The sequence below is a fragment of the Scardinius erythrophthalmus genome, assembly GCF_964197995.2.
Source record: "Scardinius erythrophthalmus genome assembly, chromosome: 18".
Taxonomy (NCBI): domain Eukaryota; kingdom Metazoa; phylum Chordata; class Actinopteri; order Cypriniformes; family Leuciscidae; genus Scardinius; species Scardinius erythrophthalmus.
The window spans coordinates 33,883,822-34,172,179 of NC_138238.1; the positions used below are offsets into that span (position 1 = coordinate 33,883,822).

The 288,358-nt window shown below is 36.8% G+C and overlaps 10 protein-coding genes across 18 annotated transcripts; 4 read left to right on the top strand and 6 right to left on the bottom strand.

Annotated features, from left to right (window-relative positions):
* Positions 1 to 2,226: 2,226 nt before the first annotated feature.
* On the bottom strand, positions 2,227 to 146,867 carry LOC308706881 (cGMP-dependent protein kinase 1-like). Of its 2 annotated transcripts, none has more exons than XM_081392754.1 (7): positions 146,493 to 146,867; positions 121,074 to 121,240; positions 83,066 to 83,179; positions 20,508 to 20,613; positions 15,800 to 15,863; positions 4,800 to 4,877; positions 2,227 to 3,903 (listed from the first exon to the last, which is right to left on the bottom strand). In XM_081392754.1, exons 1-7 carry the CDS (start codon positions 146,753 to 146,755, stop codon positions 3,805 to 3,807), a joined length of 891 nt encoding a protein of 296 aa, XP_081248880.1. In that variant the 5' UTR covers positions 146,756 to 146,867; the 3' UTR covers positions 2,227 to 3,804. The 2 variants fall into 2 exon arrangements, with proteins under 2 accessions (XP_081248880.1, XP_081248879.1); XM_081392753.1 differs by lacking the exon at positions 146,493 to 146,867 and adding an exon at positions 139,751 to 140,471.
* Positions 146,868 to 157,043: 10,176 nt separating this feature from the next.
* Positions 157,044 to 168,990, top strand: a1cf (apobec1 complementation factor). Of its 6 annotated transcripts, none has more exons than XM_081392741.1 (12): positions 157,044 to 157,148; positions 160,412 to 160,555; positions 160,982 to 161,116; positions 161,355 to 161,485; positions 161,557 to 161,795; positions 162,137 to 162,301; positions 162,941 to 163,038; positions 163,121 to 163,400; positions 164,302 to 164,519; positions 164,617 to 164,753; positions 166,854 to 166,990; positions 167,765 to 168,990. In XM_081392741.1, the coding sequence occupies exons 2-11, from the start codon at positions 160,457 to 160,459 to the stop codon at positions 166,987 to 166,989; spliced, it is 1,638 nt and encodes a 545-aa protein (XP_081248867.1). In that variant the 5' UTR covers positions 157,044 to 157,148; positions 160,412 to 160,456; the 3' UTR covers position 166,990; positions 167,765 to 168,990. The 6 variants fall into 6 exon arrangements, with proteins under 6 accessions (XP_081248867.1, XP_081248865.1, XP_081248866.1 ...); XM_081392739.1 differs by having other exon boundaries at positions 166,854 to 166,981; XM_081392740.1 differs by having other exon boundaries at positions 164,326 to 164,519; positions 166,854 to 166,981.
* A 5,742-nt stretch (positions 168,991 to 174,732) lies between these two features.
* On the bottom strand, positions 174,733 to 186,454 carry asah2 (N-acylsphingosine amidohydrolase 2; the record flags this gene model as incomplete). The annotated part of the gene is made up of 20 exons (XM_081391960.1): positions 174,733 to 175,006; positions 175,741 to 175,829; positions 175,919 to 175,975; positions 176,379 to 176,531; positions 176,629 to 176,724; positions 176,872 to 176,970; positions 178,272 to 178,311; positions 178,416 to 178,510; positions 178,727 to 178,842; positions 178,969 to 179,050; positions 179,699 to 179,803; positions 179,891 to 179,977; positions 180,212 to 180,337; positions 180,684 to 180,804; positions 181,480 to 181,557; positions 182,506 to 182,633; positions 182,761 to 182,937; positions 185,348 to 185,491; positions 185,742 to 185,854; positions 186,325 to 186,454. The coding sequence occupies 20 exons, from the start codon at positions 186,452 to 186,454 to the stop codon at positions 174,733 to 174,735; spliced, it is 2,310 nt and encodes a 769-aa protein (XP_081248086.1).
* Positions 186,455 to 191,398: 4,944 nt separating this feature from the next.
* Positions 191,399 to 220,334, bottom strand: sgms1b (sphingomyelin synthase 1b). 3 transcript variants are annotated; one of them, XM_081392748.1, is made up of 6 exons: positions 219,945 to 220,334; positions 197,217 to 198,016; positions 196,339 to 196,456; positions 194,508 to 194,661; positions 192,736 to 192,902; positions 191,399 to 192,648 (listed from the first exon to the last, which is right to left on the bottom strand). In XM_081392748.1, the coding sequence occupies exons 2-6, from the start codon at positions 197,828 to 197,830 to the stop codon at positions 192,475 to 192,477; spliced, it is 1,227 nt and encodes a 408-aa protein (XP_081248874.1). In that variant the 5' UTR covers positions 197,831 to 198,016; positions 219,945 to 220,334; the 3' UTR covers positions 191,399 to 192,474. The 3 variants fall into 3 exon arrangements, with proteins under 3 accessions (XP_081248874.1, XP_081248876.1, XP_081248875.1); XM_081392750.1 differs by lacking the exon at positions 219,945 to 220,334 and adding an exon at positions 206,042 to 206,444; XM_081392749.1 differs by lacking the exon at positions 219,945 to 220,334 and adding an exon at positions 198,811 to 199,085.
* A 1,203-nt stretch (positions 220,335 to 221,537) lies between these two features.
* aarsd1 (alanyl-tRNA synthetase domain containing 1) lies at positions 221,538 to 229,256 on the top strand. Its single transcript, XM_081392747.1, has 13 exons — positions 221,538 to 221,634; positions 221,950 to 222,078; positions 222,209 to 222,368; positions 223,168 to 223,225; positions 223,313 to 223,469; positions 224,743 to 224,859; positions 224,998 to 225,128; positions 225,207 to 225,273; positions 225,357 to 225,448; positions 226,228 to 226,282; positions 226,393 to 226,487; positions 227,800 to 227,967; positions 228,231 to 229,256. The coding sequence occupies exons 1-12, from the start codon at positions 221,596 to 221,598 to the stop codon at positions 227,936 to 227,938; spliced, it is 1,239 nt and encodes a 412-aa protein (XP_081248873.1). The 5' UTR covers positions 221,538 to 221,595; the 3' UTR covers positions 227,939 to 227,967; positions 228,231 to 229,256.
* Positions 229,257 to 230,493: 1,237 nt separating this feature from the next.
* g6pc1a.2 (glucose-6-phosphatase catalytic subunit 1a, tandem duplicate 2) lies at positions 230,494 to 233,750 on the bottom strand. The gene is made up of 5 exons (XM_081392756.1): positions 233,404 to 233,750; positions 233,220 to 233,329; positions 233,010 to 233,118; positions 232,801 to 232,916; positions 230,494 to 231,798 (listed from the first exon to the last, which is right to left on the bottom strand). The coding sequence occupies exons 1-5, from the start codon at positions 233,631 to 233,633 to the stop codon at positions 231,296 to 231,298; spliced, it is 1,068 nt and encodes a 355-aa protein (XP_081248882.1). The 5' UTR covers positions 233,634 to 233,750; the 3' UTR covers positions 230,494 to 231,295.
* A 2,695-nt stretch (positions 233,751 to 236,445) lies between these two features.
* On the top strand, positions 236,446 to 242,086 carry g6pc1a.1 (glucose-6-phosphatase catalytic subunit 1a, tandem duplicate 1). Its single transcript, XM_081392752.1, has 5 exons — positions 236,446 to 236,683; positions 237,113 to 237,222; positions 239,781 to 239,886; positions 239,969 to 240,084; positions 241,120 to 242,086. Exons 1-5 carry the CDS (start codon positions 236,466 to 236,468, stop codon positions 241,629 to 241,631), a joined length of 1,062 nt encoding a protein of 353 aa, XP_081248878.1. The 5' UTR covers positions 236,446 to 236,465; the 3' UTR covers positions 241,632 to 242,086.
* A 4,279-nt stretch (positions 242,087 to 246,365) lies between these two features.
* ptges3l (prostaglandin E synthase 3 like) lies at positions 246,366 to 248,872 on the bottom strand. The gene is made up of 7 exons (XM_081392757.1): positions 248,611 to 248,872; positions 248,297 to 248,410; positions 247,651 to 247,717; positions 247,321 to 247,419; positions 247,013 to 247,102; positions 246,809 to 246,868; positions 246,366 to 246,715 (listed from the first exon to the last, which is right to left on the bottom strand). Exons 1-7 carry the CDS (start codon positions 248,637 to 248,639, stop codon positions 246,707 to 246,709), a joined length of 468 nt encoding a protein of 155 aa, XP_081248883.1. The 5' UTR covers positions 248,640 to 248,872; the 3' UTR covers positions 246,366 to 246,706.
* Positions 248,873 to 253,339: 4,467 nt separating this feature from the next.
* On the top strand, positions 253,340 to 264,431 carry kat7b (K(lysine) acetyltransferase 7b). Its single transcript, XM_081392746.1, has 14 exons — positions 253,340 to 253,565; positions 253,955 to 254,102; positions 255,262 to 255,507; positions 256,898 to 256,980; positions 257,184 to 257,267; positions 257,568 to 257,666; positions 258,304 to 258,414; positions 258,735 to 258,926; positions 259,011 to 259,100; positions 259,278 to 259,418; positions 260,636 to 260,729; positions 262,315 to 262,461; positions 262,549 to 262,655; positions 263,722 to 264,431. Exons 1-14 carry the CDS (start codon positions 253,551 to 253,553, stop codon positions 263,821 to 263,823), a joined length of 1,659 nt encoding a protein of 552 aa, XP_081248872.1. The 5' UTR covers positions 253,340 to 253,550; the 3' UTR covers positions 263,824 to 264,431.
* LOC308706367 (uncharacterized protein) lies at positions 264,426 to 265,664 on the bottom strand (the record flags this gene model as incomplete). Its single annotated transcript, XM_081391961.1, has 5 exons — positions 264,426 to 264,466; positions 264,555 to 264,626; positions 264,741 to 264,791; positions 265,263 to 265,347; positions 265,551 to 265,664. 5 exons carry the CDS (start codon positions 265,662 to 265,664, stop codon positions 264,426 to 264,428), a joined length of 363 nt encoding a protein of 120 aa, XP_081248087.1.
* Positions 265,665 to 288,358: the final 22,694 nt, after the last annotated feature.

A 288,358-nucleotide genomic window follows, 5' to 3' on the forward strand; every position in this document is an offset into this window, starting at 1 on the left:
GAGGGAAAGGTCAGAGCCGTCAATCAAGCTGGGAGAATATAGCAGGACAAAGATGAGGTGACATCTAGGGTTCTCCAAGAAACTGAAACCAAGTTTAACGTGCTGGTTGTGAAGCATGAGAGGTCTTCAGTGTAACATTGTAATAATAGGGTTAGCTCACCCAAGAATTTATGGTAGCCCTTTTTTACTGTACGCTTTCAAGTATGGAAAAGAGTGGTGTGAATATTCTTCGTGTTACAAATCAAAAAGAAAGTCATACAGGTTTGGTGAGTAAATAATGATAGAAATTAAATTTTAGGGTGAACTAAAGCATAATGTGGAAATCAACAGTATAGCTGAGGTTTAGAAAACAATGCAATGACAATTTAATTTTCTGGGAGATTTATACTTTCATATAAGACTTTTCACATGCATTCTTACTGTACTAAAATAACTTTTAATAAAGTCACTTTGTATTGTATAAATGAAAATTAATCACTTCTACAAGTAGCTAGACACAGGCTTTGAACAAGAAAACTAATCACAAACAGATTTTTGGGATTTTGACTTGATTTTTATGACAATTCAGATGAACCCTCATCCCCAATTTCCATTAAACATTGCACAAGACAAAAAAATGTCAAGTATTTATACATCATGGTTGTGTATGTTGTTGTATTTTAAATATATTAAATACAATTTTAGACAATTTTCAATACATTTAAAGTAATGATAATTGGTAAAACTTTACAATAAGGTCTCATTTGTTAAAATTAGTTCATAGTAATTTAATTTAATTAATTAATTAATGTTAGTCTGTTTAGTAAATAAAGTTAATAAATGTTCATGTTTGTGATAGTTGGCAGTGCATTAACTAATGTTAACAGATACAACTTTTGATCTTAATAATTAGTAAATATTTAGATTAACATTAATTGAGATTAATAAATGCTATAGAAATATTGTTCATTGTAAGTTCATGTTAACTAGGTAATGTTAACAAATGTGCTACCAATAATCAAATGAGAATAACCTTTGAGAATAACGGGGAAAAAACTCAAAAGAGAGATTGGGATGAGTTGAATTGCCATAAAAACAATGTCACATTACAAACAAACAAACAAACAAACAAACAAACAAACAAACAAACAAACAAACAAACAAACAAACAAACAAACCTTAATGGTCTTAAAATAGGCCTAATTTTAATCGATGATTGTGTTTCTATTATTCACCCGTACAGTGCTCCTTGGTCTGAATGTTTGTATACTTTCTTTCCAGCGTATCAACAGAATCAGCATCTCCTTAACTGGCAGCAAATTAATTATTTAGCCTCAACAAGGTGTTTTGCTTAAGCGGGACATGAAAGTTTACTTAGCATACAAGCTGTTGCACATCAAAGCAGTGAGCAGCCTTTAATCCACAAGACCAAAGCTATTGTTATGGCTGTTACTTAGTCAAATCCCAGGCAGCTTCCATTTCACACAAACACGACTCATAACGCCGTAAAAAAATATTGTTTAAGATGAAAGACTGACTTGATCCACTTCAATATAGAGTGCTGATTGATTTGCTAAACATACTACCACTTAAAAAAAGAAACTAAACAAACAACAAACAAAACAAAAACGCAAGACTCTGTGCTAATTAAAGCTGAGTGAGAGGTGAGATCAAAGCCATGAAGATCAAGAACACAAGAGTAAAAACCTCATCAGGCAAAAACTAATAAACTCTTCATCAGCTTGGTCGTCCTTGGGCACAGATCAAAGCAAGAGCCACCTAACTAGGTGTCTTTGTGAATAAAAGAAAAGTGACAATTAAACAATAGATCACACAATGTCTAACTATAAACATCAGTGTATAAATAGCTTTCATTTGTAACAAACAACAATCTCAATGAAGTTGGCATCCCATGAAATGAAATAATTACTAAAATATTCACAATTTGTGCTGCAAAAACAAACGTCTGTGCTGGTTTGGTGTTTGAGATATTGAACATAATTTTTTGGGATGTATGACATCACTCTCCACCCCATGTCACTCAAATCGCTCCAAATAGGCACCGTTCATATGTGTTCGGTTTGCAGTTAAACACTATTTTTTCACTATTTTTATTGTCTTTCCTTAGATATAACAGGAATGTTTTTGGGAGTTGTGATGTCACTCTCCACGAAACTGTGGACGATTTTTGCCGGTTTGTGCCGTACAAATGAATATAGTATTTATTCTATAAATTATTTTTTTTTTGCTGTAAATTACTGGCTGCAAATAGAATGAAACCATTGAAATGCAAGAGGCAATTAGAAACCAAAAACTCAAATTTAAAAGTAAACTACAGATGATTTTCTTAGCTCTATCTTCACTTTTGATCTAACAAGGTAGCTCAGGTTTCTTTTCACTTCATTTCACAGGTTGGCATAGTGTACTAAACTAGAGGCAGTGACTTCTTGAATTTTGTCATTCAAAATGTATTAAAGTATGTCCTCCTTGATCAAAGCTTTCATCATGAGATCGTGTGATCCAATGAGTCGTGTGGCCACAAAATATCCTACTACTTTCTCATTCAAGTTAATTCTATCAAATATAAAATTTTCCCAGCATGGACCTTATATTTTGTGTGCAATCTGCAGGCTCTTTATTCCGGTCCATTAACAGCTTGCCCCTTTTTCAGGGTCAATGACAAGTTCAATACTGCAACACAACTGTGCAAAACCAGCCAAGTGCACTAATGCAAGCTTGTCAAATAGAAAAAAGGAGAAAAAAAAATAGAAAATAGAATCCCTTTAATATGTTTACCACTATTCGGTAGGATAATTGCCCAACAACAACAATAAAATAGATGGTTGTTTGTCACAACCACCACAATTAATGCACTAACACTTCCTCTGACCTCCACTAGGGGTCCTCACTGCATATGTTCTGTCTCCATCCATTGCAACAGCTGTTCAAAAGTTTAAAAAACAAAACCATCATGTGAAAATAAATGTGTAAATTACATCTGAAAAGCATCTCTTTGCTTAGCAGGAATAACATTCACTTGAAATAACTTGATAGCCATAATGGAAGCTGAGCGAAGTTGCCTGAGGTTGGCCTCTACTGAATCAGCAGCGGTGGGAATAACGCAGGAAATATGGAAATAGATCAGAGGATGATGTTCATAACCGACCGACCCTGTGAGAAATATGATATGGGGAGGATATGTGCATCTGACTGCTCTGACACAACCGGTCTCATCTTCTCCAAATTAGCTCTACTCACTAAGTGCTTTGAGCTCCCAGTCCCTTAGACGGTACGCTTGCAAATAAAGCCTAAAATATGACAGACATTTTCATACAAGCCCATTTCAAATCAGGTTAAAAACCATGTGAAATGCCAAGTGAGTAAAGCTCACTTTAAAAAAAAATTGAGGAAGACTTCACAAATAAGAGGGATTGCTGAAAAATCCCTCTTATTACAATAAAATTGTTTCAGAGGTGGAGCAAGTTATTGCATTTTGATTAAATATAATGATTTGCTTTTAATTTAGTAAAACCAGGACTCGGAAATGTGCATAAAAGGAAGCAAATAAGGTCAACTTTAATTTTATGTTGACTTTAAATGCTTTCTACTTCCATTCAAAAAGTATTCCAGAAGCAAGCTGAACAAATCAAAACAGATGCTTTGTTTGGATGTGCATTTGATTGTTCTCAGTTAACAGCCCATTAGGCATGTGCCAGCAGCAAACGATCCATCGAGCACATAATTGATGTCAGCGCTTGCTTTCGTAAACATGGACAGTGGCCAGCTGTGATTGATGCGCTGTATAAGTAGTGTGCAAGGAAGTTTTTACCCTTGAAGGGCTTTTTCTCCAAACCAGTCTCCTTTCCCTAATGCCCGAAGATAGACAGGGGTCCCATTGGGTGGATCTTCTCGAGTTACGTTCACCTGCAATTACAGATTATTGATCATTAAAGGAGTAGTTCACTTTAAAATGAAAATTACCCTGTGATTTACTCACCCTCAAGCCATCCTTGCTATCCTTAGCCGGAAGCTAGTTATTTTACTTTATAAAGTTTTAAATATGAATATTTTCAATTTTGAAAGAGCAAACACTGCACATTCTGTACAATAATTCATAGTGACCACATCTGTCAAGCTTCAAAGAGACAATAAAACTCCACGCAGTATCATAAAATAGTCTATATGACTTATATTCCAAGACCTCTTAAGTCAGTAAATACTTCTGTGTAAGGAACAGACTGAACTTTATGAAGCTATTATTCACTGAACATCTTCCCTTTCACTGTAGCTCTCAAATCCAAAATCCAAAATCCACAAGGCAACCTCTCTAAATCTAGTGGTAGTAAAACCAAAAAGTTGTATTCATTATCACACAAATAATTAGGCAGATGATGGATTAATAAAGACTTATTGTTGTGCATTTGTAATGTTTGTAGTCCATGTTAGAAATAATTTCTTAATTGGAGGGGAAGATTTTCAGTAAATGCAGACTTAAATTTCACTCAGTTCTTTACACAAGCTAATTTCTGAAGACTTAGCATACAACGCATATGGACTACTTTTATGATACCGTTTCTATAATTTTTTGGAACTTAGACATGGTCACTATTTGTTGAATGGAAAACAGCTGCATGAAGATCCTTCAAAACTTTTTGAAAATCCTTCAAATCATTCCTTCCTTTTGACTTGCAGGTGAAAAAGCTGCATGAAGGTTTGGAACGATGTGAGGGTGAGTAAATGATGACAGGATTTTCATTTTGGGGTGAGTTCATGCATGCAACCTCTTTGGTATTCTATCTCTGTGACAGAAAATATCTTACCTTTCCTTTGCTAATGATAAAGAATGTGTCCCCTCTGGCACCTTGTCTAATAATGTACTCTCCATCACTGTAGTGAGTCTGAGAAACAAGATAAAGAGAGAGGGGCAAAGAGAGAGAATTACTAAAGTGCAATTTCTCCCTTCTGGTCCAATTTTCACAATGTTACTCCATCACAATCATCCTCAAGCCATCATGAAGACGGTTGCCTCAATCACACAACAGATCGCTTCAGGGTTGCAACACCAGAACGAGAACAGAAGTGCTCTTAGCAGTAATCCATGCTACCGGCAAACCACAGTGGCCCCCATTGCAAAAGTAAGTCTACAGAACTCGAAATAAACCTCAAGGTTTAGACTACTAATACTTAGGGATCTGTACAAATGTACTGACCTTGTCCAGCTCTGTTTACGATTGTGAAAGATACTTCAAACTGTGTGTCTTGATGAGGAGAGGTGTGTTGTTACTTGTCTAAGCACTTGGAGTTCAGATTATAGAGAGCAGTATATCACAGATGGTTGGAGATGCAATCTGTTGACTTGAGCCAGTACACCTAGAACCTAGAATCACCTAGAACACCCTGAACTGCATAGCAATGTGATGAAACCTCTCAGAACACCATAGCAACCGCATAAGCAATGCCCTGGAAACCACCCAGAACATCCATGGCAACTTTTCAAGCACCACTTACATTTTCTTCAACAAATGTAAAATATTGTTTTGTTCCAAAATGTGTTTTATGCAATTCATTACATTACACAAGTACACTTTCTTTTTTACAGCCAGTTTGACATCAGGTCAAGTACTTTAATGGTGGAGCAACAGTGTAAAAATAATCTTAAATTAAAATAAAATCCCTGATTATTACAATTAATGACAACAGTATATATATATATATATTATTAACTAAAAATGAGCAGTACAGATCTTACAGAATGTAATAATCTTTGTTAATGTTAAAACTAATTTATATAATTATATATATATATATTTATATATATATAATATAATTATATTTATATTATATATATATATATATATATATATATATATATACTGTTTATATATATACTGTTTATATATATATATATATAAATTATATAATATAATATATATATATATATATTATGTAATATATATATATATATATATATATATATATATATATATATATATATATATATAATATAAATATAATTATAATTATATTATATATATATAAATATATATATATAATTATATAAATTAGTTTTAACATTAACAAAGATTATTACATTCTGTAAGATCTGTACTGCTCATTTTTAGTTAATGAGACCTTATTGTAAAGTATTACTAGTAATAACAACAATACTCATTTATATTATAATATACAGTGCTATGCATAAGTTTAGACACCCATGCTAAAGTTGACAAAAAAGAGGAATAAAAAAATCATCTTTTGGAAATTGAACTTAATGCCTTAATTAAAAAAAAATAGGAAAAATCCAACCTTTAAGGACACCAATTTTCTTTGTGAATGAATAATGTATCGTAAATAAATAAATGTTCTTCCTTAAAATACAGGGTGCATAAGTTTGGACACCCCTATGTTAAATTCCCATAGAGGCAGGCAGATTTTTATTTTTAAAGGCCAGTTACTTGATGGATCCAGGATACTATGCATCCTGATAAAGTTCCCTTGGCCTTTGGAATTAAAATAGCCCCACATCATCACATAGCCTTCACCATACCTAGAGATTGGCATGGTTTTATTTCAGTTAGCCTAATAGCTGGTTTGATTTGCATTGAGAGATGATCTTATGGAAAGTACTCCATGCCAATCTCTAGGTATGGTGAAGGCTATGTGATGATGTGGGGCTATTTGATTTAGCCAATTTCATTAAAGGCTGTTTACTTTACCACATGCGTGCCTTGGAGTATTTCGCCTGAATAAATAAGAAATACATTTGAAGAAATCTATTGACACCATGAATACTAAAGCTAGTTACTGGCTCAGTAACACAATGAAGCACACTGAGTAGGCTATGTACAACAGGAACAGCCTGACTTGAGATATGATTTAACACATTTAATTGACATAATGGAAGAAATGATAATCAATATTCATTGCACATGACATGGACATATGGAATGTGTTTCCATAACCATGATGCAATAGGATTGTATAGTAGTTTTCTTTGAGTCTGTTGCTCCTGCCAACAGCATTGAAGATGTTTTGTAACTGGACTATTTGTGCTCTATTGTTGGTCAAGGCCAAACATAATCCCTTTGGGTAGTAGGCGTTTCAATCATCCAAGGCCAATGACCTGGGGCCTGGTCACAAGAAAGAGGTTAAGAAAATCCTTAAGATAAATTCTAAAAAGTTTGTAAGAAAATTCACCCTGTAGGCAATCATTGTATCCCTTAAAATATTTAAATGTTTTTTCCTTGAAAAAAATTATTCTTGCCTTAAAATAGCTTGAATGTAAATCTACACCCTTGCCTCATTTAAAGGGGTCATGACATGAGAAACCAAATTTGCCTTGATCTTTTGGTATATAAGAGGTCTTTGTACCATTAAAACTTCCTGCAAGTTTCATAGCTTAAGACGTCCTCCCCATTATAAACGAAGCATTTATTTAATCAAGCTCTGATTACAGCTCGTTGGGGATCCATGGTAAGAAGTGACGTCACGGTACGAAGTGACGTACCAGTCGTTTGCATATGACCACCTCCAGCGCAAGACAACTACGCCTCATTTCGCATCATCGCATCGTCACGCCACAGGTGTTCAGTTGACGTGCAGCGAGTGTCTGTTTACAGAAGATCGCGATGACGCAGATGTGCTGTTCCTGGCTGTGGACGAACAAAATGTTTGAATACGCTGCCGAACGATCCAGATGTCAGGGAAAAATGGATGCAGTTTATTTTTTGCATATGTCCCAGTCACGGCAGTGTTAATTTAAGCGTGTGTTCTCTACATTTCAAGGATGACTGTTTTGAGAACAAACTGCAGTATGATGCTGGCTTTGCCAGAAAACCTTTGCTTAAAGATCAGGTCGTGCCGACTATTCTGGGTCCCAACGCCGCCGCAAACTGTAAGTAATGTATTTCATCTTAAAACTACTTTTAGCCAATGACGTTAGCCAATCATAACAGTGGGCGTTAACACTGAACTCTTAAAGGGAAAACACCCCCAAAACAGACTGTTTGAATCAGAGGATGAGAAACAGGGTGGGAAACGGTCATAAATCACTACAATTTTAACGTTTTTTTTTTGTCCAAAAATCTATAATAATACTATAATTGCACTGAAGGAAACATAATAAAACAAAAACAAAAACCATGTCATGACCCCTTTAATATATACAGTTCTATGAATATGCAAATTAGCCCCACCTCCACTCACAGCAGCTCAGAGATTCACTCATTGATGATCACACGTTGAAGTGATCGGTTACAAGGAAGTTTGTGACGTCAGAAACACATTTTTTGTCTTCGGTTCACTGCAGTTTTAAGGAGAAAATACTCAGCAATGGTGCTGACATGAATTTGCACATGGTTTGTCTTAGAGCATATTAAAAACACCACATAGACATATAAACAGCATTAAAAGCTTGATTTTCACCACAGGGGGACTTGTCAAATATTTTCTTAAGAACATCTTACATGACAGGCTTTAGTATTATTTGATTGAAAGGGGGCAATAGCTGAAGACTCACTGAATGAAAAACACCTCCAAGCCCGTCTTTTTCCGCTGCCTGCAGATTACCGTAGTTATCATAATAAGCACACAGACTATTTTTGTCGCTACCAGCTTGAGTTAATTACTGTTTTAATAATTACATTGCCGTGTCAAGTTAAAATAGCTATTTTAACAGAGCCTGTCTCAAGATGCAGAGGTTATTTCCATTCATTGCACTCCGTCTTTCTTGCGCTCTCTCTAGAGTGAATGCGTCGGGACTCTGTGTTCTCTAGTTCTAGCTAGAGTGAACGCATACTGTATTTCCATACCTCCGTGTACCCTGCTCATCAGCACGTTTCATGCTATGCAGACTTAGACACACGTCAATCACTGAGCACCGAAACAGCAGCCGCCTTTTACAGTTCCTCCTGAACCAAAACGACAAGCTTTTACTGCATTATCACTACTGTAATAGTTAAATTAGAGATGCAAACCCGTGACGTTTTACTCGGAACGGTTCATGACTCGAATTTATGCGTTTCAATGGTAACACTATCAACGTTGAAATGAAACTGCAGCAGTCAGGTGGTACAGGTCAGTGCTCTTTAAGTTGTTATGCTCATTATTACTGTAATGTTATGTGGTTTGAGACATGAGGTAGTTTAATGCCATCTCTCGTGATGCTGTGTGTGTTTGTGTGTTTTGAAGGAGGCGTGGCTTTGGAGATGCACAGAAGTGAGGGTGGGATCTCATGCTTTCAAAGCTAGCTCCCTATCGCTAGCCTATACGAAAATTGCCTATATACCCTACCTTTAATGTTTGAAACAACCCAGTCAATTCATTAAACATCTTACCTTTGGGGATTTAAGACAGGTTTGGAGCTGATTCTAGCCTAAATTACGTACGATGATTTTCAGGAATACTCTTTTCAATAATATGAATACTTCTTAAATTTTGTCTTGTGAACAATCTTAAGAAAAAATATATGAACATTCTTAAGAAAGGTTTTTGGGAATACAAAATATTATATTTTTTCTTAACAAAAAAAATTAGAAGGAAATAGCAGGTGAGAAGAATTTTGTGAATCCAGTCAAGACCCACAATCAAGACGCCACACATTTCTCATATTTTCAGAGATTAAGCCCAGTCCATGAAGTCCTGAAACTTTGAGAAACCCTAAAATATCTGATTTGAGATCAGAAGCTGCTCACATTAGTTCCTCAGTTTCTAGCCACAGAATGAACTGGCTGCTCCTGCAGCTTTGTACAGGTTATCGCTGAGCTCACCTTGAGGAAGTAAGGATTGAATTTGCCTCTCTTTTGTACTGTTAGGATGCATTGTTAAATACCACCTCTCTATGGCATTTGTGGTTTGCTGAAAATAATTCTGACTCATCCAGCAGTTAAGCACAAATGAAAAGCACATTCATAGTAATGTGCATACAATGGACGTTCACAGGGCAAGGCATTCCAAAGGGTTTAAAAGCAGAAATGTGAAATTCTTATTTATTTTTGTAAACTATGAATATAATTATCTCTGTAAAGTTTATTTGCAGAATAATTGTCCTTTAATTGTCCTACTTTTATTGGTGGAGTTTTACTAAAATATGCCAATATCAGGACAGATCCACTTTTGCTTCATTATATACTGTGCACTGAATCTCTGGATGACCTACAAAACATGCAGTATAACAGAGCTGACTGTGTGGAACACATTATCCCAAATGTTCAATGCACTCAAAAACGCACACTGGAAGTAATATCAGCTGCAATTTTTAACATCTTGTTCTTGACATTATCCGATTGGACATGTTAAAACAAAATTGGATAAAACGTGAAATAACCATTTTGATAATAACTAGATGCCACTTAAACGCAAATGTACTATGGTTATTGACAATAATGTTGTAATAATATTCCTGAATCATTTATTGCTGCATAATCCCTACTGATTTACGATTTTAACTGTCTGTGATTGTTCTCCAGAAATCCCCCCTCTTTCCACTCTTTGCCCTACATTCTTTTCTTCCTACCATAAGACTTTATCTGATGGAAAAATTTGACTTTCTGACCCATGTTGCTCCAAGTAGAACAGTGTGTAGGAACGCTTGCCAATTCCAGCACTTCACAAGTATGTCTGGGATAAAGCCCAGGCACAGATAGTTGCCATAGACAAAGGGCAATAGAGTGCAATTGGGACCGCCCACTTTTTAAGCAGCCTTGGTTTCAGAAGTGTGTTTCCCTTTTATTTTCCTAATAAGCAATTAAAAAATAAAGAGCTCTAAACCATGCACCAAAGCAACCAGATTTAAAAAAAAAAAAAAAAAAAAAAAGTGAAGACTAAAAGAACAAGGCATTGTAATTAATGTCTTCTATGAGGAAATTACCACTTATTAGCCAGTGAAACACTGCAAATTGCATAACCAAATCAGAAACAATACTATATAAACAATTGGTATTTATGCCATCCTGTACATTTGATGTTTATAGTAGATATATTGAAATATATGTGTTAAACTGTTCCATCATTAATAATAATGAATAACTACACAGGAACAAATGAGTAACGCAATATTAACACTGTAGTAACTTTACTATTAACTAACAAGAAACTCTGATTAACGAATTAGTTAGTAATAGTGTATAGTCGAATTTGATAGTTCACTATAGCTAATATGTAACTACTTTTTTTTCATACCTCCCAGAGGGTTACTAAGAAGTACTATATACAGGTTTCTAATTAATATGAATAACGCATAATGTGTAATTAATTCTAAAGTGAGGATCATGTTAACCCACTAGTAATTACGAAGTCCTTCAGAAGGAATTACTAATTATTTGGATCAGTATTCTGAAGTGAAAAGCATGATAACTCCCTAGTAATGACTGAAGTCACTGTAAGCTTTTGAGGTTTTTGTAAGGTTTTGGATTTTGTAATAATTGAGTCATTTCTAGTTGGTTAACATGATCTTTTCTTTAACAATAATTATACATTTTGCATTAGTCCCATTAATTATGAACCTGTATATAGTAGTTCTTAGTAGTCCTCTGGGAGGTAAGAACAAAACAGTTGTTACAGATTAGCTAATAGTGAACTACCACATTCAACTGAGCACTATTACTTACTAGTTAATCAGGAGTTTCTAGGATGTGAATAGTGCATTACTCATTTGTTTCTGTGTAGTTATTCATTAATGACGGAACAGTATTATAAAGTGTTAACAATTCATGTTGTTTATGAGTGTAGGGAGTCTTAAAGGTGCTGTATGTAAAATTGACAGCTAGGTTGAAATGCGAAAAGTGTTGAAACAAGTATTTGAACTTATAATGCTTCCTACATGTCTGCAAACATATTATGGTATTTTTATGCTTTAGTACAGTCGAAAAAATTACATAAAGCACTTTTAATCACTGTGAGTGGGTGGTCAAACTGAGCTCTTATTAGATTGGTGGGTTGGTCTCTTCAGGATGATAGACAGTGTAGTTATTCACAGATAATTCAGAAATTTCTTAAAAGTTGTTTTGTGACAGAAAAGCTTTTATAACTTTAGAGTTCATGATTCATGACTTTTACATCGGGAATGTCACTGTGAATGTTTTGTGTCTACTTTTTCAAAATCCCCACAATACTGTCAATCATCTCTGGAACACTGTGCTTTATTTGTTGAAAAGTTCAACAATTGAGACTCTGAACGCCTCTTTTCTTGAATTTTTAGTCTGTGCAGGTATTTCTGAGCCACTACAGATAAAGACATCAGGGTTCGGTAAAAAAAACTATTAGATGCGTAAGGAAAAATCAATGACTAATTGCACTAAGCACTTTACTAAAGTTCACATTATAGCCTTTAAAAACACTGCCTCTCTGAGGGTGATCAAGGTGAGACAGGCATTGTAAGTGATACTAGAATGTCTTTGAAAAACTATTTATCTGAAATATCTTTATCCTCAAAAAATAAAATGCTCTAATCACAAAGACATATTTTCCAAACAACATTTTGATGTTTCAGGGCTTAGATCATTATCTAAATGAGTATGCTGTGAAACGAGAGACTTTTTAATGAAAAATCAATATTATATCGAGACAAAAAGTAACACTGAAAAGTGGAACTCTTATTTTCATTTCACCTTGTGTCTTAGTCCTTGTGTTCCCCTGGAGGACATTATCATCAAGCATCCATTTGGTTTCATTTTTAAAAAAATGAAAAGCTATTTGCTGTAATTTCCTGCTTCAAATGGGTTTCAGAAGAGCCATCAATTATAGAGCCATAGATCTTTAAACTGGAACATCACGCTGAGCAACTCTCTGTGATGACCATCTCCACACTGAACAGCATAATATGTTACCACAAGTTTGTTTCACCATCAGGCTTACAGAGTACGAAAAGATATTCAACGTGCCAAGAACGTTGGCAGTGCAGCACGTCCCACACATACACTTGCTTGGTTCAGAAGGTCTTGGAGTGGAGACAATAACTAATACTGTGGCTGTATTACTGTACTAGCTACACACTTCTTTGCATACATCATTTCAGACATTTGAGTCTAAACAGTTCAATCATGACAACTAGCATGTTATTGAATATGGCAATGTTAATGTATTTGGTCTTGGCGGACTAGATCTGCTACTGCTGCCGTTGCTGTAGAGCAAGTATGGACTTGCTACAGCTGATAGATACTCAGACACGCTGCTGTGAGCATGTAAGATATTCTGCGGATGCTGCATAAATATATGTGCATAAGTCCCGTATAAGATAGGCAGGTGGAGCTGGGGGAGGTGGAGGGTTTCTGAGGAACTCTGATAGTGTGCTGTAGGACTAACTTACAGCAAACAATTAACCAGATTATTTAAATGGTAAGCAAGCAATCTCATTGGCTGAAGGATCAGCAGAGGCCAATCAGCTTGTGCCATGCAGTGATGATGTGATTGCTTGCAGACAGCATGTAGGGTCCTCTAGAGTTTCTTGACTGAACTAGATATTTGTTATTTTAGAAAGTTTAGGTGTTACTCTAAAGTCAATGTACATTAGGTCTGTGTTTTCAGGGGCTGCGAGGGAGTCAGAAGAAAGGTTGAGTGAAAAATAATAATAATAATGCACAATTTACAGAACAGATTTATTTACATTTCTCAAATTAATAGAAAATCAGTATTTTCAGACAAAAAGTTTACACATGTTTTTAGTTGCCATAGTATAAATGTGTCTTTAGGCATTTAAACAGCTGCTTGTATTTGTTTTTTAGGAAGGGTGTCCCTCACAAGGGGATCATAACATTTAGGGGTTCAAGGCACCGACAATATATATGAAGAGTTCAGATGCAAAAGCCTCTAAGTGCCATCTGAAATTTTCTTCCAGAATGATCATTTTTATTAAGCTTGTATATTTAAGTTCAGTAATTTCATTTAAATGACCATTAATAGGTCATTTTCATTGCCATTTAAGTGAAATTACTGAATTTAAATACACAAGCTTGATAAAAATGATCATTCTAGAAGAAAATTTCAGATGGCACTTAGAGGTTTTTGCATCTGAACTCTTCATATATATATATTTTAAATATACTATAAAAAAATACTGTAGTATACAACACAAGTTTTTAAATAAGGCTGCAGTGATACATTAGTCTGCTGTTATGAATTCAGTCGAAAACTATTGAATCATCTGGTCTAAAATGACTCGTTCTGAACTGCCATGAGGATCCATTTAAACCAAATTACAAGAAAATGGTCAGGTTTTTGGAACATAAATGTCCAGGCTTTTTTAACAATGCATCTTTTGTGAACAACTCCTTTCTGTGCTGTCAGAGTGGATTGGTGAGGCACGACGACTGTCATTTATATCTCACAACTCAGACTTCTATCCTTGCAATTCTAAGTGTACCACTCACAATTGTAAGAAAAGTCACCAAAATAGCAATTACCTTTTTTTTTTTTTATTCCGGGAAGCTTTCATATGAAATGCTCTAAGTGGCAGGAAAATTCCTTAATGGCGAATTTATGGGTTGGGACATGATTAAACATTAGTGGTTACATTTACTACGAAAATAAGCATGAGATAGTAATATCCATAGGGTATGTTACATCATGAATCATGGAAGGGTTAGGATTTGGAAGATTCAAGCATGTGGTCAGAGATATCCTCTATCCTGAGCCTACAGTGAGTGACCAGTAAAGAGAACCCGCAGCGACAGAGAGTAAGCAGAGAGAGAGAGAGAGAGAGAGAGAGAGAGAGAGAGAGAGAGAGAGAGAGAGAGAGAGAGAGAGAGAGAGAGAGAGAGAGAGAGAGAGAGATAGTAGGATGAGGAAGACAATGAAATGAGGGACTAAGAGAATGTAGAGAGAACAGAGCGAGAGATCAAAGTAGAGAACAGAGCTCTGTTGTCATCATGTTTAGTCAGGGCAGTAGACAGCATCAGGTGACTAGTAGGAAGAGCTCATCTAAAAAAGCTGAATATATATATATATACAGACATATATATATATATATATATATCATTCAATCATCATATTGAATGATATATATATATATGTGTATGGTGTAATGTTTATTTAGAAAAAAAATCACAAAAAATTTGCTGGCAAATATTTACAACGATATTATTACCATATTTTTTTATTTGACTATATTTTAAAAATGTAATTTATTCCTGTGATGGTAAATCATGTGATTCTTCAGAAATAAATTGTATATGCTGATTTGGTGCTCAAGAAACACTTATTATTATCAAAGTTGTTCTTCCTAATATTTTTGGTGAAAATTCTAAAGTTGGGGTAAGCTTAAAAAAATTAATCAAATAAAATAAATTAATAATTTTATTCAGTAAGGACACATTAAATTCATCAAAAGTGACAGTAAAAACATTTAGAATGTTACTAAATATTTCCATTTCAAATAAATCCTGTTCATTAAACTTTCAACTTTCTCAACATTGATAATAATAAGAACTATTAATAACAATTGAGCTCCAATAATAATTGATAATTAATGAGCAGCAAATCATCATATTGAATGATTTCTGAAGGATCATGTGACACTGAAGACTGAAGAAATGATGCTGAAAATTCAGCTTTGATCACAGGAATAAATCACATTTTAAAATATATTCATAAAACAGTTATTTTAAAGTTTATTTTAACCTTCATGAGAATAAGATACTTCTTTCAGAATCATTAAATAGCGTAATTATTTCATCAATGTAAGTAAAAGGGAGATTTTCACCTTTCCCGGTAAGACCATTCCTTAAGAAAGCCCAATCAAATGTGTTTAATAGACAATTAAGTCTTAAAGTTAAATGGGTCTTATGAAAAAATACACAATGTTTTATACAACAGTTAAGTGGCTTACCTCCTCCAGCACATCCGCTAGCTTGCTGAGTATTTCTTCTGAAAGGCCTTGGAATGTCGGAACGCTGTGAAAAAAGATGAATCGCAAATTTGAGGTTTTATGAGCCAACAAAGCTGTTTCCATCAGGTCCCAAAAGATCAAATCTAACCAGCAGAAAAATAACTCATGTGTTAGTTTTAAAAGAATGGCTAAAGAAGGGGTCCATCAGTATAATGAAATTAATTTATTAAAATCAGAAATTAACTAAGAGATTTGGAAAATTCTATGAAATCTATGAAAGATGGTAAATGAACATAGTAAATGCACACAAGAAACTGACAAGCACAATTTTGCAATCTCAGAAAAAATGCCTTAGGTTGAGGTGTGGGTGGACTTCTCATGAGTTTTCTTAAAAAAAAAAAAAAAAGCTGCCAATCATTTTAAATAGCTGGGAAAAACCAGTCAGCCAGAAAGACCTTTCATAGAAGAGCCCACAGTAGAACAAAAATAAAACATCCAAATTAAAATGTGATGTTTTTCCAGATTTAAATCATCTAGGGATCATTAAAGTCAACATAAATTGACTTTTTTTTGTGCACAAAATTACCTAAGTTGTCATGCCTCTAAATCTTGAAATGTTCATCAAGTGACGTTGATCCAATCAGTTCATGATGAAACTGATAGAGTTAGAACATAAAAAAGGGTAAATATGCAAACAAGATGCATTTGCATTTTTAAATTGCCAGAAAAGCACATAAAATGCAGTTCATTTCTGATGAGTGAATGTGGAATTTAACATCTGAAGCTCCTGAGAGGATACAGCAAAAACGAACATTATTTCTGCAATCACATTCTCACTGAGCACACATAGACACCTAAAGCTTCCTTTAAAAGTCAAATCCATTTCTGTCCCTTGGCATCATCAGCCATTCATCTTCCAGTAAAGCCTCTAGGAAATGTAATTTGCAAAATGACATTGTTTTGTGTCGCCAGACGCTTTGGAGTCCATAATTGAATGATTGTTTTAAAAAAAAAAAATTGAAACCAAACCTGACCTTTTAGTTCAAGGATTCAATAATTCATTACACATACAACTATGACATTATCTTCTTTCTATTTTCAGATTACAGAAAATAGCTAACGGTACACTGAAAAAATGTGAAAACACATATGTGACCCTGGACCACAAAACCAGTCACATGGGTCATTTTTTTGAAATTGAGATTTATACATCATCTGAAAGCTAAATAAATAAGCTTTCCATTGATGTATGGTTTGTTAGGATAGGAGAAAATCTGGAATCTGAGAAAAAATTTTTTTAAACATTTGAGAAAACCACCTTTAAAGTTGTCAATTTACATTTGCATGATCATTTACATGATATTTACTTAATATCCTAATGATTTTTGGCATAAAAGAAAAATCAATCATTTTGACCCATACAATGAATTGTTGGCTATTGCCACAAATATACCAGTGCTACTGGTGACTGGTTTTGTGATCTAGGGTCACATATTTTCCAATCATATTATTTGTGATCTACACAACACAATTGCGATTCTCTTCTAAACTTAATTTCTTTGCTTTTGATTAATCTAATTCTCTAAAATGTGCTATCTACTAGATCAAAGATAGGGGATAGGCAATATTTTTTATAAACACTTCTTGTTATACTGGATGAAACTCTCTTCACATCTTGATAGCAATCAATAATAGAAGTGGTCTAAATATTACAAAATGTAAATATATCTTCTGCATGTGGAAGTCTCAGGACCAAGAAAATGTTTCATTGCATTCGGTTGAGAATTACCATTTTTGCACTGAAAGAGGAATATATTGACAATATCTGGTAATCATCCACTCAGAACACCCTAGCAACCATTCAGAACATCTTACATCTGCATAGCAACACCCTGGCAACCACAATTCCCAAAAAGCATTACCCTAGCACAGTGGTTCCAGCCCGTTCTCAACCCAAGGCGTCATATACTGACGCTTCTGACATTTCGTCTACATCGAACGCACATGGCACCCTTTAGCGTCAATATGAGACGCAGATAGAAATGGGCCAGAAGGCGCCTCCTAGCGGTCTAACCCTAACCCTACCCCAGACCTAAACCTACCCATAACCGAACAAAGCTCTGTGCATCTCATATTGACGCTAAAGGGTGCCATGTGTGTTCGATGTAGACGAAATGTCAAAAGCGTCAGTATATGATGCCCTAGGATGAGAATGCGTTGCAGGTTCTCAACGAAAATCCGAAATTGACAAAATTTCTTCCAAAACTTCCAAAATTTGTTTTTGCCCTGATTCACTTATAACTTTGTTTTGCATTAAAAATACGTTCATAAGTGTTCATATTTTAGAAGTATTCATGTCGCATCATACATAAATGGAGAACAGTTGCTCCGGCTATGTATGGTGTAGAAGTGGCATAGTGGCATGGCAAATTTTGGTGTAGAAATTGACAAAATTTCTTCCAAAACTTCCAAAATTTGTTTTTGCCCTGATTCACTTATAACTTTGTTTTGCATTAAAAATACGTTCATAAGTGTTCATATTTTAGAAGTATTCATGTCGCATCATACATAAATGGAGAACAGTTGCTCCGGCTATGTATGGTGTAGAAGTGGCATAGGTTAGTCATCACAACGAGCGATAAAGGTTGACATTAAATAGATCTCAGTTAGTCAGCTTGAGATCCTTTCCATCTAGTTATATTTACTCAGCCTAGTAGTGAATGTTTTATGAGCAGTAGGATAATCTCGACTGCTAGTAGAATTTTCGACCGCTAGAGGAGCAAAAGTTACATAGTGTACTTTTAAACTAAAAACAAGATTTCTTGATTGAACTCACCCCCTTAACAACTTATTTTACTCTCTTAAGAACAAGGATTCCCAATGTCTTGGAAAACCTGGATATATGGGGAAGTCTAATTTTAAAAGTGAGACTTCTAGACCTGAAAAAATCATGTAAATCAACTAAATCTTATAATGGGTATTTTATAGTGAATTTTCATTTATGCCAAGCTGTAAAATCAGGAACAACTGTAAAAGTCATGGGGACTTTGAACATTGATGTGGACAATGGAGGTCGGACAAGGGTCTAGAACCACTGCCCTAGCACTCACATTTTCACTCAGAAACACTGTAAAAAAATACTTTCTACTTACAATTCATACTAAAATATGAATGCAAAATCCATAAATGCATACGTGAATGCAATTTTTATGGCAGATATTAGACTAATCAATATATTATATCATAAAAATAAGAATGTTCTAATAAAGCAAAGCTATTCATAAACAGCTCATGGCCAAAAATCTATATTTTCAGACAAAGGGAGTGGAAGGAGAAGAATTAGACTCAAACGAGGAAAGTGAATGCACAGAAACCAACAGCACTCTAATCATTATCTGCCCTCTACCTCCGTCTAACCAATACACGTTTCACTTTCCGCAGAACAACAGTTGATAGTAATATTTTGGGAGGTGAAATGCCATTTAACTCTCAAAGGTTTCTAATCAAAACTCATCACCCGGGAGATTAAAGATACACAGCAAAGGACACCGAGTGTAAAGCCTGAGTTACCGGAGATTTTGTAACCATTCACTTGTGTGTTATTCATTCACAATGAAAATCAATGTCTTTTATTGTATACTGCTGAGGAATAGACTTCTTTCATCAGGAGTTAGGAGCAGGGCCGGATTAACCATTAGGGCAACTGTGCTCTTGCCTAGGGGCCCATGACATAGGGGGCCCTGACAGGTAGGAAATACACAGAAATTTAATAAAGTTATCAAACTCTTTACGATCTTCTTCACTGCATAAAGTGCATCTACGCGGGTTCACGCGACTTTCCTCCCTCCCCGCTGAACGCCAGCGATTACTAATTCGTGAAATGCACTCCCGCTGGTTGAGCGCGGTGAAGTTCGTTTCAGTTTCGATATTAGCCGGACATTTGTTCTATAGGGTCGGTAGTCTAACAAAGATATCAATAGCAAGATTAGTTTTAACATTATGTGACCATTGTATATCGGCATGATGAAATATTCGTTCAAAATCATTCGTGCATTAATGCTGCATAATTATACCTGAGAATGCTTTGACGCGTTTCCACAGCGCACGATGCTTAAGGGAACGTCTGCCAATTCCACCAACTGCGTTAAACGTAGTCTATAATTTGTATTATTTAAAATTACTTTTAACATTTAAAAACAGACGTTTTCAAATTCCAAAGCTTGCAGAAGGTTCCTAATGTCAATACTGACTTTACAGATACAGCTTTCCTGGTAGCCTTGAGTAAATTAACATGTCTAAGAAAATGATTAATAAAACGTATAAATATCAGTTGAGCCTATGTTTATTTTCGTCACTGACACAGACGAAAATGAAAAGACTATCAGTCAAAGTTCAGCTTTAGGAGAGGTAGAAATAGGCCAGTATAAGAATACTGAGAGAATAAGAAATATGAAGATGAGGAGAGAGCAGACAAATAATCTAATGACAAGGTTTTAAAGCTAGCCTATTTCTTATAATTTTTTGGCCTTCAAAAGTCCTAAATTGCACATATGTTGGTCAGAGAAATCCAAATTTTCTCGGGGGAGCATGCCCCCGAAACCCCCCTAACTACGGGGGGCCTTGAGTCTTGTTGCCCAGGGCACAGGAAATTGTTAATCCGGCCCTGGTTAGGAGAGGATGAATCGAAATGAAAAGAGAAGCAGCCCACCTCTTCAGGAACTCCATGTACTCTGCATGCTTGATGAGTCCGGTCCTCATCATGATGGTCTGGAAACACTGGCGGTCGATGGCCCATAACTTCACATTTGTGAGGGCTGAGAACAAAATATGATACAAAATAGGTAAATAATACCCACACTCATGCAGTCGTCATTATATAGCCATGTAGCTGCGCAAAGTCATGATAGTGATTAATATATTGTACTACATCATTTAGTCTGTGTGTGCATGTGTCTGCGTGTTTGTGTGCGTTGCTGTCAAATCCATTAATCACGAATAGTTGCATCTAACATAAAAGTTTGTGTTTACATTATATATATGTCTGTGTGTAAATATATAACAATATATACACATATATATATTATATAAACATATTTGTATGTTTAATGCGATTAATCGCGATTAATTGATTTGACAGTACTAATTTATATACATACACATTATGATTAACATAACACATTTAAGATTACATTTACATTTTACATCATTTCTTGAATGAGCTTGAAGTTAAAAATGAGATCAGGTTAAAACTACATTCTTTAAGGAAATATAATTTAAAAAGAGTTTTTTTTATACAATAATATAAAATAATATGCATCAGGATCTAACAATATCACTGTCTTTATTCTTAGCATTAGTACTAGAGATGTTGCATTGCTCACATAAGTCATATTTCACACTGTTGAGCTTCGCTGACAATCATTTCTCAATACAAACAAACCTTATGTTTGTTAAAGGTCCCATGTGAATCATATTTATAATTTAAAAAAAGGTCTTTCTACATCCTTGAATGCTACAAATCAATAGAACATCATTTTTTTGTGTCAAATTAGGGAAATGCTTTAAAATAAAAATGTCAAGACATTAACTTTGGCAGCTCTAATTACTGCACAATTAAAAGTGCCAAAAGTAATCAAATTTAATTAAAATTAGTCATTGAAGAACAAGCAACATAATTTTAAAATAAAATCATTTAAATAATTTTTTTTTTTTTTTAAACATTTAAATTAGCCTTATCTTATACTTCCTAAATTATTCATAGAAGCTGGGTGATTAAAACAATAAAGATCATGTAAACAAAGTAAATAACTTTTCAATCAAAATAAACAGTCCATTTGCAGAGTGATTTGCAGACATGTTCCATCTTACGTTCCCCATCATGTAAACCTCAACAAAAACCAAAACCTCTATCATCATCTTTTAGGGACATTGTCACTAATTCTGTTCCAGCCTAATTGATTTTGCAGCCATGAAATGCAGTCAGAGCTTGAGAGAAAAGGCACATTTGTCTGTGGTGACAGAGGCAAAAAATGGTTGTCACTCAATGACATTACCAATATATAACTTGCCTTCAGGAAAGGGCAATTGCCAAATTTTTTGAAGCAAAGGCCCATCGGGCCCTCAAAATGTGACAGGTCTATGCCAGAAATTGGCATAAACCTTCAAAACAGCTATATCGTTGAGAGCTCACTCATGGGCCCACATTATATGCCTTATACGCAATGTTCCTCTACAGACTGAGTGTTCAGATTTTTAAATGAGAAAGTGTGCAAGTGTGGATTAGAATATGCAGTAATGCAGAAATATTAAGATTAGCATGTTATTATGCCTTTTCAAATGGCCAAAGGCTATATTCTTACCCTAACACTGTAAAGATCTGCAGGTTATCAGAAGAACAATATACTGAAATGCTCTAGAGTGCTTGTAGAGACCGAAATGATGGCACAACTACGGATGCAAACACATCTCATGAAATAGCAGAACAAGTGTTTCCCACATAATAAACCCTCATTTAACAGGAAGGCGTTCACGAGCACACATCATTTGCACCCTCATGCAGCGATCACAAATGATTCTTGCACAGGAAATACTTCACAAAGGACCATTTTCAAAACAAAAATACACACTCCCATGGTCATAGCAACAGTATGGGGCACATTAATACAGTCGCCTATTTCCTCAGTGAGAGTGTTGTGTTTTAATGGTTTATTATATTATACTGTATGTCTTGACCAATTATTACTTCCTGTGTGAGTACACTGTGTGTGCGTTCAAATACACGAAACCAATTACAAGCTTGACATTTTCTGGGTTTTGTAGCAACCTTTAAAATCAGCACATAATTCTCTATAGATGTCAAAGAAACATTAGGCTGGGTGAGTGATCAAATATTTAAGGTATGTTATATATTATTGTGTTGACTCTATAAATATGAAGAATATTGTGATGATTTTGTATAATACAAAATATGATTTTTTTTTTATTTGACCATTAAGCATTTAAAAGACCTCAGTACCCAGAATCATTACAATGAATCAGATTTATCAAACTGTCCATGAATTAGTGAATCAAAACACAGACTCAATGACTCACTTGTACATTTGACATGCTTTAATTATTCAACATTGCTATTTATCGGGGTGTTATATTTGTGCTTGTAAAATAAAATGTTTTATTTAGTTAAAAACACAGCAAATCCATAGATACTGAGATCATCATCAAAAGAATGAAAACACTGAGATATTAAAGTCCCCCTGTGGTGAAAATCAAGCTTTTAATGTTGTTTGTATATGTCTATGTGGTGTTTTTAATATGCTTTAAGACAAATTCATAAGTCAACACCATTGCTGAGTATTTTCTCCTTAAAACTGCAGTGAACCAAAGACAGTCTCAAAAACGCGGTTTGAAATCGCTGGTGTTTCTGACGTCACAAACTACCTTGTAACCAATCATAACAACATGTGATCATCAACGAGTGGATCTCTGAGCTGGTGCGAGTGAGTGGAGGCGGGGCTAATTTGCATATTCATTGAACCGTGTATACTAAATGAGGCAAGAATGTAGAGATACATCCAAGCTATTTTAAGGCATAAAAAAAAAAAAAAAAAAAAAGGAAAAAATGTTTAAATATATCATTTTGGTGATTAAAGATGAGTTTTAAGGAATGCAATTATTGACAACAGGGGGACTTTAATGTTTTTTTTTAGCACTACTGTAAATCCTTAATTGCCATTACCAACTTTTCAAGAGATGGTAAAGAAAATTATTAAGTTTGAGAACCACTGAGAGCAGTGCAAGCAACCACACCTGACGTGAAAAGTGGCCTATACCTGTATATAATTCCAATTAAGATGCTGTTTCTTTGGAAAATTTAAATGTCAGTGAAAGCAAAACTCAGAAGAAGCCAATATAAGAATCAGGATTAGAATAAAACACCTCGCTGAACAATTGCAGAAAGGATAATTTGACTAATTTCGATACAAATAACCAGAATGTTGCCACTTGGCTGCTCTTGGACTGGGACGTCTTGTTTAATCTGAATGTGCTGCATAGCTTTGGATTCCATTTATCCATGAAGCCAAATCAAAATCCACTTCCCAACACCTTATTAAATACTGGCTGAGTGCTTCCTCTGTCTCCGCTTTTCACTGGGGAGCAAAATGCAAAACGTCTTTGTAGTTGTCTGTCTCTCTGAGTGGTTTGATCACGAGCCATGCTGTTGTTCCTGTCATTCGTATCCGGCAAACCCTCCACTGGCCAGGGAAAGTCTATTCCAGTTTAACCTTACCACTCTGATTATGAAAACACAAGCTTCTTTTTGATCCCTAGTCATGACGTTCATTAGCGGGATGTTGATTATGCAGTCATAAACCTAACTGAGATGCTAAGAATGAAGAGTAATGATCAAATGCTCTTTGATGCTCTTTCATGAGAGGGTTTGTCCTACCAGTGTGCTTTTACACAGGTGTGCAATTACTCTATATAAATATATCATTAGCTATACAGATAGACCTCTCAGTTATCTTCAATGTTTAATACAATCAGCTGATGTTATGTTAAAATTAAAGTTCAGAAATCTTCAGTGCCTCATGGTCCAGCTGTGACTTGATAAGGCAACAAGCATTAAAAGCTCTTAATCTCTTTCCTGTAGATTTGTTTTGATACCAGAATGTCAGAAGTCGATACTAATACCACTGGAATGCAATGATTCCCAATACTAATTTCAATACACAGCCAAAACTAATATGCCTAATTTAGCCTACTGAAATAGTTACATGTATTTCTAAGTGACAAGATATTTTGATGGACACTTGGTATCATTATGCTGGGTATTCTTTACTCACTGACCACACAGAGATTTTTGGATCCAATGCAACCTGCCAATGTGAAGTGCACATTGATATTTTATATGAATTTTCAGAGAATATAGCTTAGTTACACAAGAAGTGTCCCTTGGCAACTGGAAGGATTTATGGTGTTTTCTAGCAAGCTTGATTGCTAGTCATCAACACCAGTATGCACAAACAAAATAAATAGTAGAGTCAACATTCACAACAGAAGCCCAATTATGTCTGCAAACTGACACGCTGCCAAATTTGTGGCTTACAGTAAATCTTGAGATTCCCTCTAATAATTATGATATCCTGTCGCTCAAACAGTAGAGCATGCCACTACTACATGTAAGTCGCTTTGGATAAAAGCATCTGCCAAAAGCATACATTTTTACAGTATCTAATGTAAATACTATTGTGGTCGCATTCAAGCGTGCTTATTTGTGTTCAGTCTCGCTCCACATGACTGTTTATTAAAGTTGCAACATGAAACGGAATTTGCAATAGTCTTTTGTAATAGTTTTTAATTTGCAATAGTCTTTCCTATTGTGGCATATTTCCTAGTTAAACGGCTTCTCAAACAAGATAAAAATGTAGGCCGGGGCTTGATTTTGTCCATATGGAATTGATTGGATGGTTGTGGTTTGCTATTGGTAGATCTTTTTCACTTTTAGTTTGAACAAAATCGCTGGTAACTTTTTTCATTTGCAACTAGTAAAAACGTGTAGCACCTGATGTCATAGAGTTCATCTGAGCATAGTGTTTTTTCGAACCATCTCTTTAACAATGAAATGCAGGTCACATTTGGGGTCAATTACTACCATAGACCATCAGCATCTCAACTAAGAGCCAAGCTATTACAGCACTGCCCGTGCCCAAAGAGACTATCGACAGGAGCGCCTCCGCGCAAGCGGCATATGCATTGATTATTTTGTGGGGGAGTTTATCACTCACTCTGTCACTAATGTCAGCAGCAGCGATACGAGATAACCAACCGAATCTTCTTTCTATACAGAAAATGGGCAACAAAGAGGAAGGAGAGACAACAGACTGTCACCTACTATAGTGGGAAAGAAGGAAGGAGGAGAACTGGTGAGAGAGTCAATGGAGGGTTTGATTGCTCTTTTTTGTCTGGGAATAGTTAATCGAAAAGCTAGACTTTTGACTTGAGGTTGCTATTCTGGTCATGAATTGCACAGTTAGACAGGAAGAGACATCTAACTGACATGTGAAGAGACTGACCACAGTGAAATTCCTTGTAAAACTGGTAGAAAACTGTCGTGCCTGATTTAATTCAAGCCAACTGCTCCATTTACAATGTTGCCAGATTGGGCGGATTTCTGCTTAATTGGGCGGTTTTGAATTTGATTTTGCGCAAAATTGGTTTGGTGGAGAAAAACGTTGTGCTGGTTTGGGGTCAGTTTGGAAACGTTCAAACATTTCAATTTTATAGGCTAATTTGTTAACAAATAAAACTCAAGTGTGCAGGTCCTCCATCCAATCAGTCATCATGACGTTACTAAACACACACACCCACTGCAGAGTCGGCTGGCGTTGGTGATGACGTCGCCAACGAGCCCGCACTTTTAGCAAAGTGGTATAAAAAAATATAAATATAAGTTGTAGCTACAGTAAAGAGTAGGAGAGTGACCCAACTCTCAAAAGGTGGATTACACCTGTGGTGGGATATAACTGCTCTTTGTAAATATACTGTAACTGTAACTGCACACTGGCCTGACCAGGACATCTGCAACTTTTAAACCGTCCAGGCTGCACCTCCTTGTCCCCGACAGCTGAAAGCACTTTTGACTACAATGTATACTGCATAGTTCTGTTTGAAGTTAAACACTATTATTATTGATGTTAATTTTTTGAACACGAATGACACATTTTCATCTGTTATCACTAATTTATAACATAAGTTGCTTATTACGATAACTTATATTGGGCATGTGTGTTTCTGAGGGTTAAATGCAAATACTTGAAATACTTAAATAGTTTCTACCTATTTGGGTTGAATGTCTTTTTTGTCATATTTGCTCATTTTCTTTTATTGTATTTGCTATGTTTTAATTCATTTTCCTGTTGTATTGTTCTCCTAGTAGGAAGTTGATTAATTTTTATAATTTTATTTTGTGATCATTATTTAGTTTTAAGGAGGTAAATGGTCCTTATAAACATTGGTTGTAGTGACAATAGAACTCTATCACGTTATTTTGGCAGTGAATGTTTTGGGCGGGGTTTGGGGAGCTTTTGGGAAAGAAATTATCACCCCAATCTGGCAACACTGTCCTGAAGCCTTTACAAAATATTAACTGTGGGGGATTAAAATGTTCAAATATTAGTATATGGCATATTTTCTTAGGCTCACCAAGGTTTTTATTTCATTAAAAATAGTTAAACACTATTGTGAAATATTATTACAATTTAAGTGTTCTATTGTAATACATCTTAAATTGTAATTTAAATGGTAATTTAAATGATGCATAATTTTCAGCATCATTACTCCAGTCTTCTGTGTCACATGATCCTTCAGAAATCATTCTAATATTCTGCTTTCTGTCTTAAATGTTTGATCAAAATAGAAGTTTTAGTGGAGAATTCACCAAGAATGAACTGCACCTACTGCACATGCTGTGTTGTTTTAGTGCCCAATTCACTAAAGGAATTATACGGATGAGGCAATGCTGCAAACACACCTGCTGAATAATTACATCATTGCCTGGTAATTCCTTGATGTGGTGGTGACAACATTTGTAGAAATATGTCTCTACACTAAGGACTATCAAAACAACACCACCATCAAGACAGATTTGAATTTTGCCTGAATGCCCACCATTTTGTTTTCATATAACTTTATAAAAATAAATATTGACATCAAATGCTTAATATTTTTGTGGAAATCGTGATATCCACAAATCCACTCAAATGTTTTGGGAAGTAAGATTTAAAAAAATAATTAAAAAACTTTATTCAGCAAGGATGCATTAAATTTAGTGACAGTGACAGTAAAGGCATTTATGATGTTACAAATTTTGTTTATTTCAAATAAATGTTTTGAATTTTCTAAAGAATCCTGAAAAAGTAACATTATTTTCACAATGAAAGCAACAAAAGCTATTTTTATATTGATAATAAAAACCCTTATTAATAAGTGAGCACCAATAATAATTGAGACTCAGACTTTCATTCTAGCCCCACAGACTCAGCAAATATTAATTATAGCCAATTTTGTTTGCTGTCAGTATGCATTTAGAAATGGAAGTCACCATTCAAATACGTTTTACACAAAATTTTACACAGGTACAATTCGAAGTGCTGAGGTTACACAAGACTTCTACTATTAATTCCCAAAAGCCTCTGCCTCACAAGCATAAGTGCTTGAGACAGGCTTCTCGGTATCAGCGGGCAAATTAAACTCGTCAGACTCATTTTTGGCTAAGCCTGCAGACTATATTCCCTTGACTATTTCAGTTCCCAGTAATGTCTGTAGAGACCAAAATGAGCCTGACCAAGAAATAACTAATCATTTTGCAAATCACATTAGAGATGAAAGCACCTGCCTCCAAGTATGAAACAAGTATAATGTATTTTGCAGATGTTTCATTCTGATAAACATCTTGGCCATAAAGATTTCTGTCAACAGTACATGGAACATATAGATATATCAATGTATCAGACCAAAATTCTACTGCTCAGACATTGCTCTTTCATAACTCAACACATTTCCTCTTGCTGACAAATAAATGAATTTCTCAGTCCAGGTAACACAAAGAACAAATGAACACTGTTCATTTACAAATATTACAGACACTGTAACAATACAAAGCAGGTTGAAAATCTGCAAAGTTATGCTTAAAATAATAAAATAAACATGCCATTTTTAATGTAGTCATTAATCAAAACTTTTGTTGAATTGCTTTTCAAAAACATATGAAACCCAAAGTGTATACATGAATGCATTTTAAAATAGATTTTTCATTTTCATCATTTCAGACATCCTTATTTATCATTGACCCAGCTATAAAATGAATGTGAAGAATGTAATTTAGCCTTGAAAGAATAAGATCTTATTTTCCCCCTACCAAAATACATAGAAAGTACAGCCACATACAGAAGAGTTGGGTTCCTAAACGAAAGCTGTACCCTTGAGCAAAACACTTGAAGCACTGAATGAATGTTTGCCAATATGGCTGGCCTTTTCAATTGAATTCAAGTGAAAGATTCAGACAGCCAAGCTACAAAATGACAAATTCAGAATATACCTATACATATCAGTAGTTTCGTCATTTAAAAACTAAATGTATTTTATTATACACTGAAAATATTGGCAAGATCTATTCTTGGCACATATTAAGAGCTAAATAGTTTTTTAAGGCGACTTATCCTGCTCTCAAATTCACTGACTCGCTCATTGATCCACTGCGTAATGACTTAAATTCAGTCTATTTCTCACAAAAAAATATGTCTTTAAAAGATTTAGAAGATAATGCACGAGTCAAATTGTGCACGTTTATGTATTTTAATGGTGCTTTTACATCCTTTCTAAAGCTTGGCAGCTCCAGTTCTTATTCAATGGCAGAATTAGCATTTTTGTGTGAAATAGTTCAGTCAAGAAAGTCTAACCGAGTGCTGATTGGTTCCTCTAACGGCAAGGCATTGGCCAACCAGGCGTACTTCCTGAGGTCTACCTACTCTATCAGGTTCGATTTGAAGGTAAACAACACTCCTGCCAAAAACACAATGATAAAGTACTGAATGATAAATATGATCGCAAAGACAATAATGCAGCTGGCTCAGAGCCAGAGCAAAGCAGATGTTATCTGCTGTTATTCTAATGCAAGATGAATATTCACTAAAGCTGTTAGCAACCTTTCACTATTTTACAGCGAGTAAGGCAGCCAACCTCACTTCAATCAAACTCATTTGATGTGTGTTAGGAGGAGAGACTAGGGAGGAGAATCAACTCACAAAACAAGCAGCAAGTGACAGTTGCACGGATCAGAGAGGGTGATCGGTCAACTTAAATCAAGTCTAATCTTCTTATTGATTAACTGTCTTAATGTTATTCATGGAAACATACAACAAATCATTACAGCACTCTTCAGCAGTGAGATTGCCTTTCTGTCACTCTGATTAAACGAGGCGTCAATTAAACAGGGGAAATTTGGCAACCTAAAGTACCTTTTGCTTTTAGTCTAGACAAAGCCTGAGTGTTTAATGTCAGTTGGTCGTCAAATTAGATGTCAAACGCTTTTGTAGTAGATGATGATGATGTGGTAAGTCTCTGAGAGGAATGAACAGAGTGTTTTAAATCATTTTTAGACCACGGTAGAGTTCAAAGCTCTTTAAACGTACGGCCCCAAAACTAAGTGAGGGCCTCTCATAGCATTTTGAGCCAATTATATAATTAATACATTTGTCTATTCATTGTATGATCTAATGAACAATTGTAACCACATTTATAATACTCAATAATACAAAGCCTTTAGAAAGTATAAAGCATTAAAACACGTGACAAACAACTGTTTTCACATGTAATAAGGAATCTGCAATTATTATAATGAATTTTAGGCTTGTTACCAAAAATCTTAACCCTCTGGAGTCTGAGGTGTTTTCTGGGCCCTGGAGGTGTTCTGACATGCTCTGACATTTGTGCTTTTTTCAGTTATTTATAAACATGTTAATGGCAAAGGTGTAAATTCACTCTATATAGCACAAACAGGGCTACCAAAATATGTGATCACCATGCATGTATATTTTTTTATTTTTAAGAGAATAATGCTTATGCGTGGTTATTGAAAAAATAAAAAATGAAAGTTGCTGAAAGAAGACCTCAAAACTCATAATAAATATGCATGAATAAGACTTTTGAGAAATGGATGTTCTTCCTTCAAGTTCTGGCTTCAAAATTATGTGAAAATAGTCTTGCTTTATCGTTCAGATAAAACCATACATTGATCTAAATTGATGTAAAACAGGTTTTGCTTGGAAAGCCATTATGCGAGTGGGCGTGAACGAGGAGTGGTTTACACCTTGGAATACAAAATGTCCCACCCATTATGCATAATGACTCTGCATAATTAGCCATTCATTCAGGTGTGACTCTGACTGACTGAGCCACAATGCAAGGACAAAAAATTAGAAGAAGACTTATATTGACCATTTAAGATTTTGCTTACATCTATCTTGTAAATATGTTTTGCTATTTTATTAAAAAGGTTACAATTACAACAATAATTAAAATTTCAACAATATTTCAAGTGTACTCTTTCTTTGTAAAAAAAAAAAAAGATTATAGGCCTACATTTTATGCCTATCTATGTATTCATTAGTTTGAATATAGCCAAAATTGGAACAGCTAACATCTTAGTTGATGACTTTATTTTATATATATATAAAAATTGCTAAACAAAAGCTTATTTGATATATATATTCAGTATATTCTACAGTAAAAACTGTACTCAAATCTAGTCAACAAAATGTTGTCTTTCATATTTCGCCTGACTGTAACGTTGTTTTTATGAAATATTAGGGCATATAAATGTTAATTTGCAGTTTAATACGTATTGCTTATACAAATAGCCTACATTTTATTTCAACATATTTCAGTCGATTTTTACTCATCTCAGTATAGTAATACAGTTTGCTAAAACATCCTCATTCATTCACACACGCGATTTAAATTTAAACTGTCTTTTTGCGAGCTGTGGTAAACAGCGCGCATCTCTGCCGTTCATTCATCAAAAACAGAAACCCGATTCACGTGAGAAGAAAAAAAAAACTTACAGTATTCCTCAGCTCGCTCCTCGATATACCCGCACTTCTGAGGTACTTTTTTCATCAAAAGCTTATGTGGCAGTATATTCTACAGTAAAAACTGTACTCAAATCTAGTCAACAAAATGTTGTCTTTCATATTTCGCCTGAATTTACTCCAAATTTTGACTGGTAGTGTATAATACAAAATCTATGGGGATCAAAATTAGATTTACAGCAAAAGAGAGACAAATTTACACTAACTACTGTACAATAATTTTAGTAAAAAAAAATAGTGGTGCAACCGACCACAAAACTCACGTTTCAAATCATAGACTTTTTTTGAGTCACGGATCGAATCATTTTTTCATATCAGCAAAAAAAGAAAAAAGAAAGAAAAAAGTGTGGGGAATCGTGCAAATGCATCTTTGCTTTCCAATTATTACTTAATGCCAGTGCTCTAAACCGGTTTAAGGAATGAAAACAAAAAATGGAAACTAATAAAAAAATTAGTAACTGACAGGAGTAATTCTGACACGTATACATTCAAAGGCTGTTTCCAACATATCAGCCACATCACAGGCAATTACTAATGGAAATACAATATACTGTTGTTTGTCTATAATGTGATTACAGGGAAATGGGGAGTTTACTGCATGGATGTCTTTTAGAAGAATGTAGCTCAGGCTTCAAATGACAGACACATATGAATATGAAACTGCAAAGAAAGGTGCACACATTGTAGAATAAGCAGATACCTGTTATCAGACTGAGGGAAGGAAATTTAGTCAAACTGATATCTGAATGCTCTCCAAAAGCAATTATTTAGCCAATTTCAGCGAACATCTATCTCTGTTATTCCATCCACTCCCACAGATTTATACACTTACTCAATTAAAAGAATGAATAGTGGGACAGCATGCGCATAACAAATTAAAGCTCCCTTGAGAGCAACCGCAGTGGTGATGGGAAATTGATATTTTGAATTCAAGTACACTGACTGTAATATAAGATGTACTACTTGAACCATAAACCAAATTGAATACTACACTAATTTATTCTTTTCTGCTACTGTATGCTGCAAAATATAGATTACACTAAACAATGAGGGGCCTTTGCGACCAAACCATTAAAACCTCTTAAGAATTCCACAGCGTATTTTCCGTTTTTGGTAATTCCTTTACGATGCGCCATTAAAACCCATCAAAACAATGATGAGGGTTGAGGCACAATAGTGGTTAGCTTCTAAGATAAAACCTCTTAAGAATTAAAAAGACTAAATTAGTAACATCTTTTGTGGGATGCAGATTATGCATGGATTAAGGGTAAAACGGTATGAGAACAAAAACATATTTTACGATTGTATAGAGCACATTAAAGAATGTGTCAACATCTCCTCAAGAAGATTTCACCCAATAACTGAATTAAAATCTTTATTAGGTAAAAAAATGTGACAGGTAATGAAATAATGTACTTTTTTTGCGTCAGTGGCTGACAGATTTTAACAGATTCTTTTTTTTTTTTCTTTTTTTTTTTTTTTTTTTTTTGCTTCTTACTGCTAAATTCAAAGTAAAAACCACCAACGAAAGACATTTCTTTTTCTAAAAAAAAACATTAAAAATATATAGCATCAATTCATGCCCAGACAGATCACTTGGCGGTAGCATCTAATGAGCTGCATTGGCTCAAACTGCATGCCAGAACAACCAGCATATTCATTTTTCCTCTGTATAATATCTGTTGTTTTGATATGGCTTTCTCCATGAAAGGAGATCAAATTTGCATACTGTTCCATTTCAGAAGAGAGAAAGACTTTTGTGATATAGAGGCAGAAAGCCAATAATACATCTGATGTGGCTTAGCGACATTATCATGCCTTGCATATTAAACAGTCTTTTAAAGCATCTCTTTCCTGTATTTCCTCACTCTTCGCTTCTTCAAACATATGAATATTTCAGCAAACACTCTAATTTTCTCTAATCTAATTTCATGTATGGAAATATACATCAGATTAAAAGCATTCCATTATTTATTAAATGCCATTTGAACTATTGTACATCACCAGTGTCATTTGCGATTATGTTCATATTATTTGTCATTCGAACTGCTGTGTCTACAATTTTTGTTTAAGATGTGACACTTTGTGGTAAGCAGCAGCATGAAATAAAATATGTTTACAACTCTCTGCAATTCTATGAATAAATCATAACATGTCAGTTTTGGTCTACCAGGGTGAGAATGAGGGGATTTTCATTGATTTTGACAAACACCACGAGTCTATATATTGCTCCTGACACTCAATGATCTCTCCTGTGCAGAAAAGCAGTTGTTTGGTTTTCAAACTTTTTAGACCAAGTACCTTTGATCAAATAAGAACATCCAACACCACCTACTCACAGTAATGTCCTCCTATTTTCCTGATATATATCTGATAGTGCCGATTTGTTTTTGTTTTTTTTAACAATACTGATGCATGCTAGTCAGAGACAGGTATCTTTAAGGGGAGGGGCATTTTCATTCTAGAGAGCATCTGATTGGACAAAAATCTGTGCAGTACAAGATGAGTCATAAATATTTTTGGTCTGCTTTCCAGGAAGAAAAACACTGTAAACTATTTCTATCTGCTAAAAAAAAAATAAAAAAAAAAAAAAATGGATCCATGGAAGAATCCTGCATCTAAAAATACACACACTGCAATATTAACAACAATGCAGTTTGTAAGGCCAATTCAAACATTATTACTAAATCTACATTTTGGGATATGATCTTAAAAATTCTAGCATCTATTCAAGAGCTGTCAGACCAGTCGCATATTACTGATATAATGTTCAAACTGCTGAATCCCGTCAGTCAAAAATGTCACTTTTAAAATTTGCCTTATGAAATCAAGCATCTAAATGCCACTCTCTATTTGACTTTGAGGGCAAACTGAATAATATCTCACCTTTAGAGGTGAATGCCTCTGCACAAAATAAAATGTGGATGTGTAAAGCTATTCCCTTCATGCTCTGCAGGGAAACATGCTATGAATTATTCACACAAAGCTCTTTTAAATTTGTATATATTTATCAGAATTTATTAATAAAACATGATCTATTGTAATAATGCTAAAACTATCTTCACCGAAACTTCTCAGCTAAATACTTGCATATTACAAAGATTAATAGTGGGTTCATGTATATTGGGTTTACCACAGTAAAAACAGTAATATTGTGAAATATTATTACAATTTTAAATAACTTTTTTTAATTGAATATATTTTAAATAGGGCTGAATATATTTTAAATTAATTACATGATGTGCCAATTAATTAATCTAACTAATCGCAAATCAAATTCAACCCAAAAAGATAGTCATTATTGTGTTAAATGAACAAGACAAAATCCTGAACAAAATATTCCGTTACAGTTTAGTAGTAATGATTTCATGAAGTTCTTCACTGAGAAAATAGAAAACATCAGAACCACAATTGTAAACGTTCAATCCTCAATCGCGCCTTATAATTCAGCCTCAATTATCACCCCGCAAGAACAATTACAGTGCTTTACAATTATAGAACAAAAAAAGTTAAATAAACTTATCACTTCATCTAAAACAACAACATGTTTACTAGATTATATACCAACTAAACTATTGAAAGAAGTGTTACCTGTAGTGGAAGAGCCTCTCCTCAATATTATTAACTCGTCTTTATCTTTAGGTTATGTTCCAAGAACATTTAAACTGGCAGTTATAAAACCTCTCATTAAGAAACCACAATTAGATCCACATTATCTAGCAAATTATAGACCCATTTCAAATCTACCTTTTATGTCTAAAATACTAGAAAAAGTTGTGTCCGCTCAACTAGGCTCTTTCTTGCAAGAAAATGACACCTATGAAAAGTTTCAGTCTGGATTCAGGCCGCACCATAGCACTGAAACTGCGCTCGTTAAAATCACAAATGATTTACTTTTAGCTTCTGACCAAGGCTGTATGTCAATATTAGTTTTACTTGATCTTAGTGCTGCGTTCAATACTATAGATCACACAATACTCTTAGATCGACTACAAAATTATACTGGCGTTCAAGGACAAGCATTAAGCTGGTTCAGATCATACCTATCTGACCGCTACCATTTTGTTTATTTAAATGGAGAAAAATCGATCATAACTCCAGTAAACTATGGAGTGCCGCAGGGATCTGTGTTGGGCCCTCTATTATTCTCAATATATATGATGCCACTTGGAAATATTATAAGGAAACATGTAATTAGTTTCCATTCTTATGCTGATGACACTCAAATCTATATTTCATCACGGCCAGATGAAAACGCTAAATTATCCAAATTGACAGAGTGTGTTAAAGATATAAAAGATTGGATGACGCGCAATTTTCTTTTATTAAATCCAGGCAAGACAGAGGTACTAATCATCGGTTCAAAAAACCACCCACAAAACCTCTCACAATACAACTTTAACATAGTAGGATGTCCTGTTACTTTATCCTCTACAGTAAAAGACCTGGGTGTTATACTAGACTGCAACCTGTCTTTTGAAAATCATATTTCATATGTTACAAGAACAGCCTTTTTCCACCTTAGAAACATTGCTAAGCTACGTAATATGCTATCTGTTTCTAATGCAGAAAAGTTAGTTCATGCATTCATGACCTCGAGACTAGATAACTGTAATGCTTTATTAGCTGGTTGTCCTGCATCCTCAATAAACAAGATACAGTTAGTCCAAAATGCCGCCGTTCTGTCTAGTTCTAACTAGATCAAGAAAATATGATCATATAACACCAATTTTATCATCACTACATTGGTTACCTATAAAGTTCCGTATTAATTACAAGGTATTGCTACTGACTTATAAAGCCCTAAACGGCTTAGCTCCAGTCTATTTAACCGATCTTCTATCGCCCTATAATCCATCGCGCTCCTTAAGATCACTAAATTCGAGGCTTTTGGTCATACCTAGGATATCCAGATCCACCAAAGGAGGGAGAGCATTTTCACATTTAGCTCCAAAACTCTGGAATAGTCTTCCTGATACTGTTCGTTGCTCAGACTCGCTCTCCCAGTTTAAAACTAGATTAAAGACGCATCTCTTCAGCCAGGCATTCATATAATTCTTTTAATCTGACAGGTAAATCTGACCTCTAGTTCATAAACGCCAGAGGAGAACTGGCCCCCGACTGAGCCTGGGTTCTCCCAAGGTTTTTTTTTTTCTCCATTAGGTCACCTGATGGAGTTTTTCGGTTCCTTGCCACTGTTGCCTTTGGCTTGCTCAGTTGGGGATATTTGGGGATATTTAACTTAATTGATCAATCAACGATACTATTGATCAGCATTACCAAACGTGGACGTTCCACTAGAAACAAACATTGATGTATTGTTTTAATTTATTACTGTGAAGCTGCTTTGATACAACCTATGTTGTGAAAAGCGCTATATAAATAAACTTGACTTGACTTGACTTGACTTAAATGAGAAAGCATCAAATAGACATTACAAAAAGTACCTTTAGATAGAAATATTTTACTTGATTCATCATAGAATTTAGTCCACATAAACTTTTATGCTTCAATGGTCATCGTTTTTTTCTCAGAAGCTCAGAATTGGTATTTAGATATATTTACAGACCAAAAGAGTCTTCAGAATATCATCTTTTTTTTATATAAAATCGATATTTCTTTGAAAATGAACATGATGCAAACTCTATCTCAAAAATGCTCATGCAAACAAAGGAGGATATTTCTTTTTTTCCCCCTATTTTTTCGTTGTTTTGGATTAAAAAGTGGGATGCATTTTGAAGAGTGGACCCTTACATTGTAATGTATGCTGTTGTTTCTTGGATTCGTCCGAACTGATATGAACCATACGAGATGAAAGATGAGTATAGCGGTTAATTTTGCTCATTTTTACATGAACAGTCCTTTTGCATTTAATTTAACCCTTTCCTCTCTGGTGTATTGATTGCAAAAACAAGTTTAGAACATGATTCTTGAGTGTTTTAGCTTTCAAATGATGCATAGTTTATGATTGTCAGTTGAATATTTGTTATAAAACAAAGCTTAAAAATGTAATAAAAGTATAGCCACGCCTCCGACGGCCCGCCCACGGGCCAATGCTAGCTAACAGGCTAACTTGTATTGAACCTGGAATATTCCTTTAGCATATGATTAAGATTCGTACCTATTAGGTGTGTAACGAGATCTCGTGCTGCAGAAATCTCCCAATATGAATGCTATCTTATGCTGGGCTGTGTAGTTGTAACCATCTCTCGGCTCTGTATCATGCTTGAATAAAAACTTGGTCTCCATTTGCACTTTGAATATTGAGAGAGAACTTTGATTATGATTGCACTTATTGTTTGCGCTTAATAAGACTAAGAGAAAACTGTGTTATTCATTTTTATTTATACTGTTTTGATTTCTATGTTCAATTTGTGGAAAGGAGTTCAATAAGAAAGTCACACATAGCCTCAATCAGAAGTTCTGGAAGCTCATAATTCATGTACGGTAAGGTCTGAAGAGACTCATGAAATCATACAGGAGAGAAGCCAGTCAGTTGAGTTTGTGGCAAAACCTTTTACAGTGCTTGAGTATTGTTGTCTTTTACTGCATATGATTATTCATACTCAGAAAGTAGAACTGAAATGACATTCATTACAAGATGATTAGTTAAAACATTATTTCACATATTGAGGATTTCCTAAAAATACTGTGTAAAAATCAAGTCTCGTTCTCGTGAACTCAATCTCGTGTCTTGTCTTGTGAGCTAACTGTCTCATCATTACCCTATTGACCACAAGATTATCAATACAGTGTATATTAAATATGGGAAATTGTTCGGCTCTGCTCCTCCATGAGAAAATATTCTGCAGAATTCAAAATAAAACAAGAAAAGCCTTAAAAGTAAAGCAGGCTTGCTGCTCCTTTGTGCGAATATAGAATAGCACACCTGCAAATAAAAACAGCATGACTGCCACCGAAATCTACTCTCATAGCTGTGCAATTGTGGATTAAAGTATTCAGTTACCAGGTAACCTCGCTGAACGGCTGGAGGATACGACCAACACAAGCTTCCTTTGCTCTGAGACGCATCAGTGAGTCGCATTCAAAGTAACTCTCCAGAAAACCCTACGGCTTCCCACATTCCACCACAACAACTGTCGCCACCAAGAAATGATTGGCAGGGCTCTTCTCTAGAGACCTGAGGTTTAATACTCATGCAGGTCACAGAACAGCAGCCCTCAAACCCACCAAAAAAAAAAAAAAGCTTCATTCCATCATGATTCAAACATACAGCTGTATGGTGATGCTTCTCCTGTCGTTTGCCAAACACCTGAGACTGGAGAGAGACTCCATATTAAGAAACAACCACTTGCACTTTACTCTTATAAATCTAGTCCCTCAAGACAACACCGCGTGTCTCCAGGTTCATTCATTATAGCAAAGTACAAACTGCCCTTTATAATGTTCTGTTTCTAAACTGGGATGATAAGCAGTGTTCAAAGCTTTTGTAAAATAGCCAATATGCACACACCTGTGACCGCAAATCAGGTTTCCCGCACCTTTTGACTAATGTATTTGCATGACTCATCCAGTCTTTTATGAATCCTGAATAAAGATTTGAAAAATCATTTTACAAAGACTGCACTCACAGAGAGCAGGGGATGAAATATTTTAAAGAAAAGAAAAATTATGTTCACTACAGAAATTTCTGTGACTGTAAGATTTATAAATTTTCATGACTTTCTGCAGGCCAGAAAATCACAATTTTAAATTTCCAGGAAACTCTTTGAACTTTCTTTGATCATTATGGTGCTTGGCAACAGCTGACAGGCTAATGGATTGCATTAGACACAAATACATTTTTGTCATTATTATTACATAAAATCTATTGGACATTAATGTATTTTATCATATTCCTGTTGCTGGCATTTAATACAAGAAACAAGCCACTCAAGCTTGTTTGTTACAGTGATCTGTTGCATGGCAAAAAAAAAAAATAATAATTCCTGATAAAAACATCATCTTTGTCTGTTTATTATTTATTTTAGTTAAATTATCATAATATATTACAGTTTATTTCTTATTTTAATCATTGCTTATTTTGTAGCTTATTTTTATTATTTTTTCACTTCACTTTCTAAGCTTTACAATTGTTGTACAGAATTTTGGGAACTTGTGTAGTGACATATTTAAAGCCAACTTTTACAATCAAGATCAATACTTATTCGTTAGCCACATTTGTCAACAGTGCAATTATAAAAGCTGCATAATAACAATAACAGAGTTATCAAAATGCTGCTGTGTACAGTATACTATGACATGTCACACATTTCAGGACAGAAACATATTTCTTATCAACTACCCATTTATCAAACACTGGTGTCAAATGCTTGTTGTACAGTGATTTTATTATGATTAGGGGGTTTTAAAGTGAAGAACGTGCCTTAAGCCTGGTAAAATCACTGTAGTGCAAGGTCTTGAGTGGCTTATTGCCTAAAGTTGGTATGAAACGGATGTTGAGATAGTCTTTTCATCCTATTGCAATGTACAGTTGAAATCGAAGTTATTCAACCCCCATTGCAAAACAAAAGTTCAGACTTTCAGCTGTTTGCAATGAACAAATCAAACAAAAAAATAATTGAAATAGCTCAAAACAACAATTGTTTCAAATTGTTTCCCCAAGTTCAACTGAAAATTCAACTTTTAATGACTTCTGCAGTCTCAAAATTATTCAACCCCCTGAATAGAGTCCCTCACAACAGCACAAATCTGCAAAACAGGTGTTGTAATCAAGGGCTTCATTAATTGCACCAGGTGTGCTTGAGCTATAACACATTAAATATCTCAACTGGCTAGGTTTGTTGAGTGTAACATTTGACTGCATGTTAGAAATATAGTTAAAAATAGTTAAATGTAAAAAAAAGTTAAGAGAAACCTGCAGCGTGTGGAAGGCAAGATGGATTCATTGAAGTATCAGGAAATACTGGGAGAAAACGTCATGCCGTCAGTGACGAAGCTGAAGCTTGGGCGTCATTGGATCTTCCAACAGGACAATGATCCCAAGTATACCTCAAATTCCACCAAAGCTTGGTTGCAGAAAAAGTCCTGGAAGATTATACAGTGGCCATCACAGTCACCTGACTAGAACCCCATAGAAAATTTCTGGTGGGATTTGAAGAAGGCAGCTGAAGCGCACAAACCCAGAATATTGCTGAACTGGGGGCCATTGCTCATGAGGAATGGGCTTAGATTCCTCAGAAACGCTGCCAGAAGCTGGTGCCTGGTTATACATCTTGTGTTCAGCAGATGCTTGCCATGAAGAGGTTGAATAATTTTGAGACTGCAGAAGTCATTAAAAGTTGCATTTTAAGTTGAATTTGGGAAACCACTTGAAACATGTTGTGTTAAGTGATTTCAATTACTTTTGTTTGATTTGTTCATTGCAGTCTGTAAATATTGCCAATTAACCTGATTTGCAATTGGGGTTGAATAATTTCGTATATCCAAGTGAAACAGCTTCTCGAACAAGAAAAATGTAGGGCGAGACTTGGTTTTGTCCATCGGGAATAGATTGGATAGTTGTGGTTGGATTTTACTGTGATATCATGTGAGTGACAGGTTACCCCGCCCTCGCGCCTGTAAACATGTCATCAGAGAGGAGAAGAGATGTCTCTGCAAGAGAGAGAGGAAGCTATTTTTATTATTGATTACGAGGGCACATAAAAAAAAAAATGAAAATCATGACAAATCGTGTATAATAAATACTGCAATATCTGATAAAAATAAGAATTATCTTTTTGATTTCATGGTGACTTTTTTTTAATGTTTCATGCAATCAGGGTGCACCATGCTCCAGTAATTGCTAATTGTTAATCTCATTAGAAACTCCCTGAAAAAGTAAAGTGTTTTTGTGGTACCAAACTCGTCTAGCCTGATGCTACAGCTGTTATTAATTCAGCACATTAACAGTCAGTCAGAACCATCCATGTGCTACTTCAACCTGAGAAAGAGCATGAATATGCCAGAGCAGGTGCTATGAACCCCTAAAAACAGATCAAACACTCTGAGATTTAGAAGCAGAGAGGTATCAATTTTCCTGTCAGTAAAGGTAAAAAATTTAACTGCGGCTCTGAGCATGACTAATACACATTTCCACAGATGTGTGTCTCTGTAAAATTTGGAGCACGTTCTGCGGCGTTCAGATAAGTAAAACAAGCTGACTTACCAGCATCTAACCTCTGACCTGGGACAAGGCCTGTTCCTTGCTGCCTGAAGAAATACATAGGTATGAATGACATTTTGATTTACACACTTCACAGAAGTCATTCCCTCCTGGAGACAAGCTCGGGGATACGCAAGCACATACCCCAGCAGTCTCCCAGATCCAGAAATAACTTCCCAGTGGGCAACTGGTTGTAAGGTTGCAGGACTGTGTTGGAGATGGTGGGGAGTAACATTGGGGCACTTCAAGGTTAGCCCTTCTAATCTATTCAGCCCGTTCATGGCAGACTTCCCATATGAAATCAGTTCCTCCTTGCTAAAATATAAATACAGCTATATTTTCATGTACTGTATAGAGACACATTATGTGAAAGTACTGTATACTAGTAGGTCACCAGATTCCAGTGTATTTTATGCATAATATTATAAAGACAATATGAACTTTAAGTTTAGTACAATGATAATAGAATTTTACTTAAGTCAAATTGGCAGCCTTTCCTACTCACTATTATGAAGAAATGTTAAATATCCAACATTTATACACAAATTTTACAGGACTTTTCAGACACATATATGCCAAAAGTTTGGAACATTTAAATATTTTCTAAATGTTTTTTTTTTTTTAAGACTGTTTTAATGTCTTAAAAACAGTAATATTGTGAAATAGTATTACGATTTAAAATGACTGTTTTCTATGTTGTGCTGCTTCATATCTTTGCGGAAACTTTAATAAACTATCATTAAAAAGTTTGGGGATTAAGAGTAAGATGTAAAAAAAAAAAATGTATTCAGCAAGGATGCAATTAGTTAATCAAAAGTGACAGTTTTTAATGTTACAAAATAAAAATAAATGCTGTTCTTTTGACATGAAAATTATTAATCAAAGAATCTTGAAAAAAATGTATCATGTGCCCACAAAAATATAAAGCAGCAAAAACGAACATTTATAATAATAACCATTATTACAAATTTAGCACTAATAATAACTGATAGTAATTGAGCAGAAAATCTGCATATTAGAGTGATTTCTGAAGGTTTACAAAGGTTTTACAGTTTACAAATATCCAAATAGAAAGCAGTTATTTTAGATTGCAATAATAATTCACAATTTTACTGTTTTTATGGTATTTCTGATTTTTGATTAAATAAATGCAGCAGTGGGGAGCTTAAAATATGTCTTTGAAAAACATTTTATAAATTAGTATAATATATTTAAAATACAATTATCCATTTAAAATAGTTTTTTTTTTTTTTTCAGACTCTAAAGTTGACCATTTACAGTGATGATCAGTCAATAAATTAAGCAGCAAGATATCAGTGCAGTGAAGCCTGATATCTGAATCGCTACACAGGAATCTGGTGACCTGTTGTCCTGGCCGGTGGGGGATTTCCAATGAACACTAGAGACTAATTACCATCGAGGGAGATAATGTAGTGATGGTGCAGTCTCATAGGCACATGCACCTGGGAATCCATCTGAATGGAAAAGCAGGACAGATGGCACAGTTCAATTGTGTAAAAAAGGCCAGGGCTGGAGATTTAGGTTTTCACATGTTCCAGCTGAGGCAATTTTAAACGGCTGAATAAACTGATCAGATAACATTCCTGGTCTCACTCTGCACTCACTGGAGAGATGATCTATAATTCTGAGCATCTTCTCCAAAAAGCCATGGCTTATTGAACTACGCACTTCCTTCTAATTTATATATAAATGATGTCGCTTTTATGCATTTGGCAAATACTTTTAAGCAAAGTAACATGCATTAATGTTGTGTAGCTCAGACCCATAATTTTTTAACTTTCAAAGGCTGCAGGTTTGATTCTATAAATTACCCATGGACTGAAGATATCTTCATATCTGTATTAGACTGCTTGTCTCACATATGAACAGTTCATCTTTAATCTGGCTCCAGAGACAAAGTCAATATATGAAGGGCAGCTCAAACGACAGACATGTTTATCAAACTGTGGCTTTAAGAGATCAACTGGACTGATGTTGCCATAATCTATAAAAGCCTTGAAGGGAAATACTAAGAAAAACGACCCTCTTTAAGGCTGGTATTACCGACCATTTTGTGTGATCAATGCTTTAAAGTATGAGACCACAACACAATTTGTAGCGTAACCTGTCAGTGAACCATTGTGCAAAAACAGGGTTTTCAAACGGTGAATTCTAAACGGTTCGCAATTTGATAGACTAAAATAGAACCAAATATACCTAAAAAAATAAGAACTGTATATTTGACATTTTAGCACAGAAACACACTGATGTAGCAAGTGATGTACTGTGTTAGTCATGAAAATGGAGATCATCCGGAAGAAATCCTACGATTTGATATGTGCATGTAAACATGTTTATCTCTGTACAACACCTGATGTTAAAATGCCAGGTGTAAACAGAGAAAAACTAACACTTTCTCTGAGCTTGCGTTTTGGCTTCTCTGACTGATTATTCTTCTTGTTCCTCATTGTGAACAGCTAAAACTTTTGATCCCTATGGTGAAAACTAAACTCTGCATGCAGGAAGTGTCTGTAGCTAATTACGTTTTGAGTCGTTTTGGCATGGATAAGGATGTGTGGTTGCCAAGGAACTAGTGGTTGCATTTGAAAACATCAACGGCTTCGTTTACACTTTGCATTAACATGCGATCACCGTGATCCGATCAAGCAGATCGGATCATAAGCCAATCAGGCTGAAGAGGCTGCAAGTACTAATAATGTGGATAGATGCCGTAATGGAAACGGTACAGAGAAACGTATGGGTCCAAGAACGTTGCCAGCTGTGGTGGGAAAAATGCGCGTTCTTTACAGAAAATGAATGATTCTACAACTTTCAGGTGCGAACTGCGAAGGCAAACATTTCAGTATATTTGTGATGTACTTCGCACTCTCCTCATGGAAAGTACAAGTTCCTCGAAGACATTTTAGGCAAACTCTTTAAAAATCTTCCTGTCATGAGCTGCTAAACAAATGTCTTCTGCAAAAAAATGCAATTCAAAACACCATGCATAACACTGTCATATGTAGAAAATTAATTAGCTTGCAAAGTCATTTTGCTTTCTTGCCAAGACACCCTGCAGTATTTGAAAGAGATATATGTGGATTTTGACTCTCATGGATGCAATAAATATTGTATCTGTCAGACCCAGGATTGTGGTTTATCATTCAGAATTGGAACACATGCTCATGACTCCCAGAGAATTTGGTCAATTTAGCAAGAATCTGAACTCACCCCCTGTTGAGCCACATTATAGTAGATGTAAAAACCACAGTAACTTCACAAGTCCCTTCAGTTCGACAAGAGTCTACAGATAAGGCGTGAGAAGTACTTTGTATTGCATGTGAAAACGAACGGGTAGTCAATGTATCCTGCGTAAAACAGTAATGTGGCAGGATTTCTAGATATGTGTAAGGACCTTGGCTGCGGAGTTCTTAATATATGGAGCTAGTGTTGTTGTGGGTAAACCAAAAAAGAGAGAACTGCAGTAGTCTAGGCAGGAAGTAATGAAAGCATGAACTGGGGTCTCAGCATCATTGATATTTAACCCTCAATTGCACACATTATGATACACCTACAGGTATAGAAAAAAATGTTTGACTTTTCTTTTCTTAGAATGGCTTACCTTGAAGTGCTGTATATAAAAAAAATGGAAAAAATATTGTTTTATAGTACCTTATGATGTGTTGCCATACAGCAACAACATACAATAGTGGACATTTTTTTGGGGAAAAAATGCCATTTAAATTTGATTTTTTTCCATAATACAAATGCCTTGGCAGTCCTTAACATATGACTAATCAACATTATATCACTAGCAGTAATGTTTTTATTACAGTTTAACAGATTGCAGCTGACCTTTCTACACTGAACAAAATTATAAAAGCAACACTTTTGTTTTTGCCCCCATTTTTCATGAGCTGAACTCAAAGATCTAAGACTTTTTCTATGTACACAAAAGGCCTATTTCTCTCAAAGATTGTTCACAAATCTGTCTAAATCTGTGTTAGTGAGCACTTCACCTTTGCCGAGATAATCCATCCACCTCACAGGTGTGGCATATCAAGATGCAGATTAGACAGCAAGATTAATGCACAGGTGTGCCTTAGGCTGGCCACAATAAAAGGCCACTCTAAAATGTGCAGTTTTATCACACAGCACAATGCCACAGATGACGCAAGTTTTGAGGGAGCGTGCAATTGGCATGCTGACTGCAGGAATGTCCACAAGAGCTGTTGCCTGTGAATTGAATGTTCATTTCTCTACCATAAGCTGTCTCCAAAGGCGTTTCAGAGAATTTGGCAGTACGTCCAACCGGCCTCATAACCGCAGACCACGTGTAACCACACCAGCCCAGGACCTCCACATCCAGCATCTTCACCTCCAAGATCATCTGAGACCAGCCATCCAGACAGCTGCTGCAACAATCGGTTTGCATAACCACAGAATTTCTGCAAAAACTGTCAGAAACCGTCTCAGGGAAGCTCATCTGCATGCTTGTCGTCCTCATCGGAGTCTCGACCTGACTGTAGTTCGTCGTTGTAACCGACTTGACTAGGCAAATGCTCACATTCTATGGCGTCTGGCACTTTGGAGAGGTGTTATCTTCACGGATGAATCTCGGTTTTCACTGTACAGGGCAGATGGCAGACAGTGTGTATGGCGTCGTTTGGGTGAGCGGTTTGCTGATGTCAACGTTGTGGATCGAGTGGCCCATGGTGGCAGTGGGGTTATGGTATGGGCAGGCGTCTGTTATGGACAATGAACACAGGTGCATTTTACTGATGGCATTTTGAATGCACAGAGGGCCGAGATCCTGAGGCCCATTGTTGTGCCATTCATCCACGACCATCACCTCATGTTGCAGCATGATAATGCATGGCCCCATGTTGCAAGGATCTCCTGGAAGCAAGAATTCTTGGAAGCTGAAAACATCCCAGTTCTTGCATGGCCAGCATACTCACCGGACATGTCAGCCATTGAGCATGTTTGGGATGCTCTGGATCGGCAAATACGACAGCGTGTTCCAGGTCCTGAAAGCCAAAGCACATCATTGGCTAAAGTAAGGTCTTCTCATTCCAACAAAAAACACGAGAATGTTTTCTTAAAGAAACAGTGGCAAAGAAATGAACACAAAGAGTATGTTGCCATATGGCAACACTATGCGGTAGAGGGTTAAGAATGGACATAAACAAGCAATATTCCGGAGGTGGAAAAAGGTAGATTTGGTAAGTGATGCGATATGAGGGAAGAATCAAAAATTATACCCAGGTTTTTAACAGTGGTGGAAGATCGATCTAGGGAACCAATATCAATATCAATATCAATATCAATACTGTCAACACAGAGACAGGATGAAAACTGAGCAGGACAACCAGAAGTATCTTAAAATTACTGGTCATCCATGCATTTTTTTTCATCAATACAAGCTGAAATGGAGTTGGTGGGGAAAAGAGAAGTGCGTTGGGAACTAATGTAGAGCTGGTTGTCATCTGCATAGCAATGAAAGTTAAAGCCATGATGGCAAGTAATGTGACCTAAGGAAAGCCTGTGCAGTTATAATTGAAATTATTCAACCCCCATTGCAAATCAGGTTTATTGGGAAAATGTACAGACTTTCAGCTGTTTGCAATTAACAAATCAAACAAAAGTAATTGAAACAGCTCAACACAACAAATGTTTTAAATGGTTTCCCCAAATTCAACAAAAAAAAGCAACTTTTAATGACTTCTGCATTCTCGAAAGTTTTCAACCCCCTGCATGTTAGAAATATGGCCAAAAGAATGGTCCAAAAAGTTAAGAGAAGATATCATCACCCTTCACAAAAAGGAACAGGATACTAAAAAGATTTAGAAGGCATTAAATGTTCCTAGAGACACCGTTGGATGTATAGTTCAAAGTTAAAGGAACAGTGGTTACACTACCTGGATGGGGCAGAAAAAGGAAGCTATCAACAGCTGCAACCAGATTTCTGAGAAGGAAGGTTCAAAAAATCCTCGAGAGACTGCAAAAGACCTGCAGCCAGACTCGGTGGCAAGATGCACTGAGGTTTCAGCTAAGTAAGGTCCTGCAAGATTCTACAGTGGCCATCACAGTCACCTTGAACCCCATAGAAAATCTCTGGTGGGATTTGAAGAAGGTGGTTGCAGCATGCAAACCCAGAATATTACTGAACTGGGGGCCATTGCTCATGAGGAATGGGCTTAGATTCCTCAGAAATGCTGCCAGAAGCTGGTGTCTGGTTGTACATTTCGTTTGCAGCAGATGCTTGCCATGAAGGGATTGAATAATTTTGAGACTACAGAAGTCATTAAAAGTTGCATTTCAGTTGAATTTGGGGAAACCACTTGAAACATTTGTTGTGTTGAACTATTTCAATTAAGTCTGTAAATATTGCCAATAAACCTGATTTGAAATGGGGGTTGAATAATTTTGATTACAACCATAGATGATAAAGAGTGAGGGCCCAAGAACAGAACCTTGTGGAACGCTATGTGACACACTGGCAGTAGTGGACTTAGCCTGATGGATAGAAATGTAATGCTAATGGTCAGACAAGTAGAAAATGAACCACGACAGCACAGTTCCAGAAATACCAAAAGCAGAGAGTTGTGAAATGAGAATATTGTGAGAAATGGTGTCAAATGCAAAGGAGATGTCAAAGAGAATTAGAGTGCAAATGGAGACAGAGTCGATGACAATAAAAAGATAATTGACAACCCTGAGGAGTGCTGTCTCAGTGCTGTGGAGAGTGCAACAACCTCATTGGGAGCATTCATATGTTTGTGCGATGAAAAATAGTTGTGAAGTTGAGCAGCAACCACTTTCTGAAGCAGCTTTGAGAGAAATGGAAGATGTGAAATTGGTCTATAATTAGCCATGTCAGAAGGGTCAAGGCCGGGTTTCTTTAAAGGCAGCAGCTATTTGCACAAAGAAAATATGCTATTTTCACTTAGTGTAAAAAGCATCTATCGCTATTAGCACTTAGAAATAGATGCTATTTGCACGAAGTTCAAATAGCGATAGCTGTTATTTACACTAAGTGCAAGTAGCAACAGATTCAATTTACACTAAGTGAAAACAGCAGCGTTTTCTCAGCGATATGCTATTTACACTAAGTTAAAATAGTGACAGATTCGATTTACACTATGTAAAATTAGCATTTTCTTTGCAATAAGTGTAAATAGTAGGTGCTAGCTACTATTTGCACCTCGGTGTTGTTATTTTTTACTTTTTACTTTTTTATTTTTTACTTCCACTTTTTCTTTCTGATCTGATATGTGATGGCAAAAGGGAGTAGAGCGAGTTCAGAAAAAGGCGGATTCAAACCCCTACACTATTGCTACATTTGACAATCTAGTGTAAGATATTTGTAATTTGTAGTGATTACAATTTAGCTCAAAGGAATTATTAATTAATTTATAGGGAATTCAAAAGAGTCACTTATTACAACCGAGCAAATGACTCGTTCGCGGTTCATTTGAACTGGCTGCAATTATCAACTCTGCAACAGATATAAATATCCGAACTATAGTGAAACACTATATAGTTAGCAAGGTAACTTAGATCAGAAGTTTAAGACATTAAATTTGTAAGCACAATAACACAAGTAATATTTCTCTTTAAAATACAAACAAGACTTTATTGATTATTCTAACACATACAACTAATATCTAACACAGACACACACATTCATACGCGTTGCAGAAAGAAAGAGAGTAAGGAAAGGTTAAGTTTTAAGAGTGAGTTTAAGAGTGAGATGATGTAATCCCAAGTTTCTATGCACTTATAAAACACAACCTGAATGAACCATCAATCATTAGTTTAACCCTTTTATCGTTTCCTAGGTTATTAAATCAGTATCAAATACACCAGTTCAGTTTAAGAGTCTGGAGGCAGTACTTGCTTGTCTTTGCTTTTGGGGATTCCCTTTTTGTTGCGTGTAAAGGGTTTTCCCGGTCCGTTCGTTGGCTGGTCTCCGTGCCTGTTGTCTGGGTCACGTTGTCAGTCACGTGGCGTGCTGGCGGAATGAAAGTCTTTGTTTGAAGCTGGCTTTGCAGAAGAAACGTGGCTCGAAATCTTGTCGCAAAACTTAACTTAGAACCGAGACTCACAACGGAAAAGAAAGGAAACTAAGAAAAGAAAGGAAATTGAGAAGAGTAGATGATGGCTTGAATGAAGCTGTTTAACCCATGTTCTTCAGATCTTGATTTGGGTTATTTCGTCTGCGCGTTTTACATGGTTACTGGTCTGTCTTTGATCTTCATCTCCCGCTGCATTTTTGGTTCTGCACTGAAACTCTAAACTTTGTTCTGGTGTTAAGATTTTAAACTCAAATGTCCGCCCAGCCTCCTGGATCAGTTCTAACCAATTAGACACTGTCTTTGTTTAGGAGGTGGCGTTCTCTTCACTTCTTATCATAAATCAAGCTTATCTGTGCTCTCCTTACTCTCTAAGCTCTAGCAAAGAGTACAGAGGCCACAGCTAAGACATTATTACTATTATAAGAATCCGAAACATTTTCCACAGATTTCAATCAAGCCATCCTTTGAATTAAGAACATACGATCATATCGATATGAAACACAACACATTTTCATTCAAAAATCTAACAATTATAACAATTACATGAATTGTATGGCATCTAAGCATATCAGATACACCCATCTATTGTAGGAACAATATAGAATCATGTCGTTGCATGATGCTTGATCTATAAGTCCATTGAAAATTGTTCTTGAATGATTTTATTTATGTTATAGGTAAAATCTCAGCTCTGTGGTTTGAAACGATTTTACACCCTGAGGTCTATCAGAGGTCCTTACGGAGGGGGGAGTCTGGAATGTTGTGGGCTCGAGCAGCTTCTGCTGTTATCTTGATCGGGCTGAATTGTGCTATCTCTGAGCCAATCATTCTTTTCCAAGCTATCTTACATTGACCAGTTCTTCCTTTAGTTGGGCTCATCTTCTTTGAAGCTTGCATGGCCATAAAGTTCTTAGCTGGGGGTTTTCGTTGGTCAACGGAGACTGGCTGGCTGGAGCCTTCTTTTATGGCTCTGGGGTTGGTGATTTGGTGTCTGGAATGTTCAGTTCTGTGAGAAATTATGTTTGAACAATTCACCTGGAAGATTCATTTGTGTTTGTTTCGCACTCAATCCTACACTAGCATCTTCTGTAATTTTGTATGGCCCAACTAGATATCAGTGGGCAGAGTAAGTGTAAATTACCTCTGCCAACAAGGCAGGCTATTTGCACTTAGTGTAAATAGACACTATGTTATTTTAAAACAGGGGTGACAGCCACAGTTTTTAAGTCCCGAGGAACGAAACCAGTACTAAGTAGTTGGGAGATGAGAAGTGAAATGGGCAATGAAATTACAGAAGCAGACTTTTTAAGTAAGGCAGTAGGGGCCAGGTCAATAACAGGAAGATGAGTTTGATGCCTTGATTAGCTTGATTAGAGAGGTCGGAGGAGCAGCAGTGCAAACCAAGTCAAGTATGTGACATTTTGTAGGAACCTGTGACATCAGTAGGAAAATCCCCATGCAAACATCAAACATAACATTACAATAACGCAAATTAATGTCCATGCATCTTCACCGCTGCCGTAGCAGTTTTAAATTATGTAAAACTAGTGTGATTGCATAATGTTCTTCTTAAAATGTTAACACATTTTACCTTATGTGGCATCTGTTTGCTTACTTGTATATCATACACTCACCTAAAGGATTATTAGGAACACCATACTAATAATGTGTTTGACCCCCTTTCGCCTTCAGAACTGCCTTAATTCTATGTGGCATTGATTCAACAAGGTGCTGAAAGCATTCTTTAGAATTGTTGGCCAATATTGATAGGATAGCATCTTGCAGTTGATGGAGATTTGTGGGATGCACATCCAGAGCACGAAGCTCCCGTTCCACCACATCCCAAAGATGCTCTATTGGGTTGAGATCTGGTGACTGTGGGGGCCATTTTAGTACAGTGAACTCGTTGTCATGTTCAAAAAAACAATTTGAAATAATTCAAGCTTTGTGACATGGTGCATTATCCTGCTGGAAGTAGCCATTAGAGGATGGGTACATGGTGGTCATAAAGGGATGGACATGGTCAGAAACAATGCTCAGGTAGGCCGTGGCATTTAAACGATGCCCAATTGGCACTAAGGGGCCTAAAGTGTGCCAAGAAAACATCCGCCACACCATTACACCACCACCACCAGCCTGCACAGTGGTAACAAGGCATGATGGATCCATGTTCTCATTCTGTTTACGCCAAATTCTGACTCTACCATCTGAATGTCTCAACAGAAATCGAGACTCATCAGACTAGGCAACATTTTTCCAGTCTTCAACTGTCCAATTTTGGTGAGCTCGTGCAAATTGAAGCCTCTTTTTCCTATTTGTAGTGGAGATGAGTGGTACCCGGTGGGGTCTTCTGCTGTTGTAGCCCATCCGCCACAAGGTTGTGCGTGTTGTGGCTTCACAAATGCTTTGCTGCATACCTCGGTTGTAACGAGTGGTTATTTCAGTCAAAGTTGCTCTTCTATCAGCTTGAATCAGTCGGCCCATTCTCCTCTGATCTCTAGCATCAACAAGGCATATTCACCCACAGGACTGCCGCATACTGGATGTTTTTCCCTTTTCACACCATTCTTTGTAAACCCTAGAAATGGTTGTGCGTGAAAATCCCAGTAACTGAGAAGATTGTGAAATACTCAGAACGGGCCGTCTGGCACCAACAACCATGCTCAAAATTGCTTAAATCACCTTTCTTTCCCATTCTGACATTCCGTTTGGAGTTCAGGAGATTGTCTTGACCAGGACCACACCCCTAAATGCATTGAAGCAACTGCCATGTGATTGGTTGATTAGATAATTGCATTAATGAGAAATTGAACAGGTGTTCCTAATAATCCTTTAGGTGAGTGTATATTAAGTGTCTAAATAATACTTACTGACTAGTGCTGGCTACTTGACAATTCACAATAATTCATAATGTCGTCAGACTGAGCTGTAACCCTGTAACCTATTCAAGCTCTATCTGTGTCTATTACATTATATATATTTAATACTTAAGTACATTAAAAATCAAGAACTTTTGTACTTTTACTCAGGTAAAATTTAAAAGGAGTACTTAATCCTTTACTCGAGTAATATTTCATTAGGGTATCTGTTTTTTTACTCAAGTACTTGATTTGTGTACTAATGACATGAAGATTCCTATAGTTGTAGTTTGCAGACAGAGTTCTGGTTTTGCAGAGACAAGTTTTAAGTTGTGACCCAACACAATACCATGCCATTTTATCTACCAATTTTCAACAAAATACTACAGTACAGAGTTTGATTAATGTTGCCTTTAATATTCTGAGATATACTGTACAAACTTACATTTTTCCAGTGGTTTTGTTCGCACTCTGTTTCTCTAAATCGTTCTGCTCTGATGTCGTTTGATGGTCTTTTTTTTTTTTTTCAGAACATTGGATATCTCTCTTTCACACTCTTACATGCTCTCCCTCTCAGCGATTCTTCTCTCTTATTCCCTCTTTGAACAATTTCCATACATAACAGTGTTTTTCCCTTTAATGTTTTAAATTTGTCTGGACTCAGAGAGAGATTAACATTTATATATATATATATAAAAAAAAAAAACATTGAGTCAACAGCACCTCTTTCTTTCTGTCTGAACACCAGTGAGACTTCATAGACTTTAAAGTTGCTCATACATATTGTATGCTGCTAATATGATGATGTTTCTGTGTCTAAATTACTTGTTTTATAAAACATGGATCATATACAACTAATGAGATATATACAGACTGAAATGGTGACAGCAATTTGTCTGGTAATGCTTACTTTTCCAAGGGTGGTCCAGTCTACTTACTGGAATATTGTTTAAAAATAAAAAACACATAACCGAATAAATTTATATTTCTATTGACTTACGTGACCCAGAAATTTTTACGGTTTTGTTTCTGTGAGACATCTTTGTCAAAACGGCAGATGGATTGGACAGTATTTATACAGTACAAGCCTGTTTATCATGGCTATGTGTAACCCTGTATAATTTAACAAATTAATTATAAAAAATAATGAATTAAACAGTCTATTAAAACAATAAACTAATCAGAAATTAGTAAAGGGTGTAAGAAAAATTATAAAAACAAAATGAAACGCATTTCAGTGTGATGATTGACATCTTAATGATTGTCCAATTATGTGAGATTTATGTTGAAGTCCCGCCCCACCACATCAGTCGCTGTATGGGGGAAGCCATTTTACTTTCTCTGCCTGACTGAAGAGACGAGCAGCAGCATAACTTTGTGTAAGAGTTAAAAACATCAGAGATTGAGAGAGAGACATTTATGCATTTTATTTTCTTTGGATTTGGTGAGTACACATTTTGAAATGTGTGAACTGTTTGATTTATCATTTTATTTTATTTTTACTTTTAAAAATCAATTCAATTATATACAAGAATTTACTTTAGAATTCAACTAGTGATGTTGTTTTTACGCCTCTATACCCGAACCTACTGGCCTATTGTTGATATTAGCAACGAGTCCAATAATATTATTTGAAACAGGTGCTACATAAAAAGTGGTGAGCAGTCAGGAGGTGTAATTAATAGCTTTATTTATACTTTACATCCAAAAAGAAAAAAAAAAGAGGAAAGAGACATTCAAATCAATTTATTAGTGTGGCAAGTAAATTGACATTGAGAACATGGAAATAGTACAGAAGGAAAGTGTCACAATTTGAAATGCCCTTCTAGTCAGTGGACCAATTAACACTCTTGAGGATGAAGAGGTCCTTGATCTTCATGGTTCCATCGCAAGAATCCTTCCCATTAATGATCCTGAGTCCAAGTATCATGATCACACCATTGTAGAGCAGTGTTGGGAAAGTTCACTTTCTACATGAACTAGTTCAAAGTTCAGTTCACAAATTTTAAAATTAACTAGTTCAGTTCATAGTTCATTTTTGAAAATTTTGAACTTAAGTTCACAGTTCAAAAAATGAACTAGTTCAAAGTTCTTTTTTTCCATGTTGCTGCGAGATATTATTTTTCAAAATGATTGCCACAGACAATTATTTTATCAGTTTTAACACTGAAGCTATGCGTCAGATTTTCCCCATCCTCACCGACCTTGTCATAAAACTCGTTTAAATGATCATAGGATGCTTCCTTGCTGCTTTTTGTCGTTCATGAACAATCCATTCATTGCGTCTGTCACATGACAAATGAACGAAAGACTCGGAAGGTAATATGTTCCCTGTAAACCATTTTTGACTGGATTATAATGATTTCTTAATTCAGAATATGAACAATATTACGTAGGTGGATGTGTTCTGGGAATTTGCCAGTTAATTGTCACATGCCTGTCCTGTCTTGTGCTGCACATGGGTGTTTTGTTGTTTTGTGCCATGTGCTCTCCTGTCTATTGTCTAGCCCCTCCCATCTTGTTATCTGATTATTGGTTAATTTGTCCCACCTGTCTTTCTCGTTACCCTCCTTTGTTTGTTCCCCTATTTAGCCTCCCTGTGTTTGTAGTCCTGTGCTGGTTCGTTGTCCAAGTTACCTGTTCCTGGTGTTTCCTTCCTGCTTGCTACCGGAGTTTTTGTATCTTGTCTGCCAGTGTCTAATAAATTTCCTCTGCATTTGAATCCTCGTCTCATGTTCAACTATTCCGTGACAGTTAAAAGTATAACATTTAAAGCCCCTTAAATGAACGAAATGACTCGAAAAAGATTTGTTCATTTTGATGAACGAGATCGAACAAGAGAATCAGTTGACGCTGGTGTTGCTAGATTGGGTGTTTTTTCCGCTACATATTAAGGCCGGTTTACGGCGTGTTTTAGCCAGGTTTTCGCCTGGAAGGCTCTATAGAAATCTGGCACTCTATTGAACGAAGTTAAACTGAGAGAGCGTGGCGTTCACAGACACCAGAATGAACGAGTTCGCTGTAACGTTCATCAGGCAGTAATACAGTACGTTCAGTTCACGTTCGCCCAAAATATGAACGAGTTCATGAACTATCGTTCAATGAACGCGTTCAGGCACAACACTGTTGTAGAGTACAACTTTGGATCAGCTATTGAATCAATAAGTCCCTTGCTACTCCTTAGCTACACAGATAAAGACCACCCAAGCTTAACTTACCAGAGCCCTGAGCAGTGTCTACTCTTGTGAGGTGCCACAACCTCTTCCTTATCCACCCTGAAAACCATTGCTAAGCAAAGTGGAAAATCCTTCAACGCTCTGCTACGAGAAGAACTCTCTCAGATCTCAAGCTCCTTAATTCCAGATGAGGCGGATGCAGATGAGCCTGCGCTTGATGAGCTCAATTCCATTAAAGAGCAGAATGCATCCAAGAGGAATGTCCAGAGTCCTTGTTCCATTCTCAGTGAGCCAACACTTGATCAAGATGACTTACCAAGGTCTGAAAAACGGTTGTCAGGTACCATGAGTCACGTTCAGCTCAATCCTGCTGAGGTGCAGAAAGTTATTGAGGAGCATATAGTTAAGAGTGAAGTCGCTGCAGCAATTCCATCCACGGCTGTAGTTAGGCTCCGCCCTTTCTCAGGGAGAATTCCCCAGCCCAATAATGAATCTGATTACGACACGTTGTAATGTTGAATTACTCTTTGATGACCCTTATGTGTCTGACTTACAAAGAGTAAGGAGAATTATGGAGAGTCTCTTACCTCCTGCCACTGATATTGTCAAGTCTTTAGGGCCTCGTGCTTCTCCCAGAGCTTACCATAATGTGCTTGAGGCAGCTTATGGTGCAATCGATGATGGTGATGAGTTGTTCTCAAAATTCATGAACACATTTCAGAATGATGGAGAGAAAGCATCTAGCTATCTCCAAAGGCTTCAAGTTGCTCTGAGCAAGACAGTCAGGGGAGGTGGAATTAAATCGTCTGAGGTCAACCACATCTTCTGCGTCAGTTTTGCAGAGGCTGCTGGGATGACATCTTTATTTCTGAGCTTCGTCTCGAAACTCGTAGAGAAGACCCTATTGAGTTACAAGACTTACTGCGTTCCCTTAGAACCAGAGAAGACGAGTGCAAATGGTTGCGCATGAGAAGCCACATCAGTGCTTTTAAGCAGAAAAATATATACATACAAACACACACACACACACACACACACACACACACACACATTGTAATGTCTCTTCTACTCACCAAGGCTGCATTTATTTGATCAAAATACAGTAAAAAAACAGTAATATTGTGAAATATAATTACAATTTAAAATAACTGTTTTCTATTTGAATATATTTTAAAATATAATTTATTCCTGTGATGCAAAGCTGAATTTTCAGCATCATTACTCCAGTCTTCAGTGTCACATGACCTTTCAGAAATCATTTGGTGCCCAAGAAACTTAGTATTATGTTGATAACAGTAATGCTGAAACCTTGGAAACTGTGATTTCTTTATGATTTTTTGATGAATAGAAAGTTCAAAAGAACAGCATTTATTGAATATATTACATATATATATATATATATATATATATATATATATATATATATATATATATATATATATATATATATATATTAGTATATATATTAGTATATTAAATAAATGCTGTTCTTTTGAACAACTTTCTATTTATCAAAAAATATATATATTGTAACTTCAAAAATTTATTTACAGTAGCTTTTGATCAATGTAGTGTCCTTGCTGGAAAAAAGTATTAATTTCTTTTCTTTTCTTTCTTTTTTTTATCTTACTGATGCCAAAATTTGGAATGATAGTGTATATTTTATATTTTCATATTTTATGTATTTTACTCAGTTTTAAGAAAAGCATAAAGACTGATGACAAAAAAGTAAGACCACATTTGTTACATTCAGTTTGGATAATAATATAATACAGTCATAAAAAGAGAAAATATTTACTCTTATCTTTAATCTGGATTTAATTTATAAATAAATATAAAAATGTATAATATATTTGAGAAATATCAAACGAGCAGGAGTGTGATATGGCATTAACATATCAGACTTTACACATTCACATCACACACACACACTGTGACCCTTTAGTGGAGCAATCAAGTTAAAGTTTGTTCAGTCAGACTCCGCTTACTCTTATCAGATGTAGCTGTGTTGTCCATGGCAACTAAAGACATAATCATCACCACACATCATAAAAACCAGTCATCCAAGCAGTTTACCTACCAAAGTGGGTAGAGCCTGAGGAACGAAACTTTTTTTTTTTTTTAAACCAAAGATCTTGACCCTTTTACGGAAGGATATACACTGCCATGAACACAGTTAGGAATAGTAGAGACCTCATAATTCCACAAGATCACTGATATAGAAGTGGCCAAAAGTGGCCTCGAAAACATTTATTCAAATGTTATTAAAATAAATATGTTAAAGATTTTGTAAGTGTATTACATAGCTGTGTTTGGAGTAAATTGTTTTATTTGTGATAACACAATGAGACATGCCAAATTGTGCAGACATAATTTTTGGCCAGGCTGTTATACAAAGAAGCTATGAACACATGCATGAATGAGAGAGAACCAACAAAATATTAATATCTGATTTTGTTGAAGTCAATAAATGCTTTGTTTATAGACCACAATAGCACGCTCAAACAATGCCGTGTCAGTCCAGAGCTTAAAAAAAAAAAAAAAAAAAAATCTTAAGAAATGAGCAGAAATCTGTAAAGACGGCATTTTAAAGTTGTGTAAAGTTAGCCAATCAGATTAGAGCTGGTGAATTGATTCAGCCAGCTATTGCCATTTTTATGTGCAATATGCACCAGATGGCCAGCTAACATGTGCTGGGCTGTCCACAAGCGTACCGGTCAGACATTGAGACCATCAGTTCACCAAAAGCCAACGGTATGGCGAACTTTGATGACATCATCGAATCTTAGTCCCTCGACATGACGACAAGTCACACTGTAAAAAATCCAACTCACAAAAAGTTAGACTAATTATTATATTTAAGTTAACTGGACAATTAAATGCAAAAATGTTGGCTTAACTAGTGAAAAGTCGTTGGTTCAACAATTGTTGAACCAACATAGTATTAGTTGTAAATTCGATTTGTAAATGCGAGTTAACAAGCATTCAAGTTGTGTTGGAAGTTGGAGCATGCGCACTGTAACGACCACGAAGTTGGCGCATGTGCAGTGAAGCGCGCGAACACCGAATAGTGGAAAGACGAAGGAGCCATTTTGACCATCAGCGTGCGAGACCTACGGATTTACTTGCATCCAACGTGTTTCTTCTCAAAGTCATCGTTTTATGTAAGTAATAAGTAGAATATATGCATTATTTTGAAGTTGTTTGTAAAATTAGTATGTATTATTGATCGCAAAGCCCTGTTAACGTATGCATGGTATGATATTTTTTTTCTACGAGCAAGATTAACTGTTAAACAAGTCTCCTAACTTCAGCATTCAGCATGTAAAATGTTTATAATAGAATCTGAGGTAATCGTTTTGAGTTAAGAAGTTCGAAATCGCCACTTATTTTAAACTAACTTTATTTAGTTTGGGATTTTTTGCAATAACGTGACACCAAAGAAATATTTTAAAGTCGACTCTTTATCTTGAATTTATAGGCTAACTAATGTTATTCACACACGCGTTGCCGTGGGCTAATATAAATTTCCCATTTCAGACAACTCAAAGTCAGTGAAAATCTGCACATTTTGTCCTTGTGCCCTTTGCCTGGCTAGGCATTCTCACGTGTTTCTACTCATCGGAATCGACAAGACTGCTAAGTTAACGGCTCATTTAAAGTAAGTATCATTTTATGGAGATTTTATGCACATAAAATCAATGAATTTGCAAATGTATTTTGCTCTCCACAAACATGCATTTCAACTTGAGTCTGTAATTAATTTGATCTAATGCAAAGTAACGTTACCACAAATTGTATTAACAAACATGTCTTTTTTGTAACAGTCTCATCCCAAAACGTCATATACTATAACGTCAATATGAGACGGTTCGGGTTATGGTTAGGTTTAGGTATGGGTTAGGGGTACCGCAATGTCTGTTGTAAGCCATTTGAAGCCAGTTAGTCAATGTTACAACCAAGACCTGTTTTATTTCTATCAACAGTTATGTAATGAATTCAAACGCATTACCAGTGTGGACCTCCTCGATACTTTCAGATCAGCAATACACCAGCACACTCCACAACTCCTCAAGTTGTACAGAGCAAGAAAGGGGGCATTTGGAAACGAAATAGAAGATCTTCTCAACAAGCTTGATCAGCAGGTAACTTGTTAAGGTTACCAATAGATAGATGTTTTTAAAAAACGATTTATAAGAGCCATTTGATATTTTATTTTCAGAAGATATTTTTGAAGAATTATGACAATGTTTCAAGTGTTCACTAGCTGATTAGATTTTGGTTCTGAACTTACTGCATACAATACTGATTTCCTATTAAAGCCATCTATTTTGATTCATGGGCTCATTAGCAGAGGCTCTGTGACTTAAAAAATACATGCAAACTCATAACAAAATTAAATTAATAACAGTGCATTACAATATTTTTGTTGTTGTTTTGTACCCATTTTTTTTTTTTAGACCACAAATATTGTGTCTCATAGAAGGCAAACCGTCCTGGAAGGTCTCCCAGTGTTTCTCAGAGAAGACTCTTCAGCACTTTTTAGAACATGCCAGGTGAGTCATGTGTCATTACTTATACATCATCTTGCCATGGTAATGGGGATTTTTGTGTTAAAGGGATGGTTCTGAGTAATTTCAACCTTAGGGTCCGTTGCACCATGACCTTGAGCCAAACCCCCCCCCCCACCCCCACCCCCCCAGGTGGATGTTTGACTCATGGTCATAGTGCAAAGGACTCTAGGTTGAAATTACTCTGAACAACCTGTTTAAAGGAGAACTCCAATTAATTTTAACATGGAGATATTTTTTATTTTATTTTTTTATAAATTTGGAGTGTACAACGTCAAAAATCAGTGTTGCCTACACGTGTTATCCTCTTTTTAAAATTTGCACCCTGTTGACTTAAATGGGACTAGTTTTAAACCTGCTTTTAGCCTCTTAACATCCTTGATATGACATTTCAAGTGCCCAGCCATTATGAGTGATTCCTTCAAGAGGGAGTACGGTGAATATGACTGACTGCATTAGATGTAAAAGATATGAATAAAAGTGATGTTAATTCAGGCAGCACACATCGTGTTTACATCCTGTTTTCGGTCGACTGTTCGACAGTACCCAACAGTGTACACTGTTCTATGTACTGTAAAATTATCTCAATGTTAAAATTGACTGAAGTTCTCCTTTAACAACAAACCGATTGTTTTGATTATTCATTAGTTATTGATTTAAAGTATATTTTTGCAAATACACCATGATTCAGTCAATGATTTTGTATGCAATTTGTTAATCTCTAATATTTTGAATTTGAATGAAACTGAAAATATACCATCTTGGTTATTATAATTGCTTTTTTGTGATGTAGCTTATTCAGGGCAGTACTAAATTGAAAAATAGCCAATTGTATTTTGTGTATTTATGTACTTTATAAAATTATTAACATCTTGCAGATTCTGCAGGTGGGATTGCAAAATTTAGAGCACATCAATTACTTAATAGTTCATTTTTTGTTGTTGTTGTTGTTGTTGTTGTTGTTGTTGTTGTTGTTGGTGTCAAGTGATACTGATTTATTCTTTTTTTATTATTATTATTATCATCAGGACAAGACTCCAGAGGACAGACAGACCAGAGGGATGAAGGTGGGAATCCTTATTGTAATTGAAGATGATGCCTGCCCCAGCACACTGCCCAGTGTCATCAAATTTTCTGTTGTGTTGGAGGAGGTAATTGTACTGAAAGATTTGATTTTGAGTACCCAGAGAAACTGAAATACTCTTTTGAGGTTATTGAAGGTGTTCAAGGAGATGAGCTCTCATTGTTCTGCTAGTACCTCAAAACTAAGATTTTACTGTGACTTGTTTTTAAACTGTAAACTTGAGGTTGTGAAAAACATTGTGCCACTGTTTCAGCAATTTAAGCCCAAACGTTGAAGGAACACGCCAACTTTTTAGGCCATTAGCTTATTCACAGTATACCCCAGAGTTAAATAAGTCCATACATACCCTTCTCATCTCTGTGTGTGCTGTAACTGTCTGACGATCCCACTGCCAGCCTAGCTTAGCACAAAGACTGGAGGCAAATGGCTCCAGCTAGCATACTGCTCCCAATATGTGACCAAAAAAAAAAAAAACAGACCTTCTTATTTATACTAGCTGTAACTATACAAATCTTAACATGTAAATAGGAAAATGTTGGTGTTATTTTGTCACTTATTTGGGATTGGTATGCTAGTTGGAATCATTTACCTCCAGTCTGTGTGCGAAGCTAGGCTAGTGGTAGGTGTGTCAGACAGAGTTACGGCATGCACAGAGATGAAAAGGGTGTGTATGGACTTATCTAACTCTGGGGAAACAGTAAATAAGCTAAAGTCCCAAAAAGTCAGCGTGCTGCTTTAACTTGCACTTACATTGCTCATTTGTGTTTCATATTAACAATGTTAAATGTTACGCATAGAAATTGTCAATGTGATAACACTTTGAATGTTAAAGAAAAAGTGTTTTTTCTGCATTTTGTTTTATTACTTTAAGAATAAGTATAGCTGTTGAACATTGTTTTTTGCTGTTATGAAATAAAACTTCCAACAAAATTTCAAGAATGTAGTAGTTTTATTTTTTTAAACCTGTAATGTTTAAAAACACATTTTTAGTCCACTTAACATACTTTATTAAGTTAAGTTAACATAACATTAAAAGTTGAAATTTTAGAATTTTCTAAGTTTTTTTAACTACAAAAACTCAATCAGCTGAACAAAAGATCTTAAGTTGGGAGAAATGTGACTTTACTTAGTGAATTGAGTTAAGTGAACTACTTGATTTAAAAGTTGAGTAAACTCAAAAAAGCCATGCAGCAAGTTGCCTCGAAATTTTAAGTTAAGTCAACTTTTTTTTTTTTACAGTGCACATAACCCAGCAAATTACACAGTTATATACCACTGTTATAGGAATTAAGTACTTTAAAGACTTTCAAGTACATCACACAACTTTTTCCAGCACATAAAATTTAAATGTTATTTTAATGCGATGATCAAAAATATGTTTTGTTCATCCTTCAAGAATTGTCCACATTTGTACAACTAAAAGTTTCACAATGTAAGAAAACTAACACTTGGTGAAATGCAAACACTTTTATTTTAACTTGGTGAAATGCAAACACTTTTATTCATAACTTTTATTTCATCCAAAAAAGCATGGAATTACCACTACAACCAGTAGATGGCAGCAGAAGAGCACTTATTGGCTCATTAGCCATTTCCACTCCCTTGTTTTTTTTTTCACACAGTTTGTTTTTGAATTTATTTTTAGAGATTATAAAATCACTAATAACATTAAAAAACCTGTTTTTGTCACTTTTTGTACTGAAGTGTAAAGTAAATATTTATAGGAAAGATCGCAAAGTCTCACGAAAAACAAAAACTTTCCTCCAAATTGCAATTTAAATTACACGAGTAGAGCTCTTCCTTTAAAATCACTGAAGCTGTCAGTCAGTTCAGTGCAAACTCATTGAGTTCGAAAACTTCCGTTTTAATCAATGAATCTGACTAAATTTCAAAATGAATCTTTTTTTTACATTGTGTCTCCGCTTTGTTTGTTACAATGAGAAGATTTGTGCACTTAGTAAACTTGCGCTAAATATAAACCCATTCAGCGTTTTGAGCGATACTGAGCAGATTCTCCCAACTGGTAACTTAAACACCTCTGATTGGTCATTATTTTCAACAGAAATGCCTGTGATTGGCTACAATACTCAACGCTGCAAAATCATGTTGAACTCGTGATACAAATATAACAACCAGATCACTTGATTTTAATTGCACCTGTAAAAAGGATAGTTCACCCAAAAATGAAAAGTAGCCCATGATTTACTCACCCTCCATTTTAAATAGATATTTATTTTAGATATTTTTCTTACACGAACGCATCGCTGCGCTTCAGAAGGCCTTTATTAACCCCCCAGAGCCATGTGGAGCACTTTTATCATGAATGGATGCACTTTGATGGACTTCAAAAAATATAACAGCCGATCACTGCCATTATAAAGCTTGGAAGAGCCAGGACATTTTTTATATAACTCCGATCGTATTTGTCTGAAAGAAGAATGTCATATACACCTAGGATGACTTGATGGTGAGTAAATCATGGGCTAATTTTCATTTTTGGGTGAACTAGCCCTTTAATCCTGCAAAAAAAAAACATTACTTTGCATTGACCTGACTAGACAGCCAAGGTATATCAGCCGTCATTCCCTGCCATACCCAACAGGCACCCATGACTGAGACAATCAATAAAAGCAGTGCTTGAGATTCCATCTCACTCAGTATTGAGCATCTTTGTTAGTTCCTTTCGATCAGGCTTTTGACATGTTTACACAGCACAGCCTAGTTGGGGGACGCACTCTGCCTGCCTCCCCCTGATTTACAAGGAGGGAACTGATATAACACAGGCCTCACAGCATGAACTACAAGCCCTGTGAACAGTTAAGTGCAGGTTGGCAGGATGTTGGAGAGGTATTCTTCACAAACCGTGAGGGAGAAGAAGCAGATCGTGGACAACATCCCCTTTCACCAGCTCGCTTCCTGACCAAAGGCAGCTGACTTGATTAGCTGCATGTGAATGTGGCGTGTTTTAATGAACGCATCAGTGTAATGTCATAAGGATGCGTTCCTCCAGAAATAGCATAAGTTGACATGCAGTATGAATAAAGCTGGCAATTAAACAACTACTGTGATGACTTACCCTATCAATATAATATGTTAACCATTGTAACTACAATAAAACTATGGGAACACTGGGCCTCATTCACCAATATCTTCCTAAGAATTTTCTTAACTTTGTACTTAATAAACTTCCCAAGAAAAGTCTACGTCGGATTCATGACATGTTCTTAAACAACAGAATTGTTCGCACCTGTGTTCTTAGGATTGATGAATCCCACGTCTTTGTAATTGAAAGCGCGTGCCAGTTGTTCCTAATTAGCATAAGAAAACGCCCCGCAAATTCCAATATAAGGACATGACACTTCAGGGCCGTGTGCAAGTTGGAGAATGTCCAAAAGACGCACAGACCAAACGAAAAAAGAACTTCAGTAATTCTGAAATAGAAATTCTACTGCAACAGGTAAATGCCAAACGAGGCATAATATTTGATTTAATCAGCTTAATTGTTGACGTAAATTGCAGTGTTAGTGTTTATTTGCATACTATGATTTTTTCTCAAAAAATGATCAGAAATACATTACAGTAAAATACTATCATTGTAAACGACTTTAGAATTAAATAAAATTCAGTAACCAATTATTTGGAGCAAACAGTCATCACTCAAATGTGCGCAAGCGTGCTCTTGAGTGTCAAAGATTTTGTTCTTAGCCAAGAACAAATCCAAGATAAGAAAACATTAGTCAGAATGTCAGAATCTTCGTATAAAGTGCATAAGTGGGGTTTAAGAACACATTTCTTCGTAAGAACGGTTGGTGAATGAGGCCCATTGTCATTAAAAACTTGGTAACATTTTACAATGAGCTCTCATTTGTTAAAGGTGCCCTAGAATGTGAAATTGAATTTATCTTGGCATAGTTAAATAACAAGAGTTCAGTACATGGACATGACATACAGTGAGTCTCAAACACCATAGTTTTCTCTTTCTTATTTAAATCTCGTTTTTGAAAAACACCCCTGTAAAACAGGCGAATCTCCACATAACACCAACTGTGACGCAACAGTTGGGATCATTAATATGTACGCCTCTAAAAATTTGCATAAGCCAGCCCATGCTCAGTGCCAGGCGAAACTGCACAGCCGAATCATCGGAAGTTCTGCAGGTGAAGAAACAAGCGAGGATCATAGAGAAAATGGCAGATCTATCTATAATCTATCTATAATCGGATACCGCTACAGTTTAATTCGAAGTTGTTAGTTGCTCTGCCCATTTCACCGCGGACTGTTTTTCTAACCTGGAACAATATCAAGCAGCCAGGCTTCTCTCGGCGTCTCAAACGGACGAAGGGGGCAATTTCAACTAACGTTATATTCCCGCAAGCGGTAAGTAGTGATTTTATTAACGATAATTTACACTGTGTTATCTAGATCCAGCGCAATATTGTTTTTTCCTCGAGAGACATCGTGGCTTGCAGACGAGCGAACGAAGCATGGCAGTTGCTCAGTGTTTGGATGTAACTACAAATGAACACAAAAATATTTTTTTAGCTCCTTCATCCGAGCCTCTGGAGAACCAGTGGGTTATGTGAATTTCTGATGTGTAATTGTTCAAGTCCAGACAGATAATCTTTCTCTCAAAGTCGTTCAACACTGTTTATGCATCAGTAAATCGCGTTGCAGTGATAAGCTCTTCATTCACGCGATCGACAGGCTGTCATCTGCTCAATGCTGGAATAGATCTAAATACTTAAAAAACTTATCATGATTCGTTAATCCCGATAGCTGTAATAGTAAAAACGTATAATCGCTGTAATAGTAAATGTTTTCCAGATAGCTCTACATGTAATGCCAGATATTTCATATGCAAGCATGTCAGCCAATCACAGCAGTGGGCGTTTACACTGATGTCTCACAGCAGACACGCCCCTTCAAACAGAGTGTCCAGATCAGGGTATGAAATCAGGCTAGGAAATATGCCTTTTATTTCTAAATTATAACAAATTTTGATCTAATAAACATACTAACATTATAAGGGCACCCCAGGAAACATTATAAAATAATAAAATAATCCATTCTATGGCACCTTTAACATTAGTTAATTAATTCACTAACATGAACTAACAATGCGCAATATTTGTACTGCATTTATTAACGTGAGTAAATAAAAATGCTCATGTTTATGTTAGTTCACAGTGCATTAAAGTGCCTCTAATGTTATTTGAAAGGCTCCTAATTTTGTTTTAAATGTCTCCAAAATGCATTCAAGGTCAAAAAACACTTACATTTTCTCATAATCTTCATTGCAGCATCACCTCTTCTCTCACAGTGTCTGAAACGGTTCGATAAAAGATTCGGTCTTTCTAAAGCCTAATTGGTCAGATAGCCCAGTCTGTTGTGATGGTCTACTGCTAACAGCGTGTGTTAAAAATCAAAAGTCCATTACCGTATCTGAATTTCAGCTCCAGAGGCTTCCTCAGCGCTTGATACACTGTGATACGAACAGCAACGATGGCGTTGGTTTTGGCGTATCAATTCCAGCGAGAGTCCTCATCCTTTGGAAGGGCATGCAAAGTGGATTTGCTTTCACAGCGCAGAAAACAGTGTCTTCTCAACCAAACTCTTCCATTCTCAGCTACAACTAAAGTGTTTAAGGGAGGGACAAAGTAGATGTTTTTCACAGATAGCCAATGAAGGCCATAGGTGGGTATTATGCTAATTTGTTACAAAACCTATGTGGATTCATGCAGGAGGTAAGACTGGAATTACTTTCAGGCAGTTCCGATTCAGCTCTTTCTTTTGGGAGACAATACCTTCATTTTTCGTACAATTTGATCTGTGAAATTTTGCAAACTTTTTACATTCACAAACAGCTATACTATACGTACATATTATTGTTCATTCTTATGTAGACTAATGTAGTTAACTAATGTTAACAAATAAAACCATATTATATAATGTTACCAAAAACTATTTAATTGTCAAATTATTAGAGATTTCCAGAAGTAACAATAACTGGTGATTATGGTATTGTGGCTAAAACTAAGGTTACCATTGTATATTTTTGTAAGGAATAAGTTTTAATTTGGAAACAGTGATCTATGGGACTGCTAAAATCCAACAGGGTGCAACAGTGACCACATACTTTTTTAGCCGCCTCAGTTCTGGGAGTGTTTTTCCCATCCATTTTCATAATGATTTAAAAAAATAAATAAATCTTCAATGAAGAGTTAAGCCATTTATCAAACCAACCAGCTCTAACCACCCTAAATGCAAATTCTGTCATTATTTGCTCAGCAGTGCTTTGTAAAAGAAAAGTTTATGAAGTTTAACTAATGTTAAAGATGAATAAATCCTTTAACTAATGCATTGCTCATTGTTAGTAAATACATTAACTAATGTTAACAAATGAGACCTTACTGTAAAGTGTTACCAAAATATCTAATCAGTTGAGCCAAACTGAATATAAATATAAAAAGGTAAGATCAACTATTTAATCATACGAACAGGCTATTGTTTTTACAGTCAAAAATATAGCACATAAGGATTAGAGATTTTTATATTTTCCTATAAGAATCTACAAACAAAACAACGACTAATAATCAAAATGATCTCAGCATGAGCAGAAAAACAAGTTACTAGGCTAACTTGTCATAATTACAAATGGCAGAAATTATGACATCTCTAATAATTTTGCAAATTAGAACATTGTTTATAATTAAATAATCTTAACATGCTGAAATAATAGTTCTAAAGGTAGACAAAAATAAACTTCTGTAAAGGCGCCAAGTCATTAATCTGTCACAACATGGTTTAGTTGAATGCTTAACTTCACTGTTATTACAGTGGCAGGAGTCGCCACCACACAACACACATTCTTTGTTTGATACAGCCCAGGCATGCTCCACAAAAAAAGCAAAGCTAAGTGGTGTGAAACCAAGAGGTTTCCAATAACCAAGTTATTTTAAATAACACATAGGTTCTGTTCTAAAAAAAAACTCTCTCACTTCTTCCAATCACACAAATCACGTCAGCCGGATGGTTCTGATCAGGGCACGTGACCTAATCAGACTCAAAGTCTTCCTCCCCTAACATCTCAAGAGGAGTGGAGAGAGAGAATAAGAGCAAAAGCGAGAGCAAGACATGGGGTCTAGTTCAGAATTTCCATGTCATTTTCACACTGTGAAGCAGCCACTCTAGACTGTGACCACTCCTTATGTTCATTAGGAAACGTGTGGTTACAATCAAGCACTCTGTCACAGTAATGCACATCATCATCCCAGTGAAGAGCTACTTTACATCTTGCAAGTCGTCTCCACAACGAACGGTGGACAAGAATTAAAGGAGGATCACTGGATCTATCTGATACGGCTTCCTGCTTAGCTACTGTTTGGACGCTCTTTGCTCTATCGCTTTTATATTTTATCTCCTAATTTTAACTTCAGCAAATCAGCACAGTGCTAAATCAACATAGCTTGGCATCAACGTTAAAACTAGAAACTTTTGTGACTGGAAGATTACTACAAAAAAGCGGTTTTCCTATCCAACCAGCCTCCCACTGCCATCAGCTAACATTCTGGAGAAGGGAAAAAAACAGCTGCCTACATTCAAAAGGATAAGAAAGAAAATGCCTCTTCTAGAATCTACTTGCTGCACAAACTGCCACAGACTTTTACAAAGGATTGCAGTTCTTGAAACAAAGTTATTTACGGGACTACCAAACCAGACAGAACACAAAACAGAGCTTCGTCATGGACGCATGCTCTCAGAGTCCCATGAATCTAGTGCTCCTCGACAGGCCATACTGAGTGTAGAGAAACAAACCAATCAACACACTAATCGATGGCACAAACAGAGAGCGAGCCCCAAAGGCACTCAAGACATCAGTTTGTCATGAGCATCACATATTCAACCTCAGATATGGCTATGACAAGGATTGCAAACACTGGTTTCCTACCACCACCTATACACCTTGAGAACAGATTTGAAGTATTAATAAAGGTAGATGAGGAATCCCCAAACAAGATGAATGTGATCAAACATGTGACCGAATCAGCCAGTAGCTAACACTGATGCTAACTGGCGCTCAAGGCCGAGTAGACAGCGGGACTCAGCTCAGAGCGCAGCCGAGCACAGGACTCTGATAGTGGGTGACTCCATAACCAGAAACATTAGCAGCATACAGTGCGGAGACTGCGGACTGATGGGGCAGTGAACCTGAGGTTACCCTGTGAGTCAGTCCTAGAGCTCCTCCTGTCCGATTTTAGGGTAAAATTGGGTCCATCGGAGACGTCCGATAGATTTCTCAAAAGAACACCAGAGACACAGTGTAATCACCATGGGAAAAGCTCAGAGTAAAATTGGGAGTTGTGAATATTATGATACACCAGTGTTTTGCCAGATGAGAAGTTTATCTATGTATCATCTTTTTACTCTTTTAATTAATTTTATAACTGTATCATATATCTCATTAATTTCTTTTATAGCGGTTTTAATTGTCCTTGCTTTTATTTTGTGATTATTTTTATTCCTTTCTGTGAAGCACTTTGAATTGCCATATTGTATGAAATGTGCTATATAAATAAACTTGCCTTGCCTTGCTAATGAAGAATGTAGCAGAAAGTGTTGTTGACATCAGTCAAGAGTTTAAATATTATCAAACTTATATACATTATACATTTATATACGTATATACATTTTATTTTTTATTATAAAATTTATGAATTTATGAATGTCTCCAGTCATTCTGTTCTTGCAATAATGTGAAACAACAAAAAATATTCATTTGTACAGATCTTTCTCTTAAGATAAACAGCACCATGACAAATGCCAAATATCCTTGGTTCACCCTCAAGCTGTGATGCCTCATTGTTTGGTTCAGTAGTCTGTGTCCAAATCAGTTCGTCTTTCAGCATGTAAAAAGACTTGGGTATCTGGAGCCAGTTGAAGACCAAGAAGTGTATGGCTATATTCCAACCCATTCTCACTCCCAATGTGTGAAAACTGAAGCATGGTTAAGCACCATTAGCATTACTTTTTAAGATGCTAAAGTTACCCCTATATCGACTAAGAAATTATGAATCGACTTTAAATTGCTTGCCTTATGCATCGGCTCAAGACTCATTTAATTCTTTGCATGCATAGAATCTATTTTTATATATATACTTTCAATCAAAGCTGATGTAAAGCTTCTTTAGGCAGACATTTTTAAAGGTGTTTTGATTTGAGCGTTATGGCAGATGAAGACGGGGATCACTTTTGGGTCTGTTCCTCACACAAAGGAATAGTTTGGCCCCAGAAGGTTTGGAATATTTGTAATTTTTTAATAAGTCCTGACTGTAGTTGTATCTGCCAATTGTGTTTTATACTGTCAAATGGTTAGGTTTAGGGTAAGGGGTCGTGGGATTACAAATTTAAGAATCTGTTTGAAGTTTTAAAGATCTGTTGATTCTACGTCCTGACATAACATCACATGAAAAACTCAGGTGAACTACAATGTACTGGGCATTCAAGGTGAACACAATGGCATCAGTTTACTGATTAGATCAAATATATTTCCAGTCAGGGGTTTTTGCCAGTCTCTGATCTTAACACACCGAGAGAACTACAGCCTACTGTCAACTAGTATGCATGTTCTGTGCCAGCGTGGGAATGAGACAACTGTCTATTTCTGCAGATATATTCGTGTATATTTGTCATTCAAAAAGGGAAACTGATGCTGCAGGCTGCAGATACACAAACTGTAAACAATATCGTTACCGTTTTGAATATCAATCCTGCTAAATACTTTCTTTATTCCAATCCGTTCATGATGATTTTGAAATTGCTTGCTGTTTTGCTAGTATTCTTGTGCACAGACTCTTAAGCTGAACAGCCAATCAGAGTGGAATTTTAGTGGTCACTTCTAAAGCCGTGTGTTAGGTCAAAACCTTTAAAGACTGCCCACTGAATGCCTATAAAATACAATGTACAGCTCCCTTAGTCGGACTTGATGACTGCAGCTCCCAACACGTTCTCAATAAAGAATCCTGCTGAAAATACACTGTCTCCTGGTCGTCACTTCCTACAGGGTCTGGTTAGGTGCTCAAAAATAGTATAAATTTTAGACAATAGTATAATAAAATGATACCCCAACATATATGTCATGATGATAAAATTATAACCCAATATTTGATTTCATAATGATAAAATTCCCATGCCTTTCTGTGTCTGTGTATTGACCTGAAAGCAATTACATTCCTGATTCAAGGTCCAGGTATAGTTAATTTTCCGCATTCCGCTCAGTCTCACGCCCAGTTGTGTTCGCACAACTTTAAAAGTATACTCAGATGAGCGCAGATGAGCGCAGATGGGTGAGTTCGATGCCTTGGGAATGAGAACAGATTTTGTATTCAGCAGAATATGGCTATTCTTCTATTACAGTACTAAATGTAGTTCTGTTCTCACATAGTTCAGTTATAAACGAGAGTGACAACTGCATTCAACAACCAAACCACCTAGACTGTTGCCACCTTTAATACTCAATGTGGTAACAGATGATATTCACAGCTATCACATATAATGCATTTCTTTGTCAACGGTACAAAAAGTGTGAAAGCCTTTAAAGGCTGGTTTAGAGGAGATGAATCTGCACAGTCACTCCTGAATTGCACAGTGGGGTTGAGGACTATTACATACTTCCACTTTGTATTCCAGATGACAGCCCTCTTACATTACTACATGACACACTGATAGCTGTTCAGACATCCCAACACTGACAAGCACCAAGGTGGGCACTCTGGGAATTCAAGGTCACAAGACGTTAAAAGATTCACAAGTCAGAAGAATGTAGTATTTTGTGCCCACATTCTTATTTGTGCTACTTTCTGATTAATTTTGGAATGTCCTCACCACTTGCCATTTGGCTGGCGGTTTTATTAGGAACTGCATCATAATACAGTTTAAATCCTTTACATTTAAATTACAGTATGTGTAGCTCAGGACACCGCAGCTGAATGAACGACCAGGTGAGTCATACAAAGGTAAACATAGACCAGTACTCTAGGTTGGTAAGGAGCAGCATTGAGAGACATCATGTTGAACAGAACGAACAGACAACTGTCGATTGAGAAGAGAAGAGAGTTCAACGTCAGTTCACTCTGTCATTCAACACAGTTTTTTCCTCCGTCCGGTTAAAATTAAGCAGAGAATCCGCTGAAATCCTTTGGCATTTGGTGGGTGGTTCGCCATCTTGCTTCAGGCGGTGATGAGCTCAGTCCATGTCATCGCCATATCCACGAAGAAACTCCAAAAAGATAACCCAAAATCCCTTGTAAAACAAAAGATTGTTCAAGTTCAAACAAACCCAATGTCTTTCTAGACATTCTGTATACACTGTAAAAAAAAAAGTGTAATTTTACAGGTAATTGTCTGTATTTTTTTACAGAATTTTACCGTTTTGTCATTATACAGCAAATATCTGTAAAATAAAAGGCATTTGCTGTAATTTAAATGTCCATTGTTAAATTTACAGGTAATTGCTTGTATTTTGGTTTTACAGCAATTTTACGTTTTTTAAAAGGAACTTGTCTGTATTTTTACAGAGTTATGTGTAATTTTACAGAAATTATTAAGTAATATTTTACAGATTTTTTCTGTGAAATTAGAAAACAAAGAAAAGAAGGTATAACTGCGTAAATCTGCATCTATTCAATATGTTTTCCTTACAGATTATTAAGCATCTGGAGGTTAAAGTGAGTTTTTTTTTAAGGTTAAATAAAAGTATTTGTACCATGGACTGTGATTTGTACATACAGTACCCTACATAGACTACAGTAGGCCTGAATTATTTTTTATTTCACATTTTATTTTATACTCATTTTGATCATTATTTCATTGTCTTATTCTCCCATAATTTCATGTATATTTTATGAATATTTTTCCAAATCTCCGTTGCTTCACATTTAGGGCTTTGGGTGTGTGTGTGTTTGAGTGCGCGCGCGATGACGCAGATTCAAATTCATTTCCGCTGTTTACTCCCGCCCACAACGGTTAACGTTAGCTGATCAGTCGAGTTTGGGCAAGCGGGAGATTTGAATTCAGTCTACTCTCGTGAAGTGGATTGTGAGATCAACAATGGTTCAAAGCAATCGTATTCGTCAAGAGGCGAGCAGCCGTGAGCAGGAGCTCTGTTTTCAGTCAGTTCGTTTTGATTCTTCGGAAATAACGCCCTTTTCAGTGAGCCTTGTTCGTCACAGCGAGCGGACATCATGCCAACCGATCACCGGCTGAGGTAAGAGTCTCATTATACTAAGTTACATGTGAACGATATTTTATATTCCATTTGTGTTAAGTTTACAGTTTTCAAGCTAACGTTAGCATTCTTAAATGATGTTCAGTTAACAGGCGAGAGCTGGAGGGCAAAACACTGAAAATGTAGCATGCGTCTTTACATTTTCCATCTGTTTTAAGAAAGATCAGTTGAACCCACACCTCAAAAGACCTAAAACGAGCTTTCGTAGACATGTTATACATATCCGTTTACAAGTCCGTTTAATTGTATATAAAATATTCGTTAATACGCGATAGTTGACTAGAATACACAACATGATAAATTGCATATTCTGGCTGCATCTGCTTGCCAACACGTAACGTTAGCTATAGAATGCATACATGTGCATATATTAGGCTTATAAAATAAAAGTTGATAGAATGTTTGTGTTCTGATGAAGAAATGAACTTATCTACATTTTGGATGACCTGGGGTCATCATAGTAGCCTTTTTCATAGGATACTTTTGATCATTGGTTATGAAAATTGCATTGATCCAGATGAACAGAAAGTTACACCCCTAGGTGTCTCAGCTCAAAACATCACTGTTAGCCTTTCCTGCTCAGCTTCCAGATCATAGTCGTTTGAGGTTTTGCATTGTCCCAGTGGAACATATTCTGACATGTGTAAATGTAATACTGAGTTGTTAAAACAATTTTTTTTTTTTTTTTTTTTTTTGTGATTTCAGGTCAAGTGGAAAGCAGAATGATCATGGCAAACAAGGTATGGGAAGAAGTAATTTAAAATATTGTAATGGCTGAGTCATCTGATTCCATATGTTTGCACTAAAAGTGGCAGAACATTTAATTTGTTTTATACTGTATTTTTCCCATGTGAATATTCATTTGATCCTTGTGAGGCCACTGGAGCTGCACAAGGTTTGGTTTTACTACAGTAAGACCACGATTGTGTTAGATTCCACCCATCTAATTTTTTTTTTTTTTTTTTTTTTTGTAGTGTAACTAGGCTCTGTCATTTAGAAACATGACTTTTCCTATTACTTAATGACACATATCTCTACCTTTCATTCCAGCCAGAGGATCTGACGGTTGCTGCTCGCATCTCAGCCTACCTGATGGAAAATTCTTACTGGATGAATGACCTTCACCTTCAGCTCAACCTTGCCAAGACAGAACTGCTTATGGTTTCAGCCAAACAATCCTTGCTGTGTGATCCTGCTGATTTGCCTTATACAACATCAGAAAGATCCGGCCCTTCCTATCGGAGCCACACAACTCCTTGTCTAAGCTCTTGTTCTATCCAGACTGGACTATTGTAATGCTCTCCTGGCAGGCCTTCCAGCATCAGTCAAACCTCTGCAACTGATCCAGATGCTGCAGCAAGACCTAAACTCACTGCTTCAGATCTATGTGTCTCCAGAAGCTTGTGTTCTGCAAGTGAACGGTGCCTTGTGGTGCCATCATCCCAAAGAGACACAAAATCACTTTCACTGACCTTTACCTGGACTGTTCCCTGCTGGTGGGATGACCTGCCCAACTCAACACATTTTCAAGAAACTGCTAAAGATCCATCTTTTCATAAACACTTGACTCAATAATACTAAATCTTTGCTTTAATAAAAAAAAATGTGCACTGTGCTACACTAACTGGGACTTGTCGCTGCACTTGTTGCTTCTATTGTTCTCTTAATTTTAAGTCACTTTGGATAAAATGTAATTGTAAATGTTTGAAATAAGTTATATTTGAGTATAAAGGCATACAGCAACTGTCTTTTAATGTGGATATTTTTACATGTTCTATACTAAGCCTGTATTTCCTATCATTCACGTATCTTGATGTTCAGTGTTTGTTTAATGAGTAATACTGTAAATGTGCAGGTATTCCGTACTTGTATGTTTAGTTAATTTAACAGAAATTGACTGTACATTTGCTATTATTAAGTACTTAATTAGAGATTGGTCAAAGTTGTGAAACTGTATCTGCAAAAAATTAAAACTGTAAATATACAAACTTTGTATTTGAATTTATGTACTTATTACATTTTTATACATAACTTCATAGTTATTTTACACAGAAAAACTATATATTAAAAGATAATTACTGTAGATAGACAGAGCATTATTATAAAATAACTTTATAAAACCCTAAATTTACAGTTTAACCTTAAAGTTAAATGTTCTTTTTATGTAATTTGACATCATTTATCCATTTTTCCACGGTTTAATAAGCCATTATTAACAGTAATGTACTGTAATTTAATTAATTTTGACCGTAAAGTCAATTCTGTATTTTTACGGTTTTTGCCTGTAATTTTGTGAAATGGTTATTTGCTGTAATTTAACAGAACCCGTCTGGAAACTTTGCTGCCAGAGATTTACCGTTTTTTACGGGATTTTTTTTTACAGTGTAGATTTAAATCACAGTTTCTGTTATTTTCTCTTAGAATCTCTCTTCACACTCTGCTGACAACATCCCGTTGCTTATTAATGTTCCCTTTCACCTGATCGGTCAGCAGTGAACTCCACCTGACATTCTCTTGAAGGCAACGTAACATTCAACTACACACATTTCTTACATTCACAACATAAGAAAAATATCAACAAATAAACATATACACTTTAAATATTTATGAAAGGTTTAGGTAATTTTCAGGGAGGCTAGCAATAGCGAACAAGATTTATTAGCATGAGATCCCACCATCCCTTCAGAGCGCCTCTAAAGCCACGCCTCCTTCAAAACACACACACACACAGACGGCATTAAACTAACTCATGTCTCTAAGCAAATAACATTACAATAATAATGAACTTCAAGAGCATTGACCTGTACCACCTGACTGCTGCAGATTCATTTCAGCGTTGATAGTGTTGCCATTGAGTCACGAACCGCGAGTATAACATCACAGGTTTCCACCTCTTCCAATTTACAGTAGTTATGGCATGAACGCAGCAAAAGCTCGTTGTTTTGGTTCAAGAGGAACTGTAAAAGGCGGCTGCTGTTTCGGTGCTCAGTGACTGACGTCTGTCTGACGTATGTCATGAAACGCGCTGATGATGTGATGTCTGCGCAAGCAGGTGCGCAGAGGTTGTTGATAGGCAGGTAGGATATTGTATCATTGCATTCGGACCTAATGCAATGATGAGACAATGTGTAACGGAGGCCAGCTAGTAGTAGTCGCTGTGTGAATGAAACATCACTCCTCTGATCTCAATAGGCGATCTAGCAACAGACGCTAGAGGCTGCAGTCTTTAGCCTCCTTGTTGGAGCGCCTGACTCTCACGCCGGCGACCCGGGTTCAAGGCCCGCACAGATCGGGGCGAGTAGGACCCGGGTGGAGGGGTTACATTGGTGCCGTGACCCGGATGGGAGTGAGGTATAGGGGGGTGAGTGTAACAGAGGCCAGCTAGTAGTCGCTGTGTGAGTAAACCTCACTCCTCTGATCTCAATAGGCAATCTAGCAACAGACGCTAGAGGCTGCAGTCTTTAGCCTCCTTGTAAGAATGCCTGACTCTCAAGCCGGAGACCCAGGTTCAAGGCCCGCACAGCGCAGGGCGAGTAGCACCCGGGTGGAGGGGTTACAAATGCAATGATTGGACAAACATTTTATTGTCCTATGCCTTCCTCGGATGATATGTATACATATACTGTAAATACATTTAGACCACTTTACTGAGTGATGCGAAGAGACTTTCCGAAAATCAGCATATTAGAATGCTTTTTCTCAGCTCATTTGGGGTTTTGGGTCTATTACAGTGGTGCAACAAATAGTGGTGCTACAAACATTTTTCTTTTTTGAAAGGAAAAAAGAACTAGCTTGTTAAAACTTTACAATGGTGATGCCTATTAGTTTGACTTTAAAAGGTTAGTCATGTCATCCTTGTTAGGGGCATTAGAGACGTGTCTGGCAGAGAGCAAACTGTTATTCTAATAGCAGTAAGACATTTATTCATAGCCAGAGATTCAGACAATCCTACAGCTTGTGATCATTATAAGAAATGGGCAGTCCTGAACAATCATCTTTTGAAAAGGCTTTGATTTTTAAATGAGGAAGTAAATCATTGCAAAACACTGTACCATCATCACTGCTGAGTAAATAATGACTATAGGAACTATAAATGGCCATTTCCTCCAAAAGACTTTTCTTTCAAAAAGAATAATCCAAACGTCTCACTTGGATACAGTGATTCTCAAAAGGTTGAGGTAAGAAAGCACACGCCTATTTTAAGATACATTTCCCATTCAGCAACATTCCTTTACATCTAAGAGGACGTAAAATATCTGGCTTTATCTTGCTAAACATCCTTGAACTCTGAACACATACTTCCATAAAAAAAAGCTGGAATTAATGAAGTCAGATTCAGTGCCATAACAACTTTGAGCAAAGGGACACTGCCAAAAACCAAAGGGTGAAACGATCTCCCCTGGGGATTTCACCACTAAAATTCAATGCGCATGGGTTTCTATGGCAACAAGTGACTCTCTGCACTTAATGCAACAATAAACTGGAGAGACAGATAATGTGTTGCTCTCTAAATTTTAGCTGCTAATGCCCTTAATGAGTCCGGATGCCGAAATCAAAGAGCAAGCTTTGTGGCTGGCTGTCTTTGAATAGGACTTTTTTTTCCATACATACAGAGTTAATGAGGCTTCAGATCGCAGGTCTACAGCAAAGTATACACACTGCCTTACTCTGTTTGTGTGTGTATTTCTCTCTTTCCCTTCCCTCAAGATCATACAGATGTGGTACAACTCCTGTGCTACGATATTAGTAGCCTGACCTACGTTAATTTTTCACTCTATCAAGTGGATGGAATTTACATATGTGATTGAGGAATGTTAAATATATATATGGCCATACATACACGCAGTTGCTGCAGATTTGTCGGCTGCACATCCATGATGTAAATCTCCTGTTCCACCACATCCCAAAGGTGCTCTATTGACTTGAGATCTGGTGACAGCCCATTTGAGTATAGTGAACTCAATGTTCAAGAAAACAGTCTGAGAAGATTTGAGCTCAGGTAGGCTGTGGCGTTTTTAACGATAGTTAATTGGTACAAAGGGGCCCAAAGTGTATCTAGAAAATATCACACACCATTACACCATCAGCACCAGCCAGAACCATTGATACAAGGCAGGATGGATCCATGCTTTCATGTTGTTTATACCAAATTCTGACCCTACCATTTGAATGTCACAACAGAAATAGAGACTCATCAGACCAGGCATTTTTCCATTTCCAATTTCGCCTCATTTTGGTGAGCCTGTGTGAATTGTAGCCTCAGTTTCCTGGCACCGTTGGTCTTCTGCTGCTGTAGTCTGTCTGCTTCAAGGTTCGATGTGTTGTGCATTCAGAGATGCTCTTCTGCAGACCTCGGATGTAACGAGTGGTTATTTGAGTTACTGTTGCCTTTCTATCAGCTCAAACCAGTCTGGCCATTCTCCTCTGACCTCTGGTATTAACGAGGCATTTTTTTCCCACAGAACCGCCACTCACTGGATATTTTCTCTTTTTTGGGCCATTCCCTGTGAACCCTAGAGATGGATGTGTGTGAAAATCCGAGTAGATCGGCAGTTTCTGAAATACTCCAACAATCAACCATGTTCAAAGTCACTTAAATCACATTTCTTCCCCATACTGATGCTCAGTTTGAACTTCAGCAGATCGTCTTACCCATGTCTACATGCCTAAATGCATTAAGTTGCTGCCATGTGATTGATTCATGCTGATTGGATATTTGACCTAACAAGCCGTTGAACAGCTGTACCTAATAAAGTGGCCAGTGAGTGTATATACACTCACCTAAAGGATAATTAGGAACACCTGTTCAATTTCTCATTAATGCAATTATCTAATCAACCAATCACATGGCAGTTGCTTCAATGCATTTAGGGGTGTGGTCCTGGTCAAGACAATCTCCTGAACTCCAAACTGAATGTCAGAATGGGAAAGAAAGGTGATTTAAGCAATTTTGAGTGTGGCATGGTTGTTGGTGCCAGACGGGCCGGTCTGAGTATTTCACAATCTTCTCAGTTACTGGGATTTTCACGCACAACCATTTCTAGGGTTTACAAAGAATGGTGTGAAAAGGGAAAAACATCCAGTATGCAGCAGTCCTGTGGGCGAATATGCCTTGTTGATGCTAGAGGTCAGAGGAGAATGGGCCGACTGATTCAAGCTGATAGAAGAGCAACTTTGACTGAAATAACCACTCATTACAACCGAGGTATGCAGCAAAGCATTTGTGAAGCCACAACACACACAACCTTGAGGCAGATGGGCTACAACAGCAGAAGACCCCACCGGGTACCACTCATCTCCACAACAAATAGGAAAAAGAGGCTACAATTTGCACGAGCTCACCAAAATTGGACAGTTGAAGACTGGAAAAATGTTGCCTGGTCTGATGAGTCTCGATTTCTGTTGAGACATTCAGAGGGTAGAGTCAGAATTTGGCGTAAACAGAATGAGAACATGGATGTGCATCCCACAAATCTCCATCAACTGCAAGATGCTATCCTATCAATATGGGCCAACATTTCTAAAGAATGCTTTCAGCACCTTGTTGAATCAATGCCACGTAGAATTAAGGCAGTTCCGAAGGCGAAAGGGGTTCAAACACAGTATTAGTATGGTGTTCCTAATAATCCTTTAGGTGAGTGTAGATATAGATATGGATATAGATATAGATATAGATATAGATATAGATATAGATAGCATCTGCCAAATGCATATATGTAAAAAATATTTGATGCAATACAAAGGATAAAAAAAAATTATTTTGTGCTCTGCAAAATGAAGTCATAGAAGTTTGGAATGTAAAGTAAATGATGAGAGTATTTCTATTTTGGAGTGAACCAACTTTCTTTTTAAACATACTGAATGGATCTCTGTATCTCAGCAGACACAGTGATGAGGTATAGCAAATATCAGATTAATGTCAGACTAATGTTCCCTGTTGTACTGATGTTGTGTGTTTACTGAAACACCACCAGCAGAGTAAATGTAGCAGTATAGTAAATGTAGAAGAATAAAAAACAAAAAACTAATTGGCATTTACAACATCTTCATGACTCACATCCAAATGATAGCTTCATCATATAATCTTTTTTATAATGGAAATGTTATCATCATCTGTGAATAGATTAAGCTCCTTAAGTCACTAACACATCATTACATTCTACTTCTTGTGTGATGCATGTGCTTCTCATATAGCAGTGACTCACAGCACACCTCTCTAAGAAGCTTGCTCCTTGTAGTTTATGACTAGACACTCTGTAGAGATCAGTAAGCTCGGAGATCACCAGGGAATGTCTCAGCACTGCTAAATAATTTTTGCTTGGTCTCACCTTGATATATACATGTGTCATTATTTTTCCCCATCTCCTTCTCCCCTGATCTCTCTCCTTGCTTTTCTCTGCATTTAGGATGTGCTGGTATATATATATATATATATATATATATATATATATATATATATATATATATATACTGTATATGAAGAGTTCAGATGCAAAACCTCTAAATGCCATCTGAAATTTTCTTCTAGAATGATAATTTTTATCAAGCTCGTATATTTAAGTTCAATAATTTCACTTAAATGGCAATTAATAGGTCATTTTCATTGCCATTTAAGTGAAATTACTGAACTTAAATATACGAGCTTCATAAAAATGATCATTCTAGGAGGAAATTTCAGATGGCATTTAGAGGTTTTTGCATCTGAACTCTTCATATATATATATATATATACTGTATATATATATATATATATATATATATATATATATATATATATATATATATATATATATATATATCTTGGCGAAATAGATCTACTTCGCTGCTGCTGTAGAGCAAGTACTTGTAAGATGTAATGCAGTAATGCTGCTTCTGCTCATGTAATATACATGAATTAACCCCCCCATAGCAGATCTATACAGGTGGAGCTAGGGAAGATGTAGGGTTTCTGAAAGCTTACTGCATACTGCTACCAGCAACACCCCGGTATTTGTTTGAAAGTTGAGCCGCAGCTCATTAGACGCTGATGCAACAACAACTAATCAGCTGATCCATGTAGAAGGAAATTCTTTTGAAAACATTCAAGATATTCCAATTCAACATCATGTGGCATCTTGCAAAACTTCAAAAGAAAGGGAAAAATCTCAGCAATACAATCAGTAAAAAAAAAAAAAAAAAAAAAAAAATGAAACAGAACCAGCAGCAAAATATATTTAATCAGATCTTGTAAAGCAACAGCTGCTTCACAGAAAACATTGAAAGAGAGAGAGAGAGAGAGAGAGAGAGAGAGAGAGAGAGAGAGAGAGAGGGGGGGGCAAACAGAATGAGAGATGGGGATAACTTGTTTTTGCATTTGCCTCAGAGGCGAAAAGCTAAAAAATAAGATGCTGAAGATTGTACTTCAACATGACAACATAATGGCTTTGTGGTTGTGTTTCTCATCTTGGTGACTCTCTTCAAATCTGAGGAAATGGCCTAGCATTCGCACTTAAGAGATGCAGATGAGACACTGAGATTCTGACTCACCACTTTCCGTTGCTGGTATATATCTCACTATTCCACGCTACCAGTTTCTACCAGTGTCAATAACAAGGATGCAAACACACGAAAGATCAGTGATTTAGTAACGATTGAAGTACTATCGCACAGCAAGATAAACAATATGCAATTTTCTAATAAAACACATTGTTGCATTTGGTTTAACAGGGGAAGAACCGGAGCCATTATCCATTGTAAATTTTGATAATTAAATTAAGTGAGGCTTGCAAATTATTTTACCAGGCTGACATGCATACAAATCAGCTTGTCATATTGTTTTAGAAATACAAGACCTTGTCAAACTCGAATAGAGCAATAGAGAACAATATTTGAATTGTTTATTATCACAAGACTATCTACTGGTTTTGCTGGCATGCCTTAAAGCTTTGCATTAAAATATTTAAAGGGACAGAAAAAAAGTATGCAAGGAATTTAAGATACTTCATATATGTAGATATAGTGTGTGTGTGTGTGTGTGTGTGTGTGTGTGTGTGTGTGTGTGTGTGTGTGTGTGTGTGTGTGTGTGTGTGTGTGTGTGTGTGTGTGTGTGTGTGTGTGTGTGTGTGTGTGTGGTTTCCATGGATACTCCCTCCTGAGAGTAGCTGTTCTAGCTAAGTTAAGGATGACAACACAGTGTATGTGTTTCCATGGTTTCACTCCAGATTGTGGTTTGTCTTTGCAGGATTATAAAGGGTCTTTCCATGTGCACATTCATGCATGTGCATGCGTGTCTGTATATTTGCAAACGCAATCTCATGTGCTCATATTTAACAGACGTTTTGCACAAAAAGTACAATACAATACATTTCCATGAATTAACTTTTGAACTGTAAATGTGCAGGTGCATTGTTCTCCTCACTCACTCTGTACCGTAGCAGTCCTGGTGCAGTTGTAGAGGATGGCGAGCTCTCCAAACACTTTCCCCGGTCCCATGGTGCAGAGTTTCATCCCCTCCTTGGTCACCTCCACCTTGCCATCTGAAAGCAATCAGAAGGTATATCCTTAAGTCCATTGATGATGCTCTGTTCATGAAAGTAAGCATGACAGTCTGGAAATGCATTCGTGCCAGTCGCCTGGATTGGAGCGAGCCTGGCCTAATACATTCCAATAACAGTCTCATTTCATTAGGCCAGCAGACATGAGCAGAAGTTTCGAGGAGAGTGGGGGAGGTGAAATGACTGGTAAAGGAACGAGCTCTCTGGTGTAATGGGCACTGAGAGAAATAGGCCAGTGAAAAGAGGAAAAAAATAAGGAGTGGAGGATTAGCAAAATATTATGCCTAAACTATTAGATGAGATGCAGTGAAACCACACTGAGAGGGCCTGGGACTGTTATTTCAGGATTAATGCGCAAGACACACGCAACTCCTCTGCGTTAACTCATGGGAAATTCAAAAACATGGCTTGGCTGAAGAGCTCATCTGTCTCCTCATGCAGTTTTCAAATTATACCAAAGCTTCCGAGGGCCCTACTTAGAATAAAGTAGGTCTGAGAAAACACTTCAGGCTAAATGCTAGCAACAATAAGGTTGTGACACTTCTATATTAGGGCTTAGAGAAATACACATACTTTACTCATGTGAAGGAGGATAAAATACTGTAAAATAAGTATAGGTATGATTCAGTTGGTTTCAGGACCTAGTTGAAGTTCTCTGTCTTTTGTATGTGGGACTCTTATGTTTGGGGCAGAAAGATCCTGTAGTTGGCAAAATTGACTTTTATTTTGACAGGAGTGCAACTTAGAGGAGGAAGGCCTTCTTTACTAGAAAAGGCCAAGCCAGGTTTTGGCAAGACGGCATGCATGTTAGGTGATCCTGTTTGAACCAAACAGATTGGTGTTTTTTAGCCTTCTCTTTTGAAGTCGTTTATGGATTAATTACCCATCGAGGTTCAAGAGAAGACTTGGGGTTTTTGGTATTTTGGTTTTGTCACGTTTGGAGAATTATTACCATTTTTTCTGGACATTTTGATGCATTTTTTGGGGTCAAGGACTAAGGATTCACGCATAAGGACAATACTTCTCACGCATGGACTATTTGATCAAGGACTCTCGAATGAGTGTTAATTTTTCTGATTAACCTGCTTATGCCTATCTTTGTCTGATTTCAAGTATTTATACAGTTTTTTTCTCTTATTCATTCATGCCTTGTGAGTGCCCTGAACTTTTGGTTGACTATTGGTTTACTTAAGTTGCAAGCCAAGTTTGTTACAAGGTAGCAAGTAAAAGCAAAGATGTTTATGCCGATATTTACAATCGGATGTTATTCACATAAAAGGCATGTTAGGGGTGATGAAGGTTTTATATAACACAGTGTTGCGGTCAGAAGATTGGCATTAGAGATACACCAGTCAGCTGGCCATAAATCAGAACCGGATGTTTTTTGCTCCAAACATGATTGGTTCTCTATTCCAGACCTGCACACAAACTGCATTGCAATCATTTCCCAAAATGTAATTTGTGCGGAAATATTAAGAAATCTCTAAACAGAGAAAAGAGAACAGAGACACACCAGCAGAGCAAAGGCACCAGTGTTGGGGGGTAACTTGAGTTTTGTAATCAGATTACATTTTCAAGTAACGCATTTCTTTTAAAATTGACAACAAAATATCTGAGTTACTTTTTCAAATAAGGCAAGTTACTTTGTTTTCCCATTTATTGATTGACAGCTCTCTTGTCCCCATGTTGAGACAAATTGAAGTGCAGAGGCGTTGTGTGTTAACATGACGGTTATTGTAGTTCTAGACTAATGTGAGCATGCATTTACTCATCTTACTTGCACAAAAAAAATATACCAATATTCCTCAAAATGAATAAAATCAGTGAAATGCAGGATGAGAATATTATGCAAGCCTCCAATAACTACACGTTAAATAAAACATACATTTGTATGCATTTAATCTCACTTTATTGACCAATGTACTTGCTTCTGACCTTCAATGATTCAGTTAAAATTAAGCAAAAATGACTAAAAAAAATTTATTTATTGGTAAAGTAAGTGTTCAACTTTTTTTTCTCCTGAATCCTATTCTTCCGTTATCCAGAATGGCAGCACAGCTGAAAGGTTTATTTGAGCTGCGACCCTCTACTGTACAAGCGTGAATTTGCATTTCCTTCAAGCCTGAGGCTTATTATTTCACTTTTGGTGTAAAAGGGTCTTTACATTTGCCCAAAAATATAACTTTTTTCTCATAAAAAAAACAAGTTACGCAAAAGTAACATTAAAAATAACTAAGTAACGCAATTAGTTACTTTTTAAGGGAGTGACACAATATTGTAATGCATTACTTTTCAAAGTAACTTTCCCCAACACTGAAAGGCACCAGGCACAGCAAACTCGCAGTTTGCGATGTTCGAAATATAGGAAGAAAAATTGGGGGTGGGGGTTTATATGAATGTACCGTATTGTTCCGAATTCAAGACTGTTATTTTCTTGGAAATACATCTGAAAAAATGGGGTCGTCTTATACAGTGGGGAGAACAAGTATTTGATACACTGCCGATTTTGCAGGTTTTCCTACTTACAAAGCATGTAGAGGTCTGTAATTTTTATCATAGGTACGCTTCAGCTGTGAGAGACGGAATCTAAAACAAAAATACAGAAAATCACATTGTATGATTTTTAAATAATTAATTAGCATTTTATTGCATGACATAAGTATTTGATCACCTACCAATCAGTAAGAATTCCGGCTCTCACAGACCTGTTAGTTTTTCTTTAAGAAGCCCTCCTGTTCTCCACTCATTACCTGTATTAACTGCACCTGTTTGAACTTGTTACCTGTATAAAAGACACCTGTCCACATACTTAATCAAACAGACTCCAACCTCTTCACAATGGCCAAGACCAGAGAGCTGTTTAAGGACATCATGGATAAAATTGTAGACCTGCACAAGGCTAGGATGGTCTACAGGACAATAGGCAAGCAGCTTGGTGAGAAGGCAACAACTGTTGGCGCAATTATTAGAAAATGGAAGAAGTTCAAGATGACGGTCAATCTCCCTCGGTCTGGGGCACCATGCAAGATCTCACCTCGTGGGACATCAATGATCATGAGGAAGGTGAGTGATCAGCCCAGAACTACACGGCAGGACCTGGTCAATGACCTGAAGAGAGCTGGGACCACAGTCTCAAAGAAAACCATTAGTAACACACTACGCCGTCATGGATTAAAATCCTGCAGCGCACGCAAGGTCCCCCTGCTCAAGCCAGCGCATGTCCAGGCCCGTCTGAAGTTTGCCAATGACCATCTGGATGATCCAGAGGAGGAATGGGAGAAGGTCATATGGTCTGATGAGACAAAAATAGAGCTTTTTGGTCTAAACTCCACTCGCCGTGTTTGGAGGAAAAAGAAGGATGAGTACAACCCCAAGAACACCATCCCAACCGTGAAGCATGGAGGTGGAAACATCATTTTTTGGGGATGCTTTTCTGCAAAGGGGACAGGACGACTGCACCATATTGAGGGGAGGATGGATGGGGCCATGTATCGCGAGATCTTGGCCAACAACCTCCTTCCCTCAGTAAGAGCATTGAAGATGGGTCGTGGCTGGGTCTTCCAGCATGACAACAACCCGAAACACACAGCCAGGGCAACTAAGGAGTGGCTCTGTAAGAAGCATCTCAAGGTCCTGGAGTGGCCTAGCCAGTCTCCAGACCTGACCCAAATAGAAAATCTTTGGAGGGAGCTGAAAGTCCGTATTGCCCAGCGACAGCCCCGAAACCTGAAGGATCTGGAGAAGGTCTGTATGGAGGAGTGGGCCAAAATCCCTGCTGCAGCGTGCGCAAACCTGGTCAAGAACTACAGGAAACGTATGATCTCTGTAATTGCAAACAAAGGTTTCTGTACCAAATATTAAGTTCTGTTTTCTGATGTATCAAATACTTATGTCATGCAATAAAATGCAAATTAATTACTTAAAAATCATTCAATGTGATTTTCTGGATTTTTGTTTTAGATTCTGTCACTCACAGTTGAAGAGTACCTATGATAAAAATTACAGACTTCTACATCAGGGATCAGCAACTCCGGTCCTGGAGGGCCACTGTCCTGCAGAGTTTAGCTCCAACCCTAATTAAACACACCTGAACAAGGCAATCAGTGTTTTCAGGATTACTAGATAGATACAGGCAGGTGAGTTTTTATCAGGGCTGAAGCTAAACTCTGCAGGACAGTGGCCCTCCAGGACCGGAGTTGCTGATCCCTGTTCTACATGCTTTGTAAGTGGGAAAACCTGCAAAATCAGCAGTGTATCAAATACTTTTTTTACTTTTGCGTCTAAACTTTTACATGTCAATAATACACCCGCACCAATAGGTAGTGCCAAATACGTGTAAATTGAGTGTTTCCCCCAGGACTGATAAACACAGCGGAGTCAAACTACTCTCATTAAGCATCAAAGAAAGACGCTGTGTCAGAGTGTAATGTTAGAAGATGACGAGCCCAAAAAGACCATCTTAAAAATGCTAAAAGTCAATGAAAAGCTTACCGCTTTTCTACAAGCGGCCGCTTCGAAGAAACTGACAGGCAAGTGTGTCAGTAGGCCACAAAGTCCTCATCCAGCTGAAGGCACTGGAAATGACCAAAGAGCTGAATTTACCCACCAGCGAGGCACATCATTTATCATTTCGGTACCGATGCACTTGCTTGTCAATATCCTCGAAGCGGCCGTTTTGAAGCAGTGTAATGGATTAGCACTTGCCCTCTGACTTCAGGGAGAAACTGCTGCCTTTTCAGCGATATGTGATTGGCCAAAGGAAAAAACATTCATATCCCCTGGATCAGATAGGTAATGCGTATCAAACACCTGTGTTTTTTGACATGCCAGCATTTGTCACTGTACATAAAAAAAGTCATAGTGAAATCTACTAAATGAGAACTTCAGACTTTGTCTTATATTTACTATTTCGAATAATTTTTGGAATAAATGTATGGTGTTTTTGTGAGTCTCTTAGGCAACATTTATTTGATCAAAAATATATTTATTAAAAATAAATATTATGAAAAAATAGTATGAAATATTATTACAATTTAAAAGAACAGTTTTCCATTTGAATATATTTTAAAATGTAATTTATTTATGTCATTGTGAAGCTGAATTTTCAGTAGCATTACTCCAGTCTTCAGTGTCACATGATCCTTCAGAAATCATACTAATATGATGATTTGTTGTTTAATGTTTTGCTGGAAGAAAAAATAAATAAATATGGGAACCGTGATACTCTACAATACACAATTCAAAATCTGGAGCAAGTAAGATAAAAAAAAAACTTTTATTCAGCAAGGATAAATTGATCAAAAGTGACAGGCCTAGTAAAGACATTTATAATGTTACAAAAGATTTCTATTAAAAAAAAGAAAATGCTGTTCCGTTCATCAAAGAATCCCGAAAAATTTGACACTGAAGACTGGAATAATGGCTGCAGAGAACGCAGCTTTGCATCACATGAATAAATCACATTTTAAAATATATTCAAACAGAATACAGTTATTTTAAATTGTAATACTATTTCACAATAATAGTGTTTTTCCTGCATTCTTGATCAAATAAATGCAGCCTTGGTGAGCATAAGAGACTAGTTTAAATTTGAATCAGCTGAAAACAAACAGTAAGGGTCCTCTCCACAGGGGAAAAAAATGCTTATCTTCTTCATCATACCTCTTCATAGGCTAGTCTGCAGCTCTGATGCTATCAGCAAGGCTAATCCAAACAGGCTACAAATACACTGGCCCAGAATCAGTTTGCTGTGGCTCTATTCTCCTGCCACCTGGGGTCTGTCTAATGACGGATCTGAATCACCACTGGCCATCCCGAGCTCTAACAGCACGAAACAAACACATCCACTTTTAGCCCACCACGCACACCAGCCAACTCACTCAATGTGTGCATACAATGCTAAACTTATTTTAAATGTACAATTTAGATTAAAACTGAAGACACAGATCTGGAAGACATAAGTTCTATCAGTCAATTCTCACATCCTAGACTTTGACTTTCAGGTTTGTGTTAGAGGCTGCAGGACTGAGTCAAGCCAAGTTGTGGGCTTTGGTCTGTAAGTCTTAGTAAATATTATAAATAAAGGAATCATGTGGATTTCCTGACATGGTTGTGGCTAGAAATACAGATCATGAAGTAATTTTATACAACTGCAACAACCTACAATGGATAAAATCAGGTCACACACTCACTAAAAAAGTGATTACCAAATACTTCACAATCTGACCCAGATTCAATGGCTCAATGACTGTAACAGCTGATTTAGAAATAGTCAAGTCAAAGCTACTGGTTGGCATTGGCAAGCTAAAATGACATTGTTTACTTTATGGTATGCCACTTAGCTAACTACGCAACCATAACTTTGAGTTTAAAATGCACAAAAAATCCAGGTATGATTCAGGAGTTAAAGATATTTCACATAAATATCACACAAAGGAGATGCGTGTCAATGAACAAGTCGGCCTTGTTCTTCATCCCTATATACACATATACACATCTGGGATAATATGACAAATTCTAAATCAGTTAATTGTCACGGATGGATGATGATGAGACGTAGCCTAGAAATCTAGATGCAAAATTTTTATTTTGCAGCCAGTGTAGTCTAGCAACTCTCCGTTGACTTTCGAGCTGGAAAAACCAAACTCAGGTCAGGCCAATCACATCGTGTATAGAGTAGGCGGGGCGGGCTTAACATAATGACGACAGAGTTGCGACGGTTCCCTGCTACTTGAAAACAAAGAATGGCTGCTGCTGCTGCTGGTGAACCAGCCGTCTTTCGAATCGGCTTTGCCCGCGACTCTGGAGGACTTGGAGTTAAGCTTTTCTTTGAGAAAAGAGCAAAGAACGGCACTTAAGTTATTTTTAAAAAAGGAAGATGTGTTCGGAGTTTTGCCGACTGGATATGGCAAAAGTTTAATATACCAACTAGCCTTCTTCGTTGCTCTGATTGGTTGTAGTGCTATCCTATTGCGTGCAGAGGGATTTTGAGAGACAACCGTTTATCCCGCCCCTCGGATTGAGCCGTGCCAATGGTGAGTTGCCAGACCTAACATCTTGATGTTGGTCTGGCTTGCCAGGCTAGATGAGACGTAGAGGATCTTAAAATGCAGCGTGAACTTTATTAAACAAATGTGTATAGTCCCACATAACGATAATCCAAAACAAGGGAAAGGCAACGTAACAGCGTGTATGAGCACAAACGACACCAGAGAATGAGGAACTGAAACAGAGGGCTTTAAATACACATGAACTAATGAGGGAGAGGTGTGAGAAATCAATCAAACATGACTAACCCTGACAACATAACCATTGGTGCGTCTCAATAAGCTCCCTAATTCAGTAGTCAGGGCACTGATCCATTTTAAAAGCTGTCTCAATTGCAGAATCCTTCCAGGGCACCCTAAAAAGTCCCACAATGCACTGAAAATCAGGGAGCATTGATACTCACTATGCTCCCTTTGAAGCACGAAACTTAACGCGAGACACTACAGGTGAATAGGGTAACATTTTTAACTAGCAGATATCACCATGAAACTTTCCCAGTTGATTACCTACATTATGATGAGAAAAAAAATGAATTACAAGTTTTCTGTAATTTAATGTTTAAATATATTTTATACATATAATTTAAAAAACAACATCTGAGTATTGGATAAAGCCAGGTTCAAAATTCTTTTTTCATTGTGTTCACATATTAGATGGGAAAAAAATTAAAGAGGGATTTATGGATATCTACTTTTGTTATCCTGTAAATTAGAATATACCGTCAATAGCCTTAAAAAAAATTTCGCCATGTTTTTTGGAATAAAATGTTATATAAATCAGGCTAGGAATAATATATTTACAAATCCCTCTGTAAATGTCATCATAATATAACTAGGTACAAGACTGGAAAGTTTGGTGTATATAGGTGCTACAGAAATGGAGATTTCGGACTTGGAGTATGAGAGAAAAGTCATTCTGAGAAAACCGGCTTTAAAGATTTATATCAGCCAATGAGATTGCGCATTTAGAGTTAAATCCCCCCTTTTACTTTCACGATTGGTTGCTGATAAAAAGGAAATGACCATATTTGGACAGCATTGTACAGGAGAGAGAGAGAGCTTTCTAACGGTGTATGTGATGACAGGGTGCAGGCAGCGATCGCGGAGCAGTGGGATGATTTAGAACACCAACTTTTAAAGTTGTTTTGAAACATTGAAAAGATTCAATGAACCTGAAAAGAACCATCAGCTTATCATTTTCAGATAACCTCATTAAATGTATACTTGCATGGCCTTTGCAGTGAAAGATATCGTAAAGTTCCTGAATAAGGATTTTTGATGGTCCCATGAGTCTCAATCGATTTCTTCGGCGTTGACTGAAGAAATGGTGATGAACTTGCGTGGTTGGTTTGACTCTGTTCCCATGGCTGGAGTGTAGATTGTGGCCTGCTGGCTCTGGGCCGGAGAGGACACGCAGAGCAAACAGGAGAAGGGAGGAAGTCGAAAGAGTTAATGGTGGGAGTTGCGATGGACTTCTTCTGTCTTGAATGAAGACGTTGTGCCAAACTCCTGAGGTTGTCCTTGATACTGTTATAGTTGAGAGAGTCCTCTTTCTCCTGAATGAGCACATGGCTGGTTGTGAGTCAAGGCCTGGTGCGGCCCCGCAGGACAGCAACCCGAACTTACAAGAGAAGACCAAGAGAGGGAAGGGCTTGTGTAGAGGCCATTTAAAGCCTGAGAAAGGTTTCAGGGTTGGCTCAACCAATAAGGAAGGGGGGATTTCTAAGCGGGAGATTCCTCTGTTGGGAGGATTTGTGACGCTATCTCAAGTGTGGTTAGACATCTGCCTTGCCGTTTGTGTCCATTTCTACTCAGATAGATATAACAAACACACACTGCATTCTAAGAGAAGGTGATGAACACTAAAGTGTGAGTCATTAAATGAGGATTAATTAGATAGGAGACACGATACAGGTGGGGTTACATTGACCGTTGTTTAATAAAATACATACTGTAGTATCAAAGACATAATAGTGCACAATACAGTAAATCGTTCACACAGTTTCCTGGGGTGCATGTTCATTTATAGATCAGTTCGTCCATAAATTGATGTAAAATCTGTTTTAAGGGCTGTGGGCCTTTTCTATGGCCTCTGCTTTTTCCACGTGACCACATTTTTAACAGCAATAAAACCAACTTAATCTGATAGTAGTCATGGTAAAACAAGACCCTTCTTGGGGGGATGGGACCATAGATCCCATAGTGAGATTTAAAGATTATTTGTTAAATATAACAAATAATTGTGTCTGATTTGTCTCAGTCGTTACACACGTAGAGAAAGTATTTTCTAAAGAAAAGTATTTATCATAATGTACTTTAAATAATATAGGAAGTAATCAAGTCAGAAAGATATCAAGCTCTGCTGTTGTTCATAAATACCAGTCATGGTGTGATGTTGTACAGTGATGACGTTGTTATGGAAATAGAGTCATCAGTGTCTGAATGTGTAGTGAGCCAGCGTCATTTACTGTCCTTACCAGTGCCTGAATTCCTGAACACGATATACAGATTCACGAGCTCGAGAGCCAATTGAGACACACCCCATGACAATCAAGGACAAACAGGAACATACGAACAAAAGGAAACATGAAACAAAGAAAAACAAACTAAAAGTCCTTGAAAATGAAACCAAACAAAGCCACTTGAAGACAAGCCTGCAACCTTAGCATAAATAAGGGTAACACCTGCTAAGACGAGACCTTTTTTTAATGGATGTCAATGGATGTCTTCACTATGCTGAATAAACCGCATTTGCGAGGAAATAGCTTATCATTTGATGAATCGACAGCCCATCGGCTAATCTTTAAAATGTTTGCTCTTAAACATTCATTTTGGATTGATCTATTTTTAGAGTTTAAACCGAAAAAAGAAAATTGTTTTTAAAGAGAAACCACAGATAAGTTGCGCTACAGGTATGATTCAGTTTACGGCACTTCCCATTCATTTCTATAGTATCCGCAAAGAGAGACTGACTGTCGCACAAATCTGAATGAAATTCAATAATTGCTTATTGGGTAATTTGGTTTTTCAAATGCACATGCAGATTTCATCAAAAATATCTTGACAGAATTTTCTGAACATATTTATAACTACTCAAATCTGTGATCAGCAATATGGTTAAAAATAATTTATATATATTTAACATTTAACATATATTTAACATATTTAATAATATATTATTAGAATGAATAATTTGTATAATATTTAATAATTTCATAATTAATATTTCTGGATTTTGTTAACGTAAGAAAACAAACAAAGCAGTAGAATAAAGAGAAATGGGTTTATTTTAAAACCAGTTAACGGTTGCATTATTTCCAATTTAATTGCTTTTATTCTTGCAATTATGTTGTAGTTTTTCAGTGTCGGGGTTGCAAATAAATCAAAATTTAATTTAATTTATTCTAGTTAAGCAGTTGCATGATGCCATAAGAAAATAGATACTAGAGATACTTTACTAATATTATTGTAAACTATAACTATTTTAAAGTTATTGTAATAACACTAAAATATGATTGCCACTGGTTCAATATGGTTCTCATTTAAGGACCTGTTGCTGACAACAACTTAGATGAGCTTAAGAACAGAATAATCCAGGATTGTGTCAAATCATCAACAATTAAATACAGCTAACTCAATTTCCGACATGGAGGAATAGTACCGTTTTATATGACATCAAATTAGATTTTGACACGCAAGTTTGAGTCAAGTCAAAAGTAACAGCAACTCGAATGTCAATGTCAAGTCTCAAGCTTTGAAATTCAAAGTCACACGTTTTGAGTCCACAATGAAACTTTCACCACATAATACATCAAACCAAAGGTCCTGCCGCCACTGTCTCCTCTTAAAGCATAAAGTTTTATTCGATTTCCATCATGTTCTGATGGCTTTATCTTGGCAAGGCAATATGAGGAATGAGACCAAGCACAAAAGGAGGATGTTGTTATCAGGGAGCTGTGACTATCAGCCTATTTTCGGGCAGGTCATGGTGACTTGTGCTCCATTATCACTGAATCAGCAACCAAGGGAAATAACCTACTGTAACGAGGACCTAAAATGTGGTACTGTATGCTTTAGGGCCCGGAGACAACAAGATGCGCATGCAAAAAATAATGCTCTATAAGCTGATGCTATAATATCTGCACTTTTCAACTGCACAAAAGATTTTTTTAGTGTGGAAAAAGGTTCTTTCGATTACTAAAATGTTCTTTACACTAAGAGATTTTGCACATGCATTATTTCAGACTAGTAGAAAGACAACATCCAAAACACACATTTAAAGGGATAGTTCACCCAAAAATCAAACTTCTGTCATCATTTACTCACTCTTGTTCCAAACCTGGGAGACTTTCGTTCATCTTCGGAACACAAATGAAGATATTTTTTATAAAATCTGAGCCAGTTCTGTACTCTCCATTGACAGCTACCAGCTACCACTTTGACGCTTCAAAAGGTTCATAAAGAGATTGTAAAACTAATCCACATGAATTGAGTGTAGTTAAAATTTTCTGAAAAGACACAATCGCTTTACATGATTAACAGTAATTTGCAGTGGCATACCGTGGGGTTTCAGTCAGGACCCTCTATAACGATCTCCACTAGGAGACGTTCTGTCACTACGCATCAAAATTGGCTGATAATACACGTCAGTCAAAGTTATGATTAAATGGAAAATGGCAGCTTCAACGGATAGGCTAACTACTAGTGCTGGTCCACGCCACGGAGCTGCGTTTAGATGACATATGGGAAATCCAGCTCAGCCTCACAAAACCATGTTCTTTCTGGAAATAAAATCGTACTGAAATAGACAGTAATTTAATTTAGACACGTTCAGACACACATTAATTAATTTAATTTAATTATGACAGGGCTGGCCCTGATGGCCCACCACTGGTAATACCCTTATATCTACCTTCCAAATATCCTATCATCTCCGCTGTTGTATAAGTTTCAAATGATATAAAACTAGTATGTTTGCATAGCGGTTAATGTGAGGATGTGACATCTGTAGTACAATACAAATATAATACAAATGATATTTGTATACTGTACATTATATTACACAAATTTAGTTTTCCCTCAATTTTAATATACATTGTATATTATTTCACTTGTTTGCACACTTAGTTTTATTGAATTATCAGTAACTTGAATTGATATTTTAGTATTGTAGTATTGAAGTTTAATGTTTTGATAGTGTATCATACGTTTTGGTAATAAAAATAAAAAGTTCCCTTATTAGCAGATCAATACATATCATGTAAGAAAGCAAGTCATACAGGTCTGGAATGATGATGCTGAGGAAATAAGCAAATAATGACAAAACAAGCATTTTTGAAAAAAAAACAAAAAACAATCCTGTCTCGACAGACTGTTAAAAAAAACTGGTGCATAACAACTACTGAAGGTTGTGTTGCAGCTGAACAATCTAATTTTAGCCCTTTTGTGAGCAAAATGTATCAGTCTGTCAATGAACGGGTGGTCCAGGCTCAGATCTATTGTATGGAAGTAAAATAATCTCAAATGTTTTTGAAACAAAAAGCCAGTTGAATTGCACTACTTGAAAAATAATAGGCATTGCATTAACCATGCTTGCATTTTAATGCATTGTATTTTTAGGGCTTGCATTTTTATGGGCTGAAATTCAACATGGTTGAATATTTAAGCTGTGAATATTTCAATTAAAAACATTTCAAACACATTTTCATTATTAAAAATTCCATAATCCATATTCACCTTTCATATTTCACTTCCAAAATATTCAAACTGTTTAAAAATACAACCTATAATATTCAACAGGCAATTTTCGGTCCATTTTATTTCGCTTCCACAAATTCGCTTCCACAAATTCAGTGGTTCAAATTCGACAGTAAATTCAACGGAACTGCAGGAAAAGCAATAGATTATCGAGCATACTATCCATCTGCTGTTAGTCAATCCCACCAGCAGGTGGTGCAAAAGCGCGTGTTGTTGACGAAGACCAGCAACAGTTAGAGCAAGCCATTCATTTATAAAATGAAAATGATTACCCGTATCAGTATATATATGCGGAAAAGATGATAAAGACACAAAAGCTGTGTTTATGTTTCATTCAATAACTTCATTGTTACATTTTGTAGCCTACATGTTATCAGCTTTCTCTACCTACATGAACAGGATTATAATCGGTTTCCCTCAATACCTCACACTCAAGGATTCCCCTTCCGTCGGGGCAAAACGCTATGGACTAATACAGTGATATGAAAGACCAAACTCGCACCTTTATGGGGATGTAGGCTGTAGGCTACTATGGACTAAGAATATGAACGTAACGCGCAAAGTTTCATGCAGAGCGTTTCGTGATATACTGGCATAAAATCAACACTTGATCATTAACACTTTCTTTTCTCTTCTCTCTCTCTCTCCACACACACACACACACACACACACACACACACACGTGTGTGTGTGTGTGTGTGTGTGTGTGTGTGTGTGGAGAGAGAGAGAGAGAGAGAGAGAGAGAGAGAGAGAGAGAGAGAGAGAAAGAGAGAGAGAGAGAGAGAGAGAGAGAGAGAGATAGAGATAGAGATAGAGATAGAGATAGAGATAGAGATAGAGATAGAGATAGAGATAGAGATAGAGATAGAGATAGAGAGAGAGAGAGAGAGAGAGAGAGAGAAAGTACGTTGCATTAGCTTAAACTGGGAAGAGTCATAGTACTTGCATATTGTTGTCCTCCTATTGTTAGTTTAACTGTAAATCGCTTTGGATAAAAGCGTCTGCTAAATAAATGACTAAATGTAGCCTAAATGTAAAATTAGCTTGACATTTGGACATTTAGGGACCGGATATTAATTTATTTGAATAAATATCAAAAATCCAAAGGGTGCGCATTATGGCTGGAACCACATGAACACTTTACAGTTGGTTTTATGACTGTAAGTCGTTCTATTCAAATGATATTGAAGTTTGAAACGTGTATACCAAAGACGTATACACTTTAGAGACGGTCCCTAAATGTGCGAATGTCCAACGTCAAGCCAACTTTATGCCAGTCTATCACTGGGAAACGCTCAGCATTAAACTTTGTGCGTTATTCTGAGTCCATCTGCTTGCCTGCGAGTTTGGTCTTTTATATCACAATTAGTCCATTAAGCTACGTTAAGCGTTGTATATGTCCAGCTGGGGAATCCTGACGTTTTGAGGGAAACCCTAATAGCTTGCATGCAGCACATCGCCACAATATAAAGTTAAGGCAACTTAACAACCAAGAGAAATATACGTCAACCTCAAAAATGTAACATTGGATCTGCGTATCCGCATCGGGGAATAACATTATAATCTTGTTCACGGTAGAGAAAGATGATTGTAGGCTACACAGGGAAAGTAACCGTGAAGACACTGAATTTAACATACAACCGCCGTCATAATAATCACAAATACACTTACATTGCTGTTAAATGAGTTTAATGAATGAATGGCTTGCTCTAACAGTTGCTGGTCTTCGTCAACAACACGCGCTTTTGCACCACCTGCTGGTGGGATTGACTAACAGCAGATGGATAGTATGCTCGATAATCTATTGCTTTTCCTGCAGTTCCGTTGAATTTACTGTCGAATTTGAACCACTGAATTTGTGGAAGCGAATTTGTGGAAGCGAAATAAAATGGACCGAAAATTGCCTGTTGAATATTATAGGTTGTATTTTTAAACAGTTTGAATATTTTAGAAGTGAAATATGAAAGGTGAATATGGATTATGGAATTTTTAATAATGAAAATGTGTTTGAAATGTTTTTAATTGAAATATTCACAGCTTAAATATTCAACCATGTTGAATTTCAGCCCATAAAAATGCAAGCCCTAAAAATACAATGCATTAAAATGCAAGCATGGTTAATGCAATGCCTATTATTTTTCAAGTAGTGCAATTCAACAGGCTTTTTGTTTCAAAAACATTTGAGATTATTTTACTTCCATACTATTGACCCTTTAATTCTTCACATTCTACACTGATTTGGGGGGAAACAGCATAATAACTATACAGTAAACACAATACTAGGAGTGTGAATCCTTGGGTAGAAAGGGAATCGATTTGTTTCACGATTCATAGGTTTTCAGTTCGATTCAGGAATGATTTTTGCAAATTCAGAACGATTTGATTCACAAAGAGAATCAATTTGTTTCAATTCTGATTCGATTTTGTACTTGAAGGGATACTCCACTTTTTTTGGAAATAGGCTCATTTTACTACTCCCCCAGAATTAAACAGTTGAGTTTTACCGTTTTCGAATCCATTCAGCCGATCTCCGGGTCTGGGGGTCCCACTTTAAGCATAGCTTAGCATAATGAATTGAACCGGACAAGACCCTTAGCATCTCTCTCAAAAAAATGAACAAAAAGTTTCGATATTTTTCCTATTTAAAACTTGACTCTTCTGTAGTTACATCGTGTACTAAGACCGATGGAAAATGAAAAGTTGCGATTTTTTCTAGGCTGATATGGCAAGGAACTATACTCTCATTCCTGCGTAATAATCAAGAAACTTTACTGCCGTACCATGAGTGCAGCAGGCGTAATGATATGACGCAGCGCCTGAAAATAGTCCCCAGCTCAGTAGCCTATTATCAGGCGGCATGCGCTGCGTCATATCATTACGCCTGCTTCACCCATGGTACGGCATTTTTTTGAGAGAGATGCTAATGGTCTTGTCCGGTTCAATTCATTATGCTAAGCTATGCTAAAAGTGGGACCCCCAGACCCGGAGATCGGCTGAATGGATTCCAAAATGATAAAACTCAACTGTTTAACTCTGGGGGAGTTGTAAAATGAGCCTATTTCCAAAAAAAGTGGAGTATCCCTTTAAGTGCGTTCATAGAATTAGGTAAATGTGTCTAGAGAGTAAAGGAAGTGGCGACGGCGTTAAAAGCTTTTGATGAAACCGACCAGAGTTCGAATCCACGTTTTCAAGAACTCATTCCTCTCCCTTTTCCCATCGTTTATTTAAAATAAGAAAATAAATGAAAAGTTGTAGGTTTAAGGGTAGGTAGGGGTGGGTTTTAGGAACAGTGACAATTCTCTGTGCATTTCATCAAATTTGCCTAACAATGTCATGTCAACAAAAAAAAAATGACAACACAACTAGATATAAAGCTTGTTGGCTTGATTCAGAGCGTCAGTGGCTCTGGGAATAAAACTGTTCCTCATTTGTGAAGTACGAGCATAAAATGCCTTATACTGTAACACCTCCCAGACTGGAGTAGTTCAAACTTGTAATGACATGGATGTGTAGAGTCCTTACAGATGCTGATATAATACAATCATATACATATGTTGTTAATATTGCCTACTGTTTTATAATAGGCTATACTACAATACACTGAGGTTCAAATCATATCTACCACTATTTGCACTTGATACAAAGAAAATATTGCTATTTTCACTTAGTGTAAATATCATCTATTGCTATTTGCACTTATGCAGACCATGCATCTCGCCGGGAAAGCGTGATAATTTTAGACATTCCGTGTGACCTGAGGCATCTCTGATGGTTTTGTGTAGGAGTCCCATTGCAACGCTCTCATGTTAAAGTGTCACTGTGTTGGAGAAATTCGAGGAAGAGTGGTGCTGATCGATGGAACGGCCACTCATACTTTCAGTCTGTACTCAAACCTGTTTGTTTCATCTCACCCTGAACACGCTCCCCTCTCAAGAGCATATCACATGAGAGAAGAACAAGAGGGCAGCATCTCTTTTCAGCACACTATTCTTTTTTAATATACACCACATGTAGCCTTGCACATACATCTCATTTCATACAGTAGAACAAAAGAGGTATGAACATCCGAAAGCCATGTCGATAAAAAAAAGGCTTTGCATCTAGGGTAGGACTTGGGTCTTTCAGAATGATAGAGGAATTATCACTAGAAAATACTCTGACAAAGGTTTTGTTAAGGTACTGACCATCATTAAAGGCTGTCAGTTTTTAAAAAAGACATTATATTCTCAGTTCATATTTGATTTGACACTCAGCTGATCTAAAACTGATAAAAGAAAAGGAGATGTGAAAAGTAATGAAGCTGTGAACTCATAAAATTCAAATACAGCCATTTGGATACAGATTATATAAGAATGTTTTAATTGATAGTACCTATAAACTCAATTTATATGTTCAGATTGCAATTTATATTTGTCACAATTATGTTCATTTTTTTTTTTTCTTTTTTTTTGTTCATGGACTTTTTGTCACGATCCCACACACGAGAAACAGGGAGATCCAATAACGGTAAGTATTTATTAAAGGGAAATCCAAAATCAGTAGTCAAGTCCAGGCATGGGTCAAAATCCGAATAGGCAATCCAAAACGAGACACAAACAAGAACAGGCAGGAAACAGAATACCGAAGTGGCTGTGAAAAATACAAGGACTCCGTGACACATACTAAAACAGACAGGGTTATATACACAGGGAAACTAACAATGAAACAGGGAACAGCTGAAACAATGATGACGGAGAGCTGAGTGTAATTAACAGTGATTGGTACAGACAAGGATTGTGGGGAATGTAGTTCAATATGTGGATGACACCGTGGGGAAGAGGACCTCAAGTGGATACCAGAAAAACACAAACCAGACACTGTGACATAACCCCCACTCTACGGAGCGGCTACCAGACGCTCCAAGACAAAAAAGACAAAACAAGAGTCCAGGCGGGAGGTGGAATGGTGGAGGCTCAGGGGGAGGGATGGGGGGCCAGGTCCATGAAGGGGAACAGGAACAGTGAGTGACAGTTTAACCGACAACCAGAGTGAAACAGACAGTCCATCGGGCGGCCAGGGCGGAGCAGACAGTCCATCGGGAGGCCAGGGTGGAGACCTCCCCTCAGGTGGCCACGGCAGAGACGACCCCTCGGGCAGCCAGGGCGGAGACTTTCCCTCGGGCGGCCACGGCGGAGACGACCCTTCGGGCGGCCACGGCGGAGACGACCCTTCGGGCGGCCTCGGCGGAGACGACCCCTCGGGCGGCCTCGGCGGAGACGACCCCTCGGGCGGCCACGGCGGTGAAAACCCCTCGGGCGGCCACGGCGGAGAAGACCCTTCGGGCGGCCACGGCGGAGACGACCCTTCGGGCGGCCACGGCGGAGACGACCCTTCGGGCGGCCACGGCGGAGACGACCCTTCGGGTGGCCACGGCGGAGACGACCCTTCGGGTGGCCACGGCGGAGACGACCCTTCGGGCGGCCACGGCGGAGAAGACCCCTCGGGCGGCCATGGCACAGGAACAGACACCGACTCAGGAACTGGAACAGACTTCACCGGCTCAGGAACAGAAACAGACACCACCGGCTCTGGAGCAGGCACCACCGGCTCAGGAACACACTCCACCGGCTCAGGAACAGAAACAGACACCACCGGCTCTGGAACTGGAGCAGGCACCACCGGTTCAGACACCACCGGCTCAGGAACACACTCCACCGGCTCAGGAACACACTCCACCGGCTCAGGAACACACTCCACCGGCTCAGGAACAGACACCACCGGCTCAGGAACAGACACCACCGGCTCAGGAACAGACACCACCGGCCCAGGAACAGACACCACCGGCTCAGGAACAGACACCACCGGCTCAGGAACTGGCTCCACCGGATCAGGAACTGGCTCCACCGGATCAGGAACTGGCTCCACCGGATCAGGAACTGGCTCCACCGGATCAGACACCACCGGCTCAGGAACACACTCCACCGGCTCAGGAACAGACACCACCGGCTCAGGAACTGGCTCCACCGGCTCAGGAACAGACACCACCGGCTCAGGAACAGACACCACCGGCTCAGGAACAGACTCCACCGGCTCAGCGGTGGCCATCTTGTCCGAACACACAGGTTTGGCAGACGTGACGTGAACAGACTCGGCGATGACCATTTTATCCGCAGACTCTGGATCCGTCTCGGCGGTGGCCATCCTGTCCGAAGACAAAGGCTCGGCAGACGTGACGTGAACAGGCTCGGCGGCAGGAATCTTGTCCAAAGACACAGGTTCGGCAGACATGACGTGAACAGTCTCTGTGGCGGCCATCTTGTCTGAAGACACAGGCTCGGCAGACGTGACGTGAAGATTCCTGGGTGTTTCTAGGATGTTAAATAGCGTTGAAAAATAATCAAACAACGTTTTAGTGGCCATCTCTTCAGGGGACACAGGCTCTGCGGCGGCCATCTTGTCCGAAGACACAGGCTCGGCAGACGTGACATGACCGGTCTCTGGATCGGCAGACGTGACGCGAACAGTCTCTGGATCGGCAGACGTGTTCTTCCTCCCCCTTCTCCGTCCGTGACGGTGAGATGGTGGTTCCGGTCCGTCCCTCACGAGCCCAGGGTCGAATGGGGGCCATGGTGGAGAGTGATGTTGGGCCTCCACTCGACCACCTCCTCCTCTGCGACCTCCCCGGGTCCCACGAAAAATGACAAGGTGGGTTCCCTTAAAATACTCTCTCCTCTCCAGTTCAGTGGCTGGGGAAAAAAAGTTAGAACTCACACCGCTGGATCTCTGCATGACGGAGTCCTTCTGTCACGATCCCACACACGAGAAACAGGGAGATCCAATAACGGTAAGTATTTATTAAAGGGAAATCCAAAATCAGTAGTCAAGTCCAGGCATGGGTCAAAATCCGAATAGGCAATCCAAAACGAGACACAAACAAGAACAGGCAGGAAACAGAATACCGAAGTGGCTGTGAAAAATACAAGGACTCCGTGACACATACTAAAACAGACAGGGTTATATACACAGGGAAACTAACAATGAAACAGGGAACAGCTGAAACAATGATGACGGAGAGCTGAGTGTAATTAACAGTGATTGGTACAGACAAGGATTGTGGGGAATGTAGTTCAATATGTGGATGACACCGTGGGGAAGAGGACCTCAAGTGGATACCAGAAAAACACAAACCAGACACTGTGACACTTTTAGTTTGTAATTCTTTAGTTCCTGGTTTCCTTCTTATTTGTCTTATTTTCCCACCACACCTTTGTTACCATGGTCACTGTTATTAGTTCTTTTTGGTTTCATCTGTGTTTGATTAATTATCTTGTTTATGTACGTTTATTTGTTTCTCTACCCTGTTGGATTCTTACTTGTCTGGATAATTGTTATTAAACTTTGTATTAGACCTTATTTATCATTTTCGGGCCGCCTTCTGCAAAACACTGCCAATTCAAATATTCAGACAAATATTCATCAAAAATTAATCTGACAACAAAATTACTTTCTTACGTACTTAAAATTACAAAAAAATAGTTAACATGGGTTTTGACATCATTTTGCACATTATCATGATATGGATACAATTCATAAATATGAAAATTAAATACTGACTAAACATTGTTATCAAACTATTATAATTATAGTTAGTTATTTTTTAGATCCTCAGCTGACTTACACTACCATTCAAAATTTTAAAGGTCAAAAGTTTAATGTTTTTAAAAGAAGAGTCTTATTGTTCACCCAAGTTGCATTTGTTTGTATCAATATACACTCAAAAGTACTAATAAAACAAATTTAAAAATGTTTTATATTAAACTACAGTATATCGTTTTACATATTTGTATTTTTTCTGTAATGGTAAAGTTTCACATTTGAAACATGACATAACATCCTCCCTGAATCTGTGCTTTCTTTGACTGTATTCTACATACACTTCCTCATCACAGAAGTACCCCAGGGTTCTGTTCTCGGACCACAGGTTTTTGTATCCCCTATCTAGATCACATCTGCTAGATTCCTTAATTAAAACACATGCCTTTCCTATCAATGCTTACCCAATTCCAAATCTAATATCCTCTTCTCTATCTCATATCTCAGCCAGTTTTAAATTAGATTAGAAAGTGGATGTGAACTAAGGGTCAATTTTTGCAAGACTGAGCTCATCCTACATGACGTCCCTAACACAATATCTCGTTTGAATGTCACACATGCATCAATACCCAGTCTGGGTTTTTTTTTTTTTCTTGATGACCGATTGACATTCAATGACCACAGTGCAGTCACTGCCTCTTTAAAGATTTCTCTTCCACTTGAAACCCATCAAAAATGGTTCTTGCAATTGTTGTCATCAAGTAGGCTAAAGTAATGCAATATTATGGCAGAGAAAACATCAGTTTGAACATTGTCTAAAAAGCTTAAACCAAAGCTAGATCTTGCTAACACCTCTTGGCTTGGCTAATGGCTATGACCTGAAGATCTTTCCAATGTATTGGCTCAATTTCTCAGGCAGGGAACACACAAATGAGCCTGTCAGAAAGGGCTCCAGCTGGACTCAGTGGTTTGGTTCTGGTTCAGCGATGACCTGTAGCTGTGGTTGATGCCAGGTGTAGAGCTGACATCCACCAATGGGGTTTATGCACCTCCTGGATGCTCTCCAGCTGATCCCAGCCCTTCAGACAGCCGACAGCCCTAAATCACATGTGTCATCTGCAGACTGGCAAACATGGCAGTGAATTAAACCAGCTCAGCCTCTGGAAAAAAGCTGCCACAGTGTCATGCTGCTTACGGTTAGCGTCATGGTCTCGTGGCTGTCCAATTACATTGGGTTTCAAATCTGGCAGGGCTGAGCAATTAATCAATTAAATAACTGAGATTAAAGCTGCCACAGTTAAATTTCACATTCCATTTTATTTGGTCCCATTACGTCAAAAATGGGTTTCAATAGAGAAGTTGGTGTAACCAATCAATCACAGACATATCCATTGAGCACAATGCATTGGTGCCTCAAAGATGTTTAAATGTGTTTATAGGCCTATCAGTAATAAACAGCAGGTCCATAAAATACAATTATTTTAAAGGTGCATTCAGCAGTTCTTTAGCAAGTGTTAGAATCATTTTTATTCGTGCACTTAAAGTCTCGATATCTCAGTAATGTTAGACGCTGCACTGTAATCTATCAACAAAACACATTATGTAAATTACCCTGAAACTAATGAGTTTTAGAGAACTGTCTACTCAAGAGCCCGACCGATCGATCTGACGATTTTATCGGCCGATATGAGCCTGTCGCAAATATATCGGTATCGGTGTATATGACGCAGATATGCACCCATTTTAATCAGAGATGTTGTCTACACTGGATGTGTCACCCTGCCTCCATTACATATCTTTGTCACACAAGTGTTTGATCACCACATTTGAGTGATCATTGCAAAACATGTGTTTATACATATATACATACATACATACACATATATATATTCTGTTTATGTATACTGTGTTTTCTATATACAGTACCAGTCAAAAGGGGAAAGTGTCCAAACTCTTGACTGGTACTGTGCTATAATATACAGATAAATAATATTGCTACTGTATTATAATATATACACAAAAATAATATTGGCCGATATATATCGATATCCTAATATCGGTATCGACATCGGCCCCCAAAAATACATATCGGTCGGGCTCTAGTCTACACAATAAATTATTGCCTTACATATAGCCGTTGGGCATCACGACTTAATATTTTCTTTGTCATCAAATCTTTCCACCTTGTGTAATGCCATACCAATGTTTAAGCTTTGTTTTTGTCTTTGTCGGTCTTTCTGTCTTCTGGCTTCAGACCTTTTCTGCTTCTTCGGATGTACAGATACTTGCATGATAATAACTGTTCCATTGCCTAATGTTTGATCTTCGCATCACCAAAAAAAAAAGCAATACTTTCAGAACTACTGAACCAAGCGAATATACTGTGCTCTACTACAATGACTGACTCCTACACTCGAGGCCATTACTTACAATGCAAAAGCAGAAAATTGCACTTACAAATAATAATTGTGCCAGGTTTCCTTTCTCTAAGTTGAGTTCAGGCTAACATGTGAAGCACAAACTCAATTAGCAAACAAAGTAAACATAATCACAAAGAGGACAATTTGCTTTAAAGCTTTTTACTGCTCCATGTCAACATAACAAACATGATGAGGATAACAACGTTACAGAAAAGAGGTTTTCACATGGCCTTAAAAGCATATTCATAAATGTTTCAAAATTCAGCATTAAATACAATTATCTCTAGATGCAGGATGCTTTGTAATTGTGTGCGTGTGTGCGTGTTCGCCTACAGGAACTGAGAACGATTTTAGTTATAGGAGTGACTTTTCGGGGGACTATATTAGCTCCTGCTTAAGGTCTAACCCAGCACAATAGGAACTACCAGTGACGTAAATATACGATGATACTGAACACATGCAAAACACAGGCATCCGCCATTTGTAAAAAGCAGTGTAAACACACAGTTGATAACCTATATAGGGGAACTATCTGGTGTGAAAGCTCCTAGATAGTAATGCCAGTCATTTTTGTTTTTGCAGAAAGTTTTCTGTGATAGGGTTAGGGGATAGAATATACAGTCTGTACAGTATAAAAATCATTATGTTCAAGTCCCCATAAAACATGAAAACGTGTGTGTGCTGTGTTGGTGTGTATGTGTGAGACTAATTCCTTTTCAAAATATAGCTGAAATAGTAATCTTTGCAGTCAGATAAACAAAAAAAGTAATGGTAAATTGGCGTACTTAATTTATCGTAAAATACTGCAAAAATAAAGTTATTTGGAATAAAAAACCTTGAAGCTTGGAATACACATATATATGAAGGGTAAACATAGCTAACAAATTACTGCCCAGGAATAACTGAATACAAAATATGGATAGCCTCTTTTTTTAAGTTTTGTCTCATCCCTTTTATTCACATTACTAATGATATCCTGTATCTGAAATTACAGTGAGATGCCCGCTGACTTCCTCCTTAACTGTGGGAGCTAAAGTACAGCCAAAAATGCAAATCCCAATGGGTCCATTTGCAAATTATCTGATCCGCGAAGACAGAGGAGTTGACACTGGCATGATGATGCTTGTTGTGCACAAGTAAACAAAACGTCTGGAAATAATTCAGCAGTCTACCCCTGATTTAGCATAACATTTCAAAGGAAGCCACTTATTTTTCATCCAGATGTTCAAGTGTCAAACACTCTAAATCACATTTTCTTCTCTAGGACGATGAGTGGTCATGTATAACTTTGATAAATACAATGCTGCTAACCAAATATGAAGATAAACACATGGTGGCTACAGTGCAATAGACAAAAGGGTGTTAGAAGACCAGCGGTTCTCACAATGACCAATAGCCAGGGGGTCCGTGTAATAATTTGCAAGTCTACCATATTTTCCGTACTGTAGACTAGGTCTCATTTTTTATTTTTAAAAACTTACAGCCTTAACAAATTTGTTTGTAATTAATTATTTTTAAACAATTACAGGTGACCATTTGCACAAATACAACTAGCATATTGTGTTCATTACACTCACCCACATTAACTTTGTTTTTGTTTTTCACTGTTAGAATTATGAGGGGGGTCCCTGGAAAATGTTCGGGTCCCTGGCCCTAAAAAGTTAGAGAAGTCCTGCTCTAGACTCCCTTAAAACTCATTTGTTTATTTAACTTGTCAACTAACAATGTTCAACAGTGTAGAATTCAGTATTTTTCTGAATTTTCTCTTAAACTATAATGAACATTTCCACCACCATCTCAAATCAGCTTGTATTTGGTGACGGAAAAGGCAGATTTAGAATAATTTATATTGTTTATATTGTATTGCTATGGTTAATTAACTACTGTATATCTGAATTATACTAAATTATATATTTATTTATTTATTACTTTTATGCGTAATTTGACAATTTAATACTGATTAGATATTATATCAAATAAAAAAAATTGTTCATAAGTGATATAATAATTGATCTTATAAATTGTGGGTTATGGTGTAAATTATGTCATTACAGAGGAACATGTATAATTTATAATTTGTTTGTTTGTTTGTTTGTTTGTTTGTTTGTTTGTTTGTTTGTTTGTTTGTTTGTTTGTTTGTTACAATTGATGGTCAGGGCAACATTTACATTTATTCTTTTTGCAGACGCTGGAATCAATTTTTACAAATATACAAAATATATAAAAAGTCAAATATTATGATTATTGTGAGTATAGCTACTTTAAATATATAGGTGAAATATACAGCCATCCCTCGTTTAACAGTACATCCCCTGAGCATCTCCTTTGAAAAACATAAGCCAGTATTATGGTTTAACATTAATATTCATGCAGTAAATTTTATAAATCCTTAGGACACTATGATGCAAATCATTGATTTTATGATGAACATTTGCTCTTTGCCCCCGTCTCATAAAGAAGAAAACTGCTGTGACTCCTGTATTGCAGGAGGTATTGAAATTTAGCTTTTCTGGCTGTTTAAGGATTTTTAAATGAACATTTTCACCAAGAATGAAATGTCCGCATTTACTCTCATGTCATTCTGATCCTGTGTTTTGTTCTTTATCTTTGTTGAAACGCAAAACAACAGAAAGTCTCAGAAATCCAAAATAATAATGTTTATATTTTATAATCATGTAGTAATGCCAATTTTTGATAAGAGAATTTAATACTTTGCAAATGACTGTTTTGACATTTCACTGTTTATTTTTCTTTTCAGTTGGAACTTGCAAACCAAAAGATAAGATTATTCATAAATGAATGAGTCTGAAATCAGAGCAAAATTAGTAAATACAATATGTAATATTACAAATCTGATTGATGAGCTGCATTTGAAGCCATTATAATATATCAGTTCCATTACAACATAACGTAAAAAAAATTCCATTATGCCATGACCTATTCATTTAATAAGAGGATATTCTTATGTTCTGCACTTTGACTGAGAAAATGCAATAAATAAATCAGCAACACAAGGTCACATTATTCATTTATATAGCTTTATACTTTAGATGTTAGCCTTGCTATTTCTAAATATTAAATTAAATTAAAAGCCTACCCTGTGATCATTATGACAATTGTATGAATACTACTACTTTAATTAGCTGCATTTAAAAGGTTAATATAAAATGTGGCAGTAAAATCTTCTTCATCCAGCACTGAAAAATGTCTTCCTTCAAAAAAATAATTCACTGGTGCTTTAACAATACAGTCTCATAGTTGGACAAGGTCAGACATTTTCTGAATAAATTCTTGCATAACAGTTTGTGTCACATAATATATAGTTCATGGGGTAAATGAAGTTTAAGTAGTCTGGTTTCAATGTTTTAAAGAAACCTGAAATAAACTGGCATCATCTCTGTCTCCAAGCATAGTGAAGAACATAATTCACAAAATATGGGAGATCTATGTGAATACTAAAACAAGCAATATTTCTTCGGTTCCAGTCCGCCTGCTCTCACTGACACCTCCAGAGCATTACCCGTAGCAGAGCTTTAGGCTAGATTTGCTCTTCATTTGATTGCAAAACGTTCATGCCTTTGGATTTAACCTTTACATTAGTGGTGCCTGCAGTTGACAAAGTCTCTTTAATTGACACTTGATCCTCAAGGAGGAGGTCTCACACATTGGCCCGAACAATTATGAGTCAATCAGAGCATGAAAAGATGAGGTCGGATCTATTACTGCAATAAAGTCCAGTCTGCAATATTCAACTCCCACACACCAACTTGCACCAAATGCCAAACACCGCCCACTTCGGTCTGAGATATTACAAAATGGTATGACATACTTAAAACACATCTACATCAAACCGCATCTATAGTTCCCATGAGAGTCTTCACCCCAGAAGTCTCTCAAAACTAATTAATCTGTTTTGGAAGTGTATACATTGTTTTGCTGTTCCCCCCCAAGGTTCTGTTTCCTGCACATCAACAACTTGTTACAGTCTGAATGATTAAATTATTCAATATTACAGTATGAAAGCAGCATACACTGATTGAGCCTCGTTCATGAAATTAACAGAATCATTTCTATGAGATCGTTTTTAGGAACTTAAGATGTAGATTGTTTTTCAAGTAAACAATGTACATTTCAAATAATTGAATAACTTCCTGATAAAAGTATTAAATAAAATTAAAGTGGTACATACACATTTATGTAATGCAGGCTCACAACAAAGATTGGGTGGTGAATTTGCACAAGAAAAACTGGTAACACTTTACATTAAGGTTCCATTTGTTAACACTAGTTAACTATAGTTGTTACATTAGTTAACAAACAAAAATAATTCCAAAGCATTTATTAATCTTAGTTGGTTAATTTCCATATTTACTAATACATTATTAAAATCAAATGTTGTATCTGGTACTATTATTTATCGGACCTGAGCTAACGTGAACTAAAAATGAACATTTTTATTTCTATTAACTAATGTTAACAAAAATGTATAAATACTGTAAGAAAGACATTGATCATTGTTCAGTTAATGCATTAACTAATTTCATTATTGTTGTACTTTACACAGTTATTGAACCAAAATAAATCAACACCGATCTGATTCATTTATTAATTATATTCTCAACAGTTTAGTGACTCTTTACTATTGTCTTTTAGAGCTGATTTACAGCAGAATTGAATTGTTTCCATCATTGATGTTACGCTTATGTTAAGAATGCCTGTCTGCCTTTTTGTTTAAATAAACCTTGTTTATATGTGTATCCTGTCTTCAGTCCATCTTCATCTTGTGACAGCTGAATCATTTTCCTGTTTATCTCTGTAAAGCTGCTTTGAAACAATGTGTATTTTGACTTCACTAACTAATGGAGTTACCGCAAAACATTGAATGCGGTTGGACTTATCAGGCAATAGAGTGGCATAAAAGAAAAAGTAGTCTTTCTTCAATGAAGGCTCAAGGGGTCTAAAGAAACAGCAAATCTGAACATTCTGCCATCATTTACTCATCCTTATGTCATTCCAAACCTAAATGTTCCACAGAAAAAAGAAATACAAACAAGTTTGGAACAACATGTGAGTAAATGATGACCCAATTTTCATTTTTTGATGAACTGTCCCTCTTGATATCATCTCGCCTGGAATAAAGAATAATCACAGAGGAACATTCATCTGGGCTGGAAACTACTTCTCTCTCTTAACATGACAGTCAAAGGTCATATTGTCCAAAATGTACAAAATGTGTGGATCACTAAATGATTGACTTAATTTTCCTGATGCATTGTCCCAATTCCTAATAATTCTAGGGCCAGATTTACTAAACAAGGCAAATTGGCGTGAGAGCACAATCCCATAAAAGTGTCGATGGGAAGTGGAAAGTTCAAGTTCAAAATGGGCATTTTGACATAATTTTGTGTGTATTCATGTGCTGTCTGAGAGGTGGGCTTTTTGTGTGCACACAGAAACGATCTATCACAACACATGAGTACCGAATTAAGTTACTTTCACGGTGTCTTGCGCTTGAATGGCTTAAAATCCCTTGGATGTTTTAACTGATAAGACTTAAAAACACATGAAAATTATACACTTTCTTAAAGCAATACTCACCCAATCTTTCAGATAAGTGATTATAGGTTTAGGGGGGGCTGAGACGACAGATAGGGGAGCTAAAGCCCCACTAAAAACGGTCTAGAACTGCCACTGAGCGGAACTGACAGAACAGCAGATTGGTCTAAAATACGGTGTTTGTGGTCATTCAGTTTGAAATGTTGACTACAAACGTGGAGGTACAAACGTTGACTACAACGCACTGGATCCTTCACTGGAAACTGAAAATAACTTGCTCCCACTAAACTTTCACTCTTTGAATTCTTGGAACAATACAAGTCAACACAATTATGACTAAAAGTTTGCTAAGAAGTATTTCCTACTAAAGCAAGGCAGTAATTTACTCTGGTCAGCATATCCATAGCAGACTGGTGGGTGTGGCCATGGACGGCAACATGCCTAATGCATTATGGGTGTTGAAGTTCTTACCTATTTGGCAAAAGGGAAGACAAAAGCCATTTTTGGCTGAAGTACCCTTTTAACTTGTTGGTTTTTGGGTGCTTTTATACGAGTAACAGACTGAAATTTAAGTCAGGTATCATCATTTTTTACTAAAAACCTTCTTTACCATTCCATGGAGAAAAGAACAGGAGTAGTAGTTTAGAAAAACATGAGTGTGAATAATGACAGAATTTCCATTTTGGAGATGAACTACCACGTCATGCAACAATTTACATGAGAATGTATGTGCAAACCAATCAGAGAAAAAAAATGAATGAGCCTCTTTATGTGTTTTCACAGTAACCTGGAATTGGATCTGTCACTTAAACACTGAGATTCCCAGACAGCTAACATGTTTTCTCACCATATTCACACATATTGTGCTCCACAGTTATACCCCATGCTGGGTTTGTGGGGCACAGTATATTAATGCGGATGTAAATAAACTACCCCGGGTGAGCCTTCATGTGGTTGCTATGCAACCATCGGCATGCAGGGACAGTTTGTGGCAGTTTGGCCGAAGACGGGTGAAACTGTTACTTGCTGTTTTCTAGAGCAGAGATCCGCTGCATCTGCGTCTTTCTAAAAGTAAACGTGGCAAGTCATGCTCTCAGTGTTCACATCTCACATGGCTATGTATAGCTCAGTTTCATCATCGCTTCTGTCAAGGGGGCTTTTCCTGTTTGGATCACACTTACTTGCGTGCTGGAAATGTAGTGGGTCTCTTGCCAACTCCTCACCCTACGTAAGCAGGAAATGTTGTCATTATTTTACGTCACGTATGGTCATCCTGAAACATGTTTTATAATCCAGCGCTACTCATCATTGGTATGACTTGGCAGAACATCAGTGAATTCTAATAAAGCTTTAGTGTGACGCATGAAACCACAGATGACGGCCCTGAGAGAAGCCTGATAGCTAAACACTGGTCTTCTTCTAAAACAACATGGAGGTGATTTTATTGACAGTTTACTTAAATTGTAACTGATTCTCCAACTGTTAAACACTTTGACTGTCTGGGAATAGCAGCAACAATCTGTTTTAATGAATTTTTCTGCCTGGATGCAAATCAAACTCCAAATGAAAAGAAGCGCCAAGAAAAAGGCTAGACTTCCTGGTTTTAAGATGCGTTTCGGTCAATCGGATCACAAGTGGACGACACAAAATACAGTTCTAAATAGGGTCTAAAAAGTTTTGAGCTTTTGACCACTTCCAGAGGTAGTATTCGAGTAGTAAACGCATTCGACAAGATTGCTTTCGTAGTGTAGACGCTCATGTGATCGAATGTGTTCGAACAGCCACAAAAGACCGCCTACTCTCTGTCCTACTGGCCTAATGTGTTAAGACAATGGGAAGTGTGCTAGCCAGATGGGATTTTAACTTTATCAGCTGGAGACCCAAGTTGTAAACAGGGCCTGAATGACAACAAACCCATAGTGTTTCTGCCAAACTTGGGGGTTATTATTAGCCTATTATTATTATTAAATTATATAACAAACATATTCTAAATATATGTTCCTGTCTGGATGCATTTCAAACACCATATTAATATGGGTTTTTCAAGAAGCACCAGGAAAAAGGCAAGACCTTAGGGAAAAGCTTTGATAAATCTATGTCACCAAAACCCATAGTGTTTCTGTCAAACTTGGAGGTTCATGGTTATTAATATGATCTGCTTGCAAAAAGGTTACATGTTTAACCCCAGTGGAAGTGACCCACAGGCTGGAGATTTGTTGAGATCATAACCTTTCCTACCACCTCTGAGCACAAATCACTTAACCCCAGCAATCTGCTTGATTGGTTCTTCCGTTTCCATGTGTATTGTCAAAAAGGGTCTGCTTAAAGGATTAACTTTTAAAGCTAAAGCTACCATGCTTAAACGTAGACCACAATACATGCATATCATCAATACACACATTGCACACAAAGAAAATAAATATCAGGAAGATATGATGTTTGATGTAATGATGCAAATTTCCTCACTGACAGGATGTACAACAGAAAGTACACTGTCTACCAGTACTGGACTAACAGAAGGCAGTTTGCTGTCTCCACTTCTCTTCTCTAAACAAATTACCGCACATCGAAGGAATCCTCTGTTAAGATCCTCAAATTTGCAGATAACACGACGCTGATTGGCCTAATATGCGACAACACCGGATCTGCTTATAGGAAGGAAGTGAAACACCAGGTGTCCTAGTGCAGTCAGAATTTATAGCTGAATGATCTGAAGACAGTAGAATTTTGGCTCATCACAACACAACAAGATCCAGTCAAAACACCATATATATATATATATATATATATATATATATATATATATATATATATATATATATATATATATATATATATATATATATATATATATATATATATATATATATATATATATATATATATATAAAATATATATTAAATTAAAATTTAAAATGAACCATTTTCTGATTCTTAAGGTTCTCCAAAGCAGAAGTAGTCATAGTTGGGAAAAGTTATATATGGTGAACTGAAACTACAACAAATATTTTTTTGCATGCCCATTTGCTCCAATAGCAAAAGAAAAAAAATCCACAATAGCATTTCTATGAGTTTCCAACATACATATTGAGAGATTGCATTGCGTTGGTTAGAAAAGAGAAAAATTAATTCAAAGTAGCATGCGTACACCCATAATCACTCAGACAGGTGCCCGATCAAAAAGAGACGAACAAAAAAGAAGCTATTCATGCTACCAGAGACATAGATTAACTTGCAATACTTCACCAACAAGGTCTTGTATGCCTGACAAAGACCTTGGGGTTGAAACATTGCAAGTTAGCAGTGTGCCGTTTTATTATTGTATTTTAGCTCAATTTGCTGTCACTCTCTCAGCCGCTGTGTTAACTAGTTTTGTGTAATTTCATACTAATGTAATATAACACAAAGTAGTGATTTATAAAAATGGCTAGATTTATTATGTTAACAACTGTGGAAATGTGTCATCACAGTCTTGTAGTAAAATTATAATAGTCAGGCAACCCACCAATTAGTCAATATGAACATCCCTATTAAAGAGGAAGCAAGTCCTGAGAAAGTTCAAGAACTTCAACCTGCCACTGGAAGTGATGGCCCAGTTCTACAGTGGCATCACTGAAACTATCCTCAAATCATCCATATCCATCTGATATGGATCTGCCATGGCGCTGGATCCAAGCAGGCTGAAATTCATCAGCTTCAATCTTCCCTCCCTCCTGGACCTTTATGAGTCAACGTCTAGGAAGGGGGCAGTCAGAGAGCCCTCACGCCCTGCTCACCACATCTTTCAGCTGATTCCGTGCAGGAAGCGCCACATAACTTTAAAAACAAATGTCCAGGCACAAAAACAGCTTGTATTGCTTCACCACAGAAACAGAACACTACAACACAAAGAGATAACAGACTTCAAGCACATACTATACTACTACACTTCCTAGAATATATCAAAGATTAGCTGAATACCTCAATACCAATTTAAACCCCAAACGAATGAGTAAAGAACAGATTAGATTAAAAGGCTTTAAAATCAGTTTATATGTATTTTATTTCAACATCATAATTTAAATCAATCATTTTAATCTGTCAGAGGATACTTGGACAATATAGCTAAATTTCTGATTGTGCTTAGATGTATCTGACATGTGAAGCTGAGCACAAGGAATCTCTAATGGTTTTTCATTAACAGCTGTCAGATTAATATGTTCCTAACCTTGAATTCTTTCATTTGCTTCCCAGAAAACCCGGTGACCTGTTGCTTCAAACACGTAATTGCTTAAAATTCTGTGAACCAAAGGCGTCTGTTTGAAATTAATTCAACATATTAATAAAAAATGAAGAGATGGTAGAGATTAAGGCGTGTGTAAATTGAATATCCATTATATTTTCTAGCCATTTAGTAGTAGTTTTGTTGAGCTATTGAAGATTTCTGTATTGGCCAGTTAAGGTGAACTGTGTTTCTCTCTGCCATTCTGACTGTTGTTTCACAAACAAAGAGTCCCGCCCAAACTTACGTCATTGGTTAAGCCACTGTTGCCGGGCTGGCCAGTATGCGATAATGCGAAAAACAAACAGAGCAATGTTTTGAAAGGTGAACTACAAACTATGCCCCTGCAAGTTATGCCTATATTACAAGTAGTAGTGCAAAGAAACAATCGTGGATTTTATTGACTAAAAAAAATCTTTTCAAGTACATTTCATGTTTTATGTATGAAATATTTGTAAGGATAAATTACATTGCTTTCTAATCTTATGAAATATGAAATAACAGCTGCTGGTAAAACAAAATAAATTATACAACCAATCTAATTATAGCTAAAAACCTACCCCCAAGCCTAAAACTTACCTAAACCTACCCCTTAAAAAAAATAAGATTCACTTATAAGTTTCATAATTAAAATACTTTAAAAACTGAGGAAAAACAAGCAGGATGTGTTACTCCATCTGGTGATCTATTTAATACAAGCTGTGTGCCTTATCACTAGGTGGCGATAGTGAAGATTAAAGGTGCTGTATGTACGTTTTTGACTGTACTAAAGCATAAAAATACCATAATATGTTTGCAGATATTTAGGAAACATGCCGAGTTTGCATACTTGTTTCTCTGAAAAACAATGCTACAGCCAGTTATTTTACTTTTAAATGTGCATTTCGTGTTGGAATGTCTGTTTTTGTTTTGGTCTGTGCTATACCGCACTTTGCCAATTTACCCAATAGTATTTCGCCACCATAGGTTGCAAGTTGGTGGAAAATACAGCATATTTCATCCATGGAAGCCAACAAACAAACTCGGTCAGAGATCGCAGATTCTACCCGACCTAAAAAGCCTCCGCACCTATCAAAAAATCTCTATGAACGGGAGCATATTAAAACACGATATCAACTCATCATAAATCAACTCATCAACTTACAGTGTAAGTAAGTCTCCTCGCATTCCACTGACAATTGCGCTCGTTCCTGTTGCATGTCCTCAATCTGGCAACCCGCGTGAGTGTCGAGTCTGAGTAGGAGGGGGCAGGGGAACAACTCTCTCCAATATTTAGAATTTGGACTGCAGTACCCATTTCAACCACTAGCTGTCAATCTCACATACTGCACCTTTAAAGCAAGGAAGTGAGGTAGAAGAAGAGTAGTACTAGTGACAACATAAGCGATTCCAGAGGGAGGGGCTCTAATGACATCCCCTAATTAGATGTTTCATTGTAGGAAGCGTAACTTGTAGTAAGGGTGTGGTTTGTAGGGGCGTGGTTTGTAGTACATTTTACTAACCTTTCAGTTCGGCTAAACAACAGCAGAACGGATATCAGGGCAACAAAACAAGTGTTTTAAAGACACTTTATATTAAGGAATATTATCGATTTGACTGCACACTGACACTATCAGATGAGAGCAAAACTTTAACTGAATTGAGCTGGATGATGACACTATTGTCTTCTATGGTTTATATCAGAATCGGATTTGTTTCATGTGGCGAGCAGGACGAGGCTGAGGGCCGCGAGAGAACGGCGCGAGGCCGGTGGCGTGATTGCTAATGAGCGACACCTGTGAGACGCACCGCTTCCACTCCTCTGTGAGAGATACGAGACTGGTGCGTCTCACAGGTGTCGCTCATTAGCAATCACGCCACCGGCCTGGCACCGTTCTTCAGCATCGACACGGTTATCGAACGGAACTGAATCAACTGACTTCAGCTGAATGACGGCACAATTGCCTTCTGTAAAGCTGCATATAGCTGAATTGAACTGGTTTCTTAATAGATGAACCTTACACAGATATTGAACTGAACTGAATCAACACGGAACTGACTTTAGCTGAAGAATGACAATATTGTCTTTTTAGTTCAGCTTTACAGCAGAATATAATTTGTCACATTTTTGATGAAGTTTGCATCATTGATTTTGTTCTTTGGTAACACTTTATTTAAGGTGACGTATTTGCACATTACTACATGTTCTTACTAGCCTGACGTCGTCATAATCAGATTCTAGTCAGAATATGATTCTGATACTGCTCCATTGGGCTGTGATTATGGGACATGTTTCAACCGAACCAGGAAAGAAAATGCCTCTGCACTCAATTGGATAGAACGACAACCAATCAGAGCAATGGAGTAAGTGACGTATGTTCTTCATTCATCTATCCGATCAGCAAATGCCTTGATCGCGGTTCTCTGTTCCTCTTTTAAAATTAATGCGCTGTCAATATCTTCTATAACAGATGCGATGGTGGAATCTACACATCTCAATTCTCCAGCGGCAGTCATCTTTGTTGTAAACGAATTAAACCCAAGCACTCTTTGGTGACGTGGATGATTACGTTACTGTTGATCATCTGTCCATCATCGTATAAAGCCCGCCCTGACAATTTGATTGGTCAGAACAGCTCTGGGTCGAGCATAGTTGCTCCACAACAGATCAAATCCAGACCAAACATCCCGACCTCAAATATTGTGGGTGGGGTTAATATATAGTAGGCTATGTACTTACTATAGTAATAACTGTAAATTGTGCATAATTATAAGTAACTAACCCTAAACCAAACCCTAACCGTAACTATATAGTAAGTAGGCTACATGTAGTTAATTAATATTACTTAAGTACAATGTAACTACGTCACCTTCAAATAAAGTGTTTTATAGAAGTGTAATATTTCTATAAAATGTACATAAAATAAAGGTCACTTGATAGATGCCAAAAATGCTTGCTAAATACATTAGTGAGGTGGACCACAACCAGTCTTAGGGGTTTAGGAATCAAATGACTGGGCCAATAAAAGGGCAAGGCAATACATTTGAGGAAATTAGCATTTCTGTCGCCAGAGGCGACTAGAAAGACATATTCTACAGGGACAACAATACACCAGGATGAGGTGAGCCGCCTGCAGAGTGTGCATTACTGGGAGCAGAATGAAAGGTTTAGAGGTAAAGAGCATGCCTCCTTAGGCGACTGGCAGGGGTTAGTTTGGAGAGGAAAAAGTGGATCATGGGTGCAGGGCTGTAAAAAAAATCACCACAGTAAGCGGCTCTACTTAACAGAATGGTACATCTGCCTCACTTGAATACCTATTCATAGCCCTTCACAGGATATTTCCACTCTATTTTTGTACATGCCAAAATTCTACAGCGCTTGATGATGAATTTGAAATGTGACTGAAACATTTTGGAAGCAATCTTTATCTTGCAACACATCCAATGACCCTTGAAACTGTTAAAGCAAACTCAGTTTGATTTGTTTTACGTCCATGCTATCTGTGGCCAAACAGACACTATGAAATCAGCTCAAGAGACATCTTCAAGGCTAGAAACCATCTTAATAATGGTTAATATTTTCAAAGTGCAACTTGGAGACCAATTCGGCACCATACAGTCTTTTTTTTTACAAGGTGTACTTCACAATCAACGTCAGACTATTTCCACACAGGCCATAAGTGAACTTTTAAATGCTTCGAGAGACCGCTGTAGCACAGAGGGTGGCCATGCATTCAGAAAACCCCTGTGGCGTCTGAAACCAACCACGTGAACAACTGAACCCATCTGAAAGGACTTTTGTTTGTGGTCAAGAAAACAAAGGAGGTTTTTTCACAAACGGCATAAGAACCTGCGTCAGACCACTCATAAATATAATATAACAGAGGAAAGAAATCTACGTGATGTCTGTGAAAAGCTAAATTGGAAGTGCATTATATCAGGCTACGGTTATTACTCTACAGGTTCAGTTCTAAACCAACGTTCAAACAGCATCAGCCCTATTTCAGAGAGCTAAACATGGTTCTGTTCACATATTGTTTGGCTGTAAACTACAGAAACAACCAAAAAAACTGAACTGACTCTTACATTTTCAGGTCTCGTCTGGTGTGTGAACCCGTTTCCTCTACTGTGGCTACAAAAAATAATAATTTGTGAGCTACTACATGGAGTATTTCCTTTTATAACAGTCATTAATTTAAAAAAAAAAAATATGGAGTGGGCCTTTGAGAGCTATTACAAACTGTATCCTCATAAAATCTAATTTACAAGTGGTAATTAATCCACACAGAGCAAAAACCAAACACTAAACTGTAGCTATAAACTGCTTAATCATGTAGAAATGTTAGGATTAAAACGTATTTTCCTCCAGAACTCCATGTGCTAACACATGTGAAATATTTCTCACATTATTCAACCAAAAAAGAAAGATATGAGGAACAAATTCAGTCTCTTGAATTTTTAATGACGTTTCATCAACAGAAACTGACAGTAACACTTTTTAATAAGGTCTCATTTGTTAACATTTACTACGTTAGTTAACATGAACTAACAATGAAAAATCCTTATACAGCATTTATTAACATTTCAACATTTACGGCCGTGGTCAAAAGTATTGGCAGTGATATACATAAATTAAAAAATAATCTACAAATACTGGAGCAGCAAACTTTCTGAAACAAAATTTATGTCACTGCCAATACTTTTGGCCATGGCAGTACTAATACATATCAAATACGTAATCAATCTGTTAACATTAGTTAACACTGTGAATTTGCATGTACACATTTTTAACAACTGTACCTAAAATGAACTACAACATTAACAAAGATTAATAAATGCTGTAAAAACATATTTCTCATTGTTAGTTCGTGTTAGCTAATTAATTAACTAATATCAACAAAACTTGTTTTAAAGTGTTCCCGGCTGTCTCATCTCATGGGGTGAAATGAGGTAAACTGGGCCACTTTTTGACAGTCATCGCAAAGTCAAAAAGTGGTTCCATTTTACATTCCATTTTAAATGATGCTAAACGTGTATTTTGTTTAATAATTAAAAAAAAGCATGTCTTTTTCAAATTATTTATGGACGGTAAATGTTCAGGATTCAAAATAAAGCAATGCAACACTGTGTATTACCTGGTCAAAAAGTTGTGGAAAAGAACACATGGTAAAATCAGAGTATACTCAGAAAATACTCAGCCCGGTCTGTAAATCATCTGGTACAGTAGTAAAACACAGTAAAGTAAACATATAAGGATACAGCAAAGATACTTGGACATGACCTACCTTCCATGACATAGACCAGGGAGCCCACATCGCCTTCTTTGATGATACAACTTTCTTTATCATACTCCACAGGGTACATGCAGTCCACAATCTCCTGAATCTGAGACAGCTCCAGGTTCTTCATGAAGTCATTTTCAAGAATGGCCTCTTTGATTAGTTCTTTAGACCTGTGGATAACAAGGATGAAATAGCTTACTTTATATAATCAAAAACAGATCAAGTAAAACAATTATTTACATTTTTTTAACTGGAAACAGTCACAAATCTCACACTATCGCACCAGCGTTTAGCTCACTGATTCTTGAGATATGAGACAGTCAAGTCCCACAATCTTACTGCAATGATTAATAAAATAATAACTTATTTATTTCTCTTTTTTTTTAATTATCACTAACTCAGCTAAATATCCAAAGATAACCAAGTCAACTCAATCAAATTGTAGGTTGATTCCACCAAAAACTGTAAAAAAAAAAAAAAAATACACTTCTTTTATAAATTTTGTTCATACTCAGCTAACAACAAGTAAGAATGTTTTGCTACCATTCCCATTAAGTTATGAAAATGTTATTTCTGAATGTTCTCTGAAAGTTGGTTACGAGAACATTCCATTTGATAATTTTGCAAACATTATGGGGAATGCTACTTTTGAATTTTCCCTGGACATTCTGAAATAAGTAGTAACACTAGAACAACCATTAAAATGAACATCCAACTGAAACTTTTCAGAAAAAAAATTCCATGAACAACGTATAAATATTGTTTATGTGCTAACATTATTAAAGACTAGGGCTGTGATTCTCAAAAGCATCGTGAGCAAAGTTTATCGCATAGAGACCATTGGTGGCAATGGTTCTATGATCTACTTACGATGCTTTTGGGAAATTTTTGAAAGAACATTTGTTTAATGTTACTGGAAGAATGTTTGTTCATAACTTTGATAGAACCTTGCAGAATGGTAGTCAAAGTTCTGAGGACTGTTATGGTTTGCAGGGAAGTAGAGAGTTAAGGATCTATTCGTTGCAAGATAATCCAAATGAGAAACCATATTTCCAAACAGGAAGACGAAAAATACTCCAACGGGGAAACATAACAGCTTTACAACTGGATGCAAAGACAACAACCGACAAACAAAAAACGAAACAGTGGTATATACACAAGGTCTAACAAGGCCCTCTGGGGTCTGAGCTGTTTTTGGGGCCCTTGAGATGTTCTGACATGCCCTGACATTTGTGCTTTTTTCAGTTGCTTATAAACATATTAATGGCAAAGGTGTAAATTCACTCTATAAAGCACAAACAGGGCTACCATAATATGTGAGCCACGTGTATGTACATGTTTTCATTTTTGAGAGAATAATGTTTATGCATGGTTATTGAAAAAACTAAAAACTAAAATTTCTGAAATAAGGCCACAAAACACATAGTAAATATGTGTCAATAAGACTTTTGAATAATGGATGTCCTCGCCTAGTGTTTTTTCTTCAAAATCATGTGAAAATAGTCTTGCTTTATCGTTCACATAAAACCATACATTGATTTAAATTGATGTAAAACAGGTTTTGCTTGGAAAGCCAATATGCGAGGAGGCGTGAACGAGGAGTGGTTTACAACTTAGAACACCCACTCTGCATAATGATGAGCTATTCACACAGGTGTGAAACTGGCTGAGCCACAATGCAAGGACAAAGGATATTTAGAAGAAGACTTATATTGACCATTTAAGATTTTGCTTACATCTATCTTGTAAATATGTTTTGCCATTTTATTAAAAAGGTTACAATTACAACAATATTACAATTTCAACAATATTTCAAGTGTACTCTTTCTTTGTAAAAAAAGAAAATGATTATAGGCCTAAATTTTATCTATGTATTCATTACTTTCATACTTCGCTTGACTGTAACGTTGTTTTCATGAAATATTAGGGCATATTGTTAATTTGCAGTTTAATACGTTGCTTATACAAATAGCCTACATTTTATTTCAACATATTTCAGTCGATTTTTACTCATCTCAGTATAGCAATACAGTTTGCTGAAACATCATCATTCATTCACACACGCGATTTAAATTTAAACTGTCTTTGCCAGCTGTGGTAAACAGCGCGCATCTCTGCCGTTCATTCATTCATAAACAGAAACCCACGTGAAGAAATTCACGTGAGAAGGAAAAAAACTTACTAGTATTCCTCAGCTCGCTCCTCGATATACCCGCACTTCTGGGGGACATTTTCCATTATTATTCCTCACAGCTGCAAGACGGTGTAAACAAGTAATGATCTGAATAAACTTGTGTTTTCTCGCGCTGATATGGGGGCGTTCACAGGTTTGCGCGGATTGCCTCAGTCATTTGCGTTTGAATAGCGTGCGCTCTCCGTGGGCGGAGTCACATTACATCTGAATTAGATGTAATTAGCTCGACTGGAATCGCTCTCTTTTAATACAGATTTCACAAGATGAGAATATTTGTTTTTTATATAAATTACTTCATTAAAAAGAAGAGAATTCAAGCTTCATGCCTGTGTGACTGTATGCCTGTTTGACTGAGTATTCGCTGAGTTATTGTTCATTTTCGGACGCGTTTCAGAATGGACTACACTGGCAGAGAGAAGGCAGAACTCGCTTCGTGTTTATTTTTCTTTTTTTGGCAAAAAGCACAGCACTTTGTTTTTATTGTGAGTATACACAAAAATAATACACATTTAACAGAATCGATTGATGTATGAAACTTGTTTTGTAAAATCAAATTCAAAAGAGTATTTCGGGTCTCAATTCAACTCATAAGGAAAAAAGCGAGCAGATCACGCCGGCGTGATCTCCGACCTCTGAGGGTTAACAAGGCACAGGTGTGGTTAATCAGTTATGATAATCAATGAGGGTAACTATGGTAACAATGGTAAACAGGAACAAACCACAGGAAGAGAACACAAAGGAGACAATGGAAACATAAACAACACTTCAAAATAAGAGTCCAAAAAATCAAAGCCAAGAAACACAAAACCAAATAACATGTAACAAGAATGTTCCTTGTTAGCTGGGTACTTATTAAACATTTAAAAAGCATTAAAACTAGGCAATTTCTAAGTCAATGTTCTTCCTGAATATCGTATCTCTGTATTTATAAAATCAAAAATAGATAGTCATTTTTGAAATTGCATGAGCAAAATCAATCTGAAATATTGGGTTCCTCTAAGAGAACTGAGTCACATGCAAATCTATCATTTTTTCTTGAGATCCCAGACACCTCCATTCAACACCACACAGCATGTGAGATTATTCACAGAAAAGTGTAAACTTCTGAAATAATCAGAGAGAATCCCCTATAGCTGGGTTTTGAATGCAATCAATACCTCATCATGTCAATGGATGAATTCCTTCGTAAGGAGTGCATCTTGGCTTTTGTTTGATGAGTCAATTTTATTGACAACACAGTTCATTTGACAATGCTTGTCAGATGGCCTTGCTTGTGCTACTGCATTCCGAGTTCTCTTTCACAAATCTATTTTTTTAATAATGGAATGGGTAAATGTGATTATTTAACTATTGCACAAGCAGGTCTGCTATAGTGGAAATGTTGCCTTGCTTTTCTCCTTTGATTAGAAATGGCAGCGTGGCAGAGATGATGTCAAGAAATGGACCATATGTGCAAGAGTGCACAAGTACTGGAGTCCGAGGAGGACATGGAGCGGACAGATGACTGCTCAGATACACTGCGTTACTACCACTCACGTACTCCTGCTGGGTACTAATGTCCCATGGGCGGATGATAAGACCTCAATATCTGTGGATCTTCCTGGACTAATGACATTAACAATCAGCGCAGTTTCTGATTTGTCATCCATGTGGGCACCAGCGCTACAAACAATGGCATTTTGTATATGAAACTGACCTCCCACCAAACATAAATCACTGATTCTTAAGATATGAGACTAAACATGTCCAGTGATTTTACCCACCACACAACCACATTTCTCCAATGAAATTAATCAAAGATGATCACTAGAATATTAAATTATTTTACTCTGTAAGCAATTTGTAGGGTTGATTCCACTGTCATAGGTTGATAGCAAACAGTCATCACTCAATAGCTGGATGTCTAAGTGGTGTCTGGACAATAATATAGATAATATAGATGTCATAGACAATTGGACATGTTTTTGGTCCAGACCTGACCTGTTGAAAGGTTAGGAAGCAGACAGATAGTCTTCTAGCCGCCTCACATCACAGACGTCCGATAAATTTCAGCACATAGAGATTGTTTAACCTAGAAACCTTAATATTGAGACTGTGTCTGTTCCCCAAACTAGTAAAAACCAAAAAAAAATCCCAAACCCATTTAAGGGTAACAATTTACTTGATGTTCAAAAAAATAAAAAAGATATAATAAACAAATGATTAAACTTGGCTTGCTGAATATTAGATCCCTTTCTACAAAAGCACTTTTTGTAAATGATATGATCACAGATCATAACCTAGATGTGCTGTGTTTGACAGAAACCAGGCTAAAACCAGACAATTATTTTAAGTTAAATGAGTCTATACCCCTCAAGATTACTGTTATTAATCATTGTCATTAGGATATGTCCCAAAAACGTTCAAGCTGGCTGTTATTAAACCTTTCATTAAAAAACAACTTGATCCTAGAGAATTACTTCATTACGGATCGATCTTGAATCTCCCTTATCAGTCAAAAATACCAGAAAAGCTATAAAAAAGACATTTCCAGTCAGGATTTAGATTGTATCATAATAGTGAGAATGCTCTCATTAGAGTTACAAAATGATTTGCTCTTTTCATCCAGTCGTGGTTGTCTTTCTATATTAGTGTTACTGGACCTAAGAGCTGCATTTAATACTATTGACCACAACAGCTCTAGATTTCACTGCGGCCTGATGAAATATACCAATTCACAAAACTAACAGAATACATAGTTAAAAAAATAATGACCAATTTCCTACTACTTGATTCTGAAAAAGGATCAAAAACCCACGCACGTAATAACCTACAATACTTTAATAACCAACACTTAATGGCTTCTCTGCTCTGTCTTCAATGTCAGTTAGGAACCTGGGTGTGTTATTTGATAGCAGTCTTTCATTTGACCATATTAGCATGGTTCATACATTTTAAAATCTTGCAAATCACTTACTCTCTAAATGGTTTAGCTCCTCAGTACTTGATCGAGCTCTTAACGCATTATAGTCCTTCACGTCTATACTGTATATATCTCAAAATAATTCTGGCCAGTTTTTAATACCTAGAATATAAAAATTGACAGCGGGCGGTAGGTCCTTTTCCTATTTAGCGCCCAAACTCTGGAAAAATCTTCCATTGACACACTCATTTTAAATCTAGCTAACAAAAAGACTAAAGTGAAGTCAGTTCAGAGTTGATTCAGTTATGTTGTAAAGATCATCAATTATTAAATTAGTTCAATTCAGATATAAAGCAGCTCTGCAGAAAATGTCATCGTCCAGCTCAGTTCAGGTCTCATCAAATAGTGTCAGTGCAGTCAGATCAATAATATTGTTGAATATTAAGTGTCCCCAACTAAGCAAGCCAGAGGCGACAGTGGCAAGGAGCCCAAACTCTATCAGTTGACAGAATGGACAAAAAAAAAAACGTTAGGTGAAACCAGGCTCAGTCCTCCACTGGCCAAACGAAGCAACATGGCATGGTTTAATTCCAGGCTCCATCACAAGTCAGAAGTCACATTGTGGATTGGTGTTAGTCAAAATATTTTAGCCATTTCCTTCTGCTGTTAGCTAGCATCACCAGAAAAACAAAATATTTAATAATAATAGTTTTTCCTCAACACCAATAATTTAAATAATTTATTAAAGTGAATGGAAAATGTAAAAATATAACAATTTTTTTGCAGATTGTTTTGTTTTTGAGGGTGTTGGCATTGAGTTGGAACATTTTGTGAGAAATGTTAAAAACATAATTCCAAATGATGCCTTGATACATTTTTAAACTTTATTTCGATAGTACACTTTAGACATCCTACTAACTGTTGGGTGACTTTGCAACTACATATCAACTGACTCTCACTAATTTGCAACTACATGTGAACTCTCTCTCTAAGAGCATTACTGTTAGGTTAGGGTTAAGGTTAGTAGAATAAGTTGACGCACTTGCAAAGTTACTTATAGTCAGTAGAATGTCATTTGAGGGACCACCAAAATAAAGTGTTAGCATATATTAAGCAGACAGTCTAATACTCGAATGACTGCTAGCTGACATGTAGTTGCAAAGTTACTTAGTAAGTAGAATGCCTAAAGTGGACTATCGAAATAAAGCAATTTTTTGTCCCAGTACTCAGGAATCAGTGAACTACTGATCTGAAAAACGACCAGACATCGTGTTTGTCTGTTAGCCATACAGTAACAATACTGGTCTGTTACCAGCTGATAAGACGTTTGAGAGATCACTGCTAATAACTGTTCAAATCAAACTCATAACGACAGCAGCGGATATGCACGATCATTTGTATGCATATGAATTCCAAAGGGAACATGAGACTGAAAATAATGGAACACTTACAGGATTATAAACTAATTTCATGTGTTGTTTTCTTATCCCCCTGATCGTGCAATTGTCTAGAGAAATATGGCCTCAATTGTTCCTTCTGTCTGACGCTGAATAGGGGATTAACGACAAATCATTCCACGTTTCATACTTGATGAGGACATAACAGTGAGACAATCTATTATTCACACTCAGACATGGGCAGCCATTGACCAACAATAATGAGAGGTGTAATAAAAAGACGAGGGGACGGAAACAGAAGCCAGATGTGGACTGATCACTTAAAATGGTGCAGGTGCACTCTAAGAAAAGTATGTAAATATAAGGAACAATGTACTGTGTGAATATGTATTGTATTGTGTATATAGTATTGTTAGGCGTTTTACCTGTACTTTGAATTACGCATTGCATTGTGTCTGTAAAATGAACAGATAATGTCCTGGCAGAAAATTATCAGCACTTCATTTGTTTGGATTTTTTTTTTTTTCTTACAATGTGATGCTACCATTAGCTCACATTCCCAAATCAAACATGATATTAAATGACATTAACAAAAGTATTTCAATGATTGCTAAAGCGTATCACGGTTTCCACTAAAATATTTACATAAATAATATATTAACCAGATATATAAATATAAATAATATTTTAAAATATTTAGTCTTTAACATTGGTAATAATAATAAATGTTAAACCAAATTACAATTTTATGATTTCTTAAGGATCATGTGACATTGAAGTAATGATGCTGAAAATTCAGCTTTGCCATTATTTATTCATTAGTTATAGCAAAATGTTATATTTAATATATTAAAAAAAAGTCTTGGTGATAATTCATTTTTCAGAGATGATGCAATACAATTTTGTGTTTTGTTCAGTTCCCTAAAATTGACAGTTAATTACAAATTATTTACAAAATTAATGTAAATCATTAATGCAAAGTTCATCAAATATGAGACAATTTCAAATTCATTATTCAGCTCAATTCAGTTCAGTTCAATAAATGTATAACGTTCACTGCTGTTGACTGCTTTGCTGAAACAAGTTCAGTTCAACTATTTAAGCAGCTTTACTGAAGGCAATAGTGTCATAATTCAGCTGAAGTTAGTTCAGTGCTGATTTACGTTGACGATGTTGTCAAATTTATAAGCCCTATTCGCACTGGATTAGTATTACCTGGTGACCTCTAGTAATATGTAATAATTGCGGAGGTTGTCTTTGATCTTAATCCCGTGCGAATCAGCCATGTCTGTAATTTGTAATGTAAAAATTCCCCTGCAAATGAACTACCCTATTTCGCCGAACACCGAGGTCCTGTGATAATATTAGTCCCGTGCGAATCGGCATCTCTGTGATTTGGCAAGCTCGTATATCATTTTTTCAAGGTTTTTGTTTCCTTTGCGGCTTTTTATCCATCTTTCGCGAAGAATGGAGGCTGCGGTGGAGTGTTTTGATAGTCTTTGGGTGCTGGGTCATATCGCTATACCTACACCATACAACTATACAATTTGCAGCTGAAAGCTGAAAACCGTCAGAAGAGCGAAAACAAAAAGAATGATTAGATGGAGATGGATGACATGTATAGCAGCATGCGGTAAGGAACATTCTTCTGCTTATGATATATCTTACAGCTAGACTAGACCTATAACGACAAGACATTTCCAAGCAATAGCCTATTGAAATCATATCCGGGAGAGGACAGTAAATTCGAGCAAAATCACAGGCTTCACTTATCCCGTGCGAATGCGCCACATGAAATTCAGATGTGGGTGGGTCATTTCTAAATCACACGAGGTCCCCATGTAATACTAATCCAGTGTGATTAGGGCTTTAGAAACAAATTCGATTCAGCTATAATGTCACGCCCCTGGGCTGATCTGTCCGTTCTTCCCGGTCTCTGTTGTGGTTTTGTGTTTGTTTGGAGCATGTGGGTCTGTTTTGACAGTTCACCATGTGCTTCTCTGTCATTTGCTGTGTTTCTCCCCGCCCCCTTGTTATCCCATTCATTACCTCGTTATTGTTTCACTCCCCTCACCTGATCATGTATCAATTAATTCCTTCTGTCTCCTATTTAGTCCCCTTGTGTGTGTTGTCTTGTGCCAGATCGTTGTTTGAGCTATGTGTGATTATTGCTCCAGTTGCCTTGTCTAGTGTTCCTCTGTGTCGTGTTGGACCTTTTGCTAGCCTTTTGTTTCATTTTTTATTTTTATTTTTTCTCTACCTCCTCCTGACCTTCCCAGGAGGTTCAGCTGCATTCAGACCTGGCCTTGCTCTCAGTCTCTGCTTGTGGATCGTCTCTTTCACTGCCCTCCTTCACATACTATCTGAGAGTCGCCATTCTCCTGCCGCTTCAGACCGTCGCTGCGCTACACCGCCTGGTTCTGGTTCTTCAGACGTTATGTCGATCTACTGAGGACGCTACCCTGGGACTCCCTCTAAATTTGTTAAGCCTATATTGAGCTCCTGTCAGGGTCATTCACAGACATTTGTGTTTCACTTTTTGAAGAAGAATAACCCTTTTGTTGCCTGCAGTTTGAGTCTGTGTCCTAACCTAACAGAACGATCTGGCCAGTATGGACTCAGCGGGCACAGATCCCCTCAGATCAGCGGTCACTCAGCAGGGCATCCTCTTGGGCCAGCATGCCTCCCAGCTATCAACCACATCTCAGGAAGTCGGGTACTTAAACTCCCAGTTGTCAGAACTAAGCACCCAACTCCAGGAACTACGCAGGGAGACTTCAGCTAACCGAACTGATGCCACTGCCGGTTTATCTGCTCTCCGTCAAGAGCAGGAACCTCATGCTAATAACCCGCCACCCTATGATGGTAACCCTAACTCCTGTCGAGCGTTTTTGTCACAATGCTCTCTGGTTTTCACCCTTCAGCCTCGTCGGTACGCTGCGGAACAGACCAAGGTTGCGTACGTCCTACGTGATGTACCCCAGTACGACTGGGGTACATCTGTGTGGGAGGCCCGAGCTCCCTTTTGCACTTCCTTTGAGGAGTTCCGTCAGGAGATGGTCAAGCTGTTCGACCGGTCAGTTCAGGGTGAGGAGGCAGCGGCTCAGCTGGTACGGCTACGACAAGGAGGTCGGTCAGTAACAGAGTTTGCAATAGAATTCAAGACGTTAGCAACTTCCTGTGGCTGGGATGATGGACCGTGCAGAGCTATGTTCCGGGCTGGATTGGTTGAGGAGATCCAAGATGAGATTGCCACCCATGAGCTTCCATGTGGCTTTGATAAGCTGGTCTGCCATCCAGGAGTTCGGAGATCACTGGCCGCCATCCGCCAGCGATTTTGGTGGCCATCCATGGCCCAGGATGTCAGGCAGTTTGTGTTGGCCTGCTCGGTTTGTGCCCAGAACAAGACTTCTAATCAGCCGCCTGTTGGTCTGCTTCAACCCCTGCCCATCCCTTCTCGCCCCTGGTCACACATAGCCCTTGACTTTGTCACTGGCCTTCCGCCATCAAGGGGAAACACTGTAGTTTTGACGGTGGTGGACCGCTTCTCTAAGGCAGCCCATTTCATTCCCCTTCCCAAATTGCCCTCAGCTAAGGAGACTGCTCAAGTGGTGGTTGATCACGTCTTCCGGATTCATGGTCTTCCGGCAGATGTGGTCTCCGATAGGGGGCCACAGTTTGTCTCCCGGTTCTGGAAAGAGTTCTGTCGGCAGATCGGGGCCTCTACGAGTCTGTCGTCAGGTTTTCATCCTCAGACCAATGGGCAGTCTGAGCGGGCTAATCAGGATTTGGAACAAGCTCTCCGCTGCCTGACATCCCAGAATCCGAGCTCTTGGAGTCAACAGTTATCCTGGATTGAGTACGCCCACAACTCATTGCCGATGGCTGCCACAGGTATGTCTCCATTCCAATGTTCCATTGGGTTTCAACCTCCTTTGTTTCCCTCACAGGAACCCGATGCCGCTGTTCCATCTGCCTCAGCTTTCGTCCACCGGTGTCGTCGCACCTGGAAGATGTTTGAGAAAGCCTTGGCCCGGGCTTCCAGACGAACTAAGGCGGCGGCCGACCGCCACCGAACTCCTGCTCCCCGCTACGTATGTGGTCAAAAAGTATGGTTGTCTACCAAGGACCTTCCTCTCCGGGTGGCCTCTCGCAAGTTAGCCCCCAGGTTCATTGGGCCATACCAGATCACCAAAGTGTTGAGTCCGGTGGCGGTAAGGCTCAAGCTACCTCCTACACTTGGTCGGGTACACCCAGTCTTCCATGTTTCTCGGGTCAAGCCTGTGTTTCGTTCCCACCTTAACCCAGCTGTTTCTGTCCCAACCCCCCCTACTCCCCCCTGTCTAGTGGAAGGTTCCCCAGTCTTCACTGTCAGACAGTTGCTGGATGTCAGACGTCGAGGTCGGGGCTTCCAGTATCTTGTGGACTGGGAGGGTTATGGTCCGGAGGAGAGGTCTTGGATTCCGGCTCGGGATATTCTGGATCGGTCGTTGATCGAGGACTTTTACCGGAAGCGTGGTAGGCCCCTCCCTGGGGCGCCAGGGGGCGCTCCTGGGGGGGGGGGTAATGTCACGCCCCTGGGCTGATCTGTCCGTTCTTCCCGGTCTCTGTTGTGGTTTTGTGTTTGTTTGGAGCATGTGGGTCTGTTTTGACAGTTCACCATGTGCTTCTCTGTCATTTGCTGTGTTTCTCCCCGCCCCCTTGTTATCCCATTCATTACCTCGTTATTGTTTCACTCCCCTCACCTGATCATGTATCAATTAATTCCTTCTGTCTCCTATTTAGTCCCCTTGTGTGTGTTGTCTTGTGCCAGATCGTTGTTTGAGCTATGTGTGATTATTGCTCCAGTTGCCTTGTCTAGTGTTCCTCTGTGTCGTGTTGGACCTTTTGCTAGCCTTTTGTTTCATTTTTTTATTTTTATTTTTTCTCTACCTCCTCCTGACCTTCCCAGGAGGTTCAGCTGCATTCAGACCTGGCCTTGCTCTCAGTCTCTGCTTGTGGATCGTCTCTTTCACTGCCCTCCTTCACATACTATCTGAGAGTCGCCATTCTCCTGCCGCTTCAGACCGTCGCTGCGCTACACCGCCTGGTTCTGGTTCTTCAGACGTTATGTTGATCTACTGAGGACGCTACCCTGGGACTCCCTCTAAATTTGTTAAGCCTATATTGAGCTCCTGTCAGGGTCATTCACAGACATTTGTGTTTCACTTTTTGAAGAAGAATAAACCTTTTGTTGCCTGCAGTTTGAGTCTGTGTCCTAACCTAACATATAAAGCTGCTCTACCTAAGATAACAGTGTCATTATTCAGCTCAGTTTTTTTTCTCAGTCCAGTCAAATTGACATTACTGAATATATTATGTAATCAACCAGTTCTAGAAAGCAGGACTTGCTTTAATTTGGGAATTGATTGCATTGTAAAAAGCAAACAGGGTCAAATTTGATTTCATGTTTACAAAGTTTCCACTCAAAGTTTCCTCTAGTTTCCTAGTCCAAGCATCCCACGCGATACCATAATCAGACCGTTGGTATCATGACTTATTTTGAATGGCAAATCACTAAACCATCCAATCATGAATCCAATCCAATCATCAAGTATTCCGCTAGCAGATCATGATCAGAGCCCATTTCACATTCACAAGCACACTGACATGAATGAAGGCCGTCGATAACGTACCTTATGTTGTAACAGTCATCTCATGCAAGAGTGCAATTCCTTCACGTTTGCCTAATTTTAGCTCCTCAACTCCCAAAGGCTCATTTACCAGAAACAGTCCATGTGGACTGAAACCTACACGCTGTTCCAGAGGAAATTAACAGTGCTGACTGAAATCAAAACGATGCTTTTGAAAAATAAAAAATCAGAGACTAAAAACAAAAAGCTGGTGGAATATAGGCGAATTAGCAAATCGTTATCCCGTGATCAATGTCAACCCCTGTTTCCTCATGTTCATTAATGCAAACTAAAAAGCCATCACAGCCAACTTTCTCTTTGAGCTGCCGGACAGGTTTTCAAAGTCTTCAGAGACGGGCAACACTACCGCTCCAAAGGGGTTACCATAGCAAAAAGCACAGAAAATACCACCTCGCAATTTTATCAGAGTCTTTGATTTTTGAGGCATCATTATGGTGTCATGGCAGGCCACTCGGTGGAATGCCAGAGTGGTTTTTAGGCCAGATGGAGCATGGCTTTGTTAAGCCACGCTGAATAACTTCAGATAGGCTGGCAGATAGTGTAGATTGGCAGACTTGCAGTATGTGTGCTGCCATCTCCTACCTAACAGTCCTTCCCTCTCAGCATGCTTTTTACAGCTCTTAACCCACTCTCCACTCTTTTGTTTAACAAAGATTCATGTCTGCCCAGACACGGAGAACAACACTGAGTGATTTCCTTAAAAGGAGAAAATATGCTCTTTTGGTGGGAAGCAAGATGGATACATTCGGCAAAACTGAACAGGGGCCCCAGAGTGGGAGAGGACAATGTGAAGACACTCATGGTTGTTCACCGTGCCTGTAATAAACATTAAAACAAATGTCAGGTGTCCCTGCATTTGATTTGAAAGGTCAGCGTTGTGCATCAGTGCAATAAAGGACAAAAGAAGAAAAATTGTAGCCTTTGTATGATTGTGCTTTAAAATATTCCATGGGGAGAGTATCGTTTAATATTGAATATATTCAACAATATTATTGATCTGCCTGCATTGACATCATTATATGACAACTGAACTGAGCAGGACGATGGCATCACTGCAGAGCGGCTATATATTTATATGAACTAAATTAATAACTTTTTTTTACAAGAAAAATTAACCATCACTGAACTTACTTAAGCTGGACTATGACGCTATTTTCTTCTAGACACAAACGTTGTTGCATTATTTTCCTGTTATCTCTGTAAAGCTGCTTTTAAACAATCTGTATTGTAAAAAGCGCTATAATAAAAGTGACTTGACTTGTTGCGACAAAAGTCAAATGTCAATATTGCAACCGACCCCCAGTTTCAAAAACTATGAATTAAAAAAAAAAAAATAATTTGTTTAAAACCAGACCATCTATGCATGATGTTTTGCGCAAGCAATTATGGTCAGATTTTGAAACCTATCATAGGGTTATTCTCTTTCTTTTAAATAGACAATATTATTCCCATTCTAAATAGCTTTTGATTTATCAAAAATGTAGAAATGCCCTAGAATGCAAAATGAGTATCACTGTTTTTTTTGTTGTTTTTTTTTGCATTAAAAAAAAGGTCAATGACAATTAACAGTGACCATGATAAAGTAGATGTGCCAAGTTCTAAGAAATGTAGTCTTGGTAGTCATGTTGGTTTCATATGGTTTTGATAAACAATATAAAGATTGTTATCTAATGGGGCTTTATGTAAGAACTTTCATGCATTAATTACTTTTTTTAAATGAGAACTTCCCTGATTTCCTAAGTTGCCTATGAAAGACTGTTTTGATTCCACTTTGAATGATTTTATGTGAAGGACTGTTCTTTCCGGGGGAAATCAGAAGGATGTGTTGGTTACACACGCTCTCGAGGACCTCTCTTCGGTTCAGTGACACATGAAATGAATGTTCAGGATAATGCCAAAAGAGCTACTGTGTCATGTAAAGAAAAGGTATTCATTTAAACTACAGTCTCATTTAGCCAGATCTATAGTCTCAAATATACTTTATAACAAAACTATCATAACTACAATTTTAATGACCTCATCTGTCAACATGATGCCGGTATATTGCAGAGTTGGTGCAAACAAATCCACATCGCTATGATCAGATGCTTTCTCAACTGCTGTTTTCTCACCGCTCTCATTTTTTTTGTGTTTATTTTCTAAATGTCGCTCTCAGCTGCGTGGACAGCGTTGGGATGTTCGTTAAAAGTAAATCGTATTTCCAATTTTTTACTTTTTTTTTTTACTTCTAAACGAAGAATTAAAAAGAACTTCGTTGTGAGTATATCAGAGCACTGAATCATGTTCAGTCTCTTGTATGTTACGTGTGCAGTGCACAAGTGTGGCCACTGGTGTCGCTACTAAGAAGGTTTAATGAATTCTACATACAGCTCCTTTAATTCAACTATCACGTCAAAACTATCACGCTCCTTTAATTAAACTATCACTACACATTTTACTTGCACCTTGAATAAATGTGAGAGTACACATCTTAATTATTTTAAACATGAAATATTATATAATAAAAATTAAATTATATGTATATGTACAGTACCAGTCAAAAGTTTGGAAACATTACTATTTTTAATGTTTTTGAAAGTCTCTTATGCTCATCAAGCCTGCAGTTAAAAAAAAAAAAAAAAAAAAAAAACGTAATATTATGAAATATTGTTACAATTTAAAATAATGGTTCTCTTTTTTAATTTATTTTAAAATGTAATTTATTTTTGTGATGCAAAGCTGAATTTTCATCAGCAAGTACTCCAGTCTTTGGTGTCTTATGATCCTTCAGAAATCATTCTAATATGATAATTTGATACTCAGTTATTATCAATGATGGAAACAGTTGTGCTGTTTAATATATATTTTTGAATATACGTGAAAAAAAGCGGGAGCGTTTGCTTCAGTAAATCGAGGAAAAGGAGTTTCCCCTTTTCCCGCAACATCTGTATCCACGTAAAAATGCATTGAAACTTTAATTAAACTATAGATATTTCAATTGGGTGATTATAATTTAATGTTTTGTGAGGTCTTTTTCATTTTTGTGATTATTTTGCGGTTAAATTAGGAATTATGCAGGATCGCAAAAAAATGCGACAATTTGTTGATTTTGCGTTGTATTCAGCGATCGCGGAATCGCGAAAAACTGGAGGGACTGATATTAAAATGATTTCTGAAGGATCATAAGACACCAAAGACTGGAGTACTTGCTGATGAAAATTCAGCTTTGCATCACAAAAATAAATTACATTTTAAAATATATTAAAAAAGAGAACCATTATTTTAAATTGTAACAAATTTTTAACTGCAGGCTTGATGAGCATAAGACGAGACTTCTTTCAAAAACATTAAAAATAGTAATGTTTCCAAACTTTTGACTGGTACTGTATATATATATATATATATATATATATATATATATATTACCTTTTAAACTTTATTTTTTTTCTGCAAATTTAAAAGGGTATTGACATGAGAAATCAAATTTGCCATGATCTTTTGACATTTGTACCATTGTACCATTTTAAAATTCTGCAAGTTTCATAGCTTGAAACGTCCTCCTCATTATAAACAAAGCATTTATTTTATTTAATCAAGCTCCAAAAATGGCTTGTTTTGATATTGGGTGACCTATGATGTCACACAATAATACATTTGCATAAGACTGCTTCCAGAGTAAGACATTGACAAAAAGTTATACATCATCGCCCACTGGCGTTCAGTCACTTACCGGCTGACATTTGCCTACAATGGATGCGATCGTCGCACCAAAAGAAAATAGAACCCATTATAATCACTGACGCTGTCTACACTGGATACAGTATACAGATGCGCATTCAGTTTCTGACACACTCAACGCACTTGAGTCTGTCGACAACAGGACAAATGAAAGAGTGAAAGAATGTTTGCTTTGAAGCGTCCAGTTTAAATGGCTTGTTTGTGTCTCTGTAAAGACTTCAGAAGGATCCCAGCGTAATGGAAAGTTCCCAAAGAAACTTGTAGAAAGATGAAGCAGCCAGTTATATTGAATATGACAGCAGCAGCATCACAAACCGTAAGTAACGCTTTATCTGTAATTGATGGTTTGGATAATGTTTTCAAAACGCTTAATTGCAAGTGGGTGTTTATACTGTATCCGATGCAATGACGTTATCCAATCAACTTAAAGTCTTAAAGGTCCCGTTCTATGCCCCTTTTCACAAGATGTAAAATAAGTCTCTGATGTCCCCAGAGTGTGTATGTGAAGTTTGAGCTCAAAATACCCAACAGATCATTTTTTGCAGCATGTTTAAATTGACATTTTTTGGGGCTCAGAAAAACGAGCCGTTTCAGTGTGTCCCCTTTAAATGCAAATGAGGTGCTGCTGGACGGCATAGGGGGCGGAGCTTCATGAGCTCGTGCTCAGTCTGTCAGGAAAAATTCATCTCACGGAATGATGATAATATCAGAAACTCTCAGTAACGGCGTTCATTTCGAGTCGGACAATAATGCCTACAGAGTCAGATTGCTGTATAGAGATGAAACAGGTATGGTTTAGTAGTTTAATTACGGTTATTATAACGTATTTGTCATCTGCTTGTAGGCTATGTATCCATTATTTATTAATAGCCTACAAGTCTGCTGTCTGAATGATGATCAAACATGTACTGATGAGTTTAATAAAGTTTATTGTACATCACACAAAAGATGAAGCGTCAGTTTTACTTCAGAAAATCACCGTAAGAGCTGAGTAAACACAGTAGGCTAAGTTATAAGAAGTGCGCAAGTAGCCAGTAGAGTTGAGGGAGCATTCCTGTGGGCGGAGGTTAGTCAAGAAACGGTTCTGGTGATGTCACCAATGCAGGATGTAGAGGGGTGTAGTCCAATCGAGCCGTTTTTTGTAGTCAACTTCTGTTAAATAAAATATCTCGCTTGGCATTGAACTTTGAGCTTTATAATTTTACAGATATTATTTATGCTCTAACAGCAACATTACACACTAACTAAAGTTTGAAACATGGAATCGCATGCAACGGGACCTTTAAAGGAGGGTCAAATGAGGGTAGAAAATTGTTGCTTTCCCTCCTATATGTTTTTTTGTTTGTTTGTTTTTTTTGTGTTCAAAAAAACTTAAACAATATAAGTGAACCTCAAGGAACATATTAATTTTTTTAAAAAAAATTCATGTCATGGCCCCTTTAAACACCTTCAATTGGTCATTTCTATCATGCTCAATGCTGTGGAAAAACGTTGTAAATAGAAACATTTGATGTTACAGGACTATATTTCTAGGCACAATGTGTCATACCCTCTGCACATCCAGCCTTCATATTAAGAAAGTAATAAATGTGAAATAAAAAATAAATCAGTATGAGCATGAATCATCAAATGGTTTCATGCACAGTAATTGTTTTAGTGAAATTAGTCTTGCATGCTCCACCAGTGTTCATGAATACCAGCACAAAGAATGTGATATCTTCACAAAGATGGTAGACATCTGGCTCTCGACCAAAATCCACTCAGCAACAAAAGTAAATATTCACCAGACATGAATACAAGGAGTATTGAAATGCTCACAATCTGTGAAAAAAGACAAGAGTGTAGGGGGGAGATAAGTTGCAGGAGAAATGATGGCATTGCTGGTGAATAAGGGAGGCTTTTGGATAATACTGCTATAGAGATGCAGCTGAGGAGAATATGAAAAGATTCTCATTGGTGCATAGAATCTACTCTGCCTTCCAGTTGAGTGCATTTCATTGCAGTTCATGTGTTTCACTGAACATGTACGCCTGTGTGACTGAAAGCATGATTTGAGGCATTCCGCTTCAATGGAAGCAATACAATCTATGATCAATTTCACAAATATGCTTACTATTTTGAGTTTTTGATGGAGAATCTTAAATATTTATTCTTTTTCAAAACCCTAAAACTACCTGTTTATATCCAGGTTTTGGTTTCCAGATGGTCTCATACTTTTCCCCACATTTCTGCACATTATACCTTTCTAAACTGAATTATGTACTATAAATGTTGTCTGCACAGCCAATTGAAGCTTATTTGCCAATTTGCACTTTACCATTATTTATTTATGCTATGCTATTACAACTCACATGTCTGGTTAGATGCTTGCAAGAACAATAAAGTTGAAACTAATCTAATAAAATATTTATGCTGCAGAAAATAATGTATTTTGAAATGCACGCGTTTTCTTCAGAAAACACATGATCTGCATTAGAATATGCACTTTTTCCCTTTTCAAAAGTTGATAAACAGAATCAACAGGTTGACCGGCTGTGTGTCTATCTTTATGATACATCACATTAGTAAAGCAATGAAGGTAAGGTCGGATATGGTTATGATTACACTCGCACCACAAAACTCAAGCTGTCCAGGTGACTAAGATCACTTGCATAAAATGAGAACAGCTCAATTGCATATGCAAAATGGCATCAGTAATGCAAATCATCAGCACTTTATTCCGGTTAATTTGATGGACACCTTCAAAACAACATTGATGAGATATAAGTGGCACCTACTGTGGGCTCTTTGGGTAGAAAGGCAGGGTGACATGACTGAGTTCGTGAATATCAAAGGCTGTAGGTTCGGCTGAGATTGCCTGTCTCTTGGTCCTCTGGTGCTCTTGAAGGACACTCTGCTTGTGGACTTGTTGCGTTGCCGGTCTTATAACTGATCGGTATTTGTCTAACTCATTCTGAAGCTTCTGGATGAGTTCATCTTTCTGATCCAGCTCTAACTCCAGTTCATCAATAAGCGCGTCTCTCTGTCTCAATTCTTCAATCTTCTCCTGTAACGCATACTGGAGATCTCGTAAAGTGCCCATTTCTCCCCACAGTTAACGATCCGCAGCCGCTACCAACTTGGCGAACGGTCAGTTTTCGGTCATGAAATTAAAACAAACCGCTTTTGCTCGTATGTTCCGAGACAATGTCGCCAAAAATTCGCCGCGCCAATCCACCGGCGTGCTTTCAGATTACTTATACCGGAGGAATGAGCGGGGAAACACCCACGGCGTCTGCAGACATCACATTCGGGTGACGAAGTTTCACAGGGCATTCATATTTTTTTTTTGTCCAAATACGTCAGTCGCAGCTGTGGAGCGCGTCGAGCGCGAGTGGAACGCCATGAACGCGCAGTGAACGCGCTGTGAGAGCAACATGCTCGCGGCTCCCAGACGAGCCAATGGGGAAAGACTCAAGCGCGCACCTGCAACAACCGCTGAGAGCTCTCGTGTGCGCTACCTCTCACGAGCACACATGAGCACATTTCAACAATAGTTTCTTTACCTTAATCAAAGCGAAACTTTCCCCAGTTGAATTATTTATTTTGTTTAGCTATTTAAACTCCTAAAATGTGCAAATCAGACATCAAATTAAATACACACACACACTGCCACAGAAAATGTGCAACCTTAGCTGTTTTCTCATCGATATCTCAGTGGTTAGTAGGCTAGTTTGCAAACCTTTTTGTGAAAGGCTCATTTAATCAAATATTTCATAAAACGCTTTAAAACACTAAACGTGCTTTTTATATTTTTTAAGATACACTGTAAAAAAGTTTTTCATCCTCGTTGAACATTAATTACATCTACTTTTGAGTTTCAACTTGTCATCTGTTATTAAATTCCTGCAATGTCAAAAGAATAGTCACTGTCAATGAATAAGAGAAGCAAAGTGCAAATTACTGTAAACATCTATACGAAATATTGTATATGACCAAAATGTCACTTTTAGTGGTGAAGTTTGGTGAACTGATTTCACCACAGCATGTTCCAGGATCAACACCTTTGTTGATACTGCTGGAACAACATTCCAATCAACCAATCAGATTTGAGGGAAAAGTTTACAGTTTATGTCAAGTTTAGGCTTACAATCAGAATAGGTGCTTCTGCATTTACTGATTTTAGGGATATCTTATGGGTTGGATGTGCGTGTCTGTTTTCACTTTTAACACTGCTGAAAATATTCTTCTAAGGATCTTTTTAAGTTAATATATTAACATCACTGCTGTATCTCATTGATGTGCATTTGCTGCAGACTCTCACTGTCCAGTGATGATTAAATACAACACTAATGATGCCCATTATTGTTTAACCTACTGCAGCTTTACCTCTATACTTCATCAGCACAGAACATGATGCTCTCTAACGCATGATTCTTCTTCACAGCCCCTATAACATCATCTGGATCCTTCCCATCAATAGGTGACCAGCTGGGGCTTCATTTCACCTCATTAACTGCCCCACCGTCTGGTTGGGGAGGGGGGAAGCTAACAATGTAACTGAGAATTAAATTGCTGCACTTGTCTGCCATCTTGCTGACTATCAGAAAGCCTGTTAGATAGAAACCTGTGGAATCCTGGAACATTATAATTACAAAACAGGGTTATTATCATTAAATAAAACTAAAAACTAAAACCATAAAAATCTAATTTCATTACTTGAAACAAAATAAATGTTAACTGAAATAATATATGTATATGTATATTTGTATTACAGGTAGTTGCAAAGGCAACAATTATCATTTTCGTTTAATTTAAGTTGAAGTAGTAAAATAACTAAAATAAAATAATAATTAATAAAATAAAATAAACTACTAAAATGACAAAAAAAAAATACAAAAAATTGAACTAAGTTAAAAAAGAAAGCAGAAGATGTAAAAATAAAATCTAATTAAAACTATAATAGTATGATTTTAATAAAAAAATCAACCGTGCTCTCTTGTCTTGTATATTGTCTCGTTTTGTGTGCATTTTTTAATTGCATCAAGAATTCATTTTGTAATTCACACTGGTGTTTCCCTCCATGTGTTATATAAAATAACAAAAGATTTTGAATGTTGAGTGTGAATCACAACTGAACTCTTGGTGTAATTAGAACAAAATTTGATCAAATAAATAAATAACAAACAAAGAAACAACACTGCTTCAAAAGAACTAAAGGATATATAAAATGATATACATGGAAACTTTTAGCTTAATAATTATTAGTGTATTAATACACACACAATGTATATATAATTAACGCAAGAAGAACACACAATCTTTAAAAATAGGATCAAAAGCGTCCTCTAGTGGAGAAAGTCTACAACAACCAGACAGAGATGAATAAAGATTTAACACGAATTGCTGCAAATATAGCTACAATAACATCAGGAACTGCTTTATATATAAATATGTATTATAATAATATGAAGGTTAAGCTGTAGAAATCATGTTTGCAAACTGTTATATTTGTCTTTTTCACTGCACTCTGTAGTTTGCACAGTATTTGCACAACATTTCTTGTTTTGTATGTTAATAAAGTTGTTAATAAATGTCCTGAATCTTGAAACCCACAATGTAGCACACACACCTCACTAGGGACATTATTCAGTATCTAGTCCATGCCTTCCTTTTAACTGATTTCCATGAGCACTGTCCTAAATGAATGTGAATCCCATTTATCATGCGTAGCAGAAAAGACCAATTAAGCACTATTGATGATGAGGCTCTGTCGTTCTCGCAAACCATTTACACGAACTGCAGATCAAAGTGTCTGTGCCAATGTGGACGTGAGAGACGTGATGCTAATGTGGAAGGCCTGAGCCCGTATCTGCAGGACAAGCACAGGAAAGATAACGCACTTTCCATTCTCAAGTGCTTTTCAAGCAGCTTGTTGATTATATAAGGAGTTCTACATTAGAACACACAGGATCAGAGAAGAGGGAGGGCAGTATTTGTCAAAGAGATCGCTTTATAATCAGTCGCAAGAACCTGATATGTACAGTGCTGTATATGACACTATATTAAAATAAAAACAAGTTAAATGTTTTCAAATGACAATAATATTGTGGAATAGCACTACCATTTAAAATAACTTAATATATATATAAAATATAATGAATATGCTGATTTGCTGCCTTAAGAAACATTTCTTTTTTTTTTTTTATCAGTGTTGATAACTAATTTTTCTGCTTAATATTTTTTCTGGAAACTCCCCCATTCAAAGGTTTGGGGTAAGTTTATGATTGAAAAGAATATAATAATAAAAATAATACTTTTATTCAGCAAGGACACATTAAACTAAACAAAAGAAAAATGAAAAACATTGATAATGTTAAAAAAGATTTGTTTTGAACTTTTTTTATTCATTAAAGAATCATGAAAATCCATAAATGTTACATGATGAAATATATTAAAATAGAAAACTTCTTTAAAATGTAATAATATTTCACAGTATTGTTTTTTACTGTATTTTTAATCAATAAAAAAATATAAATATATATATATATATATATATATATATATATTTCATTTATTTTTATTTTTGAAATGCCATAAGCTCATGTGATCTTTAAACGCAAACAAGGAAAAATAGTCGATTTAATTGAGATTTAATGTAACTAACATACCTTATATTTTATATACCTTGGTTGCATATATATATTTTACACAAGCTTTATTTAAAACTCATTACACCAGTTTTTTATTCCTTAATTATTATTATTATTGTTTTTTTTTTAAATACTCCAGTGATATCAGTGGCTTAGAAAAAGCTTTTTATCCGTCAACCGTCATGATGGCCGCCATGTTGAAATCACATACTACTCACTCAATAACTCTCTGTCACTTTTAATTGCTGAATAAATTATTTACACAGTCATAAATATACATGTAATTGGAGCATAATGGCATCATGAATTAATAAAATTTTCATGATAGGTGTCAGTAACACTGTAAGCCCACTGTAAAACAATACAGAGGCTGCGTCTGAAATCACATACTCTCTTATTTTGAATGAGTACGTACTTTGCAAACACTTAAAACAACTATATTCTATATATTATGAGTGTGCAGTATGAATGTAATCTGGTCAGAATACATTCACCATGCTGTCAGTATCATGTGACCTACCAGCGTCAGTTGCGTTGCTTCTCTGCCATTCACAAATCCTCTCCCGTGGCCTCATGGGATAGTAAAGTGTCCATGATATGCACACTTCAGTATCTCGTCGGAAGTAGTAGGCCATCCGGGTACTCTTTTATGAGTAGGTGCATTCGGACATAGGTTTCTTATTTTGTCACATACTGTGTTACTATATAGTAGGGTAGTATGCGATTTCGGACACAGCCTGAGTGCAGCTTTCAGTGCCTGTCACAGATTCCTCACTGTTTTAATATCAACCCTTCAAGGGGTGATGACATTTTACTGACATCTAGTGGCTACTAACAGGAAGTTATTTTGCTTTTGAGTCACAAGGGCAGCCAGTAGTTAAAATAAGTGCCAAGACTGCTTAATATCCCAAAGTGTACTTCTGTGTATTATTGTCAAATGCAACATAAAAATGTAGCATAAATCTCAATCATATTCAGAAAGCCACAGCTCCCACTGCCCCCCGCAGAAGTTAATAAAGATATTCATTTACCGAAATGGGGTTTACTCATTCCCACTAAATGTGGCACATTCCACGAGTTTCCAGGAAAAGTTGAAAGTTATAATATGTGAATCCTAAATATAGCAGTGAATATCTATGACATTAAATATTTAACAACCAGCATTAAATATTCAACAAGGTTAGGGTTATACAGAAGGCCTATTAGACATTGAGCAAGAGTGTGAAAGAGTGCTTTTATGCCTAAGAGCATTAGACCAGATGTGAACTTTTATGTGAATGCATTATATTAGGCATTACAGACCAATAGTATATATTTTAATGCCAGCTAATTATGATGCATATAGCTTGATGCCATGCAAAAATCACTTTAATAAACAAAAACATGTAACCTGCATCTCATTTGATCCATTGCATTGTTGGTGAAAGTTAAAACAGAAGCATTTAAACCCTAACCCACAACTCACACCTTTTTTCGGAAAGCATGTGCTCCACTCATTTAATTCCCAGAAAGAACAAGTTGCATTTTAAAAAGTACTGAAACTTGGAAGAAATATATAGCAGGTCATTGACAATACACTTAAGTACTCATGACTCATTACTTGCTTCTAAGCAGATTCTAAGAACTGACTTCTCCAATGAAATACCATAGTGATGCCCATCTGCAGTACAATCAAGTACAAAAAAAAGTGTGATCAATCAAATTTAGCAACCACCACTACTCTGCACCTGTCCACAATACACTGCACTGTAACACGTCTAACAATCCATTCATTATTATACAACAGATCGTGGATTGACTAGTTTGACTCGACTGTTCACATTCAGAGCGTGGAAACTTTTGTTTGTTTGATATTTATAATCAAATCAAAAGCTTAAAGTAATTTTTCTCAGTTCCAGATTTAATATTCTTACCAGGTTTAGGCCAGTATAGTATAGTATAGTATAGTATAGTATAGTATAGTATAGTATAGTATAGTATAGTGTAGTATTGTATTATTGTATAGTCATTAGTATAGTATAGTATAGTATAGTATAGTATAGTATAGTACAGTATAGTATAGTATAGTATTGTATAGTCATTAGTATAGTATAGTATAGTATTGTATAGTCATTAGTATAGTATAGTATAGTATAGTATAGTATAGTATAGTATAGTATAGTACAGTATAGTATTGTATAGTCATTAGTATAGTATAGTATAGTATAGTATAGTATAGTATAGTAGCCTAGTCATTAGTATAGTATAGTATAGTATAGTATTGTATAGTCATTAGTATAGTATAGTATAGTATAGTATTGTATAGTCATTAGTATAGTATAGTATAGTATAGTAGCCTAGTCATTAGTATAGTATAGTATAGTATAGTATAGTATAGTATAGTATAGTATAGTATAGTAAGTAGCCTAGTCATTAGTATAGTATAGTATAGTATAGTATAGTATAGTGTAGTATAGTAGTCTATAGTCATACAAAGTGACAAAATCTTTAGTTTATAGTCTTATATAAATAAAATAGTTTTAATTTTTTTTAAATAAAAAAATTACGCCTATAGTTTTTAGTCACGTGTAAAATTGTATTCAGTATCAGCTGACAGGGAACATTCTCAGAACTTCCTTAACGTTCTGGCAATGTTCTCTCAAAGTTATAGGAACGTTAGCAAACGTTCTTAGAACATATTTTTGTTAGCTGGGATAGTGTAGTGTCATATAGCCACGTGTGAAAATCTAACCTTGATCTAAGTGGAGCAGTATTAGTAGGCTACTATAGTAGACACTCACACCGCGGGGTAACAGAGACTCGACTCGGACGGAGACCATACACAGTGATGACACCGAGGCAAAAAGCACACGTCTAATAGATAGTAGGCTAAATGAAGGGTTCTTACCTGTCCGACTTGGGGTGTTTGCGTAAAGCTTCGCTTGTCAAGTCCTGGAAAGACTTGAATGTCTGCGGTTCCGCGGAGATGCCCTGCGCGCGCCTGGTTCTTCTGGGTCCAATAGCGCTCGGCAGAACTGACTGACATTTGTGCAGCTTTCTCTTCAGTTCATTCACCTCCTGCTCCTTTGCCGACAGCAGCCTCTCCATTTCCTTTATCCTCTCCTCTTTTATGAGCAGCATCTTGGCAAATTCTTCGTCTAATTCACTCATGTTTGAAGTTTGAACAGAAGAAGACTGCCGCGGAATGATGTCTTAACTCTGTCAGCCAAGATTCACTTTACCACAGAGCAGCTGTGCTCCGAGCACACCCTTCCTGCAGACTGGGACGATTGTTTCATTGAGAAACCAATTAGATGTTCCTCTCCCTCCTTCCCCAGAGAGACCTGATCATGATCACTCCGCTCCAGTCAAACGCTTTCTAAACACACGATCTCGAGCCTCAAATAGAATCAATGATCATATACCCTATGATTGGTGACGTGCCTTATTGTGTAAGTCCACGCAGCACTCAGACACAGTAATGTACAGATATAGACAAAGCCTTCTTGGAAAAACAACTATAATCCATGAACATACTTTTTCTGTTATAGGCTATAAATACATAAATAAACAAAAATATATTATTTATCTTTCAGTAACAATCAAAAACCACACAAACTACTACATTTCTTTATTTTAAGTACAATTAGGCCTATTTATTTATTTAATATTATATTTATGATATAATAAATCAACTATTATTTATATTTCAGTAGCAAACAATATAGGCTATACATTCTTTTGTGTGATTGTTTTTTGTTACTGAAATATTAATTTATTTTAAATAAGTAGTATTGAAATGATTCGTTTGTGTGTGTTTTACAACTGATATATAAATCATATTTTATTTTAGGTATTTGTTTGTTTGTTCATATTGAGGGATGGTTAGTTTTAGCATCTGAGTTCATTAAAAAAAAAGTTGCTGCCTTAAACTTCCAAGTTGATTGTACTTAAAGGGATAGTTCACCCAAAAATGAAAATTCAGTAGGCTCACTATTGGCCGACGCTGGTCATGTGTGATACGTGGTGACGTGCAACACAGACGCGCTACGCTTAAACACTACACGAAAAGACTCGACGCCCAGAGAGAAGGAAATGAAAAGTGGAATAAAGTCGTTATTTTTGTTTGTTTTAGCGCACAAAAAGTATTCTCGTCGCTTGATAAACTTTAAGATTAAGCCACTGTGGTCACTTGGACTATATTAACGATCTCTTTAATAATTTCTGGGCCAGCAAGTTTCAGTCCATAGAAGTCTATGGAGGAGTGAGACAGCGCTCAGATTTAATCAAAAATATCTTAATTTGTGTTCCGAAGATGAACGAAGGTCTTACGGGGTTGGAACAACATGAGGATGAGTAATTACTGACAGAATTTTTATTTTTGGGTGAACTATCCCTTTAAAAATTTAAGTCATTTCAACTTAAATTACATTAAACTGACTTTTAAAAAAAATAGTTGAATCTTGTAACTTATAAAAGGGTTGCATGTTTATCGACATTTTGATGAGTTAAAGCTATGTAAAAACAGGTGTTGTCATTGATCATATAATTTTTACAGTGAAGTATTTGTTCAGGCTTCTTCTGGCATATGTGATAAAAGAAGTACAGGGTGAAAATGCTGCTTTAATTTTATCATTATTATTATTATTTCACTTTGTGCATGGCCTATAATACAATCAAACTTTTTGCATTCAACGAAAGCTGTTATTTCCAGCCTCTGAATAGAAACACCTCAAATATCATATTATGCATATGTTGGTCTTCTTGGCTCAGTCATCCAAGAAAAGCTAAAGTTAATCTTTACAAACCCACTGATCTGGAATATGGAAAAGAAGATTTCACTGTTCAACCTTACAGATGGTAAAAACTAATACACAACAACTATGTTACTGGGTTTTCAATTTTGACTTTTTTAATTTGTTGTCAGCAAAGTTTCAGCAAAAACAATATAGTCATTTTTGTTTGTTTGGTTATTTTCCTTCTCCGTCTGACTGATCAGGTCACCTTGACTTCTGTTCTCTCTCTGCTTTGTTTATGTCACACAAGACAAAACCTGCTGTGATTCACAAAATTTGAGCATGGTTGGTTATCTCATCCCAATGAGGCAATGCCATCCGCAGCTCTCCAGGGGAAGGAGTATCAGCTTTCAGACAGACATTCAATGGCTTGACAGTCAATGGTCTTCCTGTAATGCATACGATTTCTCTCATCGAAACTGTAGAGCGTCCCTAAGTGAAGACAGGATGTTGCAAAATCAATGATGTTTATGTCATCATGCGCCTCGACTGCTGGATTTATCTAAATGGAGGAAGGAGGAGACACTGCCTGAGCTGATGTTGCTGAGAGACTGTGATGGAAAGGAGGGGGCTGGGAGTCTTAAGTGCAGATTTACTCAATACGAATGCAGAAGAGCACTTAAAGGGATAGTTCCACCAAAAGAAATGTATTGGCTCACCCTCATGTCCATGCAAGTAGTCCACAACAGAAACAGGGGCTTCATAGAGACAGGGACTAAACAGGGCGTTGCTGACAGACTGGGAAGAGAGGAGCTGCAACAATGTAAAATATTATAAATAATTACAAATTCGAGACTTTGAAAAGGGGAATAATTGGTCCTCTTTAAGCCTCCAATAGCTTTGTTTAAAAAACATTTTCCCTGAAAGTTTGAGTTAGTTTGCAAGAGCGTGATTATGAACACAATGAAGATGTGAAAGCGGACTAATGCGTAGATGCGTTTTCCTGTTCGGTGTGATGGTGTTTAATGTCAATGACAACATCTGTAGTCCCATTTAGCCAGTTATTAGAAAATAACCGCCTTTTTCAAAATAAGGAAAAGGGGGTATTACTGATTTATTTTATCTTGTAGAATAAAACATAAAAATGTCTTGAACTTGTGTTTACCACAGACCTTATTTCAGACATTTAACCGATGGATCTGGAAGTGCTGCAATGCAAACTTGCTTTTGGTTAAAAAAACAAAAATCAGTCATTCCTGCAGCATGGATTTGGACTGTATGAATGGACCTTTATGGGTTTTTCTGTTCTCTTTGGAGCTTAACAGGCATGTATGAAATGTTGAATCCAAGAAAGCTGCATGAAGATTCTTCAAATATTCTCTGCATGGTATTAAAGTGAGTGAATAGTGACAGTTTTTGAACTATTCCTTTGTACCCCAGAGAGAGTTGATGAAAGAAATATTTCTGGAAGTCATCATGATGTGGGCATTGTTTGTTATTTTGCAGCTTTTCAGTGGGACTTCAATGGTATGGGTTTATTTTTAGGTTTGCACCCTCACTCTAATCTCTTGTGGTGGAACATATTTATTCCTTGGCTGCTATAATTGCCAGGGAATGAAACTCGTCTTTTCAACACCTCTCTCATCCACTGATCCGCAGCACTCGGATCTCGCTCCTGCCAGGATGTGATTATCAAGTGCTCTCATACAAATTCCCGGAGACTGGACCCTGCTGACCGAACTCACAGAAGATGATGCCTCTTTCCTGCAAATATTGTTTTGTATTTCAAAGTGCTGTTTCTCTTTATTTTATTTGATTTATTCCTTTTTATTTATATTCATTCATTTAATAAATGTATTTATTATTTCTATGTGTAGCGATCTTAGGAATATGTCACAAGGAATGTGTCACATGATCATTCAGAAATCATTCTAATATGATACTGTACTTTCTAAGGGTGTGTGTGTGTCTTGAGGCTGTGCCAAAATTGTATGCAAAACAATAACTCTGAAATTCAAATGTAATTTTTTGCCTCACAGAGCTAAGAACGAACAAATGGGTGGGCAACAGATGGCCATTTTAATCATAAACCGGCATATGTGTACTCGCAACTCCAAAACGTTCTCAGCCCTCGGGCTGTAGAGATATTCAAATTCAACAGAGGTCCTTGAGTGCCTGTCTCACCCCCACCACCTTGTCTATATCCATGGAGCGAGTGTACGGATGAAAAGGTCAGGGCACTTGAATCAGACTAGTTTCGACAAAACAATAAGAAACTGTCAGGATAGGTAAGCTCCTGTGTGTAGCACCAGAAAAATGGGAAGAACCTCTTTAAGTATGACATACTGATACATCGAATGGTATATCTTATAAGATATTATGAATCAGATCTGGTACAATTTTGGAAGGAGATGTTGGATCAGCTTTGTGATGAAATTATTATCAGACATATGACAAGTAAGCGGGCTGGGGTGACTTAAGCTAGTCTTAAAGGGACACCCTTGTGCTTAACTACAGGGTGGGCCATTACACCGTAATAACATGGGAATGGTTGGTGATATTAAAGTCCTGTTTGTGGCACATTAGTATATGTGAGGGGGCAAACTCCTCAAGATTGGTGGTGACCATGACATATACTAATGTGCCACAAACAGGACTTTAATATCACCAACCATTCCCATGTTATTACGGTGTATCCATATAAATGGCCCACCCTGTATATTAAATGTGCACTTCAAAACTTAAAAGTATATTTTAAAAAGCTGTACTTACAGATAATATAATGTTATTGAAATAAAAGGCCACTTAGGTGTGCCTAAAAGTAGGTCATTTCGAACAGGCTAGCAATAGCAAGCTTTTTGAAAGCATAAGTTTGTACCCTCACTTTAAGCATCTAAAGCCACGTCACCTTCAAAAGCACAGAGCAGAGGCTGCAAGGTACGTCTCAAAGCACATAACGTTACAATAATAATGAACATAAACATCTCAAGATCACTCATAAACTCATCTCAGGATCACTCATTTAATTTTATGAAAAAACTATAAACATTGAAAACTTTGAAATCAAGAATGTCAGAATTATAATGCGTGGTTTGTGCATAACAAATGTCCGTCAAAACCAACATATGTTGAAAGATGTTCACTAACCTGGCGAAGTTTTTTAATCGGATTGGCATTTATTCTTTTTAGCATGCAGTGTGAAGTATTTCACTCAGTTCCCTGATCATTCCAATTCAATTTAAGTGAGTGGAGAACAAATTTATTCTCACGTGCGTTATGTATTATGTACGTTATTGTCTCTGACAGACAACATGTTGAAGCCTCTCTGGCCGCCATTTTCTGGAAATGGATAGGACGAAAAGGACCCCTTCTCGTAAATGCTACCATGGATTGTGCACGTTATTTTTTGACAGACTATATTGTGATATTCAAATTATTTGTGGATTTGAAAACAGATCCAACAGATTATTTCTTAGCCGTCAAGTGTTCAGTGAAGTGGCTGATGCCCATGAGTGTGTTATGTCAATGTTTTTAGTTCTAATTTTCCAACCGGCATAAGTTTTTGACAGATGTGATAATATGAGTGCGGAATGAACTGTTTGATTTTTGAGTAATTATAATATGTGCTGGAGACGTTCAAAATACTTTTTGCGTAGTTCATTATATTTATTTTACGGAATGAAGTTTATTTTGTGGCTAAATAAACTACAAGTTGTTTAGAAACTTGGGCAAAGGGATGGGCAAATGAAGCCTCATGAAGCACTGAGGCTTTCCCCTGATTGTTTAAGAAAAAGATTCTAAGCATCAAGAGTGTCGAAAACAGCGCCATAAGAAATAATGTCATACAGTCCTAATACAAATAGATAATACAAATAAAGATACTTTGAAAATGTCTATATAAAGAAACTGTTTTGGACCCCATTGACTTTCATTGTACAGCCAAAACAGTTTGAAGTTTTTATTCTTTGCATTTGTATTAGAGGTCAATTTGTGATATTTGGATCTTCTGTTGGTCAAACGTCTTTTTGCTGTATGAATTCTCAGGGCAGAGTTCAGTAAGTAGAAACTTTTTCGCATTTGCTTGTGAATGAAGTGAAGTGAACTTCCTAAACTCATGCTATTGATTGTCAGGCTGGTTTTGATGCTCTAACAAACAGAGCAATAGTTCATAGTGACACAGACTCGCTATTTCTTAAAGAAATCTACCAGTCGAATATGTTCGCCCATAGCTCTAATTGGGTCAAGTAGGTTGTTGCTTTAACTGCTTTCCAAGTCAAATTAAAAGATAGTAAATTTCCTATAAGAACAAGAGCAGACAAGGTGGAAACAGCAAACGTTAATATGGGAGAAGGTAAGAAGTAACAAGGGTCATTTAACCTCTAAACAACAAAAAAGTCTATATTTATCATACTACTATCCTACTGTTGGATAAATCTGTGACTCATTTCAGTGTTGACACCTACAGTATATCAATGCACATATTACAAACCAGGCAAGAGCAGCTCAGTTCTCCTTAAGGAAGCCACCTTTTGAAACATCTCTAACCATGCTAAGTTAATAATTCGCATAATGCTCAACTGCAGAATAACACTCTTGAAAATAAAGTTAAAAGGGGTTTCCGCAGCAATGCCATAGAAAAAACATTTTCGTTTCCCCAAAGAACCTTTGAATAAACCATTCTTAAAAGAAAAAATATTTTCTTAGTATATGAAGAAAATAAAAAAATAAAGAATCCTTTTCCACTATAAAGAACCTTTTGTGGATTGGAATGGTTCCAGGTATGTTAAAGGTTCTTCATGGAACCATAGATGCCAATAAAGAGCCTTTATTTTTAAGAGTGTATACATAATGCTTATATAACTGGCTATCAAATAGATTTAAAATCACTTATTATATTGCATTATGGCTTTCTTCTTATCATCTGCTCATCAGCACACAAGCAGTATATTTAACCTAAATTTAAATCAGATAAAGGTGAACTCATGGTATTTCAATGATGATCTGATTTGAGAGAAACGAAGTTCACTCCCAGCTGATCTCCCAACAATCATGTTTGTAATTGAGTCTTCTTATGCTTATGAAGAGGGAGCTAAATGTATTAGTTAGCATTCTAGTGGGAAATGCTTCTATTAGCTATAGTACACTGTGTCTGGGCATAACAGCAGCCGAGCGGCAGAGAGGATTGTAATGAACAGCCGTTATCCTCCGCTGAATTTCACCATGGCTAAATGAATGAATAATGTGTAAGAATATACAGTATACACAAAACAAATGACTGCCTATATCTCCAAAAGTGTTGGTTTTCTAGGGCTAATCAATGTAAATAGTTATTTAACAATTGTAATATAGTTATTTCAGACATAATTATTCATAACCACTTACAGTAGTGTTCAAAGATTAACATTTTCTTGCTCTCATAGTTGTGTTTACAGCACATTATATTGATAACATACATTCTGGTGTTCGCATATCTAGCCAAAACATTTAAATATTTCAATGCTCCCAAAGCTCAAAACGTATCAGAAAAAACTCATATGGACCAATTTTATTGTTCTTTATTATGCCTTTTTTGAGTTTTGCAGCATAAGAAATTGCTCAGACATTCTGCCTATAAACATCTCATTTTGGAGTTTTAGTGAACTATTTTTTTAAATGATGAGGTCCCTATGACATTTTTGCTGACTTTATTCCTGTTACACTACTTTTTATGTTTCCAGTTATAAAACCATCTTTGTATAAAATCCTAATTAGAGTATTATTAGACTGTTAGGTTAGTGGAATAAGTTGACGAACTTGCAAAGTCACTGTTGAGGAACCATCAAAATAAAGTGTTAGCAGATATGAAGCAGACAGTCTACTTATACTCTCATGACTGGTAGTTGACATGTAGTTGCAAAGTTACTTACAGGCCCTGTTTACACTATTAAGATGTGTTTTGGTCGATCGGATCACAAGTGGACGACGCTAAATACAGGTGTATCCGGGGTCTAAAACGTTTTGAGCTTGTCTATTTCGTCCACTTCCAGAGACAGTTGAAAACGCATTAGACTGGATTGCTTTCATAGTGTAGACGCTCATGTGGTCGAATGCGCTCCAACAGCCACAAAAGAGCGCCTACTCGCCTTCCTACTGACTCGTAAACACTATGGGAAGCGCGCTAGCCAGACGGGATTTGACTCTGAAGACCCAAATTTGGTTTGAAAAATGTACCAAGCACAATGTTCTCTCATCCTTCCTGATTTCTAACACGGATTAACAGCGTTCCACGTGGTCTTATATTTATCAGAGCAAAAACGAAAGCCTTTGCTCTTTGTATATGTATTTTTTCTGCCGTCAGCTTTCGCGTTCATTTGTAAATTGCGCAAGCTTATTTCGTCCATTAGATAGAAAGATCTGAAAAAGCCCATACATTTACCCACCCATAAACCCTCCCCTCAAAGAAGTCAGGACAGAAGTGGTTGAAAGACAGATTAAAACACCAGGTGTAAACGGGAATGGGTCTTCCTCGTCAACTTGTGATCCGATTGACCAAAACGCATCTTAATAGCAGGTGTAAACCAGGCCATAGTAAGTAGAATGTCTAAAGTGGACCATCGAAATAAAATGTTGGCAAAAAAACATCTTTTTTAACTGCATAACCAGGGTTCTGAACTAATTATTTTTTCCTCCCAGTGAAGGGTCAAAGGTCATCAAGCAGAGGCGTCCGAGACGGAGAGGAGGAGAACACTGTGTGTGACTGTGACTGGGATTGTGTGCGGCTGCTGAGCTTAAGTAAAGAAAGCCCAATTTACACATGGACCAAACTGAAATCAATACTACTCGGTAAAAGAAGCTTTTTAAGACTCGATAGCTCTCAGGCTTTTTATGTGCTGCATATATCCTCTTTGTTATCTGTGGAACTGTTTTCATTATGTCTATGACAATATGTCTATCCACAGCCACATTTGCATTTAAAGAGGCAACGAGTTGTATGAATCACTGAATGAATCACCCTTCAGACCCCTGATTGTCTGAATCTCACATATACAAAAATAATTCAGACAGTAAGTGCTTTTCTTCACAAGGGGGCGCCATTATTTATGAAACATAAAAGCTAGCAATTTTCGGTCTTCACCATATAGACCAATCAAAAGGATGCCTCCTTAGATAATACATAAATGAACTTCACTGTTGGACGTCAGTTATGGCAGTTAATGTGAAATTCAGGTCAAAAGATGCTATATAGCACATATAGAGTTTGTCCTGAGAGCACAGGGACCATGGGACCACTTGCCCATATCAAAGTCAAACAAACAAGTCGGTAGACAGCAAACAGTGGGCCATGAAAAGAAGACATCAGCAGTAGCATGTTTACTTTATCAATACCTGGTTTTGAGTGGAAAGAAAGAACAATCAGAAAAACATGGTATTTGGTCAGTGTTTTCAGACTTGTGTGAATGAGTTTTCAGACTCTTTGATGCAAAAGACCCTCAAAAATATTGATCACTTGATGGTTATGTTCCTAAAATTTTAATATGTCATGGTTAAAGACCCATTTATTCTGTGTGAGAAAAATCATAATATTATTATAGGATTATGTGCTGTATATGCATGATCGTTTGAAGGTTTGAGGTCAGTAAGATTATTTTATGTTTTTTAAAGTTTCTTATGTTCACCAAGACTTATTTGATTAAACAGGAACAGTTATATTGTGAAATATTATTAAAGTTTAATAACATTTACTATATTTTTATTGTTAAGTTTTATTTATTTCTGTGATAGTAAAGCTGAATTACTTCTCCAGTCTTCACATGCTGATTTGGAGCTCAAAAAACATTTATTTTTATTTTCACTGTTGAAAACAGTTGTTGTGCTTAATATTTGAATAATATTTGTGTAAAACTGTGATGCCTTTTTTCAGGAAAGTTCAAAAGAACAGTATTTATTTTAAATAGAGTTTTAGTTGATCAATTTAATACACTGCTGCTGAATAAAATAAAACTTTTAAACAGCATATAAACTGACTTTGAAAGCCCTAGTATGTATCTGTTTCTTTTCTCTCTCTCTTTCTCTCAAATGTTCTATGGTATCTCTATACCAGAAATGCGTCTTTATAGCTCGAATTGCATTTATCATGCAATTTATACGCAGTTATCATATGCACGTAAAAACTAATTTTCACGTATAAATTGCAAGATAAATACAATGCGTGCTATAGAGACACATTTCGTGAGATCGGGTTGCTCTAGCTCTAAATCTGATGGCGACTAATGGTGCGTTTAATCATTAAATGTTAGGCCTACCTTACGAATAGGACATATCACAACAGTCAGTCGTAAGGTCAACTTTAAAACATCCTGGGCCCTGTGGCAAGGGTGACCCAGAAAAACTTGTCTATATACTGCTGCATTGCTGGGGCTCACCTTTATAATTTAATCTCAAGCCCTTTGAATTCATGCGGATATGTACATTTTTTGTATATTTGTGCATTTGTTCGGCCTGTATGACGTGCAGAAGGCCGAAAACAAGAGATCCATAAAAGAGATCAAAAGCTATTAAAATTTGGGACAAAAAAGAGCAATTTTGCAGCATGATCTCTGGTTCAGGAGGCACCCTGCTGCAGGCGAACCGTGATATCGTGCTTATCCTGGTCAAAGGGCTGGCCTACAGCGAGAGGCAGAGATAGAGCTGGTTAACGTTTAACCACGCCGGCTTGTAAAACAGCTCCAGGACGGTGAACCTTTGGAGTTTGATATGATGTGATTACAGAATCACCCCAGTGACACGTTGCCAAATTCAGCAGAATGAGGGTCTGAGTCTTCCGGGTGGTGATCTCTGAAATTGCTCAGGTAAGTTGCATCTTTAATACTAAATTGTGAGACATAAGGAGTCTTGTCAGGTAGTGGCATTAGAAAACACTGTGCTCGTCCACATGGCTCTGTTAATGCTTTTTATTGCGCAATTAATCATTTTGCATTTAAACTGTCCAGTATGATTGTAAGGACAAAATACTATAATACAAAACGGGTCACCAATGAATTATACACAGTCATTTGACTTTTTATGTAAATATCACCATTTATTTACAGGAAAGATCATTCAATTCTATAAGATTCAACAGCACAAACTCTATTGTGATAGGCTTCATCTGTGTTTAGAATGCAGAAACGAGCCACTCATCACTTTAAACCTGCCTTTAACTGTGACGTTTCAACATATGTACATGCAAATGTGAATTTCAGTATAGTTTTAAGGAGGTGAGCTGTGACATACGCCCAAAGCTAATCACTGTTGTTACTGGAATGCTTCAGCATATGGTACTTCGCCATCATACGGTTTCACTAAACACTGCCATGCTAATTACAACCTCACAGATGGTTTTAAACAGTAGCAACAGTGTGGTTGTGGTGGGAGATACAGTGCATATCGTTCTTGATTTATGGTCTTAAACGCTTAAATACAGAGGCAGGCTGCAAATGTAACATGCAATTGAAGTGCACTTACAAATATTATATTCCCTGCACCTGTGTTGAAGTTTCTGTACAGCACAATGGCCTTCAGAACAAGTGTATTTAGCCTCAGTCAACATGGGCTGAAAAGCAGCCAGAGATCCAGGCATGATAAGCGCACGTCTAGTTATCTTGTTTATGCAAACGGTAACCAGGTTGTCCAGGAGAGAGCAGTGGATGGACCGCAGACTAATGGAGCCCTTTCCCAACTGTCTTAAAATGCTCTCTTTAATGTATTCCTAATACTCATCCATCTCTTTTATCCCTAATGTTTAAGCTTCAAGAAAAGCGTAATTTGTGATATTTGGTCTCATGCACCATATGGACTGAATAAAAGGCAACATTTACCAACTGCAAAAGCGTGCGGTAATAGCATCTCACCCAGAGAGTCATCTATTACGAGTCTTTTCAGTTTGGATAAACTCTCTGTGCTTTGCGCAAGCTATTGAATTTGTAGAGGCAAACACATTAGTGCTGTCATTGCTGGTTAGATGCATTGCATTGTAGTATTAATGAAAAGAAGAAATAGACAAAATTTTAAAGAGCACACAGGGGCTCAATCCTTGCTCACTCATGCTTGCTAGGCAAGATAAGACTTGGAAACGGTTTATTTTAACAACTAAGTGCTTCTTTTTATGTGTAGGCCTAAATGCATTAGAGTACTGGTATATTTTTTATTTGTATACAGTAGTGGCAAAAAAAAAGTGATGTCCAGAGGGCTTTTTTCTTTTTTTTCCTCAGAACTGGACTTTGTTTTCGAGAAAAAAGTCAGAATTGCAAGATATTTAACAAGCAATGTAAATTGCGATAAATTGTTACAAATTGCGAGATATAAACACGCAGTCGCAATTGAGAGAAAAAAGTCAGAACTGCGAGGTATAAACACGCAATTGCGTGAAAAATTCAGGATTGCAAGTTTATATCTCGTAATTCTGACTTTATAACTCGCAATAGTGAGGGAAAAAAAGCCTGAATTGTGGAATTGCGGAAACAAGCTTCCATTTTCCTAGGCCTGACATCACTTTTGGCCACTAATGTACATGTATCTGTCTATACATGAATATAAAACAATACATAACTAACAGCTAGCTGTCAGCTTTCCTGTGTCTTTTGAGCCACTCACAGAGATCATGGTGTCATCATTGCTGTCATGATTAAATCCAGATGCTGAAGAGCTTTGGAAAATGACTAGCAGTCTTGTCACCTTTGACCCCAATTCTGTACTCACCATCTTTTGTTTTCGTCAGCATCTCCCTTTGATCAAGTGAAGCTGAAAAAGACCAAGACAAATAGACACTCTACTGATGTTTTAAAGACTCGTGGCTGTGTGATTCAATCACGCTTGATAGCACTCTCATCTCGAAAGAAAGAATAATCACAAAGGAGATCTTGTTATTAGAGAAAGATAAATGGGGATTTGTGCATACATTTTGCTCAAGTCTCCAGCTTGCCCTATTTTTATCCTCAGAGCTTAGTAATCTTGTGTCTCCATCGGGCGTCCAAACAAATCTCAACAATGTCTTAATTTGTTCTCAGATTTGCTGTCTGCAATCAAAAGTGATATATTTAAATGTGAACTTATCATTAAATTAAATTATCAGAGCTACTATTTCGATTTATACTCTTATAATTTGATTTCTCATAAGGAAGGAAAAACATTTATGATATACTGTAACTGAGAAATTAAAGTATATCTTGAAAAAGAAGATATTCGTTTGTCTTCTAAAAGAGTATACACAGAAGTAGATATTTTGAAAAAGGTCTGTTTTTTGTCCATACAGGGAAAGTCAATGGGCTCCTATGTTGTTTTGGACCCCACTGATTTTCATAGTATGGACAAAATTAGTTATAGACATATTTATGTTACAGAGAAGAAAGAAAGTCATGCTGGTTTGAAATGACATGATGATGAGCGGATGATGACAGAATCTTCATTTAAGATTATCCCTTTAAAGTCTTCTGAGCACTGAGCTATTTATAGTCTGAGCAATCTTCTGATGTAATAATAGAATTATGCTTTTTTTATTTTCTAAATTCTGATTGAGGGAATATATTTTCATCAGAAGAAACAAGGTGTGAAATGAGGGCAGGGCACAGATGTCCTCCTCTTAAAACACATATGTGACTCAATGATTGTCTGCTGTTTTGATTTGCTCTCTTCAGTTAATAATTACACCACGGTCCTTGACCTGGAGGTGAGGAAAATGTTCCTTTCCCCACTTTTCTTGCCAACACTGTCCAGCAGATAAAAAGCCAAACAGTATACCCAAAGCTCTCTTCATATTGTTCAAACAGACTTGGATCAGAAACAATGATTAAATTAAGATGTTGCATGCCTATATTAAGACCAAATACTCGTTTCCCCTCCACCTGGATTAGATATTTTGTTAGAAGGTTTTCACACAATTACATATGAATGAGAAAAAATGGCTATTTAGTAATGGACCAGCGTTGTTCAAAAGGGCATGGTTAGGACATATGAACAACTTACCTTTGAACCTCTCTATGAGCAACATGTCTTGGCTTCTTATCATGTTCAGATTTAAAGCAAGAGCTATCTTGGCCTATCATTTATGTGTGTTTGAACTTTGATTTAATTTCAGTGAGCACCCCTAATTTTGCTGATTTATTGCTGATAATCACTCACAATGGAAACCAATCAAAAATGCGGGGATGGACTGACTGGCACGCAGAAAGAGGCTGCGCTGCGCACTCTGATCCAGCGCACAGGATATCACATACACCAGGTAGGAGTTACCAAAGCCTCGGGTAGCAGGACAGGTGCCATTGAGGAATTATGGTATAGAAACACTAGCTTAAATTGATTCTGACTTGAGAAATCTGAGACAAGAATTCTGTCGCTGGTCCATAGCCTATTCCATTTTTTTGACATTTTCACTACTGGAGATATGCTGACAGTAGATCTGTCTGGTTTCCTTTAGCAGTTTTAGAATGTAGTATAGTGGCACCATCAAGTGGTGGAAATGGAAAAACTCATTTCTTTCCATCTGTAAAAAAAGCAGCACATGTCTATGGATCAGTACAATGCTTTGTTCATCCTTAAGTTCTATAGTATTACCATAATCATTTATGTTTTTGCTTATTCCTTGTGATGATCTCAGTATGCACATTAACTTATGTATTATTAGAGTTATCAGTTGTTTTCTCCACAGGAAAATGGCCAGAGGAGATATGGTGGTCCACCTCCTGGCTGGGAAGGCCCTCCTCCAGAGAGAGGCAGTGAGATTTTTGTGGGAAAGCTTCCTCGAGACCTCTTTGAGGATGAACTGGTACCACTCTGTGAAAAAGTAAGGTGGTCAACAAAAATAATATGAAATACACCATTTAAAATAAATCTAAAAAAGTCAAAAGATTAATAATGACTTGCCCAAAATAGAAGGATATTGGAAGCCTGTTCCCACCTAAGAATATAAAGAAAGAAAAAAAAATGTAATCAAGACTTTATAAATGTATTTACACTGAGGTGGAGATATACATTTTAGTGTGGTGTAGCTGTAAAAATGTTAAGCTTACCTGTCTCTACAGTTCGGCAACATATACGAAGTACGGATGATGATGGACTTCAATGGCAACAATCGAGGCTATGCATTTGTTACTTTCTCCACAAAACAAGAGGCTAAGAATGCCATGAAACAGCTCAACAATTATGAAATTCGGTGAGTCGTTGTTCAAAGTAGACATCTAGTGGATTAAGCATTTTGAACAATTCTCACACATCTTCACACAGGAATGGAAGACTTCTGGGTGTGTGTGCAAGTGTAGACAACTGTCGTCTATTTGTGGGCGGCATTCCAAAGACCAAAAAGAGAGAAGAAATCCTGGCAGAGATGAAGAAGGTGACGGATGGTGTCATGGATGTCATTGTTTATCCAAGTGCTGCTGACAAGGCCAAGAACCGAGGTTTTGCATTCGTGGAATATGAAAGCCATAGAGCTGCTGCCATGGCCAGGAGGAAACTGCTGCCAGGTAAAACTCAATACAACAATTAATTTAAGTTATATACATATACTGTAATAGTTACTTTCTATTATAGTATGATTTTATACTATATCCTGTACTACTTCCTATTATAGTGTGATTTTATACTATATCCTGTACTACGTCATGTCCAAAAAACACTCATTCTTCTTTTCCAAATGTACAGACATTTTTCAAAGCAATTATCTGCTACCAAAGCAAGACAAGATTTTATTGATTTCCCTCTGGCTGAACTCATGTTGAGTCCAAAGATACTTAGTTCATTGCCCAAAGGAGGTGAGTGAGAGATAAATGAATAGCCAATGACATGATCAATGATCTCTTTCTAGGGAGAATTCAACTGTGGGGTCATCCTATCGCAGTCGACTGGGCTGAACCTGAGGTAGAGGTAGACGAGGACACCATGGCCACAGTGAAGATCCTCTATGTTCGTAATCTGATGTTGCCCACTACAGAGGAAACCATTGAGAAAGAGTTTAACAGCATCAAACCTGGTGAGCTGTTTGAAACAATAAAAAGTTACTTTAATACTCTGGCCTCTGGATATGGCTCAGGTCGATCCTTCTATGCAAGTCTTTAGGATTTTTTTCACCTGTTATATCATCTGCCAGGCGAAAACCGGAAGTGCGATCACTTAGAACAGTAATAGCACACAAAATTCACTTTTCCTATAAACCTGCAGTTATGCTCCAAAGTTAAATACTCATAGGAATAGGTCACACAAAAATGAATGTCATCATTTATCTGTCATCGTCCCCATGTCGCTCTAAAGCTGTATGACATTTTTTTATTTATTTTTATTAGGAACACAAAAAAAGATATTATGAAGAATGTCAAAACAACATTCAACAGCATTGTTTCGAACAACATTGGACCCCCACTGACTGTATGGAAGAAAAAAAAAACTCATTTTGTGTTTTATGTTAGAAAAATTGTCACAGGTTTGGAACGACATGTGGAGAAACTTTATGGGTGAACTATCCTTTTAAGGTTAGGTTCAAACAATTTTTGAACAATGATATTTACGATGCTTACCTTGGCAAGGACCAAAAAGAACCTGTTTCTGAGTCTGAAGGAATTCATTTGTTTTATGTGATTTCATTGAAATATTTAGAGTGTTTGCTAATCTACAGGTGCTGTTGAAAGGGTGAAGAAGATCAGAGATTATGCCTTTGTACATTTCTCTCAAAGAGAGGATGCAATCAATGCCATGGATGCGCTGAATGGAAAGGTGAAACTAATTGAAATTTAACCTAGAGGAAAATCTAATCATTACGAAATTTTCTGTATAAAAAACTTGGACTTCCCTGCAGGTCATTGACGGTTCTCCCATTGAGGTCACGCTAGCCAAGCCTGTGGATAAGGACAGCTATGTACGGTACACACGAGGCACGGGGGGTCGTGGTGGTGCTCTACTCCAAGGAGACTACGCTTACACCGTGGGCCAAATGTACGACCCCTCAGCTGCCTACCTAGGAGCACCAATATTCTACGCCCCCCCTGCGTACACAACCATCCCTAATCAATTCCGCTTTCCCACTACCAAAGGGCATATAAGTACCAGGGGGCTGGTGCGCTCACCCTCTGTGAGAGGTGGGTAATCTGATTCATTTGTTGAAATCTGTTCCAGATGTAATTTAAGGTGTGACAATCATCTCCAAATAAATCTCATTCTGAAACTGTAAATCAAACTTGTGAATTATCTGCTAAAAATTCAGTAGTACTTAATGAATATATAAAATTGTTCTGAATATTAATGACCAAAAAGATCCACTTTATGTCTAAAATAAATCAATCAATCAAGAAAGAAAGAAACCAAATGAATACAAGGCCAAACTACAATTATTGAAGTCAACATGAAAAAAATATTCTATATTCATATTGTGAAAATTCTGAGTGAAATGGCATATAAAAAAAAAAAAAAACAGGAACCTTATTGATTGGATGAAATCAACAAGTGTGTGTTACATACAGTACATGTACCTGAATTTAGCCAGGTGGTTGGAGGGAATTATTTTTATTGTATTTTAATAAAAGAATAACTGTGCACAATAAGATCAGGAAGCACATTGAGAACATTTTAATTCCATGTTGACTTTAAAGTGGCCAAATTACTCAGTAATGAAAGATCTTTACATAATGTTTCAGGCAGTTCAAACATATATTTGCATCTTCTTTGCATTTGACTATAAACAATGTATATTCTGTTATACTTTTAAGTTTGCTTGTCCCATCTAGCATTTGAATGTGTTATCCATGCCTGCATATTACAGTCCAGAGACAATAATATATTTTTTTTCTGAATGGATGGGATACAAAAATCAAGTCTGCCAAATCTTTAAAAGTTATGATCAGACAAAAAAAAAAATAATAATAATCAGAGATGCAGCTTCTGTAATGTGCTGGCTTGGAATACATCTATATGATTGTCTTGATTGAAACCCGGGTGATTTCTGGTGATTTGATTCGAATCAATGCCTTCTTGCATTCCTAGAAATTTACATGAATGTACCTGTAGGGGCAGCGGGCGTACGTGGTTTGGGTGGGCGAGGATACCTTGCCTATGCAGGCGTGGGTCGTGGCTGCGCCACATACCAACTCAAGACAGACAAACGCCCTGACGAAAAACTCTATGACCTTCTTCCTGGCATGGAGCTCACGCCCATGAACCCAGTCACTCTGAAGCCCCAAGGCATCAAACACGCCCCACAGGTACACTCATAACCTCACTGAAAAGATCACTTGTGGAATTTAAAGGAGAGAGTTTTCAAGAAACATTTCTCCAAGGACCATTTTGCCTGTTTTGCAGATCTTGGAGGATATTTGCCAAAAGAATAACTGGGGGCAACCTGTTTACCAGCTTCACTCTGCTATTGGACCAGATCAGAGGCAATTGTTCCTTTACAAAGTCACCATCCCTGCTCTGGCTACTCAATATCCAAATATGTACGCCCTAACCTCTGCTTCAACTATACTCGCATTAACTGTGTCTCAACCTAGTGAGCTGCCTACCTAGATAGATTTTTGTGCATTACAGTCACGTGAAGAACATGATGGCTGCTTCAAATTGAAAATTATGCTGCCAAGATACCTCATTACATCAGATACTCACCTTTCATGGATAGTGATGCATTCACATTATGTTGGAATCACCACAAATTTGTTTGTCTGAGCAAATATGTCCCTCCTGACCGCCATATTATTATAGCCAAGGGAATATAATATGGTGATTGGTGAATTAATGTATTGTATTAAGTATTTTCATCAGCAACAATTATGAAATCAGAGTAGAATCTCAGAGATATAAAAAGAATCCAAATTAAATGAAGTGTAGCCATAAATTAGCTAACACTCTTCAGTCAGACACGACATGTAGCAATGCAGAATCTCACATCAGGGGCTTTCGCATCAGGTAGTTCTAGGAACTTTCTAGCCACCAGGGTGGTTCCCGGAGAAATAATGGTTGCATTCGCCAGTAGGAACTCTGAAATGACGTACGTCACGCTTGCTGTCCTGACTTTTATTTTGACGGCGCGGACGACGCTGATGAGAAAGCCAGAGCTTGAGCACATAGTGCTCACATTTTCCGTGTTCATTAGTTTACGATCTGTCTAACAGTCTTGTCTAATACTCTATTAGATAGATCTGTTATACATAGAAAGTAGACAGTAATGAAAAGCTATTAGCATATGCTGTGTGGTTGATGTCCAGTGTTGCTAGCTGAGCAGAAATACATAATCATGTTTGGCTTGGTCCCCTTAAAGTTGCGTTGGATTTTCTCCTCAGCGTAAAGGTTAAGAGGCATATCTATCACTGTTTTCCATGTTCATAGAGTTAGTTTCTGGAGTAAATAGGCTATAATTGTGTTTATGCAGCCTTTTTAAAAATGGCGGGTGCTGGTGTTTCGCGTGCGTTCGGCCAATCAGCGTACACTAACGTCACGGATAGTTCCTATAGTACTGGGGCACGTTCAAGTTCAAAACGGTGCGCAACGTTTTGCTACGGTTTCCGGGTTGAACATCATGTTTCCTGGAAACGGCGTGCACCGGTGTGTAACGGGGTTTGAGATACGTTTTTTTCTTGTTTGGTGGGTGTGTCAGAACTGCAGTCCAATCAGCAGTAACATGTATATAAAGCATGCGGTATTAAAGTGAACTCGCACAATTGGGTTCAAGGAAAGTAATTTACAAATGTGTTTGATGCAGCTCGGTATACGCAACAACTGAGGATATTAGAAGACATGTTTGTCGTAAGTTGTATTGTAAAAATATAGGATATCAACATAATGATGTAGTTTATATTTTTAGCTTCAGCGCAAGTGTATGACATTTGGTATAGAAATAAACAATGGTAATTAAGTGCTTTTCCTAAAAATGAGAAAGAAAATACAGGGTATTAAAACAGTATGAACTACAAATAAAGTCAGTATGTGAGGCTAAATAGATGTGTTTTAGTCTGAATTAGGTAAGATGTGTGCTTCCATTTCAGTTTCAGCAATCCCTTCACTCGATTGGGATGTTCTCTTTTGTTCTGGTCGGCAAGTGCAGTAACTGTAACATCGGGCATATTTTGTAGTATTAAACACATATTTATACCGACTTCATCAGGCTCCGACAATTCTTCACAAATAACACAAAGAATGGCCTTCTCAGCTGCCATAGTTGCAACTCTTGCGTCATCAGAACAGTGTGTTCAACGCATCACCGTTTCTGTTTAAAAAACGTTGTGCAACGTTTTGTCGGGGCTGAACGCAGCCCTGGTTTAGACCCTACTCTGAAGTAGGAGCTAAATTAGTTCCTCCGAAAGGAGTTCCTAGAACAAAAATCGTTCCTAGTTCCTGCGGTGCGAACACGCCAAAATCCGAGTACTTCCGGCAATAGTTTCAGGAACTATGAAAAGGTTCCTCCAGTGCGAAAGCCCTATGCACACAACACTTCCCAACATACAGAATATCTATACAGTATACTTTTTTCAACAGCATATACAATACATTTATACATTTTAGCAATTTATTTTACCACTGTTGCTCTCTGTGTGTCCAACCAGACACCCATTCACCCCCGCCAAGCTCTGTGCATCGATGGATGAGGCGAAGCTGCATGCGGCCGAACACACTCTGCAGATCCTTGGTGTTCAGACAGAGGGCGCTGACGCTTCCGCTGCTGCATTCCCAGGTATGTGAGGTCTGTAGGACTGATACTTATTTTACTGTGGTGTTATAATGGAGTATATTAACTCTAACCACGTAAACTCTTAGAAGAAAGGTTCTATATAGAACCTTAAAAGGTTTCTGTCAGCCACTTCACATTTAGGACCTTTTAGGGGTTCCTGGGATGATTTTGGGATGAAAATCATGGGATGATTTTATGAATTTAGTTTTAATTGATTCATTTTGTTTCCATTCATTTTTAATTTTAATTCAATTTTACGAATTAAACAGCTCATGAACATACTTTATCACTAGAAAAAAAATGTAAATAACTCAAACATGAGTGTATTATGTATTCATTTAAGACATGTCTTCTTGTAGGCTTTAGAATCTTTTTGGCATAAAGTGTTCTTTAAATTGAATTGAGTCAAGAGTTCAATATAGTATCCCATATATATATACATATATATATATATATATTTTAATTACTCTATAATGTACGTCTGTGGTAAAAAGAATTTCAAATGTAACATAAAATTATTAAATTGCAAAAAAAAAAAAATTGAAGGGACATATTTTATTTAAATTTTAATTTTTATGTTGTATAACATTTTACATACTTACTGTAAACTTTTATGTAAAAAATTGTCAAATTTTAAATGGATTAAAAATCCATCCATTTTTAATTATTTATTACTATGGTTTATAAATGAAGTGGTCATTTGATATGCATTCTAGGGTTTAAAAAAAAAAAAGTTTGCTTTTCAAGAGTTATTTTGCCCTGAGTCTTTTCCTTTTGGCTTCACAGGTTATACAATTGCCAGCACCACTGCTACCCAGCTGAAACAGGCTGTTACTCTGGGTCAGGACCTGACTGCCTATGCAACCTACGAGGGTTACCCGGCCTTTGCTGTGGCAGCCCGTGGGGATGGATATGGAGTGTTTTGATACCCCTTACTAACAGTCTCTGTCATTTTATGTTCTATGTATTCTTTTGTGTTTATTTTAGTAGTTTTTGTTCAGAGTTATAACTTTATTTCTTCCCTAGTGTTTTATGAGCATTTTTGCGATTATTGAAGAATACGAGTCAACTTTTGACTTTACTCAGGAAGAGGGCGACCTGAAGGCTGTCCACAACTCAATCCCAAACCTTTCTAGAAAATGTCCATTTTTATGTTTTATGATTTATTGCTGTTTGTCAAGGCATAAATCGCCTTGATTGAAACATTACTTGTGTCATAATTTAGGATCATCCAGAATGGTGACCCAATCAAATTTGAACCGATTGTTACTAGCTTCTAAATGATCTAAATTACAGAAATTTAGGCTGGACCAAGCATCAATGCAATGCAAATTCAATGCTGCCTTTAACACTGAATCATTACTATTGAATATAGGTAATTTTGAAACACTCTGTAAAACCCTATTGCGCTAATGACTTTTATCCAGACATTTACTTTAGTAATCTTTGGTATTAAGTTGTATTTAAAGTTGTAGTTTTTGTGTTGGTTTTCTTTCAGTATTTACATTAACACCCAAGTACAGAGTTTTAACAGATCATGCTTTCATACACCTTAGTATATCTGCATGTTTTAGGATAATTTTAGATATGTTTGACAGTTTGTGGCTGGTTCTTTAGTTTTGCTATATTTTATAAGATATTTACAGGCTTGCAACTAATATTTCCCTCCTCATTCTTTTTATAAGTGGGGAATATGAGAACACTGTTAAAATACACATTTTTGTTAAATATAAACATGCCTTAAAGGTGACAGTATTAAAGTTTGTGTGGCACTTAGAACGTATTTTTATACCTGAATTCCAACTCTGTTTATATGAACTTTGTTTTTCGATCATAGACTGTTTGACATAATTTATTGTTTCGATGATTGGCATCGGAACTGGAGGGAGAATTGGATGAGCATCGTCAGGGAAAAAAATAAACTGAGAGCTTCATAGTGCTACAGAGTAAGATAGTTGTGAAAATATAATTCCAGTAAATCAACTAATCATCAATAAACCAAATTATCTTCTAAAGACACGTCTACTGTTCCAGACTTTGTGTGTGTGCTATTTGTGTGACGCGTTTTGAAGTGTCATGAAACCCTAAAACACATTTTTAATATGTTATCATGTACAGATTGCACATTTATCATTAGGGCATTCAGTAGGCTAGTTTTTTTAAGCTAGCGTTAGCATCGCTGTTCCTACCACATTGGTGATAGACGCTAGCCTGGAAATCCAGACCTAAATCTAAAAGATTAATGATTAAAAGATTAATTAAAGTCCACATGAAATCAAAATTGACCATATTTACTTTGTTTGCCTAAATTGATCGTTTTGTGGTGAACAATCCCAGCAAGCAATTTTGCGTCTAATAGACGTCTAAACATAGCCTAGACGTCTAGGCTAAAATCAGGCTAATTTTGGGCTGTCAGTGAAAATCTAATAGACGTCTAACCATAGCCCAAGAATAGACGCCTAACCATAGCCCAAGAATAGACGCCTAACCATAGCCCAAGAATAGACGCCTAACCATAGCCCAAGAATAGACGTCTAACCATAGCCCAAGAATAGACGTCTAACCATAGCCCAAGAATAGACGTCTAACCATAGCCCAAGAACTAATCATTAATTAGACGGCTATTAAACGACTACATATATACGTCTAATAGACAGTCAATATGGGTCTAGGCTAAAACAAGGCTGAATTTGGGCTGTCAGTGAAAATCTAATAGACGTCTAACCATAGCCCAAGAATAGACATCAATTACACTACATATACATGTAATAGACAACAAAATGAGGCATAAGGATTTTCACTCAAATATAACAGGTTCTCATAAAGGAAAATCCATCCAAACTAATTGAATATAAAGGATTTATTTAGAACAATTATATTAACAACTTAGACAACATTCAAACATAAAAATAAACATAAAATAGTGGAAAATTTGTAAAACGACTTAAGATACTAAAATTTTTAAAAATTAATTGTTAGCTTTATATTCATAACCACCACTCCCTGCTCTCCCTGATGCTTGTTTAAAAAGACCAGAAATTTAATTTTTTATTTCCCATTCAGTCGCCGAAGGAAAGTTGGTCATCACTGCGTCTGTCAAATAAGAAAAAGAAAAATATTATTGCTCAAGAAAAGCATTGTTGACAATCATTTTTAACTAATTACAGTCATTCACTTTTGCTAGGTTGCACACTAGAGCTGGCCAATATAGAGTTAACGGAATATAGATTGAGACTATATAATTTATATCAATATTATTAATAAATTAATATCAATAATTGAAATTTTTTGCCTGCATAATGGTGATGCACTAATTATATATATATATATATATATATATATATATATATATATATTAGGGGTGTAACGATACACGTATTGAACGATTCTGTACGAGGCTTTTGGTTCGATTTCAGTATGGATTTTTAAACAGAACTGTTCATTAGACAATTTTTCCTTCTAACCAAAATTTTTTAATTACAAATGTAGGCACGTCAAAAAGCCTGCTCTTAATGTAAGAGAAATCATAACAAATCGTGACAACAATCATGCTCTTTCAGGTAGTGACCATATAGACCTGCATTATATGACTGACTGACAAGAACGGTTTGACCCTAAAATATCAAAATTAAAACTACTGCGGAAACAAAGACACCTACATATTGGATGCCCTTAAGGTAAGCTAAAACATACCAAAATTTAATTTCAAAGCAAACTATCCCTATAAATCATTCTTTATCACTTACTCATATAACTCTAATAAACATAAAAGGATACTTATAGGGGTAGTTCACTTAAAAAGAAAAAAGAAATCATGTAATCATTTACTCACTTTCACTTGGTTCCAAACCTGGATGGCTTTCTTCTGTTGAACACACACACAAAAAATATATATTATGAATAATGTTGGTAACAAGACATTTAATGGTAGTCAGTGACAAGTGTTCTGTATATTCAATTGCTGTAGTTTGTTGACTGATTGCTGGATAATTTGCGATAGTGTCTTTAAAGTGGATTACATCACTCCAGTTCTGATGTTTTTACACTGGCTATCTGTCTGTCAAAGAATTAATATCAAAATACTACAGTTAGTTATTAAATTAACATTTTAAGGCCAAAGTAAATTTCTAATCTTCTGATGCATTATGAACCATCCAGAGCAGACCTCTCAGGTCATCTGGGACAGTAGCCACTAGCCAGCTACTTTTATATCCCCAAAGTCAAAAGAAAACATGGAGAAGCAGCATTCAGTTTTTATGCACCATATATCTGAAACAAATTCACTGAAAACTGAATGTATGCTGCATATTTGAATTCTTTTAAATCAAGTTTAAAGACTTTACTGTTTGCCACTACCTTTTATTAATTGGAAAGGAACAAATATTTTTTTTATAATTTCTTTTCATGTTGCATATGTTGCTGTTAAGTTTTATGTAAAGTACTTTGAAAATCTGCATTAAATCAAAAACTATTATTACTTACTCTAATCTAATATAAAAACAAAAATATATTAGTATCTTTAATAATAAAATGATAAGTTTCATAGTTTCATGAAACTTCTCATTTTAAAAATAAAATAAGTTTCATAGTTTCATGCTTACCACCTTGAATTTAGATACATTTTAGATTAAGGGCACAGTTGCAATAACACGTGCAGGTAACGTTAACTTGTTGGAGAAAAATAGTAGGCTTACTCTGCATTGGTAATGTTAAAATGTCACGGTCTACACATTATAAAAACTAACTACTTTAAACAATAAACATAACAAAAATAACACGCATACTTACAAGATCGAAGTAGAAATTTGAATGTTTTCAGAGTGTCGCTCGCCCGTTGCTCTCCGACAGCTGCCTCGTGTAAAATAAAATTGAAAATGGAGGAAATGTGTATCGCGAGATCTGGCTAAAGTGATCTAGTCGCGCAATGCCAGTAGTCCCAGTCATGTCTCAGTAGTGTTTCGATTGTGCCATCTAGCGGTTGAGAAATGCAATTGCATTTGATTTAATTTGAAATGATAGACAGCCATATCGTAGATTATGTATGAATGTTATGTTTATGTGTGACAGCAAACATTAAGCTGTGTGAGCGAAAACATTTTTAAGACTAATATTCTTATACTATATCGCTGGTCTGAATCAGGGCTATAGCCAAGCCGTACGTAGACCAGATTACCTTCATTTCGCCAGGTGGGCTAAAGCAGACCGCAGCCCGTCCAATTCAGAGCTAAATCGTGATTACAGATCGACCATGTCTTGAAATGACACATTGAACCTTGTAGATATCATTACCAATGCGAACATGATGCAATATCAACCATTTCATGCACTGCCTGGCAAAAAACTACAATTAATCAGTTTTGACTAAAAGTGGGCTACAATAGCCGGGTCTGAATACGAGCTAAATCGTGGCTACGCATAGCCTACACATATAACATGTAAAATAAAGCAAACCAAACAACTTGTAATCACAGAAGACTTTGCTTACATGATGGAATATCATACATCTCACAAGTTATTTTGGAAAAAAATACATTTATCCAGATTAAATGTTATTTGGGCTAAAAGTGGGTTACGCATAGCCGGGTCTGAATACGAGCTAAATCGTGGCTACGCACAGCCTACACATATAACATGTAAAATAAAGCAAACCAAACAACTTGTAATCACAGTAGACTTTGCTTACATGATGGAATATCATACATCTCACAAGTTATTTTGGAAAAAAATACATTTATCCAGATTAAATGTTATTTGGGCTAAAAGTGGGTTACACATAGCCGGACTATATCGGGTCTATATTTAACCCAGACGTTGAAAAGACGGCTATTGCTTGCTGGGATTCATCCATGCAAGTCAATCCACACAAAAAAAATTTTTGGCTTCGTAATCTTTAATCAAAATCTGAAAATGCCCCTCCCCTCTGCATTGGTTTGGGAAACGCTTAACTACTCCCCTCAAACCGTTAGTCTGTTATGAGCAGAGATGGAGAGGAGGAGCGCTAGAGTAAAACCCTGCCCTCTGTTCAATATTCCTTTTCACTGGGAAATACGTCACAACACTGGAGAAAAGTCGTTTGCTACTTCCGGTTCACGCGGACTTTAAATCAAATTCAACTTGTGCACTCGCGAGAACTCTGGATTACCAGGGTAGATAGACGCTGCACTGACATAAACGCTTCAGGAACGTCTACTGAGCTTTATGTAAATTACACTATTAGGCCTAAGAACGAGTTTTAGAGAGAAATCAAACTTCACATAGGCTACACACTCTGGGGACAACATAGACTTTATTTTAAATATTGTAAAAAGGGGCATTATACCACCCCTTTAACATGGCGAAATGAGAGGTTCGACAGCACCATGTATAATTAAAACAATATATAAAACGTTTAGTCTGTGTACAGATGTTAGATGACTTTACAAAAACACATTATTTCTTAAAGGGATAGTTCACCCCAAAATTAGAATTCTTCATTATTTAGCCTATACTCACCCCCATGTCATTCCAACAAACCCATAAGACTTAATGATATTAGGCTATTATTTAGTCTGGCTATCACCAGACCAAGGTCAGTCTTTTGAGATTGAACATTAGCCTGGGGAGTTTGCTCTGCATTTTCTACTGCACAAGAGGCGTGATCAACGGACATAGTTCAAATGACTCTTTATGCAATTGGATCGTCGAGAGGTTAAAAGGAATTGGATTGGATTAAACCCGCCAATGTGGATAAGCCAGTTTGTGATTGTTCCCCGAAAATTTGTAACGGAAACAGGATAGAAGAATGTACAGGTTTCCAGCCTGAGCTGCAGGGCGAAATCAAATCGCCTGCAGATCAGGCTTGGTTTACCCAGTCTAGCTATTATTATGACTGATTATTCTTCAGAACCTATTTTTGTTCTATTGAGCCATTTTGTTCTTGGTGCTTGCAACTTTTACTAAACTTTTTTGGCTAGAGGAGAACTGGACCCTCGACTGAGCCTGGTTTCTCCAAAAAAAAATTTTTCTCCATTCTGTCACCTGATAAATTTTGGCTTCCTTGCCACTGTCGCCTCTGGCTTGCTTGGGGACACTTAATATTCAACAATATTATTGATCTGACTGCATTATACCATTGTATGAGAACTGAACTGAGCTGGACGATGACATCACTTTTTTTCTCCAGAGCTGCTATATAGATAAATAAACTGAATTAAATAACTTTTTTACAACAGAAATGAATAAACACTGAAATGACTTAAGGTGGATGATGACACTATTTTCTTCAAGAGCTGTTGTACAGCCAAAAAAAACTTTATTGCATTATTTTCCTGTAAAGCTGCTTTGAAACAATCTGTATTACACAAAGCTCTATATAAATAAAGATGACTTGACTTGACAAAACAATGGGACACAAATTCAAATTAATAAGCCTACATGATTTTATTATTCAGAAGACATACCTACCAAACTTTAACAGTTTGCCTCTATGTGTGCTGTACAATATTGTGAATATTGTATAGTGTCTATTTTAGCAGCAGAGACCAATCAGAAGCTAGGACTGGAACAGATCGATATAGGCTACTTTACCAAACAACTATTTCACCTTAGAAATAAAAAAAAGGCAGAAAGGTCAATGTTTGTGCATTTGACGTATACTATTGTTGCATGTTTACCTTAGACAACAACATAGTTTACAGATTGATGCTGTTAACTGAGCACTGAACAGCTAATGTTCTACAGCATATAATGTTCTTCCTCAGTGATACACTGACTGATCAAAAGTAGTAAAAACTTCTGGTGACTTTGAAAGCATCGGAAGCACCCACGTATGGCATGATGATGGTGTTGTTATCCTTGGATTCTCTGTAATGTCCAAAGTGTTGAATCCGGTAGGCACCCACGTATGGCATGATGATGGTGTTGTTATCCTTGGATTCTCTGTAATGTCCAAAGTGTTGAATCCGGTAGGTTCCTGTCTGCGCCGTGAGCGGGATGTGCCACTCCACTTCTGACCGACTCCGGCCGGCAATTCCTTTAATCCAGTGAAACCTGGTTACACATACATACACAAAATAAGTCAGAATCTTTACTCCTATATCATAGCAGGCCATATGCAAGGCTAAACATTAACGCTTGTCTGCTTGTCAGGGACAAGTGGATTTTTTGAAGGGACAAGTAAAAGAGAATTTTACTTGCCTGACCGGACAAGTAGCCTGATTAAAAATAACAAGGGAATCACTAAACCGAGAGAATGATTCTGAATTGATTACATTTATTGTAATATTGTACATTTATTACATGGATATGGTTAGGACAAAATTTTCGGACCAGAATGTTGTTCCAGGATCAACAAAATATGTTGACCCAGGGAGCACGTATAACTCTGCAAAATCCGTTTTTGAAAACCGATAACAAATAAATCATCATTCAATCAAAAAAACTTTGAAGCCATTTTCTCAGTTCCAGTGACTTACTTGCGTTTTGCCATTGCAAATTATGTCAGTCAGTATACATGTACAGACTGTCTAATCTACAATTTAGGATCTTACATGGATTTTGGCCTGAGGGATAAACTGGTTAATGGCTATATAATGTGATAAGACCTTGACTCAGCGTTTGCCTTATCGGGGGACAGAGATACTGTCAGCTTTAAGATGGCTTCATTAACACAAGCTCAAAGTAAAAGTATATACAAATCAATATTATAGAAACATTTGCACAGAGAACATACAAAAAAATAAACTTGAGCCTATACTGTATACAGTATGTAGACAGAACATTACCTTGTTTCCCATGATGCATCCGTGTGAACTATTTCCCATGTGTTGGTGTCGTTGTGAAACCTCTCCACTGTGACCAATGTCTTATCTCTCTGATATCACAATCACAACAGATTAGTCATATCTACTGCATAAAAGAGCATGTTTTGCAAAATATGGTTACTGCTACTAAAGTACTCACAATATCTCCAGAGTTTCTCGGGTTTCCAGCAACAAATGTGACAGATGCGATTTCTCCCTTTAGAATAAATAAATCACATAAATCTTGTTAATTTATAATAGCAAGCTTAAGTATGTTGCACGCTTAGCATTCACAAGTTCACTCGTTTCAATAAAATGCTACATTCGTGATATTTCAGCGAAATTTTGCTGGCAAAAAATGTCCACTGTTAATAGCGTAGTGATGTTTGATTCACTGCCCGACAGTTACTTTCAAAACAAGCAGCTTTCTGTTGGTCAGCACAGCGAATTCGCACGACCAACTTGAACATGAGCGAAATTTGCGTAAGGGAACTCATTCGCCCTCATGGGAAACTCCCGGATTCCTATAGAAATTACTGGATTTCGCCCACAAAATTCCGTCGAGCAACGGTATATGTAATCGAACGTTTACTGCATGTACATCACAATTATTGACCTACCACTGTATAGACAGGGTTAACCTGCTGTAAGACGTCACCAAAGGTGGTGTTAGCTGGTGCTACATCTGCCACGGGGTCCCTCACTTGATTAAAAAGTGTGTCTTCATCAAAGAAAGGTGGTTCGGGACCCTTAGGCAATTCTCCTATTGTTCCCTGTGGAAGATTAGTTCATTCGTGAGATCAGACAGATCATTTCAGTTCATTAAAAAGTTACAAAATGACTGCAAGGCAATGAAAAATGGATAGTTACATGAGCAATAGCTTTGGCAAGTCCTCTGTAGCGCTGGATATAAGCCGAGAGAGTGTGAGGGCCAAAAATGGTGGATGCGCCCTCATATCGCTGGATCTGTGAAAGTAGAAGAAAACCATTTGAAAAGCCAGACTAAATAACACATTGTGTCTGTCATCTCGTTTTGACATGTTCTTGAACCTTGGAGCACCATGTTAATACCACGAATATTACGGTGGTCAACTAAAACTGAAGCATATATACCTGATACTCTTCGTATGTAGTGATGTAGTGGGTGTAGATGTTGCAGAGACCAGCGACAACCACCTCTGCATTAGTGAAAGACTCTTGAACCTCCAACTCCTGTGAAAACCAAAAAAAAAATAAAAAAAATTGAAGAATCTACTTCAAATTCGGATTCATAAATGGTGTGTCAACCTGTTGTATTCGATTCCACTAAATACTGAAGATATGAAAAGAGATTAATGAGATTGTTGTTTTATCTTTGTGTTGTTGAAAATGACTACATTTTCACAACTTCATATTTTTTGTGGAAATTGTGAGACACTACCATTCAAACGTTTGGGGTTAGTAAGATTTTATTTTTATTTTTTTATGCTGAATAAAACATTCAGGAAGGATGCATTAAATTAACAGTAAAGACATTTATAATGTTACAAAAGATTTATATTTTAAGTAAATGCTGTGGTTCATTGAACTTTCTATTCATCAAATAATCCTAAAAAAAAAAAACATATATCATGCTTACCACAAAAATGCAGCAAAAACATTTTTCAACATTGATAATAACCATTATTAATAACTGGGCAGCAAATCAGCATATGAGAATGATTTCTGAAGGGTCATGTGAGTAATGCTGGTGATTTTCAATTGCAGGAATAAATTTCACAATGTTTTTTTTATTTTTATTTTTTATTAATGCAGCATTTTTTAGCATAAAGGCCTGTTCACACCGGGACGAATTTCGCGCGCGATATTCCCCGACGTTTAACGCCTCGTAACTAAACAAAGGGCACCAATGTGAGTGTGCACACCGACGCGAAAAACGCCACGCGTAAAATCGTCATTTTTTAAAAAAATGCCTCGGGTTCGTTTTTTTGGTTTGATGCGCTGCGTCAAAAACTATCCGACCAATGAGATTGGCGCTTTTGCTCACGTGTCTGGAGCTTCTGAAGTTACAGTAAAACACAACTTGGGGGCGCTCAAACACAAAACGGTCTTGCCGAGCACACATACGTAACGGCGAAGAAGATATATGCCGAGTAGCGTCTAACACTGCCGGGAAGAAATAAGACGAGGAAGATTCAAGGCAAGATGAATGTAGAGCTGCTGGTCTCGTTGGTGTCGGAACATAAAGAACTGTGACAAACGCGACAGCGACTACAAAAATCTTGATAAAAGAGAACTGTTATGGAGTGGTATTAAGCGCCATCTAATGTCAGGGAATGAATTTGCATGTTCACTCGGCTCATCGTCAGCGAAAATCGCTTGGGTGTGAACACAAAAAACGCGTTGAAAAACGCTGGCGAATAACGCGCGCCGATATTCGTCCCGGTGTGTATGGGAGACCTCTTTCAAAAACATAAAAAAAAAAATCTTAATTATTCCAAACTTTTGACTGGCAGTGTATGTACCGTTCTCACCTTTTTGACTGCCTCCCGTATCCTTCTCCCTGACATGGTACTAGAACATTGAAGACAACTTGAGTTGAACAATATTGGCTGGTTGTTGAGACACTTTTTCCTATATTAACACAGCTTCTGCTTTTGCGAATCAACAGAACTCACGTGAATTCTCCAGGGACTGCAACTATGGCTAAAGAGCCAACAGTGATGATCTGAACGTCCACAATGGCTGGATGCCATGGGAGGGGTGAGTCCATCTGCATGAAAACAGAAATCACTGTTATCATTTCAAAACAAAGAAAACATTTAAACATGTCTTTTGAGTACTTTCCATTACCCATCTCTCGTGTAAAAAGTGCCAATTCTGGAGTGATTGGCACTTTATTATATTATGCTAATAATAACAAAAGATACCGTATTGTACATTAGATTTTGTTAGTCTGTTTATTTATGAGCTCTACTAGTCCTTATACCTCCCCGGTGCTCAAGAGGATTGGTTTAGGCCAATGACAAGCCTTGGACTCATTAGACGGGGGTCCCAAAAGCGCATCTCTTATGCCATCCCAAAAGGGGTCTCCATCTGTATCCCCTGGTCACAAGAAGAAACATAACCATAATTATCAGATATGTGACCAACAATAAGAAGTGTCAAAGTATTTCCCAGGCTTGTGACATAGCTATATTTGCTTGTGACATTTATAGCTTATATCCTTACCTTGTATGAAGTCGAATTCTCCTCCTCCATCGGTTGTACCAGCAGCAAAACTGTGTCCCAGAGCAGGTTTACACGTCCGTCCCTGGTGATAGAAACTGTGTCAGCATGACGTTTTGGTACAGTGTGCTTCTGGCTCAAAGGGTGCTTCAACTAAGTATAAGATCAGGGGTGTGCACATTTATGCACAATTCTTTTTTTCCCCCATACTATGGAAATCAATGGGGCCCATCAACTGTTTTGTGTTACTGAAAATTGTGTTTTTGGTGATGCACTTACAATTTCAGTCTATGACGCAATACATTTTGGAGGGTTAAAAGCAGATTTACTTAAAGGAATTATGGAGTGATTTTGAAGTTGTATAAAATTGTCCTTTTGAGGTAGTAATACTTTAGGTCGATTAACTTATGCAATTTCTGTGTGTGTTCAATGTTCAAAAATATTTTACTGGTGTGCATCTTGAGACAAAACAATGGCACTGACATATTTTAAGACATCTCAGTACAAGTTGCTTTTAGTTAAAACAGCTCAAACATGTATTTTAGTCTGGGACTAGCTTAAGCCTCGTCTGTAAAACCAGGCAATAATTGTCTAAATGTATAAAGTTAACAGGATAAAAAAAGAAAAGCTGCTTTAAAACAATGTGTATTGTGAAATGTGGTATACATATAAAATTGACTTTTAGTTCCTAGTCTCATTGCCCGTGTTTTGTGCACAGGAGCCCTGTACTCACTGAATGAGTGGAGTTAAATGGGACAGTCTCATCGGTCATGTTGACCCACTGATGTGCGCCGTGAACCGACCCGTGCAACTCCTGCTTTGCACTGCTGTACAGCTCCTGCAGAACAAATACACTCGGTGAAGAAGCACACTCAGGCCACACTGATACTCATCACAATCAAGCAATATGACAAGTGACACACACCTTTGCTTTTTTATACATATTCTCTCCTATGATCCTTGTGCTTTCAAACATGTCCTCGCCCGGTCCAAAAGCTACGCATGCTTTTTTCTATTGAAAGGCACATGTGAATTAGAACTGGTGAGTGAATATTTCCAAGTGTCTACAATTATTTTGAAATACAAGGTTATACTTCTTTATGTAGACAGATAGATAGATAGATAGATAGATAGATAGTAGATAGATAGATAGATAGATAGATAGATAGATAGATAGATAGATAGATAGATAGATAGATAGATAGATAGATAGATAGATAGATAGATGTGTATAATAATAACTTACTCCACCGACGGGGCAGGAGCTGTTAAGGTAGTCACACTTCTCGTCTGTGTTCAAGCAGATGGGGCCGCGAATGTTGGGAGATGAATCTCCAAGATTACTGGAGGAAAAGCCGGCAACAAAAGGACCCTGGAGGTAAACAGACCATGAGGCGTCAGCGCTGCACTGTTCATACTGTCCACAACTCAAAAAGCCTAATAAAGATAACTGCCAACATAAACAACAGAAATAGTGTCTTCCATTTAATTTCCACGGCAGATTTTTACTGTCTCAGATAATAACATCATTAATTAACCATTGTCATTAAGCTTCCTCCGTGTTTACAGCATTCGCATGGGAATTATTGACTTTATTGAGTGGCAAACGTCCTTGTGTACTCTTCAAGTAGATTAGGCTACAACTAATAAAGACAATCCATTAACCTTGATGGTGGAGCTCAGAGGAAGGAGGAGTAATTAAAAGGTTGACCTTTTACCTCACCGGGAAGAAAGCCAATGTTTTTCTCCTGCTCGAAGGCATAGGAGGCGTAGCCAAGGTTGTCTGAGCTCACCATGCGATTGGTGTTATTCATACTGACGGGATGGACAGCAAACCAGCTGAGGACAGATGCATAGCCAATGCAGTAATTATTAGTGCATTTTGTATATTTAGCAGAAGCCAAATACCTTGAAGATTCTAAGATCATACTCTGTTTGCAATGAAACTTGTGATTTTCTGATGTAAAATGGATATATACAGCCTATATACATGAAATATATATATAACACACACATATACACATTCATTCATAGAAGCCTCATTAGCTGCTTCTTTGGGCCACTATATACAAGCTATCCACCATATTGGAACAGTCAAAGCCGGACCGTAAACATCTAAGAGCAAGTCGACTGAGCGTCTGCAACTGTAGTTAGACGCATGCATAAATATATATATATCTGTAATAAACTTCAGCAGATGATTTTGCAAAAACTAATACACTACAAGGTGTCAGCTGACACGACATTAAAAAGTTACCATAGTAGCCTAAAAGTAAAAACATTAAAAAGTACTATAGTAAAAATCTGTAATATTGAGTAAATACCTATAAAAACACAAACTAACACATTCTCACCTAAGGTTATCCCATTTCTTCGTGAATTTAAATACAACCAGAAGCTACGCAATGTTTTGGCATCATAGATTTTTACAGTGAGTGAAGACACCATGACTGTTCCAAGATGGCGGGTGCGCCGACATGTCTGAATCGTATACATATGATAAAAGATGTATACCTGAGCAACCCCATACCATCCCCATCCAGATCTGTGAATTTCATGATGACAATCTGCTTGTCTGTGTTGAATTCATATCTGGGTTGGAAACAGAGTCATAAATTAACTTGTAGTGACTTTCAGCTCTGTTGTGTTGCGTTGTTTAATGTGTAGCTAATATGAAGTATTTTTTGATGAAAAAAGTTAATACAGCAGGGAAGATTGGGGCTAGTTGTCACGCATTTTAATGTAAAACATTTTTGAGAGACAAAACAATTCATGAAACTGCAAAAATGCTAATGGGATAATAATATACCAACATATAATAATATGTTAATAATAATAATGTGTTTTAACACACAATAACATTGCTTTGTTAAATAGTTTTCTGAAAAGTCATGTCAAGGTAAGAAAACACTAAGTAAAGTACTATAAATTTACTTTTTTTTAAAACCAAAATATAAAAAAAACTTTGCGTGATTTACAATGTTAATAACTGTGGAAATGTCATCCCAGTCTGTTAAAAGGGTCCATAAAAAGCATGTTTTAAATGAAAACATGTCCAATCTGTTCATTTTGTGTTTTACAGTAAGATTTAATTTGTTAACATTAGTTAACTATATTAGTTAACACAAACTTCTACAGCGTTTATTAATCTTAGTTAAAAGGTAATCTCAAAATTTACTGATAGATTTTTAAAGGGATAGTTGACCCATAAATGTAAATTCTGTCATCATACAGGTTTGGAACAACTTGAGGGTGAGTAAATGATGACAGAATTTTCATTTTTGGGTGAACGATCCCTTTAAGTTGTATCAGTTAACAGTATTTAATGCACTGTGAACTAACATTAACAATTGTTAATAAATACTGTAAGAATATATTGCTCATTGTTAGTTCATGTTAACAAATGAGACCTTAAAGTGTTACCATATATTATTATTATAATTATTATTAATAGTAAAAGTCAATTTCTGACACTGGTGGGATTTCAGCTAATTTAAACTGCTGCTGGATCAATGTGATCACATCAGTAAACACACAAACCTGTTTCTCTCCTCCTCAGGGTTGTTCAAGTATGAATGTGGGCTTCTGTTCAAGTTGTTGTCGACTAGTTGTCCTTTATTTATGAAAATTCGCCCAGGTCTCAAATTCCTATGAGCTATATCAATACTCTGATAGAAAGGACATAAATCATTATCAATGACATGTTGAAGGCATTTAGCCTACATGAGCTAAAGAGTAAGCATTATATAGCTAACATATCAGGAATGTATTTCAAATGAGAGAATACAAGCATACCCTGACTATTCCACTGACGATGGCTTGTATAGATGGCTTAATATAGCCTTTACTGGTGATCATAAAGAGTGTGTACTGGAAATATCCACCCACGCCTGAATGTGTGTGCGTGCCACTCATGACCACATTGTCCTGTCTGTACAGGTCTCCATATTTCGCCTTTAGCTCTTGAAAAACCTAAAATGGTATGAAACAATGACAAATTAACAGATGCCAGGGATGAACACAAGGAGAAAGTCTAGTTTGAAACACACAAGTCAGATTCTTAGATATGGAAGAGCCTTGTATTCATTTTTGTACCAAAATTTGATATAAAGGAACACTCCATCGTTTTTTCATATAAATCTATGTTATTCACTTAACTGAGACGAGTTGATACATACCTATCTCGTCTCAGTGCGTGCACTAAATCGCTCTGGCAGTGCACGCACTGAGATGAGAGAGGTATGTATCAACTCGTCTTAGTTAAGGGAATAACATAGTTTAATATGAAAAAACGTTGGAGTGTTCCTTTAATGATTCCAAAAATGGCAAGTGGTGTAAAATATGAATAAAAAATATTTTGAAGTCCCCCAGCAGTCAATCATTTTAAATCACCAAAATTACATATTTATACGTTTTTTTTCCTGTGAAAAAATACTTCATGCCCTAAAATAGCTTGAATGTTACTCTACACCCTTGCTTCATTAAGTGTACGCGGGTCTAGGAATATGCTAATTAGCCCCGCCTCCACTCACTCACGCCAGCTCAACTTAAATGCTGCACAATGGTATCGCTCTTTACAACGTCGGACACCTTACGGTAATTAATATGATTAGCCTTTTGCTTGGCTATGTTATCAAACAGCTAATAATGTGTTGCTAATGTTACATGAACCATGTTCCCGTTCGCCATCTCAGAGTCAGACCGCTACCTTCTAACGATCAGCAGAAACGCTTTGAACATCATAGAACATCAGTGGAGAAAGGCATATAGTTCATCATAACATTGTAATATACATCATACACACGCTATATTGCTAGATCTACCTGATTTTTCTAATCAACAGAAAAATATAACGGGATAACCTGGCTTCTCTCGCGACTCCACTGCTAGTTCGCTGTTAATTATATGCTAGAGCCCGCCGGCACGTTGACGTGATTGGTTACAGGGTAGTTTGTGACGTCAGAAACACCAGCGATTTCAAACCGTGTTTTTGAGTTCACAGCAGTTTTAAAGGTCCCGTTCTATGCCCCTTTTCACAAGATGTAAAATAAGTCTCTGATGTCCCCAGAGTGTGTATGTGAAGTTTGAGCTCAAAATACCCAACAGATCATTTTTTACAGCATGTTTAAATTGACATTTTTTGGGGCTCAGAAAAACGAGCCGTTTCAGTGTGTCCCCTTTAAATGCAAATGAGGTGCTGCTGGACGACACAGGGGGCGGAGCTTCATGAGCTCGTGCTCAGTCTGTCAGGAAAAATTCATCTCACGGAATGATGATAATATCAGAAACTCTCAGTAACGGCGTTCATTTCGAGTCGGACAATAATGCCTACAGAGTCAGATTGCTGTATAGAGATGAAACAGGTATAGTTTAGTAGTTTAATTACGGTTATTATAACGTATTTGTCATCTGCTTGTAGGCTATGTATCCATTATTTATTAATAGCCTACAAGTCTGCTGTCTGAATGATGATCAAACATGTACTGATGAGTTTAATAAAGTTTATTGTACATCACACAAAAGATGAAGCGTCAGTTTTACTTCAGAAAATCACCGTAAGAGCTGAGTAAACACAGTAGGCTAAGTTATAAGAAGTGCGCAAGTAGCCAGTAGAGTTGAGGGAGCATTCCTGTGGGCGGAGGTTAGTCAAGAAACGGTTCTGGTGATGTCACCAATGCAGGATGTAGAGGGGTGTAGTCCAATCGAGCCGTTTTTTGTAGTCAACTTCTGTTAAATAAAATATCTCGCTTGGCATTGAACTTTGAGCTTTATAATTTTACAGATATTATTTATGCTCTAACAGCAACATTACACACTAACTAAAGTTTGAAACATGGAATCGCATGCAACGGGACCTTTAAGGAAAAAAATCTCTGCAATGGTGTTGACTTATGGATTTGCACATGGTTTGTCCTAAAGTGTATTAAAAACATAACATAGACATATAAGCAACATTAAAAGCTTGATTTTCATCACAGGTAAAAAAAAATATTTTTTTTTTCAGTTTAATAATAAATCAATAGGCTACTCCTTGATTATAGTGTGTGTGTGTGTGTGTGTGTGTGTGTGTGTGTGTGTACGTTTTAAGTTTTTCTATATAAAATTTCACATTCATGCCATATTCTTTTTAATTTGTGAAATTTCTTAGCAATTAATTGAGCAATTGACAAATAAAAATGGATTCAAAGGAAATTCTGCTAAATTCATCAAAATTAATTTTGACATTTTTCATTTTTTAATAACTTAATAGAGCCAAAAAAAATAAAATCATCATTGACCAATATGCAATTTTTCATAATGGAACTGCTTTATACAGTATGTTGGCATTTACCATGAATACAGAAGACCAAACCAGTGAATGTGGCAGTATAGTGTGCGTTACCTCAAGCCTCAGTCTCTGAGAGACCATGCCGATGTCCGCAGTCACGAACACCACTCTTTTACTGCCGTCATCCACAATGAAGGCTCTACTGAACAGACGTGTGTGGATCCCTCTCGCAGTCTGCTCAGTACTGGCATAACCCATCTTACCCAAGGAGAAAAATACAAAACATCAGCATTCACAAAGGCCTTATCTGTCCCTTATCAATACATCTGATCAATGGACAGTCATAAACATTATCAGACTCTAACAACTGATGACTATCAACTTCCTTAAAGGCCTCACCAATAATCAAACAGAACAGCTGGCAATAGATTTCCTTCAGAGTAAAATGATCAGTATTAATATAAAGTAATCAGCCGAGCATAAAAGAATTAAGAGAAATGAAACTAACCATAGGCAAATCCGCCACAGGCCCCGTGCAGTCAGCACGACCCACACCGATCAGATACGGGTTCTCTTGAGGATTTACTGTGGGGGTCGGTTCCTCTGGAGTCACTTCTTCTGCTGCACAAATCATTCAAACCAGACACAATATGATTTTTCAATAAGCTCATGACTGAAAAAATGACAAATCTGAGATCACTAGCGCTTGCTTATATTTTATGCACTCTCCGACAAAAATTATTGCTCAAGAAAAATACATTTTGGTCTACGATATATAATTTTATTTTAAGAAAAGGTTCTATATAGAACCTTAAAGGGTTCTGTCAGGCACTTCATATATAGAACCTTAAAGAAGTTCCCATTGTATGGATTTAGTTTTATTTTAATTACATTTTATGAATTAAACAGCTCGTAAACATATTTTTCACTAGAAACCAACTGAAATAAGACCTTTTTGGCATGAAGGATTGTTTAAAATTGAGTCAGGAACCCTAGGGGTCTATATAGAACCACAATGAACCTTTTCTCTAAGAGTGTGAGAGTTCTCTAAGTGTATGGTTCACAAGAATTACTTTAAAACATGTAATTACATTTCTCCGAATCCAATTTGAGGGCCAAGACCGTGATGAGCCCCACTGACACTGCTGTCATCAAAAGGAAGAGAACTATGAGCGAGATCTCCAGACCATTGAGACGACAGCCCACAGTCTTCCGTGCCATCCTTCACTGAACATACAGAACATGTACTTGTCAGGCAATATTCAAAATATGGTAACACTTTATTTTACAGCATCCTTGTTACATGTAGTTACGACAGAAATAACTATAAATTAAAATTATACATAGTTACATGCAACTAACCCTAACCAAAACCTATTCCTAGCCCTATAGCAAGTACATTAGTTAATTACATGTATAATTACACCTTAACAAGGACACCTTAGAGTAAAGTGTAACCCGAAATAGAAACATACTATGTGTCAAAACAATGCTACTTAAGCAGTGTACAACAACTGAAACATTAATCCATATATAATCCACAATGTTTGAAACACAAATCAGGATGTGTTGCTAAATGTAGTCACGCACACTATACCATTCAAAAGTGAAGTTGGTAAGGTTGTTTTTGTGTCTCTTTTGACCACCAATTTATTTGATCAAAAATACTGTATACATTTAGATTTTTTTTAACCTTTTAATGTAACTGTTTTCTATTTTAATACATTTCAAAATGTAATATATTCCTGTGATGGCGAAGCTGAATTTCTTTTTCAATGTCACATGATCCTTCAGAAATCATTGTGTCATTGGTCATGTAGCATTTCTTGTTATTATCATTGATAACACTCAAGTTAATAACCATTTGTAACATATACATATATATATACATATATACACATACAGGCATCCAAATTGATCAAATCATTACTATATAATATGTGGAAAACTACTTACATGTGTTACTCTTGGTGCAAGCTCAGTAAATGGTGTAGATTTTGTGCAGAAGAAACAAATGAATCCAGTGTGGGAAAAGTGCTCACTTATAGTGTATATAGCGCAAGGACAAAGGTGGTATTCTCTCGTTTATAGCCGTATTTAATGTTGACAGTGTGAAACCAAACTCTCAGATTAGATTAGATTAGTTGCACAACTTTTGAGATAACAAATACCATCAAGATGTTAATTTTAACTACAGAGGGAATTTATCAGTTAATGATAAATGGTCACAAAAAAATCAAATTTATTAATTCAGTGTAAAGATAAAAATAAAAATAACAAATTTAGTGGTAGCCTACATACGTACATACCACTATACATAAATCTGCATTTCTGAATGCTTCAGTTTCTTTAACACTTTGAAATTCCTAAAATTGGGAGGTGCTGTTGGGATGCAGCAAATAAAACAAAATTCATTTTTGCTGTGACGAAAAATAGTGTAGTTCATTTATTCTAACTGCACATTAAACCATTTTTTGTATGCCATGTGTCCAAAATTAACATTTACAAAGTGCCAAATGTGCCGAATTATAAATAAACTGGTGAATAAATAAAGGGAATTTTTTTTTTGCCCATTAAAGAGGTCCTTGATTATGATTTCACTTTTTTAACATTAGTTAGTATGTAATGTTTCTGTTTGAGCATAAACAACATCTGCAAAGTTACGTATGAAGGTAAAAGAGTAGCAAAACTCGAGAGCGCGTAGATGTGAATTTGAGAACTTGTACAATAAATATTCGTACGTGAACATTTACAATGTGAAAACCTGTAAAATAAAAATCTGATGTTGAATGTTGAAATTTGCACTCGCAGACAATAGTCACAAACCTGTATTCTGAATTTGAATTCACAATGTGAAAAAAAAGCCATGTTAGCGTTTCAGAGCAAGGTTTTTCGTGACATCATCGCGTACAATAGCAGTCCCATTTCATTGGCTAGGCGCCAACCAATAAAACGGCTCCTTAGAACACCCAACCGCTCACCCAAATTTCAACATTCAACTTCAGATTTTTATTTTACAGGTTTTCACATTGGAGCTGTGAGTGTAAATGTTCGTTCACACACAAGTACGAACATTGTACAAGTGCTCAAATGTAAAAAAAAAAAAAAAAAAAAAAAAAGGTAATTGTGCGCACATCCCACCTTCTGGCAGGTGCAGGACAAAAGGAACTTACTAAAGTGAAAAAAAAAAAAAACACAACACTGCTTTGAACTCCCATATTTAATAAAAAGGCAACGTTTCGACCCTGCTGGGTCTTCTTCAAGCAAATTGTGGACATTACAAGTGCTCAAATTCACATCTACGTGCTCTTGAGTTTTGCTACTCTTTTACCTTCATACTATTCTGTCCAGGTGTGTTGTTGTGTTTTGTATAGCACGCGGTTCGTGTTTACATCGGCCGCTTGCTTTCATGTCATGTTTTTTCTTGTACTGTGTAACATGCAGCTTGTATTTTACTCCTGTTGTGTGCTTTCATGTTGTCATGTTTTGTGTGAACACTTGGCTTATGAGTGTTCTCATTGGCTGCGTGTTCATGTCTCGTTTTGTGTGAGCACATGGTTTGTGAATTGTTTTACTGGTCATGTGTGTTTATTGTCATGTTTGGTGTGAGCACATGGCTTGTCATGTGTTTCCTTGTGCCATGTGCTCTCCTGTTGATTGTCTAACCCCGCCCACCTTGTTACCTGATTACTAATTAATTTGTCTCACCTGCCCTCCCTCGGTACCTGCTTTGTTTGCTCTCCCTATTTATTCTCCCTGGGTTTGCAGTCCTGTGCTGCTTCGTTGTCATATGTTTACCCTTGTGTGTTCTTCCTGTAGTCAAGTCAAGTCAAGTCAGTTATTCCCCCCCGGGGTAGTTTTGTTTGTATTGTTTTATTTTTTGCTTAATAAAAGCCTTTATTTCTTCTCCGTTTGAGTCCTCGCCTCATCTCCTCAACCCCAAACTGTAACAGATATAGATTTTTAAGGACTACAACAAATGTCTGGTAGAGACTACAATGAGCTTCTTCCTGGGTTGGTGACATCACAAACCCTAAAATTTACATAAACCCTGGCCCTGGTGACTAGCGTTGCCACCCGTCCCGGTTTTCCAGGGATTGTTCTCTTTTTTGAGCGACAGTCCCGGAAAATGTATATTCTTTCCCAGGACACCCCAGGAATTTTTGTGAAAATGTACTTCTAAAGTAGAATTTCCTGGTTTCAAATTAAACCGTTTCCTAATATTGTTACTGCAGAGCTGCCACACGCAATTGACACTTTTCACACGCTCTCACGGCACAAATCCATTTTCTCACGCACAGAAAAATCGCGAAGCAAAGAGGACACTGACACCGACAGAGTACAGAGCAGGTTACTTATGATATAAAAAAAAATCTCAGCTCTCAGATTCTGTCAATTTTATTACGAAATTCAAACAATAAATACCATTTTGGCATTTGTAAATAGATCCCTAGCGGCACGTGAACCGATCATCTCTACTAGCTAATAGTAAACACGAATGAACAGTGTTAAAAGAAACAGTACAACTTACCGAAATGTATATTCCTCATACATAATATCGATCAATCAGTGTTTTTCAACCGCGGAAAGGGTCAATAAAACAGCTGGAGAACAATTGTCACATAACATTTACCTCAGGAAACTCATTTGATGACCATAATATGGGCTATGGCACGTTAGTTGGCTAGAAAAAAAGAGCTATAGAGAGTATTTTGCTAAACATGTGTAGGCTACTATATTACATATTTATTATATTTTTACTTATTAAATAAATTTGTTATTATGATAAAAAACACATTATATTTAATTTGAGTTATTTTTAACCTTAAATAATACTACCAGCTGATGCTCTCTGTATGTTTACAGCATTAGGTGAGATTTTTTTTCTTTTTTTGAAAAATGAATGCCTATCTTCTGTATCTAATATTTATCCAAATTAGTCAATTAAATAAAATCACAAGAATTTGTCTGAATTGAAATCCTGAAATTTGTTCCAAGCAATAATAAAAAACGTAGCTTACCAGAAATTGCACCATGTAAACATTGTAACATGTTGTCACTAAACCTAATACAATTCAGTTTAGTTACTAAAATGTTTTGACAATCACAATACACTTATTGTGATGCAAGATTATTTTTTTTACAGTTAAAAAATTTCAGTTAAATATGAAGGAAAAACAGCGCTGGAAAATCAGCTTTCAGTAGAGAGTACAATGCAGACTATATGCACAAAAAGCTTCTCCTGAAAGACGGAGTCATTCCCACAACTTTTAAGTATATATAAGTATATTTTATTATTTGTAGTTGTATTTTCTATTAACAGTTCCAGTTACAAGTTTTATGTAGATGCTATGATAGCTATGATGTAAACATGATGTCCACTCGCCTGATAACTAACATTACAGTATTGATGGAGGGTTTAATGTAGCTTTTGTAAGCTCTTGCTTTTGTAAGACTGTTCACCACCCCTTAGGAAAATTATCCATGATTTTGTGATCAATTACTGCTTGTATTAACATAGTTTTCCGACAAATATGATTAAATGGTGGATAACATCGTATCTATAAGAAAATTATAAAAAAAAACATACCACTCTGAAACATCCTGTGAAATCCTTGCCTGAAATCCGTTCAGCACAATCCTCTTGTTCGTTAACATTGTCAGGGTCTGAATCTGGCTCGAAATGGTTTGAAATTGATGCCATGGTTAATATCTACATCGGAGTAGAGCTCGCACCGCGGTTATGAAGGGGCGTGACATTTCCCAAACACAACACACTGGGCAGCTAAATAAATCACAGCACATTTCGTATTTCGGAAGGAGGGGCTTCATCGAAAAGGAAGCAGACTGGGGAGAGAGGAGCTGTAATAATGTAAAATATGTGAAAAATAATGTGTATTAGAACAATCAAGCATGAAAACATATTCTAGTACACCCCAAAAACAAAAATTCGCAAAAGGGCATAATAGGACCCCTTTAAGTTTTATTTTTGAGAGTGTCCCATTGCCAGGAACAACTTATATTTTTCTACCAAACTAATTTCAAGCATTTAAGCATAATCCTTTAAATTAAAGTTGAAGATCATGAGACACATTGATGATTTCGACAATTCTGTCTATATATTCACACAGTCACAAAAATAAAAGAATAATACAAAGCAGTTTTTGTGCTAATATTTGTCATTTATTTGTTTGTCAATGGACGAACATCTCCTACTATTACATCACAATAGCAGCTTGTTGAATAGGGTGGTCAACGGGACAGAATATTTGTTCTGGCTTTCGGAAAGGATGGATCGGGTCACATCGTTTTTGTCATTCAAACCCAGAACAACCTCCAGATACCTGGAGTTCAGTAAGAGCCATAAAGCACCAGCTGTCTGACAAAATATGATACAAAGACATTAATAAATACTTTCCGAAAACAACATCAGAGAAATGATTATGGACAACCAAATTAGCTTTGCTGACACCGTCATGAAAATACTCTTTCAAACCGAGCAGGATTGTTACATTCGGGTGACGAGGTGAGTTCTGTTTCAAGCATATGTGGTTCGCAAAGGGTGGTTACAGCACGACCACCCTGAATATAGTCCAAAACACTGAAATTGTCTTTGAATGAACATAAATACATTGCAGATGACGGCCAGAACAACGTTCCCTCTGAACTATTAAGGCACTGAGGAGGAGCATTAGATTATCCAGACAATATATGTCTTATGAAGTAAAAACCCCACAAAGAATTAGTTGAAAAAATACAAATTATATTCATATAAACCTTCTCTGACAGCACGTGTTGTTGAGCAAACGACTAGAAAAATGTAAGGCTGTACAAAAATGATTTATGTTGCTCAGACTTGCAATATTTAATGTGTCAATATCTTGAGAAAATGGCATTGTGCCTGTAAACAGGGGCAAAGATACTTGGAGACACTGTAAAGTTATTCGGGAAAATAAATAACTTCTCGTTTAGCTTCCTTGCTCATTTTTTAATGATGTAAGATGATATTACAGGCCATCGCAAGCCACTTGCTTATCCCTGACCATGGTTTCTTCTCCATTGTTCTTAGCCCCATACGTGCTAAGTTTTACATCCAAAAATCAATCCTGTGAGGACGTCACAGAGGACTGAGAAGCTTTGGATGACTAGTCTGTTAGTTAAAAGGATTGGCTACAATGTCAGGCTTGTTCCGGCACTTTGGGCACATGTTTTGGAGAACAACTTCCAAAATTGCACGTCCGTCAGTCTGAATCTATCCGTGTGTACTTCACGTGACCCCACTGCAGCGATCGCCACGAGAAGGGCTTCTGGAAGCTGCGGGGGACGACGGCAGGAACATTGTTTTCCAGGTACTGGAAAAATCTGTACCACCACACATGGGTGAAAAAGTTGGTCTGGGATGTCTCTTTGAGAGCCTAAAACAGATGCAGACGGTTAGAGGTTAAAATACAATATAGGGCTCTGAATGGAAACGTTGACGACGTCGAAACAGACAAACGCACTTGTTGGTTAGCCATTGTGTGATACCACCAGAAGAGACGTGTGGTGATGAAGTAGGCCACAACAACATCAATCGTGTAGTGGTCATGAGCAAGAAGAATGCAGAACACTCCTATTGCACACAACGTCCAGCAGCCCCAGTGGTACCACCAGAACCTTCTAGGAGAATCTGTGAGGTAAGAGAAAGTTAGGGGGTGTTATAATAGAGAATGATTTTTTTTAGTCCTCCAGTAAAGTGAAGAATTACATAACCAAAGGTGTAATTCAGCACATTAACAATGATCCACTGACGTTTGAAGACAACAGTGTCACAACACATTGTTGTCTACATTTTAAATACTGATACTGATTAATTCCTAATGCATTTTGGGTCCATTTTGACCCAAAAGAGATACACAGTTTGTGTAATAATAAAAAAATAATAATAATTTATAGCATAATTTAAATTTTAGATTGGTTAAAAGGCTTTTTAAAGAGATTTAACCATTTTTACACCTTTTGTGCGGATCCATTTTGACCCAGCCTCTTTTCCATATTTCACACACAGTTTTGGGACTGAATATTGTTGATAAACACGCTTATGAATGCCTACTGATGAACCATTGCAGCATCAAAAAATGCATAATCATTTTCACCTTAAAGTGAAAGTTTATACAAGTACAATGAAAAGGCTATATTTTTTGTTTCAAAATATCTTAGAGTAATATTGATGTTGTTTTGTTAGAAAAAGAATATGTATGTTTCGGTTTTTGGAACAAATTTTCCAGGTTTTTTCAGATACTTTGGGATATGCGTTTTGAACCAGATCCTATATTATAAACTAAATTCTGAAGAATTTTTGAGACATTGGTTTGTTTCATATGGGTTAATCGCTGAATTAGGTACACCCTAAAAGACAAGATTTTGTTATTTCGCCTTTTATTTCTTTTCTGCAAGCTTGCACTTTTAGGTTGATTTTTGGGTGGTGGTTGATGTGTTTTCTGTCTGGTTAGTTGATTTTTGTTTTCTAACTTTTTCAAATTTATTTAAAGTTTTTCTGTTCAATTATTATTACCCCTATGTCTTTTTTTAGGATGCGTTTCATTTGTTTGCATTTAAAAAAAAGTGTAATTACAAATGATGTTCTGCTTAAATACCAAATAAAAAGATTTAAACAAAAGAATATGTATGTTTCATAAATTTGAGCAGTTGGGAGATTAAAGGAATTTAAAGAAATCAGTTGATTTCAATGGAATACTGGTAATTCTCAGATTACATGTTCTTTTAAATTTCACATATTGATATATTCAAATCAAATTTATCATGAGTATTGTAAAAGCTCATAAAATTTGAAATTTCAAATAATATTTGAACAATAAAAAAGGGTGAAAATGTAGTAATGACATGGTAAAAACATGATGGATATAACTTTGAAATGCTATGCATTCACTCATTTAAGAGAAGTTACTAATCAGATGTAATATTTTAGTTGACAAATATTAAGTTACACTTGCTTTATAAGCTTATGTTCCATCTGCTCCAAACAGACCTTATTATTTTGAATGCATTATAGGCGTTTAAATATATTCCACTTACAAAATAAACTTGTTTTTGTGAATATTTGGCTTGAAAAGTGTTATTTGCTTAACATAAATGTCAAATCAGTTTGATTTAATTTGTAATGTAATGCAATACCCTTCATACATTTTTAGGTGTGCATGGTACCACTGTATAATCAAAACCTGCGCTTAAACTGTCCTCTAGGGGGCGGTGTTGTCCCAAATCATCTACTCACACTCCTTCATGAAGAGATAAGTGAGGGTGAGCATGACAGTATGGCCACTGTACAAGTAGTCTCCACACAAGTTATGGGAGCCTGTGATGGTCAGACCCCCTCCTGCGATCAATTTCATCACCCGCCGTATCCGAGATTCCCAGTCGCCATACAACTGCCAGACACAACAAACAAGCATTAGCATGATGTTATTCTCCCAGAATTCTTTAATCTATTTTCATTCACCGCTTGACCTTATTTGTTTCTACAAACTCGGCATGTTCATGTCAAAAACAACAATAACCCCTTTGAGGCGCAACATAAAAGCAACAATGGCTAGAAAGCAGTTCTTGGCGTTTATGTCTAGGCTTTATTTTAGCAAATGCAACAGGAAAGTAGGTTCTAACGAGAGTGAACAAGTTGCTGGGCTTGATAATAAATGTTTCCTGCATGTCCCGTGGTGTGGATTTCCTGTCTTGTGTAGCTAGTATGTGTTCACGACATCCCATCCGCGACATTGAGTCACACACACAGTTGCAAAAGGATCACCAGTGGACAGGCAGCATAGCAACACTAGAGCAGATACACTCTAAACAATCATTTCATTTCACAATAACAATGCTCATTGTTCCGGTGGGTGCAGTCTTTGCTTTAAGATTCATAAAGTCCAGAAAGAGGCCCACCGGTGGGGAAAATGTATGTTTTTTTGTTTGTTTTTTTACACCAAAACTCTTCAAAAGTTTGTGAGGATGCACTTTAAATAAACTTTAAAAATGTAAAACGTTGTATATTTTAACTCTTTCACCGTTTTTTGTTTTTTTTTTTAAAGTTACCAGTCACCGCAAGCATTTTGATTGATATTTTCATGACCCCCATAATATTTTGTTGTATGAATATATGAACATGCAATACATCAAAAGAAGGAACAGAGCCTCTGCTTAAAAAAAAAAAACATTTGGAATGTGGGTGTTTTATTAAAAAAAAAAGCAACATTTTGAGCAAAAAGTAGATTGAGTAAGTTGATGGAGAAGATCGAGTCCATCAACACCCCAAAGCTTCACAGTCCTATAGCTCGTCCTGGGTCGACATTTCATTCAGTAACATTAGGCAGTTTTGATTTATATGCTGTTTAATGTTGATGATCACGTTATTTTACATATGCACCTGCTTACATATGCTATCGCTTGTTTCTGCTTCTTTCTCGCCTGTGTTTTGATCAGGAGATTCAGTACTCTTTCAGAAGATGTCATAGCGCCCCCTACCATATAACAGTGAAAACACTGAAAGCCGGAAATTTCCCTCAATGGCAGGGAAAGAGTTAATTGATCAATGGCTTGTGCTAAAACTGGATTCTTATTGGATTCAATACAATTCACACTATGAAAACTATATCAACATCTTAACATATTTCCAATGCTCTATCCCCTGTGTCTTCCTCAATATAAATGGGTTCCCAGAGCATATTAAAAAACAAAATTGAAACAGATGAAAATAGCATACTTCACATTTTCCATGAACGGCTTCTCCGTTCAGTGTGAAATATGTCCCTTCATGACCTCTGCTCTAAGGACATTTATAGAACAGTCACAAATTCTTTACATCAACTGTTCAAAACATAGATGGCCGACTGACCCATCCTGTAACAGAGAATGAACTGAAAGGTTCTGGGATGAAAATACATACAAACTAAATAGTAAATTCTAATTTAGAATTAGAATTCTAGGGGGGGAGGGGGGGGGCATGTAGTGGATGCCTAGCAAGTTAGTTGTGTTGATTATGAAGTAACTATGTCAAAACAACATACCAAATAATATGAGAAAAGGAAAAGAAAGTGAGATTATTTCGTTGTTACCTTCGGAGAGCATTTGAAGTGCATGCCAGGCACAGGAAGAGTAGTAATGTACATGGTGATGCACCTGTAGAGGTAAAGCGTCCCGACTATGAAACAGAAGCGTCGACCAACAATTGATCTGTGGAAGGAAGATGTGGTGATATATTCATATTAGTGAACTACTGTACAGTGATTTGTTTTACAGAAATTCTTTCATTTAAAAATAAATAAATAATAATCAACTTTTTTTTTTGCATGATGGCAATGAGAAATTGAGGGAAAACTATGCTTAATTGTCATTTAATATTATTTAAATAATATTTCATTCATATACAACTTTTTCTTTTGCTTTAGAGTAATTAGTATAATATTTTCTTGCATTAATGATCATGCAAGTAAAAATTGTGTCAAATAATATTTAAATATATAACATATAACGAATAATATTTTCTTTCTTTGTGGTAATGATAGTTTTAGTGAAAATGGTGCTTGTTACGAATTGTTATTCTTTATTTTATTATTATATTATTATTCATATAAGAGTAATCAGAAAGAAATACTTCATTTATTAAGAAAATAATTACAGTAATGTTGATTTAAGTGAACATTGCATTTAGTTGTCATATAAATAGTCTAAAAAAAAATCATAATTTAATTTGGGGTGAAGCAAATATAATTGAATTTATTTTGTTAATGTTAATTTAAGAGAACATTGTGCGTGCTTGTCATATAAATATTGCCAAAATCTGAAAATTATCTTCACTGTATTTAAGACAAATTTAATTTATGTATTTTTATTGATGAATCTGGAGTGAAATATTCCTGAGGCAGGTTTTGTGACATTATTCATGAAAGAATACATAGGCCTATACACAATGTGTGCTACTTAGAAAACTCACTTGTGTTCTAAGAGACTCCACTGTATGATCCACAAGACCACCAGAATCATCCCGTTGATCTCGCATACAGAGAAAGCCCACTCCACCCGGTCAAAAAAGTCAAAGAACTTGTCAGGGAGAGGTGGAGTTGCCTCCTTAGGAGGCACGCGTTCATGAACCACAGAAATAATGACGGTGGTGAAGACGAAGCAGCATAAGGCATAGACAAGAGCCACGGCGGTCTTTCCCCATTCGGCAGGGAACTGCGGAGAAGCTGGCTCTGGTATGGGAATCTGCACCAGTTCCTTGTGGAAGCCATTCACCACGCCATTCCGCAGAGCCTTGCCGGTGCTCCCGGCATTCCCGTTATGATTCAACACCATGTGCCCATTGGCATGTCCATTCTTGTGAACATCGATGTGATGCTCGATCTTAAGAGTCTCTATCTTTTCCAGGAGCAAAAGACCACCATCTGACGTGACCCTGGAGAGGGATGCCCTCTTGAAGTCCTCCGTGGTAAGATTCAATAAAGCCTGTCCGTCGTAGTTTCTCAACGGTTCAGAGTATTCCTGCAAACCCTGATCGGTCAGCCAGAGCGAGACCTCCTCCTCAGACCACGACTCTACTTTATTCATGTCAGCCCTTGAGCTTGTAGAAACGTAATGGAGAATCCGACATAGGCACACACTGCTACGAAACACAAAGTCCTTCTCTGACCATGCTCATTACAAGGGAAGGGCTCTGGGGAAGTCTGGCTCACAACTTCCAGAAGTTTAATCCAAATATGACGCACACCTACAACCCCTTCATAAACGTCTGTCCTGTAAGAGAAAGGACAAAAGGAAAACTTGTTCAGACATCTAAAAACACAGACATGCAAAGCATCTTTTTGCCCAACATTTTCTAATACGCCTCACCCAAGGGTTAATATAGTGAACTAAAACTAAAACCATAAAAAACCTTTATGTTATTTGAAATATAGTTAATGTTAACTGAAAAAAAAACTTTAAAAACTTATTTCAGCTAGTTGCCAAAGATATATTTCTCTTTTTTTTTTAGCTTGATATACTAAACTGAAATAAAATTAAAAGCTATAAAAACTATAATATCTCAATGGCACTAAAATAACACTGCTTTATCATACGTGATTTCACACGTACATTCAGTAAAAAGGACCGGACACAATACTTTTTCAAACTAAATTTCCACATTTTAGAATAATATTAAAGTCATTAAAAGTATAAAATAACATGAATGGAAATATGGGAAATATATGGTGACCAAGACATTAAACAAATGACAAGTATCAATGAATAAATGTAAAGTAATGATATATTTTACTTTAGCTTTGTCAACAATGCTTTGTAAGAAATTTATTTTCTAAAGTTTATATTCATCATTTTAATCATATTTAGGCACAAAACTAATTTCAAGCTTTTAAAAACAAACCTTTAGGTCTTTATGCATCTTTAGAATTACAAATAAATTCAGTCAAAGTTTTTACATGATAGCAAATGCATGAAACGATTCAAGATTCACAGCTACAAGAATGCAGCAACACCCATTGAGTTACGCAATATGGCAACAGTTAAAATCCACTTGTAACTGTACTCACAAGTTTCATTTTCCTCCCGAGTTCGGCATAATTTACTGTCAAGAGAAGAACCTCCTTAAACGAAACTTTTCCAAACTGCATGGCATTTGAGCCATGCAGTCAACACAGCAAACCGTGAACTGCTACAACCGCCTGCTATATTTAATCCTCTTGCATTTACAAAAAGCAGCACATTTAGTTCTCAGAACAGCTGAGAGCTGGAGCAGAAACGCACTGATCAGGACCACATGCATCGTCTGACTGAAGAATTTCAGGAGCTCTCGACTCGAGTGTGTTTCCACGGGTGTGGCAGGACTGTTTACATTACAGCGGTAGGGGGAAGGGAAGGGAACTATCCATCATGGACAACATCTGGCTTGCATTAGTGAATGAAACTAACGGAGTGAAAACTTTTCATTAGCCTATACTATACTAAAAGAAAACTATTGAAAAAATACAAGCAATAAACAATACATACTAAAGAATGTAGGTGAAGCAAAACTCCAGCATGTGTTGTTAACTTCACAGAAAGAAAAAAAAATGTAATGATTCAAATACAGAATAATGATACATAAATAATTAGATGATATAAAAATTCTTATTTTTTATGGAATATAGCAGTGTTTAGTAGATATTATTTATCAGTGCACATCTTTTTCTTTTTTATTCATTTATTCTTAAAATGATTTTCTCCGTGGCTGCTACAGACTGTGTGATTTCGGCAATCCTATCAGATCATTACAAAATCACACTGTACGACGTGGATCTAATAAACTTGGGGTACGACTATGACATGTAGACTGTACGGTGATGAAAACTTTTGAATCGTTGGCTGCCACGCAAGATAGTATAGAAAAATAAAACATTATCAGCATGCGCTAGTGGTAAACAAATAGAGAACGATGAATCGCACTTTGCAGTTGTGGTTTTTATTATGTGCGCTGGAATAAAAAAAGAGGAGGAAGCGAAAAAGGAGAATATGGACGTGGACATAGCTAGGGAAAAGAGGCCAACTTGGCATGTCAATCTTGCAAATGGAGCTTAAGTTAAGTGGTTTTAAGTTCTAGTGCCATGTCGCATTGATCAACACACCTTTCATGTTGCATTTTTATTGGCTAGTCAGCACATGTAGTTCGTAGCAGCAAACACACTGGGAGATGATCAGGCAAAATTTCTTCAAAATTATCTTAGGCTAACTTTGGCTGCAAGACCATGACAACGGCCATCTTTGAACCTCTCTCACTGTACGACGTAAGAGCACCGTTTAGGAGCCACGGCCACAGAAATCGCCACGATTGGTCGATCGTCATCTCTTTTCTTCTCTGATGACATGTTTACTGGCACGAGGGCGGGACAACCTGTCAATCACATAAGATCACCATAATAACAAACCACAACCATCCAATCAATTCCTGATCCTGATCAATTCCATGCTTTCATGACCTCAAGGCTAGATTATTGTAATGCTCTACTGGGTGGTTGCCCTGCACGCTTAATAAACAAACTACAGCTGGTTCAAAACGCAGCAGCTCGAGTTCTTACCAGAACCAGGAAGTATGACCATATTAGCCCAGTTCTGTCAAAACTGCACTGGCTCCCTATTAAACATCGTATCAATTTTAAAATATTGCTGATTACTTACAAAGCACTAAATGGTTTAGCTCCGCAGTACTTGAGCGAGCTCTTAACGCATTATAGTCCTTCACGTCTATTGCGATCTCAAAATTCCGGCCAGTTGATAATACCTAGAATATCAAAATCGACTGCTGGTGGTAGATCCTTCTCCTATTTAGCACCAAAACTTTGGAACAATCTTCCTAACATTGTCCGGGAAGCAGACACACTCTGTCAGTTCAAAGCTAGATTAAAGACACATCTCTTTGACATAGCATTCGCATAATACATTATAGACTTCTTATAATTCAATGTTAGGCTGCATAGATTAGGTCAGCTGGAACCGGGAACACTTCCCATAAATCCTGATGTACTTGTTACATCATGAGAAGAATGGCATCTATGCTAATTTAGTGTCTTTGTTTATCCCGAGGTCTTCCCGCAGCCTGCCGGATCCAGGCCGTATCCAGATCTGACGAAGGCCCTTGGCCTGGACCCGATGACAACGCAGTGCTGAAGTGCCACCTAGTCTCTCCCTATGGAGGATCCCTTTCCCACTCTACAGATAAAGCATCGTCGGGAAACCTCAATTTGCGTATCTACCCCGAATTGATAAAATAAAATAAAATTCTGAATCAAAACTATAAGGAAACACCAGTAATTTTATTAGGCTTGGTTTGTAGGGAATTCCAAACCTGCACACATATATTCAAACGCACATAACTACAGAACCAATTCTTAATGCGCATGTGAACACCATCAGCGTTTCTCACAGGTTCGTGTTTAAAGTCTGTGTAGAGAGAATGGTGTCGTCTTAGCGGCCCTTAATTTAATAACAAATGATTGTTGCGACGGAAGCGAATCAATCAAAACTAACTTTAGCTGGAAAATAACTTTATTAAAGAACCGCTATAAAGCCAAAACAATCTTACCTTAAATTATACGTTTATCTATGTAAAGCTGCTTTGAAACAATCTACATTGTTAAAAGCGCTATATAAATGAAGATGACTTGACTTGACAAGGGACAAAATGAAACTGAAACGCTACAGTTTTTCTTGTTTGAGAAGCAGTTTCACTCGGTCACAAGAAAAGACTATCGCAACATCTGTTTGCATATTACATGTTGTTAACATGCATGTTATATCTTAATTTTAACAATTTGTCCATGTATTTTTTTAAAGTGCCCCTATAATGTTTTTTTGAATATTCCCTTGAATATATGCAGTGTGTAATATAGCAGTTTGTGAATGTAAACATTCTGCAAAGTTAAGTCGAAAGTGCACGATAAATGACAGACTTCCCTCTGGTGACGCAGGGCTTCTCCAATCATTTATTGTGGTTAAACTCCACCCCTGCTTTCATTCACCTCAACTTTTGAGTGCCATGCCCACATCTCAAAGACCAATCAAACTGATGCATAGATGCATGTCCCCATCCTATTTTTTTTTTCTCGATAATCAGTTACACTCAAATGTACATCACAATAAGGAAGAACAGATATGTCGTTAATTGCATTTAATTGAGACTTTAAAGAATAATCTTGCATATTGGTATGAACTATGAAGCCCAGTCCAATTTGCAGTTTATTTTGGACAAGAACAGGATACTTAGACAAGCAGACATGGCTGTTTGACCGACACGTAAATTGACCAACAACAGTTCATTTTGAGCTTAGATGCTGTTTAAGCTGAGTACACAAGAAATAATGGGAGGGGTCCTTATTTCTACACTTGCAATGGCCTTCCTTCCTGTCACAACTTATATCAGAGTGCACCTGTGGTTTCCTGCGATCTTCTTATTTTGGCAAGCAACCCAGTATAAAATCACTAACCAAGCTGAGCAAGATAAATGCATTAAGTAAAAATAACAGCACTATTCTAACATACCCACTTTCTTTTATTAAGCAGCTATCCAGAATACTTCATTCAATATTAAGCATGATCTATGTTTTTTTTTTTTTTTTTTTTTTTTTTTAATGAGTGCTTAACTTTTTATTGGACTGCTGTCAACATATCACCATGTTTACTACCGACCGTAATTACAATGGCCTTGGACTGTTTCAGTTTGTATTTATATACATTCATCATAACGTATATGGTGGGCATAAAACCTTTAAAGGGGTCATGACTCATGACATGAGAAGTAAAATTTTCCTTGATCTTTTTATAGGTCTTTGTACCATAAAAACATCCTGCAAGTTTCATAGCTTAAAACATTCTCCTCATTATAAACAAAGCTTTTATTTAATCAAGCTCCAAAAACGGCTCATTTGGATATGGTGGGATTTGTGACATCACACGGGCAATTCGAATAATTATAAATCACTGCACCATAGGCCCCGCCCACTGGCACACCAGATGCGAGCGTCGAATCCACACTGGATACAATATACAGATGCACATTCACTTTCTGACATACCCACAGGACAAATGGTAGAGTAAATAGGTGTATAAAGGATCGTTCGCTTCGACGTGTCCAGTTCAAACAGCTCATTTGCTCATTTCTGTACTCACCTAAGAAGGATCCCAGCAACAATAAGTTGATGGTTTATTTTTAATGGCGTCATAAAATAATAAAAAAAATCCATGTCATGACCCCTTTAAAAGGGGTGAATTCGAGGTGATTGGACCACTTTTTACCATTAAGATTACTTGGAATCAACCTGAATTCACCCTATATGTCTAGAAATTGTTTTAAAGCAAGTTAAAGCAAAAACGTTGAATAAAAAGAGTAAATGAGAGAAAACTTAAAATAGAGGAAGAAAGCTTTTTTAGTTGTATTAATCATTCAATAAGCAGGATAAATGGACTGTCAGATTTTCATTATCGTTTATTATTTAAATTTAATAGATTGCAAAATATTACACATCCTTACTAGAAGCTTAACGACATAAAAACATATTCATTGTGGCTTTTTCATTTAATTTTAACTTACAAAACAATGTGTTTTGAATGACACATGTACAGAAGCCTTTTCTCCACAGACAGAGGGGTAAAAAAGTGAAGATAACCAGGCTGAGAATGTGACAGTAATTGTCAAACACCAGTGGTAACTGCTGACTAATGGCCTAATAAAGTTCTCAAGACTCTCTATAGTATTATGACTGCACATGCCATGCATCTTACATTAAGTGCTAAGCAACCTCTCAGAAACAAGGACAAACTACAGTCCAGGATTGTGGAAGAGTTTTCAGGGCGTTCAAGACATTATTTCTAAAACTCTGAATGAGTAATCCATTTGAACAAGCAGTCTACCATAACAATGTGGTCAAAACCCAAGGATGATAATTAACTACAAGTACAAACCAACCCACAGAAATTTCAGTTGTCAAAGCAAAAGATAACATCAAATCTTTTTAGGTTTGAATTTATAGTTTAATGAGACAACTTCTGACAGCCCTCAGAATTTATACCTTGAATGAACCGAGTATAAAGATGCCTGCCAAATAGATAAATGCCAATGGGCAACTAGAAAGGGAAACTCTTCTGCATCTAAATAAAGATAGAAAATCTGTACACTCCATAACAATCATCATTTGAGCTGGTCACCTGCTCAGAGTCATATAATCTCATGTGCTTCTTTAGAACATTAACTGATATGAGCAAAGCTATACATTAACTCCAAGCATTCGTTTTTCCAGAACATAACTGCTCAGCTGTTCGGTGACTATAGCAACAGTGGTGGTTTTAGACATGGGGTGGCCAGGCTAATTCATAGACCATGACAGAAAATTAGAGTATAAGCCTAACTTGGCATCAAAAAACATGAATGATAAATTCCATGATTTCCGATCACATCACACCATGACTGCACTGTGTGTATTACTAGCACATTTGTGAACATATGACCGTTAGGCTACAGGGACTCTCTTATTTCTCTTATCCTTTTAACTGATAAGCAAAGGATCTAACATTAACTTACAGAGAATTTCATAAAAGTTGTTCAGGAAACCTAAAACTTTCTTCAAACAGGGCTGCCAACTTTTGAGTTCAACTTTGAGTAAGAATTATTGCTGTTGCAGGGAATCAACACTCAAGTTGATCCAAAATGGTGAGTTTCCTTCTGCTGAACACAAAAGAAAATATTGTAAAGGAAGTTGGTTACCAGACAGTTGATGGTAGCCACTGACTTCCATAGTAGAAAAAAATAGTGAAAGTAAATGGCTACCCTCAACTGCCTAGATACCAGCATTCATCAAAATATACTATTCTTGTCTGTTCATCAGGGGAAATATACTCGTCATCTTCTTTCTTGGGTGAACTATTCCTATCACTAATGTATAGTGAACTGCGGATGTTTAGAAAAGAGCTGCGGTGAGTTTCTGTTTCATCTAGTGGTTTAGAAAAAAACACTACCTACATACACAGGGCTCAATGCTGAGGATTATTTTTCAACTGGTTTTTCGACCAATGGTTAAAAATTTTACTTGTTCTGCCAACATTTTCACTGGCCCCACCACAAAAACAACAGTAATAAATAAAATAAAATAGGTCTAGTTATTGTTTCTGCTGTTTTTGACCCACCCTAATAAATAAGGTTGTGACACCAAAAACTAGCCTAATATTTTTTGTAAGACAAGTAAACAGTCAGTAATAAATTAAAAACAAAACAGAATAGAAACAAAAAAAGTACAAATGAAATAAACAGTGCTTTTTTCAGGGAGGTCTAACCGTCGTTTTCAATTGAATAAAGTAATCAAATGTAAAATAACTATCTTCACTGTATAAATTAAGTATAGATTAATCCTCAATTAAGTTACAAAAGTTATGTAATCAAGAGCAGCAAGCTTTTTTTTTAATCTTTAGGCTGATGTCACTTTAAGACCTATGCACGGATCTAATACTTACACATACGTTTTATTTCTCAACTGTTTACGTTCACCTAAGATATAACCGACGATGTTTACGAGGATACTCACCAATACGGGCATTTTGACAATTTAGAGTGAACTCAATTTAGTATTTGCATGCTGTCTAAGAAGCGGCTTTCTAGACACATGCTTCGGATGTGTACTTTTATGAGATATATAGATTTATGCATTTAGCAGATGCTTTTATCCAAAATGGCTTGCAAGAGAGGAACAAAGCAATTTGTCAAGGAGCCAACAGTATTTGTTAAATACAATGCCAGGTTTATTTGACAACTAGATTTAGTAAGGAAACTAAAGAGTTGCAGAGAATTTGTGTGTGTGTGTGTGTGTGTGTGTGTGTGATACACTACTTAGTTTGAGGTACATTATGAGATAATGTATTAATGTATTTAATTCCTCACCATCAGCATTAACAAGTGTATGTTCATCAACCAACCAATGTGTATATTTCTAATTTACTGCAGTGCACATGCGGGAACTTTATCAATAACAGCGCATAAGTTAGCCGAGCATGAACGTGAATGACTGATGTAACATTAAAGTTTGTAAAACAAATCTTGCTCAATCCTTCATCATTACTCAAAGTAGTAGTAAGAACGACAGACAGTCTGCATTAATAGGCAGTAAAAGTGGTTCAAAATTAGGTCATAAGTATTTCAGTCAGACGTGAGTTAGTTAGCTGGAAACTTACACAAAATAAAACGCAAAACTACGCATTTTGAACACCCGGTAGAAAATATATACATCAATAATTATTCATACTTACAGGTTGTGATTCTGAGGAACAAGCTGGTCCAAATAAACTGGGTACTGTCTCATCTTTCAAGAGCAAGTGTTTTGCGAATCCCGCATTGAACTCCCAAGATGTGAGCAGTCGTCAGTAAAATGACTAAAATGCCTCGAAGTTCATCAGCCTTAGGACGGTCAAACAAATGAGCCTTCAAATGTATTTAAATGAGCCACATTATTATTGCTCAAACGAGCCGTTTTGTTGTAAGTAAGTGGTAAGTGGATCCTGTTAAAGGTGCTCTAAGCCATGTCACATGTTTTTTTTAGACCAAAACATTTTTTGTCACATACAGCAAACATCATCTTACTATCTGCTAGCTGCCTGTCCCCTGAACACACTGTAAAAAAACTGTGGCCTCTGTAGACAGCCCAGGCTCCACAAACGGCAAGAAAAACAAACTGGGCTAACCCACACCACAAAACATAACAAACTGTTCCGGCCAATAACCGACTAGAAGGATTTGGGGGTGGGGTTTGGGGGGTTGGTGCGCGGATGAGGAGGAGAGAGGGTCTAGCTAGCCTCCATTTTGTTTGACAATACCAAGAATTGACATCACCCAACATCACTTATAGCACCTTTAAATAAAATATCTCCCTTTGGAGTGGACTTGTAGTAACCTTGCAGATCTTTTTCATGCTCAAACAGCAACGTTACAGACTAATTAAAGTTGAAAATGTGGAAAAGCATGATAGGACCCCTTTAAGATTTGCTTCTGTAATATGAATTTGTTGAAAATCCTAAATTATATGATCATATATTAAGTTAAAGCCAAAAGCTGTGGTCACACTAGACTTTGAGCATGCCAAAATCACATTTTAAATCGCAAACCAGAAAAATTGCAAGTAGATTTTTACCCCAAATTGTGCAGCCCTAGTTGATTGTACAGCAGATCTAAATATTTATAATTAATTATTCATATTTCCCTTTGAGGTAATTTGCTACACATGCAACTGATAAAGTTTCATGACAATGCAACACCGGCTCGATCGGGCAAGTGACAGGCCTGTCGACTGTCCCGAGCAATGTTCACGCTGGCCCCGGATCGTCAGGCAATGCTTTTTAGTGCATATAGTGGTAGGAAGTAGTCACTGACCTAAACATATGCACAATAGTTTTATTTAAACTTATATCTGTCCTATTCACAAGCCATGGAATCACAACAAGCTCACAACTTGCGGAGACAGAAAAGGTTTCTCTCACCATCACCCTCCCACTTCCTGTAAAGTCACATTTTTCACTGAACTGCCGTTTCCCAAGATGGCTATACTACCAGTGAAAAGTTTGAACACTTTATAAGTGTTAGAATAATGGTAAACTTACCAAAACTACTATATAACAGCACATATGTCGCCACTTTTTGATTCTAGCTCTCGCTCTTCCTGTTTTCTGAACCAGCTTCATAAGGTGCATCCTGAAAAATCATTTTTAAACAGTACTGAAAGAGTGCACATGTATGCTGGAGACCTCTTGGCTGTTTTTCCTTAGTAACCACTAACCACTCCAATTTATTCATTCAAGAAAAAAAAAAAGAAAAAAAGAAAAAAAAAAAGATCACATGTAAGTTTAGGAAGTTGCTTCACTCCTTTATCCAGTTGCTTGGTTACTCATAATAATACACAATCGGCGACAAGGAATAAGTGATATTTCATCTGAACTTACTCATACCATTTATTTGCAAAGCAGCTGCTATAACTACTGCTGGATTTACTTTAGAAATGATGTCAGGTTTCTATTTGAGTACAGTGCACACATCACTTTTTCCTTTTTATAGCAATCAAATGAAACTTTCTGTAAAAAGGACCCTAATAAAAACACACACCTGATTTCTTTAACCCATCTATAGAACTCAAACGGCCATTGTTAACAGAGGTGGTTTTAAGTTACTGAACAGCTTCTTCTATGCAAAGCAAACAGAAGGTGTGAGACTGAACAAAACTGCCATCTCTTTAAATCCCACCGGTATTGTGTGTCACTTGCTTTCACCTGCTTTATCTAGGTTTGTACAAGAATACGGGGTCAGAAATGTTTTGAAAGGCCCGTTGATCGTAACAGAATACAGAGCTGAAAAGATCAAAACGAGATTTATTGTTATGACAAGGTTCAAAATTGCGACCATTTTTGTCCCATATGCTTCAGAAAAGTAATCTGTGCGCCCTCAAAATATATTTAGGAGCATTTGTGTGAGTGCAAATAATTGTTGAGGCGCGACCGTTGAGGTGTTTCATTACTCTACAAAACTTTTGTATCACTCCCTTTCACTACGCTCCATTATCACGTGACAGGGAGCTAACTAGTGTGTAGTAAAGAGCTTGAGGAGGGGCAAGTGAAAGAGAATTTTACTTGCCCGACTGGACAAGTAGCCTGATTAAAACGACAATAACTAATGCGAGAATGACTCTGATTTTAGTATATTTAGTGTAAGTGGCGATAATGGTGGATTATACATAATGTATTGACGGTTACAAGGTTGTGCTGTTGAGACTCGCACAGCCTCTAGAGGAGAAATCGATCAATTTTAACAATTTTAAATGACCAAGAGTTGTTTTCCTGAATACCATCGTGATTGAAAATGTGACACTGATTTCACACAACAGTACAATAAACAAAGTCGCTTACATTTTAGACGCAATTGTTCCAAACAAAGACTGCAGCAGAACTATAGCGCATCTCACAGCAACTTCTTAACCGTGTTTTCATTACTGAATGATTCAGCGTTTTGAACAAATCGGTTGAGTCAAAGATTCAATGACTCTGGCGGCAGGAATCGTAACGATAAAAGTATCGTTCTTTCCAAAAAAATGTATTTGTATATTCAAAATATATTTAAAACAATCTCATAACATTGTTTAATGTAGTTAGAATTTTTCAGTGTAAATTATTTCATTTGAATGGTATAAGAGCCCTATAATGTCTTATTCTAACTGAATTTATTGGTCAAATTTAAGAATTTAAAATGAAATATGAAGTACAGCCTACACTTAATAAGATTAGGGGGAGAAATGCTCTTTATGAAAGGTAAAAAAAAGTAAAAAAAAAAAAAAAAGCCCTCTGGGTAAATATATGCACAAATATGCAGATTTGTGCAGATATCATTTACTCCTCCGCATGTCGTTCCAAACTCATATGACTGTATTTGAATATTTCCAATAATCTGTTGATTAAGTTCCCAAAACTGGTTTGACTCACAGATAGGGATCTCAGCTCACTGGAGGAGGCAATTGTTTTGGTGAATTCTGATTAAATTTTTTATCTGTTTCTCATACAAATCTATAACATCAGAAAGCATGACCTATTGTGTTTAAGTCCTATGGACAACTTTTATGATACTTTCACATTCCTTTTTTTTTTTTTTTTCACTTTTTGTGTCCCACACATTGTAATAAAAGTCCATAAAAATTGGGCACAATTCCATATTGATTTTTTACAGGTCTTTTACCTGTATTGTTATTTGTACGCATTGCATTGTGCTGTGCCTTTTTTTACCATGCAGATGAAAGTCATACAGGTTTGGAATGACATGAAGCAGTCTAAATGTTTGAACAAATAAAAATTTTTGCTTCAAATATTTGTTTACGTCTTGTTTCATAAATTGCTCTAATGGGTTTCAGTGTGAAGTTTTATGAGGTTGTCTAATCTATTCAATAACAACACCAAAAAAGCGTTGATGATTCAAGCAATTTGACTAAATTGCATAAAGAAATACTTGAGATATGTGGGATGGATTTTTCAATCCCACTCACGCAAAATTCTGTCCCGCCCTTGAGTTAAATTTCGTCCCGCTCTTGCTTGCAAAATCCCGCAGGTAAGGATCTATGCAGATTATTCAGTGCTGGCAACAGCTTGTTCATTCATATAATGGCCCCATATTTAATATTGTGAAATGGCTGAATATGCGGTCTTTGTTATGCAATATATCACCCAACTCAAAACAGATTTCAAAATCTACAAAAACTGGGATGTAAAAGGTCCGTCAATAGCTCAACTCTAAAACTACGGGTCAGAATAAGATGGCCAACAACACTGCTGATGGGGAAGAACGGGCCACAATAGATCCATTGAGTCTCTCAATCACTCTCTGTCTTCTTCTAAACTCCTCGACACACACATTCCATAAGCTGAAACTTCATTAGCATTACCAGCACGGCTTGAATTCACACTAACAAACAACACAAGCATACATTTAAGCAGTTCAAAAAGTCAGATATCGAAGTGAATTGGGCTTCTTTCATATAGATGCATTTCTCTGCACGCTTGCCTTTACTGACTAAATGTAACAGAGCAGTGAGTCAGTCAGAATAGTAGTAAGGTTTTTGATACAAGTAATGTGCATGCACGCACACACACACACTTCATTATGTGTAACTACAAGTTTTTGCTCCCACCCTGCCTTGATTTGAAAAATGTAATACATTTAAAAAATATTTACTGAGGAAACTGCAATGTCTATCCATTTTGATGGTTTTCTTGTCTAAGCTTAATATGAACAAGGGGGATTCTCCATTTTCCAAGCGCTGGTGTAAGGTTTCAAGATTGGACCTCACTCACTCGATAAAAGTGTTTGGAGAGAGACAGTTTCTGCCCTTTCGGACACTGAGAGACCCTTTATCACATGTACAGGGAACAACAATCATTTCACCATAGGAGATATACATATATTGTATATAATATACAATCCCATTTCCAGAAAAGTTGGGACATTTTGTAAAAGAAAAGAAAAGAAAAGAAAAGAAAAAGTAAAGAAAAGAATGACAGTAATTTTATTGTATTTCACTCTAGCTGTCAGTGCCCAAGGGCCCCAAAGAGTCTTAATCTGCCACTGACTAACTAAAGTTGAAAAAGTGAAAAAGCATAAATTAATTAAGGCAACTAACTGATAACATATTCTTGATTGTATTGTATAAAGAAAACGGCTATTTTGTTATCTTTTAGAACTGTATTTTTGAATGAGGAAAATAGTATCTCGCAAAATAGCCTCAAACACCAACATGAAAAAGAATGGTGATAAGAACGATGATTGTGGTCCTGCCTGAAAGAAATTGTGATCTGATATATTTGCCATATTGCCCAACCCTGCTTTGAAGTTGATTCTTTTTTAACCGCATGTTGTGTGCTGAACTGGAAGTATGTTGAAAATGCATTATAAATCAATTCATCAACACAATATTTTGCAATACAGGCTTTTATGAGGCAACAAACAAATTAAATATTCATCAGAATATTAATTGATTGAAAGCTCTATGTGTAGCTGATGTTGCAGCCTGGCTTATGCACCGCTCATGCATGAGGTCTGAAACAGGCCTTATTTCACTTTTAAATATTCTAATTCGACTGAACTCCATGAAAAAAATGTCTTAATAAAATGTACATTTTGCTGCTACTTAATCTACAGTGCCATGGCAAAAGAAAAGTCTTCAGACAACAACACTTCCAGCAACGAAGTGTTACGCACACTTTCTTTAGTGCGTATAATGTTGCTGTTTGAGCATGGAAAAGGTCTGAAAAGTAACAAAGTACAAAGTCACTCTCTGTATTAGTAAGCACTATTTCTGAACTCCCTGAAACACCTCGGGTTTACTTCTGGGAATGACCACATCACAATATTTCTCATTGAAATAATTCCTGCCCAAGGCCTGCTCGAGTTGTAGCGTGGCTGAAACTCACAGGTATGGTAAGAGGCGTGACATTTCCAAAACAAGTTTGAAGTGGTCGACCAATCACAACACACTAGTCTAGCCGACCAATAAGAGCACACTGAGCTTTTCGGTAGGAGGAGCTTCATAGAGACATTGGCTGAATCCAAAATCGCCCCCTAAACCCTCATTCACTATTCCCTACGTTAGTCCACTAATACTGTTCACTTGAAGGAGTGAATGAATACGAGTGAGCGAATTCGGACAGCCGTTGAGTGTTCATCAGTTGTACACTCGTTATTGCGGTGCAATGTGGGATTGAATAAGTGCACTCAATAAAGTCCACTATGGTTTCGGACACCACTATAAATGGCTATCGCCTCAAATAACGGCCTATTTGAGGGTATAGGTGGAGATTTCGGGGAGCATTACTGACAGACTGGGACGAGTGGTGCTGCAATGTAAAATGTGTAAAAAATTAAGTGTTAAAAATTCAAGCATGAAAACCTATTCTAGTAGACCCCAAAAACAAATTCAAGATTCGTAAAAGGGCATAATATGGCTTCTTTAATTAAAATAAAATGGTAAACTTTTTTTTTTTTTTTAAGTAACATAATTAGGGGGGTCAGTTGTAAGGGGCTTCTATCAAAGTAAAAGAATTGTATGGGATCACAATCACAAAGTAGAACCCACATTTGTTAACTTAACTGGCATCCCTATTTGTTTACATGTACACTGACAAAATGGTTAAAAAAATAAAATAAATTTAAGGTCAGTAATAAGAGGAAATCAGGAGACTCTCAGATAAGTGAAGAACCAGGAAGACAGACCAGTCCCAGGTGTATTTATCACATCAACACAATGTTTGGCTCCACTCTCATAGAAGGAAGCAAGAGTAAAACAAAGGAAACTTTGCTTGTAAGGGGAAACTGTAAAGCTATATACTTTGTTTGGTTAAACATTCTCACTGACATCTAAAGATTTTTCCCTCTATTACAGCTTCAAGATAACCGTTCTAAAAATGACTGTAACCACAAAGTAGAGTTAGCCCATTGATCTGGCTGAGGAATTTCCTTCAAGTAAAACAATCTCTAAGTATGCACACATTACTACAATTCAGATTTTCTTATTATCTGAATTCTAAACACTCGTTTGTTATGCAAATGCTCGTCAGCTGTGAATCTTTTGGTTTTTCACACAACTAAATTAAAACTTTGAATGTATCTGGCTTAGTTTTAAATCATTTTTATTGTTAAATTATTGATATTATAACATCTAAAATTTGCATTGTATATCCAGTCTGCCACTGGTCAGTCAAAAAGATAGTCCCGCCCCCAACCCCAGACCATTGGTTAAGTCAATACTGCTGTGACAGGCACAAAGCATTGCACTTTTAGGAGAAATCAACCTGCAAATTTCTAGAATAGGAGAAAAATTATTTGATCAACTTTAACAAAAAGTTATATTCCTCTAAAACAATTATTATTACCACAATAGAATAAATACAATGGTAATTTTTATTTATTTGTCTGATAATTACACTGGATGAATAAACAAAATTACAAAGCAACTAATACACACACTGAAAATAATATGAACTATAGGATTTACTTGAATAAAGCTAGGAAACAGGAAATAGATCCGTGAAAATGACTAAAAACGCTGTATTCTGCTGCCAGGCCAGTAGTTGGCGATGTCACTAATGAAACACTTTGCGTCTGTAGACTGAATATATTACGCGCTTCTAATACTAGGCTTGTTTGAGATGAGCAAAATCTGCGCAGAATCGATCACCGGTGATCAGCGCGAGATGCATGCCGGTTAGAAATGTGTCCGAGTGCGGTCCGCCTTGCTCTGATGTCATGCTGACGTATGTCAAAAATCTCTCGCGAGCGCAAGGCGCACCTGTCGGATTCTGCAGTCGCGCGCAGTTGCTCTCCACCCACCGACTGCGCTGATCAAAAGCATGATGGGAAACGACTTGCTGACGACACAGCTTAATGCTCATTGGTTTAAACAACCGTGATGTATTTGTTCTCTTTTAAAATGTTTGATTTTAAAACTCTGATATCATGTTTTATGTGTATAAATTATGTGTGAATATTCCCAAACTAACTAACAGTGCGATCTCTATGGGTTATGCAATGTATTTTTTATTTTTAAAAAAACAAGTCTGTATTAAAGAAAAAAGACTGATAAACATGTATTTGGAATGGAATTAAATAAGTAGGCTACTTTGGGTGTCTTGTTCATTCTATTTATTTTCATAAAAGCAACAGAACTTAAATTCTATCCAGTTTATTAGCAACACTGTGCACAAGCGTGAATCCGGTGAATCCCGCGATATCCATCTTTGATCTCACAGGTGTCAGATCCACTGCGAGAAGAGAGAACTGTCCGTCTTGCCTGCGCTTTTTTCACTCCTCCTCTCACTGCAGCCGCCTACTCTCGGCTACATTGCAGGCGAGGCAAGGCGCATCTCAAACAAGCCAATTGTCTATGATTACGTGTGCGCATGACGTCACCATTTTCTCATATTCACGTTTCTGTAGTTTACATGGAGATGATAATGGTATTGTTTTCAAAAACTTGCATTTTGAATTCGTTTAAAAATGTATTTATTTTTTGCGTTTTCAGGCCCCCATAACCCAGATGTTGTGTAAATGAACAACAAAAGCGCATACAAAGTTTTCCGATTTCAGTTGAAAACGATTTTGTGTAAATGGCCCCTGAAATAATTTTTTTTTTAAACATATTCCTATAATCTTTTGATTTATTAACAGCGTCTTTCAATATATATTTTTACAGTGCTTACTGTAAGTGGAATTCTGCAACACACACAAACACATCAGTGTGTCAGCGGCAAACTATCCACAGACACTCGACAGCACTATGCTTTCCACAGTAAAAGTCTATATTAGGAGCACGTGTCTCCATGCATGTTTCCATGCAGTGTCTCATATTTTCCATAAACAGCCTAGAGCTCTTGTGACTTACCAAAGAGAGACCACACAGGAAACAAATACACCAGCAGCCTGAGGTGAAGAGCCACAAACTAATTTATCGTTAAAGTGGATGGATACAGCGAAACCGTTTTTGATAAGGATCATCATTAGTAACCATTCAGATTTAAATTTGAGGTCAGATAATTTGTATTGAATGTCACTCTTCTTAACTTAGTGTACTACAAGAAACAGCTTAATGCAAAGTTTAATACCTTTAAGCAGAGAAAACGTTACATTTCACGTGCAAACTGCACATTTTCATATTTCAGTCAAGTCTCTTTAGCAGAAGCCTCAGGGACTGAAGCCCAGCTGCTGGCCTTGTGTTTCCAGGGACTTCCAGAGCACACACACCTGAGAGACATCCAATTACCCAGAGATCACCACCGACTCCAGTCTTCCCACTAATAAATGTCTCCTGCTTAATCCTAATTACATTTAGTCATTAGTCATCCGAGAACGCCTGCACTGAAACCATCTAGACAAACGCTGCATTATGTCAACCTACAAAACCTGAAAAACCTCTTTCTTCTCTGAAGCATATGGTTTCCAAAATATTCCAGTTAACAATCACACAGCTAAATACATGTTAAATAATGTTATCAAAGATAAATGCGGTAAACGACGTGATGCTCAGCTCAGACCAATCAAATTATTAAAACATATAGACCTATAAAAACATTTTAAAATGCAAAAAAATATTTTTTTAAATGCATCGACCATTTCAAATTTCATATTGCATGCCTATTTTTACATTCTCATGATTATCTGATAACACTCTACATTAGGGTTTCGTTTAGTAACTAGGGGTGTAACGATACCCTCATGTCACTATTCGATGCATATCACGATACTAAACTCACGATACGATATTATTGCGATACTCCAAGACATATGGTAAAAGATTAACAAAAAATGTACTGCTGATTAAAATGCTAAATTTGATATTACATTGTGGGTGTAAATAAATGGGCTTGGACTTGGTGCTGGTAACCCAACGCACAGGACAATGGAGACACAAAAATAAAGTATGATTCTGAAGTAGCCTGGGTGCCAGCCCGAACCCCGCCCACAACATTTTTTTGATAGGGAAGTTCGGTCTGGACTAGTCTCAGCCTCGGACGTAACGCCCACGGACCGTTGGCTGAACGTCTGATGCATATGGCACACTTTTCTGGAAACACTTCAGGAGTTTTGAAGTCGCGACCTGATTGGTTGAATTCCACAGGATGTCCGCGAGACGTGTGTGTCGCGTTCTTTAACGGTCCGTCTGGAAACAAATGCCGTGACGCCAAAACCCCTTGTGGAAGAAGAAAGCCGTTGTGTTTACAACTGAGACAAATAAGCGCTTACCAGGATCAACTAAACGCTGGATTTTCAAAAGTATGTGAAGTTTGCGGCTCCGTTGTTGCAGTGAACTTGCACAACGTTCTTGAATGAATAATTTATTAAATGCACGCCGGTCTGTTATTGTAGGGACATCGACATTATATTGGCACGCCCCTAAACATGACGCAGAACAAAACGAACTGTGATTGGTTGCGTTATATGTCAGTCAAACGTCCTCTTGGCCAAGAAAAGCTGCGATAGAGTCCAGACCTTCTGCCGTCAGTCTGAAGGTCTGGCTACGCGAGACTAGGTCTGGACTAGTGATGGGCATTTCGGCTCTTTTTCGTGAGCCGGCTCGTTTGACTCGGCTCACTGAAAAGAGCCGGCTCTTTTTGACTCACAAACGGCTCTTTAAAAAATATGTTTTAACTCGCTGAAAGTCCACCACACAACTGTGCAACGTGAATATTCACATTTTTAATTGTCCATAACAACCCAAAAACTGGCCTGCTTGCCTTGCACATCTAATTAATTGGCAAAGTTATGACTGACTATTTTTCTTACCTTCTTTTTTTACTTTTTAATGTGGATATTATTGAGCTTGTAGAAGTTTAGCTCTTGCGTTCTTCTGAACATCTTGCACTGCAACTGCCCGATGTCATTTCTGAGTCATTTCAGACCATAATCTGTCTCTCTTTTAAATGCATATTCCATAGTGGTAGGGTATGATTGGCTGTTTTAAAATATAATATCGAAACAAAATAACAAAATAACCCAGGCGGTCTCATCTAAGAGACGTTTAGGCCTCCTCCAATAGTACTGACAGCTGGGCTCTAGCTTGCAGATTTGCATAGTGGCAAACTTTTTTCATTTGGTTCAACCGCCACCCGCCCGAATTTAATTAAAATATTATTTTTCGTCACGTCGTCCGCCCGATCCGCGGTTTATTCGCATCTCTAGTGTGTGTGTGTGTGTGTGTGTGTGTGTGTGTGTGAGTTTGCTCGGCCCTCCCTCATGCAGTTTAATTGGTTGACATCGCGTGTATGATTGACAGGAATAGAATGCGAGGCTGATCAGACAGTCGAAACAAATGTGTGTGTGCCTTTAGGCCTATATAATTATATTTTGTTGGTTTTTGAATTAGTCAATTATTTTAAATGCAATTCAAATTATTCATTATTTCATTATTAGCCTACATAATGATTTAATTTCAATAGGCTATATTTTTTTAAAAAGAGTCGGCTCTTCAGATATGCGAGCCGGCTCCCGTCGTTCACCTACAAGAGCCGGCTCTTAGATCCGGCTCATTCGCGAACGACCCATCACTAGTCTGGACCAAGCGGGAAGGAAGTCGACCGGAAGTTGAAGTCGACCGGGTGCCGCCATCTTGTAGCAGAACTTCACTTGCGTTAGCAATCCCATTGACTTCCATTCATTTTGGCGTCACTTTGACAGTGAATAACTTTACATCTGAGGCGTTTGAAGACTCCATTTGTCCATTTTTTATTTCTAAAGAAACACGACAATGTATAAAATGCTCCATTACCTTGTAGCTTATGTTATGGCCCCGTAGAAGCAGTTTTTGTAAAAGTAGGCTAACGATTGCGTCATAACCACGCGACTCTCTGTCGCACACTAGAGAGATTACCGTATGGACGGGAGGAGAAGCTCGCGGGCAATCGGGGAGACGTGGAGGCAAAATGACAATATAATTAATCAGAATACTTAGCAAAAGTTTCTCCTGCTCCAAGCTCATGGACAGCTCCTAATCACACTCTCCGTCTCTGCAAGATTCGGAAGGGAATGATTCAGATTTCTCTTGGCACAGCTACTAGAAGACAGACGGGTTGCTCACGTGGTCCGTGTAACGCTTTGCTCGGTTTGAGTCTGCGCGTCAGGAAAGGAAGTGCTAAGAAATCGCTGAAAACGGGCTTCACTTGTCTCAATTGAGTTCCAATGGGGTCGCTGTGTCCATTTCTTTTACTGTCTATGGTCTGGACTCGATCCGTTGAGGAGTAATTATGCTCGGCTCCCAGAAGGCCGAGCCAATCAAATTGCCAGGGCGGGCTTTAATCGATGATGGACAGATGATCTGCGGTTACGTAATCACCCATGTCACCAAAGAGCGCTTGGATTGAATTGGTTTTCAACAAAGACGACTGCAGCTGGAGAATTGAGATGTTTAGATTCCGCTATCGCGTCTGTTATAAAAGAAATCGACAGCGCATTCATTTTAAAAGACGAACAGAGAACCGCAATCAAGGCATTTATCACTTACTGCGTTGCTCTGATTGGTTGTAGGTCTACTCTATCCAATTGAGTGCAGAGTTTTTTTTTCTCCTTTTTTTCTCTTAAGACACGCCTCATAACCGAAGCCCTATGGAGCAGTATCAGACTCACATTCTGACTAGAATATGAGTATAACGAAGTCAGGCTAATTCTGAAGCTGAAAATACAGAATTATTTGAGACAAATATGCTTGCATATATATATATATATATATATATATATATATATATATATATATATATATATATATATACAATAAAAAAAAATATATATATATGGGAATATATATATTAGTAGTTTAATGTAGTACTGACACTAAAACTCTGTAGAAGTGAATTCGTTTCTCACTCAGTAGTTTTCATTTCATTTTGGAACTATCCATGAGACATATTGTCACTATCCATTACATTACATTTACATTTATTCATTTAGCAGATGCTTTTATCCAAAGCCACTTACAAATGAGAACAATAGAAGCAGTTAAACTAACAGTAGGACAACAATATGCAAGTGCTATGACCCTTCTCAGTTTAATCTAAAGCAGTACATGCAATTTTTTTATTTTTATTTTTAAATAAATAACAAATATTTATGAAAAAATAAATAATAATAAATAATAATAAATAAATAATAAAATAAATTAAATAAATAATAATAAATAACAAATATTTATAAAAAAAGATTTAAAAAGTATTTTTCTTTGTTAATTTCTAATACTGAATGCATGCAGCTAACGTTAACGAACTGAACCTCATTGTAAACTTTTACTGATTAGCTTTGCCGATTATCAAGCACTGAAAGTTAATTTCTAATAAAAACCAATAATTTAATAAATTATAAATAAATTTAATGGTATGATGCCTAGACTCACTTGTAACATTTAAAAAGATTTCTTTGGACAAAATAGTAGTTATTGAATCTAAATATCGGCCACAATATTATCAATTTCAACAAATCTGTGCATTCATACTTTTAAAGTATAAACTTTTAAGTATGCTACTTTTATATAAAATTTTAGAGTCATTAAATCAGATTTTGGGTTGAAAAATGTAATAAAAACTTACAAAAACAACTGAAAACAATTGCATTCACATTACGGAGATATACATTACAGGGTTCATGGTAAGACGATGACTTTTCCAGGCCAGGAGAAATCACAATTCCCTTACAGATTTTCCATCTACGATATAATGCATAGCAACCTGTAGCCAAGGCCTTACATTTCCAACATCGTTTGCTGTCAGAGTCCCTTTTGTCTTTTTAAGTACCTCAAAAATAAAAATAAGAAATCGTAAAATGCTAGGCTAACATTGGCATCATGAGAAAGATTACAACCTTTCGAGATCACAATATCATCCAGCCACTATTTGATAATAGCTACAACATAAATCAAAGATTTCCAAGCTGTGCATTCATGATGAATTCGCAAAAGAGGAACAACACAACGACATTAAGCCAGCAGCAGCTCTAGCATTCATCAGGGCAAACGCAACGGTAAGCACTCAGGTCCGCAGAAAGTTGCGAAGAGCAACAGATGAAACATTATAACCGCAAACACGTTCGAATGTTCCAGTTCAGGCTGTTACATTCGGGGAATACAGTGAGATTGTAATGCAGCCGGAAACCTACCACGAAATCCCATCTTCACAAACCCACAGGATGCGTGTGCTTTGAGATTCATCAGGAGTAAGTCACTGAGAACGTCTTCTTCTTCTTCTTCTTTGGGATTGTGAACGTCTTGAAGAGATCCGCTACTCTAGACAGCTCGTGCTCACTCACTCACTCACTCACTCCACGCATGTATGTTGGGAGTTGCATAGAAAAATCAATTGGTGAAGTGTATTGAATTATTGGTAACAGAGGCACGTAGGTCTCCGAAAGAGTTTTCTAGGATTTGTGATGATCACTGACCTCCCTGAAGGCGGGGCAAGACCTCATGTGTTAGGGTGGGTGTGGGGGCAAAAAGGATGAGAATGAGAAAATCGAAGTCGTGCCATATTAATTTCACAGTTAATGGGCTGTTGTCTGCAGTTGAATGCAATTATTGATTGTCTTGTTGATTGCTGAGACAATTACTGGCATAGGCCGTGCCCTTAAGTGACTTATTGCTTAATTCTTACTGCATAACATAAGATTTCCTAAAATGTAGGATATTATAGCCTAATAATATATATATCAAATACACATGGCAAGCATATACAACACACGTATTGACATATTAGTAGGTCTATAGTGGATAGTATGTTCATATGCGCCGCGTTTAAAACACTCAGAATTATTTTCATTATATACTTTAGACTTTATGTCATTTGTGGTCAATTGCGCCACCTTCTGGTCAAGAATGTGAGTGGCCCCTCACACAAAACTCCAGTAAGAAAAAAAAAAGTCTATAGTCTACATTGTGCATATAAGTTTCTTGACATCTGTCAAATTAAGTGCCATTTGATGATAAACTACATTTACTAGTTTAAGAAAAAAAAAATATTAAGAAGGGGCCATATATTTACCCCCGGAGTTGATTTTTATGGGAATTGCCTCTCTTTTTTTTTTTTTTTTTTTTTTTTTATAAAACACACGATCTACTTTCCAGCTATGGCAAATTATTAATAATGTATTAAATTAATTATTTATGCATTTATAACTTAACATCACAAAAATATTGAAGTAGCTTTATGGCAAAATGTCTTACATTGGAACAAGATTACATTACATGATTTATGGATACACAGATGCACACATACACATTTACAGAAATAAATAAACAACATGGGAGAAACTTTGAAAATATGTTTTATCAAGATACTTTTATTTTGAAAACAGTGGCTGTGGGCAAAATGTCTTACATTGATATACATGATTATCTATATATGAAGAGTTCAGATGCAAAAGCCTCAAGTGTCATCTGAAATTTTCTTCTAGAATGATCATTTTTATCAAGCTTGTATATTTAAGTTCAGCAAGTTCACTTTATGGCAATGAAAATAACCTATTAATTGTAATTTAAGTGGAATTACTGAACTTAAATGTACGAGCTTGATAAAAATTATCATTCTAGACGAAAATTTCAGATGGCACTTAGAGGCTTTTGCATCTGAACTCTTCATATATATATATATATAGATCTATAGATCTGTATATCTATTATATACAGAAATAAATAAACTACATGGGAAAAAAAAATTTACTCAAGAGACTTTTATTTTGAAAATTGTCTGTGTTTGAGCTTTCTGTGGCGACTATAGTAGCAAAGTGATCACTTGTACTTTCGTTTGCTGAAAACATGGCTTTTCAGTGTCAGAGGGACAGTTATTTGCTGGAGGTATGCGACTTTTTCCGATTTTAAGACATTTGTAGCGCCAGAGCAGTGTATGAAGAGCATTAAGTTACCTGAATGTGTGAACAGTGTTTTAATGACAGCACATGTCCAGCAGTGACAGCTGCAGAGATTGTACTTCTCTGCATACAGTTCATGTATAATTATTATTACACATGTTGATTTGATATTAATCAAGAGTGTATGTTTAATATTGTGTAAAAATGCATTTGTCACTTCAGGAATATTTAGGTCAGCTACATACATTCAACCCAAAAAGTCAATGTCCTTTTTGTTTGTCTGTCCACTTGCCTTTTACAGTTTGACACGTCTGTCGTGTCTTGCGTGCCTGCAGAATTAAAACTAGAGAATAATGGGAAAAAAGAAAAGCTGAAGGGTTTTAATGTGAATCTGAAAGACACTATTCTGTTTCCAGAGGGTGGAGGACAGGTAAGTTCTCTTTCTCTAATGTCATGCAATGCTGGTAACTAGACACAATGTTTGAACAATCCCCAAATATATATATATATTTGTATAGCATGAACTTGATTTGAGATTGATGTCTTTTCATCATTCCCAGCCTGATGATCATGGGACGGTCGGAGGTGTCCCAGTCCTGCGTGTGGTGAGGCAGGGTCCAGAGGCTGTGCATTTCATCAGCTCTGCCCTGGAGGAGGGTCAGGAGGTCCACATCAAACTGGACTGGGAGCGACGGTTTGACCACATGCAGCAGCATTCAGGTGAGGAAGGAAGGAAGGAATGTGTTTGGGAGAACCAAAACCTGACATATGAAATAAAATAAGAGTGGAAAAGATTATTGAACAGTTTATTTAGACAAAATATTAACTTATGAAAAAACGCCTCAGTTGTATTCAGATGTCCAAACTGAGCAAAATATGCAATTTGGTGCAGTTGCTAATATTCATATGGTGAAATTCTGGTAGCTTGTAATATAGCAATAGCAGACTACTTGCATAAAATGCATGTAAAATTTAAATATAAGTTGTAACTCTATCTCCCAGTAATACAGGATGTCTTAGTAAGATGATATTTAAATACTTTTATGATAATAGTTGTATGATCAAACCTCTGTTTTAACCTCTAGTTTTCATTGTGGAAGCAAAATATATAATGCAATGCAATAAATTATGATTGAGCGATGTACAAATAAAAGTTCCGCAATAGCCTGATAGATCATATTTGATACTCACATTTCAACATGATTTTTCTAAAAGATTATGTATGGATAATCAAGTAAACCCAACTGGCTTCAGTCCAGTAAGTGTTCATCTAGAAATATTACTAACAATATAAAAGCTATTCTTACAGTTTTATTCACAATTTCACAACAAAACAACACATGTACCATGATCTAACAGGGGGGTGGTTTTAGAATGTTTTTACAATTATACTAAAAGACCTTTAACATGCTGATAATTTAGAGAAATTTGTGTATCAAATATGATACAGTAGGATTTATAGAATTAAATTAAGCTCAGACTGATTTTATCGCGTACATGTTGTCTTTATTCTTTAAAGGTCAGCACTTGATCACAGCTTTAGCTGAGACGATGTTTGGATACAAAACTACCTCTTGGTAAGAGTTTTAGTAGGATCTATTAAATGACTCTAAAATAAATTAGATTATCAAATGTTAAAGCATGCTGGTTATGAAATGATACAGGGAGTTGGGACGTCAGCGGAGCAGCATAGAGCTGGACACAGCCTCGGTGAAGCCCGGAGAAATGGACGCTTTGGAGGCTGCTGTGAATGAGAAAATTCGTGCACACATTCCAGTCACTGTCAACCTTCTGTCCATTGATGATCCAGCTCTGGAGAAGGCATGTGGGCATCTTCACAAATCTACTTATAGTGTTTATTAGAAATCTCAAATACTACATTTACCTAAGCAGGTACGTAAGAATCCAAGTCAAATCTAATCAGGCTTTAAAATGGCAGATATCTTCTGATTCCCAACAAAACATGTTACATTATACACTGTAAGTTGTAGAGGCCAAAGTCATGTGTATATATATAGAATGTATATATGAAGAGTTCAGATGCAAAAAACTCTGTGCCATCTGAAATTTCCTTCTAGAATGAGTAGTTTTATCAAGCTCGTATATTTTAGTTCAGTAATTTCACTTTAATGACAATTAATAGGTAATTTTCATTGCCATTGAAGTGAAATAAGTGAACATAAACATACAAGCTTGATAAAAATGATCATTCTAGAAGGTAATTTCAGATGGCACTTAGAGGCTTTTGCATCTGAACTCTTCGTATATAGAATGACTGAATTATCTTCTGTATTTCAGTGAATAATTTTCAGTAATTCAATTCAGTAATGATGAAAAGATTAACAGATATAACACAACATATCATACACACTGACTGCCTGCCCCAAAAAAAGTCACTCTTTGGATTTAAACAGGCAAATGCTTAAGAGTCAATGATTAGATCTTTATTGCAGTGATTATTATGTTTTTTAGCATGTTATATGTTTGGCAACAGTTCTTCTAACCCTAATTGATGGAGTGTGTTGCTTTTCATTTCTTAAACAACTGTGTAGGAATCATCACGGCCATATTTCAGGATGACAATGTCAAGATTCATCAGGCTCAAACTGTGAAAGAATGATTGGGAAGGAGCATGAAGAGTCCAGATCTTAAACTCATTGAAAGTCTTTGGGATGTTCTGAGGAGACTTCACAGAGTGCTGGACTCTTGCATTGTCAATACAAGATCTTCACCAAAAATTGATGTACCCCTTGATAGAAATAAATGTTGTGATGTTATTTCAATCGAGAGGTGCATCAGTTTGTTTGGCCATGGTGTGTCTTCCTACATGGTTGTTTAAGAAATGAAAAGCTACACACTCCATCAATTAGAGTTAACTGTTAGTCATTTTGTAACAGTGTATTATCTGTCATTTTCAAAACTTAAAACTATAATATGCACTGCTGTCCGAAGGTTTGGATTTGTTTATATTTTGTATATTTTTGAAAGAAGTCTCATGCTCACAAGGCGATTTTTTAGATATATTTGAATTAGAAACCTTTCATAACATTATAAATGTCTTTACTGTCACATTTGATTCACTTTTTTTTAACAGGTAAGAAGCCGTGGTCTTCCTGACGACCTTGCTGGACCCATCAGGATCATTGACATTGAGGGCGTAGACGCCAACATGTGCTGTGGGACTCATGTGTCCAACCTCAGTCACCTACAGGTCAGTCCTTCTGTCCTTGTCTAGCACAATTTAGGTCATCTGATCTCCCATCTTAACCTGTCAGCCATAGTCTTAGTATATTATTCAGTGATGTTCTGCTGTTTAATTACTCAAAATTTGTGTTTACATGCTCATTAGATTATAAAGATTTTGGGGACCGAAAAAGGGAAGAAGAACAAAACCAACTTGATTTTTATAGCGGGCAACAGAGTGCTAAAGTATGCTGAGAAGAGTTACAACATTGAAAAATCTCTGACCGTCCTCCTCAAGTGAGTTATTCTCCTTTGAATCAGGTGACCTATCTGCTTCTCCTCGACAAACTAACGTTTGTTCGTGTGATCTATTAGGACAGGGGCTGATGAGCATGTTGATGCCGTGGACAAGATACAGAAGACGGTCAAACGTCTTCAGAAGGTAAGCTACTGTAGAACAACAAGTCAACAATGATTAATTTTTCACTTTAACAATTATTAATCATTACCCTGTTTCTGTGACAGAGTAATCTTACTATCCTGAGGGATATGGCTGTTCTGATAGCGCAAAACTTCAAAAACAAAATGGACAGAGGAAACTTCTTCAGCTTACACAAGTGCGTGCTTAACTTCTCCTGTTAAAGTCTTATGTCTGAGTGAAACAGCTTCTCGAACAAGATAAAATGTAGGGCGGGGCTTGATGTTGTCCATCGGATATGGATTGGATCAATGGTTGGTTGTGATTTGCTATTGGACGATTGTGTTCCTAGTCCCTGCTAGGAAGTTATTTTGATTAAAGATTGCAAGGATATATGAATTTTAAATCAAATAATTTATAATAAAACTGCAATATTATATAATTTATCAATTCCAGGGTGTTTAAACGACAACAATGTACTAAAAACCGAAACTTTTTCCTTTGTGTTTTTCACGTACAGACGACAACTTTGTCAAAGCAATCCCGTTCACAAGGATCCACCAAAACAACTAAAAACGCTGTACTCTGCTGCCAGGCCAGTAGTTGGCGATGTAAAGAAACACTACGTGCATATAAACTGAACACATAATGCACATGACGTCATCGCTTTCACAAATTCACATTTTTGTAGTTTACATGGAGACAATAATGGTATCGTTTTCAGGCCCCCAAAACGCCGTTGTCATGTAACGCATTTTCCAAAACGCATAAAAAGTTTTCCGTTTTAGTTGAAACCCGAGTCTTTAAAGGTTTATGAGGGAAGGAAATCAGCAAGAAATGCCGTTCTCAACCCATTCTACTTCCATGGCCTGATGTAATTCCAGATAAAACAAGATATTCAACATGAAAATATTAGGGCAACATTGAAAAGTTCAGTCCATTTGTCAACTTTTCTGCCTTTTGGTGATATTTTCACAGCAAAGATGGTGATAATGAGTTCATGAACATCATCGCAAATGAAATTGGATTTCAGGTGAACCACATCTTTTATCCCTGGAATAGAGTGTATGTGCAGTGTTATTCACAGATGCCCATTCTGGAGATTGACACGTAGTTTGCACTCTCATTGCTGTGCTTGTGTAGGACACAGTGATCTTCCTGACCGTGGGTGAGGAGAAGGGTGCAGGACTGTTCCTGCTCGCAGGGCCTGAGAATGTCGTCACTGAAGTGGGACCTCGGTAAGACCAATACTAATTTAAGTCTTTTCATGCTGGCAATTTTTTGTAACCCTGTTAAAGGGATAGTTCACCCAAAAATGAAAATTCTGTAATTACTCACCCTCATGTCGTTCCAAACCGACATGAAAGCTCTCAGATTTCATCAAAAAGATCTTCATTTGTGTTCCAAAGATGAACGAAAGTCTTACGGGTTTGAAACGACATGAGGGTGAGTAATTAATGACAGAATTTTCATTTTTTGGTATATGATATAATTTTTTTTTTTTTTTTTTTTTTTCAAAAAAGTTTTGCTAATGTGTTTTTGTTGAGCATCATATTTGATGCATCAGGCTTCATATACTATGATATTGTGAGAATATGGAGCTTACACGAGGAGGAAAAAAATATGAAATGAATGCAGTTGCTGATATTTACAGTTTATGGCAAAATATGAGTATATAACATGAGTATATAACAGACTACTTGAATAAAATGCATATAAATATCAGTCGTCACTTTATATCTCCCAGTAATATGTTATTAAGATGATATTAAAGTGCTTAGTTTTATGACAAAAGCTATTTAGTTTTTATTGTGAAAGCAAAACATATAATGCAATGCAATACAAAGATAATTGCGAGATGAACAAATAAATGTTCCTCAAAAGCCTGAACCATATTTGATGCATACATTTTAGCATAATTAAAAAATCTTTATATATATATCTTTTTATGTTCATCTTGAAATATTACTAACAATTTAAAAGTGATTCTTATGTGTACTTCATAAATCAGAAAAGAGTTCACAGCAAAAAGACATGTGTACCACGATTATTCTAAAAGGCCGTTTACTTGTTAAAAATGTATAAACTATGAGTCAGACAACAGAAGGGATGTAGTCGATTGTGTACAACAGGGTTTTCAGGCCTCTAATAATTTAGAGGCCTTAGAAAAAGTGGCAACTTAATCTGGCCAAGGACCGCCCACTCGTGACTACCATATCTTAAATACTTGATGCCACAATAATAGAAAAGAATTCAAATTACAGTCACATGTTTCACAGCTTGAAACATGCACCACATTTACAGACAAAACTCAGGGGGAACAAAAAAAAACAGCATTTACCATTCTTCCGTCTTATTTACTGTCTACAACTTTTGTTGCTTTTGCTAATATCCTTTAGCTTTAGAAGGATTTACACTGCCTGTCAAGAGAATGATCCTGTAATAAATCAAAGTGAATTGTTGCATGCAGAATAATGTTGTGTAGTGATGCTTCCAGTAGGTGCCACTCTTCTGAATGAAATGCTCCCCTGTTGATGTCATGATGTGTAGAGTGTCAGAGCTGCTGCAGGGTAAAGGAGCTGGAAAGGCTGGACGTTACCAGGGTAAAGCCAACAGTCTGGTGAAGAGGGCAGAGGCTGAGTCCTTATTGCGGGAGCATAGCTGCAAACTCACCGCAGGAGAGGAGTAAAACAACCGCAGACACATGCTGACATACAGGTGCGTTGATGATGATCCAGACTCTGTCTACACTGAACATGTGCAGCAAGTGCGTCAAAACCAGATAGTGTCGTGAGTTGCAAGGAAACTGTCTAAATGGAAGCGCACAATGTGTCGCAAAACTTCATTTTACACTTTTAGTTGATAGATGCTCCATTTCTACTTTTGATGCACTACAGAAGTGTCACAGTCACGTTCAGTTTGTTTTACGTTCTTGGACTTTCTGTTTTGTTTACATTCATCATGTGTGTTTCTTGTTCTAGTTTGCCGCCACGCATCAGTCACCATGGAGACCAACACCAATCATCACAGCTGTTCGTCATTGACTCATAATCACTATGTATTTAAGTTCCTCATTGTGCTCACTTCAGTGTCCGGTAATTTTTAGATGCTGTCTCGCATGTTGGCTGTATGTTAAATAAACCTTGTGATGTATACTTATCATCTTCATCACTTTCTACTGTAAGTACTCCAGACAATTAATTTTTCCTGTCCATCCATAGTGATTTATAAATGTTAATTATTTCTTTCTCCCCTCCCCTTTTTTTTGTCTCAGGCATTCAAATTTAAATAATTTTATAAATAATATTTTAATAATGATCTTATACATAAAAGCCAGTATGTATAATTCTTTATAAAAGTATTTATAATGTGTTATAATGCATTATAATTTTTCATAAATAATTGTAACCAAAGTTATAATGCATTGCAATATTTGCAGATTTCTTGTTACATGCGAAACTGGTTGTTTGGCATGTGTTTTAATGCATTATATTTTCTAAAGGCGTAATATAAGTATTATAATGTATTATAACTCTGGTTGTAATTATTAATGAGATCATACAATGCATTAAAAGGTGCATTATACATACAAGGCATAATTAATGCATTCAAATACTTTTATAATGCAATATATATATATATATATGCTTTAAGTGAAGGGTCGCCGAAATCATTTTAAGGGTACTAACGTGTAACGTTTTTTCATGATTCTTAAATAGCCCATGTAAGTTCAGTTTTTATACTAATTTATTTTTGTTGAAAACAAAGTAGAAACCGAAATGATACTGTTAAGCTTACAGCTGATTTAGAGAGAGTGTAAATTGGAGTCCTACTGTATCTATGAGGGGTTTTTTTTCTTTGTTTTTTTTTTTGCTTTGTTAATTTGAATTAATGCACACCCTTCAGAAATGGCCATATTGCTCATGATTTGTTGATTATTTGTCAGAAAATACTGAATTAAATGTATCTCATTTTATTGTGGGAAGGATATGAATAAAATCTAATCTAAATACACTGCGTTAAATCATTGGGCTGCATTAAATTATGTGCTGTTCTTCAGAAGATGATATGATGACAGAATTTTTATTTGTGTGTGAATTATCCCTTTAAAGTCACAACATAGGGATGGGAAATCAGTGTACATTTAGGCCCTTACACTTGGTATTAAGATGCACTTTGATCAATCTGATCACAAGTGGGTGATGCTAAATATGAGTGTAAATGGGGTCTAAAATGTTTTGAGCTTGTCCACTTTCAACCATGTATTTGAAAACTCATTCAAGCGGATTACTTGTGTGAACGCTCATGTGGCCGAATGCGTTCCAACAGCCATAAAAGACCACCTACTTAACCATAAACATTATGGAAAGCCAGATGGGATTTAAACTTTGCTTGCTGAAGACCCAAGTTTGGTTTAAAGATGAAAAACATACCAAGCACAATGTTCTGTCATCATTCCTGATTTCTAACACGCACTCACAGGGTCGGCTGGTCTTGCGACTGTCAGAGCAGAAATGAAAGCTGATGATTTCTGTATGTTTTTCCGTCGTCTCTGGGCGCTTCATTTGTAAATTGCTTGAGCTTATTTTGTCCATTAGATTGAAAGATCTGAAAAAACCCATACAACCCATCCTCCCCTCGAAGAAATCAGGACAGAAGTGGTTGAAAATGGACAAAAGAGACGGATTGTGTAAACGGGAATGTGTCTCCCTCAACTAGATCCAATTGACCAAAACGCATCCTAATACCAGGTTTAAACAGGGCCATAGTGCCAAACCATTTCGGTCTTAGGGATTCCTTGTAGTTTTATTCACCAGAAGTAAAGCTGGTTGAAGACTGAAAATGTTCCAATACTTTATGTTGCTAGACACATGACTAACTCATATCCTACTGTACCACAAAACTTGTCATAATCTTCAAATGCATATAGTTTTTGAGGTAATGGCTGTACAGTGCATATCAAATGAAGAGCATGTTTGACTCACACCTTGTTTTCTTGAAGATGATTTGGTTCATCGGATGGATAGTTGATGTTAAATGCTTTTGTGTGCTTAATATTACACCTAAAACTCTTTTAATCTGTATTTTAAACTTTTTCCCAAGTATTATGCAGCATGCCATTTTAATGACCTCATATTAATGACTACATGAATTTGGCTTACTGAATTGCACGCTTTGCCATACACATTATAGATTTCTTTATAAAATGTAACCTAAAAAATGCAAGTGAAAAGCAAATGTTTTCAGAGTTTTATTAAAAAAAAAGACCTAAAGAATTTCCAAAAAAAATAGAATATTACAGAAAATACATCCAAAGAAGTACACATCTTAGGACAAAATTTGTCATCCTATATATACTTTTGTATATTTTATTATTTCAGTTCTCAAAAAAGAACTTACTTCTTTGTCAAATACCAGACCTTTTCATCTAGATCCAAAAGCACTAAGGGGACGGTTACACAACAGTACTAAAAACTGAAACGTTTTTCCTTTGTGTTGTTTCACGTACAGACGACAACCTTGTCAAAATGATCCCGTTCACAAGGATCCGCGAAAATGGCTGCCAGGCCAGTAGTTGGCGATGTCACTTTTTTAAAGAAACACTACGCGTCAATAGACTGAGCATGTAATACGCATGCGAATGACATCACCGTTTTCACACATTTGTGTTTTTGTAGTTTACTTGGAGACGATAACAATATCGTTTTCAGCCCCCAAAATGCGTTGTCGTGTAAATGAACGGCCAAAACGCATAAAAAGGTTTCTATTTTTAGTAGCAAATGGTGTCGTGTAAACGTTCCCTAAGATATAAAATTAGAAATTCTAAAATTCACTTACACAACACATTATCATAAACAGTACAATATAGCAGTGTTTAACTTAAACTAGTTATCTGCATCCCTCAGTTAGAAAACACAGTTAAACAGGCAAGTTGTTGATCAGTTAGTGTTCCTCCGACTGATGGGATGAACTGGAAAATGTGCTAGTCTGAAATACTGTAAATAGTTGTGCAGTTGCTTACAGTCTTGTACAGTTCTTTCCCAGCTTAAAGCTGTTTCTTGCTTTGTAAACCGAGGGCTCCGGACACGCAGTATGGGATGATACTGACCGTGGCCAGGGGAACAGTGGCACTCTTGCAGAAAGACAGCAGGTAGAAGAGAGCAGCCGTGTGTGTGGGAGGCTTGATGGAATCGAAGAGATGCAGAAGAAACAGAGAGGCGACAATGCAGGAGATCCTGACGCGAGTGCTGCTGCTCTTCTTGCTCTCCGTGTACAGTGGGGAGTGAAGGCCGAGTCCCAGCCCGAACAGGGTGCCCATGTTCCTCAACAGGCTGGCGAACGGTGTGCTGTCCAAATGGACCCAGGCTGGATTGACGCACCACTTCTGGGCTTTCTCAAGGGTCCAGAGCAGATCCACACCCAGAGCTTTCAGGAGCACGTACAAGCCCACCGCAAACGAAAGCAGGAACAGCGTGACGTTGAAGTAATGCTTTAGACTGGCACTGTAGATCCATTTCTGTCTGTTGAAAGCCTCCGCAACAATCATGCCTGTAAAGAACACAAATAAATAAGTTAAGACTATTACACATTTCTTTTGTGCTCCAGTGGCACAAAAGTGTGTTAATGGTAAAAAAATGTGTTAATGTTAAAAGAAGGCTCACTGCTGCATTCTGTATTAAAAATACAGTAAAAACAGTTATATTGTGAAAAATGATTACAATTTAGAAGAACTGTGTTCCAGGCTATTTGAATATATTTTAAAGTGTAATTTATTCCTGAATTTTCAGCATCATTACTCCAGTCTTCGTCACATGATCCTTCACAAATCATTCAGATATGCCGATTTGCTGCTCAATATCACATTTTATTGGTGCTCAATTATTATTAATAATAGTTCTGTTGAAAAACGTTTTTGCTACTTTTTTGAGACGTTTTTTTCAGGATTCTTTGATGAATGGAACGCTTACATTTGAAATAGAAATCGTTTGTAACATTATAAATGTCTTTACTGTTACTTTTCATCAATTTAATGTGTTCTTGCTGAATAAACGTATTAATGTATTTTCTTTAATCTTTCTGATCCCAAACTTTTGAATGGTAGTCTATCACAGGTTCCACAAAAATATTAAGCAACAAAAATTGTTTTTAACATTGATAATAATTAGAATTGTTTCACTAAATCAGCATATCAGAATGATTTCTGAAAGGGCATGTGACACTGAGTAATGAGGCTGAAAATTCAGCTTTGCATCACAGGAATAAATTACATTTTTAAATATATTCAAATAGAAAACAGTCATTTTAAATTGTAATAATATTTCACAATATTTTTACTGCATTTTTGATCAAATAAATGCAGCTTTAATGAGTATAAGAGACTTCTTTCAAAAACATTAAATCGTTTTTATTCCAAACTAGAAATGCCAAGGTCATGGGTTCAGTTCAAAGGAAAAGTTCAATATGAAGCACTCAGATAAAAATAAAAAAAACTACTTTTAAGTAGACAATTTTAAGTTTCATCTATTGATGATGGTTTTGTGAGATTCCTACCTGAAATAACGCCTGCGAAAACCTGATGGGGGAAATGAGCTGCGATGAAGACTCGAGAGAGACATACACAGACCTGGACCGTCCAGAAGAGTGCCCAAAGTGAACCACGCAAGTATCTGAAAAAATAAATAAATAATTACGTTTAAATGTACTGAAGAAGCAACAATCTATTTTGAAAAGTAACCTAATTATGCTAAAGATTGACTTACAGGCTCTTGGACGGTGATTTCTTCTCTTTGCTCAGCATTATGGCGAGGATGGAGGTGACCAATGCGTAGTAAACACCAGCAGCGCCCATAGCGTGACCAGATGGACTGCCTGCATCAAGAAGCAGAGAAGTGATCAAAGTGGTCTTTTGATGTATGATGAAACAGGTTTTAGGAGGACAAGTGTGGTACTTCTAGAAGAGGAAGACGCACCTGGGCCAGTCTCACAGGTCATGGGATACTGTTCAATATGTGGCGCTGAGCTGTTGATGTAGTAGGAAGTCTCATGGATCCACCAGTATGGACGTTCTCCAAACAGGATCCTTGAATAGATGAATCAACAGTCATTTTTTTGTCAATTAATGATTTCATTTGACTCATTTTTGGCTTTGCTTACCATTTGAATACCAAATTGAGCCAATCTCCTATCACAGCCACCCAAATGAGCTTGATGCCGACTGATTCTTTCAAATGGAACCAGATGGGAAAGAAGATGAAGAAGGTGTTCCTCAGATCTGCCGCAAAGGAGACGAAAAGAAACCATCCTTGGGCGTCTTTGTAATGGGTCTGCAGGTATTGGGTGCTACTCACCCCGAACCCGTGCACTGTATCCATCACAGCATTCATGTTGTAGAGCTAGTCAAGAGTGATAGTCCTCCACCACCTGCCTGTGGTTTTTATACAAGCAGGCCCACCACCACAACGCATGGACAAACCGATCTTTGAACCTTGCACATGTGTAATAAAACACAGAGTGGAACAGAAAAAAAAACGCTAGAGTTAAGAGCGTGTTTGTCCTGTCAGAAGAGATAACGCACAAACAAGTTCAGGAGAAAAAGGACATAGAAAAGACGTAACAGTGAATCATTGAACTCTTCTGCGACCTCAAAAACACATACGGCCTCAGTCAACATCTGTAATTGGATTTTGTTTTATATATATCTGTAATAATTATGACAAGTCTACATCTATTTGCACAATTTATAAAATAATAGGTTATGCAGGATTCTTACAATTAAGTTACACTCACCGGCCACTTTATTAGGTACACCTATTTTGGACCTCCTTTAGCCTTCAGAATTGCCTTATTTTCTCATGGCGTAGATTCAACAAGGTGCTGGAAACATTCCTCTGAGATTTTGGTCCATTTTGGCATGATAACATCACACAGTTGCTACAGATTTGTCGGCTGCACATCCATGATGTGGATCTCCTGTTCCACCACATCCCAAAGCTGCTCTACTGGACTGAGATCTGTGACTGTGGAGGCCATTTGAGTATAGTGAACTCACTGTCATGATCACTGTTTGAGATGATTTGAGCTTTGTCAGATGATGGTACACTGTAGACATAAAGGGTCAGCAACAATGCTCAGGTAGGCTGTTGCATTTAAAAATGCTTAATTGGTACTAAAGGGCCCAAAGTGTTCCAAGAAAATATCCCTCGCATGCACCATTACACCACCATCAGCAGCCTGAACCGCTGACAAGGGATGATGAATACATGCTTTCATGTTGTTTACTCCAAATTCTGACCCTATATCAGAGCTAGACTCATCAAACCAGGCAATCGTAGCCTCGGTTTCCTCAGTTGTTCTTCTGCTGCTGTAGTCCGTCTGCTTTAAGGTTTGACGTGTTGTGCGTTCAGAGATGCTCTTCTGCACGGTTGCAATGAACCAGTCTGGTCATTCTCCTCTGACCTCTGGCATCAACAAGACATTTTCGCCATGCACCGAACTGTCGCTCACTGGATATTTTCTCTTTTTCGGGCCATTCTCTGTGAACCCAGAGAGATGGGTGTACCTAATAATGTGGCAGGAGAGCGTATATGTTACATTAAGAAAATTAAGCCTATTATAGCACTAATAAGATTTGCATTACCATATTATTTCCCCATGGCATATATTTTTTAAATGCAATTAAAAAATTTCAATTTAAAATGTACTTTTAAGTATTACATTTTGTTTTCTATTTAAATCCACGTAAATTAAAGGCTGCATTGTAAATACCACCTTAAAGTAAAAATACTTTACACTGTACTTTTTTTAAAAATACTTTTTGTTTGTTTATTTTTTATTTATTTTATTTTGCAGTCCATTTGACTTTCTTTTTTGCCAAAACAAACACGTGTGTAATTAATCTATAGACCTACGTCATTTTGACTTCTGAGAAACTAGGGCAAAATTTTCCACAAACAAGAAGGGGAATCCTGTTCAGAGCTGTGGGAACCTATCACTCTAAGACAGGCATTCATTTGGCTGCTTACATAAGCAGTTTCTGATTTGCATTGAATTGCTTGTTTACATGTGTGTTAAATAAGTAAATAATTCATTAAGTTGATCTGTAATGCTTAAATGACAAGCTAAACTGCAATCAGGTTTTTTCTTGCTGATGTTTGTTCATCCTTGATCAAATATATTTACAGACAATATTTACATCTAACAAAATAGATAGGTACTATGTCAAGAAAGTGTGAGTGGTGTTTGCTGGTACAAAACTTTTTGAAATGGAGTTTTGTATCCTATGGGTGCGTCTGAAATCGTAGATATTTGAATTTAAACTTACTTCCCAAAGATTAAAATGAAACATTTCTATATAGAATGAAATTCGGGCATATACATCCACCATGTTGTTACTGTCAGGTGACCTACCAGCATCAGTTGCGGCCTCTCCAGTGGCCTCATGGGATAGTAGAGTAAATGCTTGTCGGTAAGCTACATTCAGCAATACACTTTAACCCTATTTCAAACACTATAACAAGTAATTATGAATTACGTATAAAGATGTTAATAAGTCCTACTTAAGTGGGTCAAAAAGCACTAATTGTATTTAATATAAATTTAAACTATTATACATTTTCATGTAATTGTAACTAACATGCCTCCAAATACACTAAAGTATATTGTTTTAAAGTACACAATTTACGTATTAAGTGCCCTTTCTTAAAAGTATGCTAAAGTGCTTCTTTTTCACAAGGGAAGAGCCCATAAACATCTGTTTGTAAGAACACAACACTATGAAGTACAACAAAACAAAATGTCACAAGTCAGAACATGAACGGATCAATGAGCTTGTCAAACAAGTCAGACAGATCCATTCAAATAGTGTCATTTGCATTAAATGCGTCACTTTAAGACGTCATCATAGTGACATCACGCTCCATGAAACCAAAGACAAAACTAATCGGTGTGTCCACTCATCATTTTATCAGTGTTTGCCTCATCAGCGTCATCACAGGTCAAAGGTCATGAAATCGAGGGCCCCTGAGTCCTCCAGCCAGCATGCAAACAAAACCAAAGCATCTAGCCTTGAATAAAGTCCAACTAGAACAGAGAACTGGGGTCCGAGTTTAGACGAAACCTGGCAGGCTGCCTTCATACCCCCATCCCTGCACCTTGTGTCTATCCTCCCTCTCGAGTGCATTTGTCCATGGTGACCGTCCCGATCTCAGGCTACAGAGATGGACCTGCTTCACAGCTGGGGGGTGAACCTAGCTGTCCGTTTGCAGACAGAATACCGGGACTATGAGAATCTGTTTGAGTGGGTCTCCTCGGTGGCGGATCTCCACACCACATTCTTTGTGTTTTTCCCCATTTGGTTTCATCTGCGCAGAGACGTGGGTGTTAAACTCATCTGGGTGGCCGTGGTCGGAGACTGGCTAAACCTCGTCCTGAAGTGGTGAGATGCTCTTTGGTTTGCATATTCTTAATTAAAAAGCATATTTTTTATTAAAAAACAAAAAATATTACGTGACAAGAATAAGCTTGTGCATTATCAAAAATATTGACCCACTTTACATTAAATGTCTTAAACCACTATGTACTGACATTTAAATTAATGAAACAATGCACTTATTGTGTACATACATCTTTACATTGTAGTTATATATTAAAAAAAATAATATTAATCTGTAATTAGACTGTTAAAACTACTCATACTACCAAACCTGTCCCTAACCTTACCCGTATTGCACTTAATGTAAAGTGGGACCAGAAATATTATTTCTATTAATATAAAACATGCAAGTTGTGTTCAATGTTTTCTTTGTGCTCCTATTCTCCCTCCCATGACTTTTTATATCCATATGAATTTTTGATATATTCATAGGGTGCTTTTCGGTGAGAGGCCGTACTGGTGGGTGAATGAGACTAAGTTTTATGGCCCTATGAAACATCCTGAACTGCAACAATTCCCCATCACTTGTGAAACCGGACCAGGTATATTATTGCACAGCTACCTGAAATACTTGATTTTGTTTGGTCAATCACAGAGTTCTCTGGTCAAATAGTTTTGTATAATGACTTGACCATAATCACTCGTTTTTCTCTACAAGTCTCTTTCTTCTCACTCAATAAAATGTATTTAAATTCAAATAATTATTTCATTTCTGTTTATTCATTTATTTTGGTAAGTTATTGTAATATACAATAAATCGGTCAATATTGCTAAATAAAAGCTTTCCCAATCTGGGTTTATTTTTGCAATTATAAATGGCTGACTGTACATTATATCCTCTTCTTATTACTTTATAATTACATATACATCTCCAAATAAAATCTGCTACTCTGTATACCAGTAGTTATGCAATTTAACTAATCTATTCTGCTGATCTAATCTCTCATATGGAAATGGATCTGGCACCTGGTTATCATCCTGTTCCAGTTCAAGGGCCGTCTTTGAGTGAAGTCACACATAGTAATATTACACATATTGCTGCCAAGTATCCATTCATTCTTGACCAGATTTAGTACTCTGGACCAATTAACATGGCTCATAAATAACTGCATGAACTGATATTTTATCTAAATGGCTGCTGGTATTTTGCCTAAGCTAGTTCACTGGTATGAAAACCAAACCAGCCAAGACCAGCAAACCAGTTTAGGCTGGTTTCAGCTGGGAAGCTCCCGAACGGATCTATCTTGGTAATCTGTAAGGATTCATGTCTGTTTAACCATTGCCCTGTGTTCACTAACGCATTACACAGAAAAAAATGATTCGTTGAATTTAATAAAAAAATGTATGGTAAGTGGTTGCACACAATTGATTTCAGCTACATTAACAGTTGAACGTAATGCATTTGTTTAAATCAACGAATATTTTTTTTTCAGTGTACAAGTAATGTGAGTTATTGTAATCGGATTACTTTTTCAAGTAACGAGTTAAGTTACGCATTACTTTTTAATTTGCAACAAAATATCTGTTACTTTTTTTTTCAAATAAGTAACACAAGTTGCTAGTTTTTCCATTTATTGATTGACAGCTCTCCTACTGTAAAAAAGTATATGATCAATAAGTTATGACAACATATTTTTTTACATTGCTTTAACTTTTTTTAAAAAGTTATACAAGATTCAACTCATTTTTTAAAGTCAGTTTAATGTAGATTAAGTTGAATTGACTTAAACATCCAATGTGATTGAACTTAAAAATTTGAGGCAGCAACTTTTTTTTTTTTTACAGTATGTCCACATGTTGAGAAAAATCGAGAGTAAGTTTAGAGGCGTTTGGGCTCAACGCTAAGGATTTTTCTACTTGTCTTGACAAACTTTTCACTGACCCCACCACTAAAAAAAAGTAATAAATAAATAAAACAGGCCATATTATCCTCATTATTTTTGACCCATAATGTTAATAAATAAGATTGTGACACCAAGAACTACAAGCCTAACTCATAAATTTAAAATATTGTTAAAGACAAACAGTCAGAAATAAAATAAGATTAAATAAACAAATTACAATAGTACAAACATATAAATAAAATAAACACTGCTTTTCATGTTTTTCAGGTAAGTCAAACCGTAATTTTCAGGTAGAGAAAATTAATAATCAAATGTATGTAAAATAGCACTGCATAGTCTTCACTGTATAGACTAAATATAGATTAATCCTTATTAAATTTACAAAAGTTATTCAGTCGAGAGCAGTGACTGATTTTTTTTTCTTTGTCATTTGTTTGATTAACATAAAACAAAGACAGCAGTAGGTAGGCTATATTAGGCTGCTGTCACTTTAAGAGCTGCAAAATACTGTTACACACACGTTTTATTTGTCAACTTTTTATGTTCACATAAGATATTACATATACAAACTGTTTTTTTGACCAGCATTTTTTGACGTAATTTTGTGTGAATATGTGCAAGAAGACGTGATAGAGACATGAATTCAAGTGCAAGAAGACGTGAAAAAGAGCTCAATTCAGCATTCGCACACTGTCTGAGAAGACGTACAACAAACTTCTCACACTTTTGCATTGAGTTTTCTTTCGCGTCTTCCTGAACTTCAATATTTAAATTGGCAAGGCTTAAAACATGCAAATGATAAACTTTCGTGAATCGTGATGCAGCATTGGCCTGATCGGGCAAGTGACTGTTGTGTCAACTGTCCCGAACAACGTTTACACTGGCTCCAGGCCATCGGCCAGTCCTTATTGTCGAGATCTGATGATGGTTATATTGTAGCATTGTATACCATTCAACCAAGCAAAAATGACTTAAGATAAGCATCACATTTGTGTTTCATTTTTTAGTTTTTATTGCTCACTTTTGGTGTGAAGGGCCTTTAGATTTGTCAAAAATAAAACTTTTTTAGAATTAAAAACAAAAACGCAAGCCCAGCCCAGATGAGGAAAAAGTAACACAAAAGTAACGTAATGCATTACTTTCCATAAAAAGTAACTCAATTAGTTACTTTTCTTAAGGCAATAACGCAATATTGTAATCCTTACTTTTCAACAACACTGGTGTTCACCACTGTGCTTGTTTGGTTCTCTTGTCAGGGAGCCCGTCGGGTCATGCCATGGGTTCTGCAGGAGTTGGGTATGTAATGGTTACAGCAGTGCTTTCCATTGTTGCTGAAAGAAAAATGCCTCATTTGAGTTATAGGTGAGTCTGAGTCTTGATCATCTCAAGAAAATAACTGTTTTAAGGGCTTAATATTTAAATATACAATAATGTCTGCTTTTAGATTTTTACAGTTGATGCTCTGGATGCTTCTGGGTTTGGTGGAGTTACTGGTGTGCATGTCTAGAGTCTATCTGGCAGCCCATTTTCCACACCAAGTTATCAGTGGAGTTATTTCAGGTAGGTGTCTTCTTTTTTCGTAAGTGGATCTTTCGACCTTATGAGCCAGAGAAACAAGGGCGCCGCCATCTTTAGAATATTGTCTTTGAACTTCCGTTTTTGCAGTCGCTCTATATATTTCTATGGCATCTATGCCATTCTATGGTCCAAGAGTAATTAGCTTTTGAAGTGGATTTACTTAATATAAAGTTAACGAAAGTTAACGAAAGTTATCATGAGGATTGTAATGTTTAAACCAGATGTCTTAACAAATGTCAGTAGACCGGGAAGATTTTAAAACGAGCAGTTCATTCATAAACACGCAAGATCGCTGTGAAAATAAAACCGGAAGTCAAACGACAACGAGCGTAGCGCTGAAAAGGGGCGGGGCTACATAAGGTCTTTTAGGAAAGACATTTTAGGAAGACAAAAAAAATAGTTCTTTAAAATGTGCTATTTGCATTTATGTTGGTTCAGAAACACTTGTATACCATTTTAAAGAATATATAAAAAAGTAATGACTATAAATCATTAGCTTATATATATATATATATATATATATATATATATATATGGAAGTTGCACCACATGACAATTTACAACCTGAACCAGTGTGTTTTGCTATTTATCTATAATAACCCTTTCAGAAACGTTTTGTTTACGGTCGTTTTCTGGTAATTATCCAATATATTGATAGGCTTTTTGATCTTGACACACAGTTATTTGGAAGCTAAAAGTTTTCAAATAAATAAGCAGTGGAGCAGTTTTGTTTATTAATAATTTGTTTATTAATAATAATAAATGATTATGGCAAACTACTCGGTTATTTCCAAGAATTTCATCCTATTAAGCTTTTTCTCCTTTATTGTGATATTAGGGCAGTTGTATCACCCACCCCAAAAATGTCAAAATGATTTTCAATTGAGAAATTAAAATTAAATAATAGATCAAGGGGGGGGGGGGGAATGAGCAACTACTTTACAGTTTACTCTACTGTGCATTGGCATTGTATGTTGCTTGCAGACACTATGACAGCTGTTGGTCTTTTATTTCCAGGTATAATTGTAGCAGAAACATTCTCCAGAGTGCAGTGGATCTACAACGCAAGTTTGAGAAAGTACTTCAATGTGACGCTGTTCCTGCTCTTCTTTGCTGTGGGCTTATATGTGCTTTTGAAAGCTCTGGGTGTGGATCTGCTCTGGACATTGGCAAAGGCCCAGAAATGGTGTGTGAATCCAGACTGGGTCCTTCTGGACTCCTCCCCCTTCGCCAGCCTGTTGAGGAACATGGGCACCCTGTTCGGCCTGGGGCTTGGTCTTCACTTGTCTCGCGACAATGAAACAAGAAGCAAGAAACACAGCAGCGCCTCTTTCAGGACAGGGTGTATTGGTGTATCTTTGGTGTTGCTGCAGCTCCTGGATAAAATGACATTTTCCTCAAGCAACCAGGTACTTTTCTACCTTCTGTCATTCGGCAAGTGTGCTGTTGCTTTGGTGCTTCCCACTGCACTTGTTCCTGGAGCGATATCTTGGATTTCACATGAAAACAAGCATGAAAAGGACATGTAGTGCAATATTTGGGCAAAGCTTTGGTGAATGGTAAACCATAGAGTTTGACTAATGCAGTTTTGCATTGCAACCGATTTTCAAGATAAATGCAATCGTTCAGCAAACGGTTTTGCTGTGCACCATTTCAAAAATACCTCAGATGGCATGTACAGGATGGGTGGGTAGCCTACTAATAGCAATTAATTGCATCCAACATAAAAGTTTATGTTAATATAATACGTGTGTGTACATATACACACATATATATAAATATTTCGCAGTTTCACTGTTTAATGACAAAATGGCGGTCTTGGCGATAATTCGCGTAAACACAGTCAGTTATTTTTTTAAGTGAGAAAAAAAGTCCATGTGTAACAGTATAATGGGTCCTTGTGTGAGGTCTTAAAGTGACAGCAGCCTAATATAGGCCTATCTACAGACAAATTTGAAGATAATATTAAAAATATCTAAATGGCAGTTTTTCACCATGGTGTTGATGTCAAAATTGTGGAAATGCTGAAAGGGTAGTAAGTTTGGAAAACCACTAGCCACAGTGGCTGGTAAGCAAGAAAGTTAATGTCTGTGTGTGTGTGTGTGTGTGTGTGTGTGTGTGTGTGTGTGTGTGTGTGTGTGTGTGTGTGTGTGTGTGTGTGTGTGTGTGTGTGTGTGTGTGTGTGTGTGTATAAATATTAAACATATATTATATAAACAAACTTTTATGTTCGATGCGATTAATCACGATTAATCGATTTGACAGCACTAGTGGATACAAAATATAATTGAAACTGTTTTGAACTGTCCTGTGATTTTAGTTTGCTGTATAAAAATGGTTCTGTTCTGCATTATGAGACATTGAATTGTTGTCAGAGCAGAACTTTTCAAGATGTTCCTCCTCTCGCATGATTATGATGAATTTATGTGGCTGTAATTATCACTTAGACTTAGATCTTTCCAAGATTATTTGAGAAAGGCAAGTCTTCATATTATGGAGCCTCCCTGCATATCTTGTTATATGTGAATGGTTTTAAAGGAGGCTGGCCCATTCACTAAGTAACTTTCATTCAGATCTTATGTTCAAAGGTCCATCAGTCATGATCTGGACATACAGTATACGCCTGTGTTCTGTACATTGTTCCTATGACTGCCGTTATAGGGATCATTCATCTCAAAGCGAGTTATTGCACCATTCAACTATATTATACTTAGAATACTTGGAGCTACACATTAACTTCCTACCAAAACCTGGCTTTAGATAAACAAAGAACAGATTCTACATATTAGATTAGATCCATTTTTTTTTTAATTGGACACACATAAATAACATTAGCAAAAATCGTCTGCATATATATATATATATATATATATATATATATATATATATATATATATATATATATATATATATATATATATATATATAGGCGATTTTTGAGTACCATTATATTGTATTATGTTATATACTGAACTTAGATTATATAAGTACATACATGCAGTACTAAGCCAAGCATATCTCTAGGCATATTTTTATGACTTTAATTATGGAATATTGTCTCAATGATAGGCCTATAATTTTTTATTTTATTTTTATCCATTAACAATGTAAATGCATGCATGCATTTCTTTCAGTTTTACTTACAGACTACTTTAACTGCACATGATGTTGCATAATGAAAGAATAAATGTTTACATTGTGGAGACGTTGTTTGTTTCTATTTTACTTAAAACTTATCACCAAAGCCTCTGTTCATTTCTTCCAGATCCAGTGGACACACTGGCTCTCTATGTTACGAATTAATTCATTAAATTGGGTTTGAGTTCTTTTAGAACGTGAAAGTTCTTTTTTTTTTTTTACTTTGTGTTTGGTTAGTTAAAAATGTTTTTTTATAATAAAATATTTCACTTTTCTAAAAAAAGACATCCATATTGATTAATTTTCCTCCTAAGGACTGCTTTTAAATATTAACTTTCCTTGCCTACTTTTCTCTAACGTCTTTTATAGACGTTTAAATTTTGTTCTTCTGTGGGGTTTGTGATGGGCGTAGTAGGCCAAAGTGCAGAACATTTTGTTTATGCGCTTGTTGGCCTGGAGAGTCTGCGGACCGTTACATCACAGACTGCACAAACATCCTTATCAATGTTTTTCACTCCTCACTGAAGGTTACGGGTTGAACGTGTGCCACACAGCACTATTCTGTTCTGAACAATGCTATTTGGTTATTGGCTGTAAAAAGAAAAAAGTATATTTGATGCAAAAATTCTATCATCAATGCACCCTCATGTCGTTAACCTGTAAGACTTAATCGCTCGATTCATATGGATTAGTTATACGATCTCTTTGTTGTGACAGAAACCTCTCAGATTTCATTTAAAATATATGAATTTGCGTTTTGAAGATGAATGATAGTCTTATGGGTTTGGAACGACATGTGGGTGAGTAAATAATAAAAATAAATTCATGTTTGGGTGAACTATCCCTTTGACCTGCATGACTTCTTCTATTAGTTGGTGAAATGCACTTTCATGCGCCCGTGTGGAAAGAAGTAGACTTTAGCATATTTTTAAAAAGAATACTTGTTACGGAAATAATACTTAAGTGTGAAATGAATGTAAAGTTTTCAAATGCCTAATTGTTGTTATTTTATGATTAAATGAAAATGTGTTATAGGTTAGATTTACAGAAAATGCAGTAATCTTAACTTAGGAGTGCTAAAGTGCAGAGTGATGTCAGCAAAAGCATTGATGCATATTGGCAGGATTGAGAGAGTTTAAGTTTTGAATGATTATATCTTCTAAATGCATATTGTATCATTGTTTTGGAGCAGACTAATTGAGAACAATAAGGCTAATACACTCATTACTAAAAGTTAAAAAACTTTTGATTTCATGGGGACTTTAAAATGAACTTATTACAGTGCACTTTTTTAAAATAGTACTTAAGTGTGTTAAGAAGCTTAGGGCCTGTCCAAATACTCACACTTGCGATCTTGGAAACTTGAGAGAACATGCAAGCGACAAGTAAATGCACAAGACCGTCCCTGGTCTGTAAAATGCCAAAGCGTTGTACACTTAAGACACACTAAATACCACTTTGGAGCAGTCTTTGAGGCTAAGCATATCCCGATTAATCGCCGATTTCACCTCATGTAGGAAAACTTTCCAAAGTTAAGTTAATTAGATGTTGCATATTATTTGATTGTAAAACAAAGTTTTATTGGGGCAGAGACTGCAGAGATTATATGAATTTTGCAAAAGATTTCATAATGAAACTCCAGTTATGTGGTGGTGATTAACTATGTCCTATTGAGTAAACAAAAATCTTAAAACACTTGCTGTCGTCACGCCCACCTGAACACTTTGGCCAATCCCTGGAAATATGTCATATAAGTAGACTTATGTCAAGTGTGAAAAACTGCAAGTGTGGGTATTTGGCCAGGCCCATAGTCATGAAAGTGGTCCCACTTTTAGTACACTTAAGCCTTTTATTCTATAAATGTTATATTATCTGAAAGTACAGTTTCTTAAGTTTTGAAGTACACTAAAAGTGCACTTGTTGCACATTCATTACAATTAAGCACACTTCTTTTTCACAGGGGCAAGTACTGTAGTTTCAGTCTTTAAAACGCTCAGCAAACTATCTGTGACAAATCTTTCAGACTAATTTTGGTTCTGTTTACCGTTTGAATTCAGGTGACTTGAAATATAGTGCACAAGTCGGATTCACTAAATGTATGATACTTTTATTTGGTTTTGTGACCTTAAAAGATTCGGTCCTCATTCATTGTAAAAGCACGACCAGCATATTCTTCGAAATATATTCTTTTGCATTCCTTAGAGGAATGAAGGTCATACAAGTTTGGAACGAATGTGAATGAATTTAAAAGAAATCACGATACACCAGCACTGTAATCATGTGATATTTTCCTTCCACTTAAGCAATCATTCTCTCCTTATCGGTTTTTATCGCTGTGGTTCAGAGTCTTGAGTGGGTCTCTTCCTCTTTGTAAGCAGTGATAAACAAGATTTGGCCAATGGACTCCTGCTGCTTGTACAATGATACAAAGAGTAAGTTAAGAAAAAGGTAAGGTTAATGACTACTTGACCTGTTTTCCGGTCCATTGCATGAATGATCTGCAATACAATAGCAATGGCTTTTCCACACACACATGCTGTATGCTTACACAGACTTACTGGTCAAGTTGGTCCAAGTCGAGGGGTCACCTTTGTCGCTTGACGTATTTAATGAAAGATGGCACAATCCTGCTGCGTAAGAGTTGAGCAACAGTTGTCCATGCGTAACAGTGGTGAACGCCTGAGCTCACGGACCTGCTGCGCTTGCAGGAGCACAGGCTGTTCAATGAATAAAAGGTGAACCTTAAAAGCCTTCAATGAACAAAAAAAAAAAAGGTCTAAAAAAAGTATAAAACTACTTATTTAAAACAATAAATTGCATGTTTTGAGAATGTATGATTATTTATTAGCATCAATGCCCCAAGACATATCTGGACAATTATACAAATATATTTGCAATTATACAAATTAATCATGTTAAATTTTACATAATAAAACAATGGATACTGCTAATAAATAAGACTAATGTTTTTGGAGACTTGGTAGATTTTAAACAATCACCTTGAGACTGGTTGAATAAAAGTTTTTGTTTGTTTGTTTGTTTGATTGATTGATTGATTGATTGATTGATATCGATCGATTGATTGACTGATTTTTATATTCAATAAAAACAATTGTTCACAAAAATACTAAAGCGTGAAGTCTTTAATGTAGAAAACATGCATTTTATACACAATCTATTTCCTCAGTTACATAAATAGAAAATAAATACACATCTAATTTTGTTTCACACAAAGCAACGATGATTTGTTTTGCAAGGAATTCAAGAAAATCAAAGGTAAACATGTCACAGTTATATTACATAAGTCTAGTTCACAATGCCAGTGCCAGGGTTTAAGCACTGATCCAAAAAAATAAAAAAAAATCTATTGCAAGTTTATTTGGCCAATGTAAAATGGCTTTTACGGCATTCATAACATTTTGAAAAACTGAACTGTATAGATTCATCTTGGACAATGCTGTTCCACTCAGTCACTCTGTGGAGAAAAAAAAAGTGTTGTGATGACCTCAAAACTGAAATGAAATGACTAAAGACTGCATAACCATTTGATACAGTTTCTGGCACTTACAAGATCATCCAGATCGTCCATGGCAGGTGGCTCTCCTTTGTTCTTCATGTCATTAAGCATCTGCATTACAAAAGAGTCATTACGTTTTATAGAAAATGTAGGAATTTATTATGATCTCAACAAGCTACAAAGTCGTGACAATAAGTGAAATGATAACAGCTTCATCCAGAATGATAATTGCATTACCCAGATTAAGAGACTTACATCTACATACTGCTCATATTCTGCCATGCCATCTTCCTCCTCATTTTCCCAGTCCCTCCAGTTATCAAAATCTACTAACAGCCATCCTGGCTGAAAGGGCAAGGAGAGAAAACTCATCATTAAATGACAGAACAACAGAGATAGATAGATAGATAGATAGATAGATAGATAGATAGATAGATAGATAGATAGATAGATAGATAGATAGATAGATAGATAGATAGATAGATAGATAGATAGATAGATAGATAGATAGATAGATAGATAGATAGATAGATAGATAGATAGATAGATAGATAGATAGATACCTTTGCTAGATCTTTCTGGAGTCGAGGCCATGCCACATTTTCCTTTAATTTCCTTATTAAGGTATTAATTGTTCGGTCAAAGACCTTCACTGTTGAATCCTAAAAGGACATCATCCGCAAAGTTGTCATGAAAACTGGTTGTCATGGATGAAATTTAATTTACATATTTCACTTATTTCATGCACATGCACTTATGGTCAACAAAACAAGCCTTTATTTGAAATAAAACAGAATAATATGTTTCAATGTCTATAGATTTATTATGCTACCTGAATTACACATACTGTAAGATTCAGGGTTATATCACAAAAAGGATGGTAAACTACTTACAGCTTTTAATACGCGGTCATAAAATTCAATCTCATTGTAGATATTGTTGTCATCCACATCTTTACAGCTGAAAAAAAGTGATATATTATTATTATTATTATTTTAGACATTTTCTTACTTGTAAATAGTGAAATACATTATGTATCTAGTTTCATTATACATTAGTTTCAGGGCCCAAAAAACACTTTATTTATCATGTAAAAATCCCAAAGCTATTCTATAGCTCAGAGGTTGCTCTTTTTGAGCTCCGGAGACTTAATGGAGGTAAGATTAACTCAGTTTCTCCTAAAATTCCTTAGGATAAATAAAACAATGCTACGTTTGTGTTTAGCAAGAGTATAAAGCTATACAATTTGATCTTTTGATCTATAAAATTGATCAATAAGAAAATTTGATCTATAAGAAAGTTCTTTAGATTGTAAATTGCTCTTCACACTATAAGAAAAAAAAAACAGTTCTTTGCAGCACTTGTGTGTAAGCAAAATTCAGAATTTGCTTTGTACTTAATCTCATTGCTGTCTGAGAATCATTTCAGTCTGAATTTCCTATGGGATATTACTGAGAAAAACTGAGAAACTCAAAAACAATCATACAAATAAATAGATATTTGATATAATAGATATTGGAAATAAGATCATTTTCTTACCTCATAATAATTTTTGTGTCCTGAATATCTACTTGAACATCTTTTGGGTTTTGAATCGCAAAGTTGATAGTGATGTACTTTTTCCGGTCGTACCACAGTGTTCTGGCTGGTTGACTAAAGAAATGAAAAGAACCAATTTAAGCAAAGTATTTCTCATTTGGTTACCCTTTAAAAACAAAACTTTCTGATCTAACATGATGAAACCATTTTGAGTCTAAGTTCAGAGTTCGTTGTGAAAATCACATGTACCCTTCGTAGAAGACATGAGCATGCGGCTTCTACCGTTTCAAATAAACATCCATGTTCACACCTACCAGTCCTCTGGTCTCACAATCTTTGGCATCTTGATTCTCGTAGATTTGAAGTAGTTTGTGTAAATGTTTTGACTGATTTTCCTTAAACGTGTAGAAAAGACTTGACTGGAGAGAGTTCAGTGTGTGGCTCGCTGGCTGAGTGATTGACTCTATTTTTAGGATGGATGGTATCAGCTGCTGGGAGAGGAACATACCACTTCACCCTCACCCCCCTTTCCTCATCCCATTTAAAGGAGGTGGTGGAACACTCGGGAAAATCACTGAAGCTTCTACCCTCACCCAGACATTAATATTCCCTTTACACAAACCCTCCCCCGGGTGAGAATCTGCTAGAACAACATGCAAACCTCAACCAATGTTTATTTGAGTCTGATGCAAACATCACAGTAGCTTAACCCTCTCAGGCTCAAATTAAGTTTTAGTAACAGGAAAAATCTGATATTTGGGGAAAATTATCATATGGGGTAGTACAATAGAATCCTGACTTTTTTTTTTAGAGAGACCTTCACATGCAAGGCGTTCTGGGATGTTGCAGATTTGCAACATTGGCCCATTGTGGTAATTAGACACTGACGACTGAATATGATATGAACAATAACTTTTTATATACAACTTTTCAAACAATGTAACAAAGTGCCCCCCCCCGAGCCAACAAAGAGCCCCCCCGGAGGCAGAGGAAACCCCCAGCAGCCGACACAGACCCCCCACCCCGAGGACCCGCACCCCCACCCCCCCCCAGACGAAACACCAAGCCCAAAGCGGCACCCCGACCAGCCCATGGACAAATTCGTGCCCGAACACACCTCCCACCAATCCAACCCGCACGCAGCCACGAAGAACGGCCCAGAACCGAAAACAACCCCCTCCGAAACAGAGCAACCCACCGGTCCACACACCCCGACGACCGCAGCACGCACGCCACCGCACCGCACGCACCGGCAGACGGCAACCCGCCACGACCCAACCGCGACAGCCACGGGACGCAAGCGACCCGACAATCCGCGCACACACATCCACACGAACGACAACACCAATGCGAAGCAAAAGGGCGAGCCCGGACACGATCCACCACTCAAGGCGCGCCCAGCTCCCGAGAAAATCCGCGCCAACCGCCCAAAGGCTGAACCAGAAGAAAACCACCCCACCGCAGACGATCCCCCTCAAAGGAAAGACCGGAACGAAACAGCACACCAAGAACAAGCCGCACAAATGGGGAACCAAGGCCCCCACCCGTGCAGGTGACACCGGACCAGTCCACGACCCCGAAGCACACACCGGAAAAGGGACCGCGACCAACGAGCGCGGACCCGGCGCCGCCGGCAAAGCAACACACTGCCAACAACAACATGTTGAAAATCCAACATCCCAAATCCCCACCGAGCAGGGCACGCCCCCAAGCCACCCCGCCACGTGGCACCCCAAGAAACAGCCCCTGTCTCCTGCAAATAAACAGTAGGAAAAGAGGACGACCATCATTGGAAAATGATCCAACGTCCCATCAAGCTGCCCCACCTCCACCTCCACTTCAGAGGATCTCTGCACCATCGGTTGATGTCAGATTAGACCGATGCGATCATTTCCCCACCATGCTGAGAAACGTGGACGATGCAGACTGTGCAAGAATGGCTACACGCAAATGGCCTGCCTGAAGTGCAAAGTACTTCTGTGCTTTACAAAAGACAAAAACTGTCTCCTGGAGCACCACACGACAAAGCGACCCAGAAACACGCCCCACTCAGCGAGGACCCGAGACACCGGACCCCCAACACACTGCTACCAACAACGTGCCACTCCACCGGCAACACCAAGTCCACGCCCCCCCCCCCCCCCCAGTGCACACCCCAAAGCCACAGACCAGTCCAGCGACACCCGCATGAGCAAAGACCCCGACCCCCCACCCACGCGGCCCGCCCCCGACACACTGCCCCACTCCAATCCCTCCCCCGAAGGGGACCATCCGCCCACCAACGGAGCGCCCCCCCCCCGCCCCCCCGGCCCAACCCCCAAACAACCGGCACGGACCCCCCCAAGAACCGGACGCAACCCGAACAACGGACCGCATCCAGGCCCCCGCCCCACACCGGCACCGCCGCCCACGTGGATGCATGCACGCAGACCAACAAATCGCCCACGTCCCACGACTGCTGCAACCGGGCCGCCACCCGCCAGCGCACGCGGCACGACGGCACACGCACCACGGCCACCAAGACGCGCAAACCAATGAACCGCTCCACCCCAGAAGGGGCCGCCCCCAGCTCCGGGCCACCCCTAACAACTGCACACAAGCCAGACCGGCGAGAAACACACCCAAACACAGACCCGTCCACGAACCGATCAAAACACCACCCCGGACCCGGCACCCCGTCCGGGGGAGGCGAGAATGCAGGCCCCCGGAACGAAGAGCCCATGCCAGCCGCCGGGGGCCCCTCCCGCCCCCAAGAAAACCCCCCGCCGACCGGAGCCGGGCCCGGCCGAGGCCCACCGCCATCCGGGACCCCAGTGCCACCGCCCGCATGCATGCCACGAATTTCAACATCAAGGTGGTTGAGATTAGCTTTTGGTATTGCTGCCAGTGGCTTATCATCATCAAAGCTGGAGTCAGACTCGTATGCTTCAGGAGATTCTGATTCGCAAATGTACTCAATGACTTCCCTGGCTGAGTAAAACTTTCGTCTGCCTGCCATTACACTCTGCAAATCCTGCATAGAGAGTATTCTGTTAGGTAGTTTGCCAAAAAATGCTTTGACACAATGATCTGTACTAATAAAAGTGCCATGGAATTTAGGCTACATCAGTTTTCCTCACTGCACAGTCAAATGAACATGGTATTGTGCCATTGCTTTTGATCAAATCTGCCTCTGATTGTTTGTAACTTCACTCCAAATTATTACATTTTCCATATGATATACCCTCAGTGACACCTCAAAGTAATACGTAAACACTGGTGATAGGAAAATAACCCTAGCATAAACTGTTGCTCAAAATATAGGCAAACTAGTAGATAAAGCATGTGGTATCCAGTGGTACCTATCTGGCCACACGTTGCAAATCTGCAACGTTGAAATAGAGCTGCACCAGGGGAAAAATCCAGAAGAGATAAAATCTACTAATTGGCATTTTACTGTGTCTATATACACTTATGATTCTTCTTATGCAATTTTAGTTTCAAATTAATGGAGGTTGATAGTGATACTTGCACGAAATTGATGCCAAGAAAATCAGTTTCAGGGAACCCATGGAAACAGACATGTTGGAAGTGAGATCTACACTGCCATCTGGTGAGCAAGTGGGAAACTGTTTGTTGCTAATGGACAACCAAGTCCTGCAGTGGTACTTCTGAGTAAAAAAAACTCATAAAATATGTATCTGGAGTAATAAGGTAGTTAGATTTTAACTGTTGCAAATCAGCAACACCTGCCTTGAGAGGGTTAAGGGCTGTTTACAACTAAAAAACAAAATTGTAAGTCGATTTGGATAAAGGTGTCTGCTAAATGACTAAATGTATATGTAAAACCAGAAAACTTGTTCTCGTTCATTTACATAACAACAGCCTTTTGGGGACCTAAAAACACAAACCTTTGAAAACGGGTTTCAAATTGCTAGTTTTTGAAAATTATACTGTTATCGTCTCCGTGTAAAACTACAAAAACGTGAATTTGTGAAAACGGTGGCGTCATGCACGTTTATTACGTGTTTAGTGTATAGGCACGTATAGTGTCTTTACAAAGTGACATCGCCAACTACTGGCCTGGCAGCAGAATATAGCGTTTTTAATCATTTTTGCGGATCGTTGTGATCGTTGACAATGTTGTTGTAGCCTATGCAAGCGAACAATGCAAAGGAAAAACTTTTCTGTTTATAGTTCAGCGTTGTCGCATAAACACACCTTTAAAGCCCATACTTTTTAAAATAAAGAGCTAAAACACAATTCAGTTCAATAAACTTTACCTATATCTGTTTTCTTTTATTTGTGATCAGAATCTTGCTGATATGAAGCAGAAAGAGATGAAAGGCAGAGAGGGTGTAAATGCCTTTGAGGAAAGAGAAGTTTCCAGTTTCCCCAAGAACTGATGTTAATGAATCTAGTCATAAATGTAATTGATAATGGTCTCAAAGTGGGGGTCCTACAGCGCCATCTGTAGAGATTGTGTGCATTGTCAATATTTTGCAATGTTAAATGTATATCATTTTTAACTTAGGCTACATTTTTCAATAGAGTGACAGTAGCTTAGCAGGTAACTAAAGGTAGGCTAGCGGCACTATATATTTTCAGCAGCATGTCAATAACTTATTTATTTATTTATTTATTAACTTATTAAATATATTGATTTTACTAACTTAACTACATTCAAATAGTGAGACAGAGAAGCTGCTCTTTTCAAAACAGTGTACTTTTTTCCACAAAGCTACTATTTTATTTATTAAGGATCGTAGTTGATCTGTGAAGGGATTCGTTGATTAATTTAAGAATGTTATGTTTTTGACATATTCTTAAATGTGGAAAAGGGGATTTTACCTCAGCAGAATGCATCCTAAATTTAGGTTACAATGATTGCTCTGGGTTTGTAAAGATGAAATTTACCTAGAAGTCAAAGCTACAATAAAATATAATCAAAATTAACATAATTTAAATTGACGTATAAAAGAAAAAAAGATCGTAGTTTATGTTATCTGCACCAATTTTTTCAAACATAAAAAAAAATAACATTTGACATTCCTCACATTGGTCGGCGCTTCAGCGTCGCCATGTTTTTCGTTTCTACGTCACTTCCGCTGTGATCCTGTGTGGCGCGAGTCGCGAGAGAGTGAACAATTGGCGAGAACAGAAACACACAAACTTATGAACACATTGCTGCTGTATTATATCAGATAGCACAGAACAAATATACCCGTTTGACAAACCTGTAAAAAGGACAGCGTTTGGATTTATCAGACGCAACATGCCGCGGAGAAAGGTGAGAGAAGATGCGAGAATTGCCCGGTCGCCTCAGCGCGGGCTAAATGCTAAGCTCAATGTTTATTTACATTCTCGGACAAAAATAGTGTGTTTTCAATTACTTTATTGAAACTTTTTGTCAACGCTATTAGCGGCTAACATTTTATCGCATGAGAATTGATAAATGCTGAAGTGCCGCCGAAATGGTAGTTATGTTTTAAAACTGATAATGAAGCTAGTTAGCAATTTGGCTTTAAAACACAACCCAGACTGTATAATAATAGTAAAATGTTTCCGTTTGACTGTTGTGCTATATGTATGTTGTTGTTTGTGTCTATAATTCTTATTTTTATTCAGACCTGTTTACACGTGCATGGTGGTGTAACTGTGTTGACACCATGTTTGCAGAGAACAGCAGGCAGTAGTTCAGAAGGGACTGCTGATTCTGATGACTCTGGAGATCATGAGAAGACTGACAGCTCTCATAGTGAAGCCAATCAGCGCAATAACACCCGTATGACCCGAGCATCACTGCGCCTGAGCCAGAGCTCTCAAGGTATAAACACACAGCTGATGATACATTAGTTTCTCATGCAGTATGTGCCAGTTTATGGGTTATCAAACTTAAGTGCGAACCTGGTGCGCATCAAACAAGTGGACTCTGGTGTGGTTGGGCTGAAATAAAAATGCAACAAAGACATCTAAACAAACCAAAAACAGGACGTGATCTCTCAAAATGCGACCCTTAAAAAGAAAGTACTCAAGGATACCTGTTTTTTCCTCATCATAGTTGCGTAGTTGCCCATTACAGTTTGATACAGGTGTCGGAACTGCATCTTCTTGCTGCAGATCTTCATTTGTGTGTGACAGAGGAATTCCTGGTGCTGTTTTGACTCCTTTACACACTTTCTAAGCTGGCTGTGAGTTCACAGTTGGTAAAAAACACCGCCATATGTACATACATACAACGAGCGCATTTAGCACACAGTATAATTTTGGTTTCTTTATGTTCGGGAGGTTCCGTTACAAAATATTCGCCATAAAAGCAGTTTCTTTGTTTTGTATCTTTAGGTTCGGTGTTAAAAATGACAGTGTGAATGTTAAGCGAACCTGGATTAAATGCATTATTTTCTTTTTTGGTCAAGTGTGAACACCCTTTGAGTCACTTTGGATAAACGTGTACTGTATGCTTTTCATTAATAGATGTAATTACAAATGTATTGTTAGTTTAAAGTTACTTTAGAAAGTACTAGTTCAGGCATTTCACCAGGAATCCCCGTAATCGGAAATTTAGCATGACAGCAAAATATTTACCAACACACATTTTGCATGTAGGTTCGCTGCGCTGACCAACAGAAAACTGCTAGATTATTCTTCAATTAATTCGAAATCCTGTAATTTATTCCCAAAAATATAATTATAAACATCAAAATATAAATTGCAGACAGCTTTTCAATTTTTTTGATAAAATCAAAAAAGGAACCAAATCACTATCATAGGTGAAAATAAATTAAGAAAAACAAAAAGCAGTGTTAAGTGTTAAATGGTATGGCACTATATTCTTCAAGGACATTTTTCCTCTAAATATATTTTGTTATAATTATTAAAAGTTACTTATTATTTTTACTTATATTATTCCCTGCTGCAAAGCTTTATGTGTTCTATTTATTACCTATACATATGTTTATAAGAAGTTAATTCTGTTCCTGATCTAGATGCTCCTCCGGATGTGAAGCAAGCAGCAGAGAGAGACGAGTCTCCCCCCAGGACGCCCACAGGAAACGCACCCTCATCCGAATCAGACATCGACATATCCAGCCCCAATGCATCCCACGATGAGAGCGTGACTAAAGACCAAAAAGACTCTGGCAGCGATCCCTCCCATCGTCCAAAACGCCGCCGCTTTCATGAGAGCTACAACTTCAATATGAAGTGCCCCACACCTGGGTGCAATTCTCTGGGTAATTGCTCTTCAAATTAATTTCCTTTTGCATTTGCTTAATAATCAAATTCAGTGCCAATGGTTTACAAGGGCTTAATTGGAAAAAAACAATGTTCGCAGTGTTTTAAAACATTTCAAATTTCACTGGATTGTTTATAGTTAAATTTAAAGTGTAAGTTGCAGGTTAAATTTTTCACGAAGATAATGCAATGTGTTTATTAAACATAAAGATAAGAACCGCCCACCATTGTTTTTTATACCAAAATGCTGATATAATATGAAAAGTTGGCACTTTTAACTGTGGTTTTAACCGCTCCCGCTACCTTCCACTAGATGGGGCGTGACGTCATATGAGGAACTCACTAGTAGAGTTACCGTACGCTTGCAGCTATATGCCTTACATAACTGCAGAAAAGTTGGTTGTATGTTTTATTTGATAAAAAAAATATGGATAAAATAACTCCACTGTAAACATACTCGTGTGTGCTGACTTCAAGGGGACCGTGATCCTGCCTGAAATGAGAATAAGCTATTCGCAAAACTAACGGGTTCAGGCACGTCAGATCAGCCGGTCGCAGGTCGAGCTGTTCCACTAAACTCCAAAACGCGTTCACCTCACGGCAGCACACACTCTCCACTGCTGATAGCCCACACAAACACAGTGATGGGGACATCGATCTCTCTTTTTCTTTTCTGACAATAAACATCGCTAATTAAATCGTGAGAAATTGATAACGCGTGGATTGAGGAAGGGTATTACATGACGTTTGAGGCGGCGATGAGACTAGCGATTGATGCCTGTGCAGTGTGTGCATCTCTACAGCTCTGATTTGGACTGACTTACTGTAAGTAAATAATGTATTCAGTTCAGTCGTTGTCCCTCCTTGCTATTCTACATGACGGCAATATTTTGAAAAGACTTGCTTGTTCCGTTATATTATCCGGGTTAAGTTTGCACCAGGCTAGACTATAACGTAGCTAACGTTACTCACCAGGACACTTGGCCAACCCTCCACTAATTCTCCTCACACCAAGCATTAATAACTCTTTGAGTGTCATGGCTGCCCTCTCTCACGCCTGACCAGTTAAAAATTGTAGGGCTGTGGTCCATAAAGAATTTGATGGTTTCCCACTTCCTCAGTCGTTCTCCAATAGCCTTAATACAGTAGGAATCTAGCAGAGTATGGGTTGCGAGTTCCTCTTGTGACGTCATCACCCAGTAACTGAAAAAACACGCTACCGTTGAAGAAACCCCAATAAATGTTATTTTAACGCATTTTAAGACAGAAATAATTAAATATATACATATAGAGCACTTTAATTTACACATTAATTGACTGTGGTAGTTAACCTGCAACTTACACTTTAAAGCTAAAAACTGTATGTTTTTTTGAATTTCTTTTATACAGGACATTTAACAGGGAAACATGAGCGACATTTCTCCATATCAGGATGCCCTCTCTACCATAACTTGTCAGCAGATGAGTGCAAGGTGTGTTTAGCCTAAAGTATACTTGGTTATTTGCTATTATTAAATTGTATCTTTTGGTTACTATCTTGGATTGAATGAGATATGATTTCAGTGACTGCTAAATTGCAATGATCATTTAGCGTAAGCATGTGTGCTTTATCCTTTTCTAAATTGTTTAGCACTTTTTCTGTTGTTTATCTTTGTGTGCTTTTCATCTCGATCAGGTGAAAGCCATCGAACGTGAGAAACAAGAGGAAGAGCGCAGTCAGGGGCAGAACGAGGAGAACAGACATGCTACTCGACATCAGGTTCTCACCAAACAGATGTTCACTCAACACTAAACAAACATCACACCAGCGTGTTAATGCCTCTTAAGTGCATGCATGCTTTTGTACAAAAAAAGAGACACTTGCATGAAGTCCTAACGTCAGCAGCGTGTAGCCTTCGATTTTTAAGATGAGATGTGATTGTTTGCAAGCCATAAATTCTGTGGTAACCACAGTGAAGTTATGACTGATGAGCTATGCATGAAGAGCATTATCTGGATGAGACACAAAGTTCCTTTTAGTAAAAGTGTGATGTAATTAATTTGCATCGCTTTTCTACAGGCTCCAACTCCAAGACAGGTTCGATATAAAGAGAAGGTCATGGAGATTAGGAAGAGGAGGGATTCTGGCCTGACAAAAGACCAAAAAGAAAAGTACATGGTAATAGTGTTCTCTCAACGATTTTCTGAAATATTTGTATATTAATGTTTTTGTGTAGTCATATAAGCTTAAAAGTGCTGCAGTGATGACGTATTTTAATAGGCCAGCTCGAACGTTTCGAATTTTCAAGGATTTTTCCATTGGCTTTTAGATAATTGCAGAAAATAAGCTCTGGAAAAAACTAAAAAATTTTAACTTATGAATTTTGAATTTTTTTTTTTTAATTTATAATGTATATATAAATTTCAGGCATCAGCGAGCCGCTATCGATATGCAGTGTATTTTTGATTACACTTTTGTGATCATGAGTAATCTGTACAGAAAGTGGCAGTACTCAACACACATTTACAAGTTAAGATATTTTTCAATGATTTTAAGTCATCTGTCCTTACTCTGGTCATGGAGCAAAGCAGACGCTTTGCTTATAATTGTGTTGTCCATTGTCCAACTGAACTAAATGGTTTTTATATCTATAAAAAAGCTAAATGACAGTGGGGGGCGTTGCCGCAGTGGGGAAGGAATGTGATTGGTGTTCGGCCAAACACTGTAATACTACTGCAGCAAGCCTATGGGGTATAATTGTTTATGATGTTTATGTATGTGATTCAACTACATCTGTTCATATTTGATGTATCAGGAGCACAGACAGATACATGGCACCACTCGAGAACCACTGCTGGAGAACATTACCAGTGATTATGATCTGGAGCTCTTCAGAAAAGCTCAGGCCCGCGCATCAGAGGATCTGGTATGATTACACATTCCTCGCACGTCACACTTGAAACTGTAAACTCTACCCCTTGGCTTGCATCCCATCAAATTGTAAATAAATTAAGAAAATAATCAGTTGAGATGTAATTTTCAAGTATTTATTAACTGACATTACAATGTGGTTATGTAATATATAAAACACTTTTTGTTGAATTTAGCAAAAATGACTATATGATGGTATACTGTATCTGTGATATAAAATTACTTGTGCTGTGATTAATACCAAAGTTCTTCTGTTACTTTAGCTGAATTGGCTGTATGTATAAATTTGATGTCCAATGTTTTTGGTGTTTGCAGGAGAAACTGCGTCTGCAGGGTCAGATCACAGAGGGCAGTAACATGATCAAGACCATCTTGTTTGGCCGTTATGAGCTAGACACTTGGTACCACTCTCCCTACCCTGAGGAGTACGCCCGTCTGGGGCGTCTGTACGTCTGTGAGTTCTGCCTCAAATACATGAAGAGCCAGACCATCCTGCGCAGACATATGGTATGAAATCTACCTTCCTACCTGCTAAATATATTTGAAAGGAAAGTTAAGTTTGACATTTTCACTCCTATGGGGTATATGCAGGCCAAATGTGTGTGGAAACACCCTCCTGGTGATGAAGTCTACAGAAAAGGTGCCATCTCTGTGTTTGAGGTTGATGGGAAAAAGAACAAGGTGAGGAATTGATGTTAAATGCACTCATTGTTCATTGTTGTATTTATGCAAAGGGGTTCTGGATGTGTTTGTAGCTTTGTGAAATAGACCATTTCCCCTCTTATATGAAATTCTCGTCTGTTGATGAGTGTTGTTTGCTACATATGAAACTGATATTTTCTATACCTTTCCTAACAGATCTATTGCCAGAACCTCTGTTTGCTGGCCAAGCTGTTCCTGGACCATAAAACACTGTACTATGATGTGGAGCCTTTCCTGTTTTATGTCATGACTGAAGCTGATAACACAGGCTGTCACCTCGTGGGATATTTCTCAAAGGTAATGTGGTGCTGGAGTCAGCGTATAGTGACTTGCTTGATCTAAAATGCACAATAACATAATCACTTAACACATTTGCATTTATGGCCAGTGTCCTACTATCCATTTTTTTTTTTAGTGATTTTCAGTCATGAGCCTCATTCACATAGACTGAAGTCTTTGCTGAGGTAAAGGTCCTCTCCTCTTAGAACATCAGAATTGCTTGAAAAGATTTAAAGCCAGTCGGTGAGGTGTACTCTTGTGGCGTTGGCCACGACCAGTGAACTGCTTCACATTTAATAACTGACTAGTCAAGGGTTTAAAACCTCCAATCAGAGCTTTTCTGGCTTTTTCAGCTTTTAAAGTTTTACGATTTTACCAGATTTCATAATGTAAAGAGTGTGTAAATACATATGACAAATATCAAATCAGGTAACTGGATGAGGTAAAATAAACCCTGCGTACAAGTTGACATTCTCTTGCTTTGTGCTTGCGTGAAAGTGCAATAATGTTCAAGAAAGTTCTCAAATGAGAACAATTGTGATTTATCTCAATTTATAATTTGAGCAAAATAATCGTATCTCTTTATTCATTATCGGTTAGCCCCATAATTTATACACATATAAATTAAAGCAGAGGCAAAAACAACTTTATGAATGTCCTTTTTTCTCAATGAAATGGTGGATGAACTTTCCACAACCATGAAGGGACAAACACACAGAACACGCATTCAAAAGTCTCTGTCTGTCATCCCTCTTCCATTCTTAATCTGTTAGTTTTACAGACTTCTGAATGGATTCAGCAAAAACTCTTGGTAGCTGTAACAAATTTGACTAAACTAAAGTGGTTAGTGGGATGCTGCTTTAAACTAGGGATTGATTTGACAACAATTGATTTCATTTCTCTGTTTTCATCTGTATGTTTTGTTCTAAATATGTGAGTAAGGATCGACTGGTTTAGAGTGCCAATCCACGGGGGTTAATTAATTGAAGTTTTTATTTTAAAGAAATCAAAATCTGAACCAGGCTAAAGTGTTTTGTGGGGGTACTAACCTGAAGAGCACTTCACCCTAATTGTGTGCTGAAAGTCTCATAAATCAGCAGAACATGCAAATATAGTGCTACGTTTATTTGCATGTTAATTGTGAAAAATGTTAACCTGTAGTGTCTTTGAAGCCTTTTCCTGTATCGTAACATTGTCAGGAGAGTTTTCATAATTGCTGCTTTTTATTTCCATAGGAGAAGAACTCGTTCCTGAATTACAATGTGTCTTGTATCCTGACTATGCCACAGTACATGAGACAGGGCTATGGCAAGATGCTGATTGATTTTAGTGAGTACCTGTGATACATCCCTGTCTTTTTTTAGAGCTGGGCGAAATGGCCAAAAAACACTTTGCTTTTCATTTATTATTTTAAAACAAGTGAACAGTCAGTAATAAAATAAGAACAAATACACAAAATAAAAGCAGAGATGAATACTAAATAAAGTTACAAAGTCTAACAGTAGTATTCAGGTACAGAAATGAATAATTTAGCCTCAATGTAAAATAACACTTTTTTTTATAGTTTAATCTTTGTTAAAGCTGTATTTTGTGGTTTTATTAATATTAATCACACGGACAACAGTTGGAATTTTAGCTGTGTGCTGTCACTTAAGACCGAATGCACGGACCGAAAAAACCGACAAACATTCGATTTCTTTCTCAACTGTTCACTTATGACAGAAACGAGAGGATAATTGCAGAGATGGGTATTTTGACACAATTTTGTGTTTATGTGTCCGTTCAAGGGCAAGGAAACGCGAACGAGGAATCAATTCGGTGTTTGAACGCTGTCTGAAACACGCATATCTCTCTCTCTCTCTCTCTCTCTCTTTCTCTCTCTGCGCGCACGCTTCGGATGCGATTCCTATAGCTCTGAGTGTGCGCACTGATAACTTGCAAGTCCTGATTTTCGTCTCTTCTTCTGCGTTTAAAATTGTTTGAATTTGTAAATTGCCAAGGGTAAACACATCCAAATATAAACTTAAATTTAGCAGTTAATCCGCGAATCACATGTGTTCCGAACCATGGGGTCTGATCCATCCGGATCAATTGCGATCCGTTCCACCCCTAGCTGGTAAGAGGACACATTCAATTATCTGAGCTTATGTTAGCCTACATTTGATTAACTTGTAGGTTTCAAATTTGACATAGGGCACATTTAATGTACAACAACAAATGTTTTAGCAAAATTTATATTTTAGTCAGAATTATTGCCCTCCTATTAAATTGCGCTCCATCTATTTGCGTGCATGTGCAAGGCGGCGCTCATTCACTGAAGTCTGTGAAGTTTAGCGGAGACTTGCTTGCATAAGGCTCGCCCACTTCTGACAGCAAAATGGAAATATTTGCAAGAATTTCTAACATTTACAGATGGAAAATATACCTGTGAAATGTAAGTTATGCACTGAGGAAAACACATCTCAAACTTATTAAACAGCGTAAATATCTGTCAGAGCACCTGACAGGGCAAGCCTGCTTTAAACAAATGTGCGTTAACTACATCTGAGTTATTTTAAAGCCCGTAATATAAAGCATATCTCATGTCTTTCCGCACAGCAGCTCACTTATGTCCTCCACTATTTTTCAGATGCGCTTGTAATATGGTATTGCCTCATCCTGTATTGTTTTTAAGATATATTTTTACATCGTACAAACTCGATATACCGCCTCAGCCCTATCTGTTATACTGGTATTTGTACGAGTTTGCGATTAAGTGCGACAAAGACCTTTATGGATTGAGTGCTGGACATAAAAACTATTGTATGATACTTTTATCATCATCATATTGTCATACAGAGTTGTAATGCCATTACATCTGGATGCTGTTATTCCTCAACACATGCATCACATTGTTTGTTTGGCATGGTTCTAGGTTACCTGCTGTCGAAGGTTGAAGAGAAGGTTGGTTCTCCTGAGCGCCCTCTCTCAGATTTGGGCCTCATCAGTTATCGCAGCTATTGGAAGGAAGTTCTGCTGCGCTACATGTGCAATTTTAAGGGCAAAGAGATCTCCATTAAGGGTAAGAAAAGTTTGTAGGCATGTTCACTATGGCATCCCTGTAAAATCCATGCAGGATTAGCATTGTTTCTTGTTTTCTCCTGTTCAGAGATCAGCCAAGAGACCGCAGTGAACCCTGTGGACATTGTCAGTACGCTGCAGTCACTTCAGATGCTCAAGTACTGGAAGGGGAAGCATCTGGTCTTGAAGCGACAGGTATCAGGAAATTCCTTTTTTCTTTTTCCTTTTTTTAAAAACACATTTACTGACTACATGTTTTATAAATTTGTTTATGATAGGGCTGCTATTTTCAAAGAAGGTTGATGATGATTAATCTTTCAATTATATCTATTCAATTAAAAAAATTAAGCGATTTTATATCTAAAAAAAATTGTATATAAAAGTTCAACAAATAATTTATCAAAAGGAATATTTTAGACTAAATTATTGTTCACATGCATGCAAGTAGAGATGAAACGCAATGAAAAATTTCATATCACTATTATAGTGACCAAAATAATCATGGTTATGAACTGGAAAAGTTGTCGAAAACCAACAAACAAATAACATTAGCTATGCACTTTTTATTGCATTAACATTAAATTAATAACTAAGAACGATGGACAGATTTTTAATGTACTAAAAATGTTAGTTGGGTGACTTAAAATTTAACTTTATCTACTCATTTAACACATGCTAAATGTTCAAATAAAGGTTTGGCAGAATTTTTTTTTTTTTTTTTTAAATGATAAACCTCACATTTCAGCCTATTTCATCAGGCATTACACAGAGGAATGTAGGATAATATAAAAATCTGTCGGTTCCCCTTTCCTACAATCATTCATTCATTCATTCATATGTTATTTCATATAATTGCTCCCCGCGCTCTGCTTTCCGTCATGTTTTCACACAAAAGGAAACCTACGCAGCATGGGCCGGTTGCTCTACTTTGATTAATTATGATTTGATTAATCTTGCTTTTAGAACAAGCTTTTTTTGTGATTTTGAAAAGGTAATTTTACAGGAAGATTACTTACTGTATGTGCTGAGGGAAACACCTCAAGCTCACAAAACTGCACAATCTGTCAAAACACCTGGCAACGCAAGTTACTCAGTTAATCAGTACGTTTTAAGGTACAATGTAGATGTATGGTTATAAGTAAATTACGTATCCACTGCTGCCTTTTTCCCCACAAGTTTAACAGGATTTGTGTTAGCCATTTTGTTTTTTTTTCTGTGACAAACAGTGATTCTTTTTTTGTTTTGTTTCTGAATGGCACAGGACCTGATTGATGAGTGGAAGGCCAAAGAGACCAAAAGGGGCAACAACAACAAAACCATTGATCCCAGCTCTCTGAAATGGACCCCTCCCAAAGGAACCTAATGGACTTACGTTACATTTCATACTTAACTGCCGTTAAATATTTTTATGACTCCATCAGTAATGGCTTTTGCAATGGCTTCAGCTGTTACTGTCATTTTTGTCTCTTTTATGTGCTCTTTGTAACTTCTGGAATCTCTCACTTTTGTTTTATACAGTGCTATTTATTTTTTTGATGTCTCTGGCCAAAGTATTTTCTTTGCCCCAACATATATTTTAAAATTAGAAGTATTTTGAGTTTTTAAAAGCAAAAAAAATGTTTATCAATAGAATGTAAAAAGAAAATGGGGCCTTACAAAAAAAAAAAAAAAAACCTTTAGATTTACATTGATAACTCATTCTTAATTTTCTTCAAACATTGTTTTTTGGTTTATTTGTGAAAATGGTTTCATGTAAATCAGAACCGGGAAAAAAAAGAACGGTCATTTTTGATAAATACTTTTATTATGTCACATTTGATATATTAGGCAAGACATTTACTTGCTTAAAAATGCTCACAGATGATGTTCTCATTAAGTGTAATGTTGGTTCCAGTGAAGAGTGAAGAATAATTGTATACTGATACACCGAGGCCAGTGAAGTCTGTAATACAGCATTGGAAAATGTCAGTAGTACTGCAGTCTGTCCCATTCCTCTTGAAGATCTGCTGTGTGAAGAACATGATTTCAGATTTATAAACTGCTGGTTCATTTTATCATTTTTGCATAAATGCAGTTCTGATAACCGTGTTGTACCTGTTTGTTTGTTCAAATCTGCAGATTTGTCCATTGATGTACTGGTCTCTGGGATTGTTCTTGTGACAGCACCTACAGATTAATATAATCAATTTTACGCCAGGTATAAACCTATGCAGCGTAGAACCAACAGTACTAAATTAAACATCATATTGCTGGTGTAAGCAGAGCTATGTAAAGCCATACCGTCTAAAGATCTCTTGCCCATGAGTCCCACAAACATGTCCCCCTTATGCCCTTTGAGGAAACAATGCAAGTTTCTTTTAACCAAATTTAGACAATGGCCAAAATGAATCTGTTGAGATGTAAATATGCTATACGATTTAGCAGTTTTTAATTCAGATATGTGCGTTTACTCACTTCTTCGTTCCATTTTCACAGGCTGGAGAACTCCTAGGAAATAAGATTATGTATATATAATGAAGTCAAAAATGCAATCTAATTTTTTGTATGGGTTTTTATTTATTTATTTTATTACAAATTGTTGCCAGCATTGCTTGGGTACAAAAAATAATTTGACAAGGCCTAAAATACTGCATTAGAAAGTTAAATATTCAAAACCTAATTAGCTGTTAAAAAGTCATTTTAAATTAGACTCCACAGTATTCTTTTGTAATAATTACAATACAACATATATTTCAAATTGCTAGTATAATTTGAGTAAAACATTTAATCCCAGAGCCAACAAAAGCAAATCTGAAGTCTTACCGGAGCGCTTTCCCATTAACCCATAAAACGGATGAGATTTGGATCTCTTTAGTAGACTGGCTAGTGTCTCCTCCACTGGTTCATCCTGTGTTAACAACCAAACCATTTTGATAGTGGATGTGAAAGGAACATTGCATATCCTTTTAGTTTTAGATGAAAAATAAAACATTCTTTTAGCACCAACATTTGTAATGGATATAATACAGACTCATTTATTCATCATAACCGCAATGATTACTTAAATGAACAATCTGCTTTAAATAAATGTATGCAGAAATCATTACTCACCTCCCAATTATCTGACATCCAGTGGTCTCTGTTTAGAGTGAAAGACAATCCTTCAACACTGTAGGCAAGAGCAAGTATGGTGAGCATTAATGCTGAGAGTTTACAAATCTCCATAAGGACCAAAAATGTGGAATTACAAGTATTATATATATGTTTAAAAAAAACACTGAAAATGATCAAAATACAAAAGAAAACTTTCTCAAATAATAGATTTTTTCCCCGTCGCTATAGTCTGTCCAGCTGGCAGGAGGGTCTGCTGAAATCAGAGGTGTTTTCTGTTAGTGGTGGCTGCATTTATATCCATACGCCTGCCAATCCCCTCCCAAAATCACGTCACCACCACCCCTCTGCCATAACCAATTCAATACCACTTTAAAAAAGGTATAAAAAATAAATACCACTTGACTTAAATAATAAGTGACTCCATTTTTGATCCACGATTAATCAACGCATCACACGTCAATGAAAATGCAAAATAATTCATGACACAATGTTTGATTTTTTTTAAATGTTATTTAATCCATTATTAAGTCCTTTTATGGAGGTAGGGAATCATGGATATAAGATGTACAATATTGCATTACTCCCTTAAACAAAACTAATTGCATTAGTTTTTTTTTTATGGAAAGAAATGAGTTGCGTTACTTTTGCATTACTTTTTTCTCACCTGGGCTTGGCTTACTTGTTTTTGTGTTTTAATAACAAAAATGTTTTGGCAGATTTATAGGCCCTTTCGCACCCGAAATGAACAAGCCTCAGGCTGAAGGAAATGCAAATTCACTCCTGTACAGTAGAGGGCACCGCTCAAACAAACAAAAATAAATAAAAATAAACACAAATGTGATTTTTATCAAAGTCAATTTTCCTTAGGTTGAGTCGGATCATCGAAGTTCAGCAAATACATTGGTTAATAAAGTGAGACTAAATACATAAATTATATTTGTGCTATTTTACATTTGTTTTTATTCATTTTGAGGAATACTGAATCTGTTTTTGTTTAGTTGAGTAAATGCCTGCTCACATTTAGTCTAGAATAACCGTCATGTTATCACAGCACACACAACCGCACTTAGTCCCGATTCCTCTCAAAATGTGGACGGACAGCTGTCAGTCAATGGGAAAACAAAGTAACTTGGGTTACTTATTTGAAAAAGTAACTCAGATATTTTGTTGTAATTTTAAAAATAATACGTTACTATACTAATTACTTGAAAAAAGTAATCTGATTACATCGCTCACGTTACTGGTAATGCGATACTTACCCCCAACATTTATGACTTCATAATTAATAAGTGCACTGTGGGATAAACATACAAAGCTTATAATTATATTTCTGACACTTTGTTTCCTGAGCTAAACAAATTGACTAAGGTGTCTATGAGACTGTAACAGGGCTTGGCAAACAATCCTTTCTGTTGCGCAAGTAGTGTTGACTAAATCACTAAGTACTTAATCGTTCAGTAAGCTCTTTTCACATATAAGATCCATGTAAGCAAAAGCCCATTGCTTTCAAATGAGCCTGGGTTTACAAAATCAGTAAACTCAAATTGTTCAAGGAATTGTTTGAGTAGCTACTGCAACTTGTTATACCACTTAGTAGTTGAAAAGTGATTTAAATGAAGTATTCTGCTGAAAAGTGATTCAGGTGGTTTAAAGTGTCAGTCCTATGCATCATCATTTGGCTTTGTTTAAATGATTCAGGTTCATGTGCACGTGGAATAATATCTTCTGGACAGTGTCTGTTATGAAACTCACTTTTTGATTGCAAACCACTAGAACAAGACCGTTTTAGATCATGGATTCATGCTGAGGGTCAACCTTTTCTTCATACGTATGTCTCTATACAATGCATATAATGGTATCAAAATTAAAAGTGAGGATTTGATTAAGTCAATGTCTGAGCAGCATCCTTCCAGAACGCATTCATTGTTTCTTTGAAGCAATTTAAATGTACTTATAAAGTACTTCAAAAGATTGATGCATTGTTTGTGTTCATCTGACAATTAGATTTGAAAATTGTTTTTTAAATTCCAAATGACTAACATATCAGGCATCGCAAAAACACCTCTCACTGAAACCTAGATGACACACCGTATTTGTGCTCTTTGATCTCACCACAGGTGCTTAACAAAGCAAGAAACCAATTTTCGATAATTTCACCTGAACGCCACTCATGCGCTTCCAAGCCCACATAGGTCTAACATTGAGTGCTGAATCAAAAAGAATCAGAGGCTCTTCATTTGCATATGAAAACTGCTTCATTCAATGGGGTCCGACAAGGCTGACACCATATTACCATGTTATACTCAGGGTTATAGGATGGAATATACCATCGAAACGATCACCATTACGACATGCACACTCAAAAGAATTAGGCCTAAATTTAAGATGAATGATTTGAACCGCATATAAAACGTCCATCCATTGCATGTTTTAACATGTTAGTTTAGTAAGTTGATCAACTTGATAATGAAATGGGTAAGATTTCTGTAATAGTACTAATAAACTGAATGTGTGTTAAATACACAATAACCAGGTTTACATGTTTATCATCAGTAAATCCAATTGATTTCAATCTCATACATTTTAACTAATTGCATATTGCTTGTTCCACAGCTAGCCATATTTCAACCATGTTCATACTATTTAACTGAATAATTTTAATTGATTTCACAAAGATTTATGTAAATTCTAAGCAATTTTTAATAAATGCATTTTGTAAATAAATAAAAGAAATAAATTGTTATTAGCGACACTGGTGGCCGACAAGTGAACTGCTCGCACTCGTGCACGCGTAAAGTAACAAGAGACTGAACGTCAACGTGCTTCAATGTCCCGCCCCGATGTATTCACAGCAGTTATTTTTCGTTCTTTGCTTAAAAGTAAAAATAAGTTGAAAACAGCCTACCTTTGAGTTTGCTGTGATATACATCCCGACGCTGCAGAGAGTGACGTTTAGATGAGTGCTGTGGCTTCACACAACAAAAATGCAGCAGCAAAAAAGCAGCCGTTAAGAAAGCATATGATCTGACTGCACCACCGCTGCAATTTACTGGCTTCTATCGACAGATGAGGTAAGAAAACTTACACTGTTATAGTTTTATTACAAAGTAGGCCTAGGCTATATTTGAGAATATATAGATAGATTATATATGTGTGAGTTTGAATTAATCCCTTTATTTACACGCAAATTGACATTACAGTAGCTTTCAGCATATTCATATTCACCTGAATATTTTATGTGTCCATTTCATGTGTCATAGAACGAGAGGCTCTCAGGAGCATCCTTTTGATTTTCCCTCCAAAAACGTCCCGAATCCTTCACATAAAAATCAGTCTACAGGCTTCACAGGCTCCATCCGAAATCGCATACTTCCCTACTAGTAGGTGAAAAACAGTATGTTCAAATTCAAATTCATGTTCAAAATAACAGTAGCCTACTCATATAGGCAAAGAGAGTATGATACCTGGATGACCTACTACTTCCGGGCAAGATTCTGAAGTTCATGAACACTTTCCCATGAGGCCACTGGAGAGGATTTGTGAATGGCAGTGACTGGACCCTTTTCATATTTCCTGGTTTCTCAGAAGCGGAAGTCATCAGTTGGGCATACTTCTATAGCGGTGAATGAGACTAAATATATTTGTTTGTGTTCCCATTTGCTCAAACATGGCGAATGCAGCACGTCCAGATTACATTCATTCTACACACATTCATACTATGTAGAACATACTTTTTAGCAGTCATGAAATAATTACTTATTCAAAATAATATCTACTCAAGAGAGTATGCGATTTCGCACACAGCCGCCAACGCTAGGAAGTCGGGAAAGGATCTCGTTTTTAAGTTTTGTGACAAGCTGTTCGCACATTAGCAATCAAGTGTGATTAATACTTACATAGCCCCTTTAAGCTTACTATTTTATGTTAAAATAGTGTAATTAAATGGATGGATACTTTATATGCACTTCAAATATATAATGCATAAAGGATTCAGTATTTTTTGAGTGCATTAACCTGTAGGCTACATTTATAATTTTATAACACTGTTAAAGTAAATGAAATGCTTCATGCTATAGTAATCCTTAAACACGTTTTGAGGTCAGCTTTTCCGCTCTCTTGAGGAGTGTCGTGTGCTCTTGGTGGGAAATCGTGAATGGGAATCTGTGTCTTGATTGCATCTACTTTGACCCCATGACATTTCCTGGAGGTCTTTCAATTTCTTTTGTACATCATCTGATTGCCGATATTGTTGCTTTTAATAGATGTGAGGAGACAATCTTTGCCTTTGTAGCTGTAGTTCAACTTGTCCTGTAATTTTCAAGGACTTTTTCCCCCCAAATCAGACAGTTGTATCTGAATGCATTGCAGGTCCAGGTTTGCATTGATAGGAGTGGAACAGTGTGTGCTGGAACATGTTTTTATCATCCTTTAAAATGGATCATGTTCAATTTCTATGAGACTGAAAGTCATCCAAAACTTTAAGAATGTACGAGCACAGTTCAATCAGAATATCTTCTGTTGACTCAATGATTTGAGTGTCGACTTGCAAATGTAATTCAAATTTCTTTGAAATATGACGTTTGTTCATTACCGTTCATGGGGTTTTCAGGGAAATAATGAGTTACAGTCAGCTAAACAATCCAATAGGAAAGTAAAATCACAAATGAAAGTGATAAAACTATTTTAGCACATTTGATACAGACCTCTAATTGTACTATCTGATTGGTAGTTTATACTTTTTTAGCAAGTAAAAAGTACTTTAGTATAATTGTAAAAAGGTCCACCTTCAGGTCGTGGTACACGTGTCTTTTTGCTGTGGATTTTTTACTGATTTCGAAGTAAATGTAAGAGTACATTTTATACTGATTGTATTTCAAGGTGAACACTTATTGGACTGGGTTTACTTGATTATCCATACATCCTTTTTTCTTTTTAGAAAAATCATGTTAAAATGTGAGTATCAGATATGATACATCAGGCTTTTCTCAGTCATCATTGAATTGCGTTGCATTCTAAGGTTTGCCTCCATAAAATTACAGAGCTTTAATCATAAAACTAAGCATTTAAATAACATCTTGCTAAGACATTATTGGGAGACAGAGAGTGCATTTTATAAAGGTAGCCTGCTATACTGTTAAAAATTGCCTATATTACAAGATATCATAATTTCATCTTACGTTTTGCCCATATAAATGTCAGCAACAACATCAATGTTTATATATTTTTTTCTCTTTAAGTATGAGCTCCATATGTTCTCCTATGTCAGCATTATGCGCCATAAAAGCCTGAAGAATCAAATATGATACTCAGGATAGACTGTATGTGATGACATATATTTAAAAAAGCAAGAGGATGGACGTGTTAGACATGTTTACAGACTGTGTCTATGCAGAATAAGGACTGTGTAGGCAGGCTTTCGGCTCTCCAAACGTCTCCTTTCTTGTTAAAGGACTCTGTTAAATCATTGTGCTCTAATCCTGTGATGACAGATTCACCGTCAGATTGGCTAAATGCCAGTCTGCGTATGAGAACAGTCATTGAGAACACTCCATTTAATGTCCTTTTAAATTTCAAGTCTTATTACTTTAATTGTAGCAAATTAAGTCTGCGATCACAGACCTAGATGTTATTTGTTGTTTACTAGCTATTGGAGTGTAGCAGCACATAAATCAGTATGGATGATCTTTTTGAAATTTGACAGGCTCATAAAGATGATCATTTATCCCATAAATCCAATTCAATCCATATAAACACTTTATGTTTCTAATCCCACAGTCATTAGAATGAGAAGGACTCACAAGGTTGAAGCACAAAATGATGTATCAATACATAAAGGGAAGCTGCCATTTACATAGTGCTACTAATCGAAAATGTTTATTAATTTAATTTTTAATTAATTTCAATTATATTCATTCATTGTTTTTTTCTGATTTAATATGAGCATTATTACCCATCTCTTGTAACCCACTTAGAACCTTTGATAAACATTTTCTATAGTTTAGTCTGTGAAAAAACGGTAGATTTAACAGAAGAAAACAAACAAAATTCACACAATATATTTTGAACAGACACATGATGAACAGTAAACACATGATTTGCATATACTTTCTATTAGAACTACTAAACTGGTTGGTAAATCGCTTTTTGTTTTGCAGTTAGAATGACGAGTACTTCAGCTTGGGTGTGTGTTTTATGGAGGTAGGTTTGCTTTTATTTGTTTGAATTGACCAGATGGTATTGTTCACAAGATTTTTTTTGTGCCTTTCATGGAAATTAGACACCACTCAGATGCAGCTGCTGTGTACGAAGGCAGGATTGTAAACCCTTGCTTGGGGACAATTCCTGTCTGACAAGTTTATTTAGTCCTTGACCTTCCAAGATTCCTGAGGTCTCCTCCCATGGAGTCATCACATAACCAGGCTGAACTGTCTGAGCAGCTTCAACCAATACTTTTTAGCTCAGGTGTGATCCTACCAGGGTGAGGCCAGCATCTCTTCAGAGATGACACTTAGTTTTAGTCACGCTATTAGTATTTGCTATTGTCTTGACTTGTGCTTCAATAATAGCAACAAAATTTATCAGTCAAACACAAACTATTGATGTCCATACTGATGGCCATCCTTGGATTTCTGCATTTAACAAAATCGCTACTGGAATCCCACAGGGTTCTGTATTAGGCCCAATTTAAAAAATGTATTTGCACCAGATCACATGGTTTTTCCTGCTGGTAGCATAGTAGTTAAAGGTTTAGTTCACCCAAAAATGAAAATTATGTCATTAATGACTCACCCTCATGTCGTTCCAAGCCCGTAAGACCTCCGTTCATCTTCGGAACACAGTTTAAGATATTTAAGATTTTGTTTGAGAGCTTTCTGTTCCTCCATTGAAAGTCAATGGACGGCATACTGTTCACGTCCAGAAAGGCAATACAGACATCATCAAAGTAGTCCATGTGACATCAGTGGCTCAATCTTAAGTTTATCAAGCAATGAGAATACTTTTTGTGCGCAAAAAGTAAACAAAAATAACGACTTTATTCCACTATTCATTTCCTTCTCTCTGGGCCTCGAGTGAGTTTGCGTAGTGTTTCAGCGTAGCGCGTCTGTTTTGTACGTCAATACAATTACAATAATATTTGTCCCATGTGTTTGGTGGGTAAATCACGCCTCAGCTGTTGTTTAATGACAGCTTTCCTATATCAGTGTTGATAATTTTGCATTTTGTTACATAGTTATATTCAGTGTTTGATTTTTTTAATAGATTTTGGTATGATAAATTTTGATACTTTTGGTTTTTATACTTTTGTATGAAAAAGAAAAGGTGGCATTTCGGTCACCTCTTGATCTGCAAAGTGTAAAACAACAAAAAAAATGTAATAGAGTTCAAAGGTACAGCACGCACATCCAAAACAATAAAACTGGGTGCTGGGCAGAAGTAGTTGCAAAGGTAAACAATGAGTCCGCACACCAGAAAATGCTCCTTAGCGATTTTAATGGTTGCTCACCACGTGTAACGTTTCGGGCCCAAGCCCTTCATCAGACATCGTGTCTGATGAAGGGCTTGGGCCCGAAACGTTACACGTGGTGAGCAACAAAAAAAATGTAACCACTGGTTTAAATTTGAACTAATCAAAATATAACTGCAGTAGACTTCCAAATGGCAGTGCATTTCAGGCCACCACATGCAAATTACCCCTCCATTCTGAAACCCTTAGCTGTATGCAAATCTCCCTCGCATCCATCATGAAATGATCAGAAACCCTATAAATTTGCCCTTTAAAACTGGAGCTGCTCTGAGGTGACAGATTCTTATTCTGTCATTAGAGGGCAGTCTTGTTTCATTTATGAAACAGTGAAAATACCCTGACAGATCCCTGTTCACTTCTTTTTTTTTTCTTGGCAAGTGTGCTCTGTTTACCAACATTAACTTGACTTTAATCTCACATTTACCATTTCCTTTATATCTGCAGTTACCAATTAATAACCAATCATTATCTTGCATAAAAGTGTGATTACCTGCGGCTAAAGCATGAATGCTGTTGTAATTCTCAGTCAAGCTTCTTCTGTGACAACAGTGGCACCAACCCAACATTTTGATGAATTGGACGTTCATGTTTGGACCATCTCCATAACTGTAACTGTAAAAGGACAGGTAGACATATATAACAATGCTTTCATAGGAAAATGAGTAGACAGTGGCATTTCGACTGCTTAGTTTTATACCAGTATCCCTATGTGTGTGGCTTATGTATGGTAGTCATAGATGTTTGTGATTTTACTGACTTGAAAGTGTCAGCATGTCTTTATCCTCTCACATTCACCTTCACACAAACACAAATATACTTGGCAAGACACTAAAATGTGATGAGCATAAATCTAGTCCATCCACACTTGCAACAAGCAACTGTTATCCTGCAGTTATTCTTAAGATTAATTGGATCGTTTTGTTTTTAAAAAAACAATTCAAGCTGTTTCTCACGTTTATGTAATTTCACACCAAAAAACTGCCTTTTGTGTTTCACCCCCATGGATAAAACCAACTACATGATGTTATGTCAGATAATAGTGGCAAAATCCTCTCAGCACTGTGTTATATAACATTTTGGGTTGCTAGCATGGAGCAGACAGACTCCTGAAATAAAGTCTTAGTAAGTCACAATAGCGGGCGTAACATCCAGACTTGCACAGAGCTATAAATTGTCCGAGAGACAGAGTGTTCTATTGCATATTTGATCCCAGAGGCCTGATTCTCATGTTCCTCGAGTCTATTTTCTTTGATTTCATGACCTATGGCACATTATGTGGCCTACGAGAAAGCAGAAGGGAGGCAGTAACATTTGGTTTTGTTTCAAATTTTTTTTTATCTCTTCACTCTCACTTTTCACCAGGACATTGAACACATGAGAATACAACTTATTAAAGCTGTAAAGCACCAAAATACATACAGCCTGAGAAACATTTGACTTACATGAAGCAAATCCAAGATAAGCAAACATTTTCTTTTTTAGGTTTACTATTTTTTTTAACTGATAATAAATGTTTTGTAGTAAATATGCTATACTGTATTCTTAGTGTAATATAATATATGTGATTTTAATATGATTTTTTTTAGTTCTTACTAAATATATATTTAATGAAATAATTGTATATATAATTAAGAATTGTAATAATTGTATAATAATAACATTTCTGGTTTATTGTCGATTCGCTCCTAAGACAGACATGTAGAAACTGACCTATTTTGGTTATTTCACATTATGTATTTATTTATATCCCTACCACTTTATGAGGTGCCAACCAGCATGTTTTGCAGTGAACGGTTGCCAATGCAAACAAACATCAGTCATGGAAACAATGACATTTTCTCACAGACATTGTGTGTTGATGTGGGTCCCTTATAAACAATAACCCAGATGCTCTGATATACACAATCGTAATTAAGGTTGAGCTCTTTTGCCAAAAACATAACGGTCATCACGAGCAAGTATTTACCATTTTTTAACAGGATCACTCTTAGTGGTGCATTGTGTTTGCCTGTTAGACAGCTGATCATATGGCTACACACAGTGACCAAGTGTGTTATCATGGTTATGTCCTAACTTTTTTCCTTTCAGCAGTTTGAAATTACAACTGCATACATAATGAATGCAGTTCAGTTTTTTAGAGCAATTGTGTGTGCTCAGAACACCCTACAATGCTGTGCTTTGCACGGTCAAATTTGCTTACTTTGTCTTCTAGCCAATAGCTTGCAACTTTGGTGAACCACAGAGGTGCAAAAGCCAAGAGCATAATGGTTAGACTTGGGAGTGTTTTACAACTGGATCTGCAAATGTCTGTGAGGAAAAATGGCAATCAATTCACAATGTGGCATTGTGTCAGTCACGTCAGAATAGATAATGATTTGACATATCCCTCATGTCTATTTGACCTCCTCTATAATTATCAGATCTAGTGTGCTTTAATGCATTCCTACTGTTACTGCCACACAGCAGCAGTTATAATAAGCCTGGATGTATGTCACTGATTTATACTTGAAGTGAAGATGTTCAACAATGTTATGGATAGGCTATTTAATGTCATTTATATTGAAACGTGTCATGTTTTTTAATATATTTGTATAATGATAAAAAACTGATAAAAATGTATAAACTTTAAATATAATATCAAATACAGTCTAGAGTAAACATGATAATCAGTTACCTTGCATGTGCTTTAGTATGTTAGTCAACACATCAAAATAAGTTACATTTAATTTGACATTACAAAGTGCACTTTTTGCACTTAAAAAGTTTAAGAAGCATATAGTCATGAAAGTGTATACTCTCTTGAAGTACACTTAAGTAGCCTTTTATTTCATTAATATTATCTGTACAGTTTTTAAAATAATATAAAAAAATAATTTATATTAAAAAATATATAGTTGTATGATTTGAAGTATACTTAAAGTGCACATTCAATAGAATTAAGCACTTCTTTTTCATAAGGGTTCTCACATCAATATAAATTGGAGGAGCTAATTAGATAGCTTATTAAGTAGTGCTAACTGGTTGAAAACAGTTTACATTACATTATACTGTTGCAGTGTTTGTCTTGCTGCTAGGCGGGTGTTGCTATGGACTATTTATCTTATTATAATAAGACTAGATGTATATGACAGATTAACATTCGATTCACATGCTGTCATTCATTTAACTTATATATGTCAGTTGAACAATTAAGTTGCAGTTTCCACAAATACAGTAAATAATTGGTAATATTTTAAATTTTGTAAACAATAGGGGTTAGTGAAAAGAACTAACGACCTTTAGAATTTTTTTTTGTAATTTGCAACCTTTACCAAATTTTAAAAACTGCTTAAATATGCACAATTATAATATATATTACAAAAATTATTATTTTTGTTTAAAATGAACAACATTTAAATAATGAGTCAATGCATAATAAATCCTTCTTCCAAAACGTGTTTTTGGCCCTGTCTACACCTGGTATTAAGATGCGTTTTGGTCGATCGGATCACAAGACGAGGCATACCATTTTACACCTGGTGTTTTAATCCGTCTCTTTTGTCAACTTTCAACCACTTCTGTCCTGATTTCATCGAGGGAATGGTCTATGGTATGTTTCTCAGATCTTTAGATCTAATGCTCGCGCAACTTACATATGAGCATATGCAGGAATGGTGAGAGAACATTGTGCTTGGTACGTTTTTGCTGAGAGCTTTCATGCAGAAACTGATTTACTATGGTAAGCATATTATAAGCGTTTATATTTTAGACCTGTCGGGATGGTTTTTGCTGTAAATTGCGTACATACGTCACTCGCCTGTGCGTGTCTTGTCATCATAAGTTAGTTGTCAAGTGAGAAAGGTTGACATGAAGCCCACTAAATCTCAAACCTCTGGGGAATCGCTTCTTTAAAAAAAAGAGAATCATCATTGGCTTGGCTTTCAGAGATATCGAGAACTGTGGGATTTTAAATGTTGTAAAAGCGCTGCAGAGATGGTCCAGATAAAGTGCCATATGTAGCGTTCTAGCAGAGTTCATTGTAAAGCATCATCTATTGTGAAGGGTCATTTCATTATTTCATTATGGCTGTTGCCGGAATTCATTTTCAAGGGAGTGCCGTGTCTGTTAATGGTATAGTGGTACATGTATATGGTATTTTAATGGCATATTTGTTTAAAAAATCCTTCAGAAATCATTCTAATACGCTGATTTGTTGCTCAGTAAAAATGTCTAATTATTATCAATGTTAAAAACAATTGTCCTGCTTAATATTATACAGGATTATAGGATTTTCAAGATTCTTAAAAGGAACCATTTATTTGAAATATAAATCAAAATTGGGTCACTTTAAAACTTACCACAAATGTCTTTTAAATGGTAGTGTACTGTAATTTCCTCAAAAATATGAAGAGGCAAAAACTGTTTTCACCATTGATAATAATAAGAAATGTTTCTTGTGCAGCAGATCAGCATATTAGAATGACATTTCCCAATTTTTTACTGTATTTTGGTGAGCATAAGAGGCATCTTAATTATTCCAAACTTTTGACCGGTAGTGTAGAATGAGATTATTGACTCATATTCCCAGAATAATGTAAAGGTTCCAAATGATATTAGACTTGGTTCTCATATAGACATTTTGCTTGTTTACAACTAGTTAATTTTCATGCTGTGTTATGTTGGATAATAGATTATCTATGAGATAGTCCTTAAAAAAAACTAAATGTAGGGCACCCAAATGTACTGAAGAAACCGACCTGATAGCTATAGCTATTGCTCACACGCACACACACATTCACACAGAGTTTGATGCCATTGACTTTACGAGGCTTGTTTAATACATACGGTACATTTCTTCCCCTCCTCCGCTGTATTTGCAGGCGGCTTTAGCGCCAGACACCCTGAGGCAGCGGTAGCGCCAGTGAGTCTTCCCACCTCTGTTTTTGTGGTGGGAGATGACATGTCGAAGCTTTGAAGAGCAGCAGAGGGAGGGAGGGAAGGACTGAACACATCACTCTGCGAGAGTACAGAAATGTCATGTGGCCAGCAGTCCGCCCAGATTCCCTCACTGTCTAAGTGGGCCGGAGAAATGTAGACAGGAAGTAGAACTCTTCTCAAACACACATACACGCACAATTAAAAACCCCTGAACACTGTAGTGCCATATTTCCGTCATACTTGCCCTGTCTGAGTTGTGCTGTTCGTCAGCATTGCCGTGTGATGCTAAAGTCAGCTCAAAGCTATGCCAAAACCCACACCTAACTTCCAGAACTGCTGCAACACAGCACAGCTCCTTTAAGAGAGAGAGAGAGAGAGAGAGAGAGAGAGAGAGAGAGAGAGAGAGAGAGAGAGAGAGAGAGAGAGAGAGAGAGAGAGAGAGAGAGAGAGAAAGAAAAACTTGGAATGTTGAGTCTCCTTAAATACACCAAACAAAAAAGGGAGACAGCACAAACAGACCCAGACGATCCACCCACCCGCAACACCTACACCAAAATAAATAAAGACACCAGGACAAACACAACATCTTCTTAAGTATAGCACAATGCTTTCTGTGTGTGTGCACAAACGTGTCTGTTTGTCTTCACACTTGTGAAGTCATTGTTTCATTTTGGGTATTTCTGGCGTTTGCTGGCATTTTTGTGGTTATGAACTGCCCCGACGCTCTGAAAAATGATATATAAGTACAGCCTGAGAATAAGTTTGTATGTTTATTGTAGCTCTCTGGAATACTTCATTCCGATTGGTCAATCGGTATTCTGCAGTCAAATATTTTTCTAGATTTATGCTAATCTGACTGTAGTATCATGCAAATGATCTATCATAATAGATTAGTTCATTAGCTAACACTCTAAGTAGAGACTGAAACGACTAGTTAATAAATCTAGTAAAAATGGCCTTGGAGGACTTTTTGTTTGTGGCATAACCACAGCACACTCTTATAATAAACAGTACATTATCGTGCGTTGGTGTGGACGCTAATGGACCCTTTTCCCATTTCCAGGGTTCTCAGAAGTGGACGTCATCATAGTTGGGTAAACTTCTATGAACGGGTGAACAGGGGTATTTCCATTTGCTCCAATAACAAAAGAAAAAAAAGTACATTTTTGTCAGTTACTGATGTAACCGGTCCTATTTGGCCCATTCTGAGCGGGATTCAAACCTGCGTCTCTGGCATGTGAGACGAGAACACTAACAAGGACGCTAAAGACCGCAGTTTCCACAGTCGCTAGTGCACCTCTTGAGGCCAGGGAAGTGAGATTTACTCACAGAACTCTTACTAGCTTACCTCTGTTACCCTTACCCCCCTAAACCGCACTCCCATCCGGGTCAGGGCTCCAAATGTAACCCTTCCGGTTCTACTCAACCCGCTCCGAGCGGGATTCGAACCAGCGTTTCTGTATGGGAGGCGGGCGCGTTAACAAGGACGTTAAAGACCACAGTCTCTAGCATCTTTTGCTAGCACACGTCTTGAGGCCAGGGGAGTGAGGTTTACACACACTGCTCTAACTAGCTTGCCTCAAGTACACTTTAATATAACACAATATATAGCATTACAAATGTGTTTTAAATTTTTTTTAAATAAATATTGCTTTAGAAACATTTCAGGAAACCCTGCTAATAGGGATTAGAAGTGAAAAGGGGAGACAATTATGTTTAAAAGCATCTGTGTGAAAACAAACCTGGAAAGAGACTTGATGGGGAGAAAAATGAGAGATTCTTAGTGCATTCCAGTGAATTATTCATGGGATCTATCATAATTTAAATCGGGTGAACAGACCACCGATGTGCACTATATGCTGTCCTTTTTCATATTGCTACAGCGGAAAAAGGAAGAAATAAATTATCAGGAGGAAAAGAATGTAGCGACTGAAAAATCTCTTTCCATAGATATTCTTGTTATACTGTGTCACATTAAAATAGAATAAATTACGTTATTCTCTTGAAGTCTGAACATGAAGAAAATTTTTCAGCTCATTCAGTCAAACTGATGGATAAGGATTGTTTGTAGCACAACCTTATGATTCGAAAAGGTGAAACTTCCCCAAAACGGAAGGGCCTTCCATAATAGGCCCGTTAGAAAAAAAACGGATAGTTATTGTTTTTAGTGGAAACCTCCCTTTATACTGACACCTAGTGGTGTGGATGTCACATAATGCATTGAGTAATCAATGCCTTTAAATAAATGGTCTATTCCAGTGGTTCTCAACTAGGGCCCATCAGTGAGCCTCAGCAAATTTCCGGGGGGGGGGGGGGGGGGGGGGGGGGGGGGGGGGGGGGGGGGGGGGGGGGGGGGGGCAGAATGAATTAAAAGCATTAAAGGTTTAAGCTTTCAACCTCTTTAAGAAAAAAAGTCCTGGGTCTTCTTAGGGTCTTACATGCATGTTTGCTTGTGGTGAGTTGGATGGATGTGTGGGTACACCTGTACACTGAGACACTATAGACAGAGGCCACCGGCGCACCTCCTGCAGGGTTTATGTCTGCTTGGATCTCCTGTCTTCATTTAGAGACAGAGATTACAGAGGAAGCCCTCTGCATCCCTCCTATAGAGATCAAACAGCGCCAAACCCACGTCTCCAACGCACCGCTGCAATCTAGGTTAAAAACCGCACACTCCTAGACAAACAAGCCGCCAGACCTCTGTACACGGAGCAGCAGATGCTCACACTACGTTTGTTAGACAGTACTAGCAGTTTAGTATATATGCATAACGTATACTCTTTATCTACGTTTAGCTTGCACTTGTACTTGGTTGAAATGATCAATTTTTGCGGTTTGCAGTGTTCCTCATTTGTAAGTCGCTTTGTTTAAACAGGTGAAACAACACATTATGCAAAATACAAATTTTAAACCGTAGTTTGCTACACTATTGTCACATGACCTTGTCACTTTGCATTTTTTCACTTCGCAAATGGCAGGTTTTTTATCATGAAAATTGATTAATTTGCATTTTGCAATCCATTTCTGTGTAAAAATTGTCTTAATTTTTTTTTGTTCGAGAAAGAAATGGTTTAAAAAAATGTTGGTTGATGTTGCTTCTGGTTCACACAGAAAGTAAATAAATACTCTGTATATAGCGCAGTGTACATATGCAGTGTACATACTACATACTGCAGAAATAGTAAGTGAGAGTAGGATGGTAGTATGCTATTCAATTTTTGTTGGTATATAATGCATTCTGCTACATATTGTTTCAAAGAAGCTTTACTGCAAATCAATATGTTAATGTTTATAGTATCTTAAAATCTTCATACCTTATAATCGCATTTAGCAGATTAGAGCTGAATGATAATCAAGCAGTTGAGATTTGCTATATAGTATATCCCAACACACTCTCATGGAAATTTGTATACTATTTTATGTTTTGACTTCCTTGCGTACGGGTAAGTTTTAGGGCTGGGCCTTCATGCTTCCTTTTTCTTTTCTTTTTTTATAAATGTTTCCATAAAAATCACATCGTACAAATTCATAGGAAATCACCACCTTGCAAAATAGTTACATTTTCTCATGAGATTGGGCTGGCTAATCCTAATACTCGGATTCAGTGTCAGTGCCAACAAGACAGCAGGGGAAACCTCTGTGGAATTATGTTCTTGTTGGTTTCTGATTGACTTCAGATACCTGTTTGATTAACTGTGGTTTCGGTGCTGCTTTAATTTTGATTTGGCAGTGACTCTATTGGATGACCTCCAAGCTGTGTTGATTAGTTTTTGATTTCCACCGCTGCCAAACGTTTTGATAACCCGCCCAGTGGAGGCCGGCAGCCTTGTGAACTGGGCTCTCCGTCGGCCGCTTGCTGTAGGGTTTCGCGTGATGGCTCAGAATGCAGAAAGCACAAGGAAGTGCACAGAGTTTCTTATCTGACTGAATCACTCTTTAACTGGCCACAGAATCCCAGACTGCTCCGTCTGCACCTGCAATTACTGCGAGTCTGAAGGTTCTTTAATCAGGATCTTGGAGTGACCTCATCAGTGACCTCCATCAAAAACAAACCTCATATTTAAATGGCTGCTTCATAACAGTTTACTTTTCTTCCAACTTATTATTCTAAACGTATGCCTACGCAAGAAGCTCAGACGCTTCATATGGATGTAAAATCATTAACCGCTATGAGACCTTCGGTGGTTTGGTCATGTTGAAACAAGTCTGAGTTGCACAAGCAAACCAAATGGAGACAAAGCATCAATCAGTATTTATTCCTTTATTATAAATTATTAGCTTTCTTTCTTTACTTATTTATTATATATTATTACCATTGTTTATTTGAAATTGTTAGATTTATTTTTCTTTCTTTCTTTACCTATTTTAAGTTGTTATCAGTATGTATTTGTTTATTCATTCATTATAAATTATTACCATTGTTTATTTATTATAAATAATTAGGTTTTTTTTCTTTCCTTCCTTCCTTAATTGTTTATTGTAAGTTGTTATCAGTATGTATGTGTTTATTTATTAATTTTAAATTATTAGCTTTTATTCATTCTAAGTTGTTTAGTGTTTATTTCTGTTTATTTATTTTAAATTGTTGCCATTGTTTATTTATTTATAAATTACAAGCTTTCTTTCTTTATTTATTTAATTATTTATTTATTCTAAGTTGTTACCAGTATTTGTTTTATTATTTATTTATTTAAAATCATTAGATTTAATTATTTCAAAGTTCTTATTAGTATTAAAAATTATTTTCTTTTTGCTTTCTTTCTTTCTTACAAGTTGTTATCAGTATATTTTTTATTTATTGATGATACATTTTTAGCTTTTTTTATTTATTCTAAGTAACTTGTCACAAGTATTTATTTATTTATTTACCTCTTTTGACTTGGGCTAGTAAGCAAGCAACCAACCAAAACAAGGACTAAAAACAGCTAGTATCATTTTGGTTAGTTTTGCACTGACAAATCCCATTGGCAAATGCAAAATTCAGCTTTTATATTGTCTTTCCATTCTTCAGATTAAATCTTAGTATTGTTGTGGTATTGCTCTATTATGTCACTGAAGTGAAAGGGCTGTAGTAAATAAACATGTTACACACATCATTAGTGCAAAAGGCTGTCATTATACTAGAGTCAGGTGAGGTGTCAAAATCTAAATCACCCACTCTGCCAGATCAGCACTATGTAATTTCATTAGATAATTATAGCACTCAACGGCTTAACTATGAAATACAACATCAGTCATACCGAACACGGCACTCAGTCATGATATACTTTACATGTTGCCCGACGTGACGGCGCGCTGCGTTCGGTTTGGCTTTGGCTCGGTTAGGTGAATTTGCCCATGAATGGAGCACCTGGACAAATGCCTCAGCTTTAACTGCAAACAAAGAGACACTGAAGAAACCAAATAAGCATAAACGACAGTTATAGATTCCTCGAGGGATGAGGGCCGTTAGTCTTTAACAATGTGTTAAAAACTTTAAGAAAATCACAAGCTGTCAGAAATGCTTATGAGCACATGAAAATAACCCCTCACAAGGGGGTTAAAAACCTCAGAAAACAAAATAACACCTCCACACCTCCCTCTTCCTGCTCTTTCTCATTGCGTCTACATTTTCCATGGCTGCTGGCCCAGCTGCTGAGAGAGCTGTTCCTCGAAGCCGCAGTGTATTTTTGAGGGAGAGCGCCCAGGCAAACACAGGCCTCTCAGTTCTGGGCTGAGGCTTGGCAACAGACCTGGCCAGTGAGCCAGGCAGCCAACACTCCCCACAGCATGTGAGAGCAGGCCAAAGAATGAGCTGTGTGTGTGTGTGTGTGTGTGTGTGTGAGGGAATCTACCTCAGGGCAAGAGCTTGGTAAGGTGTGCCAAACTGCAGAACCTGTCTGTCCTCGATTTATGCGCCTGTGTGTTTGCATGCATTACTTGTCTGGCTGATCTGCATTCGGAAAGAGTGACTGAAATGATTGTTTCATTCTTTGACCAGTACACTTTACTGTCATAATTGTCTTAATTGTCCGAAAGTGCAATCTGACGTGTGTGTAGACGCATGCCTGGGATTTTCGTCCAGTTGCGAGGCGTTCCTGCACGTGTTTTTTTAGTAGAGCCTTTAATATTTGCTGCCTGCGTCAGGCTGTTGTGATTTCTCAGTTTTAGACTTCATTCATTCATTCATTTATTCATTAACATTCTTTCTTTCTGTCCAGCTTTATTTATTTATTTATTTATTTAATGAATAAATGAATGAATTTATGTATTTATTATAAACTTAGCATTCTTTCATTCTTCCCATAACTTTATTTTTTTATTTTTTTATTATTTCTAAGTTGTTATCTGTATTTATTGTATTTGGTTATTTATTATAAATAATTACTGTTCTTTCTTTCTGCATAGCTTTATTTATTCATTTGTTTATTGTCATTTGTTTAAGTTTTTGTCCATATTTATTTTTTTGTTTATTTGTTAGGAATTATTAGCATCTTTCTTTTTTCTGTCTCTTTGGTTTATTTATTTATCTAAGTTGTTGTTATCAGTATTTATTTATTTATTTAAATAATAACATTCTTTCTTTTTTGTCCAGCTTTTATTTATTTATCTGAACTCGTTATTCATATTTATTAGTTTATTTATTTATTTCATTTAAATTATTAATTTATTTATTCTAAGGTGATCTGTATTTATTTATTTATTTGTTATTATAAATTAATTACTATTATTTCTTTCTGCATAGCTTTATATATTTATTCATTTATTCTAAGTTGTTATCAGTATTTATTTATTTAAATTATTGACATTCTTTCTTTCTGTCCAGCTTTTCATTATTTATTTATTTTAAGTCGTTATTAACATGTAATTTTTTTTTTTATTTAATATGTTGTTATCTGTATTTATTTATTTATTTATTTGTGTTATAAATAATTGCTATTCTTTCTTTCTGCATTGCTTTATTTAGCCTATTTATTCTAAGCTGTGATCAGTATTTGTTTGTTTAATATAAATTATTTTCTTTCTTTCTTTTTTCGTTCTTTCTTTCTTTCTTTCGTTCTTTCTTTCTTTCTTTCTTTCTTTCTTTCTTTCTTTCTTTCTTTCTTTCTTTCTTTCTTTCTTTCTAATTATAGTTGAATACAGGTCCTTGACCTGTAAACGTTACTGTAAAAGAATCAGAATTGTCCAAAAGCTCAATCTGACGTGTGTGTAAATGGATGCCTGGGATTTTCCTGCTCATGTTTTTTAGAAGAGCTCTCATATTTGCCTGCGTCAGGCTATTGTGGTTTCTCAGTTTTTGTTGTTTCATCTCCGCTCGTCTTGATATGCAGGGGTCTGGTTGTTGTAAAGCTGGAGGAGGGCCCAGATGTGCACAGATTTGACCCATCCGCACAGGAAGAGGAAAAGGGAGCGTGTTAAATTGGTTCCATATGTTCAGCTGACAGTGAGGTCATTGCAGTGCGTTACACGGGTGACAGTGTGTCACAGTTGGGGTGATGGGGGAATATCCGCCTTCAGAGACAGTGTGGTGGCTTCAATACTAGAGCTTTTGAGTGGTTGCCAGGGCATTGCTATTCTGTTGCTAAGGTGGTCTAAATGGTTGCTAGGTGATTCATTACTGGTTCAGTTAAAAAAGAGCCCACTGATATTTGGGGCTCTTGATATCATTGCTGTAAAAAAGTGCCTGTGATTTATAAACAATTTTTATAAATTATGCCAAGTTCTAAGAAACGTACTTTTGTTGAATTTAATGGTTTTGGAAAACTTTTATACCATTTTTAAAGACTCATTCGGTGTAACCATCAAATAAAAAATAATATCAATTCCTGACACCTCGAATACATCTTGATCATTACTTTTGCAAAAGTTTTAAAATATTTATTTTTAAGTACAACTTTTTTTAACAAATATTATGAATGATTAATTCATAAAATATTATGTTTTATGTTATTAAATGTACATAAATATTATGATTTGTGACACTAAACATTGGGGAACACATGACTTTCAAATAAAATGAAGCAGTTTTGGTGATATAAGTGATATATCAAGAAATTATAATAAAAAATTATGCCAAGTTATAGGTCATTTTAATAAGACTTTTTTTATTTCTTCATGCTCTCCAAAAAATTAATAAAAAAAATAAAAACAAAAAATAAAATAAAAAAAACTTTGAGACAGAAATTAAACTTTGTGTGATTTGCTTTTTAATAAAAAAACAAAAAACAAAAAAAAAACACAAACACAAACAAATTGTGACCTTGCATTGTAAGTCTGACTAGATATTTAGCACGTGATCATCTGCTTGGCGAAAAACAAGTCTGATTGCTATGAAAAAGTAACAAATTACATCTGTTTGTCCATAATATTACATGTTGCACTTTAAAAAAGACTATTCAAATAATTCACTGGATTGACACTTGGGAATGACATTAGTGCTCTTTACCTTCACCACAATGTCAGTCAACTGTCTTGTAGGAATATCCTCCCCGGGGTCTGTGTGTCTGGGCCACAAAATACAAAACCACTGAGAAATAAAAATGCATAGAATTAAACGGGCTTGATTTGTCTTCTGTGCCTTTGTCTGTCCGGCACGCTCTAGTCATCAGTGTGCCAAGCTGAGAATCTACATTTGGGTTTGGCTGTTCTTGTCTGCGAAAACCACAGGAAAAGGAAACGTAAAGCCCTCTGAAAGCTCAGAAAACATTGGCCGGAGTAAAAAAGGCTGTAAAAATGGAAACAGAGTTTATACTAACATTTAAAAAATTTTACATTCAGGCAGACTGCCTTTGTTTGTGTGTGTGTCCTCTTTTTTGACATTGGTTAATGTCTTAACTTTAATGAAATTGTGTTCATAAGGAAAATTGTCATCATTTACTCACTTTTTTTGAGTATGTATGACTTCCTTCCATGGAACAGAAAAACAGTTATTTATAACTGAAGTACAAGCAACTTGAATGTACAAGCTACGGAAGGCCTAAGAGGCCATGGATTATTATTATTTTCTATCTTGCTTTCTCGTTATCACAACTTAATTTTCTTGTGATCTTGACATAACAAAAGTTGTTTTCTCGTGATCACAACTTCATTTTCTTGTGATCTCGACATAACAAAAGTTGTTCTTTTTACAACACTGCACCGGGATTATATTGTAACGAACGCAAGTTCCACACAAATCTGATCGAATGATAAACCGTGCACTCGTAAATGTTGTGGATATTTCAGCAAAAAGTTTGCTTCACTCAATAATAAAGTCTTCAATAAATAAATAGATATAGGCTAATCAATCACAGTTCAATCAGTGTTCGCTAAGCATTTTATAGTGTAATTACACGTTTAAATGATTCATTCAAGACCTCAAGCGCAGGCAGATTGCCAGGTTCTATTTAAAATCTTTTAGAGCTGTTAGGATTCAACCCATTTTATTTTCCTTATTAGTTTGAAATAAAATTGTATTACATCATTTGTTTGTGATTTTTATTCGTCATGTAGGATAGGCTGAGATGATATCATGTGCGTTACACTGGCTTCCTCCTAGCCATCCTCTTCCATTAAAAAAAGGTGCAATTCTCCAGATTTACAAAAAACACAACTTTAATTTTGTTACTTGTGTTTAATTGTGTTTAATTTAATGTTGATTTAAGTACAGACTTGGGATGCTGTTTATGTGTGTTAAATTATACACATCTTTACATATATAAATCACATTTCTTATCAATAGACATTGAGTGACACACTGAGGTAAACTTGAAAATTCTTGGTTGTTAAAAAAACACATTATTTTTCACATATTTTATATCATTACAGCACCTGTCTCCCCAGTCTGTCCCTGATGAAGCCCCTCCTTCTGAAATACGAAATGTGCTGTGATTGGTTAGCTGGCCCAATGTGTTGTGATTGACACCGCTTAAAATGTGTTCAGGAAGTGTCCCGCCCCGCCATAACCAAGTTCTACTCTAGTGTAAATATTAAGGATGGTGGCAATTTCAAACCAATCCGAGCCCGATTCAGACCCTGACAATGTTAACAAACAAGAGGATTGTCCAGAGGGGGCTTTTGCAAGCATGGATTTCACAGTACGTTTCAGAGTGGTATGTTTTTCTTGTACATTATAGATACGATGTTATCCACCATTTATTCATAATATTTGTCGGAAAACTAGGGTTATACAAACTATAATCGATCACAAAATGGTTGATTTTCCTAAGGGGTGGTGAACAGCCTTACAAAAGTGAGACCTTACAAAGGTACAGTAAACACTACATCAACACTAATGTTGGCTAGCAGGCTGGCGAGCGTAGCAGCAACATAAAACTGATAATTAGAGCTATTAATAGAACACGCAACTACAAATAATAAGACATACTTACAAGTTGTGATCCAT

Bases quoted from the DNA above. Each gene is read 5' to 3' on its own strand.
- LOC308706881 (XM_081392753.1), bottom strand. From the start codon at position 140,055: ATGGGCACTTTACGAGATCTCCAGTATGCGTTACAGGAGAAGATTGAA. The intron at 121,241-139,750 runs GTAGGTGCCACT...TGTTATCCACAG, and splicing joins TTCTACCCAAAGAGCCCACA to GTCTAAAGAACTAATCAAAG. The intron at 20,614-83,065 runs GTGAGTGAGGAG...TTTTGTTCTCAG, and splicing joins CAGGACTGCTACGGTACAGA to CCCTCACAAATGTGAAGTTA.
- sgms1b (XM_081392748.1), bottom strand. From the start codon at position 197,830: ATGAATAAAGTAGAGTCGTGGTCTGAGGAGGAGGTCTCGCTCTGGCTG. The intron at 196,457-197,216 runs GTGAGTTTTCTA...TTCCTTCCACAG, and splicing joins TGGAGTCTCTTAGAACACAA to ATCAATTGTTGGTCGACGCT. The intron at 194,662-196,338 runs GTAACAACGAAA...TGTGTCTGGCAG, and splicing joins ACTTCAAATGCTCTCCGAAG to TTGTATGGCGACTGGGAATC.
- kat7b (XM_081392746.1), top strand. The intron at 257,268-257,567 runs GTTCTCACCAAA...GCTTTTCTACAG, and splicing joins GACATGCTACTCGACATCAG to GCTCCAACTCCAAGACAGGT. The intron at 258,927-259,010 runs GTATGAAATCTA...GGGTATATGCAG, and splicing joins CCATCCTGCGCAGACATATG to GCCAAATGTGTGTGGAAACA.
- a1cf (XM_081392739.1), top strand. From the start codon at position 160,457: ATGGAAACCAATCAAAAATGCGGGGATGGACTGACTGGCACGCAGAAA. The intron at 160,556-160,981 runs GTAGGAGTTACC...TTTTCTCCACAG, and splicing joins CAGGATATCACATACACCAG to GAAAATGGCCAGAGGAGATA. The intron at 161,486-161,556 runs GTGAGTCGTTGT...ATCTTCACACAG, and splicing joins CTCAACAATTATGAAATTCG to GAATGGAAGACTTCTGGGTG.
- ptges3l (XM_081392757.1), bottom strand. From the start codon at position 248,639: ATGCCAAAGATTGTGAGACCAGAGGACTG. The intron at 248,411-248,610 runs GTAGGTGTGAAC...TCATTTCTTTAG, and splicing joins ATTGTGAGACCAGAGGACTG to TCAACCAGCCAGAACACTGT. The intron at 247,103-247,320 runs GTATCTATCTAT...TTGCCCTTTCAG, and splicing joins TCCAGAAAGATCTAGCAAAG to CCAGGATGGCTGTTAGTAGA.
- g6pc1a.1 (XM_081392752.1), top strand. From the start codon at position 236,466: ATGGACCTGCTTCACAGCTGGGGGGTGAACCTAGCTGTCCGTTTGCAG. The intron at 236,684-237,112 runs GTGAGATGCTCT...ATATATTCATAG, and splicing joins CTAAACCTCGTCCTGAAGTG to GGTGCTTTTCGGTGAGAGGC. The intron at 237,223-239,780 runs GTATATTATTGC...TTCTCTTGTCAG, and splicing joins CACTTGTGAAACCGGACCAG to GGAGCCCGTCGGGTCATGCC.
- aarsd1 (XM_081392747.1), top strand. From the start codon at position 221,596: ATGGCTTTTCAGTGTCAGAGGGACAGTTATTTGCTGGAG. The intron at 225,274-225,356 runs GTAAGCTACTGT...TTTCTGTGACAG, and splicing joins CGGTCAAACGTCTTCAGAAG to AGTAATCTTACTATCCTGAG. The intron at 226,488-227,799 runs GTAAGACCAATA...CATGATGTGTAG, and splicing joins GTCACTGAAGTGGGACCTCG to AGTGTCAGAGCTGCTGCAGG.
- g6pc1a.2 (XM_081392756.1), bottom strand. From the start codon at position 233,633: ATGAATGCTGTGATGGATACAGTGCACGGGTTCGGGGTGAGTAGCACC. The intron at 233,330-233,403 runs GTAAGCAAAGCC...CATCTATTCAAG, and splicing joins CTCAATTTGGTATTCAAATG to GATCCTGTTTGGAGAACGTC. The intron at 233,119-233,219 runs GTGCGTCTTCCT...TTCTTGATGCAG, and splicing joins GACCTGTGAGACTGGCCCAG to GCAGTCCATCTGGTCACGCT.